The 277,759-nt window shown below is 51.1% G+C and overlaps 14 protein-coding genes across 38 annotated transcripts in view; 6 read left to right on the forward strand and 8 right to left on the reverse strand.

Moving 5' to 3' along the window:
• Positions 1-3,816: 3,816 nt before the first annotated feature.
• Positions 3,817-12,732, reverse strand: ZNF335 (zinc finger protein 335). 6 transcript variants are annotated; one of them, XM_030462949.1, is made up of 28 exons: positions 12,660-12,732; positions 12,100-12,331; positions 11,498-11,771; positions 11,205-11,282; positions 10,664-10,993; positions 10,436-10,570; positions 10,197-10,355; positions 9,845-10,103; positions 9,575-9,752; positions 9,386-9,498; positions 9,173-9,191; positions 8,857-8,973; positions 8,693-8,769; positions 8,426-8,586; positions 8,114-8,343; positions 7,933-8,041; positions 7,767-7,861; positions 7,363-7,640; positions 7,117-7,255; positions 6,658-7,047; positions 6,426-6,568; positions 5,997-6,136; positions 5,512-5,615; positions 5,324-5,401; positions 5,078-5,161; positions 4,842-4,907; positions 4,604-4,685; positions 3,819-4,427 (listed from the first exon to the last, which is right to left on the reverse strand). In XM_030462949.1, exons 2-28 carry the CDS (start codon positions 12,298-12,300, stop codon positions 4,309-4,311), a joined length of 4,158 nt encoding a protein of 1,385 aa, XP_030318809.1. In that variant the 5' UTR covers positions 12,301-12,331; positions 12,660-12,732; the 3' UTR covers positions 3,819-4,308. The 6 variants fall into 6 exon arrangements, with proteins under 6 accessions (XP_030318810.1, XP_030318806.1, XP_030318805.1 ...); XM_030462950.1 differs by lacking the exon at positions 12,660-12,732 and having other exon boundaries at positions 3,817-4,427; positions 7,117-7,258; positions 8,150-8,343; positions 12,100-12,334; XM_030462948.1 differs by lacking the exon at positions 12,660-12,732 and having other exon boundaries at positions 4,309-4,427; positions 7,117-7,258; positions 12,100-12,334.
• Positions 12,733-21,391: 8,659 nt separating this feature from the next.
• On the forward strand, positions 21,392-25,596 carry MMP9 (matrix metallopeptidase 9). Its single transcript, XM_008497753.2, has 13 exons — positions 21,392-21,556; positions 21,761-21,999; positions 22,300-22,448; positions 22,637-22,765; positions 22,844-23,017; positions 23,107-23,280; positions 23,411-23,584; positions 23,690-23,845; positions 23,934-24,153; positions 24,249-24,388; positions 24,485-24,635; positions 24,726-24,829; positions 25,078-25,596. The coding sequence occupies exons 1-13, from the start codon at positions 21,410-21,412 to the stop codon at positions 25,185-25,187; spliced, it is 2,067 nt and encodes a 688-aa protein (XP_008495975.1). The 5' UTR covers positions 21,392-21,409; the 3' UTR covers positions 25,188-25,596.
• Positions 25,597-26,459: 863 nt separating this feature from the next.
• SLC12A5 (solute carrier family 12 member 5) lies at positions 26,460-53,864 on the forward strand. The gene is made up of 27 exons (XM_030463103.1): positions 26,460-26,553; positions 37,044-37,138; positions 37,353-37,484; positions 37,693-37,839; positions 38,487-38,541; positions 39,475-39,605; positions 39,790-40,031; positions 40,112-40,323; positions 41,837-42,004; positions 42,823-42,921; positions 43,044-43,101; positions 43,564-43,738; positions 44,504-44,622; positions 44,904-45,002; positions 45,125-45,244; positions 45,378-45,482; positions 45,563-45,731; positions 46,342-46,537; positions 46,618-46,787; positions 46,871-47,002; positions 47,243-47,350; positions 47,529-47,651; positions 47,735-47,922; positions 48,192-48,206; positions 48,700-48,833; positions 49,244-49,354; positions 49,493-53,864. Exons 1-26 carry the CDS (start codon positions 26,460-26,462, stop codon positions 49,333-49,335), a joined length of 3,378 nt encoding a protein of 1,125 aa, XP_030318963.1. The 3' UTR covers positions 49,336-49,354; positions 49,493-53,864.
• A 1,509-nt stretch (positions 53,865-55,373) lies between these two features.
• Positions 55,374-71,086, reverse strand: NCOA5 (nuclear receptor coactivator 5). Of its 3 annotated transcripts, XM_030462906.1 has the most exons (10): positions 70,826-70,908; positions 67,766-67,952; positions 67,159-67,266; positions 63,231-63,297; positions 59,669-60,010; positions 59,315-59,430; positions 59,050-59,176; positions 58,057-58,256; positions 56,824-57,147; positions 55,374-56,420 (listed from the first exon to the last, which is right to left on the reverse strand). In XM_030462906.1, the coding sequence occupies exons 2-10, from the start codon at positions 67,926-67,928 to the stop codon at positions 55,771-55,773; spliced, it is 2,097 nt and encodes a 698-aa protein (XP_030318766.1). In that variant the 5' UTR covers positions 67,929-67,952; positions 70,826-70,908; the 3' UTR covers positions 55,374-55,770. The 3 variants fall into 3 exon arrangements, with proteins under 3 accessions (XP_030318766.1, XP_030318765.1, XP_030318767.1); XM_030462905.1 differs by lacking the exons at positions 67,159-67,266; positions 67,766-67,952 and having other exon boundaries at positions 70,826-70,902; XM_030462907.1 differs by lacking the exons at positions 63,231-63,297; positions 67,159-67,266; positions 67,766-67,952 and having other exon boundaries at positions 70,826-71,086.
• Positions 71,087-72,179: 1,093 nt separating this feature from the next.
• CD40 (CD40 molecule) lies at positions 72,180-76,782 on the forward strand. The gene is made up of 9 exons (XM_030462908.1): positions 72,180-72,320; positions 73,310-73,391; positions 73,934-74,059; positions 74,167-74,310; positions 74,519-74,618; positions 75,533-75,594; positions 75,813-75,911; positions 76,172-76,197; positions 76,459-76,782. Exons 1-9 carry the CDS (start codon positions 72,273-72,275, stop codon positions 76,597-76,599), a joined length of 828 nt encoding a protein of 275 aa, XP_030318768.1. The 5' UTR covers positions 72,180-72,272; the 3' UTR covers positions 76,600-76,782.
• A 27,941-nt stretch (positions 76,783-104,723) lies between these two features.
• Positions 104,724-148,002, reverse strand: CDH22 (cadherin 22). Its single transcript, XM_008497897.2, is given in 12 exon segments — positions 104,724-107,711; positions 108,700-108,951; positions 113,976-114,093; positions 114,394-114,515; positions 121,128-121,264; positions 127,759-127,952; positions 127,954-128,013; positions 128,801-128,988; positions 129,203-129,370; positions 135,652-135,771; positions 142,086-142,380; positions 147,041-148,002. Coding segments are annotated over 12 exon segments (2,418 nt in total). The 5' UTR covers positions 147,266-148,002; the 3' UTR covers positions 104,724-107,172.
• A 44,319-nt stretch (positions 148,003-192,321) lies between these two features.
• ELMO2 (engulfment and cell motility 2) lies at positions 192,322-211,560 on the reverse strand. Of its 11 annotated transcripts, none has more exons than XM_030463390.1 (22): positions 210,998-211,044; positions 207,046-207,141; positions 206,338-206,463; positions 206,162-206,202; positions 205,863-205,935; positions 205,486-205,536; positions 204,353-204,534; positions 204,164-204,263; positions 203,803-203,954; positions 203,096-203,174; positions 199,123-199,173; positions 198,686-198,808; positions 197,923-198,057; positions 197,412-197,516; positions 197,227-197,335; positions 196,447-196,583; positions 195,956-196,119; positions 195,760-195,872; positions 195,344-195,451; positions 194,924-195,006; positions 194,518-194,595; positions 192,322-194,010 (listed from the first exon to the last, which is right to left on the reverse strand). In XM_030463390.1, exons 3-22 carry the CDS (start codon positions 206,413-206,415, stop codon positions 193,810-193,812), a joined length of 2,163 nt encoding a protein of 720 aa, XP_030319250.1. In that variant the 5' UTR covers positions 206,416-206,463; positions 207,046-207,141; positions 210,998-211,044; the 3' UTR covers positions 192,322-193,809. The 11 variants fall into 11 exon arrangements, with proteins under 11 accessions (XP_030319250.1, XP_030319252.1, XP_008496118.2 ...); XM_030463392.1 differs by having other exon boundaries at positions 206,338-206,466; XM_008497896.2 differs by lacking the exons at positions 207,046-207,141; positions 210,998-211,044 and adding exons at positions 202,456-202,491; positions 210,503-210,968.
• SNRPB (small nuclear ribonucleoprotein polypeptides B and B1) lies at positions 211,524-215,785 on the forward strand. Its single transcript, XM_030463404.1, has 7 exons — positions 211,524-211,659; positions 211,766-211,917; positions 212,326-212,437; positions 212,695-212,847; positions 214,958-215,096; positions 215,245-215,370; positions 215,596-215,785. Exons 1-7 carry the CDS (start codon positions 211,657-211,659, stop codon positions 215,631-215,633), a joined length of 723 nt encoding a protein of 240 aa, XP_030319264.1. The 5' UTR covers positions 211,524-211,656; the 3' UTR covers positions 215,634-215,785.
• Positions 215,786-216,632: 847 nt separating this feature from the next.
• DDX27 (DEAD-box helicase 27) lies at positions 216,633-222,917 on the reverse strand. Of its 2 annotated transcripts, none has more exons than XM_030463387.1 (21): positions 222,550-222,917; positions 222,331-222,465; positions 222,171-222,230; positions 221,723-221,876; positions 221,305-221,351; positions 221,056-221,142; positions 220,467-220,572; positions 220,213-220,386; positions 219,737-219,887; positions 219,507-219,606; positions 219,258-219,399; positions 219,030-219,183; positions 218,835-218,916; positions 218,582-218,759; positions 218,340-218,446; positions 218,070-218,175; positions 217,872-217,966; positions 217,659-217,785; positions 217,363-217,447; positions 217,120-217,188; positions 216,633-216,834 (listed from the first exon to the last, which is right to left on the reverse strand). In XM_030463387.1, the coding sequence occupies exons 1-21, from the start codon at positions 222,637-222,639 to the stop codon at positions 216,819-216,821; spliced, it is 2,265 nt and encodes a 754-aa protein (XP_030319247.1). In that variant the 5' UTR covers positions 222,640-222,917; the 3' UTR covers positions 216,633-216,818. The 2 variants fall into 2 exon arrangements, with proteins under 2 accessions (XP_030319247.1, XP_030319246.1); XM_030463386.1 differs by having other exon boundaries at positions 216,633-216,839; positions 217,119-217,188; positions 222,550-222,700.
• ZNFX1 (zinc finger NFX1-type containing 1) lies at positions 222,704-234,157 on the forward strand. 3 transcript variants are annotated; one of them, XM_030463383.1, is made up of 14 exons: positions 222,704-222,866; positions 223,122-223,228; positions 223,966-225,978; positions 226,698-226,829; positions 227,091-227,239; positions 227,458-227,601; positions 228,051-228,168; positions 228,387-228,631; positions 228,748-228,887; positions 229,223-229,377; positions 230,017-230,162; positions 230,522-230,632; positions 231,322-231,417; positions 231,616-234,136. In XM_030463383.1, the coding sequence occupies exons 2-14, from the start codon at positions 223,201-223,203 to the stop codon at positions 234,046-234,048; spliced, it is 5,910 nt and encodes a 1,969-aa protein (XP_030319243.1). In that variant the 5' UTR covers positions 222,704-222,866; positions 223,122-223,200; the 3' UTR covers positions 234,049-234,136. The 3 variants fall into 3 exon arrangements, with proteins under 3 accessions (XP_030319243.1, XP_030319245.1, XP_030319244.1); XM_030463385.1 differs by having other exon boundaries at positions 222,793-222,866; positions 224,871-225,978; positions 231,616-234,157; XM_030463384.1 differs by having other exon boundaries at positions 222,793-222,866; positions 223,975-225,978; positions 231,616-234,063.
• An 84-nt stretch (positions 234,158-234,241) lies between these two features.
• CCNDBP1 (cyclin D1 binding protein 1) lies at positions 234,242-240,926 on the forward strand. 2 transcript variants are annotated; one of them, XM_030463402.1, is made up of 11 exons: positions 234,242-234,330; positions 234,458-234,517; positions 235,022-235,101; positions 235,653-235,734; positions 236,179-236,275; positions 237,502-237,575; positions 237,870-237,946; positions 238,399-238,652; positions 238,997-239,057; positions 240,114-240,160; positions 240,516-240,926. In XM_030463402.1, the coding sequence occupies exons 1-11, from the start codon at positions 234,264-234,266 to the stop codon at positions 240,622-240,624; spliced, it is 1,008 nt and encodes a 335-aa protein (XP_030319262.1). In that variant the 5' UTR covers positions 234,242-234,263; the 3' UTR covers positions 240,625-240,926. The 2 variants fall into 2 exon arrangements, with proteins under 2 accessions (XP_030319262.1, XP_030319263.1); XM_030463403.1 differs by lacking the exon at positions 234,458-234,517 and having other exon boundaries at positions 234,252-234,330.
• Positions 240,927-240,950: 24 nt separating this feature from the next.
• On the reverse strand, positions 240,951-250,674 carry LOC103532047 (erythrocyte membrane protein band 4.2). Of its 4 annotated transcripts, none has more exons than XM_030463400.1 (13): positions 250,300-250,672; positions 248,781-248,966; positions 247,877-248,107; positions 246,678-246,796; positions 246,264-246,386; positions 245,725-245,902; positions 245,207-245,345; positions 244,730-244,833; positions 244,184-244,426; positions 243,562-243,879; positions 243,086-243,246; positions 242,525-242,685; positions 240,951-241,632 (listed from the first exon to the last, which is right to left on the reverse strand). In XM_030463400.1, the coding sequence occupies exons 1-13, from the start codon at positions 250,307-250,309 to the stop codon at positions 241,482-241,484; spliced, it is 2,124 nt and encodes a 707-aa protein (XP_030319260.1). In that variant the 5' UTR covers positions 250,310-250,672; the 3' UTR covers positions 240,951-241,481. The 4 variants fall into 4 exon arrangements, 3 of the variants coding, with proteins under 3 accessions (XP_030319260.1, XP_008495973.2, XP_030319261.1); XM_008497751.2 differs by having other exon boundaries at positions 242,525-242,658; positions 250,300-250,671; XM_030463401.1 differs by lacking the exon at positions 243,086-243,246 and having other exon boundaries at positions 241,521-241,632; positions 242,525-242,658; positions 250,300-250,674.
• Positions 250,675-256,573: 5,899 nt separating this feature from the next.
• LOC103532157 (protein-glutamine gamma-glutamyltransferase 6) lies at positions 256,574-271,678 on the reverse strand. Its single transcript, XM_008497891.2, has 13 exons — positions 271,672-271,678; positions 269,607-269,780; positions 268,581-268,820; positions 267,952-268,070; positions 266,702-266,830; positions 265,916-266,093; positions 265,371-265,506; positions 264,316-264,419; positions 262,397-262,639; positions 261,391-261,738; positions 260,276-260,433; positions 257,960-258,093; positions 256,574-256,727 (listed from the first exon to the last, which is right to left on the reverse strand). The coding sequence occupies exons 1-13, from the start codon at positions 271,676-271,678 to the stop codon at positions 256,574-256,576; spliced, it is 2,124 nt and encodes a 707-aa protein (XP_008496113.2).
• Positions 271,679-274,131: 2,453 nt separating this feature from the next.
• LOC103532156 (protein-glutamine gamma-glutamyltransferase E) overlaps positions 274,132-277,759 on the reverse strand; it is a 13,018-nt gene continuing 9,390 nt past the window's right edge. Inside the window, 4 exon segments of the mRNA XM_030463399.1 lie at positions 274,132-274,336; positions 275,353-275,477; positions 276,214-276,377; positions 277,306-277,623. Of these exon segments, the coding sequence (XP_030319259.1) occupies positions 274,186-274,336; positions 275,353-275,477; positions 276,214-276,377; positions 277,306-277,623 (758 nt within the window). The 3' untranslated portion in view covers positions 274,132-274,185.

Consider the following 277,759-nt stretch of genomic DNA (forward strand, 5'->3'; position numbering starts at 1 on the left):
AGAGCCCAAGGGCTCCTACAGCCACACCGGCACCAGCACAGCTCCGTGTCCATAATGTAAATAATTCTGTCCGTGGCACCCGCGCTGCTGGCGGGGCTGCTCCCATTGCATCCGTGTTTCTTTCCCATGTGTGAGTCCCTTGTTCACCGAAGCTGTGTACCATAGCAGGGAGGAGTGGAGCAGAGGAATTTCTTTGGTGTGTAAAGACGTCTTTGCAGCTGTTTTGTAGTCGTTGTGGTTTTTATGCCGAGCCTCTGGGCTTTATTTAACCTCCTTGGGTTTTGTTTTGTAAGGGTTAATTTAACACCGCTAACCATTTTATTACTTTTATCAAGAAGAGCAAAGTCTATTTTTGATTTCTGTTTCCTAGTTCTTAGGAACATTAAAACCAGCATACAGCTCTGCCCTGCGTCCGTGCCTTCCTGGGGCTCCTGGTCCCCTCTACCCTCCTCAGCCAGTGGCCCCAGTCCTGCTTGTCGCTCTGGGTCTGCCGGTGTCCGGCACCAGAGGACCAGGGTTTGGTGAGCAGACCAGTGGAGGTGCCTACATCTTCATCAGAATTCCTGCATCCCCACCAGCATCCCCATATCACTGCTGGCTCCCCCACTGGCACCCCCACAGCCCCACTATCACCCCCATTGCAGACCAGCAACACCAGGAGATCCAAGACAGTCATATTTATTAGTGCCCATGTCTCTCCCTGCCTGTAACTCCCACACTCCTTGGCCAATTAGCTATCAGGTCCTGCAACTGGCTGGCTGGCTCTGCCCAGCTGTGGGACTGCCCCAAACCCACAGCCAAAGCCCTCCCGACCCTCGGGACCAGCACAAGAGCACCCCCAACCCTACCCCTGCTCTGGCACTGCCAGCTCCCCCAGGGAGCACCCACTCTTGTTGGGGGGAGACGCCAGCATCGCCGCCACACTCCAGATCTTGGGTTTCTGGCAGTTCTCACCCTGCCCAGGGCTTGGATACCCCTCGGGGCTGTCCCTGCAGCGGTCCTGCCCAGGGCTGGGGCTAGGGCCCTGGGGGACACCTGCATGGACCCCCTCGCCCTCGCTGTCCTCTCCTTCCGAGGCTCTGCGCGGTGCCCAGCACACCTTGTTCTCCTTCTTGAGGCGTCGGCGGGCATTGGCAAACCAGGTGGAGACCTGGGTGAGGCTCATCCGGCTGACCACAGCCAGCATCACCTTTTCCCCCTTGCTGGGGTAGGGGTTCTTGGGGTGCCGTGCCAGCCAGGCCTTCAGCGCCCCGGTGCTCTCCCGTGCTGCTGCCGCCTTCACCCGCCCCGGCTCTGCGGGCAGGGGCTGCTGGCAGCAGGGTGGGCAGAGTGTGGTGCTGGGCAGCAGCCCCGGAGGCACCTCATAGGCTGGTGAGACCTGGAGGGGCAGAGGGGTGTCAGGGCAGGGGTCATCTACAGTGGAGGAGAGGGCTGGGGGACATGGGAAGGGGACAGAGCAGTGTCATCCTCATCCCCTCCCGGCACTGCTCACCCCAAGCTGCTGGAATGCAGGGTGGCTCAGGGAGATGATAGGGGGATTCCAGGGGACTTGGGACAACAACTCCCAAACCCTGACCCCCCAACCACCCCACCCAGCCACAGCCCAGTCCCTGTAGGAATCCCTCATGCAAGTCCCCCAGGATTTGCTGGGCAGCACTTACCGAGGGTGCCAGGAGGCTCAGGGGTGGTGGCAGCAGGCTGTAACTGGCCAGCACGGGGCAGGGCAGCAAGGCTTGGGGGGGTCCCCACAGGGCCGCCCAGGGCCCCCCGCAGCCCCTTGGTTCCCGTCCTGGGCTCCCCTCACCCCGAGGAGCTGCCATGGTACAAGTAGAGGAGCCAGGGAGCTGCTCCTGGGGTTTTTATATCTGCCGGGGTCCATGGTGACTGACAGCTGATTAGGGGGCATTAGCACCCACAGAGCGTCAGCAGGGATCTGAGGCAGCTGATGCTGCCCCCTCCCCAGCTATTGATGGACAGGCACTGGCCAGGAGCATTCCCCCCCCTTGCCTGCCAACAGCCAGAATGAGCCTAGGATGCTCCTGTCCCCCCAACCCTTTGCAGCCCATGGGAATGGGATGTAGTGGCACTGAGGGCTGGTGCATGGGGACCACATGAGCACCATGGACACCCACAGCCATAGGGACACATGTAGGACATGCAGGGCTCTGTTCCAGCAACAAGAGCTGTAGTTCCTAGCCTTTACCCCAGTGGGGTTCAGCAGAGGCCCCCCCTAACTGCAGTGGGCAACTGCAGGGGACTGGCAGCAGAACCTGTGCAGCACCTAATGGACATGGGGGTGTGAGGTGCTGTGCCCAGCCTGCTCAGCTGCCTTCTTGGCCAGATCCTCACAGGATCCTGGCTGCCAAGGGGCGATGGGGAAGGGGTCACACAGCCCCAGGGACCCTTCACGTGTGTGAGGATCCCACCCCATGAGCACTGGGCATTCCTGGGAGCAGTGGGAAGTCAGGACAGCAGTGGGCAGCTGGGTGAGAGGCCCCATGGGCCCACAACCCCCCACCTCGCCAGCTCCTGCCACTGCACCACCCCGCTCAGACTGGGATTATCCCACAGGTTGTGTCCGTCATTAAATACCGACTAATAACGCTCTCAGGATATTAAATATGTAACAAACCCGCTTAGTGCTGGCCGGGGACAGGACGGGAAGGTCACCGGTGCTGACTGCCCTGCTGTGGGCCCTGGCAGCAGCAGGAGGTCCAAGGGCAGAGATGACAGCACTGGCAGAGAGGGACATGTCCCCAAGCCCCTGTTGCACCCCATGGCCACAGCCCTGGCCCTTCCCGGTGCTCCCTGATCCCAGATATCCCATCCCAGTCCCCTCCTTGGGCTGGTCCCATGCCCTTGGCAACCCCTGGGCCTGGAGGTCACTGGGCAGCCAGGAGCCAGTGTCACAGGGAAGGAGGGGACAGCAGGGATGGGCAGCTGGACCAGCCCTGGCCACGGCCCTCTAACAGCCCTGTAACCTTGTCCCCATGGGACTCCTCCAGCCCTAATCAGCGGGGTGGATCTGCTTGATTAGATAATGGGGCTGTAATCTAGGAAAGCGCCTGGGGATTGTGATGTGCCGTAACCCTGCCCTGCACAGCTGGAGAGAAAGAGCCACAGCCACCCACCCGCAGGGCCAGCAGGCACAGCTGGACACTGCCCCAGCACTGCGGCTGCACCAGAAGGCAGCAGGACACAGACACGGCCAAGACTGAGAGAAAGTCGCTGTGGCTGCCGGTCCAGGGGAGGTGGGGGACACCCATAAACTGCTCCTTGGCTGAAAGGGAAGGTTGAGGGTCCCACCTGGAATCCAAGCAGATCCTGGCACAGCCCAAAGGCCACAGACGAGCCATAGGCTCCATGGGGACAGTGGATGGCTGCAGGCTGGCCTCAGGGGAGCTCCAGCGGCTCCTGGGTGGTTCCCGGCCTTTTTCCCCTCAGCAGATAATCAGTTTAATGCAAAAGCAGAGAACTAAAACTCCAAGATTAGCTGTTATAATCACATGTAAACACTTCCAGACAATCCGCTCAGGGAGGGGCAGTGCGTGTAGTTGGGGACAGAGTTACATGGGATTTAGGCTGTTTACCACTCAATTAATTTCATGACTCTGCCCCAGACCTGGGGCAGTACCAGATGCCCGGCTCACTTCCCAGGAGTCAAGGTCACTCAAGTGGGAAGAAGCCAATGGCACAAGGCAGCCCCTGGCAGCCACAGGCCTGGCACCAGTGTCAGGCTCAGGGCCCCCCCTCTCCCCTGCCTGGGGACACCGGGAAGGGACTATAGCTCATAGACCCTCCCGACAGGCACACACACAGGTTTTAATCCCTTTTTATTCATAAGCATCGTCAAAGCAAACCCCTCCCATAACCACCTGCGACCCAGCTCCAGAGTCTGTCCCTCTTCTGAAGAAAAATAGAACATTTTCTGCCTCTGCCACGGGTCCTGCAGTCCAGAGCCCCGCGGTGCCTGCCCGCAGGCCGGAGCACCCCAGGGAGGGGCGGCTGCCCCGTGGCCTCCCGCACTGTACCGTGGCTGTGCCCAACCCCACGGCTCCTCCCAGGGTCCTGCCGTGCTGGGCAGATGCCAATCCAAGAACGTGATTCAGGAAAAAGGATTTCAGGCCATCAAGTGCAACAGAGCCTGACCACCCCACACAGCCTGACAGAGGCAGCTGTCCGTGCCGGGGGGACACACTGGATCCTCGTGGCACATGGCCGGGTGGGCAGCGTAGCCCTGGATGTCCCGGGTAGTGCCAAAGCAATAAGGCAACTGCTGGGGTAGGCAGCTCCTGCCTGGTCTCGGTGCTATTCTGCCAGCGTGATGACATCGTAGTGGATTCCCTGCTGCAAATGCTGGATCTGCTCTGCTGTGGCCTCGGCAGTAAACACGCCCTGGGCCTGGGCCATGGCAGCATCAGCCACTGCTGTGGGGACAAGGGGAACGAGGGTCAGGGCTGGTGGCTGCCCAGGGACCCCAGAGCTTGAGGGGATGGGGCAGGTTTAAGATAACAGCAAAAGGTTCTGCCCGCCAGGACCTTGGCCGAGACCCTGCGGGACATGGGGCTGGCAAAGCCACACCAGAGCTCAGCCCTGGACTCACCTGAGACAGCCGAGTGTGCAGCTGCCTCCAGCTGTGCCTGGGTGACCAGCTGCTGCTCGGGTGAGACGGGCATGTATTGTATCTGCAGGGAGAGCAAAAGTGGGGTCTGGGAGGAGCAGGGTCTCTCCTGAGTGTGGCTCTGGCCACAGCTGCTGCAGCCAGTCCAGACCACGTGCACATCCCATCCCTCCCTCTCCAAACCCTCCTCACTCAGGCCCAGCTGCTCCTGGCCCCTCACCTGCTGCTCTGGGAGGAACTGGCTTCCCTGCTCGTACTGGATGTGGGTGATCTGACCATCCTGTACCTGGGGACAAGCCATGAGGCTGCATTAGGGCATCCCAGCCCCTGAGCAGAGCTGTGACTTCAACAGAGTACTCCCCCTCCCCGGGAGCAGGAGGAGGTCCAGCCCCAAACACAGCACCCTCAGGGGACCCCCCTCCATGGCCTGTGGGGAGCAGACAGCCTGAGGCCTACCTGGATGTGATGTCCCTCTGGGACAACAACGTACTCGTGGGGAAGCAAGTGCTGTACGCCATCCTGGGCAATGATGTACTGAACCTGCAAACACAGGGATTCAGACCCAAAAAGGTCACTGCTGCCTGTCCCCCCACCAGGCTGGTTCTTGCCTCTCTCTGTGCCTGTTTCCACCCCACCTCTCCCTGCTGCCCCAGCTCTCCCCTTTCCAGCTCCAAGGACCCCTGGGATGTGCCCCTCCCTCACCTGGTTGTCAGAGGTCACCAAGTGCTGCACTGTCTGTCCGTCAGCTGTCGTGATCTCCTGGATGTAGGCAGCCTCCTCCTGTGGGTCAGCAACAGTTTGGCACTAGGAGGGGTGCTGAATGCAGCCCCCCAGAAGGGGGAACCCCCCAGACCAGGAGCAGCTGCAGGGGACTGAGGGGCTCTGCTCACCTGGCTGGTGACACTCTGCTCCTGTGCCACAATGATGTGCTCCTGCCCCAGCGCCTGCTGAAGCCGCTCAGGAGCCAGCACTGCCTGCCCAGCCTGCAGAGCTGCTGCAAGGCAGAGGCAGAGGGTGTGGAGACTGCCCGGCAGCCCCCTGCTCCCTGCCAGTCCCCACTCCCCATCAGCTCCCTGCCCCAGTGGGGACCACAGCACTGTCCCTTGGCAGATCAGAAGCTAAAATAAACTATCCCAGTGTGAGGGAAACAAGAGGTCCAAAATGACATCCCGAACAGAGAGTGAATCCTTCTCATTTGAACCAAGCTGAATCTGCTGGGCCCTGCTGGAACCCCCTGCTCTGCACAAACTGTGCTCCTCTCCCCCCAAATCCTGCTACTCTGCAGGAATCTGCTGGTCCTGACCCAGACCGGCCAGTCCCCACTGTAGGGGGTCTGTCCACAGGGAGCCCACAGGCTCCTTGGGTCACATCTTACTCTGCAGAGTGGCCAGCGTGTCCTCATCACTATTCAGAATGATGGTCTGGGGGGCAGCAGCCGCAGGCACTGGTGGCCTCTTCACCTCCGAGCTGTGCAAACGCTGCATGTGGAACTTGAGGTGTCCATTACGGTTGAACCTGCAGAGGACAGAGAGCGAGGGGGGGTCTGCCACGGGCACGTCACACAGTATGGCCTGTCCCAGCTCCCAGCATGCTCCCATGAGCACCCACGCCTTGGATCTCCCTATGGAGAAGCTCCTTGGAGATGGACTTGGTCCTGTCTGCAAGCAGAAGCTGTTCCCAAGGGCAGGGTTCCTTCTAAGAGGATGGCTTTTGGAAGAGGGCCAGGGCACCCAGCTCCTTGCCAGCATCCCATTTCCCCTAAAGCCCTTGGGAGCTCCACAGGACCTCCTGTGGCTGTGCTCACCTCTGCCCACAGACCTGGCAGGCGAAGGGCTTCTCGTTGGTGTGGGTCAGTGTGTGCCTGCGCAGGTCCTTCTTGTTCTTGGAGGCAAAGCTGCAGTGGTTGCATTTGTGTGGCCGCAGGCTGGCGTGCTGGACCATGTGGCTCTGGGGACAGGAGGACAGGCCCAGGGTCAGAAAGTCCCCACTTCCCCACACCTCTTGTTCCTGGGGCAGCTCCACGCCAGGGAACTTACCCGGACCTCCGGCCACAGTGCTGCGGTGAAGGGGCAGTCGGGACATTTGAAAGTGCTGGGCCCAATGTGGGCTCTCTTGTGACTCTCCATTTCTGCCCTCCCTGTGAACATGGCTGTGCAAATCTTGCAGGAAAACTTTTTGGCTGTGGAAATCTTGCATGAGAGCTTCTTGGTTGTGGAAACCTTGCACGAAAGCTTCTTGGCCACGCCTTGGAGCGCAGGCCACTTGACCTTTGGGGATGAGACTTCCTGCCCCTCAGAGGCTGGGGATAAAGACGAGTCCTTCTGGAGCTGCCTGGTGACACACTGCACCAAGGGCCACTTGATGCTGGTGGGCTGTCCCTCCTGTCCCTCTGCAGACACGGGCAGGACCGCGTCCCTGCTGAGGGGCTGAGAGAGAAACACAGAGTCACACCTGTCCACAGGGCTCCAAGGAGGGGAGGGAGCTCAGCTCCTTACCTCCTCCTGATGGAACTGGCTCCTTGGGGCACCAGATGACACGATGTAGTGGTTGCTGTGGTCCTTCAGAGTCTCCTCAGCCATCACAGCTTCGCTCACCACAACAGCATGGGAGGTCTCCACGGGGCTCTCTTCCTCACTGCTGGAGGACAGGCTCAGGGAGATCTGCCTCCTCCTCTGACCACTAAACCCCGCCTTGTTTGTGGTCAGAGGAGCCCCTGTCTCCCCAGTCCTCCCACAGCTGACCTGTACAGCGTGCTGGGGGCTGGGATCTCCTCACTGATGGGGGTGATGATGCTGTACTCTGTTGTCCCACCGAAGGGGATGGTGATCTGCTGCAGCTCTGAGCCACCCAGAGCTGCCTCCTCATATGCCTCCTGCACCAGCGTCTCCCCTGGCTCCGCCACGTGCAGCGTCACCAGCTTCTGCTGCTGCTGCTCCTCAGAGACCACCTCTGTGCCTTCCTCTTGCACCACACAGGGGCCCTGTGCCTCCCCCGCCTCCCCTGGCTTCACCACAGCCACCTGGGGGGAACAGCAGCTCAGAGGGGGAGCCAGACATCCCCTGGAGCAGAGCAGGGCTGGGGACTGCAGATGGACTGCCCCCTCTGCCATCCCTCGGTGGGCATGGCCCTCCCACAGCCTCCTCACCTGCAGTGAGCCCGTGGCCAGCTCCCGCTGACTGCTCATGTTCAGCAGCAGGTCCAGGGCAGTCTGCGTGGCCAGTTCTGCTGACCCAGCTGCATCTACCAGGGGAGGAGGACAGGGTCAGGCAGGTGCTTGCTCTACCTCCCCATCCCAACCCCTCTCCATTTACCTTGTTCATAAATGATGGTGGCCCCTTCCAGGGTATCCTGTGAGAGGACAGGGGGCTCAGCTCCTGGGACAGCCTGCACTGTGTGGAAGGTGTCGGGGCCGAGAGGCACCTGCAGGAGAGGGGGAGCTGAGGGGGCTGGGGGCACTGGGGGGGGGAGGAGGGGGCAGGCAGCAGCACTCACTGGGGGAGCAGCCTCTGGCTCAGCTGGGGCCTGCACCTGGCTGTGCTGCTGCTTCAGCTCCTCGATTTGCTGCAGCGTGAAGAAGGGTCGGCGACGGCAGGGTGGCTCCTCGGGGTGCCTCTGAGCCCACTCTTCGAAGGATTCGGGGTGCCGGCAGTGCACGTGGAGCCGCAGGTTCTTCTTGTGCTTGGTGGTGAAGTGGCAGAACTCACAAGCGAAGGGCTTCCCTCCTGTGGGACACAGGGCTCAGTCAGGGTGTACCTGAGGGACAGTAGGAGGGCACAGAAGGGGGCAGGGGGCAGCTCCTCTCACCTGTGTGCTTGATAGCCATGTGGGAGACCAGGAAGTCCTCACGGAAGGTGGAATACTTGCAGAAGCTGCACTTGTAGGGCTTGTCGTTCATGTGTGACAGCTGGTGGTTCAGCAGCACCTTCTTGTCCTCACAGACGTAGTCACAGAACTCACACTTGAACCTGCCAGGACAGGGCCACCCATCATGGGGGCAGCAGGGACCCCTTGCAGTCCCCACCGAGGGGCAGCAGGGACAGGGGCATCCCCAGGGGTGCAGCAGGGCCCCACCTGCGGTTGGCAATGGCCTGGATGTGGGTCAGCAGGTGCATCTTGAAGGTGTAGCGTTTCTTAAAGGACTTCCCACACTGCAACGAGACAGAGTGAAGCAGGGTTCACCTCCTGAAGTGCCTTCCCTCCTGCCAGCCCCTCCTCAGGCTCTGTCCCTCCCTCACCTTGTCACACATGTGTGGTTTCTCTGTGCTGTGTGTCTTCATGTGCTGTGTCAGCCTCTTCTGCATGGGGTAGATGCGGTTGCAGACGGGGCAGGGGAAGGAGTTCAGCTTTTTGGGCTGGAGGGAGAGCAGGAGGGTGAGCTGAGCCTGGGGGGGGTTCACCTGTGTCCTTACCCTCTCCCCACTGCTAGACCTGGGCTGCCTTTCCTCAGGTGATCCAGACACTGCCCTCAGCGAGGCACCAGCAGGGTGTGGAGACCCAGGCACAGCCCTGCCCACCCCATACTGAGGCAGCCAGCAGGGCACTCAGACTCACCGGATCAGCACGCTTCTTCCTGAAAAAGACAGAAAACCCCCTCCTGTCAGCCACGTCCAAGCTCCTGTACCCAGATGCCAACACTGCCCTTTTTGGAAAGGGATGGAGGGCAGGAGAGGGGGTGGCCACGGCTACCCTGCCAGGGCAGGAGGAGCAGGGCCTGTGCCATTCAGCTGGGCCGTGGGACAGTTTTTAGGGCTGTGCATCCCTCACCTGTCCCGGCTGTGTACTGTGGAGTGTCGGATGACATCTTTCTTGTACACACTGGTGTAACTGCACTCCTCACACTTGTAGGGCTTGCTGCCCACGTGGTTGAACATGTGTTCCTGTGAGGAGCAGAGCGGGGCATCAGTGGGGCCCCAAGCCCCACAGTGAGGTAGGGAGAGGTGGGAGGGAGCCCACCTTGAGCGAGGACCATCGGCGGGAGCGGTAGCTGCACTGCAGGCACTTGAAGAGCTGGGGGTCGTTGGCCTCGTGGGAGTTGACGTGGAAGCGCAGATCATCGTGGGTGAGGAACCGTGACCCACAGATGCGGCACAGGAAGGGCCTCATGAGGGGCTTGGGAGACTTGTAGTAGTACCTGAGGCGGGGAGAGAGGGGCTGAGTGCCTCAGCAGGGGCTGGACCGGCCCTGGGCAGAGGCCAGAGGGCCCGGCTCGGCACACACCCTCACCTGTGCCCCATGTACTTGCGGTATCTCTTGCCCAGGAAGCGGCGGGAGGGCCGCCCGCGCCGCCTGGGGGGGGTGTCCGCCTCCTCGGGGCCCGTGTTGGAGGAGGGGTCCTTGTTCTCAGAGTCAGACTGGCTGATGCTGGGCTCTGCCAGGCTCTCGCTGGTCCCATTCTCCAGGCCAGAGGAACTGGCTGCTTCCAAGCTGTGCAGCTCGCAGCTGGGTGTGCTCTGGGATGTCACCAAGGGCTCCACCTCCCCTCCTGCCCAGCACAACAGAGCACAGATCAGTCAAGCACCTCCCCCGGAGCCCCAGGAGCACCCGCTGCTCCCTGCTCCAGCCCAGCTCCCCGCACCCTCCGGCCTGTCTTGGGGTGCATCCTCCAGACGAGGGGCCTTGCGGGGTCTCCCTGGGCGCCGCCGGGGTCTCTCCTCGCTGGAGGTGGGGACCGTGCGGCTGAGCCTGGGCAGGCGGCCTCGGGGCTCATCCTCAGCTGGGTTGTAGTCACTGTCCTCTGGAGGGAACCAGGACGAGGGGTCAGGCGGGGACTGGGACAAAGCAAAGCTCCGTGAGATGGGGGAGGACGAGTCCTACCTTCAGGGTCATCAATAGCACCAGCATCCATGATATCATCCTCCTCCTCCTCCTCTGCCACCTCCTCCTCCGCAGTCTTAGGAGCAGATCCTCCCTTTCGGGAACGACCTTTCTTCACAGCCAGAGCTGAGCCCACTGCCAGAGAGATAAGAACAAAAACTCATCACCAACCTGTGGGGGGTGGGTCCTCACAGCCCCACCCCTCCCCAAATCCCCCTTGGTGCACACCTGGATGGAAGTGCCGCTCCTTCATGTGGTTGATGAGCGTTTTCTTGGAGACACTCTTGTACTGACACATCTTGCACTTGAACTGCTGCACCACCACCACTTCCATCATCTCCTCCAGAGTCTCCATGTCTGGCTGCTCCAGCTCCTCTCCACCATCAGCCTCCCGGGGCTGGTCAGGCCGTGCAGGCAGCTGCAGGGCTTCTGACTGCTCGAGAGGGTCAGAAGGGCCAGGCTGGTCGAGGCAGGTGGAGGTTGGTCCATCAGCAACAGCTTCTATTGCCAAGCTACTGGCCAAGGCAGAAGTGGCCATCTGGGACACCATGGGGGCTCCTGGAACATCAGAACCAGCTCAGCCACGGAGCAGAGCCCTGCCTGCACCCACCCCGAGGGCTGGATGCCAGCTCAGGAGCAAGTGCCATACGTTCAGCACATCCACAAGAACTCTGGAACAGGGGTGGATGCAGAGGGGACACTGGCTCCAGGCCCTGCTCTGGCAGAGCAGCCCCAGTGCAGTGACAGCCACCTCCAGGTGTGCCCTTACCATCATCAGGGCCCTGCAGAATGAGGTACTGAGTGGTCTCTGCCCCTCCATCCTCTGCGCTGGTCACAGCAATGCACCCTGTGAGGGAGAGGAGAGCAGACCTGTGACTGACACACTGGGCTGCAGAGCCCCTGGGGCCCTCCCAGCCTCAGCACAAGTGGGAAGGGGCGAGAAAGATCTGGCTCTGGGGACACAGCATATGTTGATGCTTCCCCACTGCCTCCCAAGACCTGACACAGCCCTAGCACCCTCCCTGCTGCAGGCAGGGCACTCCTGAGGGAGCACACACTCACTCTGGATGATGTCAGGCCCGATGGTGGACTCGATGATTTTGTCAATGGCAGAGCTGAGGTCTGAGGATGTGGAGGCAGTGGAGTCTGACACAATGGTGGCTCCATCAGTGATGACGCTGGAGTGGACCAGGACTTGTGGGGACTCTGACACCATGATGGACTGGGTCACAGTGGAGACACTGGAGACCAAGGTGGACTGGGCGATGGAGGATGAATCTGGCAGATAAATCCTGGGAACAGCATCGGTGCTGGAGCTGCTCTCCGACACCTCTTCCTGGCAGAAAAATGAGTCCAAAAGAGCTCAGCCAAGACCTTTCCAGGGACAGGCCCACGGGGCAGCCAGTATATATAGATAGCAGTGATATGTCACTGTGGGACGGCTAGAAAAGGCACCAGAGCCACTCCCGGGGTATCACTTCGGACCACAGGAAGAGCCCAAGCTCTCCTCCTCGGGCCGGCAGCAAACACCGACCGGTGTGATGGCGATGCTGAGCCACAGAGCAGCTCCTGAGCCCGGGTAGCCAGAAAGGTCTAAGGAAACCCTCGGGAACCAGCACCGCAGGCACTTCCCCCTCCCCTGCCCCCGCACCACCCCCTCCTACCAAGGAGACCCCGCTGCTGTCGGAGCTCTGGCCCACGCCGGAGTCATCGGGCCGGGAGAGAGGCCCGGGGGCCGCGGCGCTGTCGCTGCTGTCTGCCGAGACCGCCTCCGAGCTCCCGACGCCCAGGCCGCTCTCGGAGGGCTCCTCCTGCGCCGCCAGCGGGGCCGCGTCGCTGCTGCTCTCCACCGCATTCTCCTCCATGCCCGCCCTGCCCGGCCCGCCTAGGCTCGACCTGCGGGGGGAGGCGGCCGCCGTCAGGGCCGCAGTCTGCCTCCCGCCTCCTCCCGCGGGCCCCGGGCCGGCCCCGGGGGCACGGTCGCAGGGTGCGGCCCCTCGGCAGCCCCATGCCCGGGGGTCCCGGGGGTCCCGGGGGTCCCGGTCCCGTCGTGCCCCGCGGCCCTGCCCGGCCCCCGGCCGCCATCTTGCCGCGGGGTCCCCCCCGCCGCCTCCGCGCGCGCGCACACGGCGGGGCGGCCCCGGTGCGCCGGGGCTGGGAACGGCCGCCGCGGCGGGGCGAGGGGGCCCGGCCAACACCGCCCGCCCGCCGTCCCGGCCCTCACCCGGCCCGCCGCGGCCCCGCCGCCCCTCCGCCGGAGCCGGCATCACGGAGGCCGCCATGGCCCCGCCCTCGCGCCGCGCAGCGAGACGGCGGCGCGGGACCCGAGCCGGGACTACTTACCGCCCGCCCCGCCCCGCCTGGGGCCCCCGCCGCCGCGGAGACGCGCTCCTCGCTCCTGCCGCCGCCGCTGCTGCCACCTCCCGGTACGGAGCGGCACGGCTCGCGCCCGCGGTCCGGGGGAGATCTCGGCGCCCCAATAGGGGACTATTTTCACCGCGGAGGGATCGGAGGTAAGAAACCTAGTTCTGCGTCATGACGTCACGAAGCGGCGCCTGGGCCCTGAGCGTCGGCGTCGCTCCGGGTTGCGCCCGTCACGTGACGAGAAGGCGGAAGCGGCGGCGCCAGGGTCCCGGTTCGTCGCTGCCGGGCCGGTCCCGTCGCGCTGTCCGTGCCCTGAGGCCCCCGTCCGCAGCCCGTCCTCCCGCGGGCGGAGCGGGGTCTCTGCGGTAGCACCGCCCCGCCCTGCTGGCGCCTTACCGGCCCGGGCCGTCCGCGTCTCCGCCGGTGCCGCGCTGAGCCCGCGCTCCGGTTGCCTTTCTGGTGGGCACAGAGACTTGTGCGGCTCGCGGCCGCCTCTGCGGGGCTTTCGGGGCCGCCCGTCCCCTGCCAAGCCCTCACCGCTCGGGTCAGCACCGTCTCGGGCTGTTGTCCTCTCTTCCCCGGTCTCACCGGGGCGGGAACGGCTCCTGTCGGGTGCTGTGGGTTTGCTCGGCCTCGCAGAGGCTGTCCCTGAGTTGGGGAGTGCCTGGGCCGGTGGGGCTGTACCAGCACCTCCCGAGCCGCCCTGCAGCCTGCCCGTGTCCCGGCTCCCCGGCAGCACCGCCGGGTCCGGTGCCGTGCCACGTCCTCCGGCCGAGCCCAGCTGCGGGGGGCCTGGGCCCGGCCCAGCTGTTCCCTGCTCCCCGCTGACGGCTTTAACGAATCCCTGCCTCGGGCAGCTCCTTGTTCCCGCGTGTGTTTTCTAATCTGAGGTTGTCCCTATCCCCGCGTTTTTCTGGGAGAGCAGCAGCTGTGCCACACGTTTGGGCTGGACCTGGCGGGCGTGTCCCTGCAGAAGGGACACGCTGGTGGCATGAGGGGGGCCACGGCTCTGGGTCCTGCTCCCGGGTGCCCGGGTCTGAGCCAGCCCGCAGTGCGGGTCCGGCCGGGCCGTGGCGTCTCGCTGGCCGGGGCGGCCGGTGCGGAGCTGGCGCTGACGCGGTGCCAGCGGCAGAAGGACAGACAATGTCTCACTGGCAGAGTCAGCTGCCAGCCCCGCGGTGCCGGAGGGCTGGTGCCAGCGGGGCGGGCTGAGCCAGCGCTGCCCGGAGGGGAGGCGGGGGCGGGTGGGCTCAGCCCCCTCAGCCGGGGACTCCTCCGAGGGCTCGGCAGGCCCCTCCCTCCGTCCTGCACCGGCAAAGCTCTGTGTCCCCGGAGCCACCACCGGACCGGCAGCGCGGGCATCTGTCGGCTCTTTTCCAGCTAATTAAATACATCCTTGAGAGGTTTATGCTATCTGTCACAGGGTGACAGCAGCAGTGAAAGCTGAGCCCAGGACGGCCACTGCTCTGACGCCACCGTGCCAGAGCCCAGTCAGACCGAGGATTTGGGGGGATTTTTTTGCTGTTTTTCATGAAAGCAGCTCCGCGGGGCTCTGGAGCTGCTGGAGGGAAGCAGAGCTGCGGAGGGCGCTGCGGGCTTCGGTGCCCCTTCGCTGCCCCTCTCTGATGTCCTCGCTCTGTAGCTCCCACTGGAGGAGTCTGGCTCCATCTGCGAGCTTAGGGGTCCCTGTGCTTCCTGTCGGGTGAGGCTCTGGGTTCCTGTCGGGAGGGGGTCAAAGGAGACCCTGGCAGAAGCTGCCTCCCGAGTAGAGGGAGCAGGATGGGTCTGTGTGGACCAGCAGGTTTCTTCTCTTTGTGCCTTCAGTCAGCTGCTGCCTGAGACGAGTGAGGGACTTCACCAAGGGATGGTGGTACCAGGACAAGCACCCTAACCCCGAGGGGTAAAATCCCTCTAGTGCTGCCTTGGCTAATGGAAGGTGTCTTGCAGCTCCCTGATCCCCTGCAGACACCCCGTGTGCTCTGTCTCACAGGACTGGACCAGCTGGAGCTCTGGTGAGATGGGTAACTTGCTATTTGTAAAAGTGCTGCGTGCCCCCATACAGGGGGCGCAGAGAATTCTCGAGCCAGACCTGCTCCTTGCTCTGCTCCAGAGGCTCAGCTCCTGATAACGCTCTGCTGCTCCAGCTCCCTGCCAGAAACACGTCAGGGCCAAAGAAAACAGAGAAGCCTCTGGGAGAGGCTGAAGACAATCCAAAAATGGATGCGGGGGAACTGGATGTGTGTCCGCATGCCTGAGGGGGCGAGCACGGGGTTAAAGCCCTTGGGGAACGGGCTGGGAAGACAACACAAACGCTCGTGACTGGAGTGAGAAGACTCAGGGGGGACAAGGCTGGTTTTTACTGGGCTGGTTGATCAGTGGCACCAGTGGCCGGGGCCATTCCTCAGCCTGGCTGCTGCTGGGCAGGGTGGGAGTGCGTGGCTGGGTTCTGCTCCCCTGGCCCTGGTTTGCTGTAACCCCTCCCCACTCTGCCTGCGCCCACAATATCTTCCCCATGAGCTCATGGCTTTGGTCAGCATCCCAGAATAGGGGGTGGCTTGTACCAAGTGCGGTGCCCCCACTGTGCCCCTCCGGCCCCCCGGCACCCCCTGTCCCCAGCTGCTGCCCTGGGTGATTTGCCATCCGTGCTGTTTGCTCCTGCTGCTTCCTTGTGAAGGGAAGTGCTGCCGGCTGTGTTTGTGTAGCTGCGGGGCATTAATCCACATCAACCAACCCCGTGTTTGTGTCCCACCTGGGAAGTGCCGTTGCATCAGCACATCTTGCAGAGCGTTGAGCAAAACAGTCCTTGCTACAGGAAGTGTTGTTTTTTTCACACCAGATTGCTTCACCGCTCTGCTCCTTCCCAGCAACAGCCGCTCCTGAGGAAGGCGCCGGGGGCTCTCCCGGGGGACTGCTCGGTGGAGCCAGGCCGCTTCCCGCCGGGCACTGGGCTCGCTGGGCCACCCCCGGTGTCTCTGCTCTGCCGGGGTCTCCGCCGCCCAGGGCGCGGGCGGGAGTGCCGTAGGATAACGCCTGGAGCCTGTGGCCACCGAGGCTGCGGCTGAACCCGCAGCCTCAGCTCTAATGCCAGCCTTGGGCTAGGGCAGTGCCTCTCCCGGCACTGTCCAGATCTCGGAGGAGCTGCCGAGGGCCCGTGGCCAGGCTGGTTTTATCCTCGCACGGTCCCCTAGGCGGGAGGTGGCTCGCTGGCCCCGGCTCTGCTAGCCCGGGCGGCGCTGCCGGTGGCTGTGATGAAGACCCTAAGGGGCTGCGTGGCTGGGTCAGCTCTGGAGGGAGCGGGCACAGCCCTGTGCCTGCTCCTGGGCCCTCGGTGCCTGCTGTCCCACGGGCTGGAGCCATGGTGCTGAGCCGTGCCCTGCCCCTGCTGCCTGTCCCGCGGTTCTCATCTTGCCCCCAGGGCTCATGATCATCGATGGCCGCTGCAGGATGGGTTGGGAGCTGCCGGGTGCAGGCAGCTGCAGCCCCTCCTCACTTGCCAGAACTACTGCTGTTGCTGCCAGTTGTTTTTTTTCCCTTTTGGAGGGATCCTGTGGCTTTCTTCCCAGAACCTGAGGCCTCAGAGCCATGGTCCAAGGCCGCCAGCTTCCATCCTCTCCTGCACTGCTGATTCATCACTGTTGGTTAGTTAAAAATTGGTAATCAGCAAATTACTGAAACATAAGTAAAATAAACAAGGTAGGCAGGAGAACTGTGTGTGTCTCAGGGCCCCAGGGGACGCGTGCTGTGCTGGGCAGTTCCCACTGCCCATGCTGGACACCATGGAGTGGGGTAGCTTGGCCACAGTCTGGCCGTGAAGCTCAGACCTGCTCTGGGCTAGCAGTGGACTGCTGGCTCCTGCTCAGTGCTCTGCCAATCTCTGGTGCTCCCAGCTGCCTCCCCAGCATCCACAGAGGAGGTTATGAAAGAGGTAAAAGGGGCCCGGAGGGTCTCAGGGCCCCTCCCGGCTGCCAGCCAGGCTGCTGCCATTCCAGGGCTGCCTGGGCTTTGTCCATATGCCTGTGTTGACAACTGAGCCTCATTGAATTAATTTGGCAGCAAAGCCTTAGAACAGTTGTCAAATGTTTCACTGAAACCCCAGCTTGTTGCATCTACCACTCTTCCTTCTGTTGCTTGTAGTTTACAATTAAATACCACCAGTTTTGCCCATGTTTCACCTCCTCCAAACACCCGCTCCTTATTTCTGAGCTGCTTGGTCGCTGGCACAGGCTTCTGGCATTGCATCGTCCCCTCTGCGTGCTGGGCAGGTTGGCTGTCATTGTCACAAGTGCTGCTCTTCCCGTTTTAGCAGGCAGCTGCTGTGCCCATCTCACAGCCAGGGAACAAAGCGCTGCCCACCCGTGCAGTGCCGGCTGAGCTCTGGCAAGGAGCTGTGTGGCTGCTCGGCCCCGTCCTGCCCCGCTCTCCTCAGTGCTGCTGTGAACACCCCTTCCCAAAGCTACTGCAGGCAACACGGTCTCGGTGCAGCTCTCGGCAGCTGCAGTGGTCCTGCTCCTGTCTCCCCTCATGTGCCACAGCACTCAGGTTCCTGGCAAGTGGGGGAAGTTTGATAAAACAAAAGTTGGTCAAAGTCAGAGGCAAAAGCTCAAGTGGGACGAGGTGTGAGGCGTAGGGAATGGGTTTACAGGAGAGGCCCTCCTGGATTTCACACCTCGAGGGCTTCCCAGCAGACGGCAAAGTAGTTTCCTCTCCATTCCAGGGAGGTGAGCAGGGTGCTGGTGAGCACCGGGGTTGTCCTGGGTACTGGGAGGGGTCATGGCATCATCATGGCTGTGTCAGAGCGGGAGATTCCTGCTCTGGCATCCCTGTGGAGCCTGAGCAGAGGGGGGATGCTCCCAGGTGCGAGGAGGCTGGGGCAGTCGTGGAGCAGGGATGTCCCAGCTGCAGGGGGGTGACTGTGCCACCCACTCAGCTGTCCCGAGCCGGGGGGACCTGTCATGGTCGGGATCGGTGATGCCATGTGGTGAAACTGCAGTGCTGACACCAGCTGTATCATCCCCGTCTGGAGGAGCGGCTGCGGGAGCTGCGGCACCAGGGACGGGGGGCAGGACACGGCAGGGGTGGAAGGTTGGCAAGAAGCTGGCGTTGAGAGGTGGGAAGTTCCACAGTTGGGGCAAGGGACAGGGAGGGTCTGACAGGGAGCAGGGATGGGCCAGGTGCATCTGCAGAACATCTGGCAGGGGATAACGGGTGTGGGGCTGGGGACTGGCGGTGCAGGCAGCACCACGGGACCATGGCATGCAGTGGGTTTGCCAAGGAGGGTCCTGATCCCAGCTGGAGCATGGATCCCAGCCCATGCATGGCCCCAGTGGTGGGGCAGCAGATAGGGGAAACATGTGCAGGAATGTTGTTCCTGTCTGGAGCCCCAAGCAGGATCAATGGGGCATCCCAGCCTTTGGTGCAGAGCTGCTCCCTCTGGTCTTGCTCCTGTGCCAAGTGTCCCCATGCCTGGGACACGGTGCTGTGCCTGGTGCTGATGCTGTCCGGCAGCAGCTCCCCTCCTTGGGCTCGGGGTGGTGTGGAGTCCTGGGATGGTGCAGGGCTGGGTTCAGGGGGATGTGGCTGTCCTGCTGTGGCCCTGGCACTAGCACTGCATGTGGCTGGCCAGTCCCAGCAGCCCCAGCCTGGCAGGGGCTGCGCTTCCCCCGCTGTCTCACCCACACAAGATGCTGAGTCCCTCCTGCCTCACTTCCCCTCTGCTGCAGAGAGCAAGCGGTGCTGCCCCCATGTCTGGGTTGCCCTTTGCTCCCTGTCCCCCAGTCACTTGCCTGCATCTTTGGGCTCCCTGGGGTGAGGTAGTGGTGGTGGCAGCCAGGTGTCCTTTTGTTGATTCCTCGGCTCTCTTGCCACCATTGCCACCCAGGTGCACCCATGGCCACGTCTCTTGGACCTGTCCCTGCTCCCTGCTCCACTCACTTGAACTGAGGGAACGGAGTTGGGGAGGGTCTGGGCACAGTTCTGGGGGTTCCTGGCTATGCTCAGCCCCCACAGATCTTGCTGCTGGCCCAGCTGGAGACCTGCATCCTGGCCAAGGTGCCACCATGTCCCACCAGCCTCTGCCCTGGGCTGGGCTGTGCCCCTGGCTCCAACAAGCATCCCAGCAGGCATTTGGTCCCAGCAGGGGTCCCAGACCTGTTTCTCACGGGGGTCTCCCTGCACTGCTGCCTGCACAAGTGTGGCCATGAGTAAGGGCGTGGGAAGGGGCTGTGGTGGCTCTTCCTTCCCCTTTCTGGGTGGCAGTGGTGACAGGCATCCTCGTGGCTCAGGCAACCGGCTGGGATGAAGGATGTCTGTTTGGGATTTTCCATGTCATCTGTCCAGGCTGTAAACAGTGGCACTGGTCCATGGAGGGCTGAGCACAGCACCCAGGGGCTCTTGCGGTCCCTGAAGTCCAAAGCCCTCTCTTGCCTGCCCTGCTGCTCATGCTTAAGACTGCCCAGAGCATCCCACCCTCCCCATGTCCCTGTGGCAGGGGACCCAGCTGGGAGACCCAGGCCTTGCCCCAGCTACCAGCCTGGCAGGTTTTGTGCCCTGTCCCCATGGAGCTCCTTGCCCTGCTCTGAGGCTGCTAGAGCTGCCAGACATGGGGGTTTCCCTACCCTGCTCTCCACAGAGCCTTCAGAGAGTCACCAGAAATTCCCCAGGCTGGTACCAGGAGGAAGCTGGTGAGTGGGGCTGTGAGTCAGTGGGAGAGGCTGGGCCAGGGGCAGAGTGGTGGCTGGCAGCCACCAAGTGCTCCCCACTGGCATGGAAACGATCGAGGTGGTTTGCCATGGACTTGTTGGTGCATCCCAGAGCTGATCCACATGGGCTGTGGCAAGCAGGACCCTAACTCTCAGCTCCTCCTGCCATCACTCTCCTCCCAGCCAGCTCTGCCATACTCTGCTGGGCCTTGGCTCTGCCCCCGCGGGTGCCACCAGCAGCACAGTGCTGCCCTGGTGCTGTGCTGGTGCTGTGGCAGTGTGCCCAGGCTGTGGGAGCTGTGGCTCCTGCATGCAGCGGAAATGAGGGATGGGAATAGCATGAGAAAGGGCCAGGGATCTGCCACAGCACTGGGGAGGCCAGAGCTGGATCTGGTTCCCATGGCTGTGCCCTGGAGCCAGTGCCAGAAGTCCCCTTGCTGGGCTGTCCCAGCAGTGCTTTGGCAGCCAGCTCGGGTTCCGTGTGCTGAGGGCTGAGTCCTGGCAGCCTGAGGCAGGGTGGTGGTGCAGGGTGGTGGTCTGGCCATGGGGGTCCCTGGCTCATGTCTCGTTTGAGAGGACTGTTCACAGGCACCATGGGCTGGATGTGTTTGTCTGTCTGGGGTGCAGGACGGTGTCTGCTTGTGGAACAACTTCCTCTGGCCAGGAGCCAGGGCTGTGCTTGCAGGGCTGCGGTGGGGAGTGAGGCAACCCCACGATTTCTCAGCACCTTCCTCCTGGGCCATTCACTCCATCCCTGCTGCTGTGTCCCCCCGACACTGATGTGGGGATGGGAGCCTGGCAAGGTGGGAAGGAGTGCAAGGGGGCCCGGGCAGAGACTGTGCCCCAGGGAGACACTCAGTGAGTGAGGTCCATTGGGTGATGCTCCCCAGGGATGAGCCCTATCAGACAGGGGGGTCATGGCCTCCTCCTCTCACCATCCCCAGCCTGGCTGGGTTCCAGCTCAACCCCTTTGTCTTGTGGCCAGGCCAGGAGCTGTTGGTTTGGCTCAGACAGAGCCAGGGTAATGCAGGGAGGGGGCAGCTGCAGGGGGACATCTGGGAGCACAGGGCACCTGCAGAGCCTGGGCAGATCGTCCTCCCAGGGGCATGGAGGGCTCAGTGGGGCCCCATGTACTGAGGTTCAGGAAAGCTGGGAAAGGGGTCCTGGGACTCATGTCAGGGCTGCCCCCCATCCCCAGCTGACGCTGCGCCTTTCCCTCTGCTCCATCTGTTTTTCCCTCACTCCCGTCCCTGATTGCTTTCCTTTTCACCACTCCCATTCCCACAAGCGTCGGCACTTTGGGAGAAGCAGGGAAACACAATCTCATGGCAAGGTTTCTGCTGTACCGGGTGCAATCCTGAGTCAGCAGTGCCCTGTGGAGCAGTGGGCAGCAAGGTGTTGTCCTGGCACATCCCACTGTGCCAGACAGAGTGTCCCCAGCCATGGAACTGCCCCTGGTCCATGGGACTCTGCCAGGTGGCTGCTGGTTACTGGGGCACCCATGGGGTGCTGAGCCACAGGACTTTCTGTGCCAGGAACACTCTGGCCAATGGGGGTGATGCAGTTGGTTAGGGACATGGAATGTGGTGACACTGCTGCAGGGTCTCACGTACCCAGCTGGCCCCCAGCCTCCATGCCCCCTTGCCAGCATGCCACCATGGTGCTCAGTGCTGGCTGTCCTGTCACAGGACACAGCCATGGCACCCATCCTCACACCTCACCCAACCGTGGGACCAGGCGTGTTTAGTAAACAAGGTGATGAAACAGTTAAGGCAGGAGCAGAGGAGCCTGAGTGTGGGTTTCGTCACCGTGGGAAGGGAGCGTGAGTCGGAGGCCGGGGGGTCTGAGGCTGACTCACTGCCCTCCCCAGCATAAATAGGAGGGAGCCAGCGGGACCAGCACAGCCACCACTATGGCACACGACACCCTCCTGGCCACGCTGGCTGTTGGGCTGCTGTCCCTCTCCTGCTCTGCAGCCCCTCTTCAGAGCAAGCCACAGGCGCTTGTCACCTTCCCGGGGGATCTGGTGGGCACCCGGTCAGACCTGGAGCTGGCAGAGGTGAGGGGAGCACGGCCCTCCCTCCCAGTCCCCCCCTTGCCCCCAGCACCTCTCAGCAGCAGTGTGGGGCTGTGCCTGAGCTTGGGAGATGCCTGAGCCCCACAGGTGCCCAGGCTGGGGTCAGGCAGTGGGGGTGTGTGGTGCCCGGGGCCACCTGAGCCCCCTACACGTCGCTCAGCCCCCACGGTTGCCTTTCCTCCCCAGAGCTATCTGCTGCGGTTTGGGTACACCGCAGAGGCGGAGGCAAGGACGGGGCTCAGGCAGCTGTCGCTGGGCAAGGCGCTGCGCAGGATGCAGAAGCAACTGGGCCTGGAGGAGACGGGGCAGCTGGATGCTGACACACTGGAGGCCATGCGAGCCCCGCGCTGTGGTGTCCCTGATGTGGGCACCTTCCTCACCTTTGAGGGGGACCTCAAGTGGGACCACATGGACCTGACATACCGGTGAGTCTCTGGCGCGGGAGATGGAGCCTCATGCCCATGGGGAGATGGTCCCTCGGGGGATGGGGATGGGCAGCAGCTTTGACACCGCTGGCACAGCTGGGTCTCAGTGCAGCCAGGGCCGTGCTGGCACAGCACCAGCATTTGCTCCCCAGTGCCAGGGAAAGCATCTGAACCCCAGCCCAAGGGCTGTGGCCAGCTGCTGTGCGTGGCCATGCCAGCACTGCTGGCCCCTCCCAGGATAGGGTCCCTCCTGTGTCAGGAGCTAAAATCCAGCAATGCTGACCCCCTACTCCCCCACAGTGTGATGAACTACTCCCCTGACCTGGATCGTGCCGTGATTGATGATGCTTTCAAGCGGGCATTCAAAGTGTGGAGTGATGTGACACCCCTCACCTTCACCCAGATATACAGCGGCGAGGCGGACATCATGATCATGTTTGGCAGTGGAGGTGATGTCCCACGAGTGGGCCAGGGGACAGGGCCTGGGCTGGTGACATGTGCTGCCAGCGGGACTGTCACCCTGCCGCTCCCTGGCCATGCCCAGTGTCCCTCCACCCCTGCCTGTGTCAGGAGGGGGCCTGTGCACACACAGGGGCTCTGCTGGCAAGGCTCGCTCTGAGGGTGCTTGTCCCCACAGAGCATGGGGATGGGTACCCCTTTGATGGCAAGGACGGGCTCTTGGCCCACGCCTTTCCCCCAGGCCAAGGCATCCAGGGTGATGCCCACTTCGATGACGATGAGTTCTGGACACTGGGAACTGGTTTAGGTAAGGGCATGGCCTGGTGGGTCAAGGGCATGCTGGCACCTGCCCCCACCTGTGTCTGAGACCCCCTTTCCTGAGCAGTGGTGAAGACCCGTCAAGGGAATGCTGAGGGAGCTGACTGCCACTTCCCCTTCACCTTTGAGGGACGCTCCTACTCCCACTGCACCACAGAGGGGCGCAAGGATGGGCTGCCCTGGTGTGCCACCACCCCCAGCTATGATCGAGACAAGAAATATGGCTTCTGCCCCAGTGAACGTGAGTAACCATGGCCTCAGCCCTGCCCGGACCCCAGGTCTGCCTGGAGCCTGGCGCCGAGGGCCACCCTCACCCCCCTCACCCCACAGTCCTCTACACCAATGGTGGCAACAGTGACGGGGCCCCCTGCATCTTCCCCTTCATCTTCGAGGGCATCTCCTATGACAGTTGCACCACGGTCGGGCGCTCTGATGGCTACCGCTGGTGTGCCACCACCCCCAACTTTGACCAGGACAAGAAATACGGTTTCTGCCCCAACCGAGGTGCCAGTGGGGATGGGGGGTGTGGGATGGCTGGTCCCCTGGGTGGGCACCCAGGGCATCTCGGGGCTGTCCCAGAGTCTGGCCAGCACTGCTGGTGGATGGGACCAGCCCCACTGACACTGTGCTACAGACACAGCTGTGATCGGTGGCAACTCCCAGGGGGACCCCTGCACCTTCCCCTTCACTTTCCTGGGTCAGAGCTACAGTGCCTGCACCAGCCAGGGCCGTCAGGATGGCAAGCTCTGGTGTGCCACCACCAGCAACTATGACACTGACAAGAAGTGGGGCTTCTGCCCTGACAGAGGTACCCACTCCCCCCTGCCCCCCTCCTTGGAGCCCCTGGCCCCTGAGGGGGTCACAGTTCGTATGTCCTGTCTTGCTGGGTGCTGAGGCCAGTGTTTTCTCCAAGGTTACAGCATCTTCCTGGTGGCTGCCCATGAGTTTGGGCACTCGCTGGGGCTTGATCACTCAAGTGTGCGGCAGGCCCTGATGTACCCCATGTACAGCTACATCCAGGACTTCCAGCTGGACCCAGATGATATCCAGGGCATCCAGTACCTCTACGGTGAGCCTCTGTGTCACAATGTGGTGTGTGAGGTTCCCATGGTGCTGGGCTGGCCCCAAGCTTCATGGCCTCCGCTCTATTTGCTCAGGTCGTGGCTCTGGCCCTGAGCCCACCATCCCTGCACCCATTCCCACTGAGGACCCCCAGCCCCTGCCCACAGAGGCTGGCAGCACCTCCACCACCGAGGAGGAGATGCCAGAGCCCACAACCGAGGCCATTACTGTGGACCCCAGACAGGACGCCTGTGTGGAGAAGAACTTTGATGCCATCACAGAGATCAATGGGGAGCTGCATTTCTTCAAGGATGGGTGAGTGTGGTGGATGCTGGGGTGATGAGGGAGTGTGGGGGCACATGGGGCTGTGCCAGGCCAAGGTGATAAGGACAGCTGACCTTCCCCACCAGGAAGTACTGGACCCACTCGTCCTTCTGGAAGTCGGGCATCCAGGGCGCCTTTTCAGTTGCAGACACCTGGCCCAGCCTCCCGGCTGCCATCGATGCTGCTTTCCAGGATGTGCTCACCAAGAGGGTGTTCTTCTTTGCTGGTGAGTTCTGCTCTTGCCACCCTTGCTGCCACCAGTGTCACCAGGTGCTGCCTGGCATCCTTGGCGCTGGCTGACTGTGCTCCCTCCTGGCTGCAGGGCGGCAGTTCTGGGTGTTTTCCGGCAAGAGCATGGTGGGTCCCCGTGGGATTGAGAAGCTGGGCATTGGGAAGGAAGCCAGCCGCATCTCAGGGGCCCTGCAGCGGGGCCGTGGCAAAGTGCTGCTCTTCAGTGGGGAGAGCTACTGGAGGTAAGTGGGTACAGACAGCCACAGTGCTGGCAGCGAGGGGTAGGATGAAGGGCTCCCATGGCCCCCAGCACAGCTCTGCCCTCCCCACAGGCTAGATGTTAAAGTCCAGAGGGTGGACAAGGGCTACCCCCGTGCCACCGATGATGTCTTCACTGGTGTCCCTCTTGACGCACGCAATGTCTTCCTCTACCAAGGTGAGTGGGGACTTGGTGGGGGAGTGTGTTGTCACCCCCAGGCTGCCCAAGCACCCTGAACTATGGGAATGGCCCTGGAGCATGGTACAGCATCAGCCCAGCAGGTCCCTGCGGTGGGGCTGGCTGGGCTGTGGTGAGGGCTGCCTCCTGTGGCCAGACCTCCAAGTGCCTGTCCTGTGCCGGAGGCTGCCAGGATGGCTCCTGGCACAGCTGCCCTCCTGCTCACCCTCCTTCCTCTCCTGGCCCAGACAAGTACTATTTCTGCCGGGGCAACTTCTACTGGAGAATGACGCCACGCTACCAGGTGGACCGGGTGGGCTACGTCAAGTACGACATCCTGCAGTGCCCCCAGCACTGAGGGCCCCATGGGTGCCCAGCTCCAGCCCACACACTGCTCCCTGCCCACTGCTCCCATCCTGCAGGCTGCTGCCTCACAGCCTGACCCTGGGGCACATGGGGAGCCCCCGCCATGCTGGGGGCTTTGCCATCTCACTGTCAGGAAGGCACAGGGAGTCCTGGGGTCCCCCCTGGGGGGTTGCCTGGAGCAGGGAGCCCTGGCTGGGGAGCAGGGCTCTCGCTGCAGCCAGCCGAGGCGTTTGCCTGGTGCAAACCACACGATTTCCACCGACTTTGTCTTTTCCTGAGCCAGCTGTGCCAGGTCAGACAGGGTCCGTGGGCAGCTGGTGCTTTGGGGGTTGGCAGGGACGGGGGGCTCTGCCTCACTGTGGCTTGTGCCCGTTCTGCCAAATCTGCTCGTTTTTAATAAAGACAATCCTTTGAATGTGTACTCCAAGTGCTGTGTCACTGGCAGGGGCCACGGCAAACACCTGGGATGCCTTGTTGGTGGGACCTCCCTTCCCGGGACCGCGGGGTGCCATCTGGGTGTGAGGCTGCAGTCAACACCCCGAGGCACACTGGGTCTTACGGGGACTGTGCCCCTCGGTGCCAACATCCCCGGCCACCAGCTCCTGTGCCCTTGCCCACTCCAGGGCCACTCTTGCCCACCCAGGCTCCGGCCACCCGTGCCCGGCAGCCCCCAGCCCGCTCTCGGGTCCCAGCTTTCAGTTTGTCCCAAGCTGGGACGGGACGTGTGGCCGGATGCCCCCGCTGCGTCCCGGACGCCCCCGCGGAGCCGCTCGGCCCATCCTGGCCCTTCCCGGCAGCGGGACCGGGGCCGTGCCCCCAGGCTGCCCGGGACCGTGGCAGGGAGGGGCAGCCGCAACCCCTGGGCTGTAATTAGCCCTAAGTAGCTGTAATTAGTGGCCACGGCTCCATGCAGGGCGGGGGTAGAGTGTGGAACCATCCCATCCCGCCGGGGTGCGGTTCCAGCAACCCTCGGGCGGCTTCGGCCGCGTCCGGAGACCCCGTGGATTGTCCCGTCGAACCCAACCGAACCGGGCCAAGCCGACCGGGACCGACCGGAACCGACCGGAGTGGGTCGAGCCGGGTCAGGCCCAGCGGGACCGGACCGCGCTGTGCAGGGCCGAGCCGAGTCGCTCCGGTCCGGTCTGGGCCCCTGGGGCGGGGCTGGCAGCGGGCGGTGCCGCGGCACTAGGACCCCGGTCAGCGCCCGGCGGGGCCGCGCTCGGCGGCCGCGGGGCCCGGAGCCACTTGTGGAGGCGGCGGGGCCATGAGCCGGCGGTTCACAGTCACCGCGCTGCCCCGGCACGGACCCGCGTCCACCCGCGGAACCAGCACCGGCCCTCCCGGACACGGCGGCGGAGGTGAGTGAGGGGCACGGACGCTGCCGCTGATGGGGGTGTCCGCGGGGGTGGGAGGTTTGCGAGGAGGGCTCCTGGGGTTTCCGTCAGGGTCCAGGGACGGGTTCTGTAGGGTGTCCGTGGGAAGGGTCCGCGGAGCAGCGTCCCAGGGCAGGGGATCGGAGGGGGTCTGCGGGGCAAGACCTGGCCGTCGGGGAACTGTGGGGGGGTTCAGAGTTACGCTAGGCTGGCAGTTGGTCAGTCTGGCCCCTCGGACGCAGCGGGGACCCCGAGAACGCGTCTGGCAGGAGTCTGAAGGACTCAGGGGATGCAGAGTGGGAACTGGGGCTCAGACACCAGGGCAGGACCCCTCATCCCCGGGCACTCCCCGAGGGCAGCCCCCGCTACCCGAGGAGCTCCCATGCCCATCCTAGGGTTCTGTCAGAGTAAGGGACAGAGCTGGGGGGATAGCTTCAGAGTGCAAGGCCTCAGGCTGACCCACAGAAGAGTGTGGGATGTATGGAAGTCTGCGTTGGGCATGAGGCCGGCAGGCTGTCGCCTCGCAGTTCCCCGGGGGCGGGGGAGAGGTGGTGGTTTTAGCTGTGTTGTCACCGGAGCCGTATCGATCCCAGAAACCCGACCGATGGCCACCCCGTGCTGCGCCGAGCCGTGTGACCTTGCGCCCTCGCGAAGGGCGCTGGTGGGTGGTGGTGAGCTTGTCACCCCTCACTACCCGCCCCTTCGAGTCCCCTTGGCCCATGGGTGTCTCCCACCAGGCTCCACCCACAGACCTGTGGTGGTCGCCCTCAAGTGGGGCTGCCCCATGCAGACCCCCACACGGGTGCGACCTGGGGCTGCGGGGCGCCTTGTCGCCGACAGGGGGCACTGTTGTGTTGGCCACGCCCCGTTTGGCCACGCCCCTTTTGGTCCGGGTTTTTTTGGGGGGGAGGTGGGGGTTGGATCGGGGCATCCCTGGAGCGTACACCCCCCCCCCCCCAATCCCCCCTACTGCCGTGTCCCGAGGCAGCCGTTATGGGCGGCAGTTGCCATGGCAACCAAGCGGTGATGGAGCTGCTCGCGTTGCCATGGAAACCGGGTATGGTGTCATCGCTGCCGGCTGCTCCTGATGCTAAAGGAGGAGGACGGGAACGAGGTGTGGGGAGTATTCAGCCACTCTCCCAAACCCGCGGGGCGTTGTGGGGGGTGGACACACACAGTCGCGGAGACCTCACTGGCCCTCGCTGCGTCTGTGGAGCGGCCCGGGCACATGGCCCCCCGTGGAATACCGGGGTTGGGTCCCCGCAACCCCCACTCTAAACACGAGGTGCGGGGCTCGGCCTCCCCTGCACGCTGACCCCCGCTGCTGCAGCCACCCCCGAGTCCGGAGCTGCGATAGGTGGGACATCTGCGGGCGGTGTTCCCGTGCTCTCCTGCTGCCCCCAGGGAGATCTCCCGGCGCCTCCAGCACGTCCCACTCGAAGCAGTTGACAGGACAATCGAGGGCTACCGGGATACTCACCGCGAAAGGCTGCGAGGACACGGCCCCCCCACCCGGGGTCTGCGTGGCGTGGGGGTGCAGTGGGGCTGTGAGGAGGAAGCTTTCAGGGGGTACAGGGCTGTTAGCGGGGATGCTGCCTGTCCTGGGCTTGCACAGTTCGGTGTCTCCATGCCGGGGTGGGGGGCGCGCAGAGGCAGCACAGGGTGGTCCAGCTGTGCCATGTCCATCCCTGGCCTGGCCTCGGAGCTGCGCAGCTCACCCCCACTCACCCGAACAGCTCCTGGCAGTAAGTGGGGCACTGATGCCGAGCGTGGCCCTGCGCCAGGGTCCCGCCTGCGCCCGGGATCGGGGACCACTTGCATCTGATCCCCCCCATGTCGGGGAAAGCCGCCAGCCTCTCTCCATCCCCAGCTCCCCTGCTCTCCCAGCGGCCTCTGTGCCAGACCCCTTTACCGGCACCCTGGGAGCGCTGCAGCCCAGGAAAGGGGTGGGACACGGGGGCTGCCTAAACCATACCGAGCCCACGCTCCCCGCTTCCTGGGGCCACGTACCCCGGCCCCAGGAGTTAGTTCAATGCTGTGCTGGGTGTGTCGAGCCTCCCCGGTCTGGCTCTGCCCCAGGAACATCCCCCGTAAGCCTCCCCCCGATGCGAGTGCGCACGAGCTATAACACTGCGCGGCAAATCCCAGCCCCTGAAATGGAGCCATAATCCCGGGATTAGGGGATTAGTGGTCTTTCACGTGCTCCCTCCCCCCCATCTGATTTAGCAGGAAAATCCCTCTTGTGCTGAGCCCACGCGCTGCGGCCTCCTGCGCAAAACCACCTCTCGACGCCTTGCCCTGACCGGGTGGCCCCCGCGCAGCCCCCGGCCCGCGTGGGCTCTGCAACTCCCCCGGTACCCGGCTATGCCCGCTGCGGGGGCGAGTCCTGTCTCTTGATCCCAGCGCTGGCTCCTGCTTGAAGCTGAGGGGCGAGGGGACAGGCAGCCGCGGGGTCTGGGGGCCGAGAGAGGGTGGAGAGCAGTGCTGTGCCTGTGCTGCCCACCCTTCCTGCGGCTGTCCCGCACTGTGTGTCGAGGAGCTGGGGCTGTGCAGCTGTGGCTCCCGGGGGACGCCAGGCCCGGGGATAGCGGCCGCAGCAGGGCAGGGGCTGGAGGCAGGGGTCTCGGCCCTCCTTCCCCCGCAAGGTGAGGGCCGGAGAGCCTCCGCGCTGCAGCATAACTGGGACATTACCAGGAGAAAGTAAACAATTAATTACAGCCGTCAGAAGGTAACTAACGCCAGCGGGCTGTCATGATCTCAGCCATCCCCGGAGGAGATGCCGGGAGCTGCCGCCAGCTCCTGCTCCGGAGTCCTCCGGATTTAGTGGGTGAGGGAGGAGGGGGCTTTGACCAGCCCTGGGGGGTCAGCGCAGACCACCCAGCAGCCCCCAGCCCCACGGCGGCTCTGAGCCCCCGGCGTTCCCGGAGGAGCTGCGGGGGTCAGGGGCTCCACAGCAAGCAGCAGGGCTTGGGGGCTCGGCCCCCTCTCCAGGGTCAGCCCCAGACCCCCCATGCCTCGGGTTCTTGTGCTGAAGGGGGGCCCTCCTGGAGACCCGGAGGGTCAATCAGGCCAGATCTGCTCCCCTCTGCAGGCAGAACTCCCCGCTCTGCAGCGCTGCAGCTGCCTGACCCGCTGCTGGGTGGTCTGTCTGCCTCCCCCTCTCCCCCTTCCTCCCCGAGGGAGCTTGGGTGATTGTGGCTGCGGGACGGTCCCGCTGCTCGGGCAGTGGGTTCTCCCCAGCTGAGACCCTGCTGCCTGCAGATGGCTGGCTGGCACGTTCTCCCTCCTCCCCCCCCTCCATTGCCCCCCTCCCCCTGCAGCTGCACCCATCCTCCGGGAGATGTCCGCCTGGGGCCGGGCACAGGGTATGGGTCTGCCCGTGCAAGGGCTGCCCTGACTCCAGGCTTCAGCGTTCCCTCCTCAGACACAGGGTCTACTGCACGTCCCATCGCGACTGGGGAGGGCCAGTGCGGGGGACGTGCGAGGTGCGGGGCCCGTCCCGCCCGCGCTAGACGGGCCCGCAGCACTGCCGTGCCCCAGTTCCAACCCCCTCTTCCCGCTCTCGGCTGCGCGGCCCCCCCCCCCCCCCCCGCCTCCCTCCGCCCCCGCTGCTTCGCCCCCCCCCTCCTCTTCTTCCCCCCCCCCGCCGCGGCGGGGGCAATGCCTCCTGCATACGTGATGAAGCGGGCGGCCGGGCTGGGCTCCGCCGGCAGCAGCGAGCCGTGAGCCCGGCGCCTCCGCACTGCAGCCCCCTCCCCCGGCGCGGGGGGCGGCGCGGGGACGCGGCCGGCTGCGGAGCGCGGCGCGGGCAGCTTCGGGCAGCAGCGTGCGGCAGCCGGCGCCATGCTGAACAACCTGGCCGACTGCGAGGACGGCGACGGCGGCGCCAGCCAAGGTGAGGGAACGGCACCGGGGGATTGCCGCCCCTGCTGGGCTGAGCTCCAGGGCTCGGGCTTGGAGCCGGGGGTTGGGGGGTTTGGGTTGCCGCGGCCTCCGGACCCCTCCGCGGGGCAGCACCGGCCGCTACGGCGGCTCTGGGTCACCGTCCCCGCGAGGCTGCGGCGGACGGTGCGGGGCTGCTCCCGCTTCCCGCCGCGGGCGTCTCCGCGCAGTCCCGGCCCCGCTCCCGCCGCTGCGGCAGCTCCGGCAAACGGCGGTGCGGCGGGGCTGAGCCGTACCCAGGACTTACCGGGAGCTTCTTCCAGGCCGGGGCGGCGGGCTGTGCTCCGGACCACCCCGCCTGCCCCTTCTCTCGCCGGACCTGGCCCGGCGGCTGCTGCCTCGGCCCGTTTCCACCCGCCCGGGACCCCCGAAGGGGTCCCCGCCCCCGGCTGCCGCTCCCCCCCGCTGCCCAAACTACCTCCTATCCCCTCTCCTTCCCGCCTCCCCCGTCCGGCTGCCGCCCCCCCATCCCTAGCTGCCGCCCCTCACAGCTCTACTGCCGCCCCCTCCCCGCCGCCCCCCAACAGCCGCCCCCCCCTCGTCGCTGTCCGTGGTGCTGAAGCGGCTTCCCTGGCCCTGGGCTGCGGGCAGCGGAGGCTCTCGGCCCGGGGCAGCCGCGTTCTGCAGTGCCGGGTAGTACTGGGCAGTTTCGGGCTGTGCCAGGCCGTGCTGTGCCAAACCGATCTTAGCAGTGCTGTGTCAAGCCGAGTTGAGCCCTGCCGAGCCTTGTCGTGCCGAACCATGCCGAGCCGAGCTGTGTGGAGCTGTGCTGTGCTGAGAGAACCTAAGCAGATCTGTGTCTAGCTTGTGCCCTGCTGGCACATGCTGTGCCATTCTCTGCCAGCCCCTGCCATACCGGCCATGGTGCAGCCGCGGTGCAGTATAGACAAGCAAGGCCACTGTGTGCGAGGGTCCGAGGCTGCAGCCCCTTGGGCAGTGAGGCCACCAGGCCCTGGAAGTGGCCAGGTCATTGCTGGTACCTTGGGCTGAGTTCTCCCTCGGGCACTGGCCATCAGCCAAGCTGCTGCAAGGGTCCAGGACCCCTGGGGGGCCATGATCAGCCCCAGGTTCCCGAGCAGTGCAGCGCCTGCTCCTGCAGGTGTTTCCATTGGGCACATGGATGGTTGGAGACAGGGACATGCAGCTGTGTGCTCAAGGGGACCTGTGGTGTCTCTCTGACTCCCCGAGCCCCATCAGGCCCTCTTCCCAGGTGCCCTCATGGGGTTTGCTGGAAGGGCACAGTGGCTCTGGAAGCCACTGCAGATGTCCCCAGCTGCCTACAGTGAGTCTCCAGAACAGCTACCATGAGGCTTTTGGTGTTCACTCTGCTCTGTCGACCTGAGCCTTTTTATTTGCTGTTCTCTGTTCCACTGAAGGTCAGGGCTGGCAGGAGCCTTCTGAGGGCACCTTGCTGGGCTGGGGGGAGCCATGCTGCCCTCGGCCCTGCCCTTCCCTGAGCTCTTACAGCTTCCCTTGTCCTCTGCAGCACCAGGACTTATCCTTCTCTCTCTGTGTTCCTATCGCAGCAGTGCTGGCAGCATGGCCATGGGCTTTTCTGCCTTGCTGGGGTCTGGCAGGAGGGATGGACATGGTGCCACCACAGATGGACCAGGCAGACTGTCCCTGGAGCCAGGCCTGGCAAGATGGTGCCTTGTGGACTGGTGGCAGGGGCTTGAGGCAGCCAAGGGCAGGAGGTGTTTGGGAGACCCAGGGAGCATTTGTGGGGAGGGGCACGGCAGAGCCCCTGTGCCTGAGCCAAGGGGGAGCTGCTGCAGGGGAATCTGGTTTGTTCCTACTGCTGAGGGTGGCACTGAGGTCCCTGTGCAGGGTCTGTGTGGAGTCTGAAGACACCCCGGGGAGGGTGGCAATGTTGTTATGTGCCAGCAGGACCACCTCCCTGCATGCCCCAGATGCTCCAGTGGACCTGCTGGTGCCCTGGGTGGACACGTAGGCCATTTCTGTTGGAAAGGCTGAGCAGTTGTTCTGGCTCAGGGCCCCACTCAGGGCCCTGCTCTGGGCAGCCTGCAGGAGCCTTGTGACAAGGGCTGGAAGGGCTCCAGTACTGGCAGCCCAGTAAGGGCTGGGCCGTGCAGACCCTCCAGGGAGGCGGTGGGATGCAGGGGAGCAGGCAGCCTGCAGTGTCTGGGCTCTGTTTGGGGTGTCTGCTCTGTTTGGGGTGTGGATGTGTCAGATGCAGCCCCGCTGCAGACTGCCATGCCAGGACGCTGTCCCAAAGGCATGCCACTGCACAAGGAGCAGGGAGGCTTTCTTTGCTGGAGCTTGTGCTCACGGCCATTTCCAAGGCAGGGCTCGGGCTGTCAGAGAATCTCAGAAGCTGTTTAAATGCAGCGAGCCAAAGCGCCTGTGCTAGAAATCCTGCGCTTGCAGAGCTGACTGATCAAAGGGAGGATAATCCTAGGTTTAGGAAGGAAGAGGATACGCCTGAAGTAGCAGTTGGTCTAATATGGGTCAGGCAGTGAAAGAATTCAGCCCAAAAGGCCACTTGGTGTGCCTGCTGCTGTAGAAGCAAAGCACAGCCCTGGGCTGGGGGGAGCAGCCCACCCCACCCCACTGCACCCTTTTGTGCTGCAGCCTGGAGCTGGCACTGCTCCTACCATTGGTGGTCTCTGCCTCCTGAGGCTCCATGGCCTCTGGGAGGGTTGCCCTACCTGGCAGATCCCCCTGCTCAGAGGAGAAGGAAGCCTGGGTGGGACCAGAGGTGCCACCTACCATAAGGGTTCCCTGGCCCTTCCCATCTGCTTTGGGCACCCCAAGGCCAGCAGCTTGGGGCCAGGACCATGGATGTGTGGCTAAGTCCTCTTTATGGCTAGGGGTGACAGAACAGCATGTTGGCCTTGCCAACACAGCAGCAGCTGGGAACATTACCCAGGGCCACGTGCTTGCCCATGTGCTTGCCAGGCTGCTGGGGTCACCCTGGGGTACCCCTTGCTGCGAGCAGAGCCCCAGGGAGTGGAGGAGGCTGCTTGCCAGCCTGTGCTGTCAAATGCTCTGGCACCTTCAAGGTGCCCTGTGTGCTATCAGGGCAGCCCCACTATGTTCCCAGGTCACTGGCAGTCATCATGCTGCTGCTGCCCCTGGGACTGGTGTAGGAAGGCAGTGGCCAGGCTGGCACAGGAGGTCCCTGAGCTGTCAGCACCCCTGTGCCACAGACCAGCAGGTCCTACGGTGCTGCAGGAGTAGGGATGGAGGTGCAGCAGCTACCTCTGTCCTCCCTTGCTTGCTGCCCTCCTGGCTGGGGCCATAGCCTAGTGCCCCGTGTCCCTGGCCAAGGCTTGCTGTGCACAGTGGCCAAAACAGACCCCGGCCCCATGGGGGGACGAGCTGGCCATGTCCAGGGGGGGCATGCAGCAGCCCTGGCAGGAACTCTGGTTAATTTGTCCACCAGGTTTGGCTGCCTGGGCTCCCCCCTTTGCCCTGTGCCATGTAATGCGATCAGGGAGGATTCGGGATAAGGGACATGATGCTTCCTAGCCCTATCCAGGTCTGAGTAAAAAGCCATTAGGAGATGGCATGGCTGGTGCTGCAGCCAAAGTGCTGCCTGGTGGGTGGGTGAGCCTCGCATGGCAGGGACGATCCCTTGGCTCCAGGGGCCCTGGGTGAGAAGTGGGGTCGACTTTGGGACATCCTGGGCAGGCCAGGTCGGTAACCATCGCCAGAGCAGGGCAGCGTGGTGCCCACAGTGGGGCTGTCGGTTCCTGCCAGCCGCCGGCAGCCCTTCCAGCCGCCGCAGCAAATTAAAAGGCCAATTCCTGTTGAGTGATCCCTGGGGAGGGGGGCGGCGGAGCGCCGGGATCGAAGCCTGGCACGGCTCGGCTCTGCTCTGCTCACACCACCTCTCCTGGCCGGGCTCTGATGGGGGAGCAAGCACGGGCAGGCGCTGGGGGACCCCTGGTAGTGTCCTGCCTGTTCCCATGCCCAAGATGTTCCCCCCCACACTTCGCTGTCCTCCGGCAGGGTCTGGCCACGGCTGTGGCAGGTGGGGGGCAGGAACCACGGTGCCCCTGCCTGACAGATCCAGTGGCAACTGCCGTGGAGAGGCTGCACCAGCCCCTCTGCGGCAAAATGGTATGCGGTAGGAACGGGGAGTGGGGAGCATGTCGTCACCCGGGACCCCGAGGCCCTACGCTCAACTGCCTCCAGCCTGCGGGGCCGGGGGCAGCGGCCAGGGGTCCCGCCAGCAGTGACCGGGGATGCCGGAGCGGTGCCGACTGTAAGTCGCCGTGTCCCTACCACCTGCAAGCCTGGGGCGTCTCCCGGTGCCATTCCCCTTGTCACCACTGTCAGGAGAGGGGCTCTGGTGCCTCAGGCCGGCTCAGGACCACCGGGCGGTGCCAGACTGAAGGGAGGGAGTGCAAGGTTCGGGGTGCTGCTGTGGTGCCAGCGGAGTGGAGCGTGGGCCCCGCGGGGTGCTGCTGGTTTCTGTCGTGCAGAGCCGGGCAGTGCCCAGCCTGGGTTGGGGCACGCTGGGCCGGGAGGCTCGGCCGTGCAGTCTGGTGCCAGTGGGCCGAGGTTTGGGTTTTGTGTGGACTGCGGTGCGGGTGCCGTGAGGGTGCTGTGTGGGGCCGGGATGCAGGTGCTGGTGGGTCAGGGTGCCAGTGGTTTGGGGTGCTGATGTTACTGAGTTGGTGTTCTGGTGCTGATGGGTTGGAGTGCTGGTGCTGGTACCAATGCCGTGCGGGGCCGGGGTCCGGCTGCCTGCGCCGTTACATAAGAGCAGGAGCCGAGGCGGCCGTGGCTCGCCGTTGCCATGGAAACCAGCACGGTGATGTCGTCGGTACCAGGCGGTGAGGCAAGGCCCCTGCGGGCTCCTCTCCCCCAACGAGCTGCCGGAGCCTCGTCGGGCTGCGACACATCCCTCTACCGGGCTGCCTCCCCCCACAGACCCCGCTCGGACGGGGCAGGGGGAGGTGGGCACCGAACCGCCCTGGCCTGGTTGTCGTCTCATGTCTACATGGTCACCGGAGCCTGTGAGGTGGGATGGGAGCCCCCGCTGTCACCTAACGAGCTTTAGAACAAACCTGGAGAGAGGGGCACTTTGGGTCGATGCTGAGAATCCCCCGCGCACATTTCGGGGGGAACACGGGGCAGGGCATGTACCAGAGGTGCCAGGCGTGTGTCCGAGGGGACTGCAGAGTGTCCCGCTGCTGCGGCTGTCCCAGCGCCAGAGGAGCCTGCGGGCTCTGTTTCTCAGTTCGGCCATGCCGGGCGGGATGCTGCACCCCGGGGGCACCGGCGGGAGGTTGCCACCTGCAGCGCTCAGGGCTTCCCCCTCCCGACCGGCCCGGAGGGCCGCGTCTGCCGGGAGGCTGCAGAGAATGAATCACCACCGCGGGCAGGTGGCTCCCCGGGTCCCCAGGGAGAATCACTTGCAGGAGCTAGGCGGGCTTTAGGGAACCGGGCTGCTCCCGGGTCTCAAGGTCTGTCCCTTGGGCACGGGTGTCCACGTCGCCCTGGCCCATGGTTGTCCCCGGCACTGTCCCTGCGCCCCTGGGTGCTCCCAGGCTCTGCACACAAGGCTTGTGGCAGGGATGGCTGTCACTCCGGACTGGGGGAGCAGAGCAGGTCTGTTACCCTGCCCCAGCTGTGCCACTGCCCCCGTCAGTGCATTGACCGGGCCCTGGGGGTCGGTACGTGGTGGGGTGCCTCTCTACACCTGCCCGGGGCCGGGTCTGCTGCTCGCGTCTTGCTGTGCCACGGGGGCTGATGCTCACCGAGCTGCTCTGCTCAGCTCTGGTCCTTTGGCTGCCTGCCCCGCTCTGCCCCTGCCCCTGCCTCGAGCCCCGGCCTCCGTTCAGGGCTGCACCGCTCCGGCAAAGCCGTCCTCGCTGCTGCTCCATTTCCAGCCTGATTTATTTCTGCTTCTCTGCAGCTCAGCTGCTTTTGTCGCTATTAAGCCGACACCGGGTTTCTTCTGCACGAGGTCGTTAATGCAGCGAGCTGCCGCGGCCCCGGCCAAGCAGCTCCGTGAACTCTGCACCGCTGCTGGCGGCTCCGTTGCCCCGGGCAGAGCGACAGCACCAGCCCCCGGTGGTGGCACCACCCGACACTGCCCAGACTCCCAGGACACCTACGTACAGTCCCTGCTTCTGCGGTGCGTGCTGGGGAGCAGGGCCAGCCACCCGACTGCTCACCCAGCTCCCAGGCACCACGCTGGGACCATCCTGGCCATGGCCATGCTGAGCAGCCGGCCGGATCGCGTCCCTGCAGGCACAGCACGGCGGGCGGCCCCAGTGAGTTATTGCTGCCAACTGTCCCGCCGGAGGGTTCCCCCTGGATCCGCACCGCCTGGATGCACTCCGACAGTTCCGTGTTGGCCCGGCTGGGCAGTGGCTCCTGGGGACGGGCGGCCTCGGCCCATGCACGGCACGATAGGCGATGCTGAGGGTTGGGACGCAGGGGCTGCTGCCACCCATCCCGGGATTAGGTGTATACATGGTGCCCACAACTCTGACAGTCTTCCCATGCGAGCTGGAGGGGCTGGGGCAGCGGCTATTTGGCTTCATCTCTTGCAGGCGATGGCAACCCCAAGGAGAGCAGCCCCTTCATCAACAGCACAGACCTGGAGAAGGGCAAAGAGTACGATGGCAAGAACATGGCCCTCTTTGAGGTAGAGTGCATGGGCTGTGGGGTTGGGAGGGTCCTCAGGGAGGGGGCTGGGCTGGGCAGCTCTCCCTCACACTGACATGCATCCTGGGCACCAGGACACTCTGGAGCACTGGGAAGGGTCCCACAGCTGCTGTGGCTGTGTCTGGCAGGGTGATGGGGTGGCATCTGGTGAAGTTCCCAGCTTTCCTTACAGCTTGGGGCTTTGCTTTCCACAGGAGGAAATGGACACGAGCCCCATGGTCTCGTCCCTACTGAGTGGGCTGGCCAACTACACCAACCTGCCACAGGGCAGCCGGGAGCACGAGGAGGCTGAGAACAATGATGGAGGCAAGAAGAAGCCAGTGCAGGTGAGAGGTGTGGGAGGGACATGGCCCTTTCTCCCAGCCCCATCTGCCCAGTGCTGGGCCATGGGCTGCCCTAAGGATGGCCAGATCCCTTGGCTCCTTCTGGAGGTTTTCACCCAGGGCCCCCAGCCAAGTTGCAGGAGGAGCAGGACCCCTCACTCCTCCACCCGTTGGGCCCACGAGTCCTAATAGCTGCTTGCTCCCTTGGCAGGCCCCACGGATGGGCACCTTCATGGGCGTCTACTTGCCCTGCCTGCAGAACATCTTTGGGGTCATCCTCTTCCTGCGCCTCACCTGGGTGGTGGGGATCGCTGGCATCATGGAGTCCTTCTGCATGGTCTTCCTCTGCTGCTCTTGTGTGAGTGATGGAGCTGCCAGGGGCTGGGGGTGCACCCATTGGGATGTGAGGGGTGCTCCATCTGCCAGCCCACCCTGCCCAGCTCCTGCCCTTTACTGCCCTGATCTGCCTTAGCCCCTGCCCCACTTACAGCAAGGAGAAGCCTCTGGCTTCCCAAAGGAATCAACAACTGAACGGTGCTCAAACAGTGACCCAGATTGTAGCTGCTATGCAGGTGGGGATGGGGATGGGGGGGAGGGGGTGGGACAGGGAATGGAGTGTGGGGGGAGGGGGTGTGGCGGTGTCCCTGACCTGGCCCTCCTGCTGTGCTGCCATCCTGCCAGGATGGTGGCCCCAGGGCAGAGCCTAGTGGGGCTGAACACAAGCAGCATCCTGGGCAGCCTGGGGACCCCCCAACACCTCAGGCCCTGCCAGTTCCTCCAAGGAACTCAGCCCTTTGGCCTCCTGCACATGCATTTGAACCTACTTCAGGCATCCCAGCCCTGTGGCACATGCCACCAGTGTCTCAGGGAGCCCCATATCCCACCAGTACACTGGGGACCCCCATATTCCCAGTATGGCTTTGCTCTCCCTTCCTGCTCCCCTGTCCCCCCACCCCAGCATGGAGGCAGCTTTGCTGGTTGCTGATACCATGTTTCTTCCTGCAGACGATGCTGACAGCCATTTCCATGAGTGCGATTGCCACCAATGGTGTGGTGCCAGGTAGAGCCCTGTCCATGTCCATGTGTGTGCTGGGGTGGGGGGAGCTGGCTCCCTGACAGGTTGGGTGCCTGCTGGGGTCCCTGTGCCCCAGAAGGGCCAGGCTGAGGTTGGCAAAGAGCCTTTTCCAAGAGCATCCTTGTGGCCATCCTGCTCCCTGGCCCATGCTGGCCAAGCTCTGGGGCTGCCCTGTGCATGGGGGTTGGATGTCACTGCCACTGTCCCTGGCCTCCTGCCACCATCCCACTAGGATTCCCATTGCTGGAGCTGCCACCCATTCCCAGAGCTGAGAGGTGCAGATGGGGGTGAGAGCCATGGCTCCTCCCTTTGCCAGATGGGGGAGACTGTGGGGAGTGATGGCACGATGGGGAGCAGGAAAAGGTGGTGGCAGGAGGATGGGGAGCCAGGTGCCATGGGCTGGGTGGTGGGGTGACATTTCCTGCTTGGACGCTTGGACTCTGCTACATCCAGTTGCTATCCCCAGGAAGGCTCCAACAGGGTCTGGCTATACAGATGACACTGAGCTGCCTCCCCAGAGGGTCCCCAGCCCCACAGAGCAGTGGGGAGCAGGCTAGTGGCACTGTCCTGGCTGCTCTGCCAGGCTGGGCAGAGGACAGACAGCCCCAATGCAGGCTGTAATTAAAGCTATTTATCACCCTGCTGCTGTGACAGAACCATCCATCCCAGCCACCCAGCTCTAAGGGTTCCTCTGGGAGGACAGGGAAGAGCATGTCCCATGTCCCCAGGGCTTCAGTCCCTCCCTGGCATCTCAGAGGATGTGTGTCCCTGTGGCCATCACACCTGGCTGCTGGGCTCCTGGGGAGGGCTCTGCCAGCACTGCTGCTCTGGAGGACTATGCCCACTTCTCCCCTGAGCACTGTCCCCATCCTGCTCCTGGGGAACCCTGGCAGGGAACCACCTTTGCTCTCTCTGCAGCTGGTGGCTCCTACTACATGATCTCACGCTCACTGGGACCTGAGTTCGGGGGGGCTGTGGGGCTCTGCTTCTACCTGGGCACTACCTTTGCTGGTGCCATGTACATCCTGGGCACTATCGAAATCCTGCTGGTAAGTACCACGTCCTTCCCCCTTTGTAGTGCTGAGGCCCCAGCTCCTGGCTGGGCAGCTCTGGCCTCACCTGTCCATGCTGCCCATGAGGAGCTGAGGCCTCACAGTGGGGTCAAGGGACCCTTTTTCCAGGTCCCCTTTGTGGGGCTGTTGGTCAGGTAATGATGCCATGACTGTCTCCCAGGCCTACATCTTCCCGGCCATGGCCATCTTCAAAGCAGAGGATGCCAGTGGGGAGGCAGCCGCAATGCTCAACAACATGCGTGTGTACGGCACCTGTGTGCTGACCTGCATGGCCACCGTTGTCTTTGTTGGTGTCAAGTATGTCAACAAGTTTGCCCTGGTCTTCCTGGGCTGTGTCATTCTCTCCATCCTCGCCATCTATGCTGGTGTCATCAAGTCAGCCTTCGACCCGCCAAGCTTCCCGTGAGTGCAGCATCCTGGGGGGCTGCAGTAGGGCTGGGGGGTCAGGGTGCACAGCTGAGTCCTGTTTGCCCCCTCCCCAGGATCTGCCTCCTAGGCAACAGGACTCTCTCGCGCCATGGCTTTGACCTCTGTACCAAGGTGGTGGTGGAGGGGAATGAGACGGTTGGCTCCAAGCTCTGGGAGCTATTCTGCACCTCCCGCTTCCTCAACGCTACCTGTGATGAGTACTTCACCATGAACAATGTGACCGAGATTGAGGGCATCCCTGGTGCTGCCAGCGGCCTTATCCAAGGTGGGAACGGGTCAGAGACAGACATAGGGGAAGGGCATGGGGGTGGAGGAACAGGGATGGATGAAGGCATAGGGATGGAGGCACAGGACAAACCTCAGCACAGCTTCACTCACACTGCATTGGGCAGCAGGATGGGTTCTCAAACCATGGGACCGACCTGGGTGCTGTGGCCATCCATGTGCAGTCTGTGCCAGACCACAACAGCACCACTCAGGATGCCTAAAGGTTGGGGAGAGATAAATAATCCTCTTGGCCTTCAGAAGGGCTGGCATTGATCTGAGGTTTTGCCCCTTGGGGACACTTGGCTGCTTGTGGCTGCAGCTGAGCCAGGGTTGTGGCCAGGGCTCAAGAAAACTCATGAATTTTCTGGGAGGAGCCACTTTTGACCTGTTTTCCAGAGCCGCTGGTGCATTTGCCAGGTGCTCACGCTCCGTGGTTGGGTGGTGGAGGCCGGTGCCTGGCTCCGGGTGTTTGCAGACCCTTGATCGGCGGCGCAGTGCCCGCACTCCAGTGGTGCCAGGCTGGGTGCCGGTCGGTGGCTGTGTGGGACGTGCCGTGCCCGGTGCACATGGAGAGCTTGCGGAGGTTCCGTAGTCGGGCAGGGTCTGGATCGGCTGCGGTAGCAACACGTAGCCGGGCGCGGTGTTCGGGTTTCATCCCGGGGCCGTGTCTGCCGTCCGGCGCGTTTGGTGGACGTCCCATGGGGCAGATCAGGCGTCCCTGGTTGCGGGCAAATGCTCCAGCATCTAGGACCGTGGTGCAGAGCCAGGACCCTTCTCTGGCGCAGCTGGTAGCAAGAAGGACTGTGCTGACAGACCCTTGGGGCATGGTATCACCGTGCGGGCCCGGCAGAGGCGGCCGGGGCTGGCAATGCCCCGCGCTGGGTCCCTGGGGGGCGAAATGCGCCCTTCCAGGAGGAAGAGCCAGGCAGGGATGTACTAGTGGGGGACTACCAGCCCACTCTGTCACCTCAGCGCAGCAAGGGGGCTTGGCGAGGCTGGGAGGGGGGTGCCCTGTGACCCCCCGCAGCCCTTCGCCGTGCCGTGCCCTGGCGGTGGCCGCTCGCTGCTGCTCCAGTTTCTCTCCCGAGCTGTGGCCAAGGCAGCAAGCAGCACGTGGAGGGTCACTAAGCCTGTTACGTCAGCCCAGCATTTGTAATCCCATCAAAAACATTTATCAAGTTACTCTGACACGATCCACTTTCCTTAAACCTATGTTGATCAGTATTAATTATATTACCCTCATAATTATTTGCTAGTGCAATCCCATGTCAGCTCCTCCATTATGTTGCAAGGATAATGCCAGGGGGTGGACGTTCCTGCTCCGGTCACCCCTCCACGCTGCTTGGTTTTTCACCAGGATGGGTGTTCCTGTGCATCCCTTAGGGGCTGGGGATGTGTCAGGGGTCCCTCTCTTTATGCTACTACCTGTGCTGGGATGGGGGAGGTGGCGCTGGGTGTCCTCATGCTCTGTCCTCTCCTGACACCATCCTGACCTCCTGTCCCCCCTGCAGAGAACCTCTGGAGCTCGTACCTGACCAAGGGGGTGATTGTGGAGAAGCGGGGGCTGCCCTCTGTCAGCCCCCCGGACACTCCACTGGACATGGACCAGCCCTATGTCTTCAGTGATATGACCTCCTACTTCACCCTCCTCGTAGGCATCTACTTCCCCTCAGTCACAGGTGGGAGCTGACATCAGCACCGCGTATGTGCCACAGGCACTGGTGGGCACACATGCTGCCAGGTGGCTCCAGCTAAGCCCCACGTGCTGTGGCAGCAGTGCGGTGGTGACAGTGGTGATGGTGATGGTGGCAGGGTGGGTGTCAGCCCACACCTCCCACGCAGCCACCCACGCTCCAGATCTGACGGTGCCGCACAGAACTGACGTCCCAGTGCTGGGTATTTATAGCTCTTGGGGGTGGAGGAGCCCCCCCAGCCTGGTGCTGCCACGGATGCAGACACTGGGTCCCACCCACAGCTCTGCCGGTGCCAGTGGGACCCCCAGAAGGGCTGTTCCATGTGTGGTGATCACTGGCAGAGCCCAGTGCTGGGGGTCCAGGCAGCCGGCTGGGTCCTGCTCAGTGCTTGGTGGGGTGGGTGAGTGGCCGATGGCTGTGTCCAGGATGAGGGGTCCTGCCAGACAGGGGGACGGCCACCTTGGCCACTGCTGCAGCAGCAGTGAGTGTCATCCCTCTGTCCATGTTGTCACCTTTGGCACCATCTGTGTCCCAGCCTGTCACCCTCGCAGTCACTGTCCCTGCTTGAGCTAATTATGGACTAATGAGACAAGTCACTTCAGTGAGTTTTGACTCTTATCCTTAAACAACCTCTGAATACAGCCCTGGGGGAGTGTGGGCCAGGGGCCCTGGGCCATGGCAGTTGTGTGCCTGTTCCCTATTCTGGCTTGCCACCAAGCCAGTGCCTGGTGTGAGCCATCCTGCCATCTGGGACCGGTGAGGGCCGTGGCTGTGCCAGTGGTGACACTGTTCCCTTCCCCCAGGCATCATGGCTGGCTCCAACCGCTCCGGAGACCTGCGGGACGCGCAGAAGTCCATCCCCACTGGCACCATCCTGGCCATAGCCACCACCTCTGCTGTCTGTATCCTTCTGAACTCACCTGGGCCACAGACCTGAGGTTGGGTGGGCTTGCTATGCAGGGGTCCTGGTGCCCTTGGGGTGGGGGGCTCTGTATCCTCCTGGTGCTCCTTGACCTCCTGACAGATATCAGCTCTGTTGTCCTCTTCGGGGCATGCATTGAGGGGGTTGTCCTGCGTGACAAGTGAGTGTGAGGGGTGGGGGAGCCTGGCAGCCTCTGGGAGCAACCCCCAGGGACAGGCTGGGCAGTGGGCAGACAGGGTGGCACCAAGGGGTCTGCAAGGATCCTGGGGGGGGAGCTGCCTGCACTCCTTTCCTATCTGAGGCAGCCCAGCTCCCTGCACACAGCAGGTGACACTTCTGGGTTACAAGTGCCAACATAAACAAGATCCAACTGCATGCAGCCTTCAATCATCCTCCTCCTGGCATGAGGGTCCCACCCCTCTGGGATCCTCATGGCCATGCTTGGGGGATGGGGAGGGACCCCGACTACTTGAGGCCTGCCCTGGGGTGGGGGCTGTCAGCAGCCAGGGCAGGGCCTTCCCCTGTGACCGCCAGCAGTGTCCCTCAGCTGTGGCCCCACGACTCTGGTACACTCTGGGCTCAGCCATGGGATGGAACTGTGGGTGACACCAGTGCCCTGCAGGTTTGGTGAAGCTGTCAACGGGAACCTGGTGGTTGGCACCTTGGCATGGCCGTCCCCGTGGGTTATTGTCATCGGTTCCTTCTTCTCCACCTGTGGGGCTGGGCTGCAGAGCCTCACTGGAGCCCCCCGCCTCCTGCAAGCCATCTCCAGGGATGGAATTGTGCCCTTCCTCAGGGTAGGTGTCCCTAAGTGTGGCACTGATGGCCCTGAGCACCCACCGGTTAACCATCCACTGTGGCAGACCATTGGGCACCAGTGGCCTCTTCCTGGCACCACCACCAGCCCAGCCCTGGTTCTGCCAACACCAGCGTGGCAGTGGGGGGCTGTGGTGGCTTTGGCCATGATGTTGTGCCAGTGAGGTCCAAGATCTCCTCCCCTTGCTGCTGTGCTGCTTCATATTTTATCTGCTCTCTGAAGACGCATTCTCACAACCTCATCTCTCCAAATCCAACCCGACAGCTCCCCCGGGGAAGAGCAGGCTAATTTTATCCTCCCTCCCCCACCCTGGCAGCCCCAGCCCTGGCTCTCGCATGCATCAGCTGCACCCCCTAATGTGTCCAGGCATGATCCCCTGGCCCCCACTCCCAGTCCAGACCCTCTGTGACCCCCTGTGTGTCCCCACACCAGCAGCGTGTCTGTCCTGGGCTGGAGGGGGCTTGAGCTGGGGCTTGTCCCTGGATGGGGGTCCCAGTGGGATGGAGGCTGCTCTGGGTGCAGAGGAGTCATGGGGGCTGTGCTGGTAGTGTAAGCCTGTCCTGCTGGCCCTGGCACTGCTCCCTGGTAACACATTGTGTGCCAGCTCACTGCCGTGGTGCTCCTGGCCAGGGCTGGGTGCACAGGGGGGTACAGCCCCTTGGGCTGTGTTGAGGGCCCTCACCCAGGGCTGTGCAGTGCCAGCTTGGACGTGCCCTAATGTGCCCCCTCCCTGTCCCCATTCCAGGTCTTCGGTCATGGCAAGGCTAACGGGGAGCCGACATGGGCCCTGCTGCTCACCGCCTGCATCTGTGAGATCGGGATCCTGATTGCCTCCCTGGATGAGGTGGCTCCCATCCTCTCCATGTAGGCAGCATGTCTGTCTGCTTATGTCCCTGCACCCCCTGTGCTGATCCCTGCTCGTAGGGGGGTTCTTTGCTGCCTTGGCCCTGCCTGGGAAGGGGGGAGCCCTGCAGGGAGCCCAGGGGCTCTCCTCAGCCACCGCTGTGACCCGGTTGCCTTGGGTCCTGGCTGTTGGCTGGGCCCACTGCAGCATTGGACCCCTGGGGCTGGACCGTGGCAGGGGTAGATCTGTGGCCCTGATCCATCCCCACACACCCTGCTCAGCCTCCTGCTCTCTCCTGCAGGTTTTTCCTCATGTGCTACATGTTTGTCAACTTGGCATGTGCAGTGCAGACACTGCTGCGGACACCCAACTGGCGGCCTCGCTTCCGCTACTACCACTGGTGAGCTAGGACAGGGATGGGATAAGATGGGAGGGGATGGGATGGGGTGTCCTGCCACTCCCCAAAGTCCCCTGGCTCTGCTGTGGGTTCTGGACACACTGACAGCATGGTGCTCCCTTCAGGACCCTGTCCTTCCTGGGCATGAGCCTTTGCCTGGCACTGATGTTCATCTGCTCCTGGTACTACGCGCTGGTTGCCATGCTGATCGCTGGCCTCATCTACAAATACATCGAGTACCGCGGGTAAGGGCCACCCGCCCTGCCTGGTCTGGCAGCCACTCCTCAGCAGGGACTGCTCTCTGGGATGCTCCAGCGTGCTGGTGCAGTGCTCCATGGCCAGAACTGCAGGACATCCCTGATGTTGTGGTTCCCACAGGGCAGAGAAGGAATGGGGCGATGGGATCCGGGGGCTGTCCCTGAGCGCAGCCCGCTACGCCCTGCTGCGGCTGGAGGAGGGTCCACCTCACACCAAAAACTGGAGGTGACACTGGGCTGGATTGGGGGACGATGGTGGCTGGGGCTGGGGGAGTGCAGATGCTGACTGCAGAACTGTTCTTCCAGGCCACAGCTGCTGGTCCTGGTCCGCGGGGATCATGAGCAGAACGTGGTGCACCCGCAACTCTTGTCCTTCACGTCTCAGCTGAAGGCTGGCAAGGGTCTCACCATTGTGGCGTCCGTGCTGGAGGGGACCTTCCTGGACAACCACCCGCAGGCACAGAGGGCAGAGGAGGTGAGAACTGCTAGGGATGCAGGGCACCACACAGCACGGCACAGCACAGTGCCTGGTCAGGGGCTGTTGTGCTGCTGGGCTGAGCAGCCATCAGCTGCCCCACATCTGCTGCAGCCCTGACCCTCCCCACAGCCCCTCTGGCCCCGGTGCCTGTCAGGGAGGGGGACGGCAGCCTTTCCCTGCCAGAGCAGGAGCCCTTCCTACCCCCGCCCCTCTGCACCAGCCAGGCAGCACATTAATGAGATTAAGCCCTCAGAAAAAACCACTTTCTCTCCCATGCAGACATGTTATAATTTCTCTGAGTAAATAACTCTAATTGCTGCTCCACTGCCTGTCAGAGCCCTGGCACGGGGACACCCTCTGCCTGGCACGGAGCAGAGTCCTGTGCCGGCTCTGCTCACCGCTGGCATCATCGCTCCTGGCCCAAAGCTGCCAGCGTGCTGTGAGGCACGGGGACCAGGGCATCCCATGGGGACCTGCACTCCCACCCTTCACCCCTCATCCATCATCATGCACCCCTCACCCTGCCTGGGCAGGGTGCTGCCGGGGCTGGCAGTCACACTGCTTGTCCCTGTCCCTGTGGTCTCTGACTCCCCTCTCCCAACTGTAGTCCATCCGGCGCCTGATGGAAGCAGAAAAGGTGAAGGGCTTCTGCCAAGTGGTGATTTCCTCCAACCTGCGGGATGGCATGTCCCACCTAATACAGTCCAGCGGGCTGGGGGGACTGCAGCACAACACAGTGCTGGTGGGCTGGCCCCGCAGCTGGCGTCAGAAGGAGGACCACCAGACCTGGAGAAACTTCATTGGTAGGCACCATGGAGGGCTGGGGCCACCAGACTGCAGGTGCTGCCAGCCACTCCAGGTGACATGGCCCTTCCCCTCACAGAGCTGGTGCGAGAGACCACGGCTGGGCACCTGGCCTTGCTGGTGGCCAAGAATGTTGCAATGTTCCCGGGCAACCAGGAGCGGTTCTCAGAGGGCCACATTGATGTCTGGTGGATTGTCCATGATGGGGGGATGCTGATGCTTCTGCCGTTCCTCCTGCGGCACCACAAGGTAGCTCAGGCACCAGAGCATGGGGCAGGGGGCTGGGGCTGTCCCCACCCAGCCATGCCCACAGCTCCCTCCCTTCCTCCCAGGTCTGGCGCAAGTGCAAGATGCGCATCTTCACTGTCGCCCAGATGGACGACAACAGCATCCAGATGAAAAAGGACTTGACCACCTTCCTGTACCATCTGCGCATCACTGCTGAGGTGGAGGTGGTGGAGATGGTGAGTACTGGCACAGGAGTGTGTACCACAGCCTGTGATGGTGTGTGTGGGAGAGCCAGCCAGACCCTGCCATAGGCAGGGGGATACAGCACCACAGGGACATAGCACCACAGGTGGGACAAAGCACCATGGGGACATGAAGCACCACAGGGACATGTAGGTCCACAGGGACACACCGGGCCAGGCTGGGAGAAGTGGGTGCAGCTCACTCTGGCCTCTGCTTCTCCTGTCCTCCCACAGCATGAGAGCGACATCTCTGCCTACACCTATGAGAAGACTCTGGTGATGGAGCAGCGCTCCCAGATCCTCAAGCAAATGCACCTGACCAAGAACGAGCGGGAGCGGGAGGTGAGGATGCAGGACAGCCTGGGTGGGTCTGGCCCTGTGGTAGATGTGCTGCCAGTTATGCAGCCCTGTGGCTCTGTGCACCCATCCTGCCAGGGAGCTGGGGCTGCAGGCTGGCATCTGCCCAGCCAAGCCCCTTCTGCCCTTCTCCTACTCCCCTGGCTGACCCTGCCCTGCACAGATCCAGAGCATCACTGATGAGTCCCGTGGCTCCATCCGGCGGAAGAACCCAGCCAACGCTCGCCTACGCCTGGATGTCCCTGAGGAGCCAGCCGGTGATGCTGAGGAGAAGCCAGAGGAGGAGGTGAGGGACTGCACCAGGATGGGGCCCAAGCAGCTGCTGCTCCGGCCCCTGCCCACCACGCCATCCCTCTCTCCTCTCTGCAGATCCAGCTCATCCACGACAAAAACACCACCACCTTCTCCAGCAGCTCACAGTCCCCCGGTGATGAGGTGGAGACAGCTCCTGAGAAGGTGCATCTCACCTGGACCAAGGAGAAGTCTGTGGCTGAGAAGAACAAGAGCAAGAGCCCTGTCAGCCCTGAAGGCATCAAGGACTTCTTCAACATGAAGCCGTATGGCCCTGCATGCTGCCAACCTGTACCTCCCATTCCTGTCCAGGCAGCTGCCACAGGGCCTGAGCAGCACTGGCTGGGTCTGGCAGCCTGGGTGCCCTGAGCTTACCCCTGCTGAGGGGCTGGGGGAATAAGGGGGGGGTCCCCAGGGAGGCTGGGGTGCCTGGTCAGCACACTGCAAGGACTCAGGGTGCCCACTTGGCACTCACCTCTGTTCTCTCTCTCTCTCTCTCTCTGTCTCTTCCCTCGGCCCCGCTGTGCTCCTGCAGGGAGTGGGAGAACCTGTAAGTCTGGGTCTGGGGGGTGGCTGGGACCTGGAGGGCTGGGACTGGAGGGGGGATGGGGAATGGCTGTGCCACTGCATGTGGGATGACAAGCCCAGAGCCAGCAGGGCCGTGGCAGGTGGTGCGAGACGGCTCACCCGTGGGTGTGGGGGCCATGGCTGCCACCCCTGAACACTCTGTCACAGTGCCCATGCCATGGGGTCTCCATCTGCCCCATCATGCTGCCAGCAGCTCCTGTGAGCCTGGGCTGAGGCACCCATGGTGCACTCACACTGTCTGCTTCTGCTCGCTGCCACGTGGCCCAGCAGCTCACAGTGTGGGACAGTTGCCAGCAGCTGTGTCTGGCAGAGCTCACTGCTCCCTGGGCTTGAGCCGCTGCCCAGCCCAGCCCTCCCTGGGGCAGGACGAGTGCACCTCATGGCCCCTCGTGTGCAGTGTGGGACTGGAGGTGGGATGTGCCCATCCTGGTGCCCACCCCTGCTGTTGCCCTCAGGAACCAGTCCAATGTGCGGAGGATGCACACAGCTGTGAAGCTCAATGAGGTGATCGTGAAGAAGTCCCAGGACGCCAAGTTGGTTCTGCTGAATATGCCGGGGCCTCCCCGCAACCGGAAAGGGGATGAGAACTGTATCCTTCCTACAGGGTCACTGCTGCGGGGCAGGCACCAAGACCCTGGTCCACGGGGGGCCAGTCTGAGCCCAGACCCCCCACATGCCTCCTACTCCTGGCTGGGTCCAACTGACACCAGCCTGTCTGTCCAGCAGAGCCAATGCCCACTGGTGGGTGGTGGGGCCCCATGCCATCACCCCTGTATGTATGAATGTGATGGCCTGAGGTGGGGGTGCAGGCAGAGATGGCAGGGCTCAGCTGCTGGGCTGACACTGGCATGGGTGGGTTCCCCTGGCCCCTTGACTCAGCTCCCAGCTCTGGTGGGGGGGTGTCATGCTGCAGCCTCAGGTCCTTGAGCATTGGGCTGGGCAGGCATGGCACGTGGCTGTCCCCATTCTCCATCACAGTTCTCCTTGACAGCTCTGCAGACATGGAGTTCCTGGAGGTGCTGACGGAGCACCTGGACCGAGTGCTGCTGGTGCGTGGTGGGGGCCGGGAGGTCATCACTATCTACTCCTGAAACACGGCGCACAAGAGAGGTTTGTCTGCACGCTGAGACCCCTGCCACCCCTCTGCACTGCGCTCCTGGAGGGAGGAGGGACAGACAGAGGGCAGACAGTGTGCAGAAACTTCACCTGGGTTTGGCTGTGCCCCTGATCTCTCCATTTGAACTGCAGCACCAGATCTTCCGGGAGCATCCAGCACCAGAGCAGCTGATCCTCATTGCAACATCACAGCACTGCTGTCCTTGTTTATATATAAATACATACACTGTACCGCAGACTGAGCACCAGAGCCCAGCGCTGCTGCCACCGCCCACCCCGGCCGGGCCAGCCCTGCCGCCAGCTCCTGCACCGCTGCTTGCAGCCCCGGCCGGGCAGGAGGGAGCTGGGCCAAGACAGGCACCAGGATGCACCGTCCCACCACCTCTACTCCCATCTTGGCTGTGCCCGCACCCTGTGCCCCGATGAGGCACCAGGAGAGAAGAGGCCACCAGCACTCTTCCCCCGCCAGACAGATGCTCCTCACCCCATGGACTGCCCCCCACGGCGCTGCCCCCTGACTCCCCTCACCGGGATGGGCCCCGACAGCCCCAGCTCGCTGGTACCTTGGTGCCGTCGGTCTCTGCAGGCCAAGGGCTGAGCTGGCAGAGACACAGCGTGATGGTTTGGAGAGGGCAGAGGGTGGGGGTAGCTGCGGGGAGTTGGGTGCAACCCTGCAGCAGCAGGATGCCAGGCTGGGGTGGGTGGGGGTTGCTCCCTGTCCCCCTCCCTGCTGACCACAGGCTCCCTCTGCCCTGGTGCTCTCCCGGTGCTTGCATAGCTGTCGTGGTGGAGAGCTGCAGTGTCTGGAGCTGAGCAGACTCTCCACTCGGTGTGCAGCATGAGGTGGAGCTGCTCTATGGCCCTGGAGCCATGGGCGTGCTGCTGACCACCCTGGCACCAGCACCCGCTCTTGCCCCAGGCGCAGAGGAGTCCGGTCCATCCTGTCCCAGTCAGTCTCCCTCCCACCACACTGCACTAGGGGCACCAGGGGGCTCTCGGGCTGCCGGTACTGGCCAGCCAGGCACATCCCAGAACTACACGTGGTGTCCTGGTCCCTCCCCCACCATGCCCACTCTGCTCCCTGCTGCTACCCAAGGCTTCGCCAATAACCCGGCCTCGGGCAGTCGCAGACGCTGCAGGGCTGTGGGAAGGTCTGGACCTGTGTGTAGTTTTAACATATGCAAGGTCTGTTTGCCTGGTCTGACAAGGCCGGACCACACAGCAAGGGGTGGCTGTGGGGGTCCCACCATCATCACAGAACTCCCTCACCCAGGGGACCCAGGCACTGTCCCCACTGTTCTTCTCCACTAGGCAGCCCCCATGCTAGCAGCAGGGCCCACGGGGGCAGCTCAAACACTTCTTACCTTTGGCAGCAGCTGCAGCGTCACCGTCACCTCCCTGTTGTCCCCATCTCCCCCTGCATCTCTCATCCCAGAGAAACTGAGGAGCTTTTAACAAATGTGAATGGTTCCAGGAACCACGCAGGAAGTGGTGCCGAGGGCAGCCAGGGCGCCCACCAGTGCCCGCCCCGGCCCCGTGTACATAGTGTACATAATACAGTACGTGTATTTTTAAAGTGATCATATTTATGTTAATAGAACCAGATGAAGTCTATATATAGAGATCTATATCTATTCCGAGAGATGCAGGGCTCTGCTAGCACCAGGCCATGGGGACAGGGAGCCGAGACGGGCTGCTCCTGCCTCAAATGGGCACCCATCCATGGCACCGAGTGCTCTGGAGCAGTGGTGGAGGCTGCAGCCTTCCCCAGCCACGGGCAGCCCCAGGGAAAGGGCCAGGTTGCAGGTTCATTCTCTTTGCAATTTAACTTCTTAAGAGTTTTCAGGGAAAAGAAGTCACAGACTTTTATGAACTTGTTTCACAGCAGATCTGAGCTTCCACTCGAAGTGCAGCCTGCCAAGAGTTGCCCTCTCCCAGCAGTGCTGCTGGCTCTGCACCAGCCTGGCCCCAAGCGGCCATGCTTTGTCCCTAGCCAGAGCTGAGCCCCTGCACTAGAGCACTGGCCACCTTGGCCCCCCACAGACCCCTCCCCACAATTCCCCACACCCCAGCAGCCCCCAGCCAGTGCTGCGGCAGTGGGTGGCCCAGCAGTGGCTACCTCCTGTCCCACATGGCTGGTCCCAGCATCCAGCCCCCTGCCTGTAGTCCCCGTTCCCTCTGCAGAGCTCCTCTGCTCCTCCAGGACCAGGCCAAAGCTATTTAGGGCTGCTTGCATAAAAAGCAGCGGGTTTTTTGATGTTGGTTTGTTTGGGTTTTTTTGCTTTAAGATAGTACTTGGACACACTCCCAGACCAAAACCAAGCCCCAGGTGCACACCTGTGCCTGCTCATACCTTGCTCCTGCATTTCCATCACTCCCAAAGTGCCTCCCTTCTCTCCAGCAGCTGCCCCAGCCCCAGCCAGACTCTGCCAGGGTAGCTTGGCTATCTGCACGGCTGCATCGGTCTGTGTTGCAGGCTCTGGGGTAGAAGCGAGTCCCAAGGGCATGGGGAGCTCAGCGTTTACAGGAAGTGACCGTCAGGGTGAGCCAGGACCTAGTTTCAGCGCAGGACCTCCAGGCTGATGTGGTGCAGCCATGCAAGGCAGCAGTCTCTGGTCCTGCTGCTGCCTCAGCTGCTCAGGAGCTGTTGAAAGAGCAGGCAGGCATCTGCAAGGGAAAAGTTCTTTAGCATTGGGAAGGGCAGCCCCACAGGAACCAGGATTTGCCCATGTATAGCTGCTCTGCCCCTTGCAGTGGGTCCTCCATCACCATAAGCACAAGCTCACATGCTGTTTCCAGCCTCCCAAAATTATGTGAGGCACTTCTGCAGCAAGGGGGGAGGCGTGCACAGCACCCTGCCCACTCACCTCATGTGCTAGCACCATGCTTGTTGGGTCTAGAATGCTTGCCAGCTGCTCTGCCTTGTCAGAAGATGCCACCTGCTTCCTGCGGTCACCCTCCAGCTGCAGTGTGGCTGTCACCCAGCCATTCCACTGGGCCTGGTCCCAGTACAGGGGTCAGGGCTATGGCAGTTGTCACCCTCAGCAGCAGCAGGACAAAGAGCTCTTCTGCAGCTGTGGGGCATCCGGGAATGCTGCTCCTTCTCCGTGGAGCACTGTTGAGGCAGCACCAGGACACACATCTCTGTTGAGAGGTTTGCCTCACTGCCTCCCCAGCATCCTCATCAGGTTCTGTTCCCCCAGCACCGCTTCAACATCCCCCCCCCCCATGGCAAAACTGCAGTCCCAGCTCCCCCTAGGGAGCAGGAAGGCAAACTCTTCCCATCCCCACCCCTGAAACCAGGCATTTCCCTTCCTCATCCTTCAGCAAGAGCAAGGGCACAGCTCCAGAGAGACAGGGCTGCCCCAACATCCCTGCCACACAAAATGTGGCTGTAGCAAGAAAGGTGCCAGTTTTGGCAGCAAGGTCTTGCTGAGCACTAGCTGGAGAGAGCCGGTTTTGGCAGACAGCACTGCATGTTAGTTTACAAACCCAGCCCTGCACGTTCGGCCTCTGTGAGTGTTCAGTTTCCCCATGGAGCACCCTCCTGCCGTTCCACCTTGGTGAAGACAGTGTCCTCCTCTGGTAGACATGCAAGTTCCTCCTTGGCACATGCGCAGACAGGTTTGGGTTTTTGTTCCAGAAAGGAAGGTCTTGACCCCTGAGTTTGTTTCCCTGGCAGGGAGGGTGCTGTGGGAGCAGCGCTGTGTGGGACAGTGGCACCCACAGCCAGGCAGCACCAGGTGGGCAGTGGTGGGTGCTGGTCCCTGCTGCAGGAGTCGCTGTGTCCCTGCCAGCTGGGTGGGCACAGATCCCTGCAGCAGGAGCAGGTGGCTCACCTCACCCCAGACACAACCAGGTTCAGGTAACAGTGCTTGAAGGAGGCACAGGCAGCGTCCAGCCTGGGGCCGAGTTGAGCCACAGCTGGACAAGAGGAAGGACCAGATACTGCACAATGGTAAGAGTTGTACTAGAAGAGTCAAGACCCTCCTCTGTGTAGCAGGACTAAAAACTAGCAGAAGGACCAACAGGTCTAAGATTTGCTGGTTACAACACTTTCTGTGCTACATGTGCAATATATTTGTTATGAATGTTATCACAAAGTCAGTTCATTCAATAATCTTTTAATCACTGTAGCTAGATGTTCTACGTCCATTCAAGTGACTTTTATTCGAGTGCAATATTTCAGTAGACATGTAGTGATTTAGTAAGCTTTGTGTTTTAGAGAATTTGTGTGCAGAGCAATGCAATTAAGTTTAAAGCCTTGTAAATAAAACAGGTTGGAAAAAAATAGTAAGCTTGCATTTAATTTCTGTGAGTGTTTCAGTATTGTGCATTAGGCCGCCTCAGTACAGCCCCTGTGTTCTCTGTGCAGGTATTAATGGAGGAGTGGCTCCTCGGCTGTTGAATGCTCCCTGTTAATGCTTTACAGCTTTACCTGTATTCATTTTTCTAGACTCCTGTCTGCACAAAATGCAATAAATGATTTTATTACACCCTTCACTACTTGCATGGGGAGTTTTCACTTGCTTCGAGTATCTCCACAGCTATTTTTCACTTGGCTGCTTCTACTTCTGTGACTAGGGGCAAGCCCCAACAGGGAGACATGAGGAGGGACAGCCTCTCCCATGGGCACAGTTCCCATGTTTAAATTATGCAAATTTCTGATCAGCAGCACCAATCAAGGCCAGTGCTGGACGCACAGCATGGTGCAGCCCCAGCTGCAGCAGCACTCAGGACAAACCACCAGCTTCCTGCTGGCCAGGCACACGTCCTCCCTTTCCACCATCTCCCACCCTGGCACCAGCCCTGTCAGATGCTGTTCCAGCTCATGGGCTGCTCTGCCCGGGATCCCAGTCTGCTGAGCAGGAATTGGTGTCTGTGAGGTACCTTGGAGCACTCTGAAGAGACAGACCACAACCTCCTCACAGCATCTCACAGAAAGGTTCATAGCATTTCTGCTGAGCATCCAGCGCTGGGCAGCGCCTGACACAGCTCCTCTGGAAGAAGAGTAACAACAAATGCAGTGGAATAATGTATTTTAGTAGCAATCAAGCCATCAAGTGTCAAAAATGCAACAAAACAGTTTTTCTTGCCTTTTTATTAAAAAGTAATGTCCTCTTGTTAACAGCACAGAGAGAAAAAATTGCTACAACACAAACCACCTGGGACAAAGAAAATCCTCTGCTCCAAGCACACTGTGTTCTCAGCTTCCTTTGGTTCTCTGCAGGAAGCCTACAGACCCCAAGGCCATGATGGGGAGGACCATATAATTAGGAGATGTTTTGTGTTCTGGTATCAAAGTATGTTACTGGTTAAAAACATGGTGAAGAATCACTGCCTGATTTTCCACTCAACTGTCCACTGTAGCTATCAAAGTGTGGAAAATTGTATAAAATTATGGTATTGCATTTTGGCACTGCATCTCCACTTTAGATGGAAAGAACACCCATCAACAGCAAGATGAAGCTTCAGAGCATGGACATTCACCACCTGGTAACTGGCTGCAGGTAGCCCCGAGGCAGGGCCAACAGCTCACCCGCATGGCTGCAGCTGAGCTGCTGGACTGCAGTAACCAACCATCTCAAAACAAGGTTGTAAGAGAAGGAAATTTGTATGCCAAATTAACAGACTGATCTTAACACTGACTACTTGGTGTAAGAAAACTGACAGACCATTTGAAATCTGTGCATTGGCTGGAAGCTCTTGTGTTTCATATCTGCCACAGTACCCGGACCAAAGCTGCTGGTTTCTGTGAGCTGTGTGAAGTGAGGAGCCTCACTCTGCCAGGACACGACAGTCCAGCAATGGCACAATCCTGGGTTGTTAAATAGTGGTCAGGAATGTGCTTCATGAGTTGGGCTGCTAGCGCTACCACTGCACTTTCCAGCTGGCTTATAAACCATTAAAAAAAAGAAATAAAAAATCCAAAGGAAATCAGCGCCCATTCCTTAAAGGTGGTTCTGGAGAGGGCCCAGTCAGGGTGCTGCTCTGTTCTGGCCCTGTTTCATTTCCTCACCACTAACCCAAACTTATACAGAGACTGTTCAGCAAGACCAGACCACACCACAAAGATGCAGCAGCCACTAGGAGCAAGGAAAAAGCTGAGGGACTGGACTGTCATTGCTGCAGCTGCTGGGACTTGACACAACAATCGGGTCCCTGCAGCAGCCCCCAGCACATCCTGGTGCTCAGCAAACACAGTGTGTGCTGCCAGCACCGCACACTGGGCCAGGTGAGGAGGGGCAGTCAGCAACAGTCAGCAGCAACATCACTGGGGGGACACTGGCCAAAGTGGAGAGGACATGTGTGTCCAGGGGCCCTGCTCCTGTGTCAGGGACTGGAGACTCTTCCGACAGCTCTAATTATGGAATGGCAAAGGATAGGAGGAAGGGCCCAGCAGCTCAGCTCTAATAGTGTCGCTGGTAGGAACCCATCGGTTGCTGGGCTGAGGACCCTGATCGCCCCTGGGCCACGGTTTGGCTCACTAGGTGGGAGAGTGCAGGACCACTCTGGATGAGGGTGTCCAAGGCTTTCTGTACACTGGGGTTGTCAAAGTTGATACCAGCAGATACTGGCCTTGGAGCAGGTACATTGCCAGGTACAGGGAGGCGATTTTGGTGTTGACCATAGAGTGACTGAGCTGGTGGAGGAGCTCCAGGTCTTGGACCTGCATTTCTTGAAGGGCCTTGGATAGCTGGAAGCTGTGTGCCTGGAGTCTGCAATCTCTGTGGAGCCTGGTTTAAATTTCCAGCACTCACTGGTGCTGAGCGGGCCTGACCGCCGGCCATGTTAGCAAAGTTCTGGTTGGGAGCATTGCTCGATGTACCTGCAGAGGCTGCAGAACTGCTGTTTGCTGCAGCAGCCACGGCTGCCCCACTGTTGAAAAGACTGAGAATTTTTGCTTGAAGCTCCTGCTGAGGATTAGAAGAGGACACTGGAACAGAAGGTGCAGGGACAAGAGGCTGTGAACTCTGATGAGCCTGAGAGCTTGGAAGATTGGACTGACTACCCAGAGATGATCCTGAAGGTGCCACCAAAGACTGTCTCGACATGGGTGCTGGGAAAGAAAGGAAAGAGGGTTAAAAGTGTGCCAATGCCCCACAGGGGCACCTGAAGAAAACCAGCAAAACAGCCACCACAGACACCAGCATCAATCAACACCCATTCTCTGAACAGGAGCTGCACAGCTCTGGGGAACCCAAAGCCCTCAGCAGAACTGCTTCCCTCCCTGTGGCCACCGAACCAGGCCCATGGCTTCCCTGGCAGAGTGCAGTACAGAAGTTCTTGCACATTACAGATCCAAATTATCTTAAGGCCCCCAAGGACACGTCCATCTTAGTAAAATAAGGTACTTTGTGAGGAGGTCATGACACAAGGAACTTTTGCAATCCCAGGACTGTTTATGGGTCCCCAGCCCACAAACCATATGATTAACAGCACTGCTGGGTCAATAAACTTACCCTGCAGAGCCTCACTGCTGCCCCTCAGCAACCGCTCCTTTCGGTCTCTCAGGTAATTAATGACTTTATCAATCTCCTCAGCAGTCAGATAGCGATTGTCTGCCAGCAGGTTCAGCAGAGTCTGAATACCTGGAGGGTGCCCTCCTCTGACACCCTCCTCGGCGGGGGGCGGGCGCTCCCTCTCCTGCAGAATGGCCTCGTCTGCCATCTTGGCAGCCTGCCGGGCAATCTCCTCCCGCTCCTTCTCCCGTGACTCTGTTTTGTAGCGCTCGTAATTCCTTGCCACCAGCACCATGGCATCAGCTTGAGGCATGTTGCGGTGCTCTGCTCAAGGAAAAGAAATGCTTTAAGTGACGTTAGGAGCAGGCACACCAGCACATCTCAGACACCACAGCAGACAGGCACCACTCTGGGACTGCGAGCGTAGGCTTGGGAAGCTCCCTGGGACGCAGTAACAGCCCCATTTCCCAAGCCAGCAGAAGGCTTAAGGCTGTCACCCAGCAAGGCTTCTCCTCCACAGCTGAGGGCTCTGAATCGACTGTGTATCAGCCCACGAAATGTGTTTTCCTCTCACCCCATTAAAAGGGAAAGCAGCTCCCTCTATCTCTCACAAAAATCCTCTGTGCTCCAAGATGCCGTTCCATTGCTAAAGCCTCAGGAAGATCCAAGCCCTCTGATGGCTGCTGAATGAAGCCATCACACGTGAAAATGTTCCACTGAACACAGATTTAAGCAGGGAGATCAAAAGAACCTTTACGTTCCAAAAAGAGCCCAAAGAGTTGGGTACTTTTCACATCTGCAAACATCAAAGCCCACCACCCTTTTTCTTGTGAGAGGAAACTAATTTTAACATTGCATTTTGCACAAGCTGTGGAAGAGATCCCTGAAATCAATGCAAAGGTAAAGGTGGCCATGTGCAGCTCAAGTGAGCATGCTTCATCCCTACACAGAGCTGTGGGTGAGCTAATGACTGTGGCTCCCATCAGATCTGACTCACCAAGGGACCCATTAGAGAGCAGAGGCTCTGGCAGGAGGACGGGTATTAAACCAAAAGAGTGAGGAGTTAAAACTCAGGCCAGTGGAAAGCCCCATGAAACTGTGCACGAGCTGCATTTCTGGAGGAAATGAGAGAACCCTCCTCTTATACATCTGCATCTGATGCTAAAAGAATCCAGGACTAACCAGCCTGTAACACACATAAAACAGTGACTGGGCCTGCTGAGACCTCAGTACCTTGTGGGGTGCCAAACATGATGTTAACAGTGCAAGAACGGTGAACTTGATGCTGCTGGGTGATGACAATAGCAAAAGGAGACCCTCCTCTGCTCACATCATCCAGGGCTTGCGTCAGTGACATCTCGGTGTTGAGGAAGATCAGGTCCACTACCATGCCCAGGTCCCGCACCTTCCGCCCCACTGACTCTGCATACTCCCTACCACAAAACAGAGCCAGCAGAGTAGAACAAGTCAGTCACATAAACAGAAACCTGGGCACATCACCATCACCTCACATTTGCTGTTCTTTTTCATGTTTAACAGGACAGTAGTAACCTCATTGCAATAATATGAAAGCCCTTCTTTTGATCTGAATTGGACATTTCAGTTTAATGGACTGCATGGGCACCCTGAGAAGTTCCATTTGCCTTTGGAAAGAGGTTCACTTTATGGCCTTTGAATGCAAACATTGTAACAGTGACTAACCCCCCCTGCCTCTGGCTTTTGAAGGACTTGTAAGTTTCACCAACTGTGTATCTAAGGCACCCAGGAGTAATCTCCCAACAGGTCTACAGTAGGTGACACCAACACTTCAATATCTAGGAATTATTAACATGCTCCAGCTCTTAAGGTTTGTAGCGACTATGGACTGAAAGGATCCTCAGGATGTTCAGCAGCTCCTCTTGCACAAAAAAATCCTCCCTGTATAAAGTACAATAACTTCTGTCCTATTAGAGTGCCTTCAAAGACTTTTAGTCACAAAGAGAAGAAGACTAGATTATTCCAGTAGGTAACCAACTCCATTAAAAGCAACTAACACAAATTCGTTTCTAGTGTCACTGATTTCCTTATTCTGATTCCCTGACCTTTCTTCCACCACCAGATCAGCCTGCCTCACAGATAAAGCAATAATAAATAAAAGCAACTCCTAATCTTCTTGTAAAGGGACTAAGTTCAATTCCATTTTCTTCTACCATGCAATAATAAAATTGGTCATAACTATTTCCTTACTTGGTCTGTTTATTCACCACTATCACAGAACAGTCCACAGGCCTCTCCGCATCAAAACGTCTCTTGATTTCCTCATAGTACTGACGGTACAGCTCCTCCCGGCGCCGCTCCTCACGCTTCAGGCGGTCTGAAAGCAGAGATAGAACAAATACAGAACCCTTTGGACCTGCTTAGGGCATCACAGAATACAGCAAACTGCAGGCAACTCCTGTACCTTCCCAGAAGCAGAACATGATCCCTCCTACTAAAACATTACAATACTTACCGTCTGAATTCCCCAGTGCCCTGTCAAAATGTTCTTTGTAGCGGTCATAGTAAGAGTCGTCCTTCCGCCGGTAGTAGTCGTCCAGGCGAAGGTAGCGGTCGTACGCTTCATCTCGTCTGAAACGTGTACAGAAGGAGTGAGGGTTTCCATGCTCCTGCACAACCTCAGGCAGAAACTTTTAGCCAATGCATCAGATGGACCCACCCACTCCCCAGGCGACACAAATCCACTGGCAACTGTCCCCAGCCAGAGCAACTTCCTGATCTGAACCACCTGACACCACTCAAACCAGCGCAAGTGTTGAGGCAGAATGCCAGAAAATTGTGTTGGCAAATAAAATACCATGGAGGTCACCTGTACAAAGGATCCCGAGGGTCTCTCATATCTCGTGGATCCCTTACATCTCGTGGATTTCTCATATCCCGTGGATCCCTGTACCGATCATACAGGGGTTCCCGTGGGTCACGGAGATCTCTGACATCACGAGGGTCTCGCAGGTCTCTTGGATCCCTGATATCCCGTGGGTCTCGCAGGTCCCTGTGGTCTCTGGCATCACGTATGTCTCTTGCTCGAATGTCTCTGGAATCTCGCCCGTTTCTCCCATCCCTGCCATCCCGAGGGTCTCTCCGGGGGCTCCCTCGAAGAGGGGAGCGGTCACGCCTGGCATCTCGGCCATCTCCATAGGCATATGGCTCTCTGAGGACAACAGCAGGGACATCCAATTAGACTGCTCATGACACAGGTACTGCCACCCCTAGAACTCTTACCTGAGGTGTCAAAGCAACCCTTCTCTTAGCAGCCAAATCCTCCCTCCTATCCCACAACAGCAAGAACTACCCCAAAAAAAGTATTTGTTGAAGCAGCCTAAGAAGCTTCTTATTTCTAATGTTCATCCTAGCCAAACAAGGCCCAGGAAGTTCCTTAACGGAGCATCACTGGAAGTGTAAAGCCCCCGTGGAAGAAGTGAAAATTATAATTTTGAGGCCTCCAGCCTCCAACATCAGCCACAGATAATCCATCAAACATGGTTTTGCAAATTCTTTGATAGAATTCAAGGTGCTGTAGCCTAATGCCCACAAATATGCAACAGCCAGGAGCACTCAAGGGATCCATTAAATCCACCAGTCAATGACAGCAGAATACCTGAAATAATCTGTTACTGGTATATGATTAAAAAAAGGAGCTTGTGACCAAAGAGACTGTAGGTTCCATGTCGTGGTTGGATTTGTGCTGTTAGCAGAGAGCAATGACCGCCGTGTCCTGGAGGGGAAAGGATGGTCCCTGTAGAAAGCCAGTCTGTTGTTTATGAAGACCCATGTTAACAGGGTACTAAACACAACCTGCATGGCATCCTTGGCAGCAACAGGCTTCTGTCACTTCTGAATGATCCATCTCATTCAGACTTTGTACTGCACTGGCTTTGGAGGCAAGGAAGAATAACATTCCAGTCTTCATCTTTTCTCAAAACAGTAGGTTATTTTGCAGACCACATTTTGTTTTCCAGAAAACAAAATTTCACTGTACTCTAAGCCAAGCATAAAAAAAGTCTTGCAACCACTGAGCTTTATGTGTTTGGAATGCTCCTTCCCCAAGATACAACCACTGAAAAAAAAGGTTTTTGAATCGTTTTATTTCCAAAACTTGACAGACATTTAGAGTCCTCTACCAGTCTAATCTAGTTTATGAGAGAAGCAAAACATGACCCTACTTCCAGAACAGTGCTGCAGTCACCTGGAGAAGACAGTGGGAGTGGCAAGTTGGACGGACCCAAGCTCAGGGACAGGTAGAAGGGACAGTAATAAGACAGAGGTGCTGGGTCTGCCCTGTACTCTGGTGGTCAGACACCTGCCATGCTGAGGGTGCACAGGGGTGCTGGCATTCCCTGCTTTTATGTCGAATACAAAACAGATCTGGGGACAAACTACAGAGCTGCCACCAAGAGCACAAACAGCCTCCTCCTGTGAGAGAAATGTTGAATTTGCACACAAACTCCCTCAGCCTCTGGGGTGTACCAATCCACTTTTTGCGATCTGTGTTGAAACCACATCCCATCAGCTACACCTCACTTCCCCCGTCCCCCCAACCTTCAACAGACGACTGCAGAGGCTCAGGGGACACTTCTGAGCTGCTCTGGAGGACATCAAGTAGCTGATCTTTCTGTAGCTGTACAACTATAGAGCAAATACCCAGATGCAGTGTGTTTGGCATATGACATTTATTCCAGCTGGAGCACGGGTGTGCAGAACAGGCAACAGGAGTAGGGCCATGGCATGGGTCCCCTCTGCCCTGCCCTGCCGAGAGGTGACACACCAAGGCCTGCCAGCCTCTGCTCCAGTGCCTGTCACCATGGTCCAACAGCTGCAGCAGTGGCACCACTGCCTGCATCTGCCAGGGGCTCTGGGCTGCCAAGACCCCACACCTTGTCACAAGCGTTCACATGCCTGCAGCCTGGTCCGGAGCCCACTGCGCACTGTCAGTCGTCCACAGCTGTGCCCAGGACTATCTGGTGCCCACAGTGCTGTTTGGGACCTGGTGCTGGGGACAAAGGAGGAACACAGTGTCTGGAGTGCCTGTCCCAGTGGCACCAAAGCCTTTGGCAGCTGTCGGTCCACAGCCCCATGCCCATGGCTCACACACCCCAGTGCTCCTCAGGGGCCTGTGACACAGGCATCTGCTCTTGCATATGTGCAGGATGACTCAAGTCTCAATGCCCAGCAGTGCCTGCTGTGTGGTCACAGCACAGGCACCTGCCTCTCACGCAAAGCGCTGCCTGCAGCCTTTGGCACCACACACCTGCAGTGCCACTGCAGCCCCAGACATGGCATCAGCTTGTGGCTCATGTCCTTGCAGTGTTCTGGGGTCCTCATGGCAGCACTGGGCACAGCTGGCACTGCCCAGGCCCACCACATCTGCAACAGGAACGCCAGCTATGTGCCCAAAGCACCTCTTAGAGACAATACACTGGGCTCTGCAGGGGCACTTGCCCCTTGCAGGGTATGTCCAGCACATACCAAAGACCAAGATGGTGTCAAGAATCGTGGCTACTCATTCTCAGGGTTTTTGGTGGTAGATGTCTTGCTAGTTTCCCTTCTTCCTCATTTTTTGTAATTTAACAGGTAGAGTTAGTAGAGCGCACCAGACACGAGAGCTTGATTACCTCTGAGTCCAACAAGCAACACACCTTCCCACGGTGACCTTTCCAGCACAGGCACAGAAGATGTACGCCTGGCGCCGAGCTGTAACCACAGCAGGTCTGTGTGCTCCCTAGTGATGCCATGGGAAGGAAACCAAAGTCAAAGTCCTGTGACAGGACAGTCCATGTCTTCTCCACTGGCCGGTGACTTCACACAGAGAGGAGATGCAGAGGGGTGGGAAGGCAGGAGAAACTGTCAGGTACACAGTACTGACCACACCAACAGGACTGGTTCCAAGTATGACAACACAAGCACACTTGCAGATGGGGAAGGTTTGCTTATTCTCTTCCAGTGTCACTTCAGCACTGGAAGCTTTTGATCTTGGAAGAGGTAATATCCCAAAGTCCTCTGCAGCACGGCACTGGGGATGCTACAGCCCCTTGGTGTTCCCTAGACGTGCCTCAGCTGCTCCGACACAGGAGGCAGGAGGACACACCAAGTGCTTTCTTCCACACAAGCCTCCTACAGCCCGTGCTGCCAGTGTAGCGCCTGGCTGCGGTGACAGCGCCAGACACGAGGTGTCCCTTGCGCCTCCTGAGGTGTCAGCGCCAGAAGGGCTCTTGGAGAAGGAGTGGCCATGTCCCGACTGACTCCCTGGAGTATCTCCGTGTGACTGGGGAGGTGGCAGTAGGGAAGAGACACAGACATTTAGCACAGGCTGCCAGGCTCGTGCCCTAACGCCTGACCTTCTGAGTACAACTCACTGCTTCCAGGTACTTTACCTTCGTGCCGGACTGGACCTTGATGAAGCCTTATTCATATTTCTTCTTTCCACTGCTTTATTAATATCTGTAAAGAATAATCAACCCATCTGTTCAATGCTATGGAACAAAAAAAAAAGATCATCAGCACAATTCAAATGAAAGCAACTTAACAACATCCAGATGGTGCAAGAAAACCCATTCAGCAGAGAGACATTGCCACTTTGACAATTTTTTATTAAGTTTAGATAATACAACATAATGAAATTTTCATGGATTTCTCTAACTATAAAATGGGGTGGACAGCTCAGGGGAAGTCTTAACCCTTTACAGTCAGGCCTACATACAGACTCTTCATTCCATAAGAGAATCTCTTTCTTCTGCAGTCTATGAGCGAGCAGAAAGCGACTCATGGACTCTAGGAGAAAAAGCAGAGTCTGAAAACCTCCGAGGAAGGAAGCTGATGGCCAGCACAGTCCTGTCCAATGGAGCATGCAGCCACCCTGGCTGGAAACAATCCCAGGGCTCTCAAGTGGCACACGCAGCTGCCTCCCAAGGGACTGCTACAGAGGCAGGGTGTACAGCCTCCATCACAGAAGAGACAGGATCCAAGGAGCCTGGAGCTCAAGCTTCTACCAAAATCAACATGGTGCATTCAAAACACCACAGTTAACATGGTGCAGACTGATGCAACAGATCAGCAATTTGAGAACTGTTTGGCTTCTGAGCATTTTCATGAAAAACGCCATGAAGTGAAAAGCAAAGAAGAGAGCAAAAGAAACAGTCTTATCCTCCACCAGAAAAAGTGCAGCTGCTCAGAAGGGACAGGAACCCACATCATTCTGCTGTAAGGGGGCAGAGCCTTCCACCACAGTTTACTTAAGAGGAAACAACAGACTGAGGAGGGCAAGAGCAAACAGAAATTACTTCAAAATTGTTACACTGAGAGTCTTATAAGAAATAGAACAGAACAATCTATCTGGTCCTATCTGCTCCCTGAGAATCTATTGACAATTAAAATTTCTTATTAGTTATTTAAATCAACTATTTTCAAAGCTCTTGCAAGAGGACAAACATGCCACAGTGTCTTTAGGCAGACTCAGTCTTAACATCTTCTGTAACTTCCCAAACTATCCTTCATTGCTTTCACGATTAAAATTAGAATTCAGGGATTAGTTCTATTTTATTTTGCTCCAGTTACAAAAGCAGCAGTGTGTTCTGTTTTAGCAGGGAGAGAGGCAAGTGCAGTGGCAACAATGTGCGCTTTCTAGTCACAAACTAAACTTAATGGACAAATTTGTCTACTGTCACAAACCAGATTTGATGGACATTTATTTCCAGCATAGTTTTACTCATTATAGATCCAAAAAAAAATCTATGCACTTGTGGAAGTATTAGTATAATGCAACACAGGAATTACACTCTCCGAAAGTTTTTTTATTATCTTATGGTGTTATTAACAATTATAGCTAATACTCAGACAACCTAACTAAAGCAACTGCTTTCCTTGCATTTATTTTATAGCTGAGATTTTTCTTCCCTTAAAGTCAAGTGTTACCTTTAAGCAAGACGCTATCTGCTTTTTTTTGTTTAAGATTATTTTTATTTTGTTTTAAGATGCCATTGCAGAAACCTGTTATGATTTTTACACTCAATACCATATATTTCTTTAAAAAAAAAATTAAATCTGAACAAAAATCTTTTACTAGAAGAAAAAACACCTTTGACGGGGATTCTTCTCCTGTGCAGAATTAAGAGGTTTTGTAACATTTTATTTAATGCCAACAGCATTTACAGGTTAAGTATCTGAACACTGGCAAAACTTCAAGAAAAAAAAGAACTCTTCTGTCCTGTAGGCTTTTGAGATATCAGGCCCACTGAAATCATACAGCACAGCCTTCTGAATAAACACGAGTAACAAGAGTTTCTCCAGTCATGTTCCTACCTTAAGTGCATCAGTGACCCTGAACTAGAGCTTATCTTTTAGCAAAACATACAATAATTCTGATTTAAAACTCTTCAGAACACAGAAGCCACCAAAGCTCTGGTAAGTTTGTCCAGCAGTAAATTACTTGGCTTGTAAGAACATTTCCATTTAAGGACTCATCATACCTATGCCAGCTAGATTAAACCCTATCACATCACTCCTTCAGCTCAGGGCTTCTGCTAGGGCTTGTTCTTCAACTCTTAAAGCCTTCTTAAGGTTTTTCTGATGCTTCTCCACTTTAGCATTACCCGTTCTGAGCCAGGCATACCAGAAGGGAACACAAAACCCTACAGGTATCAAAACCTCCCTACCTACACACGGGTTTGTACAGCTAAGGATGGATGGCAAAAGCACCTTGCTGGGTGCAGATCTTCCCTGGTAGCTTTAGTGGAAGCTCAGCTCTGCCTGCACCCCACTGAGGAAGCAGTCCAGGTCATCAGTAACTCAATCTTCATTTTCCATCCTCTTTTTAAAACACGATTATGCATCCTCTTTCAAATCACTTACAAAAGCCCTGTATGGCCAGGAATCCATTTTTCCTGACCATCATTCAAAGTACTGAGCAATTCCACCTCTGTTACACTGAGATCCATGTGAAACACATTTAACCCCATGCTGGTTTTAACTGCTCTAGTTTCTTAATCAAATCAAGCATCTTACAGAAGTCTTCTACATCAACAGTGCTACCTCCAAACATTGAAACTTGCAGTATCATGAGTCAGTTTGGCAGGATTTATTCTGACTGATATTAGTTAATTCCCTTCACATAGTCACATCAAAGAGTCAGAGAGTCCCTTTGCCATGAGGGGCTCACCCCCCCTTTTCCTGCCTGTTGGCACTTCCCTACTGCTTAGCTAGGTCCCTGGAAACTCCCTTGTTTTCCAGGGCTTGTGGAGAAACACTGTAAACAGTGTAGACAAGTATTCTTCAAGTTTTATGAATGTTAGATTTAACTTTTTGGAGAGGCCTAGTTTTGGTAACTGCTGGTTTATATCTTTCTTTTATTTTTTGCTACTGAAATAAAATTTATATCAAAAATACCTTCTGTCTCTTTAAACACAGACAGCAAAAACATTTACTGAAGACTAGGTGACCCATTCCACGTAGAAATTCTTATCATTTCCAGACAATTACACCTCAGCTTTTAAAACAGCCACAGTTTAAGCTCCTAGACTTGGATGACAGCGTCCATAATTTTTTCTTTTATCCTTCTGGCCCCCTTGTCTATTTGCATTCATTTCCATCTTCAGTCTCTTATCTGCTACTGCGTGCACACCTTCCCACAAGCTGCTATTTATTGGTCCTTTCATTCTGCTCTAGGCCAGACTGCTTTTCTTCAAATTAATTTAGGCTTACTTCTAAATTAGTATTTTTGCTTGCACTTAATAGATTGCTGTTAGATATCAAACCATTCATTTCTGCCTAAGTTTGCTTCCACCATATTTATCAGAATTACTTTTGTCTTCATGAGAATAGTCTTTTTAAAGCACCTGGTATGTACAGCACTTCTTACAGATTGCTTTCACTTGTGCAAGAACACCCAAACAAGTTAGGATTAGTTATCCAGGAAGCTGCTAAGTGCTGTGACTGAATCCCCTGAGCCTATCAAGATGAAGGCCTGCCTTGGTTTACAAAGGTTTGTAAAACTATATGCCAGGAACTTTCAATGAGCACTTTTCAGGGCTTTTACATTCAACAGTTTCTCACAAGGGGTCACAGCATTTTGAAGACGAGCACGTAGCTAGGTTAAGAGTAAGACCTCAGTGGCAAGAGCAGACACTGCAGATGAACCACACAGCACGCACAGCGGGTGACTCAGAAGACAAATACGTACCCAGCAAAAGTGATTTCAGCCTAACACCAGTCAAGTTTCCCAGGGATCCTCCCTTTTCACAGAAAAGCACTCTCTCTATCAGGACGCGTGCTGGGGGCAGTAGGAGAGCACGGAGCAGTTTTCCTTACCTAATCTATACCCTTTATACAGACGCCCATTCTCACCGTCCAGAGCGGCCTGGACATCTTCTAGACGGTCATACTGCACGAACCCATAGCCACGGTACATGCTGAGGGCTGGAAAATTAACAGCAGGGCAAGACCGTTACAACCAGGGACACAGCTACCCCACGCCCAGGCATCGCGCAACCCACCAGGGGAACAGGCAAAGGGGTCTACCCAGGAACCACCCTGACAGTGTCCTGGGAAAAACAGATCTGCTGGGATCAAAATGCAGAGCTGAGAGGCTCTGAAGCATTTTGAAGATCAACTTCCTTCTGACAAGGCAGTGACCAAAATGCAGCCCAGGAAGTGACCAAAATTTGATGATGAGATGATGAAGTCACATGAAGGGTTCCTGTGACATCACACAGCAACCCCAAACACAGCTGATGTACACATATTATGTTTCAGCTGTAGGAGCAATCCCTTGGCCAGAAAAAATTATCATTAAAGGGTCACTTTTTATGAACATTAGTCACTCCTCTCATCATCATCAAATAGCATTTGACAAGCATGAAAGTTACACTTCTCACTGAATTCCCAGCCATAAAAAGGCATAAGATAATATACTAACCCCTGATTTTGCCATATTTTGAAAATATCTCTTCCATTTCTTCACGAGTCATGTGGTCTGTGGGCAAATTGCCGACAAAAAGTCTTCTCTCTAAATCCTGAGGATGGGTGCTGTTAGTGAAGTCGCTCTCTTTGATGCTATTGCTCTTGCGTCCTCGAGCCATTTTGCTTTCGTTCCAAATCCAACTCTTCGCAAAAAAGAAAAATGGCCATGCATATAATTTCAATCCATGACATTAAATTTAAATTGGAACAAGATTAAACTTAACAGCTTTGCAGACCAGAAGCCAACCATGTCTGCTTGACACAAGCTTCATTCCAGGGACACATTAACAGAGGGGGCAGCGAGGTCTGGCACAAATGTGCAGCGTGGCGCTTGGGTGGAGCTGCTTGGTGACACCAAGAAGCAGCAAACCTCATTAGCTTGCAGGTCAGTTTTAATGGTTTAACTCCAAACCGAGATACAAATAAAACTCATTTGCTACTAAAACATTTTAACTTTAAGCTTTTTAATACATCCATTGCTGTCATATCTATTTCTTCAGTCCACTGCTAAGAAGTATTGAAGTTTATGCAATATTTTAATAAGCAGAAACACTCATCACAATATCGCATAACGGGGCTCAAAGACTTCAGTGCAGGCTTTGAGGGAGACATCAGAAGCACTGTTAAATCACTCTCCAGAGGCCACACCTGGATCAGTTCACTGGATGTGAGATCTCAGCTTCCCCACAGTAAGACACCGTTTCTTACCCACTTCCCTCACCAGCATGTCCGCTCACAAAGAAGGCGGGTCCACAGCACCCCCTGCCACCACCTCACCCTCTGGTAAACCACCCCACTGCAAAGCTGGAGCAGGCAGCAACTGCACAAACATCCCCAAAGAATTACAGCAAAAAAGCCCAACAAACAAAAAAACACAATAGAACAAATCCTCCTGAGCCAACACGCCCCCAAGCCCTCCCCAGGATTCACCTCTGGGTTCACAAGTCACCATTACTTAGAGCTTAAAAAGAAAATGAAAACCACTGAAACTTTCAAGATGAACTTAACAGTTTGAAAGCTATTCAATGAAGTTGTCATATGTCCTAAACCTTCATCCACAGGAATGCAGGACAGGATTTTTTGTTTATAGCATGCAAGAAGCCTGATGTCATTGAGTATACCAACAGAAACTTCCACTGTTAACCACCAGACATCCACAACCAACACACTCCCTGACAGCAACCTGCAGTTCTTGCAACTTAAAAGTAGTCTCTAAACATGAGTCAAATGTCAAAAAAATATGAAATGGTTTTACACAAATACATTTACAACACTCAACTGCCACAAAATATACATCTATTGAGATTGAGATGTGAAATTGTAGGTGGTTTTTTGTTGTGTTTTTTATTCGTTTTGTTTTTATTGTTTAGTTTTCTAAGATCAATCCACTTGATATTCACATCACTTTTCTCCTCTGCCAAGAAAGCCCTGCAGGGATGGGAGGCAGAGAATGTACTTTTAAAAATGAACTGAACTGCCAAAACAGGAAGGAGGAACAAAACCCCAACACCGGAACCAACTGGATTTCTATTCTACTATTGTGGCTCAAGTCCACACCAGCTGAGGGCAAAGAAGTCTTCAAACTTCCCCTACAATGATTAAGTGGCTATAAAACATGTAAAGAGACACCTGCTGTGGGGAGCAGGGGGATGTCCCAGTGGGATCCAGATGCCACAGCCCTCTCCAGCCAGGATCAGGGACTCAGGACCCTGGCAAGCACCACCCAGGCTGTCACACACCAAACACCACTGCTGCAGGGACACTGCACTTGAAGCACAAAGAGTGGGCAGCTGGAGAGAGGGTCCAAGAGCTTCCCATAGGAAGAGAAACAGGGAGCTGTTTTCCCTTGCAGGTCACTTCCAAAGCAAAGCAATAAATGACACAGTTGGCTGGGCTGAACTTTCATACAAGAGCATTTACTGCCTCTTACTACTTTCCACTTGGTAGATTACATCGTTAAGGGCCAATCAGCACTGGTAAGACCACAGTAAGTGAACACTGTCTCAGTTTTAGGCACGCTGTACCAGATGAATGGCTAATTTCCACATTTAGCCTTGTTCTAGGTATGCAGGAGGGGCCAACCACAGACCTGGACGGCTTAAAGGTGCCAACCCCCCCGCAGAAAACAAGTGTTGTGCTGAGCAGGTTCCTACAGCAGGACAGCCAACACCAGCTCCTGCGACAGTAAATCCTCTGGAAGTTTAATTACAGCCGCGTTCCTCTAATTGTGTCTAAAACCAAACGTATTTATGAACAGCGTTCAGAAAGTGAGGACAGCTGCAGTGGGACACGGAAACCGACTGGACACCAGTGAAGCACTCACATAAGCCTGCAAGAACCGGGCAAGGCAGACACAGTACAGCCGGCCACCGCGGAGGGGACGGTGCCGTAGAGCTGTCACCTCCACACCCAGCCCCCTCCGCCTCACCCGCAGACACACGGCCCGGAGGGGCGTACTCGGGCATCCCGCACCCCGGTCCCTGTGCCCAGGGCAGCGGCCTCGGAGCTGCGAGCGCGGGAAGCGCCTTCACCTCCCTCCCGCGGCCCCCGCTGGTGCGAGGAGAGCCGGGCTCCTCACACCGCCCCGGGCCCGCCGCGCCCAGCACCGCGCAACTTCTTCAAGCAGCGGTGAGGACACCCGCAGGCCTGAGGCGCGGATGCCGGCCCTGGCCCTGGCCCGAGGAACTCCCGAGGCCGCGCTCCCCCCGCACACCTCGGTCTGTTCGCAGGAGGTCCCGCGCTGCACATCGCCTCGGGAAAAAGTTCCTTTCAGCGGCACGAACCCGCGCACCGACGGGCCGCGCTGAGCATCGTGCCGCCCGGGGAGCTCCGGCGGGCCCCGGCCTCCCACTGCCGCCTCTCAGGCAGAGGCGCGGCCCGCCCGGCCCGGCCCAGCCCAGACCGGACCGGCGCGGGGCCCAGGAAGGATCCAGCCCCCGCGAGGCTCTCTGTGGCGCGCTCGAGACGCGATCGCCCCCCGTGCCGTGCCCCGGTCCCGGCCCCGCCGCAGACTCACCGGGCCCGCCGCGCCCCGGGCCGCCGCCGACAGGACAAAGGCGCCAACCGCCGCGCCTTCCGGCGTGTCGCAAAGCGGGGAGAGGCGGCGGGCCGGCACGGCGACGTCGCGCGCTTTACGGCACAACGCGTGACGTTGCACCCCCCACTATGCCTGCAGAGACACCGCGTGGGACTGCACACCCTGCCTGGATCCCAGCATGCACCGCGAGCCACCGCCACAAGGCAGGCTGGGAGTTGTAGTCCCGAGGGGCGGGGATGGGCGGGGAGTGGAGCCGCCACTGGGTGGCGCCAGCAGACCCCGCGCAGAGCCCGTGGGCGGGTTCAGGCTCGGGACCGGGCTGAGCGGGGCCGGTGACCGGTACTGAGACCGGGATCAGAGTGGGGCCGGCCTGGGCTGTGCCTCTGTCGTTGCCATCGCACCCCGCCCAGTGCAGGGACTGGACCCACCGGGCCGGGGGCTTCTGCCGGGCGGGGGAGCACCACGCCCCGTTGTTCCGCGCCGCTCGGGGCTGTCTGGGGCCGGGGGCGCTCGCAGTCCTGGACTGTGAGCAGCTGTGGGGACTTCCCAGGCTGGTCCCCCGGGAGCCGGGCTCGGAAATCCCCCCCGGGTTCCTGCACGCCGGGCTCCCCCGGGACCCCCCTCGCTCTCGAGAGAGTCGGTTTTGAGAAGTGATCCGGGCCCGGGGAATCCAGCACCGCGCGGCGGGGAGCACCCGGTAGCTCCGGAGCGGTGTGACCGGGTCGCAGGAGGATGCCAAAGAGCCCCCGTCCTTGCCCGGCTGCACATCACGCTGGAAAAGGAACCTCGGGGGAAATCTGCGGAGCTGGCAGGGGAAGCTGGAACTTCCCTGAGGGACCGCTCTTGGGCTCCTCCGAGGGAACCGAGACAGGCAGAGCCGTGTCTCGGGAGCTATTGCCCCTTCCCGTTACTGGGCTGACGCACTTGCGGGAAATCCAGGGCTGCGGGCTGTGCCGGGGGGCTCTCCGGAGCCGCGACTGTGAGTTACCGCTGGGAATAATGAAGTGAAACCTCCAACTTCTGCCTCAGGAATGAGCTGGAGGGGCCAGCACCAGAGAGTTCCTCGCCATGGCCTACGGATGGCTTCTGCCGCTACCTCCTTCGTCCTGGAGAGGTGCGGGTCAGGGGTCGGCTGCCCAACTCCAGCGGCACCGAGCCCCCGCGCAGAGACCCCCGCCCACTCTGCCCGGTCACCGAGGGTCTTGTGTGGGTACCCCTGCAAAGGCGGACGATGCCTCGCCGAGACGGGCCAACCTGGGCCCGGGCTGGCACCGCGAGGTTCAAAGGAGCGGCCCCCATCCCCCCCGCGCTCTCGCCCCTCGGCCGGGCGCTGGCGGGGAAACCCCGGGTCGGCCCAACGCCCCTTCCTGGGCGGGAACGGGCCGAGGCGTTATAGAGCGGGTGGAGGCGGCAAGAGCGGTGACACATGAAGCGGATCGGGCTGGTGGGGCTGCTGGGCGCTGTGCTGCTAGGGGTGAGTGGGGGTGAGGGGGCAGGCAGCGTGGCAACGGGGCAGCTCGCTACCGCCCTCGGGGCAGGGCCCGGCCCGCAGCCGCAAGGGGCACGGTCCGGCCGCTTTGGCCCGGCCCCTCGGCGCTGCTCATGGTCCCGGGACGACGGCGAGAGCGGCCGCCCCGCGACCCTCCAGGAGCGCGGGAGATCGTGGGGTGGAGGAGAGGGAAGGGAGGGCAGGCGGGTCCCTAACGCCGGGCCTCTCAGCCGACATCGCTTTCGCTTTCGCCCGAGGGAGCGGAGCCGAGCCTAGCCCAGCGTCGGGTCCCCACGGGCAGCGCTGAGCCCCGCGTCTCCTCGCCCGAGCACCGGGAGGAGTGCCCCCTCATAGCCGCTCTGCTCGATGTCGTGGCGGCAGTCCCCCCCCCCCCCCCCCCCCCTAGACCCTGCCGGAGCCCCCGGCGCGCTCCCCGGCACGGCCGGGATCTGGGATGAGCGACAGGGAGCCCGCTCCGTGTCAGGGTGCGGTGCTGTGGGTTCCATCTGACTCCCTGCCTCCTCTCGAGGCCATCCTCATTCCCACAGCTCCTGGCCAGGAGGAGCAAGGAGGGCTCTGGTTGACGCCACGGATGATGTATTTGCCCGGGGCTTTCCTGCCCCTCGGGGCTGGCGCATCATCCCTGGGAAAGGGCTGGCATTGCGCTGTGCACGGGAAGCTGGATTAACACTGCTGCCCTGACTGGGGCCGCAGCACTGTGGGCGGGAGCGCGGAGCAGTGCGAGATGAGCATCTGTCAGGAAATGTGGGACTGCCCCACCGCAACCACTGCCACCCCACTTCAGAGTGCTCTCGTGTCATCAAGCAGCGCAGGCGGCTCTGCTGTGGTCTGTGGTTAGCGCAGAGATGGGAAGAGTGGTGGGAGGGAGTCCTCACCTTGGGATGTGGGTTGGCTTGTGAGACAGTGCCGAGCGCTGGGAAGAGACATCAATGTGCAGGTCTTGTTTCTTCCAGTGCTGGAAGCCTGGTGACGCCATAAACTGCTTTAGTAAGCAGTATGAACATGAGGGCAGGTGCTGCAACTGGTGCCAGCCAGGTATGGAGACCCCTGCCTCTTCCTGGGGCCCCAGGCAGCAAGCTCAGCTCAGCTTGACCAAGTCCCACCCATTGCCAGCAGTGCCAACAACTTCCCCTTACTATGTCACCTCAGTGCTAGAGCAACTGAGGGCCTTGTGGGTGCCCTGGGACACCCCTTGGCCCTTGCCAAATCTGCCACAGATCTCCTGTGACTGTCTGTACTCCTGCAGCCACAGGACCCCATGACACAGGCAGTTTGTGGGGCAAGTGCTGCCACTGGCACTACCAGACAGCAGTGGTAATTGCCAGCTCCTGCTGTCACTGCCAGATCATTTCCCAGTCCTTGGAGTGCTGCAGGCAGCAAATATCCACCCCCCTCTCCTGCACCAGAACCCCACAGCCCTGCCCACTCAGTTCTGTGCAGAATTTGCAGCCATCAGGCAAGCTGGCTAAGCAGCTGCAACAGTCCTAGTATCCACAGTTGCCCTGTCCTGCTGGCAGAGCTGCTGCCTGGAGAGGAAGAAAGGCCCCTCACCCCCTCCTCACCAGCCATTATTGCAGGGGAAAAGCTGGTCTCTGAATGCAATGGTACACAGGATTCCATCTGTGCCCGCTGTGAGAGCGGACACTATCAGCAGAGCTGGACCAAGGAGAAGCACTGTGCCCCCCACGACATCTGTGAAGAGAGTAAGTGCTCCCTGTGCCCAGCGGCCCAGCCTGCAGGGGCTGCAGAAGCTGCTGACCCCAGGTTCAGCTGCCCAGTGCCTCACTTGGCCCATGCAACCTTTGCCCAGATGCTGGCTTCATCATAAAGACACAAGGAAATGCAACACACAACACGGTGTGCCAGTGCCGGGATGGTATGCACTGCTCTGACACCAGCTGCCAGACCTGTGTGGAGAACCAGCCCTGCCAGCTTGGCTTTGGCTTTGTGGCAGGTGAGTCCAGTCAACTCCTTCCTCCAGCAGGACCAATGCCCTGACAGTGCTGAGCTCTGTCCTCCAGGGAAAGGGGGACACCCCAGCAGGGCTTCAGGAGAGCTGGGCCTGGCAGAACTGCTGTGGGGAGGGCTGCTGGCCTGACCCCCACAGTCCCACACCTCCTGCAGCCCCAGCTCACCTTCCTGCAACCTCTGCTCCTCTCCAGCCAAGGCCGTGGCCCAGATGTCATCCCCCTGTGAGCCCTGTGCAGAAGGCACCTTCTCCAATGTCTCCTCGAAAACTGAGCCATGCCATCCCTGGACAAGGTATTGTCTGAGTGCTTTACTCATCCCCAGCTGTGCACAGCCCACAAGCACATCTTCTGCTGCCAGCCTCATTAGGGACTTTAGGAACTGGGCCACTGTGATGGTCTCTGAGGGATACAGCATCAGGCTGCTGTAGGGCAGGAGTGAGATGAGCACAGCTATGAGGGTGATGAGGTCCTGGGCTGAGCTCAAGGCAGACGTCCAGGCCCTTGTGACTGTCCCTCTGCATGTGCACAGAATGCTGGCCCCTCCATATGCACTGGGGAGCAAGGGACTGCAGGGACCCCCCATTGTGCTGCCTGGCCTCTCCCTCCTGGCAGCATCCTTGGCCCTGCACCAGCCCTTTCTGTAGGGAGTCTGGTTTTGAGGATACCAGGGGCTGGCAGGTCATCCTTGTCTTTAAAAAGCTGCTTGAGAGTTAATTGCACTCCCTGGTAGAAACGTGAGTCTTCTTTCCAGGCTGAATTAGTCTCGCTTCAGCTGCCAGCCATTGGATTTCACTTTGCTTTTATCTGCGCCTAGAAATTACCTCCCTACGGAGCCACTTGTATGTAGCCTGTCATTGAGTCATCTCCAAGCTGTTCAGCAGTAGCAGCAGTGCTTGAGCCTGGGGGTCTCCCTGACCGGGCAGGTCTCAAATATCTGCTCCCTCATGTGCTTTGTCTCCAAACTTGTCTCTATCTTCAGCAGTTTCAGTGGCTCCAGACCAGGACCCTGAGGTGGGGCCCTGCTATTTACGTGCATTCCCATCACGCAGCACAGCCCTGGCCATTCACCCCTCCAGACCCCATCCGGCTTAGCTCTGGATGCTCTCACATAGCTCTGGTGCTGTCCAGCCCCAGCCCTTCCCCCCTGTGGGCTTTCTGTCTGCTCAGGCTGCTGCTGTGGTTACACCATCTTGTTCTTCCCTCCAGCTGTGAGGAAAAGGGGCTGGTGGTGAAGGCAAAAGGGACGAACACCTCAGATGTGATCTGTGGTAAGTGCCTGGTGCTGATCTCCTGGTGCTCTGGCTCCCATGGCACTCTGAGGAGCTGGCTGGGCCCATGGATGTTTTTCAGGGTGGTGGTCTGACCCATCTGCTGGCATGACATCTTCTTGCTCTGCCCAGTCCCTTGATGGGTGTCTGCGGGAATGGGCCTGGAGCTCGGGGTGCAGGGTGCCAGGTGTGCCCTGCTAGCCCCATCTCCCTTGCAGAGTCGGTCGGTCGCTCTTCTCTCTCGGTGCTGATCGCCATCTCGGCTGCAGTTGTCACCTGCGTCGTGGGCATCTGCATCTACTGCCTGGTCCATGCTGGTAAGGGGCTGGGACACAGGAGGCAATGCCTGGGCCAGAGAGGGAAAGCAAGGAACTCTTCTGGGGACACCACCAGAGTATGGTGCCCCCATGGCTCCTCCACCCCATGGCCCTGGCAGCTGCCCTGCCATGGGCTCCCACCTGGCAGCCACAGCAGGTGTGACCTCCAGTGCAGAGCACCAGCCCTAGCTCTGACCCCTGAGAGCTCACAGTAGGGCAGGACCACACCCTTGACTGTTGCCTTCTTTGTCCTCATCCAGATCCCAAGCGGCAGATGGAGAATGAGGTGAGTTTGCCCAGAGCCCTGGGATGGGATCCCTTCTGGGCTGGGGTTCCTCCTGGACATAGCTGTGCTAATGCCAGCAGAAGAGAGAAACATCGCAGGGTGGAGACAGGACAGGACAAGGGCTGAGGCAACTCTGGGGTGCTGCTGGTAGATGCTGGCACAGGAGGGACCCGCACGGGGTGAGGTCCTATCCTGCAGGGGAGGGAGCAGGAGCCTGCGGAAGGACACGGGGGATGCAGCTAGCTGCCTGCCCCACTGCAGATAGAGGCTGGGAAGCAGAGCGAGATCCAGCAGCCCCAGGAGGTGGAAGATTTCCCTGTGCAGCAGACCCTGCTGGGGGGACAGCCCGTGGCCCAGGAAGACGGCAAGGAGAGCCGCATGGCGGAGCAGGAGCGGCTGTAGGGGCGCAGGGCCCTGGCTCCAGCCGGGGCTCATACCGGACACAACATCAGCCCTGCCCCGACTCCAGCCGAGGAGGAGAGCCGGCGAATGGCCGAGCTGCAGCAGACCGCGGCACGATCACGCCCCGAGGGCACCGCGGCAGCGCCCGCTCCCGGCCAGCCCGAGGGGCAACAGGATGTCCCGGTTCCAGCACCCGCCCGCGGCAGATCCCGACCCCGGGGCTCCGGTGCGGGCGGGGCCGCTGCGCGGGGCGGGAGCGTCGGAGAGCGGCGCGCGGTCGGCAGGTGGCGCTGCGGAGCCTCTCGAGGGCTCCCGGCGGCACGTGTGCGGGTGGGGGCACGCGCTGCTGGCCACGTGCTGCGCGGGACCCGTCCCCTCAGCGCGACCCCCAGCACGGGGCAGCTGAGCCCGGCTGTTCACCGCCCCCCGCACGCATCTGTCATTAAATGCCATTATTCTCCCACTGTGCATGAGCGGCCCCGCCTGCAGCTCCCTCATTGCTGCCTGACAGCCCCGGAAACCACGCTCCTGGTGCTGCCGGGACATGCTCCCACGCGAGGAGGGGCGGGCAGAGACATCATGGACTGTGCTTGATGCCTGTGGTGGCCCCAGACCCTCCTTACGCCGCCCCTCCATCATACCGGCCGCGCTCCTCCGCAGCCGTCAGCCTCCGAGGGTCCCAGAGGCAGCAGTAGCCCCTGCCCTAGAGGAAAGGCTATATACCCTGGAGCCAGGAGCACCTGGAACATGGAGTAATTTACTGTAAAGTCAGTGGCACACTGTTAAAGGCTTCTCTTAAAACCTAATGTTCGGTTTAATAAGGGAAATGAAAGCATGATAGCAACTCTCCTTCTCAGGGTTCGCCGCTGCCGGCCCAACAGTCCCAGCCCTGGGCAGTGTCCCCTCAACACCAGCCCAGAGAACACCCCGCCTGGCAACAGATGTCACCCGGATTCCTGCCGGCCCTGCCAACGGCGAGGGCTGGTATCACCTGGGCCACAATCATGGAGCCTTTGGCCCCAAACAGCCCCAGAGGGGGGCCAGTGGCCCCCGGGCACAGCAGGCTGGCTCCCTGCCTCCTGGTGCTGACTTCTCCCTGCTGGCACACGGCATGTTCAATGCCTGCTCCCACATGTCAGACATGTGCCACCTCATTAGTGCATCTGTCCCCCAAAGTGAGGAGGGAGAGTGCATGAGACCTAATTGAATGTAACTAATTATTCACTCCGCAAATTCTCGGTTTAAATGGCATTGTGAGGGACAGAATTACTCATTCTGAAAAGGGGAGAGAAAGAAAGAGAGAAAACAAATAGAGGCGGATGCTGGAGCTGCAGCTCCCTCTCCCCAGAATACCAATTACAGGATGAAGTGATTGTATAAATCTTTACCGAGTGAACGAACTGTACTAGTCACTTACTCCTGTCTTATTATGAGGAAGCCATGAAAATTCATCCCATTCTCCAGCCCAGTTAAGGGCTCCCAGTCATTTTCTCAGATGCTGTCCACAGCCAGAGGGCTCATCCCAATGCCTTTCCTGATGGAGGTCCTGCAGGGACAAGGCTGGTACCAGCCAGGGATGCCTGCAACTTCCTCTCCTGTTTGGCAGGTCTGACCCTGGCAGGCCCCTGATCCCTCTTCTGCAGGCTCCCACAGAACTCAGGCCCTCCCCCCCCCCAAGTGCTCACCAAGTGGGGAGAGAACTGCATTTCCCATGATGGAGTCATCCGCTTTTCTCATCCTCATCTCAGCTCCACAGGCTGGAGAAACACAGTAATGAGCAGTAATCCGCCATTGCTTTTCTCTGGTACATCTTTTAATCCCACATCTTCACATTGTTTCCTCTAAACACACTGATTTCTATCCTCAGCAGCAGTGTGGGTTGGGAGAGGAGCAGGGAAAGTCAAGATGCTTGTCCTCACTCCCTTCCTGGCAGCAGGGACCACCTGCACCCTGGGTTCCTGCTGCTTGAGCTTGTCAGGGAACCCAGACAGGCCCACTGATTCTGTGATCCATCACTGTGGGGGAAAAGCAGATCTGCAGCAAGTCAGGGAGGAAAGGAAAACCTCCAGGCTGTCCCGCCTTATGCAGGATGGGGATTTGATTGTTGCCAGCAGCAGGTTTCCATGCACTGGAGATGTGTGTGGGTAGGTATGAGGGAAAGGTAACATCATCGTCATCATCATAACAAATGGCAGCAGTTCAGCTCCAGTCTGTGCTCACTGGCTTTCTTCTGTTCTATAAATAATTGCAGGGACACAATAGTCTTTTAAACCTGCCAAAGAGTTTGTCTACCTCCAGCAACCATGTTGCCAGAGTGCTGCCACCTTACCTCCTTGTAGGAACACTGGGGAGGGGGTGGTGGGAAATATTTACTGTTAGGGATATTTGTCACCCGCAAATTACTTGTGCCTACAATCTGCAGTAGGGAGTGGACTGGTAGTGCTGATCTTTATTTCAGGCATGAGCCCCTGGGGTGCTCCATGCTGCCCTAGACTCACCTGAGCCCCATCCCTGTGAGCTGGCAGGGTAGGCAGCACCATGCCAGGAATCCACCATGTGTGCAAACCCCCAGGCTGCATGTGATGGCATCCCAGAGGGATTAAGGGAGCAACAGATGATGCTGAATTAGGTACCCAGCAAGTGGCTTGGTGCAGAGGAGCACCAAGACAGGACAACCCGAGTTGAGGGGCTCAGTTTTGCAGTACCACCCTAAGCACATCCCTACAATGCCAGAGCAGCAGCCCCAGGCCTCCTGCACTGCCGCAAAAGACAAACACACCACATACCTCTCCTGCTCTCAGTATCTGACATCCCTGCCACTCCCGCTTGCCATTGGTATTCCTTGTATCCTGCAGCCCAGAGGCTTTTGCACAGCACTTATCCCTGCACTATCCAAGAACCCATCTAATTTATGTGACACCAATTATTCAAGTGTCATTAAATGCAGAATTAATTCATCTGTGTGTACAAATCTCCTAGACACTGACCATGAAATTATAATGCTGACATGAAAGGAACCAGAAAGGGAGCACCACCTTTCAAGCCAAGCCCTGCTGGGACCCCTCCTCAAGAGCTGTGCCAAGAAGCAGCATCACTGGGATGCCTGCAGCAATGTCTGCTTCCCACTCACTACATGAGCACTCAGGGCCTGGGCTGCACACATGGTGGGTCCTGCAAAGCCAAGCAGTACCAGCCCCATCGACACCACCACAACCCAAGGAGCTGCATGCTCCAAAGGGCAGAGCAAGCCCTGGGCAGATCAGCACAGTCCATGCAGCTAGCAAAGGTCTTGGCTTGGACACAGACTGGTGGTGGGAAAAGCCGTTCACTGCATTTGAAATTTTCCTGTGAAATTAAGCTATGCCTGGACACACAGACCTTGGTAGTTTTATATTTTGTAAACTGCCTCCTACAACCAATTAAAGATATGACCAGTGGCCTAGTAGGAGCACACAGGGTAGGAACCTTCTTGGGCAGGTTCCTGCTGTGCAGCCTAGAGGGAAGGGTCCTGGCCCATGAGACAGCAGCCTTGGAACAGGGAGACCACAGAGGGCTGGGGAGAGGCTGCACCCAGGAGAAACACCGTGCAACTGGGGGGTTTTAGTGTGGAATGAGCCCACTAGGGGCTGCTCTGCTGCCCCATGCCTGCACTCATTACCAGAGAAAGGGGCTTTTGCCCTCCCACTGCTGGCACCTACTCCCTTCTGCACCTCACCAGGCAGGAACAGGGGACCGTAGAGCCAGCACCACACCACAGTTCCAGCACTGCTGCAGCCAGCAAAACAGCAGTTCTGTGTGAACTGGGGGATGCAGTGAGGCACAGCCAATATGTAGAAGCTCTGGCATCGTCTCCCATCACGTCTGGGCAGTAAGCACAGCACTGCTTGGATAGCCAAGGGCTTGCCCTGGTTCTGGTTTGCTCAATGTTTTCATTAAGGACCTGAATGACAGAATAAAAAAAAGCACTTATTAAATTTGTAGATGACATGAAGCTGGGAGGGACAACTATCCTGGAGGACTGGATTAGAATTCCAAATGATCTTGACAAATTGGAGAAATGGACTGGAAAAAATAGGATGAAATTCAACAGGGGCAAGTGCAAGGCAGCATAAAGGGATGGGAATGATCAGCTGTGCGAACACAGGCTTGGGAATGGCAAGGCCAGTGGCACTGAGCCCAGCTGGGTGTGAAGTTGTGCCAGAGCCAGGGCAGGAGGCACACTGCCAGTTCAGTCGGGGGGTCCTCTGGGAACCAGAGCAGGGCCCAGGGCCATCCAGGAGGAACAGATGAGGGTGTGGAAGCCTCCCCAGAAAGGAGAGGAACCTCGAGCACAGGATGTCTCTTGGAGCAGTTCCATGGGTCTCCCAGGGTCCTCCACATCTCTCCCATCCTCACCAGGAGTGATGGAGAGGATCCCTGCCACACACCTGGGCCTGAGCAGGGTCTCCCTAGCAGGGGAAAGTGGCCCTACACCTGCAGGGGGTGGTGGCTGCAGGTGGGGCAGCTCCTTCTGTGCCAGGGGCTGGGGGGGGGGCTGATCCTCCTGCTGCCTTCCCTTAGGCTCCATCAACTCCAGCCAGCACCTCCCAGCCTGTGCAAACACTGGGAGCCATTTGAATAAATTAAGACGACATAATAAATCAAAGGGAAATGAGGGGCTGTGTCACGGGGGGCAGAGGAGTCACTTGAGTTTAATTACATTGGCAAGCCTCTCACAGCAGAAGACTCCCACACACAGCAAGCTGCAGATGTGCAGGAGAGGGTGAGCAGACAACCCCGGGACAGGGGGGTAACGACCTGGGGTGGGGGGTCCTGCCTGCCCTGTGCCCCTGCAGCCACCAAACCTTGCCAAGGCTCGGGGAGATGCTGTGCACCTTGGTAGCTGCTCCGTCGCCACGTTTTAAATTTACAGCTCATCCCCCGTTGTTTAAGGACTTCTGGCTGGCAGCTGCGGTTGGGACTCCAGGAAGAGCTTTGTATAGTAGAGGCAGCAAATTTATGATGCTGGCTCCGAATCCCCAGTCACATCAGGGGCCGATTCATCTTCTCAGGGCTGAGGATGAAATTAAATTATTGTAAAATAAATCTGTAAAAATGATGAAAAGACCATCACCCAGCGGCAAGGGCGGAGTTTTGGGAACACACGCGCGGCCGTGACGGATGGGGCTCATCGGGTGATGAAGAGCCCGGACCCGGTAGCTCAGGGAATTTTGCTGTAATCTCACTGAAGAGATGTTGTTTACAGGAAAAGGGTATTTTGGGGAGGAAATTGCATTTCAAGGTTAAAGGAAAAAAAAATAATGGAGCCAGGCTCCCCAGGGTGCCCAGTTACATGCAAGACGGCTGCAGACTGAGACAAGCATAGCGCCAAAACGCAGCCAGGCTGGCACACAAAAGAGGACAGCCCGATTAAGCTGGGGTCCCCATGGGTGCCAACGCCGACCCTGACGCTGTTCCTGGCACAGCCCTAGCAGACGCTCCCCATGACCAGCCCCGAGAGCGTCCGGAGCGCGCAGCCGAGCCGGACGGCTGCGCAGGGATTTGCAGCTTCCCAGGTTCAGTCTCATCCTACAAGAAAGATTCTGAAAATAATTAATTTTCTTTTTTCCCGAGATGATGGGAAAAAATAATTACTTAATCTTAACACTGTGCTTGCTGGCCGTTAGCGCGGCTCAGCATGGGGAAAGGATTTATTTAGGACACATTGCTGCAAAGACAAACCAGCACCAGGTGCTTAATAGTGTTTCAGAGTATCGGAGTGTTGCAGTGCTCAGAAAATGCAGCTGTAGGGAGTTCAGAGACTTTATTCTCGTCTTCTGTGAAATCCCACAATACCAGTAGAGATTTCTCAGCTCTATCTTAAGCACAAAAGCAGCGTGGAGAAAGCAAGCAGGGGCCGAGGTGCCAGCCAGCTTCCAGTCGCAGAGCATTCCTACTGCCCTGGACCCATCCGACACCGGGTAGATCCCCGTCCTCGCCCAGGGCCACTCACGAAGCCCGTTAAACCCGGGAGCCCCCCTCTGCCGCCAAGAAACGCACTCGGAGCATCGCATAGGGGAGGGAAACGCTTTCCTGTGCCCCGGAAGACCCTGCCCCTCGTACTGTCACCACCAAAAGCCACGTAGCTCCTGCAAACTCCGCTACGTGGCCCCAGCCTTGGCCCCTCTCCTGCTACCGGAATGGGGCAGCCCAGCGACCACCGACACAGCCCTCCCACCGATGGGCAGAGGTCCTGGGAGCTGGGACGGGACGCTGGGTCCCCCCGCGCTGCCCGCACAGCCCCGGCAGGACTGTGGGAAGGATCGCCCCGACCCGGGGGCTGCGGCTCAACTAGAGGGGCTATGTTTGCAGCAGCTGCGACAACCAGCCCCTTCACCAACTCAGCCCGCGGTCAGGTGAGTTGGAGGGGCAAAGGGTCCCGGGGGGACCCAGCAGGGCCCGGGGGACCCAGCTCCGATGGCCTCAGCAGAGCAGACTCACCTGAATGGGCCGAGGCGGTGGGGAGCCAGGGGTCCGCGGAGCTGGGGGGTCCAGGTATCAGCAGAAGCACCACGGACCCATCACAACCCGAGGCCAGACCATGCCTGCACCCTCCCGCTCCCCTCTCTGCTTGTAGAGCCTCCCAAGAAGCAGAATGAGCACCCACACAACCCCAGGACTGCAGGGAAGCAGAAACAGGGACCCTGGCTCTTACCACCTTGCAGAGACCACTTGAGCGCTGCCTTAAATCACCCCCACATGCACCCAGTGGCTGGATCACACCCCCTCAGGGCACAAATGTGCTCCAGCTGGCTGGTCCTGTTACTCACAAAGCCCCAGTAAGTCCCAGTGCTTCCCACAGCTTGCCCAGGGTTCTCATGGCTGAGTAGCTCCTGGCCTTCTCTCACCCCTGTGGTCGGTGGATTGGAGCCAAAAAAGGCACATTGCTAGGCCCAGAAGTCTGTGCAGCCCCTCGCCCACAGACTCACTAGCAAGAGGGCTGTTGCTGCCTGTGCCACGTGCTGTAGCATGGGGAGGGGTACCACAGCAGTGTACCCCCAGAGGCTGGGGGCAGGAGATGGCAACCATCCAGCACACGCTGTGAGGCAGCAGTGTGTTGAGGTGGAAGTAAAGAGTTACTGAACAAGCAGACATTCAGTAATTCATGGCCACTGAACTGCAACAGGAACAACAACAAATAATAATACAGGAAAATGGGGAAAAACCTGAAATCATTAGGCCAGTGTTTCAAGCATGAAGACAGCATGCAGAGGGAGTGGGGCAGCAGTCTTGTCATGCCTGGACAGAGGGGTCGATGCCATCTGCCCCCCGGCCTGGCATCCCTGGCCCCTGAGCTGACAATGTGGCCATATTCCCTTGGGGGTGGCTCTGAGACACGTGCCTGGCTCTGGAGACATCCAGCAGTGCCACACATTGGCCTACAGTGCCCTCCCACACTGGTCGGCATGCAGGAAGCTTGTTCATGTCTCCAAGAGGGAAGGCAAATCTGCTCTCCCTAATTATAATTAGCAATGCTTACCGTGGGAGTTTGCAAATATGGTTTAATTAGAGCAGCCAGGCTCCCTCCACACACTGCACCCTCCCTGAGGTCAAGACAGAGCAAAGCAAGGCAAGTTGAGCTGGAGGATGCTCAGCAGTTTGGCTGCTGGGCTCAAGCAAGATTTACCCCCTCTCTTTGCCCACTGCTATGAACTGAGGTCTGGCAAAGTTTGCCCCATTCCTCCATGCAGACCCTGTCCCAAGGACCTGACACTGCCAGGACTGGGCTTTGCTGCCAGGGCAGGGGGGACCCCCCCATACTCTAACTCAGCCAGAGACATTGTGCTGGGAAATTTTATCTGCAGCTGCAAGAAAAGGCTTGTGGAGCCTCTAGATGCATGAGCCTGCTTCTTCTGTCAAGAAGAAAAATAGGAAAAGGGCATAGGAATTAAACAAAAGCCATGAAGCAGGGAGGGAGGTAAGGGGAGTCAGGCAGACCAGTAGTGGCATACAGCAGCCCTGGCGTGGGCACAGTCATCCCATGTTGACCTAGAGGTCATCCCTCATAATACCTGGAAGGATGAGTGTTGGCAACAGGAATTAGACCTTCTTGTGCTGAAGGACAGTTGGCCACGGTGGCCAGGCAGAGCTGAGGACAGGACACCTGGAGTCATGGGGTGGAGAGCAGTGGCTTGGTCAGAGCTCCCTGCAGGTCCCATGCACCGCATAGGGAACCTGGATGACTAATTGCCATTGTCACAAACCTAATTAGGAGGCTGGCCACAGCCAGCTGGAAACTGTAGGTGTTAATTCTTTCTGTTGGTTGTGGTGCCCTGTCCAGAGGGGCTCTGGCACTCCAGCTTGCCCAGTGCAGCCCCCTGCCCCTCTGCCCACAGAGTCCAGGCCCTGTGCCCCATCTCCTTCAGACACAGCCCTCTGTAGTGGAGCTGGGCCCTGGATGCTGGGGGCAAGGAGAGACCAGTGGGTGCTCTGGTCCTGCTCACCCTGGGGCAGCTGTGGGTGCCCATGCACAGTGCTGCTGATGCCCCTGTGAGGCAGAGAGGGGAGAGAGGTATCAGGGCTCCCTGTCTAGGTGACAGGTTTACAAATCACCATTGCTGTATGAAGAGGAAGCTTGGCTGCCTTGGCATTCATCCCTATACTAATTACTGCCTCCCTGAGGAACCTGATCCATCTCTCTCTAATTGACAAAAGGCAATTAAAAAGCAGTTGTGAATAAAGGGGGACATCTCTGGAGGGCTTGGCAGCAGAGATTTAGGTGCTTTTCTCCCTGGCGCCTTGGACACATTCCAATAACGCAGCTCAGGAGTGATGCTGGGGGCAGCCCTCCCCCGCCACCCCCCTGCAGCCCAGCCCTGAGGCAAGGGGGTTCTGTTCTGCTGAAGCCCACTCCTCCACTCACCTGCAGCTCCTCCTGCCCTGCTCATTGCATCCACGCCTGGGCTCCACAGGAGGCCTGGGCACTGTCATGATGTCCTGCCAGTTCCCGTGGGCAGAGATGGTGCAGGAGCAGCAGAGCCCAGCACACAAATGGAGCCAAAGCCAGCACCGGGCAGAACTCATCCGAGGAGCTCCTTCCTATCCAGCCCGTGTGGGGATAAGTCCCTGGAGCTGGGAGAGCTCCAGCCTCTTCCCTGGTGGGGGTCTTGGGCAACACAGGGAAGGGAGGCCAGAGCCACACCGGGAGGTGTGCCGGGAACCATGCCAAGCACCATGGCCCTGTTGCCAGAAGCACTGCAAAGCCCAACCTCACAGGAGACAAAGGGCAATCAGCAGTGAGTGGCACGGAGCTGTGCCTGAAGAGCAGCTGATTGAGGAAGAGCTGCGTCAGATGCCTCTTGTGCAGATAAATCCCTGATTGTGAAGAGCTGCAGGTGTGAGCTGCCAGCTCACCTGCAGAGAGGCAGCAGGACTGACATGGGGCAGGCGAGGGGCCAGGACCCGATGGAGAGCAGGAGAGGGAAAACTCTTGGGGCCAAGGCTGCAGCTGGCATAGCAGTACCTTGTGTCCACACACAGCAGTGTCCTCTGTCCCCTGCAGGCATTCCTGTCCTGAGGGATGGCCCACTCTGCTCCAGCCTAGCACATCCCCTGTGGAGGTGAGGGTCCATGGCTGCCCTGTCCCAGCAAGGGGCTGCCATGGGGCTTGTGAGTCTGGCAGTGCCACCCTCCATGACAGCAGTGGCAGATGGCAGGATGTGCTGATGCTGGGATGTTCTTCACCATCTGCTGGGTCTAATTGATTTCCTGAAGAAGTTCTTAAAAAAAAATTAAACCAGTTGCAAGAAGAAAATTGTTAATTAAAAGGCCTTTTGATTAGATAGACAAATATTTACCAATTATGACTGACCCCAGCCACTCTATTTTCTATCTGCAAACCCCCCAGTCAGCAGTTATCTCAGCAATCGTGTCTGTGTGGAGATTCCCTGGTGTACTCCCTCCCCTGGATGTCCTCGTGGTGGTGGACAGCCCAGCGAGGAGGGAGCCTGGTGCTGCCAGCCCAGGGCTGAGCTGCCCTGGCACAGACCCACATGGACCCCCCTGCACCCAGCCCAGCTCAGCTCCTGCTCCCCATCGCCTACCCTGCTGCAGGTGCCTGGCTCCAGCCAGGGTGGATCCTGGTGCTTGCTTCATCCTCTGGGTCTGCTGCTGGCTCCCAAGCATCCAGATCAGGCTCAGGCCATGCCATGCGCCGAGAGGATGCAGCTGCCAGCTGAGAAGGGGAGGCTCAGCACCCAGCAGGCTCCCCATCAGCTCCAGCAGCAGGGGATTTGCTGCCCAAGGGCTGTGTGGGTGCAGCACTGGCTGCACAGTCCCAGGGCAGGATATCAGCTCTAATATAGTAAGAAATTGATGGATGATTCTGAGCAAGAAAATGTTCAGTGTAAATTACCCATGTTAGGCTCCAATCCATGGCCAATTCATTAGACACACATTTCTACACAAAAATAAAAAGCCTTCTACATCCATTGTTCTCCAAATGATCTGATGAAAAGATGTGGGGAAGCAAGGCCAGTTCCTGACCCACTCTTCTGGTCAAACCTTCATTCCCAGCCTGTCTGCTCCTTCTGTGATGAGTGGAACTTGCAGCCTGCAGGGAAGCTCTGCCAGTGCCTGCCCATGCCCAAAGCCTGGCTGACCACGGGGCTCAGCACCCCTCGGGCACCAGGGCAGCACAGCCATCAGCTCTGGAAGAACAAACCCTTTGAGTCAGACCCAACAAAACACTAGGATGGCTCTGGAGGCCCCTTCGCATGATCTAGCACCATTTAGAGTCTTATTAATGGAGTGGAAAGCTAATTGAGATTAAAGAAAAAGTGGTGCTAAACAGATAATTCTTCACTGAAAGGTGAGACAGATTTTTAAAAAGTGAATAAAGAAAGGAAAAGACAGCCTTAATGTTTTTTTAAAATGCAGAGATCAGAAAGTGAGGATTCATTTCTTTATTAGCAAAGGGATCTCAGCGGAGAGATCTCCCTGCATCTCCAGTGACTGAGACTACACAGCTCTCAATAAATGGCACACCAGCCATGCCAGGCCTGCCCACTTCAGTACCATGATTACTGCACTCTGCTGCTACAAAAAACTAAATATTGAGCAGAGAGCAGGTGTGTGGAGGATCCCAGCCCTCCCAAGCCATAATCACTGCAGTCAGCCACTTCTGAGAGTGTTCAGCTGTGGGGCCATGGGTTCAGCAAGATGGTGGTGTCCCCATCCCAGCTCCGGGAGCCCTCTCCCCTGCCAGCCATTCCCATGCCTGCCCACAGGAATGTCATGAGGGATTCTGCATGCTGGCCCCAGGGGATGCACCCCAAGGACGAAGGATACGCTGTGTTGACATAGCATGGCCAGCCTCCATTCAGGGCTTGGCTGCTGGTTTCCAGCAGACCCCAGGAACTGGAAACCGAGCCAACTTCCCAATATCCTGTGGCTTGTTCTTCCTGCAAAGACTAGCACAGGAGGCAGTGGGGAAGCAGTTTGCATATCAGGACTGCTGGAGATTATTGCTTTCCTAAATAGATGGCCTGCAAGCGCTCGAGGAAAGAAAGACAGGAGCAGAGCCCAGGTCCCAGCACGGCTCCTACCTGCAAACAGCCTGCACCTCACCCACACTTCAAGGGCTCCTCAAGACTCGTCTCTGCCTGGCAGCTACTGGGCTCCTGCTCCCTGGGTGCCCAAGGGCTCTCTGCTCCCCTGCACTCTCCCACCCTCACTGTACATTTCTATTCACCCCTCTAAATGTTCTAATACTGTAAAAGATCCATCAGAAACCTTCCACTCCAGAGGGATATATATTATCTAAATTTGATAAGACAACTTAATTTCTCTCCATGTCTGTTACTGGCGATAAAACTGGGAGACTTTTATGACCCGGAGTCCTCTGTAAGATTGTCAGGAACTTATTATACAAGGTATAACTGGATTTCTCTCCACAGATGGCTCACAGCCATGAGCTGTAACGCAATTCTGCAGCACATTTGGTAGAATAAATGCAAAGAGCTTGTTACAGTGAGTTAGATAAGAGAGACGGGAACACGGCTCTTGCAGGCTAATTCAGCATCTGATCTGCCTTTTTCCCTTGCTGTGAAGGACGACTTGGAGAAGTGCATTCACACTGAGGAAGGAGCCGAGCTCTTCCCAGATCTGCCAAGGCCAGCTCAGCAGCCAGTGTGGTGTCCCCAGAGGGTGGGAACCCAGAGTGTGTTGGGGCAGAGCTGCCCCCCCCCCCAGTCCTCTATGCTCACCACAGCAGTTTCCCTGGGAACTGGCTCCAGCAGGAGGTGAGGGACAGCAGGTCCCTTTCTGAGGCCCTTACGGCAGGCTCATCCGTTATAGTTATCACAGAGACCATTCAGGCTCTGACTAGATAAAGACTGGTGATTTTTTATTTACTGATTTTTTATTTCAGCATCCTGTGGGAAGATGCCGTGCAGCACACTCATTTATCTCAATTTGCTCCCTCCCACCTCCCACCTCTAATTTTTCAGCAGAGCCTTGGAGGTGAAAGCCTTATCTATGGTTCTTCTGCACAGAGAAAGCAATCATGGCCTCTGCTTGTAGGGGCTATTTACCGCTGGAGCAGTGGCTGTGTGGCATGGAGATTCCATTGGTTCTTCTGTGGCCACACGTGGCCCCAGGGCAGGTCAGAACCCACATTGCATTGCAGCAGGGCTCCTGCATGGGTCTGCAAAGGCTTCTGGTCATGTAGTGGCCCTCCAGAGACTGTCCTGAACAACAAATACCTCAAAACTCAGACCATGTTAGAGCAAACAGGAACTGCTGGAAACAGCAACACCACCTTCCTTTGGTGGTGGCTCTGGCCGCCTGCCCTCTTGCAGTCCCTCCGGGTTGCAGTCCCAGGGTGAACAAGCCAGCCCCAAAGGACCAGGCTCGGTCCCCACAGCTGCTGGCAGCATCCCTGAGCACACACTGTCATAGAATCATAGAATCATAGAATCCTTGGGGTTGGAAGGGACCTCGAAAGATCATCTAGTCCAACCCCCGCTGCCAGAGCAGGGCCACCTAGAGCACTTCGCATAGGAACGTGTCCAGGCGGGTTTTGAATGTCCCCCAGACCAGTTGCTCCCTGAACTCTTGCACAGCCCCAGAGCTGATCCCAGCCCACAGACTGCAGGAGCATGACAGACTGGGAGCCTGGCTCAGCACAGAGGCTGCAGCACAGTGTGGCCACATTAATGCTGGGCAAAATATGTTGTTATGTGCATCAGGTTTTGTAATGGAACATGTTTAAAATTCAGTAGAAAGAAAGATTAAAAAATAAGTTCTTATCTAATGGAGCCATAGAGTCAGTGAGGAAAGTATGAATGTCTTGTTGTCCAAGGTTAAAGAGTGAGAGCCAAGGCATGAAAAGGGAGGAGATAAGATGAAATGTTTTCTGTTCAAATGAATGGGCTCCACTCTGTTCTGTAATAAACGATCAGTGTCATTATGACAAATTAATTCTGCATTGAGCTCCATTCAGCATGTGCAGGGTGTAGAGGGGCTGGTGGACCTGTGCTGAGGCAAAGACGGGACCTCGAAAACTGCTGCTCCAGCAGCATCACCTGGAGGGCAACACAAGAAGAGGCCCTATGTCCTCAGAGGCCACAGCCTGGGTTTGCAGTCCTGGTTAGCAGCACAGCCCAGAGCTGCCACCCCCAGGAGTCCCTGGAGCCAACTCCCAGTGCTCCTCGGCCCAAGGAGAGAGGGGACCACAGGAGGACCCCAAGGACAAGACAACAGGGATGACGTGTCCTGGGCTGGCAGCTGCAGTGGCTGCAGCAGAACTCTGGCAGCACAAGGAGCTGCTGGCAAAGCAGCCAGGTGACCCCTCAGAAGAGATTGGACCTTTTAAAAGAGACAGTGACAAATTAAGCTCCCTTCCAGCTCGAGGCACTGAGGAAGGGGGAAGGGAGCCTCTTCCAGGAGCTGCCAGCTGAAGGTCACCCAGGAGCCAGACAATGCTGCCATGGGCTCAGTAGGGGACATTGGGGAATGGGAGGGTGTGAGCAGCTTGGGATGGGGGTGTGGGACCCAGATTGGCAGCATCAGAGGTGCTGGCAGCAGTGGAAGGAGAGGAGGAGGAGGAGAAATCCCATCCTGGGAGAGGAGAAGCATGGAGCAGGGCACATGGGGATGATGCCCGGGCTGTGGTCCTGCCTGATCCCTGCGCTGGGAAGTGACTCTGATGGGGATTCATTTCCCACACTCGTTGAGCAGTTAACCCAGGGATGGGAGCACAGCTCCTTGGGGAGGGAAAGCAAGCACAGCAAGGTGAACTGGCCACCAGCCCTGGAGCTTTCCCAGCACTGTCACTGCCTCCTGCTGAGCTCGGTGGAGCTAGAACTAGCGCAGGAGCCTGTGCCACACCAGCCTAGCAGATCCCAGCAGCAGCACGGGCTGTGTTAGGGCTGCTGCTACTACTCACTGGCGATCCTCAGTGCGAGACACTCAGAAGACAAATCACAGCCGACACATGACACTGTTGCTTCGTGTTTATCTCCAGCTGCCTGAGGCCAGGAGCAGGTGAAGTTACAGGAGATGTGGGACAGCTGGAGCCCAGAGCTGCCATCACCCCAAGCGGATCCATGAATCCATCTTGCTTCAGCTCTAGGCTTGCTCACCACCAGCCTCTGGATGCAGGGAAGACAGCAGAGAGCTTCACCCTGGTGCTGGGCAGCAGTCATCTTCATCACTCCTGTGGGGAATGGTAGGCTGTCACTAATGAACCACGGGGCTGCCCTCTGAGGGTCCCCAGGGATGCAGCCATATGTGAGAAACAGCTTTGTGAGAGCAGGATTGCTTTGCAGGGACCCGGCCACTGCTCCAGCCCCACAGCAGAGCTGAGCTGTGCCTGGCAGAGCCAGGTGGCAAAGTTCCCCTGAAGCAAGTGCTCCAGCATCAGCACCAGTCACCCTAAGAGGGGGCAGGCAGGGCTGCCAGTGCCACAGTGTCGGGGCCAAGGGCTGCAGCAGCTGGGCTGCAGGGCCTGCTCCTGGAAGAGTTAACAGCCTTCCCTATCTCATGCTGAAAACATGGGCACTGGAACTGAAATGAAAACAGCATCTCTACAGCTGAGATTAAAACAAGAAAATGAGTATAGAAATTGTGTTTGTTAAAGTGAAATAGCTAATATAATCCTCAAAGGATTTTTCCTTTTGACTTAAAAAAAATCTAATATCTTCATTTCCATACCTTTTTTAAGCTAATTTGTGGAAAATTAAAACGGTGAGCCCACAAAGGCTGCAGTTTAATTGAATCTTGCATCAGCCCTTGGTGAGCAGTCTCTCTTGGATCCCTTGATTAGTTCCCTCCATTAAATCATTCTTGCATCGTTTAGCTGAGATACTGTCTTCTGGCGGGTCTGGGACTCAGGGACCTGGATAACTCAGGCTCCATCTGAGCAGATGTAAAATGACAAGCTGTGCTCTGGAGAACTGCCTGATCTGGCCTCCCATGTCCCTGAGACTCACCCCTGCATGGGCAGGCAGCACTGTGCCTGGCTGGGGCTCGGCACATCCCAGGCACTGGGCACAGGCACTGTGTTATGAGCAGGGGAGCAGCTGAAGCAAACCCTGAGGTGCAGGATGGAGAACAGAGGGAGCAGGGAAAGCTTACAGAGGCTGTGCTGGCCCAGCTGGGGAGGGGCAGGGGGTTCAGCCAGGACTGCAGCATGACACCCCAGAGAAGCCCTCCCATCCTCCCTGCCTGGCAGTGCTCCAACATGGAGATGCACTGTGTCTTCGCAGAGCACCAGTCCTCAGCATGGGGCTCACAGGCAGGATGCAGTTGCAGAACTGGATGAAGTTCACATTCTGTCTGTTGCTGCTGAATATCCTTTCTCTTAGCGAGGATAAATTAAACCTACAAGGGACAGTTCATAACATCATGGGAAGGGTGTTTACAGCCTCCCTGTCCCATGGCACAACATCCCAACAGAGATGAATACTAAATCTCTCTGAAGCCACCAGCAGATGCACACTAGGACAGCCAGCAAGGCCCATCCCATCCCCACACTGGTGTTGCCATATGGAAATGCAGGCACTTGACAAGCCAATGTGCCCTTGCACATCTGCCAGAAGCCCTGGCACCTCTCCCTGCCCCAGTTGTGGTTCGCAAGTTCTCTGATGGCCTTGTCAGGCTATCATGTCCTGTAGATTAAACCAGATTTATATAAAGTCCTTTTCACCCCATTAGATTACTCTGGATTAACCTTGATCTCAGTAATAGATGCTATAAATGTAAGTCCCGCTCAGGGGGATTTTATCCATATGTTCTTGGAAGGCAGACAGTAGATAAATTCTTAGAGAAGGTCTTACTGAGCGATTAGAAAGATTTAACCTCTTCAAAGCTAGTCAGAGCCGCATGCTGCTCGGCAGGGGGGAGTGGTCAGCCCCACTGCCTCAGGCAACACCCTCCCCATGAACACCCCAGCCCTGGGCAAGGGCACATCCTGTGCTGCCACTTGAGGGGGACACACACAGAGTGTGGTGGAACCTGACCCTCTGCTGCTGCATGAAGCTACCTGAGGCACAGTGGAGAGGCAGCCCTGCCCACTGGATCCTCTCTCAAGGGATGCTGGCATGTGTGTGGACAGGACTGTGCTTGATAGCTGAGAAACAGTCAACTCAAAGAATGATGAGGTCAGAAGGAAAATCAAACAGTGGTGAGAGCAGAGGAAGGAAGAATCCAGCACAGTCCTGTGCACCATGCACACCCACCAATGTGTCCTGAAAAGATGACAGCAACCAAAATTAATTCTCCATCGCTTCCTGCTGCTGATTTAAATTGTTCCAAGCATGCTAGAGCCAGAGCCAACCCAACTCTCCCAGGAGAGCTTGACCAGCAAGTTGCCTTCTGCTTGCTGATCAGAGCCACACCTAACAGAGAAAGAAGAGCTTTGCACTGGGCTGGGATGCTGGCCCTGCTGCAGTCACTCTGCTGCAGTGCAGGCAATGGGTGCAGGCAACAGCAATGAAGAGGAGTGAGCTCTGCCAAGTTGTGCAGTGCTGCAGACATCTGGGGAGCATCTGGGGGGGTCTATGAACACATGGGATCCTGTGGGGTCCATGTCTGCTGCAGAGAGCTATCAAGGATGGAGCTGGTATGAAGGGTTGGTACAAGCAACTTCAGCTGTACTTAAGCGTTAATCAGGGACTGCCCATCATAGCCCTGGGAAGGGAAGAGGCAGCAGCAGGAAGGGGCTGCAGGCATCTTTGCACATGTAGCATGGGCTCTGGAGGAGGACTCCATGCCATTAGCAAAGTTTGATGAAAATGAGCCTGGTATGCCATGCCTCGCAGCCAGGGCTGCAGCCATGAGAGTAGCTGAACTATTGAGCTGGCATGAGCAAAAGTTCTCTGCTTAACAGCAAGTACATGGGAACCAGAGTGAATAATACATTGCCTGCTCCCACAGGCCGGTGTGTTCGTTAGTGCAGTGGCCTCACTGCCTCCCTCCTGCCAGCATCTCTGGCACAGCTGCAGCCACACAGCTCTCCAGGGAGGGGCAGCCCCATGTTCCTTGCACCAAGGAAGACCCATGATCTATCCTGGTGCTTTGCCTCCTGCAACAGCAGATGTTTCCACACTGGCTTGTGTGTCCTTTTGTAGAGCTGTGTCCTTCCCCACACCCCACGAGGACCACAGTTGGGCAGAAAGCAGCGTTGGTGCAGCAGTACATGGTGCTGGTGGGAGAAGCACTGGTGACTGCTCCCCTGAGCCTGTCTGCTGGGTCAGGGCTGCTGCTGGCAGCTCTGGAAGGACAATATCCCTTGACAGCCTGCTTCTCTCTGGCCCCAGCACCTCTGGGCAGTGCAGGCTCCTGCCTTAGTGCTGCTGCGACTGTGAATTTGCAGAAAATCTGCAGGTGCCCTGGCAGCACTGGGTTCCCTGTCTGGAGAAATGTGTCCCCTGAGGGCAGCTCTGCAGAATGCGCCATGCTCATCTTCCTCTCCTGCCATGCAGGGAGCAGCCCACGGCTGAGCAGAAGCAGCACAGGCCCTGAGCTCACGCAGCCACTGCGGCAGTCACCAGCAGCGGGGAGCACACCGGGCCCTGGCCAAGCATGGCGCAGTCCCTGGCTGCACTGTCCCCAGTAACCGCCTCAGGGTGCTGGGGTTTGTCCTGCTGTGCTCCCCGTCCCAGGGGCCCAGAGGTCTTACTGAGACATACAGAAATTCTGCCTGCTGCCATGAGCTGTCACCTCCGATTCTGCTGAATATTTAAAAATCGCCTGAATCTGAAGTGACAAATCCATCATTGACCATCTGCCACTCTGCACGGTCACCCTGCAGCAGTCCCTGACATTTCCAGCTCTACCCTGACACGAGCCAGTAACTTGGAGATGAAAGGCATCAGCCTAAGCAAGCTGACAGGCACACTCCCCTGAGCCCCAGACACCCCCACATCCCACACAGAAGCGACAGCCGGGGTACAGGGGTCCCTCCTGCCCCTCCCTGGCACAGACTTGGTGACTCTGCTGACTCCTACAGACCACATGGCTTCACATGCACCAGCCCCACCACCGGCACGATCTGTGGGACACTGGGCTGAGGGCACAGCCATCTCCAGAGCTGGCAGGAGCAGGACCCTGGTATCCCTCAGAGGGTGTTGTCCCTGGGAACAGGGGCTGCCACAGGCCCCCTGGGCAGCTCTGTGTTCTCTCGCTCCTGTGCCATGGCTCTGGCCCCTGTACAGCCAAGGGCTGGGGGTTCACAGGCCCAGCCACATCCTCACAGCTGGACTGTGCATCCAGGCCACACAAGGACCCGGTTGGGTGCCTAGTTGTGCACAAAAGTCAATGGAGCCCTGGGCCCTGTCCCTGTCACCTGATGGTGCCTGTCCTGTTCACTCCAGGGAAATCAGCATTAGCAGCTCACAGTCCCTGGCAGAGAACAGGCTGCTTTTAGGCAGGGTCACTCCCTGGAACAGAGCACCTTAGATGCCACCAGTCCCTTTCGCAGCAAAACACTCCAGCTCCTCTGCTCGGCTGTGGCAGCTCTTGCAAGGAGAGCCCGTGTTCAGCGCTGTCCCACCCTGCCACCAGGGGTACCCCTGCCCCGCGAGCTGCTTTCCCCCCGCTGGTCCCCACACTGGGTGCAGGAGGAGTCTCACCACTCCCGGCTTCCCAGCAGGGGTGCGCTCCGCAGGGAAGCGGGACGGTTGCCAGGAGACTCCATGGGGCTGCTGGGGGTAGTGGCCCATCATCTGCAGCGTGTCCGGGGCTGCGGGAGAGCACCCGCCTGCCGCTTGGCGCTGGCACGGAGATGCAACTTACAATCAACCTGCTGTTTGAGCTAATTGTGCTGTAATTGCTGAGCTGTGCTCCCTCCTGTTTCAGTAGAGCGGCAGTTCCTTTACTCCTTCTGGGAAGCCGGCACATCCCGCGCTCGGGTGCATCGCTCAGCCCATTTCCTCCTATCTAGGGGCAGCTTTCCTCTCCCTCCCTCTGCCAGAAAACACCAGCCCCGCACCTGGAGGTTCTGGGCTCTCTCGCAGGCCCCCACGGACACAGCTGCCGTAGGGCACAGGGTGACCAGGCACTGCCTCGCCAGGGGATGCCCAAAAGGGCAGGCACAGGGCACGTTTCCCAGGGACGCCTCTGCCTCCTTGGAGGGCATCTCGCCAATGTTTCATTTTGATTAGATAAAATCTGTACAAAGGGAGGAGCAGAGCAGATTCTCCGAGTCCGTCTAGTTTGCACCGGACGGGACCTGAGGTGTCCCCTGTCCCTCTGCAAGGTGGTAAACTAGTGAGTACTAAGGAGGAAGATGCTAGTTTACCAATTGTAATTAAAGGACACTCTCACTGGAGGGGTTGGGCTGGTTTCCAGCAGCTCCCTGTCACTCCTGTGCTGACACTGCAAAACTCATACGTCCTCTGTGCTGTTTAAAAATCCCATTTTTAATAACTCAGAGACATCAGGAACCGTCAGGACAGGCACAGGGGATATTAAACACGAAGGGGACAAGAGCAAGGGGAAGCCGGTACCTAGAAAGCAGGGGGGGGCTGCAGGCTCGGTGTTCCCGGGGCGTGGTGTTCTCGCTGCGTCCTGGGCCCTCCCCGGTGCTGGAGCAGGGTCGCGACGGGGCAGAGCCACACTCTTGCGGTTGCGCAATCAGCACTAATCAGGCAGTTCACTAATTGCGGGGCCTCCTGCGGGGAGGCTGCGGCTGCGCTCGCTGCTCCCTCCCCCGCAGACCTCACCCAGGGCAGGTGTCATCTCTTTTGTCTTAAAGGGTTTATAAAGAATAAGAGTCAAAAAGCTCACAAAGATTCTTCAAGTGAAAATGGTTTTAAAAGGCTTTTTTTTTTTTTTTCCTAAGAAAACTTGCTCCTCTTTCATGTCCTCCGGAGTAACTCTCCAAGTGCTTCATGTCCCACCAAGCATGGCTGCGTGGTTCCAGCAGTGACCATGCATGGTGAGATGTCCCCAGGCAGGCACTTTTCCTCGTAGGCTGGGCCCTCTGTAAATTCTTACCATAATCACACTGAGAACTATCAAACTATCTAATTTAATTTCTTTGTGAAAATAAATAGCTAAAGTGGCCCTAGGTACACACATAAATACTTCAGCTTTATGTTTGTGCTGTTATTACTTCTCCCAGCTCATGTAGTTGTAATGCACACTTAATAAGTACATATTTATCACACATCTTGTCCTGGCGGAGCAGTGAGGAGTTTTTGCTGAATAAGCAGGAAAACATCTTAGTCCGTAATAAAAAAAAAAAAAAAAGGAAAATATGCTAGGTAGTTAATGACTGTGCGTTGAACAGCCATAATTTTTTACTAAGCAAGTATGCAAATATGGCCTGTCTGCATTAGTATTCAGAGGCTTTTTTCAAACATTGATGGATGACCTTGGGTAAGAGTGGCTTTTTTCTTTATGCCTTTGTGTACAGAGTCATGATGGTGAGCAAACATGAGCATTTCTGTGTGTCTGTGCAGGCATTTGGGCATGGGAAGATGGGCACACAGCTTACGTGTAGCCCTGGCCAGTGAACACACATGTGACTCCATACAGTTCCCTGATTTGCACAGGACACTGCCTAAGCTCCCCCCTCACCTGCTGGCACCCATTGCCTCTGTCTGCTGCTGGCTTTGCCTTGCCTATACATTCACTGTGTGCTTCGTTAATCCTGATAAATATGTGGATTATTGCTACCCAGGGCTGGGGACACTGGGCTGGGAGAAGCTCCAGGGATGCTGCCACAACTGCGCTCCCAGCACCCAGGAACCCATCAACTGCCTGTCCAACAGCCAAGCCCACGGTGCTTCTGGGTCCCTGTTGTAGTCCTGGGACAAGGACTTGGCTCCACACTGGGCTGGTGGGTGGGGAGAGGGGACAGGATGGGAGAGGGATGATGGGCCCTGAGGCTGCTCCAAGAGCTCCATCCTTCCTGGGAAGCCTACAGTGGGCACTGGGCTGCCCGTTCTCCTTGAGGAGGTTCCCAAGGGCTGTCCTGGGACTCCAGGGACAGGAGAAGCTGAGCCAGCATGAGTGTCCAAACTACAGAGGCTGATCTGGATTTTTGGGGCTGTTGATGCTGTGAGAACAGGGTCCTGCTGCTCCATGGTCAGGGGAGGCAGCTCCAGGCAGCAGGTTTTGACACACCAAGATGGAGGTTGCTCCCTGGGGAGCAGACCCAAAGTCCCCCTCCCCACTGGAGCAGGGAAGGCAGCAGCTAGCAAGGACAGCCCTGCTGCAGGAGTGACAGGACCATGGCAAAGCACACAGCGACAGTGGCAAACACCAAGCTGAGCTCCCCATTAGCCTTCATTAGCACGTGGCTGAAAGACAACAAGAGTTTAAATTAAGAAGACATCACAATGGTCCCAACTGTGTTACCGCTGTGCTTGGAAAGAGCCTGACAGCTGCTATTTAATATACCTCACGATCTGTCAGGGCATAGCCTTGCTGCACAGCATAGTGTCTGTGCCTCAGCACACACATGCTTCTGCATGGCTGCACACCTTAGCACACGGGCAGCAGCACCTGCCTCCACACGTGCAGGCACAACCCCTGTGAGATGACTGTCATGAGAAGGGAGAAGAAGCAACTTGCTCATGGGCTCAAGGGAGCCAGCATTCACCTGAGGGGAGGTGTGGGAGCAGCTGATGCTGAAGGCAGGAGCTTACCCCTCTCATCCCTGCAAGCTGGGGATGGGTAGCCTGATGGTATCCCACACTGCTGCCTGGCCGATAAATTCATCTGCCAGCCCACAGGCCATGTCTGCAAGACCCCTTGCCCTTTGTGCCAGGACATGCAGGAGGGCTGGGGCAGTCCATCCCCTTGACCAGGATGGGTGGCAGGCATGGTACCAGCTGGTGGGGCTTGCACAGAAGCATGGTGCTCCCACCAGCCTTGCCCAGGCAAAGAAAGCCATGCTCGTGGGCTTAATGCCTTCACACCAGGTGCTGCCAAAGCCACAGCAGCAACAAATGTTCTCACCCAGGTTCCCTGCCAGGGTTGTGAAATTCCCACATATTCAGTGACTGCTTTGGAAATGCATGAAGCTATCTCAGATGCTATTTACTATGCACCAACACCTGTGCAGGTCACACATCAGTGCAGTGGGAGTTGCAAGCACCACCCTGGGCAGCTCTGGGCATCCTGTGCAGACAGGGTGTGAGCACCCACAGTGAGACCTACAGCCCATGATGGGCAGGAGCTTAGGCTGCTTGCTGGCCACAGGACACCTGGCTCACCAAGAGCACCAGACCCCTCTGACTGGGTGCCAGGCACTCCTCACCCATGCACATGTGGCAGTGTTGGGGACAGGAGCCACTTCAGGCTTCTGCACCACTCTCCATTTGGTGCCCTTAAGGACAAGGTCTGGAGCCTGACCAGTCAGCACCCACCTCACTGCAGGGAGCACAGCAGAACCCCATCCCGGAGAGCATCTTGCACAGCCTGAGGGGACACAGCAGAGAGATGAGTGTGGGGATGAAGTGCCAGGCACCCCTTCATTTCAAAGATAGCAAACAGGAGAAGGAAAAGACACATTCCTGGGCTCCCTCACTGGAAGAGCTGAAAGCAGCAGCACAGACCTTAAAGCTCACCTGCTGCCTCAATTATTTATAGGTACCATGGTTAGAACATGTTTAATGACATTTGTGCTGGAGCTCAGCAGCATGGATCTGCACCCAGACAAAAGGAGTATGTCAGAGGCTTTATGGATAGTAAAAGCATGTCACTCGCGGTGGCACGAGCCCCCACATGGCGCTCCCCCTGCCCTGTGCAGAGCCCACTTGCAGCCACCAAGATGGATTGATGGGTAAACCCACAGACACACAGTCATAAGTCATTAGGATTTTTTTATGGGTAAATCACAAGTAATAAGCTTTCCCACTAGAATTAGAATGACATCCTGGAAAATTATGCTCTGGTTTTGCAGCAGATGATGGCAAAGCAATGGACTGTTAGGAAGGGGGTGCCTGTCGTCCAGGAAGCCAGGCCATGGATGGGCAGGACTCATGCTGGGAAACCTTGGGAAAGCTTTGCCCTGATGGGGGCATCTGCCTGTCCACCTCCCTGTCTGCCCCAGGCCAGCCCTCCTCAGCTCCAGGGTGCTACAGACCAAGAGTGGGTATGTGGGCATGTGTCGATGGGCTGGCAAATGCAAACCCCAGCAGGAGATGACAGGTAGGATGAAGCTGAAGGTCTGACCTGAAGCTTGGCTACCATTAGCTCTGCACTCAGGGTTCCATCTGGAGCACAGTGGCCCTGGGAGGTGGGACAGTGTTGCTGTGCTGGGCAGTGCTGGGTCTGTGCCCAGCACAGAGACAGGATGGGGAGCTGCTGTGGGGTCAAGAAAGGGACAAGTCTCTGCCTTGTAGTCCTGCAACCACCTTCTCTCTGCAGCTGCTGGGCTGGGGGTCCATGGGCCAGGGGCCCAGCAGCCAGACCTGGAAGCAGCAGAGGCTGCTGAGCAAGCCAGTTGGACGTAACACACTCCAGCAGGTTCCTGGACAGGAATCCAGGACACAGAAGTGTGATGCTGCAGCACACCTGCTTCTGGGATTTAAAGCTAATTGGTCCTAGTCTATCTTCTTGCAGTATTTCTGGTTGCAGAATGCCATTTTCTTCAGAAAATGCTCTTTTGCAATTACTGTGAATTACAGATGAAAAGCAAGTGACCACGTATTGATTGGAGCCTAGGAAAAGCACTAGAGCTATTTAGAGTAGATTAACTTTTTCTGGAAAATGGTTTCACAGCTATTTAAAGAGATTAATCAGTTCATTTCAGTTCATTTACCATTGTTTCTATGGCCCAGCCTTCCCTCAGTGCATATCCTGGACTATTCCCTTCTCTGGTGTGGGAGGAGCTGAGGCCTTCCAGGTGCGTCAGGAGGAACTGTGAGCAGACACGCTGGGCCCCTCCTGCCCCACACCCTCCTCCTGCTCACAGCCATGTCATGACCACCCAGCACCATCCCCCTCCTTGCAACAGTTCAAAACATTCTTTTTCTTTGGGAAGAAAGTACAGAAGTCAAATGGCTCGTGTGGTGGAATACTTTCCAAATGTCAACACAATCTGTGCTACATTATGGCTAAATGTGATAATCTTAACGCCTGGCTTCTTAATGTCAGTGGCACTGAAGTCTGATGGATTGACAGACAGCCAGAATGACATGCAGTCATAGCTGATAAGGGCTCTCTCCAAGGAAATCACAGCTTTTTAAAGATGTTGGCAGCTACTAGCAAGTACCTTTTTATTTAAAAGGATTACAAGCATTGATTGCACTTCCTGTTTTCTTTTTATCACATTGGTGCACCAAGTGATGCTTGTGCTGCAAGCTGAGCCTTTCAGACAATTATTCTGGAATAATGAAGGCGTGCCATGTCATCTGTAATGAACATTTTCAATGCCTAATTTGTGTGCATTGTGAAAGGATTTCAACAGCTGCCTGGTTCCTGGCTAAAGGTGAGTGACTCCTGATCACAGAGGAAGCTGACTCAGACAGGGATAAGTCAGGGTGGATCGTTCCTGTTAGTAATGTGTGCATCCCCCAGCAGAAGATGGATTAAAACCTCTCCAATTACTGTGGTTAAAAGACCAGCCAAGGGGACACGTTTTTCTCAGAAATGGCTGGTGTCTACTCCCCCAGCGAAGAGCTGGACTAGTCCACACTCATCTGATTCAGGTCCTCTACATCAGCGATGAAGGCAGATGAAATATGTGTGTCCATGAAACTGCTGTGTAGCTGGACAGGGCAGTTAACACCTTCCCGAGCCACAAACACTCACTGTCACTGGCAGTAGTTGTGGGATGTCTAAGAACAACCGCTTGGCATCTGAACAACAAACTATTGGCAAAGGGATCAGCAGAGGCAGCGATGGGCAACATGCCATGCTGCATAGCCCAGGAGGGCAAGTGCTGAGGCAAAGTGGCTCTTGCTCCCATTATTACCCTTCCTTGCCACCCAAAGTCATGGCATTAGTTGCCAGATGCTGACCCCCACACACCTGGGTTTCAGCACGATTGAGAGCACCAGCACAGGCAGGCTGGGTTGTGTGGTGGCTGCTCAGCAAGATGAGGGGCATGCCTCAGCCCTACTGGCTCCCTAGGACCAAGATTCCAAGGCCAAGTAAAAAAATCATTTTGTTTCTCTCTAACTTCTTTGACTGTGGCAACACATAACCATGACAGCTTCCTGGGAACTGTCCCTGCCAGTGAATGGGGAAGTACTGCTGCATCAGGCCACAAGCCTGAGTCAGTTCTAGGATGCTGGAAACACTCCTGGCATGGGAGGTAGTGAAACCACAGTAAGAAGAGACCACAAACTGGAACACTGTGACACAGCTAGAAACCCCGAACAAGACAAAACTGCTGCCTTTGCAGAGAGCACAAAGAGCAGAGATGCAAAACTAAGATTATGTTGAGCAGTGAGAGTCTGATACCAACCCTAAAGAAAGCTCAAGGGTTTGGTAAATGAAAGGAGACAGGAGCTGTGATATTAGCTGTGGAAATGGTGGCTAAAGGAATCAGCCTTCTGGTGACAGAGCAGCTTCCTCAGAGGATATGGGGGGAAAAGTGATCACTTTCCTGAGCAGCTTATTACAAACACAAGTGGGAGGCAGGCCTTGTCTGCACTCAGATAGCAGAGGTGTATTTTTCTCCTGGGGGTGCAGATATATCTGACCTTTTTTTCATTTCCCCTTAATGATCCCAGTGGATCACATTCATCTTTTGCAAGTAACTCTCTTGGACACCTTGCCTTCTGGAGCTCACCATGGCTCAGAGCGAAGGCACTAGAGGTAACTGATGCAGCATCTGTGCTGGAGCCAGGAGCTGAACTGCAGCATCCAGCTACTGTCACAGCACTGGGGCACCAAACCCTGCAGGACTCATTCAGTGGGAAATGCCACTGTCCTTCACCAGCAGAGCCCCAGGCTGCTTCCCTTGCAACAAGGGTGGTGAGGGGGTGACTTGCATGGAGGTGGCAGGAGCCCTGTGTGAGGATATGGAGCATGGCAAGAGCCAAGGCACAGGGGAGCAGCTGCTCTTTGGCACAAATACTGCCACCAGTGGAGCCACCGCACTGTTCCTGCACAGGAGCTGGCAGCAGCAGCCTCCCCTGGGGCCAAGGAATCCCCACAGCCACAGGCACGGCATGCAGGGCACAGCAAGGGCAGGGTCTGCTCCCCTCCAGAGCACGCAGCGCTTGCCTTCACACCCACCTGCTTTGCTCTTCCCCGCTTCCCATAGACTAACAAGCATGTCCTTAACAAGCTGGGATCCCCTGGTCCACGGTGCTGCTTGCTCCACAGCTCTGGGATTGCCTCTGGTGTGACAAAACTGACCTGGAAGAAGCATCTTCCCTCCACACTCACCAGCAGAGCAGCCCCTGGTTTTGCCCAGCTGGCCAGCTCAACCCCTGGCTCCAGGACAGTCCTGGCACTGGACACCAGCCTGCAGATCAGGACTGGCTTTCTATTCTGCAGAAATGAGCCAGAGGCTGCTGGAGAGAAGTTGCTATAGAAGAATTGCCTCAAAAGGGGCTGTGCTGAGGGGATATGGAGCTCTTAAAACATCTTCACAGATGCTTCTGCAATCAGAGCCCTCAATAATCCTCTTTTGTAGTTAAGAGTCTAGTTCTGGACAGCAATTCATTGCTTTGAGCTCTCTCAATTCCTCCACAATATCAAGAAGCAAACCTTTCTTTTTGGCCCAGTCTCTTCACACTCAATGCCAGGCACTTGATACCTCCTTTGTTAGGAGCACACTAATGCAGGTGCTTCCTCTGTCAATGGGGAGTTACTAGGACAATCCAGCACACCTGATCCCCAGTCCCCAGGTAACCAGGATGCTCGTTTGGTTTGCTGAAGTGGAAGAGCAGGATTCAAAGTGAGCACCTCTCTGTGCTGGCTGCAGCTGGAATGTGAGAGCTCTTTCTGCTGAGGTCCTGGGCTGGAAACCCAAGGTGCAAACATGGAGCAACCATTAGCAGCTCTCTACAAACAGCAGCTGGCTGGGGTGTCCAGAGCTGCTGGAGTACACAGCTGTGGGTGCTCTGCTGACACACATGCCATGTGTGGGCACTTAACCACGATGCTTGCAAAAAAAGCCTCAAGGCTGGCAGCTTGAGAGGTGCTCACTGCAGTTGTGAAAAGCAGCACAAATACTGAGATGTGGCAGCTCACCTTGGATGTCTGAAAACTCCTCCCTTCTGCTACAGCATCCCACTAACTGCTGCCATCAAAGGTCACCAGATGCTTCTTCCATAACATTTAGTGAATAATCAAGGGAACAGGATGGGAGTGGAGGCACAGGGATGGTGAAGGATATGGAAATGCTTGAAGACCTCAGGGATCAATAAACCGGTTTCAGAGCAAGGACTGCAAGATGCTATTTAGATGACTGTCACTTTATGGAGAGGTTTACATTCTGTCTGTGCTACCTGTTAACCTACACTGATGCTAGCACACAGTTTAGTGCACATCCCCCTCTCCCTGTGCCCACCCAATCCTTTTTCATAATTTCCTTCAGATTCAGACAGGATGGCACATCCCATGTGCCAGAGCCTGTCCTGCCAGGGGGCTGCCTGCCTGCTCCCTCTGGGAAGGTGTTGGTGAGACTGACAGTGCAACATGGGTGAAAAACTAAACGAGACTCAGGCTTTACGACACGGAAATAATTTATTTCCAGGTCCTAGAAAGACCTTGAAAAATAACAAGGGGGAGGAAACCAACTTCCTAATTTTATCTGGGTAGAGAAAGAAAACCAAAGTGACCATCAGACCTTGTGGCGGCTGCCAGTTCCACCTGCCATGTGTGGGGCAGGCAGAGCGGGCAGCGCCGCACTCCTCCTGCGGCTACACGTGGGAAAGAAATTAAACTGCAAGCGTGCGTGCATGCGTGTTGGGGAGGACTGGCTGGTAGGGGAGGTGAGAAGGGTGAGGGGTTCTAAACGTGTACCCTGTCAGACCCCATCTCCTATGGAGAGAGCCCTTCTATTGCACAACATTTCTGCTAGAGGAAGGGCCAGCTCCGGAGGGGTTGGGCATGGCTCCTCAGCCCAGAGGGAAAACACGAACAGGTTCCTGAGGAAAGAGAGGGCTTTCTCCATTCTCCTGCTCCAGGGCATCCCCTCCCTGGGGCAGTGTGGCCTGAAGCCAGCCCTCGTGGGGCAGTGCAAAGCAGCCTCCTGGCCCCACAGCCTCCCCAGCACCATCACAGTGAACCAGCATCTCGCCGGCACCTTCTGCCTTCTTTGGGGGGACTGGGAGACCCTGAGAAGCGAGCGGCTCCTGGCCCAGCAAGAAAACTGAGCTATTGCTCCCACATAGGCTGACTTGGTGGCTGTGGGCAAGAGGAGTGACAAAAACATGTCCTGCCCCTCTCCGCTGTCAGGTCTCACTCTGCAGTCAAAGGACCAACACCAGCAGCCGGGAAGCAAAACAGTGAAAAATGAACACACGTCTACATTTACAGAGAAAACAACAAGGAGAGAAAACAGTCTGTGGATAAACAAAAAGGACAAACCCAGTGACAAGCCCAGGATGTGCCAGGCCTTGGGAGACCCTATCAGTTAGTTACCTATCATTTATGTAATTTTTTTTTCCCAACACGAACAGATAAGGAGTTGCAGTCCCCAACACAGCCCAAACATGCTGATCAGGGAAGGCGTGTGGCACAGATCTTGTTCCTCCAGCATGACCTCCAGTCCTGGAAGAAAGGGCACATCCTGCCAGCCTCCTCCTGACCTTCCTCCTGAAACTAGACATTTCATGCAAATGCAGCCCTGCTGCAGAAGCTCATGCTGGTTTCTTGCAGGGCACTGTGCCAGGGTGGGGACACTCCAGGTACCCTGAGGTGTCACAGACCTGTGGCCCAGACTGCACCAACCAGCCCAGCCACACAGCAGTACCAGCAGGATCTGGCCTTAGGAACATGTTCTGAGGACAGCTTTTCTGTGTCCAGTGGTGACTGCTTTGTTGTCACAGCTGGGAGTAAGCAGGAACTATCCCTCTAAACCAGAGGGCTGGGGTTCTCTCACACCCTACAGCATGGTGTACTAGCCGGGACATGGCTCTCCCCTACACTGCAGGCCAGGGTTACCTGAGGTCCTCTTGGGTGAGGCCCCACAAAGCCAGGTCCAGCTTGCCCCAAGGGGCTGGCAGAGCCCACCCAGAACCCCCCCCCCCCGATGGCACTGCCCTGCACTAGGGCTGCTTTATGCCTCGTTACACAGCAGGGGACACAGTGTTGTGCCTCAGCAGCACATCCATCACAGGGGCCATGGGGCACATCAGGGCCTCACAGATGGTATCTGCTGTGCAGGAAGGGAGAGAGCTGCTTCAGATCACAGACATCTTGGATAACCGCAGGGTCTAAGAACTGAGAGGCAAAGCAGCAGCAGCTAAGCAGCAAAGTGTGTTTTGCACTGAACTCTAGAGCAGTGCTCGCTCCGTGCAGGATGTGACCTTGGAGCCCACATCCATCACGCCCATCCCCCAGCGCAAGCTCCTTCCAATACTGTGCCAGCAGTCAGGCAATGGGGATGAACCCACACACATAGAGAAGGACTCCAAAAAGCAAACAAACATACAGAGGAAAAAGCCAAACAGAAGTTAAAAGCTCGTTTCCCTCTGCAAGGAAAGCTCTTAGAGAAACCAAAGCACTTCAAATGTTCTGACTCAAGTGACAAAAACAATTTAGACAACAAAAGGCTCCCGGTTTGCTCTTCCTCTCCTGAACTGGGCTCACTGCACAGATCTATTTAAATGATAATTTGTGGAGGAGAACTCCCCCTCCAAACTCTCTTGAATTAGATTTTCTCTTTCTTAAATTAATGCGTAGTGCTTTAATGGAGATTGGTATTAAGGAGATGACTACTGCTACAGCAGCTCCTTTGGGCACTCCAGCCTTATCATGTGGGTGCAGAGGCACCCAACAGGAGGCAGCCGACAAGGAGCACGTTGCTGGTGCTCCCCAGCCCCTCGGTGCAGCCCCTCTCTGGCAGCTGACAAGCCTGGCCAGAGGCACACGCTGTCCTTGCGTGGCACCGTGGGGCACAGAGCCCTGGTGCAGGAGGTGCCGGGAGTCTGGCAGGGGTTGGTGGGACAGCTAGGATCCCTCACTGTCTTCCTCACCCCGGCGCCCAGCATAGAGTGCTGCCAGCTGTCGGAAACGCGGCCCCCAGCCTCCCAGAAAGGAGAAGTCCTGCTCCGAGCCGCTGGACCAGGTGTTGATGGAGCTCAGGGAGGGCACAGGGGAGTCTGAGCCCTCAAAGGCGTAGGTCTGGAACGAGTCATAGGGTGGCACGGAGAGGTCCCCATCTGCCAGCTCCACCTTCTTGCAGATGTAGTCTCTGAACATGGAGAAGTCCAGGTCTGGGCTCTGCACCCACTGTGGGAGGGTGTGGAGCTTGGAGGCTGGGTTAATACTCAGGCCCCCCTCTCCCAGCCCCCCGCCTCCATCACCACCCTTGATCTCACTGAAGTCGTAGAGGCTGCGCAGGGCTGACATATCATAGGCCTCTGTGTCCTGCTCGCCTCCCCCTTCATCGTTGTACTTGATGACATTGTCTCTCATGTCCTCGTCATCCTCGGTTGTCAGGTGGCTTTTGTGATGTCGCTTCAGTGTGAGGATCAGAAGGACCAGCACTAGGAAAGGAAGAAATGGTCAGACTGGGTGGGGGCTCGTGCAAGCTGGGCTCCTGTGTGAGCAGGCACAGAGGCAGAGCACCCTCCAGCATGGGGACCCCTAAGGCTGAGCCCACCAGTATGCCAGTCCACTCCATCAGCCAGGGTCACCAAGAAGCAGCTGTGCTGTGCCACTGTCTGGGGAGGCTTGCATGGGCTCTGGTGCAGACCAAAATTTTCCTTTCCCATGCAGCATGACTGCTGAGACAGGAGGGACAGATAGATAGATGTATGGCTGGACAAACAGGTGGATTCTGCAGATGAGCTGGAGAAGGGGGCACATGAATCTCAACAGCAGCCAAATGTTGGGAAGGTGAATGTGGAGCAGATGGCACAGAGCCTGAGCAATGAGCTGCAAATGTGTCCTGGATCATCATCTATTCATCCCATCACCTTTAAAGCACCAATGTGCACTTTATTCATCTGGGCAATTAAGCAGAAATTTGTTTGCACTGCACTGGAAAATTAAACCAGTGTAAAGTGCACCCTGTGGGAAACGGTTTTCTAAACAGGGGCACAGCTGGAGGCCAGGAGCAGACCACTGAACCCACATGCTGGCTTTTGCAGATGTATGACCTGCCCTGAGGAGCCAGCACTGATGTCAGAGGGCTTTCAGCTACAGTGTCCATCAGCTACTGCCCCATGGTATACCTGAGGGCTCCACAACACCCCTTTCATAGCCCCTTCCTGGGTGCACACAAGCTCACATCTCCCCTGCACCTTCACACTGTGCCATGGTGGCCCAGCACAGGCTCGTGCCAGCATGCCACTGTCTGCCAGCAGCATTCCCACTCACTGCAGCTGCCAGACAAGGGGCAGAGGGCCCTGCACTGTGCCCACAGCACCACCTGCGCTATTCTGTGTCATGCTGGATGGAAGGGAGATGGGACAGGACAGGACAGGACAGGACAGGACAGGAGGAGGCCAGTAGAGACAGGTGGGCACTCACCGACCAGGATGAGGACGCAGACAAGCAGTGCGATGAGCGCACCAGGGCTCAGCGTGGCTGTCACAACATAGGCTGTGCTGTTGCAGGACTGGATGGCCCCAGTGCTGTCACAGCCACAGACGCGGATGGTCAGAGTCCCCGTGCTGCTGAGGGCTGGGGGACCACTGTCCACCACCAAGATGGGAAGCAGGTACACGTCCTGCTCCTGGCGATTGAAGCCCATTCTTTGTGTGTGCACTGCAGCCGTGTTGTCTGTAGGGAACAAGGAAACCCACAGTAAAGTCAGTCCCCTGGCACAGCCAGCAGGACTCAAGATGAGCACTCAGGTGCAGGCGGGCTGCTACCACTCACGCAGCAGCTGCTCATGTGCCAGCTCCAGCGATCACCCAAAGAAGGGATGGGGCCTCCCTCCTCTCCACCACAAGGGAGCAGGGAGCAAGTTTGTGGCTCGGCTGCATCGCAGACCTTCAGCAGCCCATGGTTTTTGGTTTGGAGGTGCTCCACCCCAGCACATACCCCTTCCTTCACCAGACACCTCAGTCAGCATGCACAGGGTATGGCAAACCTAGCATAGAAGCAAGAGCACAAGGGTGTCTGAGCTGCACTGACAAACAATGCAGCCAACAGTCACTGGTGAAGTGTCCTGTCTCAGCTGGAGGGCCAAGTACCCCAGCATCTTTTGTAAGTTCCAAAGAGCAGGCAGAGTTCCTTTCAAGCCTCCTAGCTGCCTTCCTCTACATCTGCTCAAATCCTATTTTATCTGCTCAGACAGTACAGCACAACCCACTGTGACCCCACAGGCCACTTCATGGGCCCCTCCAGCACTGTGCACCCAAGCAGCAGCTGCACACAGGTGACACAGAGCAGGGTGGGTAGCAACAGTGACTGAAAATCAGCTTGACTCTGCTTATACATGCTACTCATTGCCTGCCAGCAGCTGAGAGGGGCAGGAATGGATTGAATAGTAGCTGAACAATTGTGGCCAGATGTCAGAAGTTGCTGCTGACTGTCTGCAGTCTTTATCTACTTAAACATAGACTGGTCAGCTCACAGCAAGGTGCTGCTGTCTACATACTCTCTGCTCATTGCACCTGATTTATGCTGGACTGGCCCCTTTCTGTATCAATCAACTCTTCGATCGGAAAAGACATTTAGTCTAATTCTGGCTCTTGGGCTGCCTGCCACCATGGAAATTGCCATATGGATCGGGTGCTGCTTGGAAGCACACAGGGCATGGTGGGGACAGGAGACAAGCCAAGCACAGCCCAGAGGGCTGCAACACCGAGTTGCAGGACAGAGGTATCCACTGGCCCAGTGGGATGTGGGGCAGATCCTGGCACCACCATGCCAGGCAAGTAACCAGCCTAAGCTCATGGTCTTTTTTTTTTTGACCACAGAAGTAAAGACGATTTTGCCCAGACGTGGGAAAATGTATCCTAGAAAATGCATCCAAAGCAACCTCCTACAAAACAATTTATTTTCTCTTGGTACAATTGTTTCTCTATATGCAGCTGACCCAAGGCAGCTGCTTCAGGATGTGTGCCCTGGCATAGACTTGTTTGTATCAGCACAGCCATAGTCATGGCAAAGAAAAGCCAGGCAGGCCTGACCCTGCAGCCTCTCCTGTCTCTTCCTCTGTTGCAGCTTTCTCCTAAGTCCATTTCTGGGGTCACGTGGTTGAGAAGCAGTGTTTCCAAGGAGCTGATACTGAAATTTGAACAGACGCTTTCCTGCACAGATGAGGCTAGATCTCCATGTCTTTGTTTTTTTGCAGAGTCCACATGTGGTTGCACCTTGTGCTATGGTCACAACATGCTAAATGTTGTGCCATATGTTCGCTGAGGCCCCAAGCCAAATCATTTATTATCACTGCCCTTTTGCTACACAAATTGACATATCCTCCACAAGCTTCCTACACCACCCTCTCCCTTGTCACACCGTGCTGTTATGCCACGCCATGTCACGTCAGCTTGTGCCAGACCGGAGATGGCACCTTTGCCAGCTTGAGGAGCAGGCCACCAGACAAAGCAGAAATCAGCATGGGCTGAGTGAGCAGGAACTAGGCAATGTTGCTGAAAGAGTAAAGTTTAGGAACACAATATACTCTAGTGGTACTGTAACATCAGTAGGAATAAGCCAATATTTAGATCTCTCAGACTCCTCCTCCGAAGAGGCTCTTAGAAACTTCAAGGAGAGAAATGATAAATCCTTCTCATAACTCCATATTGCAGAGCACTAGGAGAGCAGAAGGGAGCAAGCTGCCTCTCATTGCATTTTGATATCCCTGCCCCAGACTCCTGGGGCCACATGAGCATCTGCCTTCCTCTTCTCCAGCTGCTGTTCTGCAGCTCTGGTGCCCAGGTACACCAGCTCAAGGGAGGTGCCATGGCTCCTGGCTGGGCCTGTGGCCACACTGCCCCAAAGGGCTCCCCAGAAAGAGCAGACCCCCTCTTACAGCCCCAGGTGGGTGCAGCTGGTGGGAGAAGAATCTGATTTTTCCCTTTTGTCTCTTCCTTCTCCCAGATCCTCTGGGTGCCAGGCCACAGTACCACTGCTGCTCCTTTACCTTTCACTCAGCCCCCGTGGGGATCCGATGCTCTTTTCCTCCCTTCATCAGATAAGCATCTTTGCTGCTCATGCTGAGAATGACATCCGTGCAGGGCTGGAGGAGGCTTCCTCTGTCCCGAGGCAATCCTCGAATCCTAACATTTTGCTTTTGATTGTTATGATTTTCAGATCTTCTATTACCCATTACATGCTCCTAATGAGACCTGCAGAGAGTTCAGACATCTGCTTGCCTAGCCCTTGAGCTCTGGAGTCAGTAGCTCCATGTGTCGCTCCATATTATCTAGCACCCCTTCCAGGTTGCTGGGCTCGGATGCTTTCTACCATCCCTTCCAACGAAATTAGTGTTTCCCAGAGAACATGATTTCAGGCTTTAATTACCTTTGATCTTTCTGTAATCATTTTTTTTCAGGCCAGAAAGACCCAGCAAAAGGTGAGTTACGAGGCAAAGGATGCTGAATGCCTTTGGAATGGCACCAAGTGGACCTGGGTGAGGTCAGCTTTTCCAATTCTGTGTCTTTGTTTAGGCACTTCACTTTCTGGGCATCTTCATTCTGGATCAAGGCCATTGTTACCACACATGACATTTATTCCTTGTCTGATGAATTAAAAAGTGCTTGAGCACTGCCTTGGACAGAGCAAAAGCAAAGAGAGATAGCTAAAAGACCAACTCCTGCAAACCGCCTGTAATTCAGCTACCACAAGATCTCCTGCAGGGTCAGCTTTTGCTCTTGTATCCCTGACCTGCAGCATCCAAGCCAAGGCGGCTTTTTGCTGGGTGCTCTTGCCCCACCTGATGAACTGCCATGGGGAACATGTCTGAGGAGATGCTGGTCCCTGCTGCACTGAGGACAAGTCACCCTCCTGAGATGCCTTTCTGCTACCTTGCAGGAGCTGAGGGAAGTAGGTGCAAAGCAAAGGAGAAGAGGGATTTAAGCAAAAGCTTAGTGAATCCATCTGTGCTGACATCCATCAGTGTCACTCCTTGGCTGCAAAAGCAGTATTTATAAATCACGTTTCAAAACTGGCTACAAATTTGTACAAAGAAACAGATGGGCTGGTGGCAGTAGTTTGTCACCACTGATATTTATATGGAGAAGCAGAGACAAGTGCAAGAGTGGTGAACACACGAGAGAGGGGTAAAGAGGGAGACAAAGGCAGAGGCAGCAAGGGAGCCCATGGGATCAGAAGGTGAAGGTGAGCATACCCCAGGTGCTCAGTGGACTGGAGAAAAGGAGGAAGCAATCACAGAGAGGGAGATGACACTAAAATACACACGTTTGAAATGAGGGGTGCCTCCATCTGCACAGGCAGCCACCTCCTCTTGCTGTGGAAGACAGCGTCACTCAGCAATTGGGAGAGTCTCCAAACATCCTGGGAATAACCCTGCAGCAACAGCATTTGTTTTCCCAAGAACAGAAGGTGGGAGGTGATGCCAGCTTTTACTCATTTTATGCAGTGTTGCAAACATGCAAAGTTTGTGGGATCATTTAGCACAGAGGATTACCCTGTGCAATGAGAGCCTCGTCTCACTCAAGAGAGCAGCAGCTCTAGAAGCAACAGTGGCGTGTGTGAGCCTGGGTCCTGCATCCTCCTGCACCAGGAGGCTGCTGGGGAACTGCAGCTGCACAGGAGCAATCCCTAGCCATCACTGGGCAGAGCAGCACGCCCTGAGCTCCAGCCCTCCATGAGCTCAGGGCCCATGGCTCTGGGATCCAACTCATCCACCACCAACACCCTGGCTGAGGGTAGGGAGAGTGGCCCCAACACCCCAGAGCTTTGGGAAGGGCCTGGGTGGGGCTGGACACTGTGGTGTAACTCAGCTCGCTCCAGCACATTTTCATGAGGTCCCTCAAAGAAAGTGCAGGAAGTTAATCACTGGGTGTGGGGCAAAATCTTTCAGAGGATTAAAGCTTTCTTACATTATAAGAAAGGTCTTGTGAACAACTGCCCTCTGAGTGCAGGGGGAGGGACTCGGGTCAGGGGCATCTGTAGTTTTTAGGACACAAAGCAGTATCAGTCCTTCTACAATTATGTTGAAGGTCTTGTCTGGGGGTTCCATTTTGACTACCCCTAATAATGCTCAACCAAACTAAGCAAGCATGTTCTTATATCAGCAGAAGGTTCCTCTGACAAGCTCAGAACCAACTAAATCAGGCTTTTTACAGATTAAGTTGCAAAAACAGAGAAAAAAAAAAAGCAACCCAAACCAAAGAAGTGGTTCAATGTGATCTGCTGGCTTCCATCTGCACTGGCCCCTTTGACAAGTGCATATCTGGCTGGAGAAGATCCTAGCATCTGCAAGGGTCCTTGCTGTACTTACTGCTGCAATCAGCACCTAAAATCACCAAACACTGAGGGACTGCCCACCCATGCTCTAGGATTTACCTTGGAGAGGGATAAATGCCAATGCTCAAAGCATGAGCACGTGCTCATCTATAAATCCATGCCATCCCCTTGCCTGCAGGCATGTTGGAGATTTTGCATCAAGTAAGGGACCAAGAGCCCTGAAAACACCAGACTGCACAAGAGGAGCTTTGGACTCTGCATACCCTCCTTGAGGAAATCCAAACTGCTGAATGACCAGTCCCACCATTTCAAGTTGGCAATCTATGAGCTATTGTAGCCCACAGCCCCATCTCCCTCCCCACATCCAGCTGTGCTGCTCAGCCTGGAGGTGGCAGTACTTGGAAGGCTGCAGCAGGGCTTACCCTTAATATCCAGCAGAGAAAAATGGCGGTTGTTGATGGCTTCAGGTGCCAGTGTGAAGTAGAAGCGATGGCCGCTCTGAGGCTCATCACGGTCCACTACACTTACTGTCTGGATCAGCTGCAGGTAGAAAGCAGAGGTGAAAATCAGTGTTGCCTCTGCAGCTCCTTCCACAGGTCCTGCTCACTGGGCCCTGCAGAGCATCAGAGGGTTCTGTCAACATCAAAGGACAAGCCTTTGTCCCTGCAGACAGGCTCAGCTGTAGGACACCAGCAAAGCAGCTCCTGGTGTGACAGCAGCTGTAAGGGAAGCTGTTGGGGCAGAGGGACAGGATGGGCACAGCCTAGAGTGCTGCTGGCAGATGAGACTGCTGCAAGCGCTGGTGGAGACCCAGGAGAGGGGCTGGGGGACACCCAGTACCTGGCCTGGCTTGGCATCCTCACACACTGCAGCTTCATAGGGGGTGGCGAGCTCAGGTGGGTTGTCATTCACATCCAGGATCCGGATACGGAGAGAGGCTCTGGATACCTGTGAGTGATTATCTGAAACAAGAAAAAGAAACAGCACTTCAGCAGGAAGTTCCATCTGCTGCTGGCAGGGACCAAACCCTCCTGCGGTCTGTCCACCCAGAGGCTGTGGTGGCCACGCAGCTGCTGCCAGCACAGAGTGTCACACAGCACTGCAGCTCTGCCCACTCATGGCACACACCAGCACTGTGGGATGGAGGTGCCACAAAAGCATCGCTCAGCCTCACCACACCTCTTAGAAAAAGAGGTAAAGAAATCCAGCCACTGGGCTGCCTACAAAGGACTCCTGAAACACTGCTGTTAGCCTGTTCTACCCCTGGGAAAGCTGAGCAGCCCTGGGCAAGTCCCCATGACAAGAGTCAGTCACCACCGATGAGCTGCAGCCAGAAGGCATAAAGAGGGGACAAGCAAATTCAAACACTAGAACATCACACCTGGACTTGAATCTTGACATTTACACCCCAGAGGCTACCATAAACAGCTGAGAGAAGAATAAGCAGAGCCAGGACATGAAACAGCTAGCACCAACTGAGAGCACAGGGCAGTAATGAAACTTTCCACAATCACCTCTGCCACCCTGGGGGATCTGGGGCTGAGTGGTCTCAGACAAGGCAGGAGGCTGAGCCCTGGGCCTTGCACACTGATGCTGGACTTTGCATTACCATCAGCATCTTGAACATAAACTCAGCATCACCTGCCAGTTGCCACAGCAGAGCCAGGCAGTGAGATGGAAGTAGCCCTGAGCCTGGCACAGGCAGTGGTGCTGGGGCCTCACAGCCCACTGCTCTCCCTCAGGACACACAGAGTGGGATTTACAGCTCCACTCACTGCAGTGCTGCTCCACCCCACGGCACGCACTGCAAAGGTACATTGAGCGCTTGCTGTAGGATTATAAATCACTCTGGAGGGCCTAATATTTTCTGAAGCACCTCACGTGCTTCCAGAAATGAGAACTCCCTCATACTCCATCTCCTTTGTTTTACCCAGAGGCTGACAGACCCAATGCTTCTCTCCTCGCTTGAGCAGGAGCCCTGCTGCCTGTTTGTCTATAAAATTAATGCTGGCCCCCGCAGATCAGATGGAGGAGGACCCAAGGGAGAGAAGATTTAGTGCTGCTCCATAATTAGCCAGGAACCTAAGCCCCCTCCCCAGAGGTGCCTTCACCCTGCTCTCACATTATCACTCCCTCTTACCCAGACCAGCTGCTCTGGTGATTAGATGGTTGTTTTCGGGGGAGGGAGGCAGAAGTCGTGACTAAAAGCCTAGAACGATGTGTTATTTTAAAAGGTATATTGCTGCAGTGAAATAAACTGCAGTTGCTTTCAGGAAGAAAGAAAGGGGGAGGCAGCAGAGCAGGAAGCCAGAGGAAGGGGGGATGCCTGATGCCCACTGGGGCCACAAACAAATAGGAGGAAAAAGGTTTCAATTTCTGCAAGGAAGAGGATGATAGCACCCCATCAACCGCTCCTCAGCCTGCAGGATGATGGAGAACTCTCCCCACTGCTTAGCACTGAAGCAAGCTGGCACTGCTCTGGAGGAACTGCCAAGAGAAAAATGAAGAAAGACAGAAAGAGAGGGGAGGAAGAAGAGCCAGGGAGCCAACCCTTTCCTCTTCCTGACTGCAACCTGAAGGAGCAGTTCCTTCCTGTTGCCCGGTGATGCCCAGACCTGCTGCAAGCAGGAACTGGTCCCAGTGCCACCAGACACTTCCCAGGACCTGCAGGCATGGCACATGCAGTTGGAGGCTCTGCAGGGCCAGAGCCTGAGCACATCAGCTTCCCTTCAAGAGCACCCCTCACAGCCTACCACGAGGCATGTGACCAGCACATTTAGAACTGGGCACAACCACTAGCCTGTCCTCTTCCACAGCATCAGCAAGCAGCTGCCAGGAGTGTTTTATTCTATGCACGTGAGAGGGGTCATCCATGTGCCACAGCAAAATGCTGAGGACCTGTGCTGATCCCTCTGCCAGAGCCGTAACTAACATCCTACTCCCCTGAGCACAGCTCAAAGCACAGTTGTCCTTTCTAAATCCACCCTGTCATAAAAAAGCTCTCCTTCTGCCCCTTCCAAAATTGCTGAAGCCAGACGCTCACGCTTACTCCTTGCTCAGTGACAGGGTGAAGATTTGACGTCTCTAGGAACATCAAGGTTAGAAACTCAACCGTTGCATCATTGGCTGCTCTTCAAGCAAGGTACACGTCAGTTTCTTTTTGCTTTAGCCATACTATGATTGTTTGAAGGTTCCTCAAATCCCTTCTTTATCAACTCCACTCTTTCTTTGAGCCAGTACCTGGATTTATGGGTGTAAAATATGAAAAATGGTTGGATGTCTTTGGAAAACAAAACAAAAAACAAACTCCAAAACAACTCTGAGATACATTTTCTGTAACTTTTGTGTCATAAACTGAATTTATGATGGTCGTGTGAATAAGATAGTTGGAGTCCATTTGTGATAAAAAGCACAATGCACCAAAGTAACGCAGACTTCATATCTGAGAGTCCAGGAGCTCTGACCTGCACTTCCTCTAAATGCTCAGAGATTCATGCACGTGCCCCTACATATGCTCCAGTGCACAGAACTAAATGCTCCACAGGCATGAACCACTGCCAGGAAGAACAGCAGACAGGGTAGATGTGGAACACACAGAAAAGTGCCATTGCAGGGCAAGCACCTGGCCAGAAGACAGGACAGAGGGTTGCACATGCCAGGCTGAGAGTGACTGGAGAGGAAGAAAGGCACCTTCCATTGCAGCGTCTCTCCTTGGTATTCCAGCTCAGCTGACTAACATGCAGATTAGTTTAATTATTTCTTCTTCTAAAATAAATTATATTTTGCAGTAGCTGCAATATGTTGTGTCAGGCAAAATTACATTCAATATTTTTAAACTAATTGATGTCAGCCTTGAGAAAACCTGATTGACAGCAGCAAGGAAACTAGGCTGCTACCTAAATGCTTTCCTAAATTAAAATTAAACATGCCAGTTTTCTGTATTTCCTCCAGGAACTGGAATGCTATTAATCTGAAAAGAAAGAGGAAAGAGACATGGAAAATGCACAGATCGAGAGGGAGATGCTGGAAACACAGCAGTGTAGCACAGGAGCTTCAGGCAGAAGCCTGTTGCCTTTGCCAACACAGGCTGAATTCTACTGGAGATGCTGGAGCCTGCAGAGGGTGGGGGACAGAGTTCTGCCCCTCCCCTGCATACTGCAGCATCTGCATTGTCCTCCATGATACAAACTGTGCAGCTCCAGACGAGCAGCAAGTGCAGCCCAGACAGCACAAGGCCAAATTGATCCAAATACTGAATTCAACATTTCCATATTAGTAGGGAAGCCAGAAGAGGCAGGGGTGGAATTCATTCCTTGCCATTTCAGCAAACTGGGAGAACAAAATGCAGATGAGAAGACAGGGATGGGCCATTCTGCTTTCCAGCACTCACGCCACGGCTGTGAAGCACAGGGTAGGTTTGAAGATGTCAGCACAGCTGCCTGGCTGCAAAACCAAGCACTGATGGCAAGGACAAAGCAGGGCCATGCCAGGGGTACAGCCTGCCAGGCACAGGCAGCTACATCAGAGGATGGAGCTGAAAACGTGGCTCCCAGCTGAGGGGAAGCAAAGTGGAAGCAGCAGTTAAGCCAAGAAACATATAAATGGCTCTCACCTCTCCCGAGTCCTGCCCAAACTCAGCAGCTTGAGAGTCATTAAATCGCATCCAAACACAATGCTCTGATTAAAGCCAGTCTCCAGCAGGAAGATTTATCATCTCAATTACCAGCAGTGGACACAGCAGTCAAGGCCTCATCATTTTACATGAGCAAAGAGGAAAACAGGAAGAGAATCACTAATATTAGCCCAAAGAAGGTAAACAGCTTGTGAGTGAGATGAAGATTTATCTCTGGAACCACTTGGCCTGGTCCCAGGCCAGATTTGCTGAACAGTCCCCATGCTTCCTGCTGGCTGCCACACAGCAAGGCCAAATATTCTGCCAGTCACCTGGGGAGTGCCTGTTCTGCAGGGGTGAGCTGCCCCCCTCTCCTTCCACCAGCAGCACAGCAGCTCAAGGGCCCAACCAGGAACCTTCTGCAGCTTCTCAGATGCAAACCCACTCCCTATGGGATCCGCAGGTGGGGCACACACCCCTGCTGCAGCGGGACAAAGTCCCTGATGGGGCTTTCAAAGGTGGGGGGACAGCTTGAGGAGGCTGCAAGGAGGTGTCACCTTGATGCAGAGTGCTGCATGCCTGTGGGGAAAGATGGGAGCCAAGTGGGGACTGAGCAGGGATGGTGGGAACTGAGCAGGGACAGGACAGTGGGAACCAGGAAAGGACAACTGCCCACCAGCCCCAAGGAGCTGGTGGGTGCCAGAGATGAGCCTGGGCAGCAGGATGACATGCAGGCTCTCTCCATTCTTCAAAGTTTACATCTCACTGAGGAAAGAAAAATGGTATTTTACCACTTGCCTCTGCTGGAGCTGATAACACGGTGCCCAGGCATGCAGCAGACCCCACAGCAGCATAGAGGGGACAGCCACCCCACTGGCCACGTGCCAGGACTGGCTGCACCATACACACCGGTGTGGAGGCTCCCAGCCACCCTGTGCCCTGCCTGATCCTGTACAGCCTGACAGCTGCTGCACAGCCCTGCTTCAAAACCCCTCCATCACTCGGAAGGCTCTACCTTTACAACTGCCCTTTCCACCAGAGGATTCAGACATAAATTGTACTTTAAATTCAATATCAGTCATTAATATTTCATTATTACAAAACGTTAAGGATAATGTCACTGGGAGGAAAGTCTGGGCAGTAAAAATGGATGAGTCAGAGCTCACCACAGGAGAAGTCAGAGCACTGAAGACTCTCCCTGGCTTTTGAAGCGATGCAGCCTGACAGCCTTCCCTGCCAGAGGGGAGCCACAGCATTTACTGACTTGTTCTGAAATCCTAGCCACTGCGTGTAAATATTGTCCTTCTGATTCTTGTCACCTCATGTTTCCTCTGGATGGTGAGTAGTGCTGCAAACCCACCATCCCTCCTCCCCAGCCAGCACTGGCAAAGCCTCCCCGCAGAGCCTCCAGACACACCACAGCCACACTCCTCCCATTACACTGGGCAGTGCCAGCTCACCTGCCCCTTGCTGCAGGACACCAGGCAGGACTGACAGCAACACCACACCTTGAGCATCCCAGCCCTGCCAATGTGAATGGCTGTCACCACAGCACGAACCAACCTCTGGGTCCCAAGTCAGGCCCCAGCATGGATCCCTGAATGTGAATGGCATCTTCCTGCTCAAGAAGAAGCAGAGACACAAGGACCAGAACTCCTGAGGGGTCCCTGGGAGCAAAGCTCCTGCCCACAGGTCTTGGCATGTCTGCAGATGTTAGAAGGTACTTCGCAGCCAAAGCAGATCTCTGGTACTAACTGCTTTGGGGTGGCAGAGCACAGCAGGTCCCATGTCGCTGCAGTTACTTGCGCATCCAAACCGTGGAAAACTTTGAAGGATGTGACAATGCCTTTTGGCTTCCCAGCATGGTGTCTGTGACTGAAACCCTTTCTCCATTTTCAGGCTCAGAAAAAGGAGGAACATCAAGCCCTCCCTGTGGCCCCACCACACATGAGAAGATGCAGAGCCCACTTTAAAAACATGATGGAGGGCAGCAGGACACCCAGAAGCAGCTTCCTACCCATAGTGGAACACCTGCAGGGAAGCAAAGCTTGCACTTTGCTGCTATTATTTTCTTTTCATACCTCAAGAGGAGTTTATTCAGAGCTACTTTGAGCAGCGGGACCCAGATTTGTTCTTTTCTTTCTCAACTGGAGAAGAAAAGACAAACTGAACTTCTGCTGGAAGCGTCCACGCCAGGCTCCACTACCCCCCGTCAGACGGAGGGAAAATAAACTAACAAAACCTGCAGAGCCACTAAGCTGTTCCCTCCCAGCTCTCCCACATGGGTGTCTGCAGATCTGGCAGTTACTGTAAACACAGCCTAAAGGGTAGCACAGCCATAAAGGAAGGAAAAGACCACACCAGGGCTCTCCTGGGAAGGTCAGAAAGGAGCTGCCGTGCTGGGACCTACCATCCACTCCTCACTGTGCCTCACCAAGCCTGCAGCCACACCAAGGGCAGGCAGACCAAGGAGAAAGGGCACAGGAGGCATCCCAAGCCACAAACATAGCATTCAGGTACAGCCTGCAGATCCCAACCACCACCAGCACCCAGCAGAGGCGGTGGAGGCACCAGAAGCTTCTGTGCCATGGGGCTCCAGTTGATGGGGTGTCTATACAAGGGCTGAACTGGGGGGGTGCAGGATTGGTGAACAGACTCCCTCCAGCAGCCCCCAAAACCACTCAGGGAGTGAACTGCACAGAGATGGCTGGCAGAGATGGAGCATATGTAACACAGATTTGATTACTGTTCACCAAATATGCTATTCAACTATGCTCCCTTATTAACGCTCAAGTCAGGAAGACTATTTTTAGATTGTCTAGGGAGATGTCAGACTCAGTGCTGCTGATTTTTTTTTTTTTCCCCCCACTTCAGTGTTAATTAACAGTTGCATCCTGGCCACCCCTGCAGTGAATGCACCCATATTTCCACCTCTGCCCCACAAAACACGCCTCCATCTTACCTTCTTCCATGGCCAGGACAGTGATGTTGTGCCACCCTGCTGTTTCCCGGTCCAGGACCTTTCCTGTCACAATGGCACCTGTGCTGGCATCGATGTCAAAGATCCTCTCTGTATCTGTGCTGCGGTCGATGGCGTACCTGAGACCAAGCAAAAGGGGAAACTCTGAACAACTGGACGTGCCAAGCCATCGGCCCCCCAGAGTACAGGGATCTAACTCCACAGGCCCATTGCTCCCGCTTTTTCACTGCTACAGCACAGTACATGGAGGCCATAGTTCTACAAGGCTGCAAGCCCGGAGCCTTCAAATGAAAACGAAGTGCAGCTTTTGGTGCATAAAGTGGAATTAAGCACAGACTGTGACAAGGGAAAACTCACTCTGATGAGAAAGAACCTTATGCTCAGGACAGAGAGATACAGAAATTATGGATCGTATTCCACTCATGAGTCTGGAAAGTTCTGAGCTAAAGCTTCAGGAAATAAAGCAACTCAAACAGAAGAAGGGCACCACTGCTTGAGGAGCCCACCTCACCTCTTCCCAAAGGGCAAGGAGCTCAGGAGGGACAGACACCCTAGGTCAGCGTGTGCCTTAGCTGTGACACCATGAGACCACACTATCAGTCCCAGTGGCATGTCCTGCATTTCTAGCCATTACACACGTTACACACAGAATAAGGCCAATTAACATTAAATCAGGGCACAATTAGTTCTGCACTCCTTTGAGGCAGGGGCTGGAAGGGAAGCCCAATCCAGCTGAGGCCCTCCAGCATAGCCTAAACACAAACACCACCACTGCAATCAGACACCCAGCAGGCCAGCAAATCACAAACAATACAGCATGATGTTATTGTGGTCGGGATCTTTCATACACACTGCATCCCAGAGTGCTTTACAGAATTAAATAATCCAAGACAGCAAAGAGTACAAAGGAAAAATTACTGAAAGGAGGGCTGTGAATAAATTAAAGCTTTCAGTCACATGTCCAACAACAGAAGGAAGATAAATGTAGGGATAAAGCATGCTGGAAAACTGATGAGACAGTACTGAAAGGACAGGCTCTAGGCTAGAAGCACATTCTGGACAGTGGAGGTGTTCCATGTACTGCAGGGAGGCTTTCCCCAATTGCTTGCATCTCTCCTGGCATAGTCCAGCTGTGGTCTGTGGGTACGTCATCCCAGTGGGTTGCAGCCAAGGAGCACCAGTTCACCACCTGGATGACCACTCTGCACAGGATACCCTCTACGCCTTTCTGTCCCATGCCCTGGGGATGAGAGTGCCTCCTGAGGGGATCGCATGTACACAGCCGGGCAGCTCTGTCTCTGATGGAGGCATGTACAAAGGCATTTATACTGTGTAAAGTGTTACACAGCACCAGATGATGATCCTTAGCTCTCTCCCTTTCAGTCAGGGAATCAGTTGCACCTGCACACCCTAGCTTGTTCTGCACCTATGTGGCTGGCTTCTTCCCCCCTCCTTGCATTGCCTCCTGGCAATGGGGATCTGCCACACAGAGACAGGTACAAGCCAAGACATCTCTGAACCAACTGCCAGGGATTTCCCAGCCATCCTGCATTTTCTTCCCACACTCCCAGCTGGAAACAAAGCAAGACTGTGTTGGCACATTCTGCAGCCTCACATCTACTCTGTGCTCAGTCACCACAAAGGGAAGGGAGAGGTTTGGCCATTCTGACTTGTACACATCAGTCCAATGTTATGCTGGAAGAAGGAACGGAAACTGGGGTGACAGCACCCAGTATCTTTCCAATAGCACAATTGATGCATTTGAATAACTGCATGCATTGCTCTCCCACATCACCTGACCTGAGATGCATCCTGTTCTTCCATTCTACTTTTGAATACAGAGTTCAAGATGATACTTCACTCTCCATATGCCTTTCTTGCTCCTCGGGTAAGCACATGCCTGTTTTGTTCACACTCATGTCACTGGTGCATTAAGAAAGATGTCTGCAGGAAACAGCTATGCAGAAAACTCAGTTAGTGATAGGGGACATCACCAAGCCTGGAAACATCCAATACTATTCGCCTGCATGGCCAGAGGGCTTGAGGCTGGTAGGGCAGCACTCTGCTTTATGCCACTGGTAACCTCTTCTTATGCTTCTAATTGTTTTGCTCTTAAGGTTCTACACTGCAATTTTCCTATTATATACTAAGGACTGACTGTCCATACTCTATGGCAGGGCACAGACTAAAGGAGAAATCTGATCCTTTTGTCACCACTGCAATATAGAGCTGCCACCTTCTCAACACTGCATCAGGGGAAGAAGACAGCTCTGAGTGCTGTCTGCATTTGCCAGGAAAGCAGGGCTGAGCCTGCTTCTCCACACTGTGCTTTTGGAGGTAGCCATTCCAGGTGGGTCTGTAGCTCTCCATCTGTGCAAAGTGCTGTGGAGGCTCTGGAGCACAGGGTTGGCATGGAATTGGGAACTGAGAGGGCACAGGATTGTCCATCCACCCCCCCAAAGCCACAGCCATGACCCACTCAGAGCTGTGGCTCATTCTGCTCTACATTGCACTACATAAGGACAGAGCTCCCCCTCCAGGAGCTGGTGGCTGGCCCCATGCTTCAGCAGCCAAAACAAGCAGCTTTCTGCTGTGCTCAGCTTACATCATTTTGTGCAATAAAATCTTTACCAGCCAAAGGCTATGCTGACCATCACAAGCCTCTCCACCTCTAGTAGTCCAGCTTCATATTGACCTGTCTCACTGGAGTCAGATGCTACTTTTCACCTGGGAAGGGGCAGCAATTAATCTCTGGGCCCTCCAGATACTTGGAGGGTGGACATATGTTCATTCCTTCTAAAGCTGGCTGGTGCTCTGTATATGGAACTGCAGTCCCCAGCTCTGATTGGGATGCAGCCCTTGTAATCCATTTTCCTCTCTTCCTGCAGGCACTGACTGCTGGCTTGAATGTTACAAGTGACTGTTTAATTTAGACAGCTTTCTTGTTGCTCATCTTTCTTGTGAATGCATTTCTCAAGCAGTTTGCTTCACTTTTCCCCCTGAATGCAACAAGGAGCACATTTTATGCCATGTGTTTTGTTAATAGGGAGCTTCTCAAACACCATGTGAAAAGCTTTTTATTGTGGTTTTTTTCATTCTCTCCTTTTTGTGGTGAAGCATGTTGTAGTTCCTGCTGTGCTGCTGGAGTCTACAAAATGTCCCATGCCCAACACATGTCTCTGGATTTGGTGAATGCCAAACAAGAATATCTCTAAGAACCTTAAATCCCAAGCAACATCTTCCCAGTGCTGATAAAGCCTGGAGAGCACACAATCAGAGCACAGGCTCCCACTGCAGAGAGAAAACAAAAGGCTCCCATACAAACAGCCTCACGTATACAGACAGTCTATTGCTGTATTACCTCATACAATGGCTCAGCTGAGAACTATGCTCAGGAAATGAACCCAGAAAGCCAACTGGAAGCTAAATTCTTCCAGACAAAGACTGGTTCCAGCTTTTCTTAGGCAACAAACTAGGATGGAATAAAAAAAAAGCACCAGGCCTTTGGAAAGGCATTTCGTGCCTTTACTGTCCTGGTCCATGCAAGGGACTGCCAGGGCCTCCACATCCCCATGCAGTTGGCAGTGTCTTGGGTACACTTCACAAGAACAGGGGAGTTGAGACACTCCTTCAACCCTCATGTCTCTGTAATAGGTCACTTTGCACCCCAGCCCATCTTGTCTGGAAGAGATTTGTTCTCACACCAAGTGGCCAAATCCCTGTGGAACAAGCAGATCACCAGGAGGGCTGGGGAGCACCAGGCTGGAATGTGCCTCCAGCAGCTGCTTCAAGGTGGATGGAGCAGCTGGAGCTGCACAGCCCTTCTTGTGCTGGCCTGAGGATGAGCCAAGGGCAACTCCCTTCCTAACTGGCTAAAAATACTTCCCAAAACTCGTTATTGACAGCCTGGTGTCATCAGGACCAGGGACCACTGACAGAGCTGATTTTCGCTCTGCTGTTTCTGGCAACCCTTGTTCTTTCCTGCCTCAAGGAAAGAGTGCATCTCATCATGACAGAAGGTTGTGGCTCTCCTCTGTACAGGGCAGAGCTAACACACAGACCAGAGTCCAGCAGCTACTGCAGAAACAGCCCTGTCTTGGCTCCCACCTCTAGCAGATGAGGATCAGGAAATTAAAGGGATCCACTGAACTACATCAACTTGAAAAGGTTCATATCAACTTAAAGGAGCTGAGGATCAAACACTGGTCATGCTGTCAGGACCAGTTCCTCTCTAATGTATCAGAGGGGAAGTACAAGTGCTGGCTTCTTGTGACTGTACTTTGGAGAAGCATACTTGAAATGTGAGGTGACTTGTGTCTCCCACTGATGGGTGAGTGTCACATCCTGGCAGGGTGCTGCACGATGCTTGCATTAATATTTGAGCACCACTTTGAAGCTGCAAACAGCTGCCTACATGGAAAATTATATTATTAAATTACCTGGCTACCCAGAGGACAGGAAAGAAGGAGATATCCAACAGCACCTTCCTCATGCATTGGTGTCACATGGGTGTGACCTGTGTGTCTCCTTGGTACATGTTGAAGAGGCAGAGAAAGCTCCCCAAGGGAGCACTGCATGAGGACAGAGCTGCCACTGCTCATGACAGTACTGCAAGAGCAGAGGGGAGTGAAGAGATGGACAGATAAGAGACGAAATACCACAAGGGAGCATGGATGATGCAGGATGAGCTACCCGCCTGGGGGTAGCTGGAGGGAGAACACATATTTGAATGCATCAACCTGACAAGGAGAAACATATTGCAATTCCCAAGCTGCAGCAGATGCCTGGGAGTCCTTTTGGCTGGGTCCTCATGTCTGAGCATGAGGCATTGCCTTGTCTGGCACTAGGCTAACTAAAAGAGAGGCACTTGCATAGCAAAGTTTGGGCTCCAACCCTCCTGCTCCTGCTGAGTACTTGAATCTGCTTCTCTCTGCTCCAGGTCTACATCACTTTCTGAACAGTAGCAGAAAACCTCCCTCCTCTGCTTTCTTTTGTTCTGTCTGCAAACAAAACGAGCTCAACAGGGAATCAGAACAAGAACAAGAAAAAAAAAAAAAAAAGAGAGAATAAGAATAGTTCTGTCCCCAAGGTCCTTTTCCTACAATTACAGATCAGAAAATAAAATGTATGTTCTGTAGCACTGGTAGAAACAGTCAAGAGAAAAGCACATGCAACATGTACACACACAGAGATGTGTAGGAAGACTGTACACACCTGAAGAGTGCAAACTGACAGTCATGTGCTCAAGGTAGGCCACACAGGAAAATGAGATGCATAGCCTGAATGGAGAGAGTAGCCACATGACTAAGTAAGCAGAGGTGCTTGGAGAACATGTCCAACAACAGCACAACTAGTGCAAGTGGAGCAAGACTCACATACCTGGTTCTAAGTTCCTGGCATGCCAAAGCTGATTTCATTCACATTCACCCCAAAGACAACTTCCAGGCATCCAGCTCTGTGACACAGTACTCTCTGCTAGCTCCCAGGCATCTGTAGATGGCAGCTTTCCATGTGTATGCTCTTAACATTTTCAATCTTTCTTTTCCAGGAAGATCTGGCGATACCCCTCACTCCACCTCAAAATCAGGTCATTCCCCATGGCTACACCACCATAGAGCAGCCCAAGCAGCTACCGCAGGGACATCATCAAATGAATCAGTACTGTAACTAAGCCCTCCCTGGTCATGTCCTCCTCCATTCCATGTCCCTGTCCCTGCTGCCGTTCCCAGTTTATTGCTAACCTCGGACAGCGCTCCCTGCAGAGCTTTCAAATACAAAGCCACTACTGTCATTTAAAGTGAGCAGCAGGTCCCCTGCAGCCCTGCTGTCACCTGGCACAAGAACACATGCTTCAGGGGAAATTTTCCACACATTGAGGATGTTTTCCTGAACATCAGCTTTTCCAACTAAACTGCTCATGACTCGGGCCCAGTTGGCAGAGCCAGAGGGCTGCTTTGTGCCTTAGGTAGTAACAATTTAACAAGGTAACAATCTCTTTAGCCGCAAATTAAATCGAAGTAGGAAATGTCCTGTGCAGATAAGCTGCTGCCCTGGATTACGGCCCTTGCCCAAATATAAATTCCTTTGATCTCTGATCCCTGTGCACACACACATGGACACACATACACACAGAGCCAAGCTTGTGGCTCTGCACTCCCAAGCCTCAACCTCATTATTCAACCTTCATCGCTGCCCTCCCCGTTGTTTCTGGTCACTCATCTGGCCTGTCCTCAGGCACCCACTGCAGATGCCTCACTGTCAGCAGCAAGGGCATGCAAACATCACCAGCCACCTTCCCAACACTCCCTTACCATTCACAAACACACCCACTTGCCCAGTGAAGCATCACCTTGAGAGATGGCTGCTTTGCTCACTCGTTGCTTGTGCACGGGCTGTCACTCACCTGTCCAGCTACTGCCCCACAGGACACACTCATTGCACTTGGCCACACATGCAGCACTTGACATCTTCACCTGTGCTGCTTCCCTCTGCCATCACCTTCCCTCTGCCCCAGCCTCAGCCACAAGCCCCTTGGGCCATGTGTCCCTTGCAGGGTGACCCACACCCATTGTTAGAAGGAAGATGATGCAAGGTTTGGGCAGCTGCCTTTTACCGGACAGGATGGTTCGCTGTGTCAGGGTCAAGGGCAGTGACTACTCCCACGAGAGAGCCAACATGCGCATCCTCCTGGACCTCCATCAGGTTGGACAGGGGCCGGAACTCAGGGGGCTCATCAACATCCATCACTGAGACTCGCACAATGGTCTGGTCCCGAAAGGTGCCCAGGTCCATAAACCGTGGGTCCACCAAACTTGTTGAGGGCTTCCACCACAACAGTGTGCACTTTTTTCGACTCGTAGTCAAGAGGCTGGGACAACAGGAGAGGGTTAGCCGTACCCAGCTTTAGGAATCCCCCACTGCCCCTTCCCCTCACTGGAGATATCAGGGCAGCACTAAAGCCACCTGCTCCCCAGGCTGCACCTCCATGGGGGGGCTGGGAGCTCTCATGCCCATGGTCTGCCCTCCCACCAGCAGCGCCCACACTGAGAGGGTGGAGGAAGAGGAATCCTCCATTCCACTCCCCCACTCCCCAAGGACCCCCCAGGCTGTAGGCAGCCACAATTCACTGGAAGAGAACATGGTGTATGCTGCAGGTGACCAGGCTTGGTCATTATCACCCTGCCTGTTATTTCTACAGGGGAGACAAGCTGAATGCAGTGGCCTTGGTGAACAATTATTCTTCCTTGCCTGCATCAAGTGTTTGATTGTTTTTGCCACCAAAAGCAGATACAGTCAAAGTGCTGTTGTCAGTTACAGAAATTAGGTGGGCATATTTCTCCCTAACAGGTGCCATCAATACAGCCGTAAGCACTCATCCCTGCAGCCCTGTGCACCAGGTAGGCTCCAGAAGGCCCTGGAGCTGGGCTCCTTCTCAGCCTCTCCTCCTAGATGCAGGGCTGCATATTGCCATCCAGGCAGAACAGAGGCAGACCTCTCCCTGCACCTGCAGGCAGAGAAATGCAACTGCTATGGCTAGAGCAGTGCTCAGAGGAGCACTGATTTCAACTCAAATGTGGCAGCAGGAGTCCCCAAAGCAAAGAGCCCTCCTGGAGATCCATGCCCTCTCTACCTAGCCAGCTTTCCTCATCTCTCACCTTCTGTACCATGATGATAGCCTCTTGGGTATTGCTGTCTGTGGTGACTTTGAACATCTCCACCCCTTCCTCATCCTTCACCTGGTATGTCATGTCTGTGTTCTCCCCGACGTCAGAGTCCTCTGCCTTCACCCTCCCAATGGCGGTGCCCACAGGAGCAGTTTCAACAATGCTGAATTGATACATCTCTGGAGGAAAAAAAGGTCCTAGGGTCACTGCTTCTGCCTTTGAAGTCACTCCAGCCTGCTACAGCTCTTTGCAAAGCTCCCTGGACCATGAGGGCTGGCTCACCCTGCAGATGTGCCAGGATGTGCAGGGAGCAGAGCTTCTGTCCCACCACCCACCAGGGCCAAGAGGAGGACGAAGAGCCAGTGCTCACCCCCCACTGCTGGCAGGACTTACTCTGTGGGAAGCGTGGTGGGTTGTCATTGACATCAGTGACAACAATGGTGACTTGTGGTGGACCAGAGAGGCCACCCAGCTGTCCCGCCATGTCCGTCGCACGGATCACCACCTCATACCGGTCCTGTGTCTCACGGTCCAGGTCAGCCACGGCTGTCCGAATCACACCTGGAACAGGCAGGACAGCATGAGCACAGCAGAGGCATAGACAGGATGAGGCTGGAAGGGGCTGCTGGGAGATTGCCTCGTCCAAACCCCAGCTCCATGCAGCCAGATCTCCCAGCCTCTCCACATACAGCAGATGCTACACCAATCTTCAAAGCCCTTCCCTTACACTCACTCCATTTTGTTGCTCTCACATTTGGCAGCCCAGAACCAGACACAGCACTGACCATCTTGACAGTGCTGTGTAGGAGGAGTGGGTCACCTCCCTCCACTGTTGGTGGTACTCCTCCTAACCCAGCAAGCCCAGGTTTTGTTGGACACTTTTTGCTGCAGGAGTAACAGACAACACCTGGTTTTACACCTCCCTGCAGGGTAACCAGGAGCCTGAGCTTGGGGAAGTGACCAGGACTAAAAATGTAAAGGAATGTAGAACAAGAAACAAACAGCAGTAAGACACAGAAAATCCTCTGAATGGCAGAAGTTATTTCCTCTGTCACCCTGGAGTATTTAATTTACAAGGAAATAAAGCAGAGGAGTATTTTGAGAATTGAAAGAATTAGTCCTGTCCTGAGATCGTACCAGGGGCACATGAGTGCAGACACAGGATACCAAGACCATTAGTGGCACATTTTCAGTCCTACTATACCAGCAGCACCTCAGAACAACTAGGAATAAGCTTCAAATCCCCTCAAGCTCAGTTTCCTAACACTCCCAACATTGTTTTCTGTGTCTATGATTGTCCCCTTATTTTCTATTTAACTATTAGCTTTACCTTCTCCTACTGTGAACTGCAAAATCCATTCTTTGCTTCGTTTCACCAGTAATCCTGCCTGGTTTTGGGAAGATGCTGGAGGGGGCTGCCCCTGGCTGAGCCTCCCAGCCAGAACTGCAACCTCTGCCTGAGCATGGGCAGGATTGGCCTTGCACGCACCCCAGCACTGTAGACTGGAACCAGCCCATCATGCTTGCAGGGCCTCTCCTGCAACCCCACTATGAATACAAAACTGCTATTTCTGGGCAAGCGCTATCTTCATTGAAATTTAAGCAATTCTGTTAATTAATGGGGTCTGAAGCATTTTATAATGAAAATGATTCATGTCAACACAAATAGTGATGAATTGGGATGAGAGGGAAAAATCTCATGCATTCAACAAGGCTGTAATGACTTAACTGAGCTGCTCGTAATGATATAGCTCATAATACGCTATGCCAAATGGGAGAAAAGTGCTCAGACACTTCCCAGAACACCTCCAAGGTCACCCGTCCCAGGAGAGAGCAAGTCCAGGCCACTTGTCATGTGCAAAGCAGGGCAGAAAAATGGTCCCAGACAGATCTGATTCTTTTACTGGCATGAGGCAGAGAAAATACTTGTCTTTGACGTGAGTGCAAACTGTTGAGCAAACCCCACCTTCCTGACAAGACATGTGCTGTTTGTCCCAGAAAAGTGGGGATACAGATGAGCAGCTCCCAGAGCCCCAGCAGGTTTGTCACTGGAAAAGCGGTTCCTCCTGAAGTTGCACAGGCTGTACCAGGCTACCCCTCAAGCATTAGGCTGGTTTTCTTTTAGACTGAGGCATCACTTAACATTTGCTGAGTGTCCTTGAACAAATCTGGGTCTCTAAACATAATCCACACCAGTTCCTTGATATGGCACTATGAGTGCTGCCACAAACACAACTTGCATGGTCCCATCTTCCAGAGTCAGTAAAGCCTCTGCTCCAAAAACCCAGGGACCCTGCAAAAGCAGCAGCAAGTGATGGTGGCATACCTCTTCTCAGAGCACAGGGACAGATGGGGCAAGGACCTCCACTGATGTGCACAGGACATGGAAAAGTCTTTGCTATCATCTCCCATTAATTTACTTCTTATTTTTCAGATAGAAAAACTGCCAAACTTTGTCCTTCTCAGACACTGCTAACAAAGCAGAACAACCTCCAGCTTAGACTCATCCTCCCTAGTTCTTGTCAGCATCTGTTATAGTTGAATAATACATCCACATGGTGGCATACCCTCTGGTACAAGGCACATGTGGCTTTCCCAGCATGATCCAGATTAATCAGTGTAATTACCAGGCAAGGGGACACTTGCGGCATCACATAAATACCATCAAATCTGCTCAAAGAGCAGACACTCTTTGGGTGATAAAAACAAAGCAGGATAAAGCATTCAACAGGTAACTGCCTTCCAGGAAATCCCATCATTACAGCTTTGCTCTGTTCTCAGCTCTGTTTCTAGCTCAGATGTTCCACATACTTGGAGACCCTCAGGACAAGGCACCCTCCAGCTGAGGGCAGGCGGGAGCAACACACTCCCTGCCACAGACTACAAAGCCAGAACCTCAGGGAGTAATGTACAAGAGCAAGTCCTCAGGAGATCCTTGGTCCAACTACAATTCAAAGCTAGCAGTCTTCAAAGGCAGGTGAGATTATCAGAGCCACAGCCAGTCAGCTTTTGAGCATCTCCAAGGATGAAATGCCACCTTCACGGTGACAAGTTTTTTATCTTCCTGCTATTTGTGTCTTTTAAACTGTTCATGCCTGAGAAGAGCCTAGATAAAACAGATTCACTGCTCTCAGGAGCTTGGTCAGTTTTAAGCAAATATATCTCTACCTCAGCCCAGACTGGCCACCTACCAACTAGATTGTTCTGTAGCAGGGCAATATTCCTGCAAAGTGATGAACAGCACTGCTGGAACCAAGTCATCAGGTTGTGTCCCCCCTTCTAGGTGTCAAGTATTTTCCATGTTTCCTCCCAGAGCTGTGGGCAAGGACTGCAGCGAGCCCCCAGCCATGCTGCCAGAGATTAGAAAGGACGTTGCAAATGGCACACAGCAGACATGAGCTGGCAGGCACAGCTGCCTGTCAAAGGAAAGCTTTGCCACTATAAAGGTGAATAATCTGCAGAGGTACAGAGAGCATAGGGAGACATAAAGCAACAAGAAAATTTGTCCTGCAAATTAATATGTACACTGCTGTCTCCTCTCAGGCAAATGCACCAGGAATCACAAAAACTCTGCACTGATCCAGCATCAGAAAAATGTAAATTAGGAGGATCTTTGTGAAGACAGGCTTCCAGAGCTACAATAGGAACCTAGCCCCATGGGGACGGGGCCCTCTCTGCGGGGTGCAGCACACCCACCCAGAGCTCAGTGCCCATCACTGATGGCAGAAGTGGCTGTTTGCCAGCAGAAACAGCAAAGCATAGATGAGCTGACAGCTGTAGAAGTACAGCCTCCCCCCAGCAGCAATGGGGCAAGCCACAAACAGTGCCATGCATCTCACCTGTTACCAAGAGCAGGATCAGCTGCACTCAGTCTGCTAACCCAGAACAAATGAGGAAGCAGCACAAAGCCTGACTAATGCCTGCAGGGAGCCTAGGGGACACTGTGAATCATACCTCCAGATTATGTATATACAAAGCTCCCACTCAATACACCAAAAAAGCCATTCAACCACATGCAGAGCAGGCTTGGGACCTGACTTGGGGGTAACCACACAAATCCATGGGCAGTTTCCAGTATCTGAAACTTTGTTCTCAAGCACAAGAAGTAGTGACTGGAAAGAGACTGAGAGAAAGAAAAGCTCATATGCTGCTTCTTTGCCATCACTCAGTACTGTGGAAACTGGAATTATCCCCACAGCTCTGTGAACATCAGGAAATGCATGTTGGTAGCTCCCACTGTTCCAGTGGGGCCATTTAGTTTCTTGTCCCCTAAAAGAAGAGATCTGAGACATTGTGGAAATTCAGGGCTTATTGAGTGGTACGGCTTGGCAGAGCATGGCATGCAGATGGTTTGGGTCAGCCTTTAAAGGTCCATGGAATCTGAAATCCCAGATGAATATTACAGCTAGTAACATCCATTTTAGATGCAACTTAAAGATGATTCACATCCTGTACTCAAGTGTGCAAACACCACTTGTACTTCTAAACCTATGAAGGACCAACAGTGTGAGAAGAGCTGGTTGAAAAGGCAAGGAAAGAAGAGAAACCCATGCTGGAAGGAGGCTGTCGCTTGGGCGTTGTGCAAGGCAGCACAGGTACAGACCTGCACAAAAAGGCAGAGGAAGAAGCAAAACAAATTGTTTGTCATCACCATAATATTTATAAAGAATGTAACATGTCAGGTTTTTATGGCTCTTTTTATGACCATTAATAACAATGGTGGCTCTGGGAGTTATGCTGCTGCAGTTGATAATTAAATCTTATGCTCAGGGCAGAAGCCTGGCCAGTCAGGACAGTCAGGCCAGGATTCCCACATAGAGAACTAAAAACCTATTCAAGTCCAGAGTGGGAGCAGGATGGGATTTGCCTGGGTGGATTGTGCTGGCTTCTGGCCAGTATTGGCACTGCCAGTCCTGCACCTGCCTCCCCAGCAGCAGGTCTGTGTGGGCCAGCACTGACAAAGGGACATGTGGCTCACGCAGACATGAGGCCAGGGGCAGCTCAGGACAGACATCATCATCAGGGGCCAGTGGCAGAGCTGCTCTACTGCAATCCAGGAGACCCAGTGGAGGCAGCTATGAAAGGGCTATTTGAAGCTCAGACCTCACCAAAGAGTCAGCCCTACTATCTGCTTTAGTGGTCCAGATGTTCTGGAAACAGACATGCTCAAGAGGGGCCGGGTACAGTTCTGCAGACTGTCAGCAATTTTGCTTTTATGAATCACAAGCAGCAGAACAGTTAATCAACCTCAGCAGTGTATGAAACAACCAGCTTTGAGAATTAAGATGCAAAAAGTCAAGGAATCAAGAAGCTTGGATTCCCCAGAGGTGACTTAATTCTCACCACAGTCCCACAGGGCACATTTTAGTTTATGCCTTCAATACAGAGTATTAATGTTGTGTGCAGGAAGCTGAGCCTCTGCACGTCCTGGCTTGTGCATTTTGCTCCCAGTGGTTCCTCTTCATTGTAGCAGTCAGGCTTCCACTCACACAAAAGCTAATTTCAGATTAACTTGATATCTCATAGGCACCTGAATTTTCAGTGTTTATCCCATTGTTCACCTGTCACCTCCCCCATCCCAGTAAAACAAAGAAAATCTGGGAGAGAAGAAAGCCTGGGTGTAGTAGCTCCTGGGCCCTTGCACCCCTTGCAGTGGGTGCAGCCCCAAGTTTGTTCTTGCACACTCTCCACAGCACACCAGCCACTGTCCAGACAATGGTATCTCCATTGTATATCTCAGGTCTTCTGTCAGTTGTGCTCACAAGCTACCCAAATTTGAGCTTTCCTCCAGTGACACCAGGGCTGTGCCTGGCTTAGCCAAATACACCAGACTGGTTTTAAAGAGGTGGTTCCACACAGAGGCAGAGACCCAGGCACTCATACCTTCTTTACACTCTCCTTACACCAGAGCCTCTGATCCAAATTTCACTGTCACTTACATAAAAACAGCCTTACAACACAGACGCAGATCAGTCTGGCAGAGTCTTGGCACTGCAGTCGAGGGGTTGATCTCAGCCTGTGTCACTGTGCTGCAGCAATAGGGTATGTGGTGGTGGGGGGGGCACTTTGCTGTCCAACAAGAGCTTCAGCTACCCAGCCTGTGTGTCCTTTGACAATTCTTCATTATACTGTGGGTACTTTACTGCATGCTTCATGCTTTAAATACCTCTTATTAGCATTTGAGTGTCTTCTCTCCTTAAAAAGCTTGCAAGGCTCCCATTAAGGGTAATGAGAGTCACGCTCCTCGGAGGCAAGGAGAATATATACCCCAACATCTCCTGGTTACAGTCTACTCTAACCAGTATGTCAGAGCATCATCTGCTAGGGATTTATTACAGAGGCATTTTACAACAGGCTCTATTATAAGTTATTAAGGAATGGAGGAGCTTCTACTGCTCTTTCATTAAATATTAATAGAACATTTATAAACCAATTCTTAATTTGAAGTGTTACCCTTAATCAAAGCCCCGGTGATAATGCAGCCTTTGGTAAGGCCCCCCAGGTAGTACTTAAACCTTTCACATTGAGATTTTATGTGCCTGCGGATGCATTTGTGCTCAGGGCACAAAGCACACTGAGGGGCTATGGCCGGTGCAGGAAAGCTCTGTGCTGACAGCAATGGACCTTACTCCAGAGCTGCAGGCAGTGCATGGAGCTGGGCAGCAGTCAGCAGGGCTGCTAAGCTTCCTCTCCAACACCCAGCCACGCCCCAGCATCAAAAGCCAGCAGGGAGCTGCCAGCTGCTGGCACACAGCTGTGCATCCAACAGATGCAGGATGAGTGGCCACAGTTTGGTCTCCTGACACTCCTATAGGGGGTTTCCCGGCCCAGCTGTTGTTCACCTGTTTTACTGTCCACAGTAAAGTGCTGCTCGCCCTCCAGCACGCTGTAGACTACTCGAGCACTGCTCCCATACGTGGGGTCATCAGCATCAGATGCCATCACCTGCATCACTGAGGTGCCTGCAGCAGAGACAAGGAGGAAAACAAGTGAGGAAGGAGGCAAGAAAGCAATAGAAAACTCAGGGCCAGGGCCCAACACTGATCATCACTTACACACGCTGATGGAAACAAGAACAGCTGGGTGCAAACACAGGACTGCTTTCCCTGGAAGACCTGAGAGCCTGCACTGCCAGACACTGCTGCAATGCTCCTTCAGTCCTACAGAGCGCAAGGAGGGACTGGACCTTGGGCTGTTTCAGGGCTGCTATCTACACAGGACCAGGGGATTTCTGCTGGACCATCTGGGAAGGAGCTGGATGAGATTTCATCACCACTGCTGCTCCTTTCACACTGAGCAACAGTCACCTTAAGCCCAGAGAGGGACCTCCCAGCCACAGCCTGATCCATACTGCAGCACCACATCTCTGCAGCAGACAGACCTGTAAAGGGATGACAGCCATGGGAGAGGAAAGGCTTTTTGCTTGCCCAGAGCCAGACACACAGCACCACATCCTCATGCTCTACACATATCAGGGCAAGAGGACTATAAATTGGATAGAAGTCCATCAAATGCCTGCAATTAAGTTATTGATTTTCAATGCTGCCTCATTAAACTGGGTGCTTCACTCCAACTGTCCCTTGTGATGGCTTTAAATTTGACATCATGTTCAATTTGACAAAAGAAGGACTTAGGACATGAGAATGGGGACCAGGAGCAAAGAGGCTGAGATCTACAAAGACAACAGAGGGGAGGAAGGAGGGAAAGCCTAACCCTACCTACAGAAACCTCTGAGAAAGGAAACAGTGTGACCAAAGACCTGTGAGGACAGGCTACTCAGTTCCACCTCTAGCACCAAACTCAGGTCAAGCACTGTCACCAGTCACATTGACTTCTAGTTCATGAAGATGCAATGCAGCCTGCTCGAGGTCACCTATAGGATATCAGGAGTCTAAGAGTCCAACTTTCCAGCATCCTCTATTCACAGCCACTTCAACCTTTTCCACCTCTGCTCCCTCTCTTTCAATCTGAGGAGCAAAAGCCTGCAGTTCTAGTTTAACCTGATACCTCTTTCCCACAGAGCACTGGCTCCCACCCCAGCTCTGATATTAGTCCCTGCTCTCCCAGTATAGCATTGCCCACAGCAAGTACAGCATGTATGGCTTTTATTTAGTTTTCTGGCATGTGCCTTAGCCATAAAAGATGCAACAAATAAAGTCTAAGCATCCATCATGTACAGTATAATCCACCTCCCATAACCAGGAAACCTGAACTCATATCCAGAGGTAATTAGACATGTAAAATGAGATAAAGACCTCTATTCCTCCCCTAGTCAGCTCACCCCACAGAACCAGAGGAAACCAACAAATTTACATAAAAATTGACAAGGCAGAGTCTATCCCTTAGTCTCTGCAATCTGGCACAACAGATCAAACAAACTGTTTCCCTCCAGAGGCAAGTGGGGCCAAGACCCTCTCTTCCAGGGCAATCCTCCCCTACAGCAGCACTGGGGCCACAGAACACCCAGCTGCCCTGGTCCCCACAGGATGGGGACAGGGACATGGAGGTGGCCCTGGCCACCAGCCACCCTCCAGCTCCCCAGGCCCTGCTGTCCCCAGGCTGCCCCTGTTCTGCAGCTGGAGCCATACTGAAGACCTGCCATGGATGTCAGCCAGCCCTTGACTCTGCAAGGAGGTTAATCCCCTCTCTGCTGTGCCCAGCAGGGAGCACAGAGAGAAGCTGCCAGGACCAGCACCCACAGTACCCTGGGAGCTGGAGGGATCAGGGGGCTGTTTCTCCACAAGGCCCTTCCTGTCATGACCACAAGCACAGCCACCAGCCCCCTGGGTCCTTGGGAATGGGCCTGGCACAGTAGCTCAACCCCCAGCTCCTGGCTTGGACCCATGGGGCTCTGCAGAGCACTTTTGGAATCCTAGCACAGATTCACCATCCAGCATCCATCACGCCCTTCCTGACAGGACTCAGAGCCTCTGGGGGCCTGGTTTCAGCTGTCCCGGGAGGTGGTCACTCACCTGAACAATAATGGCTCCAGACTACTTGCTATGCCACTCACTCCTGACATGTTTAGCAAAAATAAGCATTAACAGGCAAACTCCAAACACATCCAAGAGTATAGAGACCCAAACACTGAATCCACAAGCAGCCAGCAGGACTTGTCTGTCACTTCCCTGGAGGACAGAAGCCCAGGCTGAGCCCAAAGGACAACTCTGCCCATGCCTACTGTACCCTTCTATGCAGAGGTCCAGGGCAACATGTGACAGAAAGGACCCTGAGAGGAAGGAGTGCTCTGTCACGCAAAGCCACAGGACCTGGACTGTTGCCCAAAGTGCAGTACTTCCATCTCAGGAACCTGGTGGCTGTGGGCAGCTGAGATTTTATGAACAATGCAAATTTACAGCTTTTGTCTTGCCACAACATGTGCAGTGGCTGATAGCCCCAGAAACAAGCAGGCAGAACATGAGGGAAGAAAATAAACCAGAGGAGCTTAAAAAATTACACAAGCAGAACTGAGTCCTTTCCAATCTCATGAACATTCCTGACTTGGTAGAAAAGCCAAAATCCAACCCAGAGGAGATCAGCTGCAGAGTCCTCATGCCTTGCAGGACAAGCCCAAGGAGCTAACCTGGCTGTGGTGTAATTCCTCAACTATATAAGTAACAGAAACATGCTTTAGGATATCTTGACAGGGAAAACCAATTTGCAGAAGGCACGCCAGCCCCTGGTACCAAGCAGGTAAATATGGTGTCTTGGGGAGCAAACCAGAACACTAAATTAAGGGGGCACATGTCCCCTGAGAGGCTTAGGCACATGCAGACTGGATGCAGAGAGGATATAGCAGGTGCTCAGATCTGCAGGGCTAAGGGCTCAGAGCTTGCATCATGACCAAGAGTACAATAATGGAGAGCAAGGAATGAGTATCCCTGAGTACCAATAGGCAAGGCCAGCCCCAGCTCCTTGCTACACAGCAGCTTCCAGATGCACACAAGTGTTTTTAAACACTGGTCAAGGAGGAAAAAAACCAAATCAGACTGCTTGCAAGTGTTCTGGCTGCATGTTAAACAAAGTATTTGTCTCTGCTTCTAGTGTGGAGATTAACAATTTCCCTTCACAATAATCACTTCTGCATTCAGCCAGCTTGACTAGAGTCAGGGCTTGACCTCAAGTTTGTCTGTACAGCCAAATCATCTCTAATCTGGACTTGATGCTAAACAGAGAAGTAAGGAGAGCAAATGCACCAAGGGAGGAGTGGTGTTTGATGGAAAAGATGCACATTTCCTAAGCACATTCCTCACCCAAGGCTCTACATGCTCCACAAACAGCCCAGAAGCCAGGGTTGCAACACCCACTCTGTGCCAACAGCACAATTACCCTGCAGGAAGAACAGCGTGATGGATATGGGCTTACTCCTGTGTGCAACAGACAGATGTTAAGCATACTCCAGGAAGCTGAGGAAGGGAGACCAGACCGGCCAATTTTAACATCTTCTGTTACACAGGTGAAGCTCCTGCAGTTCCCAGACAGTTGGCTGGGTCTCAATCCTATCTTCTGGCTGCTCCAGGTCTCTTCCTTTAGTACTAGACTTTGCTCAACTCAGACATTTTGTAGTGATCAGCTAACTACTGGGGTATCTCACATGGAGGCTGAGCCTCAGCTGCCAGAGCAGCCTGCAAGCTCATAGCCCACAATTTTCTTCTTGAGGTTACAAAACAGCAGTGGGGCTGCAACAGGGTCTGCAGCACGGGTCCCATCCTGCAGACAGGCTGGTCCTGTAGCTAGTCTGCAGGTTGTATTGCACAACACTCCTAGATATACTTTATGAGAGTTTGTGCAGTTCTCGGCATTTATTATTCCCTCTTAGACACTGACGAAATTAAATGACTTTCCCTCCCAATTAGTACTCCTTCATTATGCAAATAATGGCCTTTGGATATGCTCGGCTGTCACAGAGTGGATCTGACTTTATTTGTTTTATTTCTCTTTATGCCCAGGAAGGTACCCTCCTCTGTGGGCTGGGACTGCTTGTGGCAGGGAATGGGGAGCTACAACTGGTAGCTGCCAGGAGTGAGAAGAAAAAACACCCACTTGGGTAGCCCCAAACACAAACCTCAGCGAGGTCTGGTGAGATAGGAGAATGAGAGGAAGGGGGTCACTCTCCCTTTTCAGGCTGGGCCATAGAGCAAAGGCTGTCAGAACAGCAGAGAGGGAGTTAACAGCTCCCTCCAAACATGCTCCAAGCTGGAGTAAACCTGGTCCTGAGGTGGCCACATCTCATCCCCTTCCCCAGAAAAGGGACCATGTAGTGGCAAAGCTTAAAGGTGCTTGTGAAGCTCTCCCTGTCCTGTTAGCTGGGTCCTGTTAGCTGGGTCAGCTAGTCCTCTCCAGGGCCATGATGCTGGAGAGGAGCCCTTATGGACAGGTGATGGAAAACTCCAAGGTTGCCATATGCAGACAGCCAACAGCCTGGTAAGCCCTTGGCTCCAGCACCCCTCTCTGAGCATGCAGCTTGGAAGCACATCCCACGCTGTTCACAGCACTCCTCTTTACTTTTAAGTTCTGAGAGTTTTAATTTGCAGGAATCGCTTCCTTTCATGTTGTGAAACCATGCTTCTTTCTCCTCTCTCTCCAATTTTGCATAGAAACTGTCTCCTTTGATAAGTCTTGTTCACATCAGTCTGATCAGGCAGCTCCATAATTGTTAGTGATTTTCAAAGAATTGGGTTCCTTGTCTAATGCTCAGAGTTGAGAATTCCTTCCTTTTTAAATTGCTGTTAAAGCAAAATAGATTAATTTTTTCTTCCTTTGGGAACAGGATGCCTCCTGCTTTGCTGCCCACATGCTGCCTTTTACTTCTCCAGAGCACACGGCTGTAGTTCAAGGGGTCAGTCTCTGACTCAGGAAAGGATTTGTGCAGGTAATTGGAAGAGGAAGGAGAGCTCGGGATGCCTCAGGAGAGCTTGTTCTCCACTCATCAACAGAAATCCAGGCAGTAGCAGCTCCTCTACTGTGGGCAGTTCCTACACCTCTGTACCTGCTGCTAGCCACGTTCCAGCCTCACAACATGCTGCACATCAACCATGGAGAGCCAGAGCTGTGTCCTAGGGCAGCACAGACCTGAGCACCACCTTCTGCACCCTGTTCCAGGATGTCCCTCAGGCAGACCTTCCCACAGAGGCACAGCAGAGCCTGTCCTGCCCAGCCCCACTCTCCCAGACCTTGCTGCCAACATGGCACTGTCACCCTCTCCCTTGCTGACAGTTCTGGGGACCTGCCTTATCTTTGATGTCAGCCAGTCTTTTGCAGAAGTCAGTCTCCTACCTTGATGCAGCCTTTGGAGAGCAGTGATTTATAGTTCCCTGCCTGCACATGCAGTCACCTCCATGCTCTGGGTGGTTGATGGGGGATAACAGACAGCCCATCACGGATGGGGCATGGTGACACTGGGCAGTGCAGCAAGCCAGCCACTCTCCCTGGACTTGAGTTGTGCTCAGCAGCACAGTAACAAGGGCCATCAGGACAGCACAGGGAGCAAGGACAGCAACACTGCAGCTCATGCACCACCTCCCTGTGCCCCTCCTGACCCTCAGGTGAGCACAGGGTCACTGTCCCCCACTGCTACCCCTGTGGGAGGAGTCAGGCAGCCTGGTGGCACACACCCCAGCCCTCAGCACTTCAGTGAGGCTGATCACTAGTGCATTTAAAAGACACCTGCTGGCCTGGAGACAGGCAGATCAGCAGGGAAGCCACACTTCTGCCACAAGGGACATGAGCTGCCTGGCCTCTTGGGGGAAGGCAGTGAGCCAGTGAAGGCCACGGCGGTGCTGCACAGGAGCATGCAAGGGGATGGATGGCTGGGCAGCCACTGAGCTTTGGAGCAGCAAAGCAGCACACAGAGGATTGCCTGAGCAGGGGCTGGGGCACTGTCAGAGAGGAAGAAAACCACAGAGGCTAATCTGAACCACAGGCAGCTGTGAGCTCATCAGGATGCAAGGGCTTGGTCCATCCCCTCAGTGTCTGGGAGCGAGGGGGCTGTGCAAAGCCAGGGTAGCAAATGCAGGGCAGGCAGCTGGCATGGCTGTGAGCTGCCAGGGCAGAGCTCCGGGCTGAGACTGAGCACTCAGCCACAGGCTGGCAATCAGCTCGCAGGATTTATTCACTTGTTTTCCTTAAGCCATCTTATTTATTTTTCTCTTTTGTCTCCCTAGCTCTGGCCTCAGCTGGAATCCCTGAGATTTGCAGGCAGTTTTGTGGGGTACAGCAGGATCAAGGTTTGACAGGAGAGAGGCGCAGGCTTCCCAGCCCTCCCACCCAGACCTACCGACAGGGGATAGCTCGGCCACGCTGCCGATGTAGGGCCCCTCCAGGAAGCGTGGCTCACTGTCGTTGATGTCCTGCACCTTGATGATAAACTCTGACTCTGGCTCAAGCAGCTGGTCTGTCTGCCGGTCACGGGCCTGAGCTCGCAGCGTGTAGAAAGTTTTCTGCTCCCGGTCCAGACGCTCGGTGGCATGGATGTCACCTGTGATCTCATCGATGAGGAAGATAGTCCCTGCGCCCTCCCCGGAGATTGTGTACTTGATGGAGCCGTCCCCCTCATCCGAGTCTGAGTGGATCTGCCAGGGAAAGAGGAAGAGGGTGGGAGCAGGCTGGGGCCACGCTCGTGCCCCCATGGCTGAGACCACATGGGTGTGGAGCTCCCGGTGCCCATGGTCCCTGCATGATGCCCATCTGCTCCCTCTGCTACTGTTGGAAAGCAGCACCACAGCACCACACAATGCCTGTACACGGAGGAAAGCCCAATAAACTACAGCTTCAGTCCTGCCTATGGCACTATATGCTTGGCAGATCACAAATCCTGCCAGTAACCACCCACATCACAAACCAAGGGACAAAGCCCACCACCATGGGGTCAGGAGAAAGCTGGAAAAATGAACAACAACTTAACAGGGCTCCAGAAAAAAGGCTGTCCTGTGGGCAAGGACCTGGGACCCTGGCAGTGCAGGATCACTTCTCCCAAGCTGCACAGCTGACTGGGGTGCAAAGGCAGCTCACCACCAGCATGTCTCATCTCCCCCACCCTCCACCCACAGCTCATCATTGCCCAGCCACAGTCACAGCCATGATTGGACAGCCAGTGATGGCAAGTGTCCCTGCCCGAGAGCTCAGGCACTCACTGCACACCTAACAAAGTAGTGGGGGTTCACATCCCTCACAACCCACCCAGAGCTGCCTCACATACCCAGGGCTTTGTTCAGGAGGGAAAGCAGACCCTGGAGAAGACACTTTTGTAGTCAATTCCTGCTTCATTTTCTAATTAAGACATTTGAAATTAGGAAAAGCAAGGGTAAAGAGCAGCTCCCCGTGGACCAGGAGCTGACTGGAATCCAGGCCAGACATCCGGAGATAATTTTATTGGTGGCAGTAAACTGAGTTATGGGGTTCTTACAATCCAGTCACTTATGAGAAATCTATTAACAGTAACTGGACAGGGAGAATGCATCTTGACAGAGAGCAGCATGGGCATTAATTGGGACAATCCATAAGAGGACAGGTCCCTGGAAAGGCTTCATCAACAGCTTTTATTTGCTTCCTACAGTTTCTGCTTAGAATCAGCAGTCATGTTTCCTATATGCACCCTGTGTTCCCCTACCCCCCCCCCAAAAAAAAAAAAAGGAAAAAGAAAAAAGCTATCCATTAATCAGCTAATGAAATATGAAAATATTTATGGGCCATTCAATCTTCCAAACTGCAGTTCTATAATCCACCTTTCAGACATGCAGCTCTACCAGAAAGAATTTATACCAGAGCTGCCTCTTTTTTATGGTGCCTCCATTATATGTCTTTTTAGATACAGTTTATATATTTTTATTTCATGAGCAAAGGACCCACCTGTTAGACAATTCAATGTGTTTTACACAGTATTTGCATATTACCACCCATGTTGAAACACCTCCCAAGGCTTCCCTGGGAATAAAACCTTCACCCAGCTAGCAAGTGGGGTTCTGAGCCCAGCAATGCTCTGGGACCTGCTCAGGCAGCACTTCCAGGAGCATGGCTGGCACGGACAGTCTGCAGGAGCATGCTACCCTGGCCATCCTGCCCTAGCCCTCCCTATGGGAGACCTTGCTGTGACCTCCACTTTATAATCCTCTCGCTAATGTTCAGTACTACCCTGCTAGAGATCAACCCTCTCAGAAAGAAAAAGGTATACCCGGGCTGTACAGTGCAGGTAACAGAAACCTGTATTTTTCTCCTGAACACCAGGCTTGTGATTAATAACTATGCCAGAGATAAACCAGCCAGCACCTCTTCCCAGAACCACACTGAGCTTTCAGCACATTGTCTTTCCATATTTGCTCACTGCTGACTACTCAGGGCAGACACCAGCAGCCCTGCAAACTGGAATGCTAGGAAGAAAAATGGAGCCTGTGCTCAGGGGGCTATAGAGATTGATTTACAAGGGAAGATTAAAAGAGCTAAATCTGTGCTGCTTGACTAAACAACAACTAATGGGGGAGGGCCAGATAACAGACTACAGACATCTGAGGGGAGATGCCAGGTCCCAGGGGTGCTCTCTCCCTCCCAGCCTTGCCGTTACAGTGCAGAGGCTTGGGGACCCCCAGTGCCACTGGGCACCAACAGCAAGGGAAGCTGGTTGGCCCTGGGGCCCCACTGCACCTTCTCTTGCACTCTCTCCAGCTCTGGGGCCACTGGGCGTGCTGCATCCCAAGAGCAGAGGGAATCCCCACCAGCACCTCAGCTTCACTATCCAAGGACAAGAGCATCCAGTATAGCCCGGGCCATCCAAAAGTGTGCAAAGGGCTGATCTGTTCAGTCTGTTAAACAGGAAAGTAGTTTCCTTATCCTAAAAGGCTACAGCCAGAAATTCTGTGAAGCCATTATTACTCACTAATAATTAAATAAAAATTAAATGTGAACAGAAGTGCACATTCCTTATTAAAAGCAATTAAACATAAAGCACAAATACACAAATAAAAAGCTACTCTGGGGCTGGAAAATAAAGAAAATCAAATAAAAACTAGCCCATAATAAAGGCACACTCTGTTTGCTCCAACTCACAAAGCCCAAGTTCATCAATTTTCTTTAAATATTAGCAACTTAATTAAATCTGCTTTTTTTTTCCCTTTAATCCTCTCCTCTATCTAAAATAGATCTGTCCACATGCTGAAGTTTGTAACTAGTGCTGACCCTATAATTCTATTTAAAAAAACTAAAGAAATCCACATCAAACTGACAGCAGCCTCAGGGGAAATTACTGTTCAGAAGAAGGATTAACTAGAGAACCCAGATTTTATGGAAATGGGATCAGCCCTCTGAAAGGCACATGTAGGTGTGCAAGAGGCGTCCATGGAGGGCTAGCCCCAGCTGCAGCACAGGGAGCAGTGGGTTCCTGTGCAGGAAGGCTCCAGACTCACTGGCTCTGCTGGGAGGGCTGGCACACTGCCCCAGGAAGGTAGGGGCCATCACAGGCCTAGCCACCCCACCTTCTTCCAGCACCAGGAAGCCTTGCTTTCAGGCCTTGGGAACAATATTCACAGGGAATGGTTTTCCACATTGGCTGGCTGTTTATTCTGAGAGGGATGGGTGATGTGGTGAATGATATGAAAAGGGGCTGTAAAATGGGTTAGTTGTAGGTTCCTGGGCGCATTTTGGAGATGAGGCGGTTGCTAGGCTACCTCTGGAGTTTGACAGGGCCTGATGCTCCAAGTCACTTCCCAGGGGAGCTGTGAATTAGCTGTAACTGCATTGGGCGTCATGGTGGAGGAGTGAGGCTTTTGAGTGCCTGCTGAAATGGACACAAATCACCACTGAAAACCCAGCTGTCCCCTAGCCAAGAAGCCCATTTTCAAGCCTCCTCCAACCCCATGACCAGACAGCTGAGGCCATCAGACAACCCCGCTGCATGAGCTCTTGGGCGCTTTCCTTTGGACAGAGCCCATGCTCCCAAAGGGCAGCTCTAGCTGGCTTGCACCACTCTCACTGCTCCCAACAGCCAGCACTGCAATCAATAGCATATAGATAACACACAGGAGCCACAGGGCAGCTCCTCCACAGCTCCCAGAAAAGGACAAAGCTCAGCAACCCCAAGGCACAGTGCTTCTTCAGCCTCAGGACACCAGGAGTGGGGCAAGCAAGCAGAAGTCCACGACCCGCCTCCCCAGGCCCCAGGCGGTCAAACGCCAGGAACTGACCCGGTCCTGCCCACTGTCATTGCCACACTCACTCCACAGGGCACACAGGAACAGCAAGAGCCAGGACAGCAGGAACAGCCACACCCTTAGAGAGCAGGGAGACTGGTATCAGAGGGAGATCAGAGCTTCTCCAGCACAGGGAGACTGACGTGCTCCAGTGACCACTAGCACACCTCACAGCAGAACAAGATGCACTGGCTGCAAACATGCCAAAACCTCCCAGTGCCTCTCCCCAGAAGTTCATTGGTGCCACTCCCTGTGCCCAGCCCAGTGAGGGACTGACCTGAGCGGCATAGCAACATGGGGCAGCTCCCAGGAGCACCTAGCACACACCTGATGGGCAGAGCTCCTATTAAGCCCCAGGAAAGCTCTGTCACCAGTGCTGGTCCTCAGAGTCCCTCCAAGCCTTCCACACCCCGCTGTGCAGGCCAACCTGAGATACATAAATCCTTCAACAACCTCACTCTGGACGCAAGCAAGAGGAGGATTACTGTGCCACACCTAGCGAAGGACATGTCCTCCTCCAGCCCCAGGGATGGACCATTTGCAGGCAGCCAGAGTTGCACCTCTGGCAGCAACTGCTAATGCAGAAAGGCCCTCGGTGCTACAAGTAGTTCTCTGGTTCCCACAATGTGGCAGGGACCAGCACCAGCAGAGGCCCACCCAACCTGTCTGCCCAGACTGGTCTGCACATCTGCTCCAGCCCAGCAGCTTCTCCTACAGAGATGGGGCTGAGCTATCCCACTGCCCTCATGACACCCAGAGCTGTACCCCTTCTTGCATCCACCCCAGACACTTGTCACTCAACTAGAAGAACATAATGTGAATTTTGGTGTACTCCTGGTCCTGGAGCCTATGGGAGCACACTGACCTCACCACCAGCCAGCAGGGATCTACTAGGTTCCTGCCATCCCAGTCCATAGTTGTTCTCTAACCAGGCCCCCATGACTGACCTTCATGAAGACCTTCTCTCCCTCACAGGCTGGAGGCTGTGCTGCCACATCCTGCCCTGCTCTGTCACCAGCCTGGTCAGCCCCATGGAGACACGGAGTTGCCTTACCTTCCCTACGTACAGCGGCTCTGTGCCCGTGTACTCCTCCACCACAAAGAACTGATTCCAGACCCAGCCACGCTTCACTCGCCCACCGGCCAGTAGCGCAGGGTCCCCTGGCTGACCCAGGCCAGTGCCCTCCACCGCAGTGTGCATGGCCCAGGCCCCCAGCTCCTGGACAGTGCAGAACAGCAGCAGCATGGTCCACGAGAAGCCCTGCAGACCCTTCGCCATTGCACTCTAGGAGGCTGCATAAGCAGTACCTTTTGGAGAGACAACTAGCATCCTTTAGGGAAGACGAGGAGGAAAGTCCACACTATCAACATGGGGCTCAGTGGTCAATGCAGAGCATCCCCATCCCTGCTGCATCCCGTATCCTGCAGCTGGAGCACTCCTGCAGCAGGCTGCAGTCACATCTATGACAACAGGCGTCCCAGACTGCCTACTGACAGCACGGAAGCAGTCAGTCCTGGTGCCTCACAGGCTGCTCTTGGGTCTCTGGAGAGGAATCCGGCAGCTGGCATTTGTCCCCAGGGACAGAGCTGCAGGGCTCCATGCTTGGCTGCTGCCGGTCTCACGGGGGGAGCAGGGTGATACCCAACATGCTGCCCACCCTGCTGGTGGGCAGGGAGCTCCACAACCATGTGCAGGGCACAGGCACCCACCACCCTCATTCACTGGAGGCGAAGGGAAGCTTTTCCATGTATGGTTTCACAGAGGAGTTAACAGGATGAGCTGCTGTGGCCAAAGTCTGCCTGTCTTGTGGTGGCCCTGGACTACTGCCCAACAAGTCTGGCAATGCAGGTGCCTGTGCCACACATGCAGGTCACAAGCCCATTTGTAACTCCCATCTTCAGTGGGGTGACATCCCAGCACCCGGCGAAGGGTCCTTTGCCCAGCTGATGCCGATCACTTCCATCCTCTGCTGGCTCAGGCAGGGAGGTGCAGGGCAGCTGGCAGCATCCCCAGGAGCCTGGAAAAGGCCAAGATGTCAGTGCTGGTGTGAGAGCAGTGCTCCCTGCCCTCCCCATATTGCCCCCATAGCCTTGGTCACTATCTCCCACCTTTCCCTGCCCCAGGTACCCTGCAGCATCCATATTTGTTCATCATTTGGATCTACAAATGCAATTTCCCCTCCATGCACACATCAGCTGTCACTTGTGCAAGCCCTGTGCACTTCATGCTCCAAGGAGCACAGGGTTTCCAGTCAGTATATTTGTATTGTAGCAACCACAGTACAGAACCACAGTACAGAAGCACTAACATTCTGCCCCACCCCTCTTCCCTGCCAAGACCCTTTCTTATTAAGACACCACCACATCAGCCATGTAAGGTTGCTGGCAATGGCATGGCTCTTGCAGTCAGGCCTCCCCATGCAGAAGCCATCCCACTGCTCCTGAAGGGCCAGATCTTGCCAATCTGGTGAGAACTCCTACCATCAAACATCAACATATTTAACATCAGAGGTGATACCTAGGGCAGAGGCATGACCTGTAGATGAGCAACAGACTGAATTGTTCCTTCCCACTGTTAGAAATCTCATGGTAAAGCAACTGCAGCCTTCATCAATCCAACACAGAGAAGAAGCTCCCAACAAGGGAAAAGATGTTGCCCCACCTGCAGCAGTCTTCAGAGCAAGGCACTCACAGTAACAGAACATATACAAACCTGTTTTATCACATGTACATGGATATATAGAAGACACATATAATGAAATACAGTGCACCATTGCCACTAACAGCATCTCTCCAATTTCTCACATATGGGAAATCTGTGGCTATTTTGGAGTAAGTTCCCCAGACAGCAAGAGATGTTAATAAACTGAACAGCACAAGTTGTGCCAGAGCAAGAGCTTCAGGCCAGCACTCAGGGCAAACAGTAAGTACAGGAAGAACATCTATCCATCATCTCTGCCCTTACTATTCTACAGCACTTTTACAGCAAATGCCTTCAGGTGTGTCCAAAGTCCAAGAGCAATGGGTTATACATGGTAAAACACAATGCCAGAAAGAGAACTTAACGAATAGTCCATTGGAACATGTTCTAAAGGACTACTATGTAAGCAGAACCTTTGGGAGATGGCAGTCACCAGCTGCTGAAGTCTCCTACTCTGCCCCACCCTATCCAAACTACCCACACTGTCTGAAGCTCTGCCCAATAAGGCAATGGCATCACCAGAGAGCACTTCTGCAACCACTACAGACCTCCTGAACCACATGGGAGGCTGAAAACAACCAGCCCAATGGTGCAAATCCAGGCACTGTGAGAATATCGGCGTCCAAGGACCTGGAGCTGGTGGGAAGGCAGCACATGGCCCTGGCTCCCTGCAGTAGGCAGTGCTCAGAGCACGCAGCTGGTTCAAGAGGGCAGCAGGAGCTGCCGTCACTCGCACCATTTCACACCTGAGTGACTGCTGCAAGCTTGCCGATATCCTCCATGACCTGCCGACCCAATCCACGTCCTGGAGCCAACCCTACATGCACGTGAGGATGACAACTGCTGCTCATTCAGAAACAGACATTGTGCCTTTTTCTTTCAGCCTTGCCACAGTTAGAACATGTAAGTGGAAGTAGCTAAATCTAAACGAGTAACAATATACCAGTAAAAACAACAATTTAATTGCACCCACTAAAGCAAGGCAGAGAAGAAGTTGAGGCAAAGAGTGCTGCAGAGGGAGCAGAGCTCCAGCAGTGCTGCAACCCCGGCTTGTAGACAAGCTGGCCCTCAGTTCCCAAGGCAAACTACTCAGTCCTGTTGCATCTGAGCACTACACAGAGCAGCTACTAACGGGGAGAGACCCACTGAGCAGCATCATGGCTGGGCTGCCGTTGCTGTGGAACCACAACCTTGTGTTTTAGGCCTCAGCCATATGCTGCTTTTTATATTTAACAAGACTCTCATTCATTGCCACATCTGAACTAATTGTGGTTTGCTGGTGCTGTCTCACATGTTCTGAAGTTCAGTAAACTCAACTGAGCTGTTTGCATGCTCTCCCTATGGGTAGCAGTGGAGGTGTAAACCCAATCTGCCCCAATGAGCCTTTAAAACACACTCAGGTCCCCAGGCTGCCAAACCCACCTATGTGCCCCATTGCCAGCACCAGTCCTTGGTTCTCAGAGCTGGCTTAGAAACACTAACATAGGAAACAACATCCGTGGCATGGCTCACTTCCATGAACTGGGTTCCTCTTTCTCCACACAAGAAAATTCTCAGCCCGTTTCTCTGCTGTCACAGCTTCAGGGCACAGCCAGGGTCAGCATCAATCTCTTCTCAGTGTTGCAAACCTTTCTTTCTGGCCTGTTCACATCACAGAGGCAGCAGACCCCAAGAGCTCCAGGTCCTGCTCATGCCTCCTGCAGCAGGCTGCACATTGCTGCAGTAGGATGCAAAGTACCCTAGGGCTGCATAGCACCACAGAATGGTCCCAGGCAATAGGAACCAAAGACTAGCACAACATTTAATTCACTATGTTGTTGAAGACCTTTCACCAGCAGCTGAAGTGACACTTCTCTCTGCCACTGTATGAGCAGCAGAGCTGTAAACTGGTGGGAGCTGCTCCTGTTCAGCCAGCGCCAGCCCGCAGCACAGCATCCTGAACAGCAGCAGTGAGTGGCCGCAGGTGCAGAGCACACCTGCACCACAGGGCAGCGTCCCTGGGCACAGGCTTGCCAGGCAGGCTTCCACTCACACCATGAAGCACAGCCTCGCACAACGCCCCGGGCCAGGCTGATCGCCTCTCTCTCCCGCTGCTCCACCCCCCCCCCCGCCAATATCAGCACCACTCCCCTCTTCCCCCCAAGAGCTTGTGCAGTTTGTCAGTGCGTGTTGGCACAGCTGTACTGTACATCATGTTGACAAGTAGAAAATTACATCCTGAGCTTATGTTTTACCACTGTGCTCTGTCAGAACTCACCGCAGCTCAGTGATCAGGACAAATTGAATAGCATCCCGTCCGTGTCAATATTTATTTCATTTTACAAATGCAGGCTGAATGCAGGGAAAAGGAGGCAGGGGAGGGGAAAAACACAGGCAGGCAACAGCACACAAAGATAGCACTGCCCAACACATTCACAGCCCTACGCTTCATAACTGTACTACCCACTGCCCTCCATACTCTGGCCAGCACCTCCTGACCCCAATGTGCTTTTATCTGAGAGCCTGAGGGTGAGCCGAAGGCTCTACTATCTCCTGCATGCAGCAGTAACAGCAGAGACCAGGGAGCAGCTCAGCACAGGCTCCAGCACCATCCACACACACCAGCCATGTCAGCTGTAAGGAACGGCTGAGGCCACGTGCAAGCACAACAGCACCTCTGGCACCACACCAGTGCCACTCGGAGTCTGCATCCACAGGGACCACCTGCCTCATCACCCGAGAACACAGCAGCCACAACAGCCCAGCCTCAGAACGACCTTGCTGGGAGATGGGGCAGCAAAAAGCCTGCAATTACTTCAACAGCAATTCTTCTCTAGTACTGCCTACAGTGGAGCATGTGGTATGTAACCATGTCTCCTCCTATTAAACAGAATTCAAATCATCTTAATGCTCCCTTTCCTGGGAAAGGGAATAGGCTGGCTAGAGCATGTTGCCAGTAACTGCTGTATGGTTGTACTATAAGCATGGCAAGGCTGCTGCAAAACTTTAAGATGGTGCATAATCCTTCCCGGCCTAGGCTAGATGTGAACTCTGCTCCCTGAAGCTCACTTCTCTCCAATGGATATTGTAAGAGAAGTGAAGCAATGAATACCTTCTTTACAAACTCTCATCTAGACATGAGAGAGAGGCAATCCTGCCAGATAAATACTGTCAACTCCAGACTAGGCCATATGGCAAGCGTATCACACGCAAGCAATCCAACATCCCACACATTGCCTCTGACAATGCTCAAGTACGACTTTGACCCTGAGGCCACTGCACCACAGCCAAGCATCCAAGTTAATCCCCACAACTTCCCACAGCACCTTCCTAGCATCCAAGAGGCATTTACAATTACACCTTCAGCTGGAGAATAGAAATAGTCTAGGCATACAGCCCTCAGCCCTACAGGGAGTGCACTGCAAACTGAAAACTCTGGGACCAACACAGCCTGGCTGCTGCTCCATCTTCCCTGTGCACCACAGCCACCAGAAACAGCCTCTTGGCTGGAATACATTAACATGTATTGCTAAGTTTTCTGTAGGAGAACATCACGCTGCTGAGAGCAGAGGTGTGGGATACCCATCCAGTCACACATTTGAATTGTGGATGCCAGCAAGTTGCATAGTTCCTGTTCCAAGCTAGATTCACATCAAGTGATTAGGCATATTCAGACGCTGATAAAACGGAAGATGGACAACGTGTCCAACACGTGTGGGGCCACAGAGACCAACTGCAAGCTAGACAAGTTTTCCTCACTGAGAACTCTGGAACCCCCTTGGCACCCCTCTGCTGAAATACGTTCTGGCAGGTAAGCGCACTAATTCTGTGGTCCTTTCCAAAATCTATATCACTTTGCAGCTAAGTGAGAGATGGCTGGAGATACTGATCTGGATGTACATAGCATCACAGTGTGTACAAATCCTAGAGATAAGTGGCCAAGGGATTCAAAAACGGTAGAGGCTCTTGAAAGAGGATATTAAATTACTTTCAATTTATTTATGCAATGAAAGCTTCTGTAACAACAGTTACTGGATGAACATATCCAGTAATAGGTACAGACGTGCAAAGCAATGTTTGATAGCAATCTGCCTTTCAGCAAGTCTTCAGGAGCACAGTGACAGCAGATAATGAAAAAAATCAAGTTTTCTCACTAATGTCACCCAACCTCAGCTTTAACAACAGGGCAGAAAAGCCCACATACTTAGTAAAAGTTTGTCATGCTTGATTTTGAAGTAAATCTCTGGGCTTCCTCTGCAATTATTCTCCTACAGAAGGGGACTTACTCGTCCACCTTTTCTTAGATACACTGTTACACAGTCAAGGTAAGTTTTTTCCAGAGGAATTTCACCTACATAAACTCAGGACTGCAAGACTAAACACCCATTTTCTCCCTTCTCTTGAAGTTGCTGCAAGTTTTAATTATTGTCCCTTTTGATGCTGCCTTGAGAAATTCTAATATAAGAGGCACAGCAACTGTCAGAGCAGGACCTATTCCTGACCTTTTGACTTCTCGTGTTCAGTTACTTTTTGCTATCAGACAGGCTGGGAGAAACACTTTGTTAAAGCTTTCACACAAGCATTATTTGGAGGTAAAAAGCATTTTCAAAGTTCAGATTTTTTCCTCCAAATCTATTTGGTCCAAGTCTCAAAAAAATTTAATTGCAAAGAAAAATCTCAAAGTCTGCCTTAGGGCAGAGGGTTTTACAGCCATAACAGTCTCACTCTGCAGCAATTCTTTTCCAAATACAGAATTTTCATGCCTGGTTGACATGAAGCTGGAACTTCGTGACATGACATGAATACAATATTTTAAATTTGCCTTTACAATCAGGCTCTGAGAAGGGGTGGAAGCAAAGGCATCTTCATGTGTCCCTGAACACGTACATGTTTCCCTCTGCCCAGGCCCAAGACCACCTTCAGACCAAGAAGGATCAGAAAGCCTGAGCTGCTCAGCACAGAGCGAGCCTGCAGGCTGGAGCGCTGCCAGCCACACAGGCAGAGCAACTCGCACCAGCAGCGGGTGTTTCCCTCCTGCTTTCCAGAGGGGAGGTCTCCCTGGCCTCACAAATCCCAAGTCAGCTCCAGAGGAAGAAGTCTCTGACACCCAAGTGACAACACTGTACCTGCAGGAACTCACCTCTTCATCCCTCTCTGCTGATTTGATGCAGTGCTAAAGCCTGAGTGCCCAGCAACTCAGGGGACACCCATCAGTGGGCACAGCTGGACACACAGACGCTGGCACAAACCAAAGCACCTGCAGCACAAACTCCTGCTGCCACCTCACTGAGCCCCATGCATCATGGGTGCTGGCATCCCTGACCCCATGGGAGAGACCAGGCTGATCCCAAGGGATGATTCCAGGGATTGCAGGGAGTATCTGTTCTGTGAGCCTGACAAACTGCCTGAAATGCTAGCAAAAAATCAAAACAAAGCACTTGAGCTCAGATCTGACAGGCCATGGCTGGCCTGCCCATTGAACAGGAAAGCTGTACACTGCTAAGCACTGTGCATGCTAGGGCCCACCAAATCCTTCAGCAGAGAAAGGAAATGCAACATGTCTGTCCAGCTTGTCAAAGGCCCATGAACAGAATTCTTAACAGACTCAGAAGAATCAGATTCCTCAACAGTTGCAGGGAGATAAAAAAAACAAAAGGGGAGACACAAAAAGAACAACCAACAAAACAAACAAAAAAAAGCCCCATTGCCATAAGCTTAAATCTGCTATAAAAACACATAAGGGAAAAACAAGCAGTGACTGCAGTCATGACCTGGCAGAAAATTACAAGGGACCCCATGTAGGAAGCAAAATCCATAAATTACAGGAGATTACCTTAGCTGCAAGAAACTTCTAAAGGACTGGACTGAGCTAGAGGACTGGACAAAGAGGAACTGAAAGTCACTGCCAAACTGGTGCTAGCACCCAGGTGAAGCTGAAAGAGAGCGCATGAAGGAGACCCTGCCTCCAGCTGGGCAGGAGGACAAGGTGACTTTGCTGCTCGTCCAGTGCCTGCCAGCAGCAATAGACATTTGTCCTGGTTTGGGCCAGGATAGAGCTAATATTCTGTCCTATAATTTTGCTTTCAGATAAGTCTTTTGTAAGTAACTATACTTGCTGAAATCAATAGCCAGTTTCTCAGTCAGTGTCTGCTTCTAGGACCGATAACACTCAGTGTTTACAGTTACTGCTAGAGAATGTTCTAGCAGAACCAAGGCTGCTGCTCAGTTCCGAAGAACATCTTTTGCTCTGGAAAGAGAAAAGGAGTAAAGAGGTCACACCTGCAAGCCCTCCTTTAGGAAGGAGCGGACAAGATAAATGACTAAAATTGACCAAACAGAGCATTCCATCCCATACATGTCATACTCAGGATAAATTTGAGGGATCACCGAAGGTCAAACCCCTTCCCTTCCTCCTCTTCTTTGCCTGTCCCTGTTTGCTTCGGCACCCTGAGAGGATTCCGTCCGTTCCTCTGCCTGTGGTCCTGATCAATGCCAGCCTGAGTTCTGTGTGTTCCTGCCTCCAGTTCCTGACTGCTACTGACTCCAGGAGTCCAGATAGTCCAGCACTTTCCCACTGCTGCCCTGCAGCCTCGGTGGTGATGTGAGAGTTATTGGGGGGAAGGAGGGAGAAACATGGTATCATTTTCCTGTATATTTGTACATATTTAGTAATTTTTTATCATTACTGTTCCATTAAAGCTGTGTAGTTTAGCTTCCAACCCATAAGTCTCTCTCCCTTCTTCTCTCTCCGTTCTTTATCAGGAGGGGAAGGGGATTAATGGAGAGCATCTGTCATTCAGTTAATTGCTGGGCCAGCATTAAAGCATGACAACATTGGGTCAGTCACCATGCTTCCTGCACACCCTTGCCCTAGGCTTGGCACTATTGGCAGAGAGAGCATCAGAGATCCTTCGCCCTCACAGGTCAAGAGTGAGCAATGCTGGTTTTGGGGAACATGCCCTTAGTCATCACAGCATCTCTGCCACAACTGCTGGGGTGGACATAGCTCCTCCAGATGTAGAGAGAAAGCTCTAGAGCTCAGAGCAGGTCTTTAATTTTAGGATCTGGACCTAGATCTTTATTTTTAGGATAGACACATATGAAAGTCATCCCCTTATGACTGCCCTGTACAGAGTCAATAGCTGCATTCCCAACAGCCCCACCATCTCATGAGGAGCCAGAAATTCTCCCATTCAGTAGGGCAGAGAAGCCCCAACAAGCCTCCACCACCAGAGCTCTGCAAGCAAAAAACAAGCTACAGACAGAAAGAGGGCAGAACCCCTTTCCCTGGAGTGACCAGTCCCTCAGGAATCGGGCTGAGTCAGGTTGGGAACTCCTGGAGACAAGGACTCCCCTGCGCCACACTGCCTCCCCTGGGGCCTTGTAGGGCAGAACAGCTGCAGTACAGCCAAAACTTCACCGCAGTGAAAAAACCAGAAGCTTTTAGCATCCTATCTAGTAGAATCAAATTTTTATATCCTTTCATGCCCAGTAAATTCTAAAAACAAGAAAAAAGGGAGTAAAAGCCTTAATAAATGCTGGAAAAGCAGGGCGCTCACACCAATTCTCAGCCCAGCATAGGTCCTGGATAGTCTAGGCAATAGTTTATTTTTCTCTCCAGTATCATTTTCCCAGCTTGATCTCTACTGTCACAGTATAATGGTTTCACCCCATTAGCCTTGCTTAAAAATGTGATCCCAGGACTGTGTGTGTTATTGCCTACATAAATCAGGAACCTTTGAATACAGAGTACCTTTAAATAAACAGCTGATGGAAGTGAAGTTCCGGGATCATTATTAATAGCTTTTCATTTCTGTGTCTGCTGTGCTGTGACATTCTTTCCCAGCAGAAAGCCTCCGCTTCCTATCCCTAGTACATCTGATCCCATGAGTCCTCCAGTCAGAATGAATGACTGTACCTTTCTGCTAATTGCAGAGCCCATTCCACAAACCGAATACTAATATTAACTAGCAAGAAGAAGAGGGTTTGCAGAGTAGGAGTGATGGGACAGTTTGAAGAGAGGCACAGAAGCCCCACAGGGGTGAGTAGTGCTGGAGTGCTGGCCCTCTCATCTGCCCTTGAGCCAGGATCTGCCCTTCCTTTTCCAACACACACCAGTAAACTCTACACCAGGTTTGTGGTAGACAAGACCCTGCTCCAATTCTGTCCTGTCTGCTCAGAGTGTGCCATGTACCGGACAGACAGACCCAGGCTTCCCTGCCCTGCCAGCTCCATCACACATCCATACCTCCCACAAGCAGAAGTTTCTGCTACTCTCTGCACTTCAAACAGTTCCTGGCTGAGTCCAAAGGGACACAGACCCTTGGAGAGGCAGCTGTCACAGAGCAGCCATCAGTACTTACAAGTGCTGGTCAGATAATTTCCCTGGCCAGATCCAGTTTATTTTTTACCATCACACCTTGTCCAGGGAAGAATCACTTTCCTTCACCCTCAACTTCTAGGGGCTCTCCCAAGAGCTGCAGGCAGGTGCATAGCAGCCCAGAGCAAATGAGAGCTCTAAATGCCATGGGCAGATCTAAGGGCAGCCACAACTAACACTGGAGAAGGGCAAACCACACATTCACCTCTCCCAGGATCGTAAGTCTGGGATGGAACTAGACCCCTCATCAAGAAGCACCTTTGCCACCTGCTCTGCGAGCCCTCTGCCAGCACAGACATACAGGCACTCCTCATCTGGATTCCCAAAATCTTCATGCCTGGAACCTAGGCAGTTGCCAATGCTGCAGCTGTGTCAGCAATCTCATCCCTCAGGTCTGTGGCTCAGAAGAGGGACTAAGTTTCTCCTTGGTGTTCAGGCTCTCTGAGCCTCTCTGCCCATAAAAAGGAGGAGATGGTCCTGCTGGTGGCCAGTCCCAGTACAGCCACTAACATAGGTGCAAGCAAAAAGGCTCCACAGTGACTAGCAGTGCTAGCCAATGACAGGCTGGCATTGGCTTTATGGCCTCTTGCTCTTTCTCCCCTTGATTGCAAAGAGGCAAGAATTGAAGGTCTTGCTGCTACACCCCACCACAGGCTCATTTTACTGATCTTGAGTAATGACACCACATATGGGTCGTGCTGAGCAAAGAGAATACACATGGTAAGCAATTTGCCAAAATCGCTTGTTGCTTCAGTGGCCTTTGCCGTGTTTAAATCAAAAGGGCTGCAGAGAGCAGCAAGCTCCAGAAACAGGTACAGCTTTTGGTTTTACTGCCTGCTGCTTGCTCTTTCCTAAATCCAGTTCTCAGCAAGGAGATTCAGGACACAAGCATCAACGCAGGTGTAACAAAAGGTTCACCTATGACAGAACAAAAGTGGAAACAAGCCTTAGAGAACTGGGGAGTGTGGCTGAACAAAGCTGAAAGGGGCCATTACAGACAGGATGTATGCTTTTTGGAGGACTTTAAGTGGAAAAAACTTTAAGTGTTAAATCTGTCCTCTGATTTCAGGGCCCTTCCCTAGCCTGTACCATTGATACAATGGACTATCACAGCAGACACATCCTTTTGACACATCAACAACAACACTTTAAGTTTCTGGATATGATTCTGCAAGCGAGATACAGTAGTAGCTTTTCTTCTCCAAGAAACTCTGGACCAGCATCCACACAGGACCTTTAAGCCAAGGAAATGTAGTGGGCACCACATATGCAAAGCAAGACAGCCGCAGTGTGTCACGAGAGATGCTGATTTCCAGCCAACAGACTTCAGCATCCCATTGAAGCATCAGCTTTCAGAAGAGGCCAAATGTGCAAATTGCAGTTGAAAAGGAGAACATTTCTGAAAGCTCAAAGCACGTGAACACAGCAGACTAGCACAGAATCTGCAAGTAGCTGTGCTTTAATGTCACTATCAAGCCAATGGCACAATGAGGAAGGGACAGAACAGGGGCTCTGGGAAGGCCACTCTGCTCAGCTCAAATGATGAAGGGAGACTAATAAGGTTGCAGGGCTTTAGTGTAAAGCTACACCAAACAATATCAGCATCTTTACCTTTGACATTCCAGGATGAACACAGGACACAGTGTGAGGTTTTGTACAGGTCATATTTCACAATCAAGCCCTTTTCTTCTGCTGATCCTGGCAATGTGAGACTATGAGAATCTTCCCACTCCAGCACACAGGCTTTGAAGGGTCTTTCCAGACGTATGTGCACAACGCAGGGACCTTGGGGCCTTGTATGTAGGTTCTAATGTTATTATCAAAAGGAATAAAGAGGGACATGACAGAGTAAGAGGGAGCAAAGCAGCCCGGGGAACAAAGGCAGAAAGAGAGATTACAGTAGCAACAGGGCAGAGAGAAAAGCAAATGGACAAAGTGCATGTGAAAGAATAGAGTCAAGGAGAGATATGCCAACACGTGAGCAAGTAGGATGGTGCTGGAACACGTGTATATGTGTGCATCCAGGAGGGGGCAAGGAAAATCATGTGGGCAGGTATGGTCATTTGCAGCTCTGAGTCCTTCACACTGCAAGTTTGCAGCCTTGCACTGCTTGAGTGTGGGGCCTCCCACAGAATGGCCCATGCACACACAGGACTCCTCTGCCTTAATCCAACCAGCACACAGCCCAACAACCATTTGGTCCTGGTGACAGTGCAAGATCTTCACAACCAAAAAAATTGAAAGAATCTGGCTGTGTACCCTCACTGTAAGTGCCCACCCCTTTCCCAGAGCAGTCCCATGCTTGAAAGTGCAAAAGCTGGCAGTGCACATTTCCATACACATTTCCAGTTGCCCACAGGCATGACAATCATGCTAGAACTCATCCACATTGCCCCAAAGTTCCTAGTGTGTGCCCGAGCAGGAACAGGTTCATCCAGATCCCTCCACCCCCAGCAGACAGATGCAAGTGTTGAAATCCCAGGCTGCACAGGCACCCCAACTTCAGCCTTACTGTGTTGTTCTCCTGACACCACACCAGTTTTCAGGCCCCCGCCCCTCCTAACACCATAGGAGGCAAACACTGGATTGGCTGAAGTCAACTGGGAGTACTTCAAAGCCTCTTTATGTCCTCTCCTCCAAATAATCACCCTTCCAAGGTTGCTGGGCTGGAATCAGCCTCTTGCAGAGCTTGGGCATCCAAAGCCAAACAGTGTCCAGCCAAAAAGCCGTTCTCCCCCCCATTGGACTCAGAGCTGTACGTATCTCTTGCCACCCACATGTCCCACCAAACCTTGCACCTGAACATGGAGTCACTTTGACTCAAAAAGAGAGTAAGATTACACAGCTGCCCTGAGCAGGGGTGATACCAAACTTTGGAGAGGTTCAGGACAAAGACACAAGCACTGCATCTGTGTTGTCCTCAGCCTCCCATGGTGGGATGCACCAAAGGCATTAGCTCATGAGACAGCTTCCCTCATCTTGGTGCACAGGTAGACCTTGCACACAAAAACATATAAAACATGAACTTATCAAATACTTCATACACCGCTAGAAAATGAGAAAGAAAAACTGTCATGCTATTTCTAAATATATTTGGGTGGCACCAGATAGCACAGTGACAGACTAGATATAAAACTGATACAGATGAGTCCCAGTACCAACCTTTGATTGCTCTCAAGGGAAATGCATGTGTTGCCTTGTGGAAGCCAGGACCAGATGTTGTGTCCTACCTCTGCCTAAGCTCAGCTCAGCGGTGGTTTAAAGAAAAGGCCTTCCAGCCTGGTGCTTCATGGTCCCTCCCTCTCATTTCAATTTCACAGCAGCTTATCACAACCAGGACAGTGCTTGGCATAAGCAGCACAGACTCAGCTGTAGTACTTTCTGCACGCCCAGGCCAGCTTGAGTGTGCTTTTGCTATCAGATCCTCAGGAGCCAGTCCTCTAGGCAGGACTAAGGATGTCAGACCGCACAACCGCAAGCTCCAGCTCACAAGCTCTGGTCTGCCTCAGCTAATCCAATGTCAAGTGCTGCGCAAGACGAGGCCATAATTACACTGGCAGGGTCAGCCACCATCCCTGGTCACCTGGTCCCAGCATGGCGCCCTCACCCACTGCCCACACTGCCAGCAGACAAGGCACTGGTACTAACCTCTGCCAGGCTGGCCACAGGGCTTGGTCACATCCTGCACAGCCATCAGCAGCTGGGCCAGACAAAAGCCACCAAGGGGTCACCTGAGAGATGAACTTGGGTATTAAGGTGGAGAGGAGGGATTTGGGAAGGACATGGTCACTTCTCAGCCTCACTGAGCCACTGCAATCCAGTAGAGGATTCTGCTTCTAACTCCATCTCTCACAGCACCTTTCAAATTAATTCGCTAATTGCCACGTCAGGTTGCGCATACCAAAGGAGGATGCATGGCTCCCTCTGCCGGCCCTCCGCTCCAGAACGGGGCAGAGCCGGGCCGGGCCGAGCCCAGGCCCTGCTCCTCTCCCAGAGCCGGCCTGCTGCTGCCCGGGGCAGCGGGACTTGGGGCCAGGCCCAGCCCGGTCCTTGGGCAGAGCCAAGCACCCTGCAGCCAGCCCGAGTCCCGGCCCGGCGAGTCCCATCTCCTGCCCTGAGATGCAGGCAGGCCCTGTCCTCCAACAGCATTACTGCAGCAGTTCTATTTCAAAAAACATTATGTCACTGGGGAACAGCCTAGGAGGGTTGTAGCAAGCAGGTGTTCAGCCAGCTTTTAAAAGTTCAGGCAGGGTGCAGTTTCTTAAGGACTCTGATGGTGCTCAGCTATTCCCAGCTAATAAATACAGAATGAAAATACAGAAGGATCCAGGGCCAAGTGTAACTCTAAAAGCAGCTGCAGGGGACAATGTCCTGCCTCAGGTTATCAAGCTCGCTTGCTCATCTTTAGTGCGTGCTCATCTCAAACTGCTCCCCTCTAGAAAGGGTTTCTGGGTGCTGGTAGTGGAGAGGAAGAAGTGCTCTAAGCTCAGGAGCCACTTTTAATGACAAGAATTACTGGAGAAATAGAATTTTTGGGATTTGGGGTTCCAGTAAGCAGCAGGAGCAGAGGCAGGCAGGGGCAGAGGGAGATAATCCCACTGTGACAGAGATACAAGGAAGCAGGCCTGGAGAAGGGCATCCCCAGGAGCTGTTTTGAAGCAGTTTTGAAACAGTAGCAGAAGCTACTGTTTTGCACAGGGCATCCCACACAGGGGGAAAACAGCCATCCCACAGCAGAAAACAGATGTGAGAGCAAGGGCCTGGCCCGGGGCTACCATGCTTTCTGTCCTGGGATGGCAAGACCATAAGGTTTCTAAGCCTTTGGAGAAGTCAAAGCTTTATTTGTCCTTCCTGACTGTGGCCCATGCAGGGACTCCAGTTCAGAGAAGCAGTCTGTCTCACAGCCTGTGATCAGAAAGCCCATGCCCTGCAGCCCCCAAGTGACCTGTGAGTGAACACCCTGCAAGCAGAATCCAGGCTCTGCCAAGGAAGGCAGCAGTGGGGCACTGAGGAGAGCAGACCCTGAACAGAGCCCTGGGGTAGAGGATGATCCAGGATACCAAACTCCAGTGTCTCTTGGGTGGGCATAGGGCTACGAATCCTCCAAAACATGGGCCTGCCTGCACACATCTAAGTGCCAAACCATACGGAAGGGCAGCAGTGGTTAAGAAAGAGGATGAAAAACAGATAGGTGCCACCAGCAGGGGCTGTGCTGAGTTTCCTGGTGCTGATGGGAACAAGGAACCCCTGCCTGCCCCCACAAGCCTGTGGCTGCAGTGCACAGTCAGAGCTACACACTGCAAGGTATTGGATACAGCTCATCTGCAAGAATACTGTCAGACCAGTATCAGAACCATATCACCCACTCCTGCTCTGACTCAGTTTTGTAAACTAAACCCCAGGGAAATGTAACATACCAAAGCAGTGTTTAAATCCTGGGATTTGAGGCGCCATTTATTGCCCGAGATGTTTCTATGGTGACTCCCTTCACATCCCACCATCAGCTGCAGAAAGCTTCTGGCCACCAACAGCTTCAGGTGAGTTAAGGATCTCAAGATTTAAGTCACCTGCAGTTGTTAATGCCCCCAGCTCCATTTAATTACAAAAACATGAACCAAAACCACCTGAAGTGTCTATGGTGAGTGAGGCAATGTCAGCAGAGTGCTGAAGAAGACACCCACTTTTGCTACCCAGACATCACACTGTAGAACCAGCATGTGTCATTCAGCAACCCTTCTCCAACAGGATAAGACAGAGGTACCTTCTCTCAGACACAGCATAAAATACAATAAAAGAAAGAAAAATTAGGGAGACAGAGCCAGACTAAAGGCTTGACTCTCTCTAAACAGGGCTGTTGTGAAGGCAAAGACTGAAAATTACCATAATGTGCTGCATTGCTTTTATAGACTTTGCAAATAATAATGTTATGATTAAACAAAAAAGAAACTGTGAACAGGGAGGATAGGTCTCTGCAGTGCCTACCAGCAGGCACAGAGCGCCCCTCCGCACTTCTCGGAAGCAGCAACCAACCCACCAACTGGATGCCACTGCAAATACAGATGCATCACATGGCTGAGCAGGTAATGGGCACCCAACCCATGCTAGGTGAATGGGTGAGTCCCAGTCCTAACCCTTAAGTGAGCTCCCCATACACCAGGTCTTTGCAGGAGGAGTGAAGGCTGATAGGCAGCAATGTGCTGCTGAAACCCAGCCAAAAAGACCCAGTTTTTCTGCTGGGATGGAGCAGGAACTGTGGTTCACCAGCAACACGGCTGACAGGGACATGCAGGCATGGCTTTTACAGATGCTGAAGCAGACATCCAAGAAATCCAAGGGGCCGAGCTGCACCCTCACCTGCAGCCCAGGACACAGCCACATCATGAAATCGCCCAAGGACAAGGTAAAATGAGGGGAGCCCTGCTAGCTGGAGAGCAAATAGCAAGTGAGTGCTAAGGGTGGGGGGAGGATGCTCTCAGGGCTACAAACAGGGTCTGAGATAAAGCTAGTTACATCCCTCCCCATCAGCCACCCTTCCCTGCAAAGAAATGCCATGGAATAATCTGGTGGCACAGACAAAAGAAATTCAGCAAACAGCCAGGATCTGTACACCACGACCACCTCCCATCTCAGGCAGGAATCTTGTTGGGACTCACACCCATCTAATCTTCAGATAAAATTTTTCAAAAAAGCAGATCACTCAAAATGGCCTGTGCCTCAGGATATATATGGACTTATCTGCACAGAGCTGTCATTGCTTGTAAACCCAAACACAGTTGCATAACCACATGGTTTAAAGATAACGACACAAATTCATACATGATTGTATTCTTATGTACAAATACTCTTTAGCAACCTGATGTCAAAAGAACACAAGTATCACCACACTACTTCTTCACTCTGCTATTTTTCAAATATAGGCTTTCAGAATACAAAAATAATTATTTGAAAAATATGTAATTGTGCTTTGAAAGAATAACATCAGATCAAATTCCATCTAAATCCCAGTTTTATTTCAAAGTGGCCGTGAACAATCTAACAATTCTAACAAAAACTGTGGATTTCAAGCAAAGATTTATCCACAATATTTGCAATCAAATTTTACTACTGTAAGCCAGTGATTAGGAGCACAGAAGTAAAATTTGCTGGGAGAAAAGCCTGAAACTCAACATCATTTTTGAAGCACAAAAACCTAAAAAGCTGACCAGACAATATACAAAAACCAGTAATTTATGACCCCATTCTGAGATTCCTTACACAGAAGCAAGGAACTATGGATTTTTCAAACATGATATTGCATTTTAAAATAATGAAAATATCATATTATTTGATAGATAGTTAGGGAAAATGGGATTTTAAACTTATTTTTAATCCATTGATGCTTTTCTTATTTCTCCTTTTTTTCTGGAAGCCTAATAGCTTCTTTTGAAATGGAGTTTTAAAACTGACCTTGTTTCAGTAGCCACTTCTCTGTCCTATGTATGAAATCACCATGTCATATTATGAAGTGTCAATGCACCAAAAAGCAAAAGGCTTTTTTTTTTTTTTTTTTTTAGGAAGGAACAAAGCTGGCTCTTTTTACCTATGAAACAGCACATACTTCTTCTTTCACAAGTCCACCAATTTCAGCATTATATGATTCAGCAACCAGTACTTCATACGGAGTGAAGCCTCACTTACTCTCACCCCTACCTCACTGGAGCAAAGCAGTGTATGTGATACAAGAAGGATAGGTACAGAACCTGGGAGAGCTTATTCAGATTTTAGTGGGCTGTATCCTGTGCTGTACTCAACATTTTGAGGGATTTCATCAATGAGCAGCAGAACTCCCCTTTGGGAACACAGAGTATCAGCACAGGAAAACTAATTTCAGACTCATTTCCATTTACCCCAGCTATGTGATACCCAAAGCCAGAGAAGCAATTTATTTTCAGTATTTAAAAACCGAGGTACCAGGGATCATGATCTCCAACCCCAATAATTTTTTGTTGCAAATGCTCCTAATCCAGTGTGCTCATGAGAGAGGTGGAGACCACCCACCAGTCTCATGCAGCAAAACCTGGCAAAGCCTGGGCTCTGACTGAGCTGGGCACAAGATCTAGAAGTACAGAGGCTGCAGGCTTGCACCAATTTTGAACATTAGGTACTCAAGGAGACAGAAACAGGTTCCAAAGAAACAGTTACCACCTAAGACTTCCTTGGTAGCATGCAAGACTATGGTATTGGCTGTCCTTGCAACACATAGTATTTTAACAGCATAGTAACCGCCACAGAAGGCACACCTCCCCTTTTTTTTCCTCAGGCCATGAAATCAAGCTCTGCACAAACAGGGCTTAGACCTCCCAGGTTCAAAAGTTTCCTTGAAATGCACTGCACTTTCTTGTGAAGTTATGCCTGAACTCCTCTCCTTGCTGCTATCTACGCTATGATGTAACAGGTCTTGTTCATACATAAAATGCGGTTGGAAGACAACACGTATCTCCCTAGATTATAAGGGATGTTACAACTGTCAGAAACCAAACAAAAAGAGAAAAGAGGCATCTAGTGCATCCCTCCTTCCCCTGCCAGCACAGCAAGCGACTGCAAGAGCCTGCTGCCAGAGGATGTGCTCCCAGGACACTAAACAAGATGCACTTGACGTGGCAACTCTGGGTCTGGACAAGCTACTGTAGGTAGGCAAGCATGAGGAGCAGATGTGTCTGCAGCACTTGCTCCCAGAAGACCTGTGTACAGCCATTTGGGAACCACATTTTAAATGGAAAAAGTGCGAGTTTTAGCCGTTATTTTTAGTTTGTTGTTAGAAAAACGTGGCTCCATAGGGAGAGATGCTACGCTGCCTGCTAAAAGGACTTGAGCAGGACTCTTCAGGCATCTCAGCTACATGTTCACATACATTCCCAAGAAAAGCTCACGTGGTAACCAGCACGAAGGGCTCTGGTCTCAGTAAGAAAAATGGGGAGGTAGCTCTCAGGTAGGAAGGAGCACAAATAGGATGTTTGAAGACAGCACCGCTATGAAAAAGAGCTGCAGCTCTTCAAGCACCCGAACACTTTAATTGACGGGTATGTTCAAACCCTGCTACTGTCAGAGCCGGTGCTGGAGCCCTGGGTACCACATGCTAAGCACCCTGGCAGCGATGCCCAAGAGGCACAAAATCTCCGGCTCCACCTGCCCCCTGAAGCGACACAACGCTCCCGCTCCGCCACAAATTCCGGGGCAGCCCGAGGTGCCGGCGATCCTGGCCGCAGCTCCCGGTCCCGGGGCAGGGCCAAGCTCGCACTCACCTGCGGGGAGCGCCCGTCGCGGCCCCGCCGAGCGGCGGCAAAGTTTGCCGCGCGGCGAGGGACAGAGAAGTTGGGTTCCTCCGCGGTAGCCCCACCGAGCCGAACCCCGCCGAGCCGAGTCCAGCCCAGCCGCTCCGCCCGCTCCGGCTCTTACCTGGGTTGGCGGTCGCGGCGCCCTCCTCCCCGCGCGGGGCTCTCGGCCTCCCGCGGCATCCTGCGCGGCACGCGGTGCGGAGCGGAGAGCCCCGGCAGCGGAAGGGAGACGGTGGCAGCCCGAACGCGGAGGAGCGGAGAGCCCCGGCAGCCGGCGCTGAGCGGGCGACAGCCCCCAGCACGGCAGAGGTTCCGGCTGCTGCCAGCGGGCGGGCCGGGCGTGAGGCGGGGCGCGGGGCTGTGGCTGCATGTGCGGCCGGGGCCGCCTGCCTCCCCCTCGTTTCCTTCCCTCCCTGCCTTCCCTCGTTCACCGCCAGCCCTGCCCAGCCCAGCCTCTGCTGGAGACTCTGAGAATGCAGCGCTGGCTCTCCGCCTGGGACCGGCCCCGAGCAGCTGGCCCTAGGGATCTCCCCTGAGGTCCGCTCCGCTCTGCTCCGCGCCTGGGACCCAGGACCCCCGGAGGGCGGACCCTATCCCCGGCCGTTGGGACCTCTGCCCTGGGCACCTGGGTGGCCTCCGCGGAGCCCGGGCCCCGCCTGCCTGGGGCCGCCCTGGAGCTGCGGAGCTGGGGCTAGGGGCGGGTTTTGCCTCCACCAGCTCAGAGGGGGCCCCTCGGAGCACGAAGGCAGACGGTGGCTGAGACGGCCCGAGCTCTGTGCCTGGAAGGGCAGCGATGAGCTGAGGCATCCCGCGGGTCATGGAGGCCACAAACAGATAAATCTGGTCAACAAGTCGTGATCAGTTTAGCCAGAACTCAGGCAAGCAGCGTCTCACATCTTAGAGAAAATGCCGTCCAGCATCTGCAGCGGTCTCTGGTATTGGGCTTTGAAGTTTGGCCCTGGAAGGAACAAGACAGTACCCAAGGGAAGGGTACTGCTCCAAGGGTACCCTGCTGCTCCATCTGCGCTGTGCCTTGCAAAAGGCAAACAAATCCTCTGCTTCACCAACATGGACTAAAAAGCAGTAGTAACCCAGAATCAGGTTATCCACAGGTCTGGTGCTTCCTGCATAGGCAGGTGGCCTGCAGGTCAGGGAGGAGGGGGTGGGAAGTAAGAGTGGCTTATAACCACAGCATGAATCCAAGTGTGAATCCTCCTGTCCAGGCCCAAAACACAAGCAAGAGCACCGATCCAGCAGCAGGCTCAGGCAGCTCTGCTCCCCACCTTTGTGCTGGCTGGCACAAGGTTTCACATCCTCATAGTACTGCATGACTCCCACACTCAAAGGCAAATGAGACCCTGAAGAAGACTTAGGAAATGCTCCATACCAGCTTCTTCAGACACGGAAGCATCTAGAAATGTCCTCAATCTCAGTGTGAGAGCAAGAAGCCTCCCAGCTGCAAGCATTGCTGCCAAAGTAGTTCCCACTTGTGCCTGATGCCCTTGTTGGGAAAGGAGCAAAGCCTGGAGCACAGCTGTTCCATAGCAAGCACTGTCTGCAAACAGAGACACTGTTCAATGCCAGCCTAGCCCTAGGACAGCTGCTGGGGTCTTGTGCCAGTATTGACACAGGCACTTGGAACACCCAGATCCTTTCTTTAGGACAGCCAACAGGCTGCCTCTCACAGATTGGTGACAGTGCAGATGAAGATGAGCCCACCTGACAGAAAACATTCAGTAAACTGGTGTGATACTGAGTGGAAGTGGCTCCAGCACTTGTCTGTAGTTGCAGTAGCCTTTTCCCATCTGTTTTTGGAAGACCCCCTTACCTTGGAGCCAGAGAAGGTTTGTCTCTCCTGCCACAACCCTTTCCCCCATTTCACAGCTGCTCCATGCCTGACTAGTTGAAGATGTCCCTACTTACTGTGGGGGGGGTTGACTGGGTGACATTTAAAGGTCTCTTCCAAGCCAAGCTATTCTGTGATTCTACGGTTCTACTCTTGTGCTGCTGCCCTGCAGGTTGCTGCTAAGGCAAGCCAGACCTGCTCCTGCTCCTAGACCATCCCCCATGAGCAGTGTAAGGAGGCACATTAGGACAGTCCTTCCATGACACCTGAAATCAGCAACATTGTAGGGCAGCCCAGGTCACACAGTAGCACAGGCTGGGAGCCACCCCATGCACTGTGGGGAAAAGATGGCAGAGGATGCAAAGCAGAGGAACAAGGACCACCTGTGACATGATCACTCCATTGTGAGGAGCAGCCTCCACATCTCCAACCCACAGCCTCTCTCAGAAGTCACTATGTCACTTTGATGTCATATCTTCTGTTCTCATTGACAGAGGATGGATGGGTTATCCTTTGACTTTATCTCCATGGGAATTTAGTCCCTATCGGACTTCTTCTTTCCTTCTATTCCCATCATTGCTTTATCTCAGCATTCAAATAGCTCTTTCGTATTTCTTAGCTCTTCTCTACCTGCAGCACTCTTCCCTTTTTCTGTTATACTTTCCTCATCTCACTGGGCCCCTTTGCTTTGTTCTCTCCCTATCTTTTTCTTGACATTAGTCACTTGTTCCTTTTCTTGTTGTGATTTGTCTCCTATGCTCTGTCCCTTCCACTCATCTATTCTCCTTATCTTTTTTTTTTTTTGCTGCTTCCTCTTCTCTTTCCTAGCCTTTTCACTCCCCCCCCCCCCTTCCTCTGTGTGCCTTCGTCTGTAAGAAGTTGAAAATTAGAAGCTTTTCCAACTTGATCCTGAGAAGTCTTCCCTGATGCTTTCATCTCCACAACACATTTGTAAAACTGCTCAGACTGAAGAGCCATGACACGAACAACTAAAGAAATACCTGGAAAAATCCGGACTCCCAGCATGGGATGGAGATTTGGCTTCTCCAAGAAAATCTCCCTGGTTCAGTGTTCTCTCTCTACAATTCCTATTAACCGTTTACCAAGATTTCCACTTGTAGGCCCCATCCTTCTCTCTGGTGAGTTCAGTGCTGGAAGGGGTGTACACAGGGGTGCTCTAGAGCTTCCCATCACCTCCTGCGAAAAAAGTAGCCATGACCAACCTGCACTCCCTTCCCTCTTGCTGGCAGCTCATGCCAGCCTGTCGTTCCTGCTGTATCATAAACTGCTAGCCAGAGGAAGGAGTTGATCACACCAGGAAAGATGTTCTGGCTTTTTTCCATTCTTGCTCCCTGCTCCTCCTTCATGCAAAGATGGAAGAGACCTGGGAAACTCTCCCAGCTGATGTGTCACCAGCCCCTCTCAGCTGCTCAGCATTCTTTCTTAGCACTTTCTCACATGTTCTGTGCAGGGTCCAGCATTGTATGCAGTGGCACAGCTGCAGACAATGACTTCAGGAAAATTCAGGAAAGTACTTTCAAGCCACTGCTTTCTTAGTGCTTCTGAGCAGCCTGTGCTTTGTTCATGTGTGAGCACGGAGGTGTGTTTGATCTCACCTGTGACCAGTAGCAGGCAATTCCAGAGTTACCAGTACAGATCTGTACATGTGTCACATGGAACAAAGTACTATCTGCTTACTGGAAATTTTTTGCTGAGAAGCCCTTGAATCCTGCCTATTCTCAGAATTCTATGAGAGTTTAATCTTGCTAAATCCTCCTACTTCTTCCCTATTGGAGAAACAAATTCAGCTCAGAACAAGCTCTGTGACTCACCTCTGTTGGCAGAGCCAGCTCCCATTAATCTAACTCCCTGTCTAATGTCCGCATTTGGTTGGCAGGCAATCTGTCTCTAGTTCAGCTCTCTGTCCAGGGCCCAGCTCCACTGTAAGTTAGAACCTTCCCCTGGGTGCCCTGCAGGACTTCTCCCTGGTGGGACAGGGGCAGACTGCAGCCCACTGCCTAGGATGACAGCAGGGGACCAAATCTGGGGTGGCTGGGTGGCTTGCATGGCAAAGCAATATCTGGCTTCAGTGTCAGCTGGGCTCAGCATCATCATTTTCTTTTTCTGACCTCACCTCACCTCAGCAGAACAGAGATTCACATACCTCAGTCTCAGTCTTGATTGGGTGTGGGATTCAGTCAGCTGTTCTCCAAGTTCACCCTAAAAGGAGCTGAACACTGAGTGTTAGGACTGGTCAGGATGCCATGAAGCATGCCAGACTCTGCAGAGGGACCCTGGGTGGTCACATTTGCTCCTGCTATGCTTAACAGCCACCTCTTGTAAGCTGCACGTCCTTGCCTCACACTACTGTCTGCCGGGGGTTGAAATGTGGGATGTCACATTACACACTGACTGCCTCTTGCCTTTTCCTGGATACTGCTTTGGTGCAGGTCTAGAAAGACAAGCCCCATAGGCTGGTTGGACCGCATGGCTTTCTTCATATTCCATGTCTATGAAGAGGCCTCTGCATCCCATAAAAGCTCTGGCACCATGATTCCTGCTGGAGGTGAACGCAAGAGCTGAAGGCAGTGAGTCTGTGCCCACACAAGTCCTGCAGAGTTAGGGACACTCCTTAGTATAGGTGCCCATGCAAAGCTGAAGCTGACACAACGTGGTAGTGAGGGGCACAGCCCAATGCTGCCCTAAGTTTGCTGGGCACACATGGGCCAAAATCTCTAGTCTATTGCCCAGACCCATTTCTCACATGCCACACCACTTACTCCTGCCTGCCAAGCAGCCCTGCCTTGCTGAAGCTCTTTGGTGTTGCTCCAAGTCTTTTCTTGGGAGCATTTCTACTGTCCTACACATTTAGGTACTGCCTGTCACCAGAGCCTGGCAGCTCCCCCATCTTCATTCTCCCCAAGTACTGTTTCATTTGCAGACTCAATGGTGTCAGCCTTGTGATTGGATTCCAATGCCTTTATGAATAATTTGTTGAGTAATTATAAAGCAAATATTTAATTGAACATCATGTAAAATTGCTTCTGCCTCTGAGCACTGAACCACAGGTTTGGGATAGTGTGTCATGTGACTTCACATTAGGCCCCAGGAGCCCCAAGAAGAAGCCAGCAGCAAACTGTCCCAGCCCTTACCCAGCAGCCCGTGCCTGCATGCAGACAGCTGAGCTTGCGGAGGGGAGTGTGAGGCTCTGCAACGGCCTGGGACTGCTACAGATGCACCAGATGCACAATTGCAGTGCAGCTCCCTTCCCTTTGGAGTGTTTTCTCAGGCACAAGCAGGAAAATTTGTCTTCCTCAACTGAGCAGCAGAATGAACCAGGAGGAGCATTCCCTCAGTGCAGCCAGTGCTATGCTGGAAGAACCCAGCATGAAGTCCATCATTGTGAAAACATCTTTGTGACAAGTTGTTGGCAGCCAGGTTCCAGCACAAGGACAGATGCAAAGACACTGGCTTTCCTTCTTTCCATTCCATCTCCTTCCAGAGTAAGACTGGAGTATGCAGATGTGAAACTTGGACTGCAGCTGACTCTTTAAGGGAGGGAATACTTTTGCTCTCTGGCCATGTCTCAACAACACAGGGCACCACTCTGAACTAGTAACAAGAACTTTAGCACTGGGGTGCCCATGCTGACAGAGGCTTCTTGGGGCACGCCAGGGCCAGTAGTCCATGCAGACATGCTCTGTGCACCATGGCATGGCCTGCAGGCTCTGTTGGAGGAGTCTGAATGGAGGCGGTCTGGACACACCTCAGATTGGCCATAGCATTGCCTCTGTAGGGAAAAACATCTATGTCAGCAAAACCAACAGAACTGGATGAAATCCTAATTTACCATGGTCTGTAAAAGAGGCTGAAGTGTCTATTTCCAGTGAAGCAAATTTAAAATTGAAAGAGGAAAATGGTGTATTGAAGAGATCAGAAGCTCCTTTCCAAGTGTATCTCTGGTGCAGGTAATTGCTAACTGACCTGAAGAGGCTCTTGAAATCGACCTAATGCAGCAGATTCTGCTGCTTTGAGTGACTCCAAGGGTGGGGACAAGCGTGTGAATGCAGCACCCCCAGGTGAGAATCTGGCAGGAGAGGACAGGACAGGTTACTGTGCAATTTGGGGTTAGTAAGGAAAAATGCAAAGTGTGAGGCCAGGGAGGGCTGCAGAAGAAGGCAACAGTGTGCTCCCCCACACACACATCCCTAAGCCTAGCCAGAGTATGTACAGCTGGAAGAAAGGAATTGGTTTGCAGTTTGAGGCTGGAAACTTATGGGGCATGCCTGCCTGCAGTGCCTGTGCTGAAACAATAGAAGAGAGAATGGGAAGTCTGCTCAGAGGAGCTCAGCAGCTGAGGCACTGGATCTGGGCCACGAGGTGGGAGCTGGAGTCTGTACTCCAGTGCCGAAAGGGTGCAGAAATGCAACGTACCCTACTGACAGGAACACAGGGTTATTAGTTCTTCTATACAGACCGCAGTAAACACCAGCTCCCATGGAAACCTGGGGATATCCCATTCCCCAGCAGCAGTGTCTCACCTCGCAGCTCAGCTTTGGCAGCCCCTTTGCTCAGCTCTTTCTTTCATGGTTACAGATGAAGCAGCACAGCTTACCCTTTGGCTCCCAGCCACATGCTCCCTGCTGCCAGATCACCCCAGGACCAGGTCCATTAGCTGCTGCCTCTGGCAGCTCCCCTTGCTTCCCAACTCTTGCTGCTTTTCATTCACAGGTGTTAATGGTTTCTTTCAAGATGCACCTTTCTGCTTCCTCTGCAGTCCAGGCATTTCTTTAATAAATAGTATTCGTGCTGGCTCTGTGATGTCTATTTGGCTTTGAGCTTTTATCTTCACTGCTGGTTGTGCCCAGCATGAAATGTTGCCACTCAGACTATGAAAATTAATGGTTGGGGTAGGGCAAAATCTGTGAGATGCTCTCACTAGCCAAAAGTCCACCAGAGTAATGGCTATGGCTGCAGCGTTTACAAACACACATTCTGCATCACCTTTTACAGGCTTCTACAAGGACATGGTTTAGGACCACACTGTTTGTAACTTGGGAGTTTTCTAGGAAATACTCTGACTTTCTGTAGGTGCTTTTTATCCATTGCCAGTGATGGGATGGTGGTCCTCTGGATGGGAAGAAGAGTCCTCTTGATCAGCAGACTTCTGCTGTTGCAGCTTCTGGCTTTTGTAGATACACTTGCCTTTCCTTCTATGCTGCATGCAGAATTTCTCAGATTAGTCTATGTTCACCATTGACACAGATACTCAGCTCCAAGGTTTTACTACAGGTCTTCAATTCTGTCACATATTGATCAACTGTTTTGCTTGCATGAGAAGGATAGGAAATGTTAATACAGTTCATTGTTTTGTGGGCCACACAGGCACATTTTGTCATATTTACATTTTTCTCTTATACATTCCTTTTCTCTTCCCACCCAAGGCACAGAGCTTTCCTGTTAGTTCTTCTTTCATCTGCACTAATTGCTGTTAAGTGGACCTCAAAATACCTGATGGTTTCCACTCTCTACTGCATCCCAGCAGGGAAGGATTTTATGCTGGACCCTGTGACATATTTGTTAGTTCTTTTAAGATCTCCTGGAAACCACTGAAGTTCATACTTAAATTGTCAAAGCCACCTTCCAAAGAGAAGTATTTATGCAAGGAAAAGATTGCCTCCTTTGTGGCTGCTGCTAAGCCAGCCCTGACAAAAGTGACCTGACTTTCTGAACAGTGAATCACAAGGGGGTAAAAATAATTTCCCAGAGTATCTTTCTGTGGCTATTGTCCTGAGAACTAGCAACACTTGATACTGTGTAAGCACCGACCACAGAGGCCACTGATGGCAATACATGTCCCTGGGATGTGGCACATCTTACCTCCTCCCCAGGCCTGGGGAGTTCAATTCATCTTTAAAGTCAGGCAGTGGTGTGCTCTGCACTCAGCAAAGATGAATAAGACAGCCCAAAGCTCTGCATTGCCATTGCTCACCACACTGCAAGTCCCTTTCCCTTTCCCTTTCCCTTTCCCTTTTTCCTTTCCCTTCCCTTTTCCTTCCCTTCTATCTGGAAACAACAGGCTGGTGACCTTAGAGGCGCCTCCTTTCTCCAGCTGGTCATGTTTGCCCACTGCACTCTTCACTATGCTTCAAAGCTGCCCAGACACACAAACAGTGGTTTGGCATTTAACCCCTCCTGGCCCTAGGCTCCAAGCAAGGCCTTGAGTCCCTTACCCAGGCATGGTTCTGTGGTTCAGCCCACAGCACACAGTGATCTTCCAGTGCTGGCAAGCTGCCTCCTTGCAGAGCAGCAGCCTGTACGGGCAGCTGGTCAAAAACGAGCCCATTGCTTCTGTGGCAACCTGGGATCCTTGGCCTCCAGACTGCCAGGGTCTGGAAGGCCATGCCCAAGTAGGGCCATGCAACGTTCGGACTGGGGGTCCTTAGGAATTCTTGAAATTACCTTTCAAGAAGCAGCAACAGACTGCATCATGATCCTTGGGTAGGGATAAGGAGCTGGCTACACATGCCACTTCCTTCTTTTAAACTTCAAACATATGATCAGACCTAAATTATTCACTTGTAATCCCTGGAGCTGGCAGCAGCTCAGAGAGGATCCAGCTCAGGTGATAAGAAGGAAGACAGAAAAAAAAGGAACCCGTTAAATTTAAAAAACCTCTGAGAGTCATAAAATGTAAAAATATATTCAGGACAGGAGCCAGACCAGAATGGGGAAGCTGGGTGCAAGCAGGGTCTGACACCAGCAGCTCCCTGAGCATGAGGGGTTACCACAAAAGATGGGGGAACCCAAGGCTAAGAAGGCTGGTGGGGCTTGGTGGTCCTAGGTGCTCTCTTACCTCTTTGAACTCCTCATGGTCCTTTGGGAGTAGCTTCAGGAGACATTACAATGTTCTGGCTCAGTCTCAATGGCTCTGCAGTCAGAGCTTGATACCCCAGGGAAAGTCTTCAGCCTGAGCATCGTCCAGGCACATGGGCAGCTCTCCCTTCATTTCCACCTGCTGCCAGTGACATATTGCAGATGGCTGCAGGAAGGACAGAGGCCAGCAATGCAGACACTGACCATGTCTTCCAGCAGATCCCAGGTGCTCAGTGCCCTAGCAGAACTGTGCAGTGCACAAGGGGGGACGCAGAGAGGACTGTGTCTCATGGAACTTGGGAAAAGTGGTGGCTTTAGAGTCTCAAGGGACTTGTGCATCCTATTGCTGCAGCCCACATGCTCTCCATCCTAATGCTATGGACCCAGACAAAAGCTGAGCTTTGTTTTCAGCCTTTTCCAACATATCTCAAGCTGCCTTAGCCAAGTCAAATCCTGGGGCTCTGTATCAGCTCCCATCCACATACCTGAGATGAGAAAAAGGTCTGCAGGCCCTGCAACAACCTGGCTTTGAAGGGTCAGGCTGAGGCTGTTACTCACCAAGCCTCTGCATCCAGAGGATCTGCACCTCCTGCTTTGGCTACAGCACCTGGGGAAGGTGGCACAGCGCTGCAGGGAGCACAGATCACTCCTCAGAAGAGCAGCCAGATAGGAAGGTCTGTGGGAGCCTGATAACAGCTGCAGCTTGGCTCCATGGGGCACACGAGTGCTAGTGTCTGGGGTTCCAGGAAAAGGGGGGGGCACACGCCCCAAGACTGGGTTGGCATCTCTGTCCTTGAGAGCCCCCAAGGAACTAGGAACTGCCCATCACCTCTACTTCCATCTGACAAAGGCACCAGCACTTCCTGAGCCAGTAGTGCCCACACTCTTGGGAGGTACTGTCCTTGGCTGTAAAGGCAGTACAGCCCTTTCTTTCAGAATCCAGACACTTCAGGGCCATGAACCTCCCAGACACGCTCCTCCCCTACCAGATGGGATGCTCATCCACCTCTTCCTAGCTTTTCCAGAAGATCTGGGTGACAGGGCTGCAGCTTCTGGCTTGGCTCCATGGCAGAGGCTGTGCTAAACTCCTGCCTCACAGCACCAGGGAAGGGCAGGAGCAGTGGTGAGGAGCACATGATGATGAGGCAGGCAGCACCTTTAGCCTGGAGACGGCTGCAGGTGCCACTTCTGCATCTGCTGGAGAGACTATTCTTCCTGCAAAAGGCCAATGACCTGGTTCTGCAGCAGCCCTAAGCTGACATCTCGGCCCCAGCAGAGCTGCAGGCAACAGCCTCCCCACACCTACACCCCACACTTTGCCAGGTCTGTGTGGTCTGGGGGTGTGCAGATCCCAGCACCCCATCCCACCCCAGCTGCTTGATGCTGCAGAGCCCATCTGGGCAAACAGCTCATTAGGAACAAAGCCCTTTCCCAGGTGGGCTGGTCTGCCTTGCCTGCAACTAAATGTTCAGAGGCACTGTGCTCTAGCCCTTTGATCAGCAATTTATCTCTCCATGCCACAAGTTTCCTGTAGCCTGGCGCTTCCGCCCCACGCTCAGCCCAGGTCCCAGGGGCCTGGGAGACAGGTGTGAGGAATTAGCTACAGGGACTAATGCTCTGACAAGAATCAGCACCAAAAGCAGGGGACAGAGTGTAATGTTTATTACATTTGAAGCAAAGCAAACATGTGGCCTACTTATGTATCTAGGGAGAATTAATTGGGGAGCTCCACAAAGCAGCAGATTCTAAATTAGAAATATTTTCACCAACTTCAACCCATTCATCTTATTTCACACCAGGCCTGTCAGCTCAGCCTGAGCAGCCATGCACAACCTCAGCCCCACAAGCTGCTGTGTGGTGGCACCAGGGGTTGTCAGCAGCCAACCCCAGGGGCAAGGCAAACCCAAACCCACAGGAAGAGTGGGGGACCAAGCCAAGGCACAGGCCTGGAATGGAACACAAACTCAGAGCCTTGAGGATGCCTTCAGAGGTGCTGAATGCCACCAGCTCCCATCTGCAGGGGTGCCCTGAGTGCTCTGCACCAGGGACTGGCCCCAGCAATGGCAGATATGCTTAGTGCCTGCCCCTGTGCACCTCCATCCCCATCCACTTGTTGACTGCCAGCAGAGTAGGATCATTTCTCCAAAAGGTTACCTGCTGTCTTGATAGAAGGAGTGTAGAAGGAGACAGTGGAGATGGCTAGGCAACACCTGGAAAGGAGCATCGATTCCTGGATGTGGCTTGTGTCAGACCACAGCCACCATTATCTCAACTCTCCTGCCTTACACAGTGACCAGAGGTGGGATCAAAGCCTCACAGCATCCACCTGTGCAAATGAGAACACTCCCAGGAGGGTGTCTGCAGGGCTCCAAACACAGTGAAAATTGTTTTTAACAGGCAGCAGCAAAAGCCTGGCCTGAGATTTCTTCTAGACTGTGTTGTGCTTCCACAGTGGCCTGGAGCAACTACCTGGAGCAGAACAGTGATGGGACAAGCCAGTGTGCTCATCTCCCCAACACTCTTCCAGGCTCAGATTATTTTCAGCTCAAAGAGACATATACCAATTTGTACTGTCTTCCCCACAAAACTATCCAGAAGCAGGATGCCCCAGGAGCTAGTGTGTTGCCAGGAGCTTTGGAAATGCACGTAACAGTCTTGCCTCAGCTGACATGGCCAAACAAGCTTCATCCCATGGCAGAGATTCCCATCAACCTGCTTCCAGCAGCTGCAACAACCTGCACTGACAGCAACCAGTGAAAGCTGGCCTGGGACAAACTTGTGTCCATACATTCCTACATGCACACACGTGTGGTAGGGAATCACAATGACAGAAACTACTCAGCACAGGAATCTCAGGACAAGAGAGGGAAACTGGCAGAAAGGAACTGAGGCAGGGGAATGAGGGGAGCCATAGAACCAAATGTAAAGTGGATGAATTATTTACTGTAAGAAACAATTGTGAAGTCACTTACTCTAGCTCTGTGCATCCTAAATGGGGTCTGCAGCATTTCTCACATGTCCCTAGTGTGCCAAGTGTTTTTTTATGATAGGATGCATGACACTGGGGTAAACTTGTAACAGACTCCAGACAATCAGTTTAGTATTGATCATGTGCTGAATTTAAAGGCTTTCCACATTCATCTGCTGCTACTAGTCAGATAACAGTTTAGCTGGTATCTGGGTGCCTGAGCTCCAGAGTCACCTCATTTGGCTGCACCCTGTGCACAGCAGCAGGGGGGGTGCATGACCCCACACTGCAGCCCAGTTTATGAGCCAGCAGTCACATGGCTGCTCTCTACTGAGCCTTTTGCTGAAGTCCTCCTGGTGGATCAGTCTGCTGTGCTTCTCTCATCACTAGGGCCAGATGGTTGTGGACTGTAGTAGATCATATGCTCATCTAATAGGGGCAGCAACTGCCAGAGACCAACAGAAAAAGGGTGACAGTGTATAGACAGCAGTTTGCACAGACCAGCAGTATGTAATGCTAACACCCTGAACCACAGTGATAGCACCTGGCACTGTCCCCAAGGAGATGCCAGCTGCCACTGCAAAGCAGCCTGGATGTGCACAAAGTGCCCTATTGTAGGCAGACCATGCCAGCAAGAGCCTGGAGGAGCTTCAGCCCTGGGGAGACAATAAAAGGCACCCAGACTGCAGGAAGGATACACACCGAGCAGTACCTCTGTCTGTGTCTTCAAAGAAGTGTCTCCTGGTGTCTGCCTTGGACTCCGCAGGTCTTCTAGGAACAGGACTGCAAAGAGCAAGCCTGGACTTCAGAGAAAATGGCCTGGCAGCAGGACAGTTGCTGTGGCATGTCCACAGTTGTGATGGGAAGAGAGAATTCAGGTATTATGGGACTGAAACATATTACAACACAAAGAGATTCTAGCTTTTTCTTTTGTTAATATGCATATTGCAAATGGTTATGAAGTCATGAAAGCTGTGAGCCATGCTGTCCAAAAGACAACCTGCTTTATGATTCTAGAATATAAACTTCTGAAGTGTTTTTTGCAAGACACTGCACATTAAATGTATAAGAAATCTACCGATTTACTGAAACAGATACACAGGGTAGAAAAAAATTACTCTTCTGGTTCCATATTTACTCAACAGAAGACCTATATTCAAATATAACTCTTAGAGTAGGCCACTGGTATTCTCACAGATGAGTGGCTGAAAGTAAGGTAACACAAAGAGGCCCTCTTAACCTGCCAAGAGAACTGAAAGTATGTGGATATGCTTTAAAACATCAGGTGCTTCTTCAAAATCCCCAGACAAAAAAATCCATTCTGCACAGCCATCAACTGGGTTGGAGTGGGGCTGAGCTGTTGCATAGCTGCCCACAGGTGAAGAAGTGCTGAGAGGCAGCACTCTTCAGTGAAGGGCACTGCCCAGGGAGGACTGCAGCACGCTATACCTGGTAGGTGCCTAGATGCAGTGATAAGGCATCCAATTCTTTTGGTCTTGTTGTTGCAGCCACTGTTGCTTTGTTTTCAATAGCTGCAGCTAAACATTTAGCCTTTACACTGATGGAATGACCTAAACATGTTCTTCCAGGCTACTAGGAAGCAAGGCTACCAGGGAGCAATGCCTTTCCTTACAGCCTGGCAAATCAGTATGCTGTGCGGCTGGCAGACTTGCAGGTGTCCCCTGCTCAGAACACACAGAAGGGTCTCAAAGGTGGGATACAAGCATTTCTCCAGATTGCCAGGTCTAACACAGAGAGGGGCACAAACCTTCAGTTTCTTGGGAAGAAGGAGAAGAGCAGCTCACAGTTTGGAAACCATGTAGTTATTCCAGCTAGGAGGCTGGCTTAGGCTGTTGCTGTCCCAAGCCTATGGCTCTGCCAGCAGCTGAGGCACTCCTTCAGCATCTGAGGATTTCAGATGGCACAGAAGGAGTTACAGGAAGGAGCAGGTGAGTAGTTGTGAGTTAATATGATCCCATGTTTTTTATTACTCTTAGAGTATTAAATTGGCCAGAGGTGTCATCTTTCAAGAAGATGAAATCTATGTGGCCTGTGAACAGGGTAAAGCCGCAAGATTTATAACAGCATCCATAAAATTAACATTTGGATGAGCATATGGAAGAATGCAGACCATGAACTGCAGCAGCAGTACCTGCCACCCCTGCCTTTAGAGCCCAGAAGACACTGTTGACTGGGTACATCCTCCTGCACTTACATGAGGCTGAGCAGGGCCCCAGAGCCACTCTGTTGCCAGGAAAGGGCTGCCAAAGGAGCTTTTGTGAGATGGTGGCATTTTGGTAGAGCCACAGAGGAACAGGGCACATCCCAGGTCTTCTCAGATCACTCTCTGGCAGTAGTGGTGGAAACATCTCCCGTCAGTTTGGCTTAGACCAGATAGGAAGGCTCAGATCCTCTCTTCACCCTCAGCTTTCTGCATGGCTCAGTCTTTGATGTCTCAGCAAACACCAAACCTAGCAGGGCAACGGGACCTGGGGAACATGTTTTTCCCTAGGACCACAGATCAGGGAGTCCAAGATACATACTGTCATGCTAGGAGCTATGAAATGGTGACCCTAGGAGCAACTCACCGCCCCAGTGAGGCAGAGGCCCCGAGAAGACCTTGTTTTCTCTTGCTGCCCCAGGACTACATTACCCCGTCCAGATGCCCAAGGCTGTCCCTCAGCACAAGAGACACAGGACACCCACAAGCTTTCAGGTTGTACAGCAAGGTGCTCAGGACTGCACACTTACCCAGACTTGCTGATCTTGCACTGCACAGCACATCCTTCCACATGTAGAAACCATGGCATGTCACAACCATGTGCGTGCTCAGCCATGTGCTGTATGCACTGTGCTGCAGGCTCACACACCTGGCACGCTGCTCCAACACCCACTGCAAACAGGGCCATTACCACTGCTGCCTGCAGTATGACTGATTTGCAATTATAGGAATGAAATGTTTATACAGGAATAAATCTGCATTAATGAGGTGAATCCTGCCCCTGCACTGACAGGCTCTGGAACAAGGCTAGGAACCTGGGGGAAGGGAGAAGGTTCAAATCTGCACTGCTCCCACCCAGGCTGGGGAAGAGAAGTGAGGAGGGAACAGGCAGCTATCTCAGATAGCTGGCTGACTGTGCACAGGAACCACCAGTTCTTTGATTTCCCTGTCTGGTTTCCCCCACATGGGGCTGGCAAGAAAGACCAGACCACTGCCAGTCTTGCTTAAGCTCAGGAGGTCTTTGAGCCATTTCCTTCCCTGGGAAAGCGACTGCACCTGATTCAAAGATTTACGACAAGCACAAGAAATTTAGGACAAGCACAAAGCAGAGTGGGGACACACTGCTTTGGGCCCTTCCACCTTGATGGCCTGTCCACAAAGTCCTTTGCTGAAGCTAGTGGCAGGGGCTATGCCAGAGGAAATCCCTGTGCAAATCATTCTTGTGCTCCTCTGTTCCTCAGAAACACTGCACTAAACCCTGTCGCCTGCCTGCATGGGGAACCACGGAGACACAGAATCCAATTAGCTTGAAATCCTGCTCTGGCTCTCACACAGCATCTCCCTCTGATAGAGTTATGGAGCTGCAGTAATAACCAGTGCATTAGGATTCCAGTGGGGTCTGGCAGGCAGGGAATGGCTTTGGAACTGAGGGGAAGGATTGAGGCACCCATGCGCATATCCTCAGGCTCCCTCCACCTCTGCCTGACACCAGCTCTCCCTGCCTGGTCACCCTGCAGCACCATGTCCCCTAGCTGAGCCTGTCTGCTTGAGGTGAAAGTTGAGGACTTGGGACGGAGCCAGCTCACCTCTGGGGCAAGAAAGCCTCTCAGGGGCTGAATGGCCTCAAAGTCTCTGGGCTGATGGGGGTGACCAGGGTGGCATGGAGCCCAGGGCCCATTTCCTCACCACTGCAACCCCCCAGGGCAGCTCTGTGCCCAGAGGTCCCTTCAACACCAGCATGATGCATGGTCACCCACAGCTACCTTCTGCCTCCTCCTGCAAGGACTGGCCTTGGCTGGCTGGCTCTCAGAAGTGAACAGGAGGACAAAGAAGGTCCTAACCCCATGGAGACCAAAGCAGGTAGTCCTTCCCCGGACAACCTCAGATCAGCTAGCCATGGCCAGCTGACTAGATCAATGCTGACTGTGCTGCACCCTGGCTGTGCCTGTAGCAACAAGTCTCCTGTGCCTGATGCTACCACAGCTGCACCAGCTGTACTCACACTTCTCCTTGTACACATAGTAAATTACCCACTTTGCATTTTACAGCAGCAACTTAACAGTATTAATTCATTGTGTTCTGTTAACAAACACCATTATAATATCACCGGCCAGGATTATGCAAATCCTGGGAAAGGAATTATTTCTCTCCCTGGAGTCACCTTGATTTATCAGTTTTAGTCCAAAATGAAACAGAAGTTGCTTGGGATATACTGTTAAAAACGCAACTGCGTCCAGAGGGCTGTGATGCTCCCATGAACACATATCCAGGCCAGGCACAGCCCAGATGGTGGCCCTTCAAACCCACAGTGACAAAGCCCCAACCCAAACTGCTCCAGTGCCAGACTGCAGGTGGAGCAGGATACTAAGGGACTAGGCCTAAACCAAGAGCTGAGGAAAAAAAATGCTTGCAAAACACACCTGGGATAATTCTATTGCACAATTCCCCTGCCACAGAGCCATTGGGCAGAGCTGTGGCTGTGCAGAAGTATGTGAGGCTGGAAACAAGAAAACCTGCAATTTTATTAAGGAGCACTCTGCAGCTGCCACTGGTCTGCCCCCAACACTGTTCCTGCTTTCCAGGCTAGCACTTCAGGTTGAGTCTGTGTCACATGTAACAAACTAGTGTTTACTCCCATCCGAGTGTAGAATGAGCAAATCTGCATCCCACTCCAGGAATTAGCTCTTTAACAGGGTTCTCAACACAATGCCTTTGTCCATAATCTCCTTTGCTTCAGAAATAAAGGCTTCCCACTCTGATGCAGGTAGACCTGGTTGCACTTACCCTTCAGCATCTAAGGAAGCACTTGTATGATTAAAGACAACCTTTTTCTCATTATTTGTCAGCAATTTGAGGAAGTCCTTCAGCAAAGGGCAAGAACAGCACCCTAGTAAGAAGGGAAGACTTCATGGGGTAGACAGCAAACCTCTGAAACCTGAGCACAGTCTGCTCTTGCAAGAAGAACCAGGCCCTTGGCTAGGGCTTTGCTCCATTGGCCAGCAATTACATTATGTATTCCAGCTCAGTGCAAACAATGAAAGAGTTCATCAACCGCTATAGCTCTGTAAGAGCAGCAACCCCACCCCCATTAGTCCTAAATATTTTTAATTTTCTAACTCAGTGTTTTCTGGCAGAAAAAGAATCAAGGGCAGCATCCATGCATTGGAGCATCACCATGACTGCAGGTTGGGGCAATCAAAAGCCACTGGCAGATGCACACTTAAGCACCTCTTGTGCTTATAGCTCACACGTAACATTAACAGAGATGGGGAAAATCTTAAAAAAAAATGTACCATGACAGATACAAGGATGAAATCAGGCACTGGCAACCTATGGTAAAATACAGCTCAGTAAATTAGAATTATGTCCGAACCAAATCCTGGAAACAGACACTATAAAAGAAATCCCCAGCATTATGCCTGGACCCCACCAGCCAACACACCCTCACCATGCAGCCCACACAGTGAGAGCATTCAGCCTGTGCCCAGCCCAACCTGCTCATGGCTGGGGGGCAGCAAAGCACCTGGCCTCCATGGGGACACCTGGGGCCATGCAGTGTTGGGTACAACCTGCCTGGTGCTTGTGGTGTGGGTTGCTTCTAACTATGAACAGGGACTGTGGGGAGGAACTGAAAGACCCACCTTGGTCATCCCAAGACAGAGCCTGAGCACTGATGGGAGAGCAATGTCTTCACCTGGCGCAGATAAAACCCAGAGTTCAGGCTGCTCCTCATTTCATTCCTGCTCTGATGTATTCAGTCTGGTCTGTTGATCTGTTCCATTTACTACTCCCCCTCTGCGTCCCCCTTGCCCCAAGCTCCTTCTCATCAGCTCTCATTTCCAGTTGTGCCTGACTTTGTCTGATCATTTAACACCTTAATTCATGCTGCCCTAAACCAGGCTTTGCCAGGCTATCACTGTCCTCACAAGGTCAGAGAGGGAAGCTTGGAAAGAGAGACTACATAATCCTGTCCTCAAGAATACAAAGTATGACTATTCCCAGTTGTAGCTTGACCTGCCCACCTTCCAGCTGGGACAGTCCCTCACTGCAGACATGTGCCTTCTCAGAGGCAGCCCCTGCTCTGTTGAGGATGGGGACAAGAGAGACCGAAGGCTGGGAGGGTGGGTGCTACAGCACACGAGGAATGCAATGGCAGGCACAGAAACAGGGAAGGCAATTCAATTTTCAGAGGCTGTCCCACCAATTCAGCTCAGACAGATGATAAGAAACCCATTTCCAGTGATAGGCACCCTAATCCCCAGCCATCCTGCATTTCCATTTCTGAGAAGCACTATTTCCAACAGGGAGGCATTTTCCCATCTAGGTTTGCTAGAAGGGACAGCAATGGATTAAATACTAATTTTTCCACAGCTATTTAACTCTTTCTGTGCCTATGCCTGCTACTTATAAAAGCACTTGAGGTACAGGGCAGCAGAATGGCTGCTGCACTGTGCCCCAGAGCAGAACAGAGCTGGAGGCTGCTCACAAGCCTTTCCCAATGGCCTGAAGGGACAGGGAAGAGGACAAAAATGGAAATGTACTGGCAGTGCAGGCAGAGCAGCTTAGATCGTGACTGAGAACTGTGGCACAAGAGTCATGCAACTGAGCTTACATTCACTATTAAAACCATTAAGACAGAGCTGGAGTGCTGCAAGACTGACTTAAAACTACATGTGCAACAACAAAGGCACATGTAGCAATGGCCATGCCTCCCATGTGCTCACCATGTGCCCCACATCTCCACATTTTAAGCACTGTGGTGCAGGTGCAGTCTTTGCCTCCAGGTTACTGGGGAGAAGAAAGGCAAAAGCAACACAGATGCAGCAAAGGGTGCATTGGCTGAGGTGGGACTGTCTGGCACTGAAACAAACACAGATCAGTGGTAAATAACAGACCTCACTGTCTTCAAGAGGGCCTGGTGCAAAGCTTGCAAGAGGGAGCACAAAGTTGCTCAGTAATCAGAGCGCTCCCACTCCTCTATGTGGATCCAGCACCAACCACAGCTGTCCATTCATCACCCACTAAATAAATGGAAATTTAAGGGCTCATGGCTCTAAACCACGGAAAACAATTCCCTGTGCATTTTAACAGTAGTGTAATTTATTGGATCAGAAATGATGAATGGCAGCAGAAGGGGGTAGTCCCAACACACGAGGGAGTGCTGATGCAGCGGAAGCCAAAGAGAGATGTATAACTAAGGGAAGAGTCTGGGAAAGCTCCCAGGATTGTTGCTGCACGCAGCCAGGGGAACACTACCATCTACAAAGACCAATTGCCTCCCAGACCTTGCCACCCCACCATTCAGTGTAGGATTTGCAGTAGTCTTCTGCAAGAATCAACCCTGTGAGGAAGAAGAGAGTTGAATACTGTGCCAGCCCTGCCGGCTCTGTGTGCTCCTGAGAGGAACACCACTGTGCTTCCCATGAAGCCTTTGCTGGTGGCTTTGCAGATTCAAGGCACAAGCAAGAAATGCAAAAAAATCTTCATCCATGGGGGAAGAGGAGCACCTGGTGGAACGACAGGGTAAACACGAGCATTACTGCTGCCTCCCTGACATAATCTCTCAGTTCTGGAGTTTGAGATGCATTCATCAGTAATTGAAAGCAGGCTCTTTAACACAGGTGCTAATTGCTGCCTGTTAATGCAGGGAGCTCTGAGACATAAAGCAATTACCCAGCTCTGCTAGGCTGGGAAGCACAAGGTGAGATGGTAGGCATACTTATGCTAGTGTGAGTCACGCAGGACAGCCCTGTGTCCCAGCAAACCCTCTTGCAGTGCTACCTGGGCCAAGATCTTGCAACTCATGCAAGATACCCCAGTACCTTCAGATGAGCTGGCACTGTGCCCTTGCTAAGTGTTGCCAGCAGACTGAGGGAAGTGATCCTTTCCCTTTATTCAGCACTGGTTAACACCTTTCAGCTCCCTTTATACACTGCATTATATCCACAGGGCAGGTGGATCTGTCCTGTGCAGCATGGTGGAGGAGGTGCTGAAACCTGAGAATTAGTAGGCTGAGACAGGAAGAGTGGCTCAGTACATTCATGACAATGGCTCCAATTAGTGCAATTACAGGACTTGGCGGCATCTTCCCAGTGTGATTTTCATTAACAGTTGCATGGTCAATTCTGGTACTTTTCACCAGGCAAGCAGCCACAAACTGGCAGCAGCCTCTGCTCCTAGCAAGATCCAGAGGAAGGGTAGATACAGATCGTTCCCCTGGGAGGCCAGGCTGGCAACAAAGGCCCAGCCAGGCATTCAGAAATCCTGGGTGCTGGCAGCAACTATTTGGAAGAAGGGAGGTAAGACCTTGGCATAAAACACCACCACAAACACCACCACTCTCGTAAGTCCCAGACACAGCCCAGTTTTGGTTGCATCACCTTTCATAGTGCAAAGCATGACAAACAGTTCACCTCCCCATAAATATGATTCCCCAAACAACTGCAGGACATGGAACCTCCCAGGTTAGCATGACTTAAAAAAAGTGAGACATTTCCAAGTACTGGGTGCATATTAGGAGCAAGAGTTCTTTCAGCTTCCTGGGACTTCAGAATCCTAAGCCTGTAAAGATCAAACCTGCATACCCCAATGAAGGGAAAAAAAAAAAAAAAAAAGTTCTGGTGCAGAAGCAGCAGTACAGAACTAGGGACAATTATTTGCCACTGCAAAGACCACAGATGAATGTAATCCCTTTACAGCCCCAGGCTGGGTGGGAAGCAGCTTTCCAGCCCTCTGCACCCTAAGCTCCCCTTTCCCCACCTCACTGGGCACCAACCACAAACCATGTAATACAACCTACATGATATTCTACTGAAACAAGCAAAGAAGCACAGTTTAAAGCAGGCCTACTACTGGGCACCAGGTCCTCTGTTACTGCTCTGCCTTGCCATTCCTGTGTTTTGGAGCTAAGCTTGCTCATGATACCTTGTTTGCTGCACAGAGGACCAGAGGAGTGCAGAGACACTTCCTCTTTGCTGTCAGATTTACTGTATTGAAATTTCAGCAGGAAGCCAAGCATCTGTTCTTCAAATAAAAGGTCTCCTAAGGGAATGAGTGCAGATGACACCAAATTAGGTGGGTCTGTCGATCTGCTGGAGGGTAGGGAAGCCTTAAAGCAGGACCTAGACAGGTTAGACCAATGGGCCAAGGTTAATTGTAAGAGGTTTAACAAGACCAAATGCCAGGTCTTACACCTGGGTCATAACAACCCCATGGTAAGATACAGACCTGGGGAAGTGTGGTTAGAGAGCTCTAAGTTGGAAAGGGACCTGGGGGTATTGGTTGACAGTCAACTTAATATGAGTCAGCAGTGTGTGCAGGTGGCAAAGAAGGACGAGGGCATCCTGGCTTGTATTAGAAACTCAGTGGCCAGCAGGAATAGGGAGGCAAACATACCTCTGTACTCAGCTCTGGTGAGGCCACATCTTGAGTACTGTGTTCAGTTCTGGGCCCCTCACTATAAGAGTGACATAGAAGTGCTGGAGTGTGTCCAGAGAAGGGCAATAAAGCTCATGAAGGGCCTGGAGCACAAGTCCTGTGAGGAGCTAAGGAGCTGGGGGTGTTTGGTCCAGAGCAGGTGAGAAGGGACCTTACGGCTCTCTGCAACTGCCTCAGGGGAGGTTGGAGCCAGGAGGGAAACACACTCTTCTCCTTAGTAAACTGTGATAGGACCAGAGGGAATGGATGTAAGCTGTGCCAAGGGAGGTTTAGGATGGATGTTAGGAAACATTTTTTCACTGAGAGGGTTGTCAAGCATTTGAATGGCCCAGGACAGTGGTGGAGTCACCATCCCCGGAGGCATTTAAAAGGTGTTTGGACCTTAAGGACATGATTTAGTAGTTAGATTATGGTGTTGGTCAAAGGTTGGACTGGATGATGTTGGAGGTCTCTTCCAATCTAAACATTCTGTGATTCTGTGGGCAATTCCTCACACATGTAAGCACCTGGTCTTACAGGCAAGGTTTTGCAGCACCTTTGAAATTCACTCAGCTTTGCTTCTGCTAGCTAATTAGTTCAAACACCATAAATATTCAGTCACAGACTTCTGTTTCCTGTGCACGTCTATGTGAGTATGTGCACATGGGCCCGAACACACATAAGTCTCACCAACACTGCAGAGCCTCATGAGTGGTTCCAGTGTACTCACTCAGCCTTCACACTCCTCCTTTGAGGAGGGAGCAGAACCAAACCATGCCACACACAAGGGACTGAACAAAAAACTACTCCCATCCCCTAAAGCAGCCCCTGAATCAGGTCTCATCAGTAAACAGTCTGCACAACCACTGAGCTTCATTGCTCCTCTCAGAAGACTGCAGGGAGCACACTGTGGCACAAAGGGACTTCTAAAGTCTGAAGCCCTCAAAGCCCCTGGGCCTGCACATCAGGCTCAGATTACCAAGTCTAAAACAGGTTCAGCAATGACAAGAGGCCTTGGCTACCACTGTACAAGGCCAAGGAGCTGCACAGCCTCCCAGGGATATTTCCAGAGACAAACAGGACTCGACTGGTACTCCCAGCACCCACTCTGCAGTACAATCCCTTCCATACTTCCATCTTGTCTCCTCAAGTAGACTCCAACCCTACTCTTCAGGCCTAGAGTCTGCAATGCACTGCTATGGCTACAAGCTTGTGCTTTCTCATTTTCTTTGTACCATTGGTGCAGCACTCCTGTCTCCTCCTTTCAGTCCTTCATACTTGCCTCTTTCTCCATTTCTGGCATTTTCATTGCACACCAACAGGCAGACCAAACCATTTTAAACTCCAGGCATCCCCCTTGATACACAAGATCTCTTGGTGCACCAGAATCATAGAATCCTAGGGGTTGGAAGGGACCTCGAAAGATCATCTAGTCCAACCCCCCCTGCTAGAGCAGGGCCACCTAGAGCACTTCGCATAGGAACGTGTCCAGGCAGGTTTTGAATGTCTCCAGTGAAGGAGACTCCATGACCCCCCTGGGCAGCCTGTTCCAGGGCTCTGTCACCCTTACAGTAAAAAAATTTTTCCGGATATTCAACTTGAACCTCCTATGCTCCAATTTACACCCATTACCCCTTGTCCTACCACTGAGAAAAGCCTAACTCCATCTCCCTGACACTCACCCCTTACATATTTGAAAACATGGATGAGGTCACCCCTCAGTCTCCTTTTCTCCAAACTAAAGAGACCCAGCTCCCTCAGCCTTTCCTCATAAGGGAGATGTTCCACTCCCTTCATCATCTTAGTAGCTCTGCGCTGGACTCTTTCAAGCACTTCCTTGTCCTTCTTGAACTGAGGGGCCCAGAACTGGACACAATACTCCAGGTGTGGCCTCACCAATGCAGAATAGAGGGGGAGGAGAACCTCTCTTGACCTACTAACCACACCCTTTCTAATGCACCCCAGGATGCCATTGGCCTTCTTGGCCACAAGGGCACATTGCTGGCTCATGGTCATCTTCTTGTCAACCAGGACCCCCAGGTCTCTTTCACCTACACTGCTCTCCAGCAGGTCAGCCCCCAACCTATACTGGGACATCGTGTTGTTCTTCCCCAAATGCAAAACTCTACACTTCCCCGTGCTGAATTTCATCAAGTTTCTCCCTGCCCAACTCTCCAGCCTGTCTAAGTCTCTCTGAATGGCAGCACAGCCTTCTGGTGTGTCAGCCACTCCTCCCAGCTTAGTGTCATCAGCAAACTTGCTGAGGGTACGTTCTATACCCTCATCCAAGTCGTTGATGAAGATATTGAACAACACCGGTCCCAGTACCGACCCTTGAGGGACTCCACTAGTCACACACCTCCAAGCAGATTCTGCCCCATTGACTACAACTCTCTGACTCCTTCCTTTCAACCAGTTCCTGATCCACCACACTACCTGATCACCAAACCCATACTTGATCAACTTATCTACAAGGATGCTGTGAGAGACGGTGTCAAATGCTTTACTGAAATCAAGATAAACCACATCTACTGCTCTTCCATCATCTATCCACCTAGTAATTTCCTCATAGAAGGCTATGAGGTTAGTCAAACATGATTTACCCTTGATAAAACCATGCTGACTGCTCTTGATGACCCCCATGTCCTTGATATGCCTAGAGATAGTGACAAGAACAAGTTGTTCCATCACCTTTCCAGGGATGGAGGTGAGGCTGACCGGTCTATAGTTACCCAGGTCCTCCTTCTTGCCCTTCTTGTAGACTGGAGTGACATTTGCTATTCTCCAGTCCTCAGGCACCTCTCCTGTTACCCATGACTTGCTGAAGATGATGGAGTGGCCTAGCAATGACCTCCGCCAGCTCCCTCAGCACCCTTGGATGCATTCCATCTGGACCCATCGACTTATGGATGTCCAGATTACTCAGCTGATCCCTAACCCAATCCTCATCTACTATGTCAAACTCCTCATCTATCTTGACTACTTCTGGGGCTAAATGAATCTGGGGCTCATGCAGAAACCCTGCAGGAGTAAAGACAGAGGCAAAGAAGGCGTTCAGCACCTCTGCCCTCTTTATATCCTCTGTCACCAGGGCTCCCAGCTCATTCCTTAGTGGGCCAATATTGCCTCTAGTGTTAGTTTTGCTAGCTATGTATTTGAAAAAGCCCTTTCTATTATCCTTAACCTGACTTGCAAGGTTAAGTTCCAAGGAGGCCTTAGCTTTCCTAATTGCCTCCCTACATCCTCTGACAACAGTCCTATATTCCTCCCAAGCTTGACCTGGAACTGATAGTTCAGTAGCTTTATGTGAGGTAGATGCACCATCTGCTGTCTGCTCTGAAGCAAGTTACCAGTGTTTCCCGGAACACCATTAAATTGATCATTATTAACATAAGCTTCCTTCTTCAGAACCATTTTTTTGCCAGACATACTTTTGATTGAAATAATCAAGACTCATATCTGAAAACTATGGAGCTAGGTAACAGAGGCAATATCTAGCCAAAATGGTTCAGATTCTTCAACAGAATACAAGAACTTTAAAGCCCAGCTCCTCTCAGGAGAATGATCGCACTGTTATCCCTATGGGGGCTCCTAGAACCTTTATTAATACCACTCCTAGAAATACACCTTATTTGTAGTGCAGTCCAGTGCTGCTGCAGGGCAAAACCATGGTGGTTTATTTAACCACCAGCAGATAACCCCTGACCCAGCTTTCACACACTGTCCCTTCACAAGATGTTTTGTTTCTGCAGTAGGGGCTACCACCTCCTTACACCCCTCTGTTACCAGTACCACCACCCACTTCCTAACACTCTACATACCCAGTTCAGCCTTTTGCATGAGTATCTGTGTGAGACTCCAGTGAATATCCCCGAGAAAAGAGGCATACAGCACCAGCACAAATCACTGTGCATTGAACTGTCTGGACTTGTAGGTGAACATGAAGAGCCCACCAGTGATGAGCAGTACCACCACCACCACCATTACCACCCTCTAGATGAGAGCAAATACAAAGTCACTACAGGGGTCCTGAAGCTGAGCAGAGAAAGACACCTACTCTCTTTCAGATTCACCCACATAACTGCATTCTTCCTCTACTTACACATTTATTATACATGTACTCCCTATTTTCCTGGATCTGACTTTCTCCCTCCCTGAAGCATTATGTGAGACTCTTACCACTTCCACCAGCTTGAAAAGCAGTGAAAAAAGAAGGATGAAGAGAATGGCAGAAGATTTGGTCATTGTGTAGCTGAAAGGACCAAAATACCCTGTTAGTTTCCTGCAAGGTAGCCCTTCCCAGCCAAGTACTATTAGGAAGCAGATCAATCATTTCTACATGGCTGCCAGCAAGCTATCAAAGACCCTGCATGCCAGTCCCACCAAGCTTAAGAAACACCCACTTGAGAAACTGACTCTACCAAAGCACTTTCTTAGCCCCACCAGATGGCTCCCAGGGAAGGTAGTGTTTGTACTTATGGGGAGACAGTGACATATAGGAAGCTCCAGTGCAATCCAAGTAACATGACAGAGCTATAGAATAAAAACAAAAAACCCAAACAACCCAACCCCCCACACACACCAAAAAACCCCCAACCAAAACCAAAACCAATACCTAAAAAACCCCCCAAAAAACCCAAGAAGCCCTTAACTGCCTTTCACTACATTAGAAGAAAACAGCCCACAAACATCTATTGACAATGTAGACATCTGACCAGACCCAGAAAAAACCTAAACATTTTCCTTAGAGTAACTCTTCAGTGCCAACATTGGTCAAACATCCTTCACTCCTTATGTTTCTGTCCCGTTCCCTGTAAATTGTCTTGCAACAATCCACAGCACACACTCAATCCTGGTGCAGCTCTTTACAGTCTTGTTCCCCTTTGTGTATAGGCTATCACAGGAACTAGTTCTACTGATCTAGTGGCATGCTATGCTCAGGAGTGGTACTGCTACACATGGGGAGAGAGTACTCTTCAAAAAAACATGGTACATGTTTATGTAAGACATTGCAAACCTTGCCAGGGATCTTAGGCCAGATGCTGTTCAGTGTTGGTTCAGTAGCATGAAGATAACTGAACCAACATAATGTATGGCCAAAGAACTGCTGAAGTATCCAGAGCTCTGTGCTCTGGATACTTCACTCCTTGGTCTCAGCTACAGTAGTTTTTGTGTCATGTGTGACGAGCTTCTATGATAAAGACCAAATTCCAACCAGAGAAAACTCCAGAAATTACATAGTAGCTTGAAACGAACATTAAAAAAAATAACTTGAAGAGTCAATTTGTGGAGACCAAGGATTCGCATAGTTAGGTCCCGATGCGTCAGAGGCTCCTTCAGAAACTTAAGTGCGGAGCAGCCCCTACACTCCAGCCAGTGTCCGGACTGCCCCATCAAGGCAGTGCAGCTGAACCGGGACTGACGCCGCTGCCCACACCGCAACCTCTGAGACAGAGCCGGCACCACGGGAACGCAGCTGCCCCCAGGAGGGGCCAACCCGGGGCCCTGCGGCTCCAACGAGGCCCGAAAAGGGCTTCGGAACTGCACACCGCCCTGCCCTGCCCCGCCCCGCCCGCCCTACTTGCGGGGCCCCCCGGCGGATGCAGTCGGGCCAGGAGAACGCGGCCCGCGGCCGCACAGAGCAGCACCTCGCCAGAACGCGGGCGAGAGCCGAGGCCAAAGATGAGGAGGAGGTGCAGGAGGCTGGCCAGCAGCGGGAAGAGGAAGCATTGCGGGACCGACAGCCGCCATCACTACCGCCCCGCCCCTTCATATGCCACTTGTAGGTGCCGCCGATGGAGAAGCCGTAGTAGAGCAGAACCGCCCGCCCCTCCCCGCCAAGAGTCCCAGGCCGCCGCCGCGTCGGGACAGTGGGGCGGCTTTGGGGGTCCGCGCCGGAAGGAGGGGCGGTACCGGTGAAGGGGCGGCTGGCGTGCGGAGCGGTGACGGCACGGGCAGAACGGTCCCCGTTCGGAAGGAGGCGGCAGCCGGAGCAGCGTCACGGTCGTGTTGCAGCTCGTACAAAAGTCGCGCTTCGCGGGCAGCCCCGCCCCCTCCCCGCGGCCCCGCCCCCCCGCGCGAGAGGCCGGGCGGGAGGCGCGCGCCACCGCCCCGCGGCCCTCTCAGCCGTAGTGGTAGACGAAGTCGTAGCTGCTCGGCTCCTTAGGAATGGGCGGCGGCGCCTCGGGGATCTGGATGTTCTCCAGGTCCAGCAGCCTCAGCTTCATCTCCATGCTGAGCAGCGTGTCCAGGTCGCTTTTAGTCAGCTCACTGGACATGTCCTTCCCCAAGAGAGCATTGAGACCATCTATCCAGATACAGTACTGTGGAGAAGAAAGGTAATTCACAACTCCAGCATGAACAACAGGTTATGTTGAATCTTTTTATCCATGCAACAACTACGAGATCCTCCTAAAAAGCTCTAACATAGGAAACATGGAATGGAGTGAACCTATGGGGGGAAAAAACCCAACCCCAAAACAGTGCACATGAAAATTTTGAAAGGCAGTTAGTTAAGAGGCCTAGAGGTCAGCATGACCCCATGACGCCAGGAGAGGGCCACGTTTCTACTGTGGCATAACAACAGAAAAAGTGAAGCTCTTTTAGGCATCAGTGTCTATAGAATGGGAAAAAGGGGACCACTGCCTGCAGAGGAGAAAAGAGAGTAGACTAAGGGAAATTTTAAGAATCACAATAAGCATTGATGCCATTTTCCAAGAATGAACCTGGTGGGAGTCACTGCTCAAGCCTTTAATGAAAAGCAACTGATCTTTCGTTGTCTCTGAAGTTAATTGCTTTGTATTTTACTGCTTAACAGCTATATTTCTTACCTCATATTTATTGGGTGCAATGAAATTCAAGGTCTCATCAGGATCGTATAATATCGAGAAGGCCAATTCTAAAACTTCCTGAATGGAAAAGAATCTTTCACTCATCGACTGAACAAAAACATCATAGCACACACCTTCTGCTTGCTAACCCCTCAAGAGAAGTTACAGCAGCCCAATGCACTTTCCCATACCAGTCTTTGAGCAGCTCTGGGCAGCCTGTAGCATGACCAGACCATGCTCACAGCACCAAGCAACCACAATGAGTATTAGAAGAAGGCCCAGGTGTGAGATGGGCTTTGTAAAATATACCCTTGCAGTGTGGAAGACCATTTCCTCCTGCTGTTTGCTCTCACAGTCTTCAACTCTAACACTAGATATGAATCAAAAGCAGAAAGGAAGCACTTACCTTGTTCTGTTTCAGTGCACTTTTCTCCTTCATGTGTGGACAATCCTTCCCTGTGACAATGGCTTTGATGTCTGCAACTGGAACTAATAATGAAATTGTAAAGCAAACAAGAAATCTAACCATGAAAAGACAGAACTTTGTTTTGTCTTTGCAACTGAGCATTATTCCTGTTTTTGTAGCTCATTACTGTAGTTTTCCAAAACACATTACCAGCAATATATCCCTGCAGTTGGTGGCTGTAAAAATGCCAAGAAATTCCAAGACCCAAAGGATTTTGTCAAGGACTGAAAGTTGATGTCACTTCAGTCATGTTTCCACCACAGCTCTTTTGCTTTCATCTCTAGGACGGTACTCATAAATGTCTCTAGAGAGCAAAGCACAGAAGAATGCAGTGTGCTCAAAGCAGTAATCAGGATTTACTTTTTTCCTGTAGAGATTCAAAGGTCACCTCCCCCTGGGCATTATCTTCCAGATCTCCGTAGTGTAGCACCTTGTGATTCAGAGCCAGGCGACAATACCAAAATCTTTCTGGAACACACATCAAGTAGAATAAGATGAGCAAGATTATTCACTTTAGGTCCTACAGCCACTGTTTTCCAGTCTCTGCACCCAATCCTTCTAATCCTCTAGTTCCTCAGCACTGCTTCTTGTTCATGAGGTCATGGCTACATTCTTAGAAACACATATCTGCTCCATCCAAACTACTGCCTGGTATAGATAGACCAGGTAACTAGCTTTCCTTTCTGGGAACAAGCCAGCTATCAGATCAATACATAAAATTTTATTTGCCTACAGTTCTTCACATGGAAAATCCACAGAAGATGATGTTACCTTACCTTGTCTTCTGCGATTTCCAATTTTTCGGAAGCTACTTCCCTCACAAAGCCTGTTCAGGCGCTGTTGCTTTATCAGCTCCAAAATTTCAGGTTGGATTTTCTCTCTCAACTCTCTGGCAATAAAATATGGAAGAGTTAAGCAGAAAACTGAGGTAATGGCAACCACAAAAGGCAACTGTTTTTGTTTGGCACTTACACAATAGGTGGTGACTGGAAATCATCTTGGCTCATTCTCTCAGACTGGCGTAGTCGCAGAATTTCAGAATAGCTCAGGCTGCGCAGTTTGCTCTTGAACTGGTCCAAGGAATTGGGTTTAGAGGGGAGAGCCCGTGTGATCTGTTCCCTCACAACCTGCATAACCTAAAAAGGTTGGGCAGGGAGAAAAGCAAGTCACATTCTTGCTGCTTAATGGCAGCAGAGAACTAGGGCATAGATCAGTGGAAGCAAAGAACTGAGATGGAACAAACAGGGCCAGGGGTGTCAATGTACTAGTGACTTTGTAGATTCAAAAAAACAAAAGATTACCTTGGGTCATACCAAATAAAAGTTGGATCATCCTCTGTTTCTGCAAATATCAATGCTCTCTCATACCTTCTTGTGCCCTACACTTTAACCAAGTGTACAGGCTGGCTGAACACGTGCTGTTCTGCAAAAGATTCTACAAAAATACCTCATCTCCGCTCTAACCTTATTAAAATCTTCTGCTGTTGCCCTCATTTCTTTCCAGGTCTTGTTCAACAGCTGTATGCAGATGGCAAACAGCTCCTCAAATGCACGGTCATGGGTGAAAAACATGGGGTGATAGTCATTTCGGCCTTCATTGGCTTCAGGAAGAAAGAAAACCACAACTATGTGAGCTTATTGCACAAGACCTATGAAGAGCAACTAAAATCCACTACAGTGACAGAAACATGATGATGTACAATAGTACTAACTCAATGAGATTAACACAGTTCAATGCTTTGTCTCCACATACACAGCCTACACCAGGAATGGCAACTATCCTGACATGAGCTTCTGTGACTCAAGTGTCCTTTTCACACCAATCCTCCCAAATGACTGCTTGCAGTTGTTTCTCACTTCCCTCTGGCAGAATTTCTTACAGTGGTTAATTGCCTCAGAATGCTGTTTTAAGGCTAACAGAGCTACTAAACTTCTCTGAAGTTCATGATGGTTTCTAGAGCATTATTTTTTTCATATAGCACACTGCAGAAGTTTCAGGAAGTTTAAGCCTTTCACTGTTAGTTTTTCTGGGGAACCAGCGTGCACACAATAATATTTCTTGCTTTACTTTGATATTTGTATTATCACTGGGACACTGACACTGCAACTCCAAGCTCTCCCAATCCTTACATGGCAGAAGTGAGATCAAAGTACAGACACTTGTGAATGCTGGTCAGCCTGTAAGCTACTTCCAGAAGCACTAGCCCAGCAACTTGGAAAACTGGGATAATACATAGTACTTACGGAGTTCCCCAACTTGCAGGATCTCGCAAAGCATCCTGGTAAGCTCAATGGCACTGCGCCCAAAGGGACACTCGTGCTTATCTTCTCGACTGCTGTTCTCCAGAACAATCTAAAAGAAGAGGATGCAACACACAATAAAAGCTGCTGAAGTGTTGGTGTCTGCAAAAAACAGCAACTTCACTTACCCTGATATAGGTATCCTGATGAAATTTTGCCAAGTAGAGCATGTTGTCCAGTGCCAGCATCCCTGGAGGAGTCTGAGTAAAATCCATGGCTGGATTGATGTGATTCTGGGAGAAGAGTGTGTAGAAAGAACCCAAACAAATTAGCTGAAAGAAATAACTTAAACTTCTCTGAATGAATTTTACAACTTGAGGTCCCTCAAACACTCCCTCACACCTATCCAAGAGGTAACCTTGGACACCTGCTAACAACACTATCTAAACTTTCTAGACAAGAGGCTGATTCCAAATACTTCATGGAATAGGTGCATATGGTAAGTAAATATCCCTAGAGAACATGCCTGGCATTTAACCAGTCAGCTAGTTCGTAACGATCTTCCCTGAGTCTAAAACTCATATACAGAAATATGGTAAAGCAAACAGCTATTTCGGTTCCTTATATCCTTGCCACTGTGATGGAGATTGCTTAGATTCTGTTTACATGCTTTACAATCAGCACTCTCTAGATGCATACAGTGAATCCTAGCATCTTGTAGTCCTTGGTGTACATGGCTTTGCGTTTTTCTGTTCCACTGCCAGGGACGGTGTTGCTGTCAGACTCTGCATCAAATGCAATTCTTCTCAACTCAAATATGATGTCTCTCTGTGCCTGAAGGGCAAAAGACAGAGAAATGGTAAAATGTGATCAACGTTTTGGGGCAGTATTTTCATAAAATGCACAGTCCCACTTCTCTCTCTAGAGCTCACACAGTGAATACAGAGATGCAAAAGGTTATTACCACTATGTAGGAAGAGGCAATACATTTCAAAATGGCAAATTTCAGTCAGTTGGGTAACGCAAATGGGTAATGTAAAATGTTTGCGTGTATTTTCCTTTAATTGCCCCACATTTAATTGTAGCTAACTCCTGGGCATTCAGATAATGCTAAGGAATGCATCTAATGACTGAGTAACAACTTAAAAATGCTCAGCTTCCTTGTATACTGCAAGAAAATGGATAAAATTATGTGACCTCCATATGGGTGGAGTAATCAGTTTGGCAGCTGGCATCACACTGGTCAAGAAAGGAATTTATGACTCCTACTAACCACTTGCATCTCTAAAGTTCCCATTGCAGGATAGTATTGAGTGTACCCTAATCTAAAGGACTACATTGTCAAGGGTGGTCCTGAAACTTTATGCACCATCTATTGCAAATTCTGTGGAGCTAAGCAGCTCAGGAATAAGGCCCCATGTACATCCTGTTCTATCAGATCTTACTCAGCTGTAATAGTGACCTGATCATTAGGATCCATCTTGGTCATCATCCTCTCTTCCAGGAGATTAAAGGTCAGAACCTGTAGCACGTACAGCTGATGTGCCATTTCTGTTTTAATTGGGCGGTTTCCTCTGATCACATGCTGCAAAATAAAGGACAGGATAGAAATGAAAAGGATACAAGAGAAAACTGAAGCATTAGCATTTGCCAGGCTGCATGTACATCTCTGTATATGAAGATTCAGCTGTTGAACCTCCATATTCCATCAGAAGCATAATGATAGTTCTTTGTAACAGCACACTGATAACTCCCTTTTGAACAAGTGGCTCCAAATTTACCTCTGAAAGAGTCACTTTCAGGAAAGTGCTTTGAGGGCAGCAGAATTTTTCTCTGCATAAGTGAAACCTCTATTGAGAGAATATTAGGAAACACTCTTGTCATTCCAGACATACTTACATTTAAGATTATAGACCTCAGGTGCTTCTGGGCAAATGCATTAGCCATTTCCTGTTATGGAATTCAGAGATGGAATAACATGAGTGAAATATAAACAAAAAGCCCGCATTGTGCAGAAAGGTGAGAAAGAAGGAAGCCTATGAACTGAAGATAGCACTGGCACACAATAAAGTGCATTTACTACAAACTGTCAATCTAGCATGTCAATCTCAGCCCAAAACAAGCATCAACTTGGGATATAAGGGTCATCTTTATGTGGCACAATTCACAGAGGGCTCCCCTACAAAACATCATTAATACAAAGAAAGGCACTAGTGTTGTCAAAGAACAGAAGGAAATTTAGCTTAACATTGGACATCTAATGATACTTCAATATCCAAAGATACAGGGTGCATACTGTGGGTTGCCCAGAAAAATCTGTCATCTACAAAAGTTTCCTTCAGTTAGCATTTCACAACTTTCTATACTTAGGCATACAATCAAGATAAGAAGGGCTAGAGGATGTAGTTTTCAGGTCTCCTCCCTCCAAAATTCACATTTCCTTTTACTCAATTCCTAGAGAGATATTTAGAAATTGTAATTTTAAAGACAATTTGCAGAAGCACTGAAGTTTACAAAACCAAAGCGTAAACAATTTTCATGCTTAAAGGAAAGCTTCCAGTTTTCTCCTTCAGTGCACGGCTTCTTTCCCCAGATGAGCGTTTCCCAACCATCACATTATGATGACAGTCACAGCAGATGCCACTATCTGCTGCAAGCCTTCAGATCCAGGACCAATTACACATGCACCTGCAAAAATTTAACCTGTTCTTTTCTAGTAAACTGTGAAGACATACTTTAAAAATACCAGCAGTCTCATTACACCTGCTAGGAAAGTGGTTTATATCATAGAATCATAGGAAGTTAGGGGTTGGAAGGGACCTTGAAAGATCATCAAGTCCAACCCCCCCTGCCAGAGCAGGGTCACCAATAGCAGGTCACACAGGAACACATCCAGGTGGGCTTTGAACGTCTCCACGGAAGGAGACTTCACAACCTCCCTGGGCAGCCTGTGCTGTGCTCTGTCACCTTCACAGTGAAAAAATTCTTTCTTGTATTTATACAGAACCACCTATGCTCCAGTTTATAACTGCTGCCCCCTGTCCTACTGTTTGTCACCTCTAAGAAAAGCTTGACTCCATTCTCCTGGCACTCACCCCTTACATATTTATAACCATTGATGAGGTCACCCCTCATTCTCCTCTTCTCCAAGGTGAAGAGACCCAGCTCCCTCAGCCTTTCCTCATAAGGGAGATGTTCCACTCCATCATCTTGGTCACTCTGCGCTGGACTCTTTCAAGCACTTCCTGGTCCTTCTTGAACTGAGGGCCCCAGAACTGGATGCAATATTCCATATGCCGCTTCATCAGGGCAAAGTAAAGCGGGAGGAGAACCTCTCTTGTCCTACTAGCCACCCCCCTTCTAATTCACCCCCAGGATGCCATTGGCCTTCTTGGCCACAAGGGCACATTGCTGGCTCATGGTCATCCTTCCATCCACCAGCACTCCCAGGTCCTTTTCACCTATGCAGCTATACTGTCCAACAGCTCAGTCCCCAACCTATACTGGTACCTGATATAAATACTAATGTCAAGATGGAATATTATCAGCAGTTTGCTGTTATAAGCAAAATCTTTGGGTAAGAAAAATCTGTCAGGCAATACATCATTTGGAAGAACTCCAGAACCACCAGTGCAAGATCTCTTCACGTTCCTGTGCGGTGCAGATTAAGAACTGGAAGCAGATGTGCAGTCTTAGATAATTGCATTCAAATCAGCTGTACACTCTGAGCAATCCAAAACTGTTCCAACTGCTCATATCAACCCTGCTCTTGACAGGCTTTACAAGGAGTCTGGCAAAATGTGTATACTATCCTCATTTCAAGTCCTTGTTATCACTTTTTGCTCTAGACAGAAACCTCAAAAAAACCCAGAAAATTATATACTGGCTGATAGTCACACCATAATGGCTGCAAGTTCAGCAGCACTCATGTTACAACCAAAATGAGTCAGCACTTGAGTGGAAGGTATCAAAAGAGCAACAAGATGAAGTAGGAAGTGGTTTCAGACATAACACACTGCCCTCTGAGTCAGTTTTTATACTATGATTTGTGAGATGTAGTACTGAGAATAGAAAAAGGCCTGCTGTTAGGATTTGTTCCTGCATGCAACACAAAGAATCCTTACTCTGAGGGAATTAAATTGTACATGGGATGAAGTAGCAGGTGACTAAAGCAGATAAACAGTGTGAAGGACAAACACAATTAAGCAATTCTAAATAGCACTGTAAGAACCACGAGCATGCACATAGCCTAACCACTGCTAAGGGATCTATGTTCTACTGCAAGTCCAGTAACGCCCACTTTGCATCTTGATGGGGTCATAGAATCACAGAATTATTGATCTTGGAAGAGATGTCTTGAGATCAACTAGTCAAGTTCCCCTGGTTCAAGCAACTTCAGACAGAGCAGGATGCACAGAACCATGTCCAGTCAGATTTTTAACACCTCCACTGATGGAAACTCCACAAGCTCTCAGTGTAAACTGTTCCTGGGTTTGATGACCCTCTCATTACTTTTTGTTTGGTTTTGTGTGTGCATATGTTCCAGTGGAATTTCCCAGGGCTTGAGCTGTGCCCATCTCCTCCTGCCCTGTCAGCAGGCACTATTGAGAAGAGATGTACTTCCTCTTATTACCTTCCATCAGATACTTAACCATAATGGCAAGACTTCCCTGAGCCTTCTCTTCTCAAGACTGAGCAATTCCAAATCTCTCAACCTCTATTATAAAATATATTTGAGCCCCTTAATAATTTTCATGGCCCTTTGTGGTCATGTGGATGGTGTTTCAAGGTGTGAAAAAAGAGAAAGGAGAAGGAGAGGGAAAATGAAAACAGTGAAGGTTCCCTCGGAATTTTGTTCACTATGAAAATTAATATCTTGGCCAAATGACCAACAGAGGAGGGCATAAACTGTAATTCTCCTGTTTAAGGAGATCCAGACTTCTAAAGAAATGGTTCCACTTGGTTCACGGCGGCCTGTCTTGTGGTATAATTTTCTTTTACAATCATCTTTATCTTGTCTGCACAATAAGTCATTCAAGATTTATCCTACTACTGCTTCTTCTCCCCATCAAGGTCTGTGTATATCCCCAGGAGTCCTCCCGCCCTTCTCCCTAGGCTCATCCCGTACCTGAAGCCTGTATACATCATCTCCGAGTACATGGAGGCGTAACTTGAGAAAAGCTAACATGCCTATAGTTCTGCATGACCAGCCCCCAGGCTTGAGTTACTTACGGTGATGGGCAGGTCTAGTGGGTTAAGCAGCTTGTCCTGCTGGCGGAAAGCAAAAAAAGGCACAAAGAGAAGCAGACAGGATTTAGCTCAGAGTCCAGACATAAGCCACAAACAGGGCACTAGAGAAGAAAGGATTCACACACATAATACAGACATATGCACATCTTGCATATAGCTGAGATCCTGGGATTTTCCTCAGAGCAGGACAGGAGTTTCATTTCTCACATACACTGGCAGGAATATCCCCCTATGAATTATGAAAGGTCCCTTTTTTTGGGAGATGGAGCTGTTTGTTTAGTAAGTGCAAAAAAACCCAAGAACTCTACAGCCTACAACTCAAATAAGGAATTAACTTTCTTTTAAAAAAAACAAAAGCCAAAACAAACAAACCTGCCATGCTGTATGGAGAATTACTTTCTGTCTCAGGGTCTTGCAGATTCCTTTGTGACCATCTGCTAAACACAGATGTGCTGCTTCAGAACACCTGATTAATGGGATGATACTTTTTCTCCTATGTTGCCACACTGAAACAGCTACGTAGGTTCTTGGCAGGGTCTGATGGTCTGTCTTGCCCAGACAATTTCTGAGCCTTAAAGTATTAACCATTATTAAGATTTAAAGTCAAAAAGCAAGAACAAACCTGTCTCTTGTCCTCAGGTGCCTTCAGGAAGAGGGCATTGATCAGGGCTATGGCATACGTCTGAATCTCTTGGTTTGAGCTGCAGAAAAAAAACTGGGAGCATCATAAGAGAACATACAGCATAGAACTTTACAACTTGATATTTTGCCTGCATTGAAAGAATATTTACTAGAGCTATCTTGAATTTCTACAGACAAGCAGGATTAAGGTAATCTACAGTCATGCCATCCAGCTCTTCATAAGGCCTGCAAAAAGCTGACAAATTTGCCGACTGATAGCCCCATTATTCAGAAGATTGTGCAGACTGCAGCACAGCAGAGCTCAGAGTTCAGCATCACCACAGCTTGTTTCCAGTCCTGAAACTACCTCTGTAAAGCCATTATACTGCAGTCTGTTGTATGGATACAGCTGGAAACTTACATGGAGCAAGTAATTTTTCTCCCCTATTTCAATAGAAGACACCAAACACAAATAGAGCATGCTCTCTTTGTTATGTTGTCCAACCTCAACAGCCCAACCACAGCTTGGTTCCAGAACACAGAACATATTTTTCCAGGACTTTACTTTTAAAAAAAAAAATTGTTAGAAATCCGTAGCCCTTTAAAACTAGCATCTTAAAGTGTTTAAAATGTAAAAGAATGTATTTATAAATGAGCAGGTATTCACAAAATGTATTTAAATCACACCACTGCTGAGTGGATACTCACACTTGCAGATGAGAAATGAGCTGCCCCACAGTGATCTCTTCTGCTATCTTTTGGTACAGAGTCTGACTGTTTAGCACCATGCTCTCTAGAATGGCTAGGGATCGTTGGAGGATGGAGACATCTACCATAGGTTGACTCACATACCCTGCAATCTAAAACCAGATGAACCAGCAGGTCAACAGATGCCCATTCCGAAAGCCCTGTGGTGAGTGAGACAAGCTAAGTGAGACAGGGCTCAGAAAGCCGAGTGCACTGTGCTCTCAATGAGAACTCAGCTTCTACAAGTCATCCTGCTCTTCCTGGAAGCTGCATTAAAGCACGAAAAGAAATAGATCTGCTCACTTCCTTTACCCAAACTCACCTGTTTGATGAAGGTTATTGAGACCATGTCCCAGGATACAATACCGTGGTCCATGAGCTCCAAGAAGGCAGTCAGGGTGAAAGCCAACATCTCACTGTAACTGAAAAAATGAAGAATGGCACTTCAGCAAGCCAAATTAGACCTTTATTTGAGGCCCAGGTGCAGAGCCCTGGAATACAGGAAACTTACTGTGACAGAAGCTTGGTCCCACTCTCCACAAGCCGTGTCAGCACTGTAATCCCTTCCATGTTGATGAACTCTGTGGCAAAGGTCACATCTGCTGAAAGTTTAGCCAATTCCTTCATGGCATCCAGTCGGGCTTCCATACTGTGTGACTGGATCCTCTCCATCAGCTGGCGAGCTGCCCTAGACTAGAAGGAAAGAGGAATCATACCAGTTACAGACTAGTCACCTGCAGGATGAGTTCTGCCAGCATCAGCATCCTGTCAGAAGTCCATGGATGGGCAGGGAGACCACAGCAAGGGTAGAGAGATACTAACAATAACAGGACAAGTAACAGCAGTCAGGAAGTTAAGATAGATTGAAAAAACACTGCACTCAGCAATATTTACAGCCAAGCAGGAGGTGAATAAAATGCTATTTTACATGTAAGCAAATGCCTGGTTTTCTCCTTGGTATGTGAAGGTGGATATAGAAATATGGACTGAAGCCATTAAAGAAATTAAAGAAACATCTCTCATAGATTCAAAGAAAAGCACAAGCTCATTTTGTGTATTCACATGACATTCTGTAGGATTTCTTAGAGTATTTCTTGTATCCTCTCAACCACCTCTTGCCCAAATGACTTCTTCCTATTCCACTCAATTTCAGCTATGTATCATGATACTTGCACAAAAAAAGTTTAAGAATTTCAATAAAAAAGAAGCTGTAGCAAGTCTACAGAAGACAGCTGTTGAGGTCACAATAGCAAGAATTCACTGGGAACCCCTCTGAAATTTTTCTCTTATTTTAATTTTTGCATTAAGCCACCAATACTGTTGCTTTCTGACTAATACTACTAACTGCACTCTCTTTGGAAATGCATCTGTCAGGTGCTTTACAACATGCTAATCTAGAAGATGTAATAAAACTGTACACGGGATTTTTCTATAGAAAGTCCTGATAGCAGAGCATCCAAAGGGAAGATACACACCACAACCAGGAGGGAAAACAAAAGTGTTCACCTGATTATGCAGAAAGGCCTGCACCAAAGGTAAGTCCCCTACAGTTTGGGGAGAAGGAGAAAGAAAAGCTGAGAGGCAAGAAACAGCCTACCATATGAGGATACCAACTGAAAAAAAGGGATGTGAGGAAGCATTTACCGGGGAAACTGCCAGCTGCAGGATAGTTCCATTCTTGATGTCACAACGAGTCTGAAAGAAAACATAAACTTTAAACTGTAGAAAAGTTCGGGGAAAAGAATGCAACTTGAACTACAGTGCAGATTTATATGCACAAGTAAAGGAGTTCCTATACCACACAACCCTGCTGAGGGTTCAGAATTGAGTCCTCACGCCTATGGCCATGCAGACGGACAAGTGCAAGGCTCCTGTTGAACAAGACCATTCAAGTCTGAGTATTTTTGATAGCAGAGATGCTGGCCCCCAAGGATTAGTAACAGTGTTGTTTCATGACACTAGTTCAAGGCATTCTGCACTCTTGCCCAGGACATCATCAAATTGCTTCCTCTCACACTGACCTGTTCTGTGATGTACAGCTGAGGACCATCAGCATAGCGCAAGGTGTAGTATTCAGGATTTGTCAACGACCACCTGGCAGAGGAAGAAGGATTCGTAAGCTTTTCCCTCCTCTTTCTTCAGGATCTTGATTAAGAACAGATCCTTATCTTCCTGATTTAAATCCTGGCCCATTCCATGGCCAAAAGTGGCAGCAGACAGCATGGATCATGCTGGCAGCACAGAGACAAGCAGAAAAGACTTTGCACAAGATTTTTCAGGGCGTAAGACTTTCTCCACATGGATTCAGAGAAGCACTCACCCATCACAGACCTCCTTGATGATGGAGGCAAGAGGCCTTTTCTAGAAAAGAAAGAGAGAGTTCTCAGTAGCCACATTCTTCTCAAAAAGAAAGGAATATAGCCTATTTCTACGCTCTCACAATTCAGTATCAAGGTAGTGGTGCATTTCCTACCCCATCGGGTTCCCAGGTCTCACCTGATCTATTTCCAGCAGCTGGGCATTGGCACCTGGCCACTCAACAGCTACTTTCACAATGTCTGAAGGTGGTGGCATTGCTCCAGGCTGCTCCAAGTGCCTTTACAACAGCATACGCTCCCACACCTGCTAAAAGAAAGGATAGTGAGCACCTCTGAAAACTGTTTCAACTATTACATTGCATCTAACACCAAGCTTCAAAACACTCCCTAAGATCAGCCCTGTGGTTTGCTGGGCCTGCTAGGGACAAAACATCCAATACACCAGAGATAAGTCCCTTATACTAAAACAGCACAGTGTAAAATGGTATGCCCAAACTTATCATCTCAGGAATACTTTGAGATCTTGTTGAGATACTCACACAAGAAGGAGAGTCACTCTGATCAACAAAGCCCCAACAGCCACCCACTGTCCATACTGCCAGGTGAGTTTACAGGACTAGTAAAACAATAGCTCCCTAGGTTCAGCTACTGTCTGTATGCAAGAGGGAAAACATACTGTCTAGGTAGCCTCCCTCCCATGGTCTGGTGTTTACTGATTACCCAACTAATATTTTTCAGATACCTTGATCCACTCAGGACACCCAAACAGGCTCCTAGGCAGAGCGGCAGCAGCTAGCTTTATTCCATTATTTTCCTCTAGTATCATAAATGCAAAACATTTATATTGAACACAGAAGTTAACTTGGCATTTTCTCTGGAGGTCTACCTTCCACTCCTTTATCTGGCTTAGAGCTTAAGCTTGTGTTCAGTGTTTGGTCCCAGACTGCTGTCAGACATGCTGGTTTGTGCTTCATCTGGTAGGCTGTAAAGAAATGCACTTGTTCAGTTCCTTTTTAACCCTCTCATGGGTGGAGGAAGTAACCCTGTTCTCTCCCACAATGCACCTTGGGAAAAAGTCCAAGACCAAAGACCAAGGAGCTGCAAAGACACCTTGCCCAGGAAACTAGACAAGGTGACTGTCCTGGAAAAGGGAACTTCTATGAAGGTAGCCAACTCTACCACAATAGACTAGTATGGCTGGCCTGTAGAAGATGCTGACCTAGAGATTCACTGATATTTCATTTCATAATCCTCAACAGAATACAATAAAGCCATCTCCTGCTCCAAGACTCACTCTGGATAAATTTTACCACTCTCATCTTGACAACAAACTGGAAAGCCTGTCCATCAGAGAAGGTGCATTAGGTAAAAAAAAAATCTAGCTTAGACAACATGAGGTCACACAAAGGAAGACTGCTCACACATTTGTAAATGTTAAATTAGTGTTTCAAAGAAGCCTTGGCAGCCCACAGAGCCAGGCCAACTCACAAAGAGAAAGCACTGAGCATAAGCTGTCCTACAGAAATGCCATCTCCAAAACCCCTGATCATGTACTAACATTCTCTGCTTTCTCCACAGATTTTTATTATCATTTTTCTATTCTCTCACTCCAAGACTGAAACGTAAAATTTACTCTTCACTAAGAGAGACATGCTAACTTGCAGCAAATATGTTCTCAAGAGGCATCCAACCCTAAAAGCATACACAGCTGCTGGTGCTATTTTCATACCCATAACAATCAGTAAATCAGACCCTATTCCTTTCTTCAACAATAATCCTGAAGCAATTGGTCTTAATTTGTCCAAAGTAAACTAGAAATTCAGGCAATAAAGCATAAGGAACCCAGGATGAGAACACCACCTTTCCTCATTGCATAAGCACAGCAAAGCCCTGTGATTAACCTAATAAAACTGCTATCAGTCACCCTCACTTCTTTTGCCTGAAACACACACACACCAAAAAAAAAAAAAAATTTAGACTTTCAAATGTCTTTCGCGGTGATAGCTCAAAACAGGGATAATTCATCAAATAATCTTTAAATACACTATGGAAATTACTAGTGTAAATGCAGAAGCACAGCTCTGTATGTATTCCCTGGACAAAGTGTCTAAACTGCACAATTCCTCCAGTCCTGCAGGATTTACATGTTTTCATACTTAAAGTCTAGAAACAACAAGCAGTTCCCAAACGGCATATGATTTTTCACTTTTTCACTCACTGCAGCTCAAACTTATGATGGTCTAAACCTGAAAGCCCAAGAGATCTTAGGCAAATAACAAAAGCAAGTGTCATCTCCAATAGTCAGACTGGATTGCAATAACAGAACAGATAATTACTTCTTCCCCAAGTGAACCAAGTCACACCTGGAAACCTGCTAAATCCAGTGTCCAAGGTGTAGCAAATGTGTAGTGAAGAGGAAAGGCTCAAACATTACTTCCTTGAGCATTAAGAACTGAATCTGCAACTGCCATTTAATTACCATTTCTTCCTTCAGCCTCCTGAAGTACAGTCATAGTCCTTTATTTATACTGATAGTTGCTTCTGCAGAGCATAAGAAAATACAGTACTTTATATGCCAAAACACAGACACACAGATTGCTGTAGGTAGAAGCCTTTATAAATGTCTAACTTGTCATACCTCCCTTTTAAAGCGAGCATCCTTGCATCATTCAGGGAGTGGAAGTTCACATTAAAACAAAATAACAACATTGATATTACGGGAAATTCTGCAGAAGTCTTGGAATGATCTAGGTTGGAAAAGGCCCCTAATATCATCAACCACAAACCTAACTCTGCCAAGTCCACCACTAAACCATGTCCGTAAGTGCCATATAAATATAACGTCTTCTGTTACAAAAACAAAGGTACTGCATAAGTTGACCCATATTTCTTATAAGCACTCTGCAGTTCCCTTGATGTCCTGACCACTGGAAACAGTAACCAACTAAGTATTATACTAATTTCATATCTCAAAAAAGCTTTCAGCCGCATGCAAACTCAGAAAATAACTCACCATGATATGTTAAACTATTTCAGCCCCAAACTTCTTCCATAAATGAATATACAGTCATGACGGAAAGCCATGTTTCCTATTCCAATCTGTATTCAAGGAATGGCACATACTTAGTGAAACAGAGCTTACAGACCATCTCCTTGCACAGCAGCACCATGGAATGGATATCACATGAGCCTACTGAGGAAGAGATTCAGGCATCAAAATTGTTACCTAAGCAAACCCCAGAGAAGCAGGAATGAAAAACTAACAAATGTAGGAAACTCTCCAAACACATCTCAGTCAAACAATCCTTTGAGGGACCTATACATATCAGTGGCTCAGCAGAAGCAGCTTTTCAGAAGAGGACAATGAATACTGGACTACAAATACAAAGGGTACTTCAGGTCAGCCTCTTAACACAAGGCTGCCTGTCAAAAGCATTCTTTGAAAAGATTTCACTGATGTATCTGAGAGAAGAAGCATAGACTACAGTTTTGCATAACTGTGATTATCAGTTGCTTATGGATCTCTCACAGTACATGGTTATCAACAATTGTAAGCAATTCTCAGTTTTAAACAGGGAGACAACAGCCAAGCCAAAATACAGCAAAGACTAATTCACTCTGCTTCTACAGAGTGAGTTCCTTCATACAAAGCAGTGTCATATGGATAGATAGATAGATAGATACAAGGCAGGGAGGAATCAGCAGAACCACTAATAACACAAGCAGAACCACTAATAACACACTAGTCAAGAGAGTTCTGAGAAGCTGCAAGCTAAAAAAACTAGAGTATTTTAAACAGAATTTTCCTATTCACAAACTGAATCTCTTTTTCATTACACAGAGAGAACAAACTGTGCTGCACACAGAATGAAAATGAGGAGCATGAAAGAACATTCCATGAAAAAGAAAAGCTTCCTGGACGAATACCCCAGTCAACAAGCAAACATCCAGTCAGTTCTCAGCAAGTTGCCCAATGGTGGTGCCAACAAATCAAACAGGAGGTGGAAGCTCTGTTAGCAGACTGTGTGCAGAAAGCACAGCTTCCTTGACCAAGCAGCCTGAGGGTAGAAGATAGAGTTCAAGCTGAGGGCTACATACAGTTTTCTGTGTTACCTCATATAGCAAGCAAAGAAAAACACTTGAGACACCATAGAACCAGGTGGCTCGGATTCTCTGTCTCTGGAATCCTACATTCCTGCAAAGGCTTTCCATAGCTGCACTTTGGCAGTAAAATACTAAGCCTGGCACTGAACTAGGACCCTGAGCATTGCAAGAGAGCTGGGGAGAGACTACCTCTCAGCAAAGACAGAAACCGACAGCCACAGCCAAGAGGAGAAAACTACCTTTTTTTTTATTTTGATATAGTCCAGTGAGCTGGAAGCAGACAGCAGCTCCCAAAGCTTGGGCCAAAACTCAGTGTAAGGCGATAAGCAGTATTCCTGAGGACGCGCTGCCGCTCTGTGCCCCAGGGGAGCTCCCAGGGGAGCGTCGATCCGCGCCTTCCCCGGGCGGCTTCACGGCCCCTCCCCGGTCTCATAGGCGCGAGTCGGCGCGGCGGGCCACGCGCGCACCGGGAGGCGCAGCTCCAGCACTCGTAGCCCAACGGGAGCTCTGGAGGCGGGGGCGGGCACAGGGAAGACCCGACGTCCCACGGCCGAAGCCCTTAGGCCGGGGCCTGTCGGCAGGGCGGGCCACCGGGGAGAAGGACCGCAGGCACAGCGCCGCAGTAGGCCCTGGAGGGCGGCACCGGCACAGGGCCCGCCAACCCCGAGGCCGGCGGCGTCACCGCCCGGCTCAACGCGGAACCCGCGCCCGCCCCCGCACCGCTCTGCGCTCACCCGGCCCCGCCGCAGCTTCGTGCTCCGGCCGCCCGGCAGCTCCGTCGGCCCCGCCAAGGCGCGGCTAGCCATTGGCCTCGCCAGCTGTCACTCAGCCGCCTCACCGCCGATTGGCTGCGGCACACGCGTCACGAGCCAGCAGTGCGTCGCCATGGAGACCGCTGCCAGCTGGCACCACCCCGCCCCCGCGCGCAACCAACCCGCCCGCGCGGTGGCACGCGCTGAGCCCGCCGGACCCGTCAGCCCTCGCGCGTGACGACCCCTTCGGCAGCCTCAATGAGCGGCGTTAAGCGAGCTCTCGGGGCCGCCACGCAAGCGCTCACGCCAGTTCCTCGTGCTAACGGGTGCCCCGGACTCGGGACCCGCGCTCCACCGCTCCATGCGGAGCGACCTCCCCTGCAGTTTTGTCAACCCTGCCCGCGGGCCTGGCGGGGAACGCGTCACAATCCCCTGCGCCCCCTCAGCCGCCGGCACCGCCCACCCCCGCACGACGGGCTGTTCCACTGTACCGGAAATACGTCATCGGCGTGCCGAGGCGAGGCGGAGCGCGACGCTAGTGGGGCAGCCGCGTGCGGCCGAGCGGAAGCCATTGCCGACGGACCTTCCGGCGGAGCGGGACCGAGTGGCGGCGGCGGTAGGGAGAGCGCAGAGCTGCAACCATGGTGAGCCGGCAGCTGCGGCGGGCCCGCGGGGGGAGGAAGCCTGCGTCGCCTTGGTGCGGCCAGGCCGCGCTACCACGGTGCTCGGTGTAACGGCGTTGTCTTGCAGACGGTGGGGAAGAGCAGCAAGATGCTGCAGCACATCGACTACCGCATGCGGTGCATTCTGCAGGACGGGCGCGTCTTCATCGGCACCTTCAAGGCCTTCGACAAGCACATGAACCTCATCCTCTGCGACTGCGACGAGTTCCGCAAGATCAAGTGAGCGGCGCCGGCCCCGCGCTCCCCGCCGAGCCGCGGCTGGCAGCGGCTACTGCTGCCAGTTTCTGTAGGAACAGCCATGGCTTTAGTCTCGCTTGTCAAATCCTCAAACAACTGAGGCTCAAGGGACTCTTCGTTTCATTTCTGTCCTGATAACCAAAGTCCGCCTTTATGTGGTGCCAACACAGTTAGTGTAACAGTTGAGCGTCATTGGGGGATAACACGTAGAAAATTAGACGCATCTTGTGTTTAGACTCCTCTGTGTACTTAGTTGGAGGCATGTCAAAATGTGGGAGTTACTGCAGGTCCTCCTATCTGGATAGCCTGTTACATATGCTGTTGTAAATTTAAAGAGCAACATTGATTTTTAGATTTTTTTTTTTCCCCTCTGTTTTCTTTTCTCACCAGACCTAAAAATTCAAAGCAGCCTGAGCGGGAAGAGAAACGAGTCCTTGGTCTTGTCTTGCTGCGAGGAGAAAATCTGGTGTCCATGACAGTTGAAGGACCTCCTCCAAAAGATGTGAGAAAAATGAGTAAAGAACTAAGGAGAAAGGGAAGGGACATCCCATAAATATGCTTCCTTGTGGGCAAATGCAGCCAGAGTATTTTCCTCAGCTTCTAGATGTTATTGTGACAAGGTCTAATGAAACTTGCTTCTGGAAGTTCTCATGCCTTTGTGGGCTTGGACATTGATTAGCCAGAGTAGAGCTGTGCGCATCCCTAGGATCTGAGGACTTTTGTTTTGATTAATCTTTCTTTTGGGGGATGTCTTTTCAGACTGGGATTGCCCGGGTACCTCTTGCTGGAGCTGCTGGAGGACCTGGAGTTGGGAGAGCAGCAGGGAGGGGAGTACCAGCTGGTGCACCCATGCCACAAGCTCCAGCAGGATTAGCTGGCCCTGTCAGAGGAGTGGGAGGACCATCCCAACAGGTGAGATGCTGTGACAACTCATTAAGGGTTGTCTGGTATATACTGGTGTGGCTTTTAATTCTTGGTACCAATGCAATGCAAGAAATTGCTGGAGCCCTGGTGACAGAGGATATAAAGAAGGCAGAGGTGCTGAACGCCTTGTTTGCCTCTGTCTTTACTCCTGCAGGGTTTCCGCATGAGCTCCAGATTCATTTAGCCCCAGAAGTAGTCAAGATAGATGAGGAGTTTGACATAGTAGATGAGGATTGGGTTAGGGATCAGCTGAGTAATCTGGACATCCATAAGTCGATGGGTCCAGATGGAATGCATCCAAGGGTGCTGAGGGAGCTGGCGGAGGTCATTGCTAGGCCACTCCATCATCTTCAGCAAGTCATGGGTAACAGGAGAGGTGCCTGAGGACTGGAGAATAGCAAATGTCACTCCAGTCTACAAGAAGGGCAAGAAGGAGGACCTGGGTAACTATAGACCGGTCAGCCTCACCTCCATCCCTGGAAAGGTGATGGAACAACTTGTTCTTGTCACTATCTCCAGGCATATCAAGGACATGGGGGTCATCAAGAGCAGTCAGCATGGTTTTATCAAGGGTAAATCATGTTTGACTAACCTCATAGCCTTCTATGAGGAAATTACTAGGTGGATAGATGATGGAAGAGCAGTAGATGTGGTTTATCTTGATTTCAGTAAAGCATTTGACACCGTCTCTCACAGCATCCTTGTAGATAAGTTGATCAAGTATGGGTTTGGTGATCAGGTAGTGTGGTGGATCAGGAACTGGTTGAAAGGAAGGAGTCAGAGAGTTGTAGTCAATGGGGCAGAATCTGGTTGGAGGTGTGTGACCAGTGGAGTCCCTCAAGGGTCGATACTGGGACCGGTGTTGTTCAATATCTTCATCAACGACTTGGATGAGGGTATAGAGTGTACCCTCAGCAAGTTTGCTGATGACACTAAACTGGGAGGAGTGGCTGACACACCGGAAGGCCGTGCTGCCATTCAGAGAGACTTAGACAGGCTGGAGAGTTGGGCAGGGAGAAACATGATGAAATTCAACAAGGGGAAGTGTAGAGTTTTGCATTTGGGGAAGAACAACACAATGTCCCAGTATAGGTTGGGGGCTGACCTGCTGGAGAGCAGTGTAGGTGAAAGAGACCTGGGGGTCCTGGTTGACAAGAAGATGACCATGAGCCAGCAATGTGCCCTTGTGGCCAAGAAGGCCAATGGCATCCTGGGGTGCATTAGAAAGGGTGTGGTTAGTAGGTCAAGAGAGGTTCTCCTCCCCCTCTATTCTGCATTGGTGAGGCCGCACCTGGAGTATTGTGTCCAGTTGTGGGCCCCTCAGTTCAAGAAGGACAAGGAAGTGCTTGAAAGAGTCCAGCACAGAGCTACTAAGATGATTAAGGGAGTGGAACATCTCCCTTATGAGGAAAGGCTGAGGGAGCTGGGTCTCTTTAGTTTGGAGAAAAGGAGACTGAGGGGTGACCTCATCAATGTTTTCAAATATGTAAGGGGTGAGTGTCAGGGAGATGGAGTTAGGCTTTTCTCAGTGGTAGGACAAGGGGTAATGGGTGTAAATTGGAGCATAGGAGGTTCAAGTTGAATATCCGGAAAAATTTTTTTACTGTAAGGGTGACAGAGCCCTGGAACAGGCTGCCCAGGGGGGTCATGGAGTCTCCTTCACTGGAGACATTCAAAACCCGCCTGGACACGTTCCTATGCGAAGTGCTCTAGGTGGCCCTGCTCTGGCAGGGGGGGTTGGACTAGATGATCTTTCGAGGTCCCTTCCAACCCCTAGGATTCTGTGATTCTATGATAATTGGTGGAGTGGAAGAATTGTCATGGTGGTTAATTTTACAAGGGAGCTTGGGCATAGTGAGGCTATAGATCCCCATAGAATCTTCATCTTGTATGATGGAAGAAGAGGCTTGAAAAGTGCAGCTTCTTGCACAGAATTGAAGTGTTACCTGGTGAATTTTGTTACAGCATTTGAATAATACATTGAAAGGAGACTGGCATAATTGTCTAAAGAGATAATAATTTACATTTTATTTTTTAGTTATTAATGTAAAGGAGCTCTTGCGCTGTTTCCCTGTGAACCTGTTTATGTTGTTTACAGGTGATGACACCACAGGGTCGAGGGACCGTTGCAGCCGCTGCTGCAGCAGCCACTGCCAGCATAGCAGGAGCCCCAACTCAGTACACACCAGGGCGTGGGGGTCCTCCTCCACCCATGAGTAGAGGAGCACCTCCTCCAGGTAGGAATTACACTGAGTGGAGCAGCAAGGAGCTCATGTTAGGTGGTAACATTTGTGAAAAAGAGGTATTTATCCCAAGTCTGTTGAAGTGCTGTTATGGAGGATAATTACATTATGTATCTTGGGCCTGCTCTTTCTCTTGCTTAAGGAATGATGGGACCTCCTCCAGGCATGAGACCACCTATGGGCCCACCAATGGGAATGCCACCTGGACGAGGTGCTCCTATGGGAATGCCACCGCCAGGCATGAGACCACCGCCCCCAGGAATGAGAGGTGAGTTGGGGTTATCTTAAATATATATAAGTTGCAAGAAGCCGTAACACTGAATGTTTGAAGGGTGGCATGTTTCAATGCTTCACTAGCTCTGATGGTTGTCACTAAATGCATCAGTGCCAGAAAAGGGTTTCCTGAGGCCTCTTTGAGCACAGGGAAAATGTTCTGGCTTAGCCTTGCTTTTTCTTTCCTCTTCAATATTCTACTCTTTTCCTTTATTCCCAGGACCTCCTCCACCTGGCATGCGTCCACCAAGGCCATAAGATATTCTGTAATGTAACTTTGAAATGTGAGAAGACTGATTAAGGGAATATACTGAGTAGTACTACTTGTCAGATCTTTGCAATATGTATTTTATATTTGCTGCTTGTTAAGCTTGTTCTTTCTAATAAAGCTGGAAAGCCCAGCACCTCGAGTCACTGTTGTACTGGTCTGTCTCAGGAGTGCAGCTGTTACCTTTTGCTACTGCACTTTGGTTGCTGCAGAAGAGCAGGTTTGAAACAAAGAGCGCGCTCTACCAATGGCAAGAAATTAACAGTTGGTTTGGGCCACTTAGGTCTATGTTCTGTATAGGAATTAAAGCATAGAAATGAAATTCAGCAAGACTGGTGAAAAAACGGAGATGGAAAAAAAAATAATCAAAGAGTTTAACACCGTGATGAAATTAAATATGGGCTTCTGGTCAGAACAAGTACAATGGTGCCTGTATTAGAAATAATGATCTCTAATGGGTGCAGTAAATCTGCTTGATCTTTATAGATGGAGCTGTATTGCTACTAGTGAAAAAAAAAAAAAGCCAGGATGAACAATGAACAAATCCATCATTACTTACATACAGTAATGTACAACACCCTGCATTCTGGTTGTAGTCTTGCCTTCATGTCTCAGCTTACAGTTACTTTATTTCCAGTTAAGAGAAAGCTATCTGCCCCCACTCTTAGAAAGGGCTAATAGTTTCTCCAGATAGTAACCTCTTAGAGATGACTTTAATTCCTGTGACTGTTATTTCCCCTAAGACATTTTTGTGACAGGTAGCCTGAAAACATTTGTCCCTATATTAGAAATAGGCTTCTCATAGAAATCAGGTAAGTAGTGTGGCTGAAAAGAAGATCACAAATACATAGGAACAAAGGAACAAAGCAGTAAGTGTTCTCCAGTTTTTTCCCTAAAGACTATTTGACCTACACAAAATAAAAGTCTGATAGAAAGTTGTAACATATCTCAGCTCTCAGTAGTTCTAGCTATCCTATAAAAGAGCAAGCTTTTTAGGAAAAAAAGTCTTTTATTGCTTGGGGTGCAGAGCATTTTTCACACAAAGTCTTTGAACTTGGTATTGACAAACATCTTAAAGCTCTTGTAGAACTTGAAGAAAAGCAATTCACTAGCTGAAGTTGTCTTGTTGCAGTACAAAGAAATCAAGGCCCCATAAGGAGCATATCTGACAGGTCTTACTTTCTTTTGTACCTGAAAGATAATTTGAAATTACATTCCCCCCCATCCAACTCTCAATGATTATAAAGAACAGCACTGAGCGTTTTCTAGGCAGTGCTTTCCCAAATGGAAGCCTAGGAGTGTGGTGTTAAAGGTGGTATCATTGATTGCCCCTCCCCTGCCCCAAGCATCAGAACTGCAGTAGGAGGGTAAGCTACTGCAGAACCAAGAAACCCTTTAGCAAGGGGATTTAAACAATCGCAGGAAGAAAAGAGTGGGGAAAATATACCTTGAGTAAGAAAGGAAAGGGAGCTATACCTGGACTTGAAGTTTCCTCCTTTCCTATGTTGAGCCACACCCAGGCGTTTTTGGTCTTCAAATGATGGGCTTTAAGAGAAAGGAGAGGTAATATAAAAATCACTAGAGTACATCAATAGCACAGGTACTTCTCTGTTCTGCCCACTTTTACCTCCAGTATCAAAGTATCCCTGAGAACATCCAGATATGCAAAAAGAAAATCACACCTACTAAAGTCAGCATTCACAACTGCTAAGATATTACCCAGCCCGGTACTGCTTCAGAGCCCTCCTGCTGGTATTGGTGAGCTCTTCGTCAAACACAGACAATTTTTTCTTCTGTCTGGGGCCTGAAACAGAGACCATAATTAGAATACTGGCTGCAAAGAGAAGGTCACAGAATCATTTGGTTTTCTAGAGCCTTGAGAATGACAAGTAACCACTAGGAAAAGCCAATGCACACCCTGGCCAGTACTGGTGGCAATTCCTTCAAAGATCTGTTTGTTTTACCTATTTCTAACAAAGTAAGTGCCATAATGTAAGTCAGCTGTAAAACTCCACCTGCTGGTACTGCTGCTTGTTCATCTTCTGGCAAGGCTCTGGCTCGCTTTGCTCGACGATTCCTTTTTGCCAACCGCTCAGCGTACATTTGAGATTTCAAGATTTCAAACTGTGACCTCTCCTCGGGCTGAAAATTTACAGTGATGTGAGGTTTGGTGAAGGGAAAACTAGGATAGTCTGCCCAGGGTCCCACTTGTCTCTAAGTGTACTTACTGTCATTTGGACTTTTTTCTGTCTGTCCTGCATAAATTTCTTCCTTTTCTTCTTGCCTCGTAATGCTAAGTCAAATTCCTGCAGAGCTTTAGCCACTGGAGAGATGAACAAAAACACAGGAGAAAAGAAAACTCAAAGTACAGATCAGAGTCCAGCTGCAGCTATGGAGTCCAACACAGTAGCAGTGTCATGACTCACGTTTCTCTTTCTTCCTTTCCTCACGGGTCTGGAACCAGCTCCGCTCCAAACCCTCATCCCCAGTCTCTTGTCTTCCTGTTTCCAGCTGTTTTTTTGCCTTATTGATCTGTAACAATTCAAGCCAGAAGTGAACTTTTGGTGGCTAAAAAATATCAATCTCTTAGCTTTCTGAAATAAGCAGGTTAAGTCCTTATGGATTACATCTACTCTAGATCCTAAAAAAAGACTTAAGATAAAAAAACCCAAACATTCCTTAAATAAACCACTTACCTGGGCCTCTGACTGCTGCATCTCACGTTCTTCACGCTCCAAGCACAGAACTGTATACACATCTTTCTCTAGATTCTCAATTTTCTCTCGAAATTTTAGTATGACATCTGAAAACAATACACTGTGATCATGAGAAGCAGCTCATGTAAGGTCCATCTTGTTTTTCAACACTCCTTTTGGTATCCCTCTGTAACATTCTATTCCTTGCATACTGTTCTTCTGCTTTTTACCTCAGTTCATACCTTGAGGCAGAATTCTGGCTTTCACTGGTGTTTTGGCTGTCTTCACAATATCCTTTAGCATCTTACGCTCTTCCTCACCCACAAGTGAAACTGAACGACCAGCCCTGCCTGCTCTTGCTGTCCGACCGACTCGATGAACATAGTGTTTGGCAGTGTTGGGCATAGTAAAATTGATTACCTACAACAGAAACTATCTTAACAGGGAAACAACATTAAGGGACTCATTAAAAAGCTCCATACTGCAAATACTCACTGTTTTAACACCTTCAATATCAAGTCCACGTGCAGCCACATCTGTAGCTACCAGGATATCAATCTGCTCATCCTTAAAGCGCCTGAGCAGAGACAGCAAATGCATTAGCAATGAATACAGTAATCCACTTCTGCCCTAAAACTTCAAGTTTTAACTTCTTTTTTGCCTATGACTGCCAAATAAGCCTGATCATACCTGAGTGCCTCCAGCCGCTGTGCCTGAGAGAGATTCCCATGAAGCTCCCCAACCCGTAGACCCATCAGCCCAAGTAGGATGTGCATACGGTGAGCTTGCTTCTTGGTCTGGGTGAAAAGCATCACATGATCTGGGAAGGTTCGGGTCAGTAGAGCTGAAAGAAAGTCCTCTCAGAAGCCTGCTTCATAGCCACTAACCAATTCCAGCTCTTCTTTGCTTGTCACTAACCAGATACAATGGCCTCACGGTCCCCCTCTCGGCTGGGTCTGATTCGGACAAATTCCTGCCGCAGGAAAGGGGCAACATCTGTGTTGCTGTTCACAAAAATTCGTGTGGGATTTTTCAGGGAAACAGAAGCCAGATCTTTCACCTATGAAAACAGGTAAAGAAATGAAGTTTACATAATCTCTGGGAAAAGGCTAGACAAATTTGTATTCAACTGCCTGTCTCAATATGCTTCTCAGCAGCCTGTTGTACCTCCTCTGTCATTGTGGCAGAGAAAAGCATTGTCTGACGGTGGCTGGAGCACAACCTGATTATTTCCTTCATCTGTTCCTCAAAGTATTCATCCAGCATCCTACATGGGAGAAAAACAGCAAGGTAAGGCAGCTTCATCTGGTTATAGCTAAGAAACATTACTTAAGCCAGGACAACAAAGCCTGGGAAAAGCAGAAAACTACCTTCTCATTTTTTCCTGCTTAGCCTACCTGTCTGCTTCATCCAAAATTAAAACCTCAACACTGCTCAGGTGGAAAGAAGGACAGTTGTGAAGATGATCAATCAGTCGCCCAGGAGTGGCGATAAGAATGTCTGGCCCAGCACGCAGAGCTGCTTCCTGAGTCTTCACATCTAGTCCACCTGAAAAGAGAACAGACACAGACTGCTGACTCCCTTTACAGGCTGCAGCAGAACACAGTGATGCAAATTGCCTGACAGATGGGAAACAACTTGGTTTAACACCATAATCACAACTAGAGGTGGCCTCACCTTTTCTTTCTCAGAAACCAACAAACTGGAAGTACAGCACAGAATTGGAAAGTGGGATTTCACACTACAGCACACCTACTGGAAGTATGGCTGCAATAACCATGCAGCCTTCCAGATCAGGAACACAAAATTCCCAACTCTGTACAGAAATTTATAGCAAGCTGTACAGTTCACATCAGCAACTTTAAATACTCACCTACAGCAAGGCAAGTGGTCACACTGCTGAACTGTGCCAGCTGTTTTGTGACAGAGTGAACCTGAATACCCAGCTCTCGTGTTGGCACTAGAACCAATACCCGTGTTATCGGAGCCTGACGAGGTTTGTAAATCAGGCGCTCAAGGACAGGCAAGATGAAGGCAGCCGTTTTACCTACAGAACGAAATTAAGAATTACCAAGTATTGTGAATAGCTATTTATATATGTTTTCTGAATTTTGCTCAACCCCCTACCTGTCCCAGTGGCAGCACAGGCACAAATATCCTTCCCTAGAAGGGCCACAGGGATACAAGCCTTCTGAATTGGGGTTGGTTGCTTGAAGCCAAGAGCTGTGATTGCCTAGAAAGGAGATTAAGCCATTAAACTCTGTCTCTGGTATGGCCATACCTGGAGCACTTTGCCCAGTGCTAGGTTCATCAAGCATGACAGACATGGGCACAATGGAGAGTTCAGCAAAGGGCCACATAGATGATGGGACTGGAGCACCTCACATGTGAGGAAAGGCTGATAGAGCTGGGACTGTTCAGTGTGGAGGAGACTCAGAGGATCATATCATGTATATAAATACCCAAAGGGAAGGTAAAAAGATGATGAAGTACCCAGTGGTGCCCAGTGACAGGGCCAGAGGCAATGGGCACAAAATGAAACACATATCCAAACAATGGGAATAACAGGTCCTAAATGACAATCAGACTAGCTCCCACACAATTTTATTTTTAGAGAAGCTTTAAGGAGAGAAAGAATTTCACAGTTCTGGTTGGCAGAGGGGAGGCTGTATATCATTCTTTGAAGTAAAATACGTAAAAACAACTAGATAAATACCTTTAGCAAAGGTCGTGAAAGATTCATGTCCTGGAATGACAAGTTATCATCATATTGAGAAGCATCTTCGAAAAAGCCCTCTGCTTCCTAGAAACAGTAACAACATAACAGGAACAATACAGGTAGCAACACAACATGTTTTCAGAGAGCTCTGGGCTGCTTTCTGAGCTGAAGTTTGGTAACCAAAGTCAATTTTTTCCAGAAGAAAATACTGGAGAACAACCTGGTATTATTCTGTCCAACACATACCATTTTTCCCTTTTTTGATCTCCTCCGTTCCTTCACTTTGACTGTATCTGCAGAGAAAGAGAAATATGACAGGAATTAGCAAGCATAAGCAAACAATGCATAACTACATATGGTAACTACCTTCATCTCATACTCTTTGCTCTGACAAGCTTGAGGGCAATGCCCCAGAAACAAGTACAGGCACGCAAAGGAGTAAAATGCCAAGCAAATATCCTTTCTTGGGGACAAGTTCAATTAAGGGACTATGGCTACCACTCAAAATAAGCTTGACCAAAATTGGAAGGAATGTCACAGACATAAGACAACAAAAAGTAAGAGGTTCCTGACCACTCCCAGCAAAGCTTCACTACAAACTTTTCTTCAGTGTGCTTCTAACTGGTCAGATTCTGGCTTCTGACTGTCTATGTACTGCTAATACCTGCTTTTTTGAAGATAGTTTCATCATCCAATGAATATTGAGACTCCACATCATCTTCATCCCTACTGAAATCCTCACACTCCATCTTTTTAGTCTGATTAGCCTCAGTCTCTGCATCTTCATCTCTTATTTTTGCTTGTTTAGCTTCTCTTTCCTAGAAAAAAAAAACATTAAAAAAGGGTAAAATCCTTTGTAAGCTTTTTCTTGTTTTTATGATAATTCTGGTTTTATTTACAGAGCCATGGTTTTATATAACCTTAAGCATTAACAATGGTGCATTCTCATCGGTTCAGCGACACCAGGTGTGACTGCAACCCCAGCCGAGGTGATGAGCTGCATTTTGGTCCCTGCCCGTCTGCATGCCCCCAGAGTCCACGTCTCCAACGGAAACGCAGCAGAAGACCAAACCCACACCAGGCTTTTTAGCAATGAGAGAAAAGGTCCATACCTGGATCTTCCTTTTCAGCCTCACTTTCTCAATCTTCTCATCCAGTGTCGTGGCTGCTCTCTAGGCAGGAAATCACAAAAGCGGAGCTGTAAGAAGAGACCGGGGGAGCGAGGGGCACTGCGGCTTCCGCGCTGCAGCCCCGGCCCGCCCCAGCCCTCACCTTGCCGCGGAGCTGGCGCAGCGCTGCCGCCCAAGCGCCTTCCCCGCCGGCCTCCGCCTCGCCGAAAACGAAGGAGGCGCTGAAGTCTCCTCCTGCAGGTCCCCGCCGTCCGGGGCCCGGAGCCCGGCGCAGCTCCTACGGTAACACCAGTGAGCAAAGACCGCGGGATGGCCGGACACCCCCGACCGACCGAAGCAAGTGGATCCTGCACAGCCTCACCTCCTCATCCTCGGAGTCCCCTGACTCGGGGTCCTCGGGTCCCGCGTCCCCTTCCGCGATAGTGCCCACCAGCCCCAGGCGCTGAAGCATGCCGCCCGCCGCACCGGAACCGCGCGGCACCACCTGACCCGGCGGCCGCGCAGGCGCGGAGCCGTCCCTGTGTCTTGGGGCGGCGAGGCTTGTGCCCCTCCGGGCCGAAAGGAAACCGAAACCGGCGCCCGAGTTGCTCGGCAGCAGCTGGCGGCTCTGCTCCCGGGACGCTGCTGGTATCGGAGACAGGAGCAAGGGCTCCGTATCGGGACCGCCACTGACGAACGGTACCTTGGCAACGCGGGGGCGCCGCCCGCCGGGGAAGGCAGGGGAGGGCGGGGCCGGGAGGGGTGTCGGGTGGGGGCCGACTGGTCTGAGGCTGGGGGCGGGCATGGGGCGGGCTCGGGGAGCGGCGGGGCCATTGTCGGGGCTGGGCGGGGGGCGGGCCTTGCGGGGAACTGGAAAGTGAAACTTTCGTGGCTGGGGGGTGGGGAGGGCAGGGCCGTAGCGTCGAATAGTCTGGTGCCTGTGCTTGGGTGCAGGAGCGGTGCAGACCCAAGCGCTAAAGCTGACGTCGCCCCGGGGAACTGCGGCGTCCCAGAGGAGCCCCTGGGCCGAGCGATGGAGGGTCCCCGAGACGGAGAGAGAGGTGAAGTGGGCCGGAGAACGCAGGGCAGGAGGCAGCGGAAAGCGTTGGGGGTGGTGTTGGTACGGGGGGATCCACTCCTCTCCTGACCGTGTATAGTGAAATTTCCTCTCAAGCCTAATTTCCAGCATTTCTTTATAGACCCGCGGAGTCTGGTTGGGGCCACGAGGTGATGATGCACAGCAGCAGTCTTTTTGCTAACTGTTGCTGCTAGTATTCTGTGCTTCCCTAAGGATTCTGTTGAGAACGTGATAAAGGCTATATGGTCTGTACCTCCTGCTACTCTGGGAGACTGGACTTTGTCCAGATCTGTACTTTTAACTGCTATATATAGGTACTATAAGTACTATATATTTATATATAGTATAAGCTGCTGCTGCCTTTATCATTATTTCAATGACAGCTAACTCCTGGGGAAATCCTGTCCTGTGCAGTAGACTTCATGTCTAGCCTTTTTTATCTTTGCTTTCAGTTCTGTGAAAAAGGGTTTAGTTTTTAGTGTCTTCATAGTTAAGAGAATGCTAAGCATGGTGTTTTATCTAGTATTTAGAAAAAAATGCAAAGGAAACAGTGATTTGAAAGTCTGGGAGGACATATAATGGTAGTTTTCCAACTTGATGCCAAATGTCTAAAAATTGCTGGCTATCAGGCCCAAATGCTCATGTATTTGTGTTGAAAGACAGCTAATTATAGTTGATTTATAATCAAGGAGTGCCTTGTTTGTTTGTTTTTTCTTTAAGGGCATGCAGATCATTGGGATGTTTGCTTTATACAAAAAGGCAGAAACAGAACAAATAATGTGTCAGGCCAGGCGGTTCAGTTAGAGGAAAGCCCTCAAGCCAGTAATTACACTCTTCTACTGGGGCAAAGAGAGGAGAGATTTGGTGGTGGTGCTTGGAGAGTTCCTCAATCAATCAAGAGTAAACCAAGAAACCAAGGTCTACAGGCCAACAGTAGAGCTACAGGACACTGGAATGAACAGAAAAATGAGGGAAGGAGAATGAGGCATCAGGGTGGACAAGCACATGAGAGGGCCAGAGGACCCTGGAATGAGCAAGAAAATGAGAATAAAGGAAGGAGGTATCAAAGCGGAACAGCACAGAAGAGGGCCAGAGGATCCTGGAATGTGCAAGAAAATGAGAGTAGAGGAAGGATGTATCAGGGTGGACAAGCCTGGGAAGGAGCTAGGGAACCAAGAAATGGGCAAGAAAATGAAGGTAGGGTAAGAAGGATGCAATCAGGGGAGAATCCTCATTTCTACCAGAACCCCACTCCAGGTGGTGCCAACCTAAGTGAGCAGCCTCAGCAAGTCAAAAGGATTGGCTATAAATTCCTAGAAAGTCTCCTTCAGAAAGACCCTTCAGAAGTTGTCATCACACTTGCTTCCAGTTTGGGTTTGAAGGAACTTCTTTCCCAAACAGCTATGAAACCCAATTTGCTTCAGCTCGTTTGCCAAGTGCTTCAAAAAGCATGCAGCTCCCGAATGGATAGACAGAGTGTCCAGCAGCTTCTTGGACTGGTGAGGGAGTCCAACTTTCTCAAGATCTGTTTGCCACAGTATGTGTCTGACATGATAACGGAAGCAGTCCCTGCTGTACGCCAGAAGTACCCCGTGCATATTCACAACATTGTTTTACTTCTTCAGGACCTCATCAGTGTTTTCCCAGCCAGCTCTGTGCAAAAAATCTCCATGCTCTTGACAGTCCTGCCAACATCTCTAAATGCCCTGAGAGCCTCTGGTGTGGAGATCACAGAAGAAACAGAGAAGAATCTAAATAAAGTCCAGATGCTTGTGCAACATCTGCAGGAGAAGAAACGTGAAGGCACACTGAGAGCTGATAACTGTACTCTTATGCAGCCTTGGACTGATAGTCAAGAAGAAACCTATCGTACAATGACCATTTATCCGACATATAATGAGTTACACCATGACGAGAAACCCTTTCTACGTCCCAATATTGTTTCTGGAAGATATGAGAGCACCAGCATTTATCTTGACACCCATTTTCGGCTTTTGAGAGAAGATTTTATACGGCCTTTGAGGGAAGGTATCTTCGAGCTTTTGCAGAGCTTTGAAGACAAAGGACTAAGAAAGAAAAAATTTAATGATATCAAGATCTACTTTGACACACGGATTATTACCCCTCTCTGTTCCCCAACTGGTATTGTTTACAAGGTCCAGTTTGACATAAAACCATTGAAGTTTGTACGATGGCAGAATTCCAAACGGCTGCTATATGGATCTCTGATCTGCATGTCCAAAGACCATTTTGAAACATGCCTTTTTGCCACTGTTTCTAATCGTGATAATGCGGATCTTGCCAATGGAATTGTGCAGCTATGTTTTACTGCACAGAGCCAGGCACTGCTGGCAGGGGTTCAACCCTCAGACTCCTTCCTCATGGTAGAGACAGCTGCCTACTTTGAGGCATATCGGCATGTGTTAGAAGGGTTACAGGAAATCCAGGAAGAAGATATGCCATTCCAGAAGTACATTGTGGAATGTGATACGCAGGTGAAGAATCCAACATATCTTACAGTGGATACTGCATACGACTTTGCACCCTTGATGGAAAATCCCCTGTTTGATGAAAATACTCACCCTGGTGGTTTGAGGAGGCGAAGTGTCCATGTTCTAGATCCCAAACAGTGGCCTTCAATGGAAACCTTGAGATTAGATGAGTCTCAAATGCAGGCACTGAGCCTTGCACTCACCAAGGAGCTTGCTGTTATTCAAGGACCTCCTGGCACTGGTGAGAAACATTTGCTTTAAGTCTCTGTCATTTCAGGGGTTCTCTTTGATTCCACCATTCAGGGACACTAACTTCAGAGAAAGCAAGCTGTACTGTTCCAGAGCTTTAGTCCTGTGCCTAATTTATGCTTGAGTAGCCCAGTTAGCATGAGCTGTGCAGAAGTTTAAAATATCTTTATCTGATCTTACACATTGCAAATAGACACCAACAGCACTTTTGGCTTTGCTTATGTTTGGGGAGAAAAAAATTTCAGCCATCTTTGATACCATAATTCCTATTTGTCTTCCTAGCATGTTGGAACATTGGGAGTGTTCAGCCGTGATCCTCTATCTCCATAAAGAACCACAAAACTAACTGTTATTATGGTACCTGAACTCAACAAGCGCCACTGCTTGTATTCCACTAGTATGTGGATGTTTCATGTGCAGGTCAGGTATGAAGCCAGTGTCAGAGTGGGCTGGAGGATGCAGTGGCAGAGGAAACCCTAGGTCAGGTCCAGTGTATTAACCAAAAGGCAACATGCTTGCAGAATATGGCCTTGCTCATCTACAGGCCAGAAAGACAGTGTCATTTACATCTTGTAAACATGTACCTCTTGGGTGGGCTGTCTTGGCATAGAACAGATTTGCAGCTCACAGGAAAATATTGTACCTTGTTTTGATGATTACTGTGTTTCAAGGCACTCCTTACCCTTTTCTGACTCTGAGCTTGTTTTACAGGGAAGACCTATGTGGGTTTGAAGATTGTTCAAGCTCTCTTGACTAATAAGGATGTGTGGCAAAACACAGGCCAGAAATCTCCTATCCTCATAGTCTGCTACACTAACCGTGCACTGGATCAGTTCTTAGAAGGTAAGAGTTACCTGGCTACCTGGCAAGTGTGATGAAGGGTCAGGTATAAATTATATTATAACTCTTCCCATCTTCTGGCATGATGACCTGCCCTTTTGGGTTTTTCTAGTGACTCTAGCCCCATTGACACTCAGGAGAAAATTCTCACGCAGACCAATCCAGCTTAGCATTTGCAGGCAAAGGGTGTTCCTCCCACCCATTGTACTGCTACAAAAAAGAGAGTTTTTATTTTTAGTACTAATATTTATCTTTCATTACCAGGAATCTACACATTCCAAAAACATGGGATGGTGCGTGTTGGGGGCAGAAGTAGCAGTGAGGTCCTGAAGCAATTCACCCTGAGTGAGCTAAGGAAGAACTGTAACTTCCGATACAACTTGCCAATGCATCTCCGCAGAGCCTATGTGAATGTATGTGCAGGCTTCAGCTGAGATTATGGGGCTGAGTTGTGGCTACATTGGAGGGGCTAACTAAACTTCCTTCACACCTATTCTTTCACCTTGTCTTACACTGAAGTCAGCCTCTTAATTCTTCTTTCCTTGTTCCCTTTATAAGTTTTTCACCTTGCTTTTTCTCAACTTTGTTTCTCCAAGTATGATGATGCCTCCTTTGTCTTTGTTATGAATAGATAACTAGTGAGATGAAACAGGCCGAACAGGAGCTCTATGAAGGAGCAAAGCGCTTAGAGTGCACAACATCTGGAGTTCTGCGTGAGTGCCACTTGAAAGCATGTATTGCCCCCCAGCACTGGGACAGCCTCATGAATGGACTGGTAAGAGACATCCCTTTCTTCTGAGTCCAGCAGTCCCAATGTATGCTTACTACCCTTTCTGCTAATATATATGAGGTTCCCCAAGCACACTTTTTTTTGGCATCACTTGGCTACTAGGGAGGTGATGGAGTGAGTAGCATGCTGTGCCAAGCGACAGGAGTCTAAACTGGGTGGGGCAGGCAGGGGCTTTGAATATTTCTCATTTAAACTGTTGAAATTCTAGGTGATCTTTATGAGCATAAAAATACAAATGCCCTAATGATACCCTCTTAAACTAAAGGAGAGGAGGGATGCTCTTTCTGAAGCTGTGAGACTGTTCAGGCTTTCTAGCTTTAGAGGTCTCTCAGAAGACTTGTCCTAGTTTCCCGCTGCTGCAGGGTGTTGCTTTAGCATCACCCTAAGGCTCTGAAGTGACATAGGCCTTGCTGATTTGATTTTCATTGTATTAGGATTATGAGGAGTTCTGCTACAGTGGTACACAACACTCAAAGATTCTGGAGTGGCTGGGCCTTGGTGTAACTCTCTTCACTCGGAATGCTGCACAGAATATAGGAGCTGAGAATCCAGGTAAAAACAAAACAAACCAGACAGACACACACCATCCTCTACAGGTGTGTGTCTACGTAGTGCATATGTGCCAGAGACACTGCTACTTACCACTGAAAGATACATGATACCCTAAAGTAGTGGAAAGAAGACTAGCCTAAATTTCCATATAGTGATTTGACTGCTGCAGTATGATTCCTCTAGAGTGTCTGTAGCTTACCGCATGGTGACTCTCACAGGCAGTCCTCAGGAGAGAGAGGAGGAGTGTGAAGGTAAAGCAGAAGAGCTTTTGGAGATCCCAGAGGAGGCTGACCTGATTCAAGCTGACAGAGTGATTGAGCACGAAGAAGCAGTAAAGCCTCAGGGAAGGAAAGAGGAAGACCACAGAGCTGTTCAGGAACTAGCCAGTGTTCTGTTGGCTATGAAGCTGGAGGGCCAGGAAGAAGAAACAGCCCAGCCACAACAGAAGACTGCACAGTGGGAGGTAACTGCGTGCACTAGCATGCTCTGGCTCTGCTTGGCTGTATTGAGTAACAGGAGCATGTGGATAAAAGAGAATCTTTGTACCATAACTGCTTACTGGGGAGCTTTTTTTTCCAGACAACTGCTGCTCAGAGGAAGAAAATGAAACAGAAAGTGAAGTTTGAGCTCCGTAAACTGAGTACAATGACAGAGCTGGAGGCCAGGGCTATTCAGGATCTGTGGCAACTAGATCTGAGCTCACGCTGGAGGCTTTATAGGTGACAAAGCTATTTTGCAGAGTCTGTCAGGCAAATCTTTCCTAGAACTCTCCCACTTTCCAAACTCTTTCTTTCAAGCCACTGTGTTTCTTTCCATATCTTGTCAGGTCCTATGTGAACATGCTTGTTCTTATCTTCCTTGTATTGCACAGGTAGTTCTGTCACCTCTACTGTGTGTGTTTGGGACTAAGCACAGATGCTAGTAATCTCTTGCCCAAATGACACAGAGGAATTTTTGAACTTCCTCTTTCTCTTTCTTCTAAGAATCAGCTCAGAACTTCTGTGTCATTATACTGTTTCCTTTGTTGTGTGTGATAATGGCACTTTCTTCTCAGGCTTTGGCTGCAGACCTATCAGGGGTCGATTCGACAGAGGATTCTGCAGCATGAGCAGCAGTATCAGGCAGCAGCAGAAAGGCTGACAGAACTGAGGCTGCAAGAAGATCTCTGCATTCTTAAGGAGGCCCAAGTTGTGGGGATGACAACTACAGGTGCACAGCTGTTGGGAAGCAAACCAGTATTTCACTGCATCCAGTAATGGTTAAAGGGCCGTTTTGCCAAAATATTAATATCATGTGCTGCCTGACAAGCCTTGGTCAGGCTCTGTATTAGTCTGTAGCCTCCTTAATCTCTGACTGCCTTTGCAAATGTGGCTGCTGTGTGAATTGTCAATTAACTGCATGAGCAGTTTCTGTGAGTTCTTGCAGTCCCTCCACTTCAGGCAGTGTTCTCCTTATAGAAATGCTCTGCTTCTTGTGCCTGAGTAAAGCACAGGTAATATCTGCACTGCTATTCCCACATCACCTTCGGCTGGTAACAGTGTCAAGTCAATTGAACCCTTTGGAGAAGGGGAATTTTGTGTTTATGTGTAGCATGTATTGAGTAGCTATCTTATGTCTGAAAAGGACCAAGGTATAAGACTCTAATCCCCACCTACCTTCCCTAATAACTCTTCATATGGAAACCATGGAGCTGTTTTAAAGTTCAAAAAGCTGAGTCTTGAAATGGGGAATTTTAGGAAGAGCTCCAGTCTTTTCTAGGACACAGCCTACTTCTCTCCCTGAAAACTCCTGTCATACTGCTTGCTTGCAAGGATATTCAGCTAAGCTTTACCATGTCTCTGTGCTCAGGTGCTGCCAAATACCGTCACATCTTGCAAAAAGTAGAGCCACGAATTGTCATTGTAGAGGAGGCAGCAGAGGTACTTGAGGCTCACGTCATTACTACTCTGAGTAAAGCTTGCCAGCACCTCATCCTCATTGGAGATCACCAGCAGGTAACATCCATGACTAATGCCTCTAGCTGTTGTGCAAATTAAGTAGAATCTCTTATCCAAACACCATATGTGAAAGCTTGACAAGACTTACTGCTCCCTAGCTTCCACAGGTCCTGTCCCATGCAGTTTTGGAGAAGAGCTCCCGTGGGATTTATATTTTGGTTTAACTGATATGATTTTACATGTGCTTGTATCAGTTGTGACTGTTTCTAACTTTGATGCTTAGCATTCCTGCAACAGTCAAGTTGATGGCCTTTCTATGGGGGACCAGTGACAGAAAAAGGGATGAGAGAGGTATCTTACTAGTACGTAGGAAAAGTGCTAAAACACAGACTTCTTTTTCATCCCTTCTTTTTCAGTTGTGTCCTAGTGCAAATGTATATGACCTGGCCAAGAACTTCAATCTGGAAGTGTCTCTTTTTGAACGGCTGGTGAAAGTCAATTTCCCCTTTGTCCGTCTGACATACCAGGTAAGGAAGAGCTATCAAAAACTCCATTGCATTTGAGTGGTTTTAAGTTTGCGATACAATTAGGTTTATATTTCTATTCTCAGAGCAGCCTACAAGAAAAGAATGTGCTATTTAATTCCTCAAAAGAATGACAAGAGCTGTCAAACTGCCACGCTGTTCCAGTATATTTCCAATTGTTTAGTGGTGTCATCCACAACACTGTGGTTCCCACATGTTTTAGTGCAATGAAAATATCTTGTTGTGGCATCTGAAACTTCCAGAACTCTGGACACTGACAGCACAAGTCTTCTCATGCTGCTTCCTGCTAAATTGCTATTAATCATCTAATTGGTACCTGGAGAAGTTAATTCTACTTCCAGCAGACCTGTATTGAGGGGTTAGGATGAGGTGCTGGATTTTGTTATCTAGAATGCTGTTTTTAGATTTGCACTGAAACCAGCATTCTAATTACAGCAGCCTTGCCAGATAATTTTATTGAAAATACTCTCCTCCTACTACCTCTGTAAGTGTGGGTGGTGGCAGAAATGGGGTGGGGGAGGGTGGGGATTGAGAGGTGCTCTCTTTCGACTTGCTGTAAAGTCATCCTTAGCTCACATTTAACTACAGTCTGTAGCAGTGGAATAACTTAATATTGACATGGAAACATGGTGCTTCTTCCTCAAGTGTGATAAAGCTCCTTTGTGTTTCAGCACCGTATGCGTCCTGAAATTGCCCAGCTTCTCAGTCCTCATATTTATCAGGACCTGGAGAACCATCCTTCTGTCCTGAAGTATGAGAACATAAAAGTGAGTTTTCAGCAATCCAAGCAATTGCTTTTGTCCTCTATTGCTGGCTTAAGTGACTTTCTGCAAAATATATTGTGTTCAAGGAATTAAAATTCTTAGATCAAGTTCAGGTATTGAAATTTATACCTGAATCAATGAAATGTGTGATAGAGAATTAGACAAGAATACTGTTTCTGACATTTCTTTCTCTTGTTTCAGGGGGTCGTAGCTAACCTCTTCTTTGTGGAACATGATTTTCCAGAGCAAGAGATTCAGGAAGGGAAGAGCCACCAGAACTCTCATGAGGCCCAGTTTGTGGTGGAACTGTGCAAATACCTCTTGTGTCAGGATTACCTACCTTCTCAGATCACCATTCTCACTACTTACACTGGACAGCTTTTCTGTCTGCGTGAGCTGATGCCAGCCAAGACCTTTGCAGGTGTGAAGGTTCATGTAGTAGATAAGTACCAGGGGGAGGAAAATGATATTATTCTGCTGTCACTTGTGCGGAGCAACAAAGAGGAGAGAATTGGGTTCTTACAGATCCCTAATCGGATATGTGTTGCATTATCCAGAGCTAAGAAAGGGCTGTATTGCATTGGAAATATGAGAATGCTGGGCAAGGTTCCTCTCTGGAGCAAGATCATTCACACTCTTCGGAAGAAAGGTCACATTGGCTGCTCATTGCCGCTTTGCTGTCAAAACCACCCTGAAACCAGAACACTGGTATCTACAGCAGCAGATTTCAGCAAGGTTCCAGAAGGAGGCTGCAGTCGTCCCTGTGAATTTAGGCTGAGTTGTGGACATGTCTGCATGAGGGCATGTCACCCATATGACACAGAGCACAAAGAGTATCAGTGCCTGAAGCCTTGTCAAAAGGTGCTTTGTGCAGATGGGCACCGCTGTCCACGGTCATGTTTTGAGCCCTGTGGACCATGCATGGTCATAGTAGAGAAAACAATTTCTAAGTGTGGTCACCTGCACATGGTGCCATGCTCTACTCCAGACAGTGAGTTTCTTTGCCAAGAACCTTGCCAGAAAAAATTGAACTGTGGGCACACATGCAACAACTTCTGTGGGCAGGAATGCACTAAGTGGTGTCCTGAACTGGTCACGGTCACACTGAAATGTGGCCACAACCAAAAAGTTAAATGCTGGATCACTGAGGAGATGAAACTTGGGAAGCCAGTGGAATGTAAGACTAAATGTTCTGTCACACTGGAGTGTGGCCATGTATGCTCAGGCTCCTGTCATACCTGCTTTGAAGGAAGATTTCACAAGCCATGTAACAGCCCATGCAAACGCTTCTTGGTCTGCTCCCACAAGTGTCAGCAGCCCTGTGTTACAGAATGTCCTCCCTGTCAGCTGGAATGTCAGAATCACTGTATCCACAGTAGATGTAAAAAGAAATGTGGAGAGAGATGTTTTCCATGTGCCGAGCCATGCGAGTGGCAGTGCCAGCACTACCAGTGTACCAATCTTTGCTCTGAACCATGTAACAGGCCTCGCTGCAATGTGCCATGCGCTAAGATGCTGCGCTGTGGGCATCCATGCATTGGATTTTGTGGAGAGCCCTGCCCAAAGAAGTGCCTCATTTGTGACCGTGAGGAACTCACACAGATCTTCTTTGGCTATGAGGAAGACCCAGGCGCTCGATTTGTACAGCTTGAAGACTGTGGACATATCTTTGAATCCCAAGGTCTTGACCATTATATGGATGATGATGGTGATATCATCAAGCTGAAGGTATGCCCTATCTGTCAGACACCTATCAGAAAGAATTTGAGATATGGCACCATTGTGAAAAGGCGGCTAGATGAGATAGAAAAGGTAAAAGAGAAAATCCAAGGCCCAGCACAGGAAATTGAGTCTAGCAGACAAAGACTTCAAGCTGCACTGACAGGGAATGCTGTTTTGCAGAGGAATCTACCCCTGGAGTACCTCATGCTAAAGAACAAACTAAAAACTTCTGCTCTCTCCACAACGAGTATTGGACTAATTCAGAACCAGCTTAATTTCTATGAACGTGTAGCAGACCTAACCAATTCTATGAACAAGATTGACCCGAGTGAAAGGGGAGGGCTGAGAACACGGCTGCATGAAGTCCAGGAGTGGCTGGATAAGCCACGCCTCAGCTTTACAGGACAGGAACTATCTGACCTGCAGTCCGAGCTGCAGAGACTGACCTATCTGGTGAGCCTCTTGGCGATGTGCAAAGGCGTAGGTACAATGATTACACCAGCGCTTGCAGCAGAGATTGCCAGCACACGTCAGGTCCTGGATAGGACCCAGAAATTGACGGAGAAGGAGGAGGCTGCAGTGGTGGCTGCCCTGGAGAGGCTCAGTGCTGCCCTGCCCGTGTCGGGACTGGGCATTTCCGAGGCTGAGCGGGTGCAGATCGTCAGCGCTGTTGGCTGTCCCCGCGGCCACTGGTTCAAGTGCAGAAATGGGCACATCTATGTGATCGGGGAGTGTGGCGGGGCGATGGAGAGGAGCAAGTGCCCTGAATGCCAAGAAGTCATCGGGGGCACGAACCATGCTCTGGACAGCACCAACAGCTTGGCCCCCGAGATGGACGGGGCGACTCACGCAGCCTGGTCCGAGACGGCCAACAACTTGCTCAACTTCGAGGACCTGCACCAGCTGCTCTAGCGGGAATCTCCGCTCTTTCCAATGTCCTTGCCCCTCCCCGCCCCTCCCCGCCCCTCCCGTCTCCCCACCACTAAAGTGCCTCCCTCCCACTAGAACTGGTCTGTGCGCGCGGGGCCGGAAACGAGGGAGGGTACGGGAGGGGCCAGCCTCATGGCTGCCGTTCCCCGGAAGCGGATGTGACCTACACCGAGAGGGCGGTGGCCGCGACCGCACCCATGGAGGCGCGGGAGCCGCTGCGGGAGCTGCGTCAGGCGTTGCGGGCAGTACTGGCGCGGGTCCGAGGTGGGGGCCGGGTCTGAGTCCGAGTGGGAGGCGGGGGCCGGGCCAGGCCAGGCCAGGCCAGGCCAGGCCAAGCCAAGCCAAGCCAGGTCAGGTCTCCGCTGGCTGAGCTCTCTCTCTGCCGTTACAGAGGGCGAACCGGGCGAGGGCCGCGAGGCGTTCGAGCTGCCGCGCTTCTGGGACGCACTAGGTAGGGGTGGGGTGCGGGGTCCGAACGGGGTTGGGCTGCGCTGGAGGTGCCGGTTGGGCCAGGGGCGGGCGCTTTGGGCGGCCGTCCGTGGTGCCAGGGCGCGGCAGCGCTCCGGCTCGGGGGGCCGTCGGGATGTTGGCGCTGGTAAAGCAGCGGCCGGTGTCGGAGGAACTGTCACATCGAGGTTTTTAAAGCCTGAGAGCCCATCCCGGTGAAGATGACGTGGACCAGGACACACAGTAGGGTTGTAGACGTCAGCACCAGCTAAATGAAAAAAAAAGTACACAAAGCACACATACAACAAGCAAGGCTCAAATGCACTATGGAATTTTTAATCTGTTTGCGTTTTTTTTTTTTTAATTTATTGGAAGGAAGAAATAGCAATCAGATGGCAATCAGATAGGGCAAGGTAGTATCAGAGATATGTCTTATCCAGCTTCTCTGTTCTTCTGTCTTTTTCTCAAGTTACTTTTGATTCTTTTGTTTCCATTAAATCCTTTTTAGGTCAGACATTCAAAGTAACTTCACAGGAAGCTACAAAGCTGAGTCTGGCATTCTCAAGGCCTCCACTGACTTCTGCAGAGGTGAGGGAAAGCCCCTGCAGACTGAAATTACAGTGTGTTTGACAAGTTTCAGGCATCTCTTTATTGAGTTGACTAAAAGCCAACTGTTTCAGTGCCAACAAGGGATATCAGTAGGGGCTTTGCATCACAGGGTGTATTAATCCAGTTCAAGAACTGCCCAGAGAACTGATATCTTACACTGCTGTCTTTAACAGCTGGTTGCTGATAGAGGCAGGGTATCGAGCAGTACAGACCTTAGATCCAGCAAAGAATGCACAGCACTTTCTGCTGTTGTTTGAGAGAAGTTTGTCACACCTCTGTTTGGAGGGAAAAAAAAAAAAAATCTCCAGTTCAGAATAACGATCTAAGATACTCTTCTACCACACAAGGATGGCTTATAGTGTACACAGCTTGCTTACGGTACCTTTTTGTGCTGTTTGTTTCTCAAGCAAGATGGCACTTACTATGCTTCCCTTTTCTTAAAACAATCTGAGTATAAGTGATTGTGAGATTTTAAATGCAATGCAGCCATGGGCTACCCATGGTTAATCCATTCACATCTCAATTTTCAGGACTGCCAGAAACTGAGTGAAGATGTCCAAAATGCCATTCTTGCAGTTGCCACAGTGTACTACTGGCTCCCCAAGGGCCAAGGTGAGATAGTGACAGCAGAGCAGTTATCAATAAATGCAGTGGTGTTTTTTTGCCACTGTGTAAAGAAACCCAGTATTTTAGAGCTTAATATGTTATCTTGTATCTGCAGGAGAGTAAGTTATCAGGAGCAGTTAGTCCCATTATCAGCTGTCCCATAGGCTTGCAACATGTTTATGAGTGAACTGCTTACTGTCTACTGCAAATTTCCATCTGTGAAACAGTGGTAACATAGGATCTGATAGAGCATTCATATTTATAAAACACTCAGATCCTTGCCCAAAGTAATTGTGGAACTGGGAAACATATTGTTTCTTTCAGAACAGTTGTAACTTCATTTATGGCCTGTGCACACAATCGGAGCAGTCTGTGTGTTGTCTTCAGCAGTTGCTTTCTGTCCGTGTTGACGTAGTGGCAACTTTCTTGATTTTTCTCAATCTCAACCAGGTACTACTCTTCGGAAGATGGTACGAGATGCTACCACTGAAGTAGTGGAAGGAATGATCCAACTCACAGAAACAATTCTCAGTGCTCCATTGGAGAGGTAGTAATTTTCCAGAAAAAAAAGGAAGACAAAGTTATAGGTATACTTGTTAGGAAGCAGCAAGGGCAGAGCTTTTCCTAAGGTAAGGAGGCAGGCAGAAGCAGAGCCTTGTTATGATTCAGGAAGAGGCAGTGGCCTCATCTGCAAGGGTCCTGTCCCCCTGTACCAGAGTTGATCAGAGCAGTGCTGGTGAGGGGACCAAGGTTCACTTCATATCGTCAGGCAAGCCCATAGTGATGAGGTCGGACTGGAAAGTCTAGCCAACAAGTCAGTATAGGGTCAGGACTAGAGAGTAACCAGCATTGGACACCATCCAGCAATTGCTCAGCATATCCATTGCAATGAGTTTGGGTCTCAAGTAAAGGCAGGAAGGTCAAATCAGTGGGTCAGGATCCAGGTCAGAATCAGGGGCATATGAGACTGCGTGCAGACACAGCTGTTGCACGAAGAAGGCCCAGTGGTAGAATGTCAGGCTAAAAACACCTCTTAGGGTACGGAAGGGCTGGTGCTCACTTAGAATCATAGAATGGTTGGGGTTGGAAGGGACCTTAAAGATGATTTAATTCTTATGCCCTGCATGGGTAGCGACACCTCCCACACCCAGCTTTCTTCACAGTACCTCTTGTCAGCAAAGAGCTGACCTTGTACTTAGCCCCACCTTCTAGGAGGGTGGAGTACACTGAAGGCCCTGAAAGTACCCACTTGTTCCATGACCAAGTCAGACAACATGGAGAATTACTTTCATCCTATCTCTACCAAGGAAAGATGCTGGAAGCAGTATCAACGTGCTGGATAGTATTTGCAGTTTGGTAGGTTTTCCTCTTTGCTGTGAACTATCAAGCACAATGATTGCACAGCTTTATAAAGGTAGTTATAGGACTCCAGTGGACCACTTCCTCTTTACAGATACATGCCACTGTCCTTAGGCAGAATTCAGCAATCTCTAATATAGACTTCTGATTTCCATGGGTTCTGAAAGATAAGTAATATGCCTAAGCATGTTTGGAGGCCTTTGTAAGAGGCTCCTGCTTCTTGTTGCAACAGATAATTATATAAGTACGAGCCAGCACTTCTTGCTTTACAGACATGAAGTACTAGTGACAAGCTGTTGGTGACATCTTCCCAGCAGAGATTCTACTAGCTTGGATTGTCTTTGGTGCAGAAAATAAACCCACAGTCTAACAGAGTGGTGGTATTTGGTCTTTTGTGATTTTGTTTCGTTTCAGCTTGTCTCAGGAGCAACTTACATCAACTGGTGGTGTGTGGGAGGCATGTGAGCAAGTGTCCAACCTGCCACGAGGTACGTATTGTACATGCAGAACAACAGAACTAGGACATGTCTTGGGGTATCAATAGCCCTTGTAAGGTGCATTTTAGCTAGTGCAATGAAGGCTTGGTCATTCTGCAAAACTGTCTGAACCTGTCTGTTTTTGTAATGTACAAACTTAGAAGCCAAGCGTGTCAACAGTGCAGCTCTGAGCTCTGCAGAAAGTTTGGTTCTGCAATCTCAAGATCTAATGATTAAAAATCAAGGTGAATGTGATATTATTTGATTCAGTGCAGTGCCACAGTTTTCATCCTTTTGCTTTTACAGATAACCAGGCAGCAGTTGTGTCAACTCTGACTGCATGTCTAGGTGTGGTCAAAGATGCTCTGGAGGAGATGGAACATGTAAGGAAGCCCTTAAGTCTTCGAGGAACCTGCACTGATGGTTCAGTTATGCAGCTCAGAGGTTGTTTCATATACAGGCTTTTGACTGAAATTTTTTTTTATGTGAGCTAGATTATTGTATTGTGCCTGAGTCTTAAGGAGTTTTTAACATAAATGTGGTTTACTTTATACATGGTTTCCATAAAACTATGTCCTGAATTGTGGGGTGGTGTGGTAGGGCAGTTTAGGTTGATGTAAAAATGGCACTATTTGCCGAGATTTTTGTTTGCTCTGTTGAATTGAAATGGGGGGTTTGTTTTTCTAATCCAGTCCTGGCAGGATTATCAGAATCTGGCAACTGAGATGCTGACTGGAGAGAGATTCCTCCATAAATTATGTGTACACTGTCTGGATTATTTTTTCCCTTTCCTTTTGGGTATTGTTGGAACTGATGTCAGGCTCTGGGTTTTCAGGCTCTGGTGGAAGGGCAAGACCCTTACAGCGACATCATGGAAGATGAAGAGCTGGGCTTCCGGGGCAACAGAGATACATACTGGTCAGAAGCTGACCGGAAGCTGCTTAACTCCTGCATGGGATTAATGAAGGCTTCTAAAGCTTGTCTGAAGAAGGTGTTGAGTGTAGTGAAGGCTTATGGCAAAGCTGATTCTCCAGAGCAGATTGCTCAGCTGGATGATGTTGCAGATATTGCTAATGAGATCAGCCCAAGGTAAGCAGGCCTCTCTCCATGCCCTTTTTTCTCTAGAGTAGTCCCTGTCTTGAGGTCTAGAAAGTGGATGAGGAAAACCTTTAGGATACTGAAGCTGTGATCAGGTGGTGGAAGCAGGTGTGGGGGAAAGACATATGTTGTGGCTTGGGGTGGAGCTGTGTCATTCTAAGGTGAGAGTGGCACACAGAGAAGGCAATGAGACATCCCAGGAGCATGGCTGACACTGTCTCCTTGTCATGCACTGACATTGCTGACTTACATTCTGGGTGGGCACAGGATGTGACGAGGATTCATGCATTGTGCTATAAGAACCTTTCTCCCATTGATTTCCTCTTCTGTTCTAGTGTTGATGAGCTTGCACTGAGCATGTATCCACCTATGAACCAGCTAGCTGTGCGACTCAATGTAAGTATCCACAGCCTGCATGTGGGTCTGCTCACTTGGCTGTAGAGAAGGGGTGGAAATCAAATTGGAAAGGATATCTGACTGTCAGGGAGAGGTTGGTGTTAGTGACTGTCTCAGTAGCAAGTTCTTAGGGATGAAGAGTCCCCTCTTGTTCTTCCACACATAGCTTCCTTCGGGTGGAAGTGCATGTCTTATCTTTACTTCTTCAGGGAACAGCATGGCCACTTGTGTTTTCGCTCTGAACTGTAATCCATAGATCTATCCAGTGACTACCTCAGGAAAGTGAGATCTGAGGCTGCTGATGTGCTGCATGTCTGTTTCCTTCCTTGAGTAATGTAGACTTGGTCGAATAGAGTTATCTAAATTAAAAAGAAAAATTAAAAATTCTCACAATGGGCATAGTTAAGTACTGAAACAAGCTGCTCAGAGAAGCAGTAAATTCTCATCTTTGGCATTACTCAAAATTCAGTTGGGCAAGGCTCTGAGCAACCTGACTGAATCTGAGGTAGGCAGGTAGGCCTTGCTTTGAGGAGGAGGCTTCATGAGATAACTTGCAGGAGTCCCTTGCATCATAAATTAAATATGCATCTTCTCTGATCTGAGATTTTTATTCTTAATTCTGGTTCCATGCCTTTAGTCAGAAGTTTGATGTTTTGGGGTAAAAGAGAAGGTGCTGCTTAATACCAATTGCATTATGGTCAGTCATTTCTGCCTGACCATTTTCAATTTCATGCCTTAGTTGGAGTTGCGTGTTTCTAATAGGCTTACTTTTATAAATAAAAAAAAAGAACAAACCACAAAACAAACATTTTATCGTATGCTTTAGAAAGCAGCCTGTCTTTATTTTCACCTGTCCCAGCCAGTGGTAGATTGAGAGATACTACCATCACGGTGGTGATAGCTAGCTTCCTTCTGCATCAGGATGTACGGCAGTTCTGCTCATTCTTGGTTGTATTAAGCATTCCTGCACCCCCTTTTATTTTCCACTGCTGCTCACCACCTGCTTTCCATGATTGGCTCCCTTTATTTCCCTTTTCTTTCCCTGTTTCTTTCTAGGCTGCTAAATTGGCCTCGGTGTTAAAGAAAGTCTTAGAGATTACAAAGTGAGTATCATTTACCGTTTTATAGGGATGTGTGTGTTTCCTGCTATGAGGGTTGGTATCATTCTCCCTTTTGTCAAAGATGACTCAATTCTAAACAGTAAATGCTGCATTTTGGAATAATTATGATCTTATCCACTCACAAAGGGACAAGAATAAGAAAAGGATAGTAGGGATGAAGACACAGACAAATACATTCAAGTTTGGGACTAGAGATACAGATGTAAGTCCTTCCTTGCTGAGGACAGTCTGGGGCTGTAGCAGTCCTGTGGTAATTCAGCACTTCACAGTGTTGTCTGGATGCATAGGTGTAAGACACTCAAGAGGCTTTCCTAATGAATTCCTTCCACTTTTGCAGGGCAAGCCATGTATGTCCACCATCAGAGGAAGGCTGGGTGCAGTTTCTAACTGGTGCAGTAGATCACAACATGAACAAAATCAAGAACTTCACACAGCATCAAATTTAGTTCTTCCATGTCTACATGTGTTGCTGCCACTGTCTCTGGCATATACCTGTTCAGTGATTCTCTCTGTTCTCCAGCTACTGGGAGAATGGTGAGAACACTGTTCTTTGGAGAGAACTTTACTGCCACTTGGTAACAGCAGTTTTCCACTGGGAAGCTGCTCTTTGCCATTCCAGAAGGTGTTATTTCACTTGGATTTCGGGGATGGTGCAGTGCTGCATTTTAATGCTGTGAACATGCCCCATTCTGCAGACATGACAACTACTATGGGGTTCAAAGAACAATAAAATATTGCTAGATTTGCTTGAGTGGCTTTATGTTTTCAGTTGGTAGAGTATACATACAGAAGGAAAAAGCCTTAATTCTTTTGCAAGCAGCTGATGAACTGTTATAAAATTCACAGCAATGCTGCTATTTCCTGCCTAACCTTAGATAAGACTGAAGTATTCTCAGAAAGCAGTAAGAAATGTTTGCTGCTTTACCAGGGATCTGTAGTGGAATAAGACTGTATCTCTAGAGAAATATTACAATTTTCATCACTTTAATATTCTAGGATATACTTTTTTTGCCATGGGTAGGGGAAAATACTAAGCAGTGGTGGGTTCAGCACGTATGTGTGGTGACAAATGTAGCATCTGCTTGAACATTGAAGCCATTTTCATCACGATAAAGTTAAGCTTATAAAGCTGAAGAGTGGGCATAGTGACAGATGGGAGAAAGCTGAGTTTGTACAAAGGAAGTCAGACATGGTTTTAATTAATTAAACTTTATTAAACTGTTAATATCTATGCTTGCCTAAGCTCATGGATCACGACCACTCTTTTGTAAACAGGACAGCAGGGCGTGTTCTAAGCTGAGCATCAGGCAGCTGCAATGTCGACAGTTTTGTAGCTCTTCAGGTTCTGGAGTTGAAGGCAGGTAAGATGTGCAGTGAGTCTTCTGGGCCCTGCTTGGGTGGGGGTGAATGGGATTTGCAGCTCTTTAATGCTTTTAGGTTGCACAGAGCCCAGCCTGAAAGACAAGAGATTAAGCAGGGTGTGCAGCTCTGTTTCTAGTTCCCAGGGCCAAGAAGATACTTTTGCTAGCCACAAGTGTGGTGCCAAAAGAAGGAAAGAAGAAAACCCGAACTGACCCAAACCAGAATGCTAGCAGTTATCTAAACTACCACAATGGAATGTGATCTGACAGTAATTTGGGATTGAGATATGACAGGAGAGTTGGCCTCCCTATGGAAGCATCTAAGGTTACTTTGTCTTAATGCAGCTTCTTAAGGGACCTATGGAGTGTTTTTTCATGTGAAGGAGAGCATGAATTTTTGGATGCCACTTGGCTTAGTCAGGTTTTTCTGGTTCTTCAGTAGGGAAGGGGAAGACCCTGTTAAAATTGTACCCAGACTGTCTGAATCACTGGCAGTAGGTGATGGGTGGCAAGATAGGTCACAAACAGTATAGTTTTACGCTGCTTACAGGCTGGCTATAAAGCAGTTGATTTTGCAACAGCAATTAATGTCTTAATTTCATAGTGACCTGTAATTGTTATTTCATTTATTGTGCATTTCTGCCTAGGTCTTGTGGTACTTCTCGTGTTACCCTTTTTGTTGTGATGGGTTTTTCTACTGTCTATGCATTTGGGGTTGGAGCTTTCACAAATGTAATACTGCCTTCAGTTTATGTATTACACATCTGTTGAAAGTTTTATTATCTGCTTTTCTCCTTTCCAGTGTGGAAATCTATGATCTGTAAATAAAGGACGGGATGCCTGGGGCTTTCATGCTGTAGCAGTCTCTTCCTGCCATGTTGTTGCCCATTTAATTTTGGAGACAGCCTTTCCTGTGCAAGGGTTTCTCTAGCTGTTGTGTCTGTTTTTCCATTTGCCATTCTTAGATCGATCTGTGTGCACTTACCTGTACTTTCTTTGTCTGTAAATGAGTCCTCGCCCTGCAACCACTATCACACACTTCTCCAGGGGGTCTGTGAGAGGGTTCAGGAGGCTGATCTTTGCTGTGCTTGGCTGATACTGTACCACGGTTTCTGGAAACTGTTGAAAGAAGGAAATGACCTGAAACTAAGAGTAGGAAAGAGATTCTATGACTGAAGGGAGATTAATGATGCTTTGGTGTCACAAGTCTCAGTCTGAGCTTCCAGTAAACCGGAAGACCAAAGTCCAGCTTACTTTCTTCTCAGCTACAGTATTTTGCTGTAGTTTCCCCCTGCAGTCTCTGATTCTCGTGAGGCTGGTGAGTGAGTTAGGAGATACTGGGATTGCCTTACGCTTGCACATAGACAGAGTAGAAGTGGGAGTACTGTATGCAACAGTGGCACAACTCAACCTTTGCCAAACTAATGTCTCTGTGCTTTGACAGAAGGCATGAGAGCCACGCAACCCAGCAAAATTGTTTTGCTGCTCATGACTATGAAAGCTGCTTTTTCACCACTGCAGTAACAGAACCATAGACCCATCAAACCTCAATAGTGAGAGGTGAGTCACAAACGCTGATCTCTTCCTGTGCCAAGTATGTGTAGAAGGAGTCCTTGTCTCTCAGCGTAGCAGTCAGTCTAAGCAGATAGTTCTCTCCCAACTCCTTTCTGTACTGTGAGGAAGGCACTAAGACCTGCATGTTGTTAGCTGGAATACAGAGCAGTGAAGCAGAGATGACAATGCAGATGAGAAGTACAGTCTAGTCTTGGCCTGCACGGCACCTAGGAGTGTTTAGTGCCTAACATTTTACTAAAAGCTGCACCATTCAAAAGTTTAAGTACTCCAAACTGGATTGGCAGATTCAGAACCTCTTAAGGTGATGTTGCCAAACTGATTTCTTTAAACCACATGTAATCAAACTACTTGGCCAACCTTTTGTAAAACTTAAGGCTAAGTGCATTTTTCCTGAAGTGAGAAGACTTAGAAAGGCTTTTTTAGACTTGCAGCTGGTAGAATCCTTACCTTCATTACTTTTGAGGATAAAATGAAACTCTTCCTTCCAAAGTTGGGTAATAGGCACACCATAATAATGTAGAGACTGGGCCCCAACAACCAGGTGAATGGCCTTGTCTCCACCACTGTAGTTAAACACTTCAATTGAAAGTGCAACATCTTGTCCCAGTAGCAAAGAACTCTTTAGCCTGAGGTGGATGAAAAGGTTAACTGGCTCTTCAGGGGCAGCAGGAATGTAACTAGACTGTTTTTCACTGCTGCTGGTTGTCTCAAGGTTCTTTATATTTTTGTAGGCTTTGCCAAGTGCTGCTTTTTCCTGAAGAGAACCTGTCAAAAAAAAGGGAGCACATATTTTAGTGTGATTTCCTATTTATTAGTGTGAAGCAGTACATGCAGAAGGATGTTATTGAATTATCCTGACAGTACTGTAGATGACTGTTTTTAAGAGCATAGAGAGAGAACCTGTTGTGCTTCTGGTTGGAGCAGTTTGAGCATTTCAGCTGACAGGACATTCATTGGATGTACCTAAAAGTCTACTTGTCAAAGATTTGTCATGATTTTTAAAGTACCTTGGTGCTAACACCTGCCAGAGTAACTATAGTTGTAGCTATGGCACAGTACTGCTCCATACCTTCAGGATACTTGTAGTTCTGTGTGATATCCTCACAGCGTTCACTGCCTATACTCTTGGTGCTAATGTTGTTGCCAGTATACTTTGTGCCACCAAGAGCTGGCTTGAGTGTGTCATCTGCATTTTGTATCCAGACCTGGCACTTGGCATTGATGGCAGCAAAGAAGTAGCAGACATCATAATCAACTTTTGTGTCCCCTTCCTTGATGGCTTGAACAGGGGCTGGCCCACAAAAGGATGGACCTGAAGAGAAAATACGGCCCAGTTAAGATTCAGATGCTTTACCATCAGACCCATGACTGGTTTAGACCTGTACTGGGGATGGGCATTAGGGAGCATTACTATGATGAAGAGTTTTTAGAGCTAAACAGGCTGCACAAACCAAACAGATAAATAATGATTTTGTGTCTAAAGTTACCAAGGCAAGTTCCTGTCCTTTAGCATCCTTCCACTGGAAGCTGGGGAAGGGAAGAGTATTGAACTGCTTTATTTGCTCCCCAGTCCACTCCCCCTTCTATCCCCACAGGTCTGTCTCTGGTATCTTACCTTTGCTTTTTTCCTGGCAGGTGGCATCTAGTGCCTGCCACCCACTGTACTTTGGTAGCAAGTCTGCTCGAGCCATCCAGCATTCGTTCCAAACATGGAAGGTCCTGCAAGAGACAACATCACGTGTACATAACAAGCAGTTGAGCTCTGAGGTACAGCTTGATGCTACAGCAAATTAATCCCCTTTTGAAAGATCTCAGTGTGTATTGAGGAGAGCAGAGTCCATGGCTTTTGACGCAAGTGGAGTTTCTCCAGCTAGACTGGGCTATCATTTCTCCTTTGTTGGCTGTAGTAATAGGGCACTCTTCAGTTTGGCTTGTGACAATTTTTCAAGAACAGGTCATGTAGACAACACCTCAGCTGAGCTGTCTCCTATCCACCTCCTTGTAGCTGTTAACGTCTTTCGTTTCTCCCCTCTACCACTTTCTAGATACAGATGTCTTGAATTCTTGCTTAGACCCTGCCATGTTTTCTTACCAGACACGGGCATTCTTGTCTTGTGTAAGCAGTCTCCCATTGTCATCATAATACTCGTCCACACTCAGGCTCCTGTTAGTATTGTGAGCCCATGTAAAGCCTGTGACCACCCTGGTAGGAATTCCCAGGCACCTCAGAACTGTGCAAAAGAAAGAGCTGTGAATAAGTCATGCATCTTGCCTTAAAGGTACCTCTGCTGACAAATGTAGAGCCTTTTTTGGTGCGTGGTGTTAGGCATGGAACCAGGCCTGCTGTTTGAATTTTGCAAGAGGTATTTCCACCTTGGGAAGTAAGCTATCATAGGTGCATCAGCAAATAGTGTGTGCTGATATTCTCTTATCTCAAAGCTGCTGTTACTGAATGTTGATGAGAAAATGCTGAGGAGTTGCCTCTCACCTAAAGATTACAGATTATGTTACTGGGACCTATGTTAATCCAGGAATTTAGGCATATGCTAGAGGTTCTACTTACTAAATAAGGCTTTGTTCAACACAAAAGTCTTTGAACCACCACTGTACCTGAACACATGACTGCAGCAAACACCCAGCACTGCCCATAATGGACAGGCTTGCATTGGGTTGCAGCCCACTGCTGGAGAATGGGGCTGCTTCCCAGCCACTTGGAAGGGGGTGTTCCATTGTGGTATTGCTTGGTCCCACATTCTGTTAGGATTCCTCTAAACTCATCACAGCTCAGCTGCAGGGAATGAGAAAAAGATGAATTAAGAAACTGCCTCTCTGTGGTAGGTACACCTCATTCTGTATGATAAAGCTACTCCCAAGGCAGATGAAACATAAGGATTTTTTGTGCAAAGCATGAAGGTCATGGCTGAACAGAACAGGTGCAACAGTCTCCCGTGAGATTTATTCAGTAAGTGTACTGCCAGTGCTAACAAACTCCTGAGCACTACTTGTCTGCAACAGGAATATGAGGAAGGGCTGGAGATGGGCAGGGAGGGAACAGGTCTGGGACAGTGGGTTGGCATAAATTGGGATTAGCTTTCACTCTGTGTTCGGGTCTCTCCACTGGAGCCAGGGCTGCTGTCTGCTCTCCTTACCATGGCAGCAACTGTGCGGCAGATGTACACAGGGCTTTTGCGCTGTGTGCGATCTTTGTCTTGCTGATGCCGTTCACCTACATCCAGCAGTGTGAAGCAGATATCCACAATGTCCTTCTCAAACTGAAAAAAGAACACATCATGCTGGGAATTTGGCCTGAACATTTGTTGTCTAGAGTCCCTGCAAAGTTTTGTAGCTATGCAGATTATTTCTCCCTTTCTGCTGATAGTCTAGGTAATCAGGCTGTGGAGGAGAGGCCCAAGCAGAGATGTGGAGGGAGTACATTCAATAATGCACTCACTTTCATCAGAACCACGGTGTGGAAGTAAGCATCCTACAGACACAGGAGATACACACACTTCTGCTTGTGCTGGTGGCTGCAAGAGAGCACAGACATTGGACCCCTTGTTTACCTGACTGAAGTCCCAGGGTTGTGCTAGGATGGCATTTTCAGTCCCTGAGTAGATGACACCGTCTTGGTTTAAAACGTACTCCTGTCGCTGTGCCTCATTAGCCAAAAACACCTCATCATCTAGATTAAAAGAAAAAAGCATCAGGAAGAAAGCATTTCTGCTCTCGGATGCATTTGCATGTCTCTTCTATCAGCAGACTCCACTGCACTCCAGGAACTTCATTCCCTGGATTCTGCCCGGTAAAGAATACCCCAGAGTTTGAATGAAACAGGAAAGATAACTTTCATTGTTATCTCTGTTTTCTTGAACAAGAAGTTCCTCCAGGCCTGCCCTATTGTACTAGCTAGCTCTTTTACTCTCCTGGTCATTGAATTCTCTTATCCTAAGAAGAAGGATATGGTGGCCTTAATCAGACCAATTGTTTCCTTGACTCATCTTAAAATCTTTATTATAGAAAATACTTTATCAAACATTTTTTCCTTATTACGGTATGATTTGAGTGGGCCAGAATAAATGTAATGTTACCAACAGAAAGAGCAAGAGTGAGAGCCTTCAGGACCCTGGGGGCTTACAGGGGAGGGCAGGACAGAGGGGTCAGAGTTCTTGCTGTGCCATGTCAGAGCTGAGGGATGGGCACCTTGCCCCTCCACCCCCTTTCGCCCACGTCCTGCTCTTTCGGCGCTCAGCCTTCGCCTGCAGGCTCATGGTCGGTCCTGGTCCACCACATGATCTGCAGCATCCACAGCCATCAGGTGCCGGGAAGAGTAGTGGACCCCTCTCCCGAGTCAGCCCCGCCATAGGGGACCCTCAGCCACCCATCTCTGCCATTATTGAGGTCAGAGTTTATGAATATCTCTTCCTCATTTCATGTGTTACTTCCCTTTCCCTTTTCCAGTTTTAATTCTTTTATCTAATCTCGGGAGGGTCCTCTGGCTTTTGGTGCACCCATACTACTAAAGCAAGCCACATTAGAAGGAGGAAAAGAGCTCCGGTAGTGGAGCACTCCAGGAACGAAGCAGAAGTGCTGAGGTGGGAAGCCTTGAGCTTTTTTAGCCCTTGCCTCCTTCCTGAGGTGGTGTGGGAACAGGGAGGGATGGTGGGGAGCACCACACGGGTCAGCCTCGACCTCCATGGAGGCAGCAAAAGCTGTTCTTGTGAAGTGACTGACCCCAGCCTCCGCTTCTGTTCTGACCACATACCTTGACACCAGGGATTAAAGAGAAGGGTGAAATTGCCCAGTAGATAGCTAGACTTGCAGGCACGTAAAAGCAGAGTGTACTGGCCAATTGGAGCGTTGGCAGGTGTGTTCACTGAGATGGTCCAGAAGCATGGGTCTTGTTCTTCCAGTGTGGCACTCCACTGATTCTGGTCTCCCAGGTTGGAGATGGAAAATTCAGTTTGGGTTCTATCCGCTTTGGAAGGATGTGATCCTGTGGTCAGAAAGATACAGTTGTGTCTATTCAAGATACTCATGCAGATTAAAGGGACCTTGTCTATATCTGGAGCCATAGTTATTCTTTCTGGTGACAGTCTTAACCCTTTAGTAGCTTGACACCTAGTAAATTGAATCTTCCTAAGGTTAGTGCTGCACTCAGGCCTCCATGTTTGAAAGTGAGATGTGTATTTCATAGATTTTTAGAAACCAGGAACAGCCAGAATGGTCCAGTCCTGCTGCTTCTGGTATCCAGTGTCTTTTAACAAAAGTCACAGCCAGCTCAGATTATGGTAGTGCAATCTGGGGCTGAAAGCTGCTGTCCTTCTTAGGGGTCTCACCTAAAAAGTGCTCAGTAATGGAAAATATAACAGGCTAGCTGAATTTGAACGTTCCTAAACCAAAAGCCAGGATAGATTCTGTACTTCCAAATCTCAGAGTAGTGACCCTGCACTGGTTATTGTGCTGCAGTGTGTCTTCTGGAAAGAGATCTAGTTTTGGCTCTGCAGCTCCAGCAGCAGGAGGCTCTACTCAGCCTTAAATGAATGACAGTTCATTGGCCTCACTTTTAAATGTGGGCACTTCTGTCCAGCTCTGGAGATGACTTTTTTTACTAGCTCTGTTATGCAGGGGGAGGACCAAAACTTTGATAGGTATGGTAATGATGTTACCTGTCTGTACTACAAGGAAGGTCCTCTTCAGCAGCTGCAGGTAGCTGTGTACTGGAGCTGAGAAGCTCACAGTGATAGTGAATGGCTGTCCTCGCCTCACCATAAGCCTTTCAATGCTGATTTCTTCTGTGTGGTGGTTACTGTTGTTCAATGGGATCTTGAAATCACATTTTTTGATGCTCAGACCTGTGAGAAAATACAGAATGAATCTGAGGTATATAAACAGCTGATCACATTTTTCTCCTCTCCAACAGCGCCCCCTCCGCCTTTGAGACTTTCTGCTTAGTAACTGTAAGGTCCTTGAACTGTGCTGGATCACAGCAAATCAGTTATTCCTTCATTGCAACACATCAGTTTGCAATCTCAGCTCCAAAGGTGCAGGAAACAGAAGAGCTTCTCCCCCTCTTCCCTTTCCTCCTTCTATCTCCTACACATGCATCATGCACATAATACATGCTTCTGTATAGTAGCTGAAGAGAGAAAAAAATTGTCACAGTTTTAGGCACCTAGTTTGGTATTCAGTAGCTGTAGCATGGTCATATATTTGCACTTTTCTTCTGGTTTTGGTGGTATTTTTAATCTTTCCAGACATCTTGCTGAGGAGCAGGTAACACCCTGGTTTTGCTCAGCCTTGGGAACCATCCTGACCTCACTTCTCTCAAGCTCCCAGCTCATGACTAAGATTCTTAAGCTTGTGGATTGTAAATGCTGCCCCGTATAAGGCGTTTCCTGTTACCTACCTCCCTTTGCTGACCTAGGCTGCTCCCTTTGTTCCATCTAAAACCAAATAAAATTCAGTGTTCCTCTCCTATCTAAAGCCATTTCTCCTGCGCTAAAGCCACAACTATTGCCCTTCACAGTTTTCGTCGGTCTCTCTCACATCTAACTTCCCTTGTTCTCCTATTGCTGTTGTCCTTTCTTCATGTGCTATGGGAGTCCCACTAGACTTAATGGTTCATTTCTTTTTCCCCATATGAATTTTACCATGTGTGGTTTTCAGTGAGTGATTCTTGTCTGGCTTCCAAAGCCCATTACAGCTGTACTAGTTCATAGCCTTGCACCAGTTCAGGCTTCACAGAGCCAGCTCTGACCTTGTATATTCTTTGTAATGCAGGATGTTTGTTCTGGCTATCATGTAAATGGCTAAAAACCTAAGACTTCAAAACTGAGGCAGAGAGATGACTAGCTCTCCTCCTCTCTGTCCACCCATTCCCTACGTTAAGGCTAACTGTCTTGCCTTTGCTTCCAAACTCTCACATTTCTTCCTTAGCTGCCTCTTACAGCTTCTCTGAAACTTGTCTTAGGAACTGATACTGTCCTTTGTTCGCTGCCCCATTTTGTGTAGTCCTCCATGCAAACTGAACTCCCTCAGTCTCTAGAGCACTTTCCCGGATCCTGCCCTGTAAGAAGTTCACCTCTTTCTCAAGTCTTACGAACACTAATGTGGAACAGGGACACTTGTTTTTCCTTACAGACAACTGGCAAATGTTTGGGACTAACCAAAGTGATTTTTGCTTACCTTGACCCATGTTCAGTTCCTCGTACCGTGAAAGCCTTTAGCTCCTGCTTGCTCTGGTAGGCAATAGCTCCTTCCTTCACTTTTCTTTAAAAATGATCCACTTGCAAAGTTGTTTGCTTGATTTCTTTATACAGGGTGGGACATGCTGTTGCCACCTCTCCTGCACAGCTGGCTTCCAAGATAAGTGGAAGAAGTTGACTGCTTATCTTTCAGAACATACAATAAGTGCTGGCTTTCCCTATCTACAGATGGGTGGGATGTGAAGCCAGTGAGAATTTCTTCAGAGCTGTGCATTGAGGACCCCAGAGTAGGAAGGGCAAAGCTTAACTTAGCTCTAAACTATTCACACAATGCAGTTAAAATTTAAGTCTAAGCTGTGTAGATCCTAAACTCTTCAAGGAGTAGAAAATAAAAAATATATGCATTAGCTAACCTTGTACCTAATTTAAAAAAGTGAAACCACTTCAAAATGAGGAAACTTGTTAAAAGCAACAATGAAAAAAACCTCAACAGAATGTAGTATGATGCAGACTACTTTAAAAAAAACAACACTGGAGACTTGGAGTAAATAGATTCTTAATATTAAAGCAAGGTCATGTGAAGCCAGGTAAAACCTAGAAAGCGAATATAGTGTAGCAATACGGGAATTAGAGAGTTAAACTCAATATGCAGGCTTAAGCAAAAGCATAGAGAACTTAGTATGGAGAAACAACGGAGGTAATAAATCCGCTAGGGTACAGGTCACTTTGACATAAAGGAACTAAAGAATGCTAGCATCCCCAAAATAAGACATGAAAAAACAGGACCTATGAAAAACAAAGGGAGATAAGGAAAGAGATGAGCTAAGCAGTCAGCATTTTCGTCAGACACAAAAAAAACCCTGCCAAATGCACAAGGAAACTATCCAAATTAGGAAAAAGTTATGGAAAGGACACCAGTTCAAGAGGATGAAAAACAGGAACAACCCCCAAAATCCTCCCCAGATTGGAGACCAAGCCTATAACTCTGCCTCAACTCTGCCTGTTATGAGTATTAAAAGTAGGTGTTGCAATATAATGACTATTCATAATGTATGTTGCAATTGCCTGGCAAAATTGTATAAAAGCTGAATTGTGAGATTGCTGAATTGGAGCAGTTTGCCCAGGACAACCTGGCTGCTCCCCGGCCGTTATTAAATACCTCCTGCTTAAAGGCTACAAACTTTGTCTCTGAGCAGTTACTCTGTCCGTGCCTTGTTTGGGGCATAAAATTGGCATCACATGGCATTGATAAATGATAAATTTCCTGTCAGAAGACAGGAAATAAGATGTCAGTAATTAACAGTTTTTACTGTGGAGTTAACAATACTTAGATCTACAAATTACTATATAATTTGAGAAGCCAATAAAAAAACCCATGAGTTGGTAAAGCTTACTCAGTTATTCTGGGTAGTAAAGATGATTCTTTTGAGTGTCTCCAAGAATGGAGACTCAAACCTCTGGGCAACCTGTGCCACTGAAAAATTGTTTTCTGGCATTCACAGGGGACCTCCTGTGCTTCAGGGTTTGCCCTTTGCCTCTGGTTTCGTTGCAGGGCACCACTGAAAAGAGCCTGGCTTCATCCTCTGTTCACCTGCCCTTCAGGTATTTATATACGTTGACATATACACATTATATACAAATGTATATACAGGTATATATATTTATATACGTTGTCACACTCAGGCCTTCTCTTCACACTGAACAATCCCAGCTCTGTCAGCCTTTCCTCACATGCATGATTAGTGTTTTTAAATGCGCCTTTGCAGTATACATGTTTATGAACATCTGGTGGTTTAGATGCAAGCAGGTGTTTATCTCACCACCCCTGCCTTGTCATGGCTGTGTATACATAGTACCACCTCTTGATCAAATTGGAAACTGCGAGTAATATTTGCTGCATAGGATACACTTGGTAAACTGAACAGAGAAGTACATACTATCTCTTTTTATCTTTCATTACACCAAAATGGCCTGTTGAAAAGCACTCAAGTGCTTGCCCTGACCATGGTGAGAATTTGCAATGCTGAAGCTGTCCATCCAAGATCTGAGTGAAACAGGAATTTGCCACTGCAGAGGTCAAAACATTCAGCAGAATTGGTGAGATTTCCCGCTTGAGTATCACATTTTTCCCTGTCTGGAGTATCAGCTTCCTATATGTAGCTTTTCTTTCAGTCATCAGTTGTTTAGCCTGTCAGTTTAAATGCCTTTCACATCTGATACTGCACTTGGGTTTGGTAAGGGCTAACTCACAACACCATCTTCGTTGCTGTGGGTACTGAAATGGTGCACCCGTTTCTGTATAATTTGTTTGTAAATGCCCTATCAAAAATTAAGTTTGGATTCACTGATCTATTTTGCTATATGCTATATGCAACCAGCAGTTTGTGTCTCTGCAGGTTCTCTGAACTATCAATGAGACATACTGATAGGTATTTCTGAAATGTACATACCAAGTATTTGTGTTCTTTATATTTTGGTGTTCAAAAGGTGGTTGCATCTCGGAATTGTATTTCTTCTGTGCACACTGCATAATTGTATTTGGAGCTGTACACAAAGGTTCTCTCACCTTGCTTTAGTAACCTGGTTGCCTTAGTACACTTGATAGTGGTATGTTATGTGTCTGGACGTGGAATAGGCAGTCCTTCAGATACGGTGATAAGAACTACCAAATGGGTTCTCAAGAACTACCAAATGGGTTCTCTAACTGTTGCCATAAGGCTCTGTAGCAAGGAAGGTCAGATACTTTAGGAAAATAGTGCATTTTTTTTTCAGTCTGAACTATGAAGGGTAAATTTAGTAATCTTTTGACTTCTTTGTCTTGTAGATTTGTTTTATGGGTGTTCTTTTCATATACTTTCCATGTATCTATTACTTAAGTGTTTCTGGCTCCAGAAAGAGATACGTTTCAGCAGGAATAACTTACCTTTGCTGGAGATCCAGGAACAACATTCATTGTGCCATTCTTTTGAAAAGACTGGGTTTAGTTTTCCCCTGCAAAATCCACTTCTCCTCAAAGAGCTTCTCACTGATCTCCCTAGTCACAAAGTCGGTTGATACCAGGTGTATTTTTCTATACCAGGCTTTCTTCAATTCAGGAAGTTGAAGCATGTGAACTCAGGCTGTCCTTTATTATACTATGTATTCCAGTCCATTGTCCTGTAGAGTTGCTAGCTGTGAATTTTCTCATACATTTAACACATTAATATCATGCTTCCGATATCTTCCATTGTTTGTCAAACTACAGTTGTAATATAAACATTCTACTTACACTGATCTTGACCTCTGAACTTTAGGCTGCAGTATTGTTAACATCAATTTACATGTATATGTAATCATAAGTGCACAAGATCCATGAAATCAGCCAAGTGAATTCCTTTTGTAAGTATTCAGGAAGAATTAACATTCACTTACAATTAACCTCATCCAAACCTGTAGTTGCCTCTAAAACACAACAAAAACATAAGCATGTACAATGTGTTAGACTGGATCAGAATGAAGGTTCCTCCAGCCTAATCTGGTCTATGACAGTACAGCGTGCCAGATGCCTCAGAAGAATGTGCATGAGCTTCATCCCAGCAATTGAGGCATCATCTCATAGTTGATAATTTGCAAGACTGAGTGTGTCATGCTATGCAAGACAATATCACTCTGAGAATTCTTGTTAATCATAAATAGTACCTTCCTGTTCACTTTGCCTGCTGTCCTGTTCCTGTCTGCCATCTCATTAATGGGAATCAAAGAAACACAAGATGCAGGCATCTCCTTTGAACTGTCTGTTTATGCTGAGGTCTCTTTCTGCACCTGGTACAGCTGATGTAACTAACACTCTGCATAATGCCTGCCTAAGAAGGGCTTTCCTGCTGTACCTTTTCCAAGCTGAATTTCACTGACTGTTATTTTGTAATCTGTTTTGCCTTTTTGGTACTCTCTGAAGTTCTTCCTAGTTGCTTAAGAACTAGGAAAATTTTATGTGAGCATCTTTTAATAACTGTGTTTCTTTCTGAATGTACTGATCAAAGAATACATATGTGTTTTCCTACTATTGTGTCTATTTGTGTCTCTGATTTGGCACATCCATGAATTAGATGTGAATATTCCCTTTTTGGTGCAATTTGTTTTCTTTAGAGCAACAAGAAATACATCTATACCTTTTGTTTTGCCTTTTGTTGTGAGCCGTATCCTTCGAATCTAGTACACCGGACAGTTACATACCAGATGGTAAAGCAGTGCAGCTTTGGTGACAGAACCAAGTAATTTCAAATTACCAGCTTTTTGTGTGGTTGGGTTTTTTGTTTGTTTGTTTGTTTGTTTTTGTTTGTTTGTTTGTTTGTTTTTAATATGTAAAAGTGTAGTAATGACTGGCTCTGGAAAGCCTCTGGAAACTTAGATCAGGAGAACAGAATGGAACAGAAATGTTCACCATCCTGGGATATGGTTTCAGTGTCTTTCAAGATCCATTAACAGCATGAAAGTGTCGTATCAGCTAGTGCTTACTTGATTTTTTTGAGTGACCAGAATGGCGTGAGGGCTGGGCCAGCCTCTTGGGCAAGTTTAGATTTCAACTGTATAAGGAAAAATACTGATAATTAGCCATATTTTACTCCATTAACTCCCATTGGCTACTGACCAAGGGCTGTGTAAAGATTGAAGGTTTTGCAAAAGCTATTTAAATCCTTCCTTCGGCATGTACACATTTTACTCTGTAATAATTATTAGTTTAATTGCATAGTTGCCTTATGTCTAGTGCAGGGAGAATGTGTATTTCTTGTTTGTGGCACTGGCCAGATCTTCATTTTATCACTGAAACTGAACTGGGTGTGGTTGCTGAGACCAGTTAATAATGCTTACACCCTGAAAAACTGTGACCTGCAGTGTTGCAAAGCTTAGAATTTGGCGCAAGCTTCAGGGCTGATTTGCATTTGAAGGAAGGTTCCTTTACAAATAGTTAATTATGATGAGGTCATTCCAGGCTCATATGACAAGTGCTGTTTGAAATAATTTCCTGGATTGTATTTAAAAAGAAACACTGTCGGTATTGTGTGGTAAATGTAATGACATTCTGCATTCTTGCAAGATTTAATGAGATTTTGTGAAATACCAACACTACTTCAAGGCCTTTTCTGAAGCTGGTGGAGGATTGCATGCCCTGACTTTCCAAGATCCTGTAAAACTTAATTGATAAGTGCAAAGCTACCTATTCCCCTCTCCTTTGCCTGGGGAAATCTGAATTCCTTTTTGTGTGTGTCCCATTAATTCTTCATTCCAGTGTCTCTGGGCTGACTAGTTTTGACAAGCTTCTGCATCCTTTGTAAATGTGTATGTGGGTGGCAAAATAAAGTAATTGATGTAATAAAATAGGAGGTTACATGTTTGAAGATTCTTTTGGCTCTAAATCAAAGAAATCTAAATGGTACCTCATTTTATTCTGTGTCATAGAGTCAGTTTGTGTCCCTAAAACATTCTTTCTGGGATTGTCCATTGCAGGAAAGGTGTTATTACTAGGTGTTGCCTGAAGGAAGAGGTTGCGTTGTCTCTTAGGAACATTCAGATCTTTGCTATTTTGGCTAGTTAGATTTACTTTCAACAGCTTTATGGACTATTAATTGTGAATTTCATTGATATTTCCAATTATGTTGATCTGAGCTTTTTCCTCCTATCCTGTGCTTTCTGAGCACTTCTTGAAGTGTTGCAGAAAATCTGCTTTTGCAAACAAAAAAACCAGTCCTTTCTTCTTGCTTGCTTTATGGTACTTGCATGAAAGGAATAGGTAGAACCTCTGCTATCATGAGTACAGTGGTTTTGTAGGATGCAAATAAAGGGCTGGATGAAGTGTGGCAGCAGGCATGGGCAAGTAATAACTTTGGCTGTTATTGAACGACGCTAATATTAGTGAATATAAATAAGTTACATTATATGAAGCTTATAAAATCAGTGATTTTTAAATGGTGTTCCTTGGAAATCTTGTTGCTGTCATTGCTACCAGCTTTAATGCTGAAAACAAGACACTAGATTGCTCTCCTTCAAGTTAAGTTATGCAATGATTTCCTCTAGCAATTCTATTCATGAATCCATAGAGCAGGTTAGGGAAGGAAAAAGATGACACCGTCATTACAGTATAGCGCCTTTTTATTTATTTCCGTTCCTGTTACATAACTACTTTAGCTGAGTGGTCTGCATTTCTGTGCTCCCAGTCATAATAATGTTGGAACACCAGACTCCTAAAGAGGCAAAAGTGAGCTGAGGTACAGGTTGTATCAGTGAGCAGGAGCCACATCAAGCATCACAAATCCCTTAATATCTGAAAAATGGACGCAAACCAAGTCCACCTGAAGCTGCCTGGTGCCGCTCTTGTAGGGAATGATTTCAAATTGGACTGTTGAGCTCTCCATGGGAGCCATTCTTGCCACACTAAAAGAAAATACAGCAGTGAATTCAAGCAGCTGAAACATTGTCAGTGTATATTCTTCAGACACTGCAAGTGTAAGACAGTATGGAAAGGAAGAACCAGAGTAAATGGCTGCTGTGTTTGTATGATTCTAGCACAGGCGGACATAACCTGCCATGCTCACAGTCCCCACAACCCTTCCCTTGAGGAACTGATAAAGATGTAATGGATGTTGTGGAATAGTTGCAGTTCTCAATCTGTGATAGGGAATTAGTGGTTTTATCATGAAAGCAAAACACTGAGCGCATGGAATAGTCAGTAATGTTATTTTCAGAAGAGCTCAAATACAACTTTATGTATTACCCTTATGCTCACAACATTATTTATGGTACTCTGGATATCTCTATTTTGGATTTGTTCTATTTTGGTGTGGTCGGTGTAACTGCCTATTGATTTTATGTCTGTAGTTAGAAATTATTCTTGGTTAGAAATTATTCAATGCAAGGAGGCTGAGAGAGTGGGAGAAAAGGGCCTCTGCTCTAAGGAGGTATTGAAGCTGAGCAATACTGGTGCTGTAAAGGAAGTTAAATTTCAAGGTCAGGATCTAGACCTGCATTTTGTAGTCAGTGTACATTAAGTCTTAGTGATATATGCCATTACTCATCTTTAGCTATCTTTTTTTGGTTTTCTCTCAGTTTATGGTTCTAACTCCCCCCCCAGTGTTTTGGAGACCTGTAAAAATAATATTTAAAATTTAAAAATATGTAAAATAATAAACATGGAGGAGATAAGAGAAGAATTCCTTACTGGTACATGAGTGAACACATTTTTAAGAAATCTTATTACAGTATATGTCCCGGCGCTTTAGTATTTTAATGTCCAAAGGAAAAAATATATCTCTCTTATCCTTTAAGGACTGTTTGGTTTTCTTCTGCAAGCCATAGAAAAGGAGAAAGGTTTACAATTTTTGCCCTTTATGTACTTGAGTCACAAACTATAGCATTCTGAATTAGATGCTGCCATTAAAAGCAAGCCATTTCTCAACTCCTTGAGCATTCTGTAATTCAAAGCTTGGCAAAGGAGGTGTGAAAAACTCCAAATAGTACATGGAGAGTACTGACGTGGTGGTATTTTGTCCAAGGTTGGTGGAAACAAAAGTCGTGAGATGGACAGAAAGAATCTATTTTTTAAAAAAACCACCTTATATTCCAGATTTCGCACCAACATGAATGAGTTCTTAGACAAATAGACTTACTTGATTCTTAGTTGCTCTTTGAGGAGGCCGCTACCTTCTGCTCTCAGCACACAGTCTGTCACCACTTCAGACAATGGGTTGGTAAAAGTGACCTGCACACTAACAGCCTTGTGTACCACTGTTGAACCAAGGACCTACAGATAAAAAACATTCTGCTTAGCCACGGCATGAGCTTCTGTTCTTTCTCATGGTTTTCTCTTTTTCTTCTTGAAAACCACTTTACCCTCTTAGGATCTCCTGGATGGGAAGGAGCCAGGAATTACCATGTATTTTGGGGGTCAGACTTGAGTCTTCCCTGGTCTTCCTCTTACCATTGGCATACCTATAGAAATGTTTCCTGTTGTCTGTAACCCCCCTTACCAGATCCGATTCTCTATGTGTATTTGCTTTCCTAACCTGATCTGTTGCTTGTCTGACTACATCCCTGTGCTTCTCCCAGATTATACGTCCTTGCTGTCATCCTCTGTAAATTTTATTTTTACCACGAAGTGTGTTCAGGAGTTCCTTGCTCATCCACGCTGGCCTCCTGGCACTACTGCCTGCCTTTCTCTTCATTTGAACACATTGGTCCTGGGCATGCAGGTGATTTTATATCATATATGCATCATGTCACTTATGATATGCTACCAAAAGGAGAACAGAATGAGAATATAGGAATTAACTTGGCATATATATGGCTAACTACTGTAGGCAGTCTAATTCAAGTGAGCTTTAATTAGGCTAAGTGTAAGATTTAGGATTAGCAAACATCTGTCCTGTGAAAGAGAGGTAAATTGCGGTGTCTTATGCAAAAAAAACCCCAAACGAACAAACAAAACTTTTTTTTTTTTTGACTGAAGTGGAATTGGCCTATCTGGTTACCTTTGTAGATAGTGTAATACTAATTACCCTAACGGAGAAGTTCAGCACACACTAGTTGCATTTCTCTGTTATTACCTGTATGTTTATACAGAAGTTTCACTTAACAGAAAAATAAACTCATTGTGGAACTTAGTCACTGAACTGAAGTAAATTAAATCAGGTGCCTGTCCTGTGTAAGATGGCACTGTTATTTGCATGAAACAGCACAGAAGGCTATTTACAAGGTATTACTAGAACATGGTATTCAGAAATTGTTAAACCTACAAAACTTCAAACGTGTTATTCCTGTGTGTAACTTTGGTTTTCTTGTATTCTACTGGCAGAGTTGTTTGGGATAACTAATCTAGTCTGGGGGCTGTGAAAGACACTGTGAATTACCATCTTCCCTCTATGCTGTTCACAGAACCACAGACTGTCTGCATACTTTGTCTGATAGAAGTGTGTGAATGTGCCTGGACTGTCCAGAAGAAATTAAACCAATTGATGTGATGGTCTGTGCAAACTTAGAACCCTCCCCTGGAAGACATACATAGGGTGTGGTCTTTCCTGTAGAGTAAGAATTGCTTTTCACCCATTGTGCAACATTTGTCAGTCTTAAGTGAGGGCCTCCGGTTCTAATGGTTAATCATCTGAGAATATTCTACAGAATGTGTGAAGTGCCAGTTTTCCTGATATGGTGAAGGAACATCCTTGAGTATTAGTAATAATGAGCCTCACACCCCCCAGGCATTATCAGCTAGTCAGTGGAAATGTCTTTGATAAAAATCAGGCTTCCTAAATAAACTGGAATAGAATGATCAGGGTTCCCTAGCAAAAGTGGAGGCCTAGATATGGTGTAGGTCTCTCTGTCTCTCTCTGTGTACATAAACTTTCCTTGTAACCCTCATGTAACACTTGAGAATTTTTATCAGTGCCTTGTCAGCAAGCAGTGGCAAGAATACTTTGGTCTCTTTTCCCAGGCAGCTCTCAGCAAGACAAGAGGGCACGGTCTTAAGTTGTGCCGGGGGAGGTTTAGATTGGACATTAGAAAGAATTTTTTTACTGAGAGGGTGATCAGACATTGGAATGGGTCGCCCCGGGAAGTGGTGGATTCTCCATCCCTGGAGATATTTAAAAAGAGACTGGATGTGGCATTCAGTGCCATGATCTTGTAACTGCAGCAGTAGTGGTTCAAGGGTTGGACTTGGTGATCTCTGAGGTCCCTTCCAACTCAGCCGATTCTATGATTCTATGAATACCATAGCATATTTATACTTTGGAAAGGTTTACTTTTCCTTAGTGTGTTTCACTTCCTTTGTGTCAGTATTATTGCCTATTACTAGAGCAACAAGATCAAATGGCCCCCTGGCATGATTTCACTTTCCACACTCCTTCCCATGAGGAATAGTCGGAGTAAGGATTCTAGTTGCTTCTTCTCAACACATCTCTATAGGGACACAGAGAGTAGCTTTTTACCTTGATGGTAAGAAAAGGATCTTGAAGTACAATATCCTTCTCTACTAGAAGCGATGCTCCCTGTTTGGTTTCACACACAGCAGTCACTAGGATCTTCCTGTCATCCATCAGAGAGTTTTTGTACTGGGAATAGGTGATCTTGAATGAAATCTCTTTTACTGGAATGGAAATAGAAACATCATTTCCCCTGCCTGTGTTTTTCTATGTCTAAATACCAGATATTTGTAATATATTTGTCTTTTAAGGAATAAAGATGTCATGACCATGGGGCTGGGTATTTGTGGATGTTGACAGGACCGATGCTTATAGAAAACTTCTGCTCACATTCACATCAGACGCTAAATGATAAGGTACAAGTCAGTAGCTGGACACTCCTGACGATGGATATATGTATGGTGGTTTTTTTTTATTTATCTGAAGCTGGGCATTTAATACTTCTTCCTTGCAATGAAGGCAGAAGTGAAAAGGTTGGTTTAAATTCTCTTGCTGATGCAGGTGTTCAGCCTCTGCCTTAAGGAGGGTGCACTGTCAGAGTCTCTGTGCCACAGAGGAGTGTGAGGGATCTTGAGAAAAAATATTTATCTATTGCTAACACAGTTATAATGTGCTGTGTATTAGCTTGAGAGGGTAGTTATATTCATCTGTTACACATTTCATTTTTCACACCATTTCTGTAAAAACAGAGCAAAGGTCACTTGTCTGCAGGTAGTGTAGCTCCTGCTGCAGTCTGTAGTTACTGTCCTACTGCTGCTAAAGATGTGGGCTCATGTTTCCCCCATTAATATGTCTTTATTCTTGGCTTAGGGGGAGCTGGTAGCTGAGTAGTAGTCTCCAGTTCTCTTAGGTGTTCTCTCTTAGCAAAAAAAGTCATAATATAGAACTAATAGTGGCTGTGCTGGGTCAGAAGAAAAGGTCACCATTGTTATCCTTTCTGACAGTGCCCAAAAGCAAATGCTTAAGACAGGGCAAATATGTATATGTTTCTTTTCCCCTGAGTAGCCTAACCTCCAGCCGTTTGCAGATCATGCACTTCTTGAACCATTCATTATTTCTATGTGATTTGTCCACAAACCAAAGCTATGTCTTGTCCTAAGTTGTAATAAAATTATAATTACCTTCTTCAGATCCAAGTTTAATTGACCTAGACAGCTGCAGTATCTCAGCCTTTGGTTTTCTTGTGTAGAGAATGGCTGAAGCTCTCAGTTTAACCTTTATGGTCTTGAAGTCTGAGATCAAGTTCCTCAGTGCCAAGGTAAGAAGGATATCCTTGCCAATTACAGGAGATGCATCAAGGATTAACTTCCCTGAGATACTGGGTTTTTGTGCAGGCTGTGTCATACTTTGTCTCCATGTTGCTGAAGACTGTCTTCTTCTCCGTCTTGTAACTTTGCTTCTTCTCCCAGTGCTTCTCACACCAAGCAGCTTCAGTGCTTTTTTATACACCCGCCTTTCTTTAAAGGATCCTGCTTTGAAAGATAACATGGTCAGAGATCTAATGCATGCTTGATATAGTGTGATGGAACCAGAATTGCTTTCAGTAAATCCTGATTAGGAAAGTTGAGGAGGGCAAAGATACACAAGAGCAAGTGAGGTCTAACCTAAATGGTAATTTTGACACATAAGCAAATGGATATACACCATCATGAAGACTAGCAAGTAAAGCCTGTCTGTCAGCTTTAGCTGACTGTTTATGGGAACCTCTTGGAAGCTGTGAGCAGTAGAAAGATAACTCTTGGGAGAGCATAAGATCGGGCAATTCCCATGTCCTCTGAAATCAGGAGGGGTGAAAAAGATCCTTTTTGCAGAAACTCTCCCCAAACAACTCTGTAGACTGGCTGTTGCAGTGTGTCATAACAGAAATATTCTTATTAGCTGATCAGAACAGCTGGGTCAGAATATTTTACAGAAGTAGCTCTGACTTTGTATTGAATATATTAGTATATAATCAAAGGCCACACAGGCCACGTTGAATCACTATCAGCTGACAGTGAGCCCCAAGACTCTGAAAATTCACAATTACTTTGCTCCAGAAGAAATATAATCAGTGCTAAATCCAGCAAAGGTCTAAATTCCTTTCACTTCTGGCCATTTGTGGCAAGACAACTGTAATAAAGAATTTACCTTCTGGATATTTGTAATTAGCAGTAACATCCACACGGGAGTTGGTGCCCACTGCTTTGGTGCTGATAAATTTTCCAATCTTCCTCGTGTCAGAATAAATTCTCTCCTTTCTTTTCTTGCTGTAGTGAATCCAAGTAACATAGTCAGCATTCACCGCTGCAAATACAAAAGAGCTGTCATAATCCAGGTTCACGTCTCCTTCCTTAATGGCTCTGGTGGAGGCCGGACCACACTGGTACATTCCTGTATTAGAAGAAAAAGTTAAGTGAATGCCTGTTGCAGAAGAACAGAAATTCTCATGCTGACAGCAAAAGCAAGAGCTAGTCAGTCCAAAGACACATTTGGATAAAGTCTGTGTTTCTGTGCATTACAGTACCAGCATGTCCAGAGATGTACATTTTCCCTCAAAAGATAGGAGCACAGAGGAGGTTATAAGTATAATCAACTGTAGGGAGAGCTAATACTTTTTACAATATCTGCTCTGTGAAATGTTTTGACCATCTGCAGCTTGCAAGGCTGTATTCTAAGCTGTCTTGTGAAAAGAGAGAAGAGGGAGCCAAGTCGGAAGTATAGTTAGACTTAGGAGATGCGAACTGTCAGTGTTGTATGTACATTGAAGAACCAAGAAGCTAAATCTGGTAAACTTAGCAGTGGGGAAGTCAATGAAGTTGTCTCTATGTAAGTAAATGAAAACGGAACCAAAATGTGAACACAAGTGCTGGCCATAGGTCATCCACAACGTTTACTATCTAGCAAGCTTCTTAATGTAGTTGGGTTGTTGTGGGTTTTTTTTTTCTTTTTGTTCTTTGTTTGCTTGTTTTGGTTTTTTTTTTCTTTTTTTCCCCTTGCCATTGAGTTATCATTTAGTGCTGTGAACCAAAGCCCTTCTATGTCATCTGGTTTCAAAGGCAAAGAAAGTTTGGGGCTTTCATCTAGCATTGTATATACATATCCTGTGAGGTGCAGGATAGAGTCATGGGGTGTATTTATTTTCAACTGTGAACTCTTTGATTTGCTTCTGTGACTCTAAGCTCTAAAATCTTCACTTAGCGTCTCATTAAAAGGGGTTTTAATGTGTTTTTCTGCTAAATATGTGCAGTGCAAGCCACCAAATGTATCTAATGCCAGCAGTGTGCCCATGCAGCAAAAGAGACCAACAACATTCAGGGCAGCGTCAGGAAGACCATTGCCCAGGGGTGTGATCACTGGTGCGACCACATGTGGAGTGCTGTGTCCAGTTCTAGGCTCCTTATACAAGAAAGATGTGGACATAATGGAGCAAGTCCTGCAAAGGGCCACAAAAATGATTAAGGGAAGGCTTAGGGAAATCTTATTAATCTGTTTAAACACCTGATTTATAGACAACAGAATCAGACTCTCCTTAGTGACAGCCAGTGAAAGGACAAGTGGTAGTGGGCACAAAGTGAAACAGAAAATTCCATTTCAGCATAGGAAAACCAGATTTTTCTCTGAGTGTGGTCAAACTCTGCAACAGTTTGTCCAGAGACCATCCTATGACATATTCAAAACCCAATTGGACATGGTCCTGATAAACCTGTTCTTAGTGACCTGTGCTGAGCAGGGGTTTGGAGTAAACAGCCTCTTACCAACCTTCCCAGCCTTAGCTGTTCTGTGTCATTTTATCAATCTGTGTAATGTTAGGAGCTATGCGAACTTCTCATGCTGACTTGAGTGGAGGCAGCGGATCAAGAAAAGTACTAGTTTACATGCTGGTAGGCAATCCAAAGACTGACAGAAAAGCAATGGACCTGAGATTGATGTGGGTGTTGCCTTTCTTGTGCACCTGAATTAATGCTACATTTAGGGGGAATAGGTAGAAGAGAGTAGTAACTGAAATTTCTGTGGCAGTCTTTACAAGTAACAGTATCTAAAGCATTTTATATTTACAATAGTGTTACCTTTGCTTCTTTCCTGGGGTGTTGCATCTAGAACCTGCCACCCATCATAAAATGAGCCAAGATCTCCTCTAGTGAACCAGCTTTCATTCCAAACATGGAAATTCCTGAAAGGGGGATAGAACAGGGAGTCTCTGATTGATACAATTAGTTCTGTATTAAAAGATAATGACCCTAGTTGAGGGCATGAAAACTCTGGACAGACGAGCTGTTGACACCTTTCTTGAGTACCGCTTCCCCTTCTTTGTCAGCTTTTTGTTTTCAGACATCTGAAAAATTCTGGGATGTTGTGAAACAAATAATGTTAAAAGGAAATAACTAATAATTAATTCAATTCTGGACACCCCAGAACAACATACTGTACATCCCAAGGTCTTCTGTGTATATTGCTATCTGCTGGTATCTGTTTACAGCTGCTTTCTACTTCACGTCACCCTTGTCCAGTTCACGTGATACAGGGTTCTTTTAATTGCTGAAAAACTGATGCATGAAGCACAGCACACGTGCAGTGTGATAGTTTCTGTGCACTTTTTTTGTCAAAAGCTTAGTTTTTCCTAGCTTCTCTTGAGTTGAAAAAAACAGCATGCACTTCCTAAAGGATGGAATGGAGTTTTTCTCAGTTGCATTAAATCTATTACCTTTACCATAGTAACCTCTCAGTATTGTGTTGATCATGAAAGGCTGAGACAATCAACAGTGTCTGATTCTGGATCTAAAACTTATGAGAGTGTTCTGCTCTAGGAGTCAAGGGACAAGAGGTGGACCATTTGTGGACCAGAGGTTTACCACTCTTAGCTTTTTCTGGAAAAATATAGACAAAGTTAGCAGCTGTGTTTTCAGATTTTATGTTGAATAGCAATGATAAAAAGAATCTCTTCTGTTCTTTCTTCAGAATTATGAAACTGAGTATATATTGCATTTATGAACACTCAGTTGCTTCTTTGGTGTGGGTTTTATGTCACTGGAAGCATGAGGCTGTGGTAGTTTTTTAGGAGCATGATTCTAGGTCTTTTAATTGGAGAATATAATGGAAGAAATATTAAGAAAAAAATACTTACCACACACTGTCTTCTGTCAAGTGCAGGGTCTTTCCAGACATGTCAATGTATTTATCAATACTGAGATTTATATTTGTGTCATGGGCAGAGTTGAAGTTTGTAATCACACGAGTAGGTATTCCCAAGGATCTCAGAACTGCAGTATAGAATACCATGAGTGTTGTAAACCTGTTTTACAGACATTTAAAATGTATTTTTCTGTTTTTCTTGACTGAGAAATCTAGCGGATATGTTTTCACTTGGGGAAACAAACTCTCAAAACCTTTTCATCAGTGATGCATTTCACAGTCATTATGCACAATTGCTCAGAACACAGTTCCACTCACTTGAACAGCTGCCGTGTTCATTTTATGAAGAGAGATTCACCCATTTATTTTAATCTCCCATTCTTTATCCTCTTCTTTATCCCTTTTTCTCCATGGTTTCCCTGGTACCTGCTTCCCTTTCCTAATCCCCTCTGAGACAAAGCCTCTTCATAACACTATTTTACCTTTTCAATTTAAAAAAAAAAAAAAAAAAAAGTTTCTTCATCTCTTCTTGTATACCTGTGCACATTACTCCTGCAAAGACCCAGCACTGGCCATACCGGACAGGTTTGTATCGCTTCCTGTACCACTTTTGAAGGATGGTCACACTTCCACTCCACTGCAAGGGGTTGGTTCCTGAACAGTAATTTCCATTCCACTTCCCTTCCACTACTCCTTTTTCATCATTGCTGTTAACCTGAAAGAGTCCTTCTTGTGAGAGAATTAAAATATTTACAGAAAAAGGAAGAGAAGAAAATAGGCCTTAGGACAAGACTCTGCTTGTACCACTCATTGGCTGACTGGTGGGACAGAGCAGTTCAGTCCTAGAGTTTTGTGTGCTCAAGTGCAACAATTGGAATGAGCGCCCCCTTAGATGGAGAATACTAAATACACACATGAAATGCAGCCATACCAACACCAGTTTTCCAAAATACTTCGTGGTTCTCTTGGTATGTGAAAAACTTACCGAATGATTTCAGAATGGCCACAGGGTTTCCAAATTAGTGAAAGAATTTAAAGTACTGAAAATCTGTTAGGAAAGTACATCTGAGGTTCAGTGTTCATCTGAGATTCAGTTCCCCAAAAGCTCCTGGAAACATTCCTTCAGTTATGAGCAATCTTTAGGGAAGAAGGTAAATGAAACTTTGGGGGTACTTCTTAAAAATAAATCTTCAGCTTTTCTCTTCTGACTATTTTTTTTGCAGAAAAGTTAGCCATGTTATAAGAAACAGAGGCATTTGTAATAAAGTATGAGGGTGTTTGTTAGGAGGTACATTGTACAGCTCTAAGTATTGATTACTTTACCATAGCACTGATAACCCTGCACACATAGATAGGATTGTTTCGGTTGGATACATCGACAGCTGGATCTTGGCGGTGGTTCAGGCTCCGATCCAGTATAGCCAGAGAGATGTCAAGGATATCCTCTTCAAACTGCAATCAAAACAAGCAACATATTAAAGGATAGTTTCATACATAAACCCAAGGATAAACTCTGCACAATAGGACGATGTTGGTATATAGGCATTTTCTCTACTATTAAAGGAAACAGGGCCAAGGTGACAGCTGACATTTTAAAGCATGTTTATGAGTATGGTTTGGGGCCATAGGTGCTGGCATTCACAAAGGTACTACGTGGCCTAGTTGAACGGACAAGACCACTCCAGGTCTGGCTCAGCAGGCTTTGCACCTTCCCACATCCTGTCATGCCCTTGCAGATCGATTTCTGTTATGAAAGCTTCACTCTGGTTGGCTGCATTCACCTTATATCAGACTATTTGAACTGAAAGAAACCCACAAAAATAATTATTGTGGATTAGGGTCATGAAGGAACTGTGTTGGGTCCAGGGAATGCCAAAATGCTATGCTGTATGGATATGGTTGGGCAAGGATGCCACTTGACCTCTGAGACACATAGCAATAATTTATTAGTATAAAAGAAGCGACAGTTATGAGGAGGTTTGGTAGAAGTGCTGTCCATGCAACTGCTGGTGAAGTTGTTAGGCATGAATTGGTCAGGAATAGTTTTCACTGGCCCAACAAATTGCAGGATAGCTGTGTGACTAAAATGGACTGTAGTTATGCTGTATTTGTAGCAGTTATGCACAGAAGACCAAATCAGTTTTCAAAAATTCCAACTGGAGCTGCTTCAGTTGAGTAGATACAGGTTCTCCTCTTAGTGTCTTTTGACCCGTTTACTGAACCAGCTGTGTAAGTATTTAGATGTACTAACCTCATGGTACGTAGAGGTTAATACAGAGTAGATTCCTTTGCCCATTACAAAGGTTGAGAACCATGCAGACTTTCACCCATTCGTGTAATACTCAAAATTAAAATTGTATTTTGTTTATTTATTTCTGTATTAGCATATTCCACACAGGGGAAATTATTTGGCACTGCTGTAATGTGACAAGTGAGACATATATCTGCAAGAAAACATAAAGTGAGAGACGAATACTGGCCTTTTATACCATGAGACAATGACTCTCTCTCTGCAAAACCCTGTTTGCCCACTATTGTTATTTTCAAAATTCTGGAATAGGTGATATATTTACCTGTCCATAGTTCCAGGCTTCTGGTTGAATATATTTTTCCAGTCCTTGAAATATGATTCCGCTGTCATTCAGAACATACTCCCATCGCTCCTTTTCATTAGCCATGTAGACATCATCGTCTAGAAGCAGAACGGGACATGCTGGCTGAAAAGAAATCTGCTTTGCTGTAATTGAAAATCTCACTTCAAATGGAATTCTGGGGAATTAGTCAGGCTGCCTGTACATTCAGGCTTAGGATGCCCTGCTGTATCTCTTAACAGTTTAGAGAGTGAATAAAATAAGTATGAAGTTCATTTGAGGAGAAGTGACTATGCTCCTGTCCCTCCACTAGTCTCAATGTGTGTCTTACTGGTAGATATTGCTTGGTTTACAACTGAACACAAGTATCAGGGAAAGACATTTAGAATAAATATTTGGGGTACTTCCTGCCTCTAATTTCCTATCCTACAAGCAAGAGGCTGGATCCTTGATGTATTGAAGCACTGAAGAAGGGGCAAAAGCTTAATTAATGATCTTTAACAAAAGGAAAAAAAATGTTCCTGTAGCTGTGACTGTCATGCACATGCTTTTCTGTGACACCCAGATTTCCTGACTGTGTATTATGTCATTCAAATAACTCCAAAACATACTTGTACACCAGGGATTGAAGAGTAGCACAAACTGGCCCAGGAGTGTTGAAGAGACCTTGTTCCTAGAAACAGTCTGGAGTCTGAGTTTGTATCGTCCAATGACAGCATTGGCTGGGCTGGATATTGTGAAGTTCATGGAGCCAGGCTTACTGGGTTCTTGGGTTGCACTCCAGCCACTTGCGCTCTCCTCAAAAAGGTTAAACACGGCCTTAGTCTGCTGTGATTCTGACGGAGATGGTCCTGCCAGAGGGAACGGGGACAACAATTCTGAATCATAGCTGTGGGTGACAAACCTAGGCTCAGTGATGATCCCAGTTCCATATTTTTTTTAACTGAATGATTGCGGCTTAACAGGTAAATGCTTACTCTGTGCAGACTAGCTGTGCTTCAACCCATACAGTCATACCATGCAGCCCTCTGTGTTAAGTGCACGACTCAGTTACACCCAGAGAAGTGAGGAGGCAAGCCTGTTGTCCTGAAAACTTGGTAGTTCAAAAATATGTAAGCAGGATGGGCCACACACTTCATTAACTGTTAGCAGCTGCCAGGATGATTTTTTTGAGAAGTCTTCTGGGACAATAAAGATAGGAGTGTTACAAATGGGGTCATGCAGACTGCTCCAGTAATAGGGAACACATGAAGTTAATCAAGGGGAGTTTAAACCAGTGAAATGGAGAGGAGACAAATGAGTGTGATGGTCTGTGGGAGGTAGAGTTGCAAGATGTTTGGGCACCACAGAATGAAGACAACTTGCAGCATGGCAGGTAAGTCCTTGGTAGCAGAGATACTTATTTTTAGACTGATAGTGGCCCTTACCTTTCTGTTAATTGTTACCTTAGTAATTAATCTTCCTTTAAGTACAAATTGAACTTTGAAATGAGAGCTCCCAGTCCTAACAGGACAATGGATCCTGAATGATATAGGACAAAGTTTAATGATTCAAGAGTGGCCCACATAGAGCTGTAAGGTACTAGTGTTTTTGAGCTGGAGTGGCTTGCATGTGAGTGAGTGCCATGTGGAAATTACCTGTGCTTGCAATAAAGGTGAAGTTGCCTCCACATTGCACTGGTCTCTGAAGGTTCACTGTGATGTTGAAGGCCTGTCCTCTCCTGAAGATTGCTTCTGTGCTGCTGTAGTCAGAGGTGTGGTGCGCAGCTTTATTTAGTTTAGGTTGCCAATTGACATTTGCTATTTTCAGGGCTAGAGAGACAGAAGGCAAGTTTATTAAAACCGTTCTTCCTTGAAATGTGTACATCTTTTAAGTTTGTCTTATGTAGTAATTCTCTTATATATAGCTGGAGTTAGATGCTCTAGAAAAATAGTGATTAAAAATCACAAAATAAACTACTCAGTGAAACAGCTAAGTCAGAGAGTTTATCTTTGATTTAAAAAAAAGTAGAAATCAACCCCCTAGTGTAATAAGATTTTGTTAAAGTTGAAGAGACTTTTCTATTCTTCCGTATTCCTGTTCTTTTTCTGTGGGGGTCTCTCATTCCCAGAATGCTTTACAGATGTACAGAAAGAAATCTTAAAACTCTCACGAACAAATGCACACCTGATCCTGGAAACACTTATGACAGATAATGAATAGAAAACTGGCATCTTCATTGTTGAACTTGCACATTATCTTCTCATGTATCTTGTACCTAAGTTAATTAGTCTTGTTGCTTGAAGCTGGGTGTAATTTTGCACTCCTGGAAAAAGATGACCAGCAGAGGACAGGTGATAATACTAGGAGTGGCATATCTTGAGGCAGTGGGTTGCTCTATTCGATCATGATAGGTTGCCAATTTTGAAGTTCATATCTGAGGGATTCCATAGTATTCTGCTGTAGCAATAGAGAGGCTGGGATTGGAGTTTTCTGGTGCATGTGCAGCACAGAATCATATTCTGTGAAATCTTGTTTTGTTTGTAATTATACTAATTTTTTTCAGCTATTTGGAAGAAAGGTAAATTTGCTCATGCACTTTTGAGGCTGTAAGGGCCCTCGCAGTAGACCTGGAGCAAGTTGTTTTCCAGTAATCTGTGCACATAAACATGTTTGAGCATTTTCAGTTAAGTGAAGGGTTTTGTTTCAGATACCTCACCTGGAGAAAAAAATTTCACTGATAGTGTGATGTGACATGTCTAGAAAGTTTCTGTCTTGCATGATGAGTTTTTTTCCTTAAGTGATTAGTTGAAAAGGATTTACAGAAAGCAGCATTTCTAACATCAAGTCCTCTAACTTAAGAGTGAATTAGAATATTTCTGAAGGTCGCCTGGGCTCAGAATTTGAAAAGCAGTTAGCCTTGCAACACTTTACTCATGGATATTCTAGCCCTGTGTATCCTGAACTATGCAATTTAAATGTCCCAGTTCTTTGCGGCAGGAGCATATTGTCGCTAGTTGTGCAGTGATGCAGGTAACTAAGAACATTTTGCATGTCTGCCAATAAAAATGTGGCCCATATGGGATTTAATAGCAACTGAGCCATGGGTTTGAGACTAGTGGGCCTCTTATGTTTAAGGATCTCAGCAGTGCTGCTAAGACTTTGAGAGAGGCAAAGACAAGATGTACAGCAGAGTTAAGAGGGGATGCTGGGAGGCACGGGAAATAAGGCAGTGACTTATATTAGTTAGCTCTAAGAATTTACTGCCTTAGTAGTTTGGTTTGCTTTGTGAAATCCACAGTTACACAAGGGTTTCTGGTGAATATGTGGAGATGAGTTAAAAATGGCTATATAGCTATATATGGCTATAGAGAGGGACTAGACTCAAACTGCTATTTGTCAGTTTGATGCCCAGATTTGTTGATTAGGTGGCTGCAAAAGCACTGCAATAGCATAATTAATGGATATGGTAGAAAAAACATTTTCTTACTGTTTCTCTTTGTAACAGGAAAAACCACTATGTTAAAGACCCATGATGTTAAAAAAACCAAACAAAACCAATCCAAATTAAGTTCTAGTATATAATAAATAATAACCCATTTAACGTTAAAAGTGCTGCATTGTCAGGAGAACGACTAAATGTAATTTATCCTCTTTCCTCAGCAAATGTCACTCATCTGTTTTGGTAGAGTGATATCTGAAGCAATCAGGCTCTTAACTTACCCGCCATAAGGTTTCTTTCTTCTTTTCCACAACAGTGTGTTGTTCAGGTTACAGGTACAAGAGTGTGCAAAAGCATTCTGAATCCTCTTCCACCAGCATGAATAACAAAAGGCTTATGACTCCTGATGAACTCCACTACATAAGGTAGAGTTTATACAAGCTGGGTGTGACCTGTTGTTGCTAGGTACTGTTTTTGTAGTGATGTCCTGCGTGAGCGTCTACTTAGCACTGCTTTAATTGCACAATCTTTAATCTAATTATGCTTGTTTAAAAGTGGTGAATGGCTGAGGAAGGATGATAAACAGTATTCTGGTGTCTTAATTACTAATGTCCTGAATGTGATCTAATGAAAGAACTGCAGTCTTAGGTAGACTGAGGAAACTTATTTTTGTATAGTTTAATTTCTGTCAGTTTAGGTTTTTTGAGGCTCTTACGTGTAGAGGGCAGGTAAAGAGAAATACATATGTTGTACAACTTTGACTTAAGCGACATGGAGTGATCTAAGTAGATGGGTGGTTTATTGTTGCCATCACTCAGTAGCAACATGACTGCATAGCATAAACCACCTTTTTTTTTTTTTTTTTTTTTTTTAAGGCAGGTCTGCCTGGAGATCTTTCAGATAACTGCATATAATTAATTCTTTCTTGGAAGCATGTGAATTTGTGGCATTCTCATTACCTGTTCCTGACATCTTTACCTATAATATGTTTTTTAATAGAAGAAGGTGTATTGAGAGGGCATTGTTATACAGTCATCTCTGCATCAGGGATTTCTGTTAGGTATGTCTGCCTCTACTTTTAGTAATTTTTCCTTATAATTTGGTGTTCTGGTACAGAGCTTCTCTGTAGCTATTTGGCAGGGAATCTTGAGTTTGGCCCTGGAGGAAGCCACAGAGCTGTTCTTCTGGTGTGAGCCCTGCCTACTGTAATTACACACTCCTCCACTTCTGAAGCTCTCTCATGTTCTGTCCTCCCTCATCCTGTGTCCCAGCTTAGCTAGAAGCATGCCTTCCCAATTTGTCCTGAGAGGGTGTTGCACACATGTTCTGAACTTCCAGTAGACTGTAACTAAGTAGGGGGTGAAGCAGTAGTCCCTGATTTTCCTTACCACTCCACTTCTACACTGTCTTTTTTTTTTTGTCTGTTACTGTTTTCTGTCTTGTTTCCACATTCATATCAAGGTTGCTGGCAACCACAAAAGATAAATAATTACCTGCAGGTTAAATTTATTTTCAAAAGAGGAATTTAAAGGTTTGTTATGGTTTCCTGTGTATTTTTTTTAAGTAAGAATTTGTGGTCAGGATGCATCAGCCACATATCAGACAAAAGATACCCATATTGAACTGCTGGCAGCTTGGTGATCCAAAATGTTGGCCTAATTAATTTTACTTTAAGCATTTCATAAGCTAGACAACAAATCCACATCTTTAGGATTGGCAGAGCTGCTTGTAGGCCATTATTGACTCCTGGTTCTGAACTCTCTGGTTCTGAAGGGTGGCCAGATAGTGACTGTGCCCCAATGGTCATCAGCTTTCACAACAGTCCCTGGGGAGGTGACCTTGCCTGCACTAACAGAGGATCCTTAAGGCTACTTGAAAGTTCATTTCAGGTGAGAGGTGGTATCTGGCAATGTTAGGATGGGGAACCCACAAGTGAGATGTCCGTGTGTGTGCAAACAGTGACGGAGGTATGGAGTAGAGGTTGCTTGTGCATGAGTTGCTTTGTGATGCTTTGAGGATAGATGTGTTCCTTGTCTCCAGTGACCTTACAGTGGTGGGCAAAAAGCGTTGTGTTGCTGGACTTCCATATTAATGCATGGTTCTCCTCATGCTTCGTGGTGCTTAGGTCTCTGTCATGGTATATAGGAATTCACTGATTTGAATATGTAGATGTGTTGTCTGCTCTGTGAGAGGCCCATGCCCACATGCTACAGAAATACTGTTGTCATGGACCCCAAATGTTACTTTTCCCAGCCTTTGTAGGCTTTTTTCCTCCCCATTGACAGGGTTCAGGGTGTCACAAAATACAGGAATTAAATGAACAATGGAGGAAATATTCTGATTTTTTAGGTAAGAAGCTTGTAAAATGAACGAAAAAGAACTCCATCATGTGATTTCTCAATATTTCCATGAAATGTACAATTCATTACAAAAGAATACAGTTATATGAATCAGGTTTTTTTTATTGCTGACATTTAGAATGAGATCACAAAGAGACTGCATTAATTTTCTGTTGGAAAATTCAAAATTGAAAGCTTAACATAATGAGATCTGATAAAACAATGAAACTATTTCTACTAAGAAGGGGCTTCATTTTTTCATTTTTCTCGAAAAGATGACCAAAAAAATACAACTAGAGACTAGATAATTAAGCACCGTGAAAGCAGGAGACTTTATTGATTCTATTGCAATGTAAGAGGTCACCATATTTTGTGGAAAGTTTCTTGGCTGTCATTGTACATGGCAAAATGTCTTGCGGTGTTAATGCTGAAGTTGGAGATTGATTCTGTACCAGATTATGCAGGTGCTACTGTAATGGTTATAAATCCCTTAACGTGCGAAAATTTGTCACAAGAGAAGTCTACTTGCAGTTGTAAGGGCCCAGTCCTGCGAGGTGTGAATTCAAAATAAATTTTTGATCTCTCCCTTGGTGCAAGTCGTGCCAGACTGAAAAAGAAACAAACAGAACCCCCCAAAAAACAGTTCAGGAAAGACAATGCAAGCCTGAATTGAGCTTCCTGAGAAGCATAGCTGCGCAATAGCAGCAAAGGTTACTTGAGATCCAGCTTTGGTTTTTTTTGATAATTACTTATGGTGTGAAGCTTTGTGGGACACAAGGGTCCCATTTCTTGTGACCAAGAAATGAGGCACAGATAGTACCATCTTCATTTGCTGTTGAGTAGACTGACAGAAATGAGAAGTGCTACATCATGCCTCCAGTAGGGGTGGGTGCAAGTTTGGACACTCCATAGTAACTTGGGACGGGAAGACTGGTGTCTGCTTGGTTCATATCAATTTTGGCAACAATATGATTATTGATGGCCAGTGTTTTTTGTTTTGTGTCTTATGGACTAAAATGGTTTAGTTTTTCACTATAATAGTGTTTTCCATATTTTATGACCAAGTATTTCCAGAGTGACAGCAAGTCAGGATGTTCTATAAAATAACTCAGTGTTATTATATTTTCTATAACTTGTTTATCCATAAAGCAGCAGAGTCCAGAGAAAAAGAAAAAAGCAGTAAACCATTTTGCTTTTGTTTTGAAAAGGCATGAAAAGGCATGTTCTCTTAGAGAACACAGCTTGTTTGGGCTTGTTTGAGGGGAGCTGTAGCAGTGTTTTACTTGTTTGCTTTAGCTCAAACTTATTTTTGTAGTGTTAGGGCACTGTATATAAAAATATAAACATAAAGCCAAGCTGTACAAGAAATTTCAGAGACTTAAAATTGTACATGCCCATTTGCTAGAAAGGAAGTTTTTATTTGCTAAAGTGGTTCCTACCTGGAAAAAAAAATACTACATGACTGACAAATCATAGTATCTCTCTATATATTTGGTGGGATTTTTGCTTTAATAAATAAAAAATGTGAAAAACGCAGTTTAATACGATAACTTCATGTTGAGAAACCAGACATGGTATTGGTCATCCTAGAAGCACTGAGTAAATCCTACACCTTTCACTTACTGTATCTTGACCTGTTGGTTCATCAAAGTCACAAGTAGTACACAGCGGCTCACAGGTTCAGGGAGAGGATTGGCATACGAGATCTCTAGAGTAACAGCTTTGTTCACAACAATCTGCCGAGGAATCTGAATGACAAAGAGACATTTCTGTTCATTCAGTGTTCTGCACTGTTCTGGAGTCAGACTTGGTCGAAGTGTGAGCAGAACATCTCTCATATTTGAGGATTAGTGAGATATTGGCAGGGGCAGTGAAATTTCACTGGCAGTTGCTGTGCCTTTTCTAATACTCAAAGCTGGATTTGAATTAGCTCAATAGTGCTGTCAAGCAATATTTTGTGCAGGTTCAGGCCAATAGGGCCCAGACTATACAGACACATCTCATTAAATCTGTCTGATCTTAGGGTTACTGAGTGACTTTTTTCTGACACATCATTGGTAAGGGTTAAAGTGTTAGAACAATATAAGCTGGCCTTAACAAAGATGAGAGTTGGAAGTATTTGGGAGTATGCAAAGTTCCTTAAAGGCAAAACAAGCACTTGCCAATCGCTACAATACTTGTGAAATGAAAACAAATCATGTGAACATGAAAAAGTGGCATGAAGAAGTGACTGGGAAGGAAAGAAAGAAGGCAACAGAGCTGTTCTGAATAACAGGGGACAGATTTGGGCAAAGATTCACAGTTAGGGTGTCTCACATAGATAGTTGCTCAGTTAAAGCAGGCAGAATTTTAGAGCAACATCTGAAATTGCAGACTAAATTAATTAATTTATCCCCAAATTCTCACCAAATCTTAAGAGGTGTGCTCAACAGAGACTTGTCAGTTCTTTCTGTCTGGAAAGATATCAGGAAGATAATTGTTTACCTTAATTATAATGTTTGTGTCCTCTAAAATGATTGTCTTCTCCACCATCAACTTTGCCCCATTCATGTGCATGACTTCACACAAAGCATTCACTTGGATCCTTTTGTCAGTAGTCAGATATTTTCCATAATAAGAATAAGGGATCTTTACTCTGATGTGCTTCCCTGGAATTCAGACATATTTAGGAGCCATTACATTCTCAAAGAATGCTAAAGTAAAGAAGAGTTACTGTGACAGTTTCTGAAATTATTGAACAGAGCAGAAGTCAAGACAGCTGAAATCTGTTTGTTTCCTCCCTATGAGACTGGTTGTGTCTTTCTCTCTTCTTGTGATCCTTTTCTGCTTTGATTCATTTTACCCTTATAGTTTTGGATGGAGGATTTTGGTGTGAAGCTGTGGGAATCTGCTCATCTGTATTTTGCTGTATTCCTCTCTTTGTATTTCTTACAATTTGAGGTATAACCAGTTTTATATATTCCCTCCTATTTGTTTTTCCTCAGTCAAGAAGAAAGTTTGGGTCAGGTTCTCCAAGTGACCTGCTCAGCTGCTTATTGTAGCCCTGCAACTTTCCACTGTGTATAGAAAAAATGTTTATCTTTGTAGCCCTTGGGGATTAAAAAGATTTCTATAATACTTTTAATAACTTTGACTTCCCTGTCCCTTGCCCTGAGAGAATTGTACTGTAACTTTTAACTTTGTCCTACTTAATTTCTATTAAAGTATTGCCTGTTGAGTGCCAGAAGGCATGTATCAGAATGTTTTTGTTTAAAAAGTGTGCTCCTTTTATTGTAATAATTGCCACAGGCAAATAGACACACACGTACATCTATATACAGTGCTGCTTCTGGACCTATAGTATTAATATAACCTTCTGTGTAGCATTTCATGAAACCTGCAGTTCCTGGTTGAACTAATGAAAATTTTCAGAGGAAGAAAATAGTTTGTAAAATGTGTTCATAAACAATGCTATTAAGAAATGGAAGAAATAGATGCACTGAGAAGGCTGATGTAGATTTGACACGAGTGTTTCTTCCAGTTGCCTTCATATGGCTGAGGAGGGGGCTGTATAGTGTCCTTGGGCATTAAAGTTACCTTGTTTGGAACCAAGATCCACAGAAGTGGTTGCCTTCAGGATCTCTGCCACTGCTCTCCTTGTGTACAGGACTGTTGATGCACTCATGTCCACCTTCACAGTCTTGAGGTCAGAAGTTAGGTTATTGAGGGTTAAGATTAGAGTAATGTCTTTGCCAAACACGGGAGGCTCAGCCAGCTTGAATTTCCCAGAGATCCCAGGGTTTCTAATTGGTTCTGAAGGTCTTCCATTTGGAGATTCTGTGTGTACTTCTGTGATGTTTGATCCAAATATCTTGGCCAAGGCCTTTTTATAAACTCGTCTTTCTTCAGAAGAGCCTGGTCAGAGGAAAGAAGAAAGTAAAAATCATATTTACATTGTGATTGCACCTACTCTTTGTAAAGCGTTCAGAATGATACAGCATGTCAGCTCTGCATCACCCAGAAATATGCAATACCTAAAAGAGCCACAAAT

The sequence above is a fragment of the Calypte anna genome, chromosome 20, assembly GCF_003957555.1.
Source record: "Calypte anna isolate BGI_N300 chromosome 20, bCalAnn1_v1.p, whole genome shotgun sequence".
Lineage (NCBI taxonomy): Eukaryota > Metazoa > Chordata > Aves > Apodiformes > Trochilidae > Calypte > Calypte anna.

Coding starts and splice junctions, on each gene's coding strand:
- MMP9 (XM_008497753.2), top strand. CDS start 21,410: ATGGCACACGACACCCTCCTGGCCACGCTGGCTGTTGGGCTGCTGTCC. Junction 24,389..24,484: donor GAGGGTGTTCTTCTTTGCTG/GTGAGTTCTGCT, acceptor TCCTGGCTGCAG/GGCGGCAGTTCTGGGTGTTT. Junction 24,830..25,077: donor CAATGTCTTCCTCTACCAAG/GTGAGTGGGGAC, acceptor CTCCTGGCCCAG/ACAAGTACTATTTCTGCCGG.
- ELMO2 (XM_008497896.2), bottom strand. CDS start 206,415: ATGCCACCACCTTCAGACATTGTGAAAGTAGCTGTTGAGTGGCCAGGT. Junction 206,203..206,337: donor AGCTGCTGGAAATAGATCAG/GTGAGACCTGGG, acceptor TTTCTTTTCTAG/AAAAGGCCTCTTGCCTCCAT. Junction 194,596..194,923: donor GTGCACTGAAACAGAACAAG/GTAAGTGCTTCC, acceptor TTTTCCATTCAG/GAAGTTTTAGAATTGGCCTT.
- ZNF335 (XM_030462945.1), bottom strand. CDS start 12,300: ATGGAGGAGAATGCGGTGGAGAGCAGCAGCGACGCGGCCCCGCTGGCG. Junction 10,994..11,204: donor TCTGCAGGGCCCTGATGATG/GTAAGGGCACAC, acceptor CTGATGTTCCAG/GAGCCCCCATGGTGTCCCAG. Junction 5,616..5,996: donor CACGCTGGCCACTCTGCAGA/GTAAGATGTGAC, acceptor TCTGCCTTGCAG/CAGCTCTGCAGGCTGGGCAG.
- SNRPB (XM_030463404.1), top strand. Junction 211,918..212,325: donor GACGAGTTCCGCAAGATCAA/GTGAGCGGCGCC, acceptor TTTTCTCACCAG/ACCTAAAAATTCAAAGCAGC. Junction 212,438..212,694: donor AAGGACCTCCTCCAAAAGAT/GTGAGAAAAATG, acceptor ATGTCTTTTCAG/ACTGGGATTGCCCGGGTACC.
- ZNFX1 (XM_030463383.1), top strand. CDS start 223,201: ATGGAGGGTCCCCGAGACGGAGAGAGAG. Junction 223,229..223,965: donor TCCCCGAGACGGAGAGAGAG/GTGAAGTGGGCC, acceptor TTTTTCTTTAAG/GGCATGCAGATCATTGGGAT. Junction 227,240..227,457: donor TCCGCAGAGCCTATGTGAAT/GTATGTGCAGGC, acceptor TGTTATGAATAG/ATAACTAGTGAGATGAAACA.
- CD40 (XM_030462908.1), top strand. CDS start 72,273: ATGAAGCGGATCGGGCTGGTGGGGCTGCTGGGCGCTGTGCTGCTAGGG. Junction 74,311..74,518: donor TGGCTTTGGCTTTGTGGCAG/GTGAGTCCAGTC, acceptor GCTCCTCTCCAG/CCAAGGCCGTGGCCCAGATG. Junction 76,198..76,458: donor AGCGGCAGATGGAGAATGAG/GTGAGTTTGCCC, acceptor GCCCCACTGCAG/ATAGAGGCTGGGAAGCAGAG.
- CCNDBP1 (XM_030463402.1), top strand. CDS start 234,264: ATGGAGGCGCGGGAGCCGCTGCGGGAGCTGCGTCAGGCGTTGCGGGCA. Junction 234,331..234,457: donor AGTACTGGCGCGGGTCCGAG/GTGGGGGCCGGG, acceptor CTGCCGTTACAG/AGGGCGAACCGGGCGAGGGC. Junction 239,058..240,113: donor AGCTAGCTGTGCGACTCAAT/GTAAGTATCCAC, acceptor GTTTCTTTCTAG/GCTGCTAAATTGGCCTCGGT.
- NCOA5 (XM_030462906.1), bottom strand. CDS start 67,928: ATGGCTCGAGGACGCAAGAGCAATAGCATCAAAGAGAGCGACTTCACT. Junction 63,298..67,158: donor GTATAAAGGGTATAGATTAG/GTAAGGAAAACT, acceptor TATTCTTTACAG/ATATTAATAAAGCAGTGGAA. Junction 60,011..63,230: donor AGGTCCAGTCCGGCACGAAG/GTAAAGTACCTG, acceptor TGTTGTCCTCAG/AGAGCCATATGCCTATGGAG.
- LOC103532047 (XM_030463400.1), bottom strand. Junction 246,797..247,876: donor CTTTAATCCCTGGTGTCAAG/GTATGTGGTCAG, acceptor CTTTTAATCTAG/ATGATGAGGTGTTTTTGGCT. Junction 242,686..243,085: donor ACTCACCTCTCACTATTGAG/GTTTGATGGGTC, acceptor TCCTACTCTTAG/TTTCAGGTCATTTCCTTCTT.
- DDX27 (XM_030463386.1), bottom strand. CDS start 222,639: ATGCTTCAGCGCCTGGGGCTGGTGGGCACTATCGCGGAAGGGGACGCG. Junction 220,387..220,466: donor CTGTGCTGCCACTGGGACAG/GTAGGGGGTTGA, acceptor TTCGTTCTGTAG/GTAAAACGGCTGCCTTCATC. Junction 219,400..219,506: donor CTGCCACAATGACAGAGGAG/GTACAACAGGCT, acceptor CTGTTTTCATAG/GTGAAAGATCTGGCTTCTGT.
- LOC103532157 (XM_008497891.2), bottom strand. Junction 266,094..266,701: donor GCAGGGTTATCAGTGCTATG/GTAAAGTAATCA, acceptor GGACTCTTTCAG/GTTAACAGCAATGATGAAAA. Junction 256,728..257,959: donor AAAGAGCAACTAAGAATCAA/GTAAGTCTATTT, acceptor ATTTTCTTTTAG/TGTGGCAAGAATGGCTCCCA.
- SLC12A5 (XM_030463103.1), top strand. CDS start 26,460: ATGAGCCGGCGGTTCACAGTCACCGCGCTGCCCCGGCACGGACCCGCG. Junction 43,102..43,563: donor GGGGTTGTCCTGCGTGACAA/GTGAGTGTGAGG, acceptor AGTGCCCTGCAG/GTTTGGTGAAGCTGTCAACG. Junction 47,003..47,242: donor AGGTGGAGGTGGTGGAGATG/GTGAGTACTGGC, acceptor GTCCTCCCACAG/CATGAGAGCGACATCTCTGC.